A 288,358-nucleotide genomic window follows, 5' to 3' on the forward strand; every position below is an offset into this window, starting at 1 on the left:
CTATATTAAAGCTCTTGATGCTGCTATGTGCACATAAGACCGACATCAGAGCCATCCATCACCTCACTCACATACAAAACAAGGACACCATGTTGTCTTTATTCATGCCTCCCTCTATCCATTCACTCACCTAATCAGTCTGCGTAGGTGTCCAGTTAGAGTGGAGAAACTAACATAGAGCTCGGTCAGGTTGCTCAGTTGTGCCAGCAGGTTGCCGATGGTGGCCAGCAGGTTCACATCCTCAGAGCCCAACCTCCGAACATCCAACGCCCCCGCCGGCAGGGCCAAAGACTGCAGTTTGGGGAATTCCACCCTGGACAGTAGCACCTCCAAGTGTGTGGCCTCCAGGGGAACATTGTGGACGACCTCCAGCTTTGAAATGGACTCAGGTTCTGCTAGGCGAAGGACATAGAACAGCTGCTTGAGGGCGAGGGAATCAGCCCGAAAACTAACGAAGCGAAGCTTCAGTGGACAGTAGCGGAGGAGGAGGAGGGCCTGAGCCACCAGCTCATAGTTGCGGCCTGTGACGAAGCCGTTCAGACGGATATCAATGGATGTGTCAAAGGCATGATGGGAAATGTCACTGGCTTGCATGGCCACCATGGTCTCATAGCACATTTGGGTCAAGAGTTGGGTCCTTGCCCATCGACCCATAGTGGACTGGCAGGGGCAGGCTTGGTGCTCGATATCCCTCAGGGTAGTCAGGTCCACCAGATGCAGGGTCTTGGTGTAGGTACTTGGAGGAGACAGCACATAATCCTTTAGAAAACAAGGGAAAATGATGATGTGAAGAAGTGATTATCTAGTCAATATTATATATAGACATACATATACATTGCTGTTGTATATATTTTTTACTTTCATTTTTCACTTAAATATTGTTAATGTGTATATTTTTATCCCCCCGGGGATCAATAAAGTATTTCTGATTCTGATTCTGATTCTGAAGCTAATTTGTGATCATTGTAAGCCAATAACAAGCCAAAGCCGGTGTGTTTGAGCCAGTAAGGCCACAAGTATAAGAACTGAAAAACATACCACTGGAAAATGCAACTAAAACATAAGTCTAGCATGAATATGATGAGGCATACTTGTATTACACTCAAAACCATTTAAGGACCTTTAAGCCAGTTAGGATCGCCTCCAGACAGAGCCGGCAGGTGCGGGAGGTGAGGTCCATCTGACAGTCGACTGTCTTTCCCAGGATCCGGTGCAGGTTAAGCTCGGGAAGAGGCCATGTCTGGACCAAAGCATGCAACACATCAGCCTGCTCGTGGAGGTAGCAAGCCTTGAAAAGAAGTGGGTAGAGGTTAAAAGACACACAGTTGAGGTTCTCCAGAGCACTCGGACCACTCTGAACGAAGCCCTCAGCTGCAAGGAATCGCAGTGTCTTCATGTTTCCAGGTTTTGTCCCTGGTGTTTTCTTGTGCCAACAGGTCTGTGAGTTCCCTGGTTGTTGGTGAGAGCTGCAGTCAAACAGCTCTGTGTGTTTTGCTTCCTCTGTGGTTGCTGCTTTGTTGATTTCCTCTGTTGCTGTCTGTCTGGGTGTTGTGCATTTGTCTAGGACCTGGCTTGCTGTTGTGAGGCAGGAGGAAGGCACGGGGGTCTCGTGGTAGGTAAGAGGGTAGAGGTTATTAATAGAAACAGCTGTCTCACGTCCTTCGTCGGCCACAGTGTCTATTTGCAACTTTCGTTAGAGAGATAAGTAGGAACAACATTTGAATGACACTGGGAACTTGTCACTATTCACAATGCGTTGAGTTGCAAGGACCGAAGAAAACAATGTTGTGAGAGCAGAAATAGAGCAGCAATAAAGGAACAATCAAATCTGCACTACAGAAACATCGTCAATGTTTAACGCATTCGAGCAGGTAGTTTGTGATAAAGTGCCATTTACTTTTTGGTACATCCACTTTTGCCCAAACCTGCCTCAGTAAATGGTTTTTGCCACTCTGAATTTACATGTCACATGGTTGCAATGCATTATGGGCTACTGAGGTTTCTGTCAGTGTCAGGGAATCTGGTCTAGAAAACAAAGAGTGGACTTGTGTGACTGTTATTGTAATGACATGAACTATCAACTGAGAAATGATTCATTGTCATTTCAAGCACATAGGACTAGATTTTTCCATCCCTATCCAATTAAATATTTGTTCAATGGTACATATTTGGTTAGGAAGCAAATATGTGACCATGTCAGAATAAACACAACACATTTCTATTAAAGACATACTGTATGTTTATTTCAACATTATTTTAATATATTCAAACAGAAGAGAACATGCAATGGTGGTGTTCATGTTTTAGGTTAAAATGCAGGCATGTATCTCTACAAAGTGTGCATTTAAATAATTTTAAAGCCTAAATGGCGATCTTGTAAACCTGAGAAGAACCAGCGATCTAAATGGCTGTAAAAGTAGCAACATCGAACTGGCCTTCCTGGATCTACAGTAGGTAATCTTTTAAGTTTGTTTGCATTAGATAACAGTGCCTTATAATGTAATGAGGTGATTCAAGGACCTGCTGAGTTGCATTTGACCTCCAACACTCTTCTCACCTGGCTCACATGTGTTTAAAATACATTTATGAAGGGTGGTAGTGATGGTGATGATGATGATGGTGCTCATGGTGGTGATGGTGCTCATGTCTCTGGGCTGGAGAGGCCAGGGCCCCACAGGAGGGCAAAAGTTCCCTATCTCCTCCTGGTGTGGATCTAAGGTGCGAGGCAGCATCTTGTGCTCTGGAGCGAAGCCTCTTGCTGTGAGTACGTTGTGCAGCAGGTTGAGACTGGGAGGGATGGCAGCATGAAGCAGGGTGCTGCAACCTGCAAGACTTTCCTTCTCCTCCGTTCCTGTCTTTCCCCATCGACAAGGCCTTGCTTTTCAGAGAATGAGGGATAGAGAGGCCTCTGGGAGGGTCAGGGGGGATGCAGTTCTCACTGATCACCACAGGGTGGTGCTGAAGAGCAGAGTGAGCATCCTGTCTGGGCTGAGAGGGAGATTCTGGAAAAAAAGGAAGAAAATTATGTATGATTTAATGATTTAAATGTATGTATTTCCAGAGGAAGTTCATGAAATGACACACTGGCAGAGTTTCTATACCTGTATCGTCAAACATGGAGGTATAGTTTTCAATGCCAGCAAGATCCAAGTAGTGGTTTCTGCGCTCTATGTTTTCATCCACGCAATAAAGTCTTACTGGGGTTCCCGCCTCCTGAGACGCACTCTGCTCCTTCTCTGCTGCTGTTCTCAATGAGAGAGGGACGTTATCATCAAATGTTTGTCCCACAAATTATGTGTATGTTTCCTAGAGCCACAATTTTTACCTGTTTGTGAGGTCTTTTCTGGGTTCGCTGACGGAGTTACAACTAGCTTTATCTTCAGGGGTGTGGTGCCACAGTAAGGCTGCTTGACTGATGCCTCTAGAACCTCATACATGGAGTGTATCAGACTGGACATGTCCTGCAGAATACACACACACACACACACACACACACACACATAAAATACACACTGTGTACAAAGCAAGCCACTTCAAACAGTACTTTACACTTTTAAACAATGTGCATGAAAGAAACCTACCTCTTTGGTGACCTTGCCACTGTTGTCGAAGTTGTACAGTGTGAAGACCCACTCCTGCTGAGTGTCCTCATCAAGCACCATGTTGCACTCTGTGACCTGCATGTGCACATATTGTCAGGAAAACAAGCGTATTACTGCTGTAATAAACATTTAACTGCAGTTCTGTAGTTTATTAGCTAGAATTAAAGTTTACAGTAGTTCATGTGGTGTATGGGTTGACCCAAACTGGTAAAACCGCAATGTGTCGTTTTAAAATACATTGTTGATTAGTCTCAGATGTGTGATTTTGCAAAGCAGAACTTAAAAAACACAAACACAACTCTCAATAATCAGTATTATAATTATCCAGACACACTAGAATCCCACTCATCTGGTACTTCAAGTTGTTTGGAAATTACAAACGTGATTTGCAAACGTTCGACCCACAGTTGATTAGTCAGAGATATGGAGGGATACACTCACACCAGCATGGCTGTTCCTCTTCTTTGTCTGCTTATTGACCTGGAAGTGGATGCTGTTGCCTCTACCAGGTGTCTTCTTTGGTGGCAGAACCACTAAACAACACACAGAGTGGGACGGTGAATATCGTTATTCAGTAGTTTGACTGTAACTTTAATTACTCTGTTAAATAAATATTGATTAATTTTTGTTTTCAATAAATGGTTGACAGCAGAGAGGAACCTGAAAGCTAACTGGAAGCTGTACGTCCAAAGGTCAAAGCTTTCCCACACAAATATAAAACAGATGTGTTTCATTTCACTATTTCCTTTTCCCCTGGGAAAGCAAGGGAGGCGGCCTATTATAGTTTTAATGCACAAAATCTACACAATAATAATTAAGCCCTTTATAATACATAGAAAGTGCATGTAAGTCTCTACTCACCTTTGAGGTTGCAGTTACGGTCAGACTTGTTTTCCCTCAATTCTACATACAAGTTCTGTGGAAAAAGTGACAGAGTTGTAAATGAAGAGAGGGAGAGAGGAAGCAATTAAGTGCTTTTCATGTCCCATGAGTGTGGGGATTGATCTCCAGGTGTGAGCAACGCTGAACAACCCTTCCACATCTGTGGTATTTGTGTCTTTCTACAAAACTGTCACTGACTCTTGAAAGTGAGGCAGCAAAGTGGCGAGCGAAAGAGGAAAGATATAAAAGGTCAAACATATTGAAATCAAGCCCCACTTTATGTCTAACAGCATGTAACTGTTGAGAAGTCATTTTTTAAAGTGGTCATAAAAAGACACATAATTTATGAAACAGCCTTGCAGGAAAATCAAAAGCTCAGAATAATTATTAATAGTCTTTTATCACAACAATGAACTTCTTCTGAAAAACATAAATTATTTCTAAATAAATGATGTCATTGAAAATATATATTTAATAGAAGCCGACTCCACTTTTGAAATAATTCACACATAAACACAACTTCACTTGCTATTGGACTACATTTCCCAGATTCCATCTCTTCAGCGAGTCTTCAGTGAGTCTGGTGACAGCTAGGACCGTAGGCTACTCCTGTGACAGATGCCTTGTAAGTAATTTTGTTCAAACAAAGATAAAGTCTCTGAATGTTTTGTTACTTCTACAAAAAGGGTTTAAAATACCTCTATGCCTCTTTTCAGAGAATGAATAATTTGATATACGCTGGTGATCACTTTATTGATGTTCCCCTCCAGAAAATACTCTTAAGAAAATCCCATGTCCCCCCCCCCCCCCCCCAAGTTGTGATGAGATCTGCACTCTTGAAGAAACCACTCCTAGTTGTTAGTTATGTCAGACAATATGAAGCTGACGCGTGAAGAGATTAAAAGCCTGCTCATGATGTTTGCTCTGGGATGTTACAATATTTACAGTGTTTATAAAAACTTACACTGTAAGTCAGCCTCCCTTGCGCGCAAACACACACACACACACACACACACACACACACGCTCAAAGTAAACAGGTTTGTGTTTCTTCAGAAAGAGATGTTATCGACACCTGAGCCTGACTCACTGGTATTTAACATGGAAGAATGTAAATATTCAGTTAATGAGTCTGTGTGTCTTCAGTTTTTACCTGCAGCTGCATCTGTGTGTTGTCAAAGTTTTAACATTGCTTTTACGTAAAAAAGGTCATATTTATGTCAGCAATAATAAAAAGTAAATGGCACATTTTTTTTTTTTTTACTTTGGAACTCTCTGCGGAAAACTCTTTAAATGTAAAGTTATGGACAAGAGAGGGTTCATGTAAGACCTAAAGCTGGCAGAAAACAGTATAAGATGTCTGACAGTAGTCGCGTCAAGGAGTATGAAAGCACATTAGGCTGGAAAATATAATCTGCTGTTAACAAGCACAAAAACTCCACCACGGCCCTTTAAACAACTTGGCAGAGTTGACGTCTTTTTCCAAACCTTTTCCAGAACTCCTGTACAGCGTGGTGCGAATATATCCTCAACTGCTAACACTTTATAAACCACAAAACAACAAAACATAACTCACATCGCATCTCAAGAGTGAAACTGGCATGTTGGTTGTTCATCAAATTTCACTTTTAAAAGATGGATGAGTGAATTTACTGTTACTTACAAGCAGCCCTGTGATCTCTGGAAGCACATAAAACAACTGTGATTTACCTTCACCACAAAATCTGGTTATGCAGATGAAATCAGAGTGTTTGGAGTTAATAGGAGAGTATGTGACTGTTTTACTTGAAACGTAACGAAGAGGGCAATTTCTCCTTCTTCAGTATACGAGCCCCAAACGTGACTGCTTCATTAATGCCAACAGTCTACATGTGATGCCATTTACGCAATCAAACACCCCTCCCCACATCTTTTTCCTCACAGCCTGTCTGGCTGGAGAAGGAAAGCAGTACCAGATGTGGAGGCTTTTTTTTTCAGTGCAGTCGGGTATAAAGACCTTGCTGTTCGGACGAGGTGGCTGTGTTGCACTTCACAGACTTGGACGTCTCTTTATAGAGAGATGGAGGAGGAAGGGCGGAAGAATAAATATACGACTGCCTCCAAACACCTTTTATGTCTCCTGGACGTGATGTGAGCAAATACTGTTTATCCCAAAACTGGCTTAACTGAGGTGAAGCTGCTGGCACGGCAATAAACCAGTATGGGGAGGCTGCTAATGCGTGTGTTCTTACTGCTTCTTTTCTTCAGTATGGGAACAGACTTAATGTACAGCTCTCATGCATTTAAGAGGATGTTCTGGAGGAAAAATATGTCCCAAAATACGTATGTGTTGTTATTATCAATTTAAAGTCAAGTCCAGTCATTTCATTAATATAGCAAGTACTACATGACATCTTCTGTCCTATATAATACCCTCTATGATGTTCAGTACATCTCTAGAGCTGCACAGTCTAAGTTAACTAAATTATTAACAATACCATCAATAAAGTCTCTAACCTTTGGCTGTGATTATCATGTAGTCAGTTTCCATACATCACTGTGCCACCTTCAAGTCTACCTGATATTCATTCAATACTAGACCATTACAGTGTTAAAGCAAACCAAAACAAGTATCAAGGGATCTTGTGTGGTACCTGGTGTGGGTGCCCAAATGATAAATTATTCATTATAAATATAGCCAATCACTAAATTATGTATGCAAAATAAATGATGAAAACAAATGTTCTACCTCTGTTAGTTTGGTTTTGTGGATGTGGATGCGCCCCAGCTCCCTTTGACAGCTCAGCACGTTGGAAGCCAGACTTCCACCTGCAGAACATAAGAAGAGTGTGAACACATGTAGGAAGTATTGTTTGTCCAGTTTCTGTGTTGACTGTCTTACCTTCAGGACTTTGTCTACGTTTCGAAGCTGTCCAAATAATGAGAGAAAAGAGAAGATAATACGAGTCAGAAGCGATTCCAGCTTTAAAGAAAAAAGAAAAAAAAATCTTTTCGATGTAATAAAATATCTCACCGAGTTTGGACTGGAATTTGCCCATACTAATGGCTGTTCATGTGGTCAAGACGTGTTCATAATGTCCATGAGGGAAAAAATACACTTGGCGACTAAGAGACGCTCATTTTCCAACAAGAGCTCCGGGAGAGTATCGCAGAAAGTCGCACTCAGGGGATTTCACCGACGAGGTGAAGCTTGAAAATTTGACCGCGATGTTCATCAAAGAGTGTAGAGGCAGAGCGAGAGGGTTCTCTGCTGCGCACTTCCTTCTTCGGTTAAATTCGGTTGGGCGTCTTGGTGTTACAACCGCACGACGTTAACAACTAGAGACAGCGTCTTGTTGTGAGACATGTGCCTTAACTATAAATATATCAAATAGCTTGTGCTGGCCATATGTAGAGTTATGGTTATGTTAAGGTATTATATTTTAAAAGTTTATTCATCATGTGGGGCATTTACACACGCTTGACCAGTATTGTGATGGAGACAAAGCATGTATCACTGCACAAGACTGATGGCTCATATGAATTATGAATATTATAAGTCAGTATTGTAGGGGTGTGCATGACTGAATGACATGAATGCTGTATTCAGGTGATGTCTTGACCACCTGTCTTGTGTGTTTCCCACATCACAGTCTAACACAGGGTCAGGGTCTTTAAAGAGTAGAGTAAAAACATCAGATCTGCTGTGTACTGCAGCATCTCATGTGTTGCAGCTTAATTCACAAAAGTTAGTCTATCACACACAGAGCAATTCAATTCATGAATACTATTTTTTAAACAACACAGACAAAAGGGATGGTAGAAATGAGCTTTTTCATTTATTACTAAATACAAAAGTAATATTCCAATGTCGCCGCTGTGTAAATACCTTGTTTGAAATGTAGTTACACCTGGTTTCCTTTGTAACAAATTACAACCCGTCTTCAATCTGAAGTAATGGCTGTGGTTAACAACCATTTTTGTTTTCAATATATTACATAAATGTACATATGTCTGTTTAAAAGCAACAGACTAAGTCCATGTCCCAGTTATATTAACTGCTGCCACTGACAGACTCTTTGACAGTGAGGGCTGATGCAGGTCCTATGTGGGTCCAGATGTAGCCTTTCTCTGGTCGGATGGGGATGGTGGGGAACGGAGAGCTCCGTGACTTGAAATATTCAGAGGGGGCGTGGCACACAAACTCCAGGTACTCCATCTTTCTGGGCAGATCCTCCTCTGGACCTAATACAAAAGAGACTGTTTTTAACTTGTCATGTAAATGACATAAAAATAGTAAAACTTTTCATTTCAAATTGCTCACCAACAATGTATGTCCCAGGATCAAACTGGTCTTTTGGGCTGGCCTTGGTGGGGATCAACCAGGTCAGTGCAGCACTCTTTTCACAGTACTGGTCCTGCACGAAGCCTCGAATCTGGGCATAGTACGGCTTCCCGTCTTCCTCATCTGTTACCTTGATCACATCTCCTGTCTGGTAGTATACACCCTGTGAATACAAATGAAAACACTGAGGATGACAACAGCTCCTTCTCTCACATGTATCACAGGATGAAGGTTTAATGCAACAGTGCTGTAATTAAAGCTGCAATCAGATTAGACAATTTTTATAACAGCATACCTTATAAAATACGGATTCTGACGTGATGATTGTTGCAACAGATTCTGGTGCTTTAATTGGCTGAAGGAAAGAGATCACACACAGGGGTCAAACGCATACATTCATAATGCAGCAAAAAACAAGAGAAATAACTACATTTGCTGAACCAATCCATCTCTAACTTACATTTTTGAGTTTGAATATGTGTCTCCTCCCCTTTCCTTTTGTTGACACCTTCTTCTCAGATGCAGGAGCTTTGTACTTGGTGCTTCTCAGCCGTGCAGACCTCCTGTGGATCTCCTGCTTGGACTGAAGACAAAAGCAACACATATCAGTTATTTAGCTGCAGTTCAGCATAAGCTTCCAAGCTGCCTACATTCATTGTTTACCTATAACAACATTTAATTGGGCTGCAACTAATGATTACAGGGCAAGTGATTAGATTGTCGCTAAAATATCAGAAAAATTAAGAAATGTTCATCATAATGTCCCAGAGCCTGGGGAGCCTTTCAAGATTTTGTTTTGTCTAAAAAACGGATTTGTGATAAAAAAAAAAAAAAAGGAGGCATATTTTCACATTCCCAAAGCTGGAACAAGCTAATGATTAAGTGATTATCAAAATACATATCTACAGACATAGACAATGGACTTCCTGAGATGCTAATCAAAGTATTAACATTGGAATCGAAGAAAACATCCTCGTATCCCAATAAAGTCACCAGGTGCAGCTCTGGCAGTTATTATAATCACTAACTTACATTACAGTCCGTTATGCTGCTGCTCAAATGTACAAAACTGGGCTGTAAATGTAGCTCATATATTGGTATGTGAACTCTTATTTTAGAGTGGGGATTCCCTTTAAAATATCCACATATTATGAGACAAACATTCAACGTAAAAGGCACATTTACACACAGTAACCAACCTGCTTCCCCCCGCCATTGCTGGGCTGAATGTTGGAGGACATGGAGGGTCCTGATGCTCCGCCGCTGCTGTTCTTCCCTGTGCAGTTGTTGCAGAGGATCTCTCCCTGGTTTCCTTTCTTCCACATAGACGAAGAGTTCGTCTTGCACACAGCACAGCATGGTTTCAAACCCAGCGGCATCGTTAAACGTAAAACGACGCCAGGGTACCAGGAAATTAACGTTAATCGGTGCTCAACAATGAGATGATAGCTGCTCGCTCAGCTCCTGCTAACTGTGTATCCCCAATAACACACTGATGTGACTCCTATAAACGACACACGCAGAGAGGAAGATGTTCCCTTTCTGCGACACACAGACGACTAGCTATGACATTAGACTAATTACAATAAGCACGACAGTAGCGAATTGCAACCTGAATTGTTTATTTTCGCAGCCACATCACCGCCATTGCTAACGCCTTCTCTTCTTCTTCTCTGCCTCTAATGACACCGGCTCTTCTTCTGTGGGTAAAATACTTAGTCAAGTGCCACCACTGGACTGGAGGAGTGCGCGCCGAACTCAGCCCAGGTATTGAGCTGTTTACAATGCAATATGCTGGGGAAAATAAAAAGAAGAATACAAACTTTGGTCTCAAAACAAAAACAAAAAAACAGCAGCACGAGCTTGCGGTTGGTATTGCTGGCTGTGGCGCAAAATTACGTTCCGTGTTAACCAGCTTACTAGCTAACTCAAGCAGCTTGGTTGCTGACTTATCAGTAGAATTATGCACATAATGAAGTTATGAACACTATTTGCATAATCACAAACGTCTTGTAAAAATGTGGGGAAGGAGCCTGCTTTTAAACAATTTAGTGCTAATTTCAGAAAGACAGACAAGTGCTGTCTCTCAGGAGGTGATTTATAGAATTTACATGTTGCATTATCTTTTTTGAAATATGACAATAATGATAATATTTGAATATTTTTGTAATTTAGGTAATGATTGAACACAAAAAGTCGTTTTTGCCTGATGTAACTCCACTCCAGCAGGTGGCGGTAATCCAGTACAAAAACCGCCAACTACTGTTAATGTGAACACGAAGAAGAAGTGCGTCACAGTTCAAAACAACTTGAAGTTCCGCCTCTGGTGTAGTCTGGCGCCGTGTCCTGATGAACATGTCTCAAAATAACCCAGACAATGACGACCAAACGTCAACTAACAAAAAAAACATCTCCCTCCCAGTTTCCAGAGTGAGGTTGATAATGAAGAGCTCCCCTGATGTCTCCAGCATCAACCAGGACGCCCTGTTTCTCACCACCAAGGCGACAGTAAGCTGCAGTTTAACGCTAAAGCATCGGTTCACTGCTAATTCATCAGACCATTCATCCGCTGCTGCTAACAGGGATTAGCTCGCTGTTAGCTTCTCGGATAACTTGTAAATGTAGCTGCTCCAGTTTCCATTTAAGCTCGTGTCCACTGGTTGTGAGTTTGTCCTTAGCTGACGTATCTTGTGTTGTTGAAGGAGCTGTTTGTCCAGCACCTGGCTCTGTCCTCATTCAACAACGGCTCCGGGAAAGAAAGCAACAGTCTGTCATACAGCGACCTGGCTCACACCGCAGAGGAGACGGAGACTTTCCACTTCCTTACAGGTGAGACCCAGACACGGCCTGAAAAACCTACAGGGCTACCTGCAGCATGTAGTATTTGTCATATATTCTTCACAAAGGTTATAGGTTTCAGAGAGGTGTTGGTTCAACTTTATGGTATTTTGGAAGCTGTAGTTTGTGTTATTATTTTGCATACCCTCATTGATATAAATGGGCCTGAGAAAATATTGGATATGCCTCTCAATATAATGCAATACAATTCAACAGCACCACAAACTACCAACAACCAAAATAACCATAAAGTTGAATCAACGCCTCTTTGAAACAGTTTCAGCTGGTATGACGGTAGGATTGATTGCATACATGACGGGAGGTACCTTCGTTTGTCAGATATTATAATTTGTTGTGTGGTTATTTTGTCCATTTCTTTTCAGGAAATGTATTATATAACATAAACGGATACTGTAATATAAAATGAAGAGAGCTTATCTTCCAACTGCAAAAGGTTATTTCTTAAGTCCATTTGATTGACCACTTATTATTTAAATCTTTGTCGCCACCTGAGACCTCAAATTTAGTATCACTCCCTACCAGCTACAAAATTAGGTTTTTATTTCCAATAAGTTGTGACAGTTAGGCACAACGTTGTACAGCCACATTAAGAGGATAAGTAGTGGCTGTAAGAACGAGTTTGACACGGTGTAATATTCTCTTTTTTACTGACAGATATCCTGCCAAAGAAGATCTTTGCTCGAGACTACCTCAAGTCATTGGAGCAAATGCAAGAAGAGGAGGCTGACTATTAAAGAGGACACCTGCTGAATTCCACGTCTGGACAGATATTATCAAATGTACACGCCATTCATTGAGAGCAAAATGACAGACAGAAGAGACATCCTGAACTTTCTCACTGCTTATAGTTAGTAGAGTAGAGTTCAGCTGTAGGGCTCATGGAATAAGTTAGCAGACATGGAGCTGAAAGTAAAGCCACACAGGGCAAAATGTGAAATGAAATGAATACTCAGAGATCACAACAACACACAGAGTCTTAGAGGAACATAGAAGTTGTAGCATACGTCTAAGATAAATACTTGATGCCAGAAATCTAGATTTGTAACAATGACTTAAACAAAGCAGCCTTAGATGAATCACAAGTTTTCTGCAGAGTTGATCACTTCTACAAAGACAATATTTTTGTATAGGCTAAAGTACTGTTAATAAATGCGCCTGAATAGTACTGAATAATACTTTGAAGGTTTTCTGGTAGCAGTGTCTTATAAATGTCATGCCTGTTATGCATTCTCAACAATCAGGAGGAGTGAATTGTTCTTTCTTAACAACTTGCAGGCCTGTCTGAGCTCACTCCATGTGACAGACCAAAACATAATGGGAGTCTACTCCACACAGCTGGAGCACAGATGTGACAGTTATTAATGCCTTTAAAATATGTTTGGGTGAACACTGTGTTTTAGAGATGCTGTCCAACATTGATTTCAAAGTGGTGTTACTGATTCTACGTTATACATTAAGATATTGTCATGTTTGAGTCGTTTTTCATAAATACTTGAAAGTTAACTAAACAAAAGTACAAATACCTCTTTTCCCCCCAGTTTAACTACAAAGTAACGGAACATGTTGTGTCTTTCCAAATGAAAACTCACTAATAGATGTGACTATTTAAAGTGTATATAACAGCTGACCGCCTACAAAGCCGCTTCCTCATGAGCTTACAAATTAATTGTTTAGATTTGATATTAAAATAAAGATTCATTTCTTCTGATATTTGTGTTGTACCACATGCATTGTACGCCACAACCTTGTAGAGATAGATGTATAAATGCAGTTTATGAATGTTGAAGCTTCACAAGTGTGTTGTGGTTTTTACTGGAGGTTGTTAGTGTGACCGTGAAATCTCCATGTGGAACACAATTGCAAACTGGAAATATAAAATGAGATTTAACAGCCACACGTTCACTAAGTGTCTCTGACAATGTGAGGTTTATTTATCTCTGCTGATTCCAGGTAACTTTGGTGGGTGTTTTGATGACATAAGGTGCATATCAAGTGTGTTTTGTCCTCATAATACAGACTAACATGATCCTTAGCACGCATGCATGCACTGGCTACATATTTGTACAATTCATGGATATATAAATACAATCCAAATAAGGGAAGAAAAAGGAAGCAACAGGAACTCGTCATCGTCACTGTTGGAAGAGTTTGTTGAGTCGAAGCTGTATGTTAAGCAGAGTCTTCTCTACAGTAGAGAAATGATTCTCCAGGACGTTTGCCATGTGCTCTCTTCCATCTATGGCCTCTCCTGTGTTGGCAAGATGCTCCTTCATGCTGAAAGGGATCACAAACCACAAGTAAATGTTAAAATTTCTGACACATTTACACACTACTTTGCATAAGATTTTTTTTTTGTTTTGCAAAATTCATAACTGTCCAAGAGTCATGACTTTGTTCTCTCACGTCTAACAGGGGAAAGCATTGAGTTGCATTAATCCTCTACAAGCGTTTTTAGTGCCAGAGCCTCGTCTGGGCCAGATGTCCTGACAGATGACTGCTGGAAAACGCTTGAAATTACTCAGCTGCTTGTCTGGATGGTGTTTCCACTCTGCTTTGGCATTCAAGCAGTCTTGTGTTTCAGCCAAACAAGCAACACTGATCCAGGATTCCTGACTCCCTCACTAACAATGATTTAGGAGAAATCCCAGCTGGCCCTGGATCAGTATTTACCAGAAATGTCTCTGTACAGTGGGGCTTGTAGCCGTATTTAGTGACTGATGGTTCTAATGCATGTATATAGAAATAAATATGCGACAGCAGAAAGTCAAACCACTGATGATGATGATGATGATGATGATGTACCTGCCCCTACATCATTCAATAAGAAATCAGGATACATATCCGCCTCATCCCCACGTCTTCAGTCACTATACCACCGTTTAAAATGACTGTTTGTGGACCTCGTTTGACTACAAGGCTTTTCAACTGAAAAGAAACATTCAAGACAAAATTGGGGACCCCACTGTTCTAAGTCAAGCAGAGGGTCCAAAGAAAATGTTAACTCTAGGGAGGATCTTGCTTTTTTATATGGTGAAATATAGGATTCCCACCTCAATACTTTTCATACAATCCTTATTTAATCTGTCAAATGGTCCATTTCTCAGTTCTGTTTCTCACCTTGTGAGAAGCCCCTGCTCCTTCCCCTCTTTCCTCTTCTCCTCCAGAGAGACAAACACCTTCTCCATGGTCTGCATAGTCTCCACCACACTCTGGTGGTCTGAGTGGATCCCCTGGACCTCCTCTCTGGCTTGGTGCTCGTAGGAGCTCCCTCCCTCCTCCATGCCGCTGGAGGTGGACACAGCCTGCAGGGCAGCCCTGTTCTGGAGAACAAGCAGACGGGATCTGGCGAACTCCTCGGGTCCGGCTATGTTTTCCCAGCAGATCGGAGAGGACGGTGGTAACCAGAAGCGCTGGGTGCAGTTGACTGGTTTTTCTGGGGTCTCTGTTACGAAGGGGCTGTCAGCAGGGAAGCTGTGGAGCAGGTGCAGAAGAGATGAGCCAGAGCCCCACTCCCAATCCTCAAGGTCTGGTTCCCCGGACTCTCGTTCAGGGGGAAAAGTAGGAAGAGGCCCTGCTGCCCCTGCACCCTCTGCTGGGAAGCAGACCCCCAACAGGAGGGAGCAGAACAGGCAGAGCACGGCCCGGCTGACGGCCCCCTGGATCATCTCCAAACTGTCTGAAACATGGAGTATCAGGCTGGTTAGATGTGTGGAGCAGTATTCATTGTGGAACACACACACACACACACACACACACACACACACACACACACACAGCTGTAATGGCTGGAAAGGCCATTCGTTGGCATCATGACAGAAGGACAGACCTTATCCACTAAACATTTTTTCCACTGTGGTCTTTTCCTGTAACAAAGCGATTGTTTTATTCACACAATAGGTCTCCTCTCTCCTCTCACAGAAACAGAACAGAGACTACTGCATTTTATTTTGGGAAGCAAACATGAGACCTTCTTTTAGTGAGCTATAATAATAAAACATCAGAATATATGCACAACCCCATGCAGTTTCAAGACAGACTATACTGTGCCTGTCAAGGAGAGTTTGATAAAGTTAAGAATGACAGTGAGACTTTTCATTGGCATGAAACTGTCATGTGATATTACCTTCAAAGTAAAAGTATAAATTATGTTACGTTTAATAAAAAGAACAACGTGGCTAATTACAGTGTATTCAGGGTATATACTGAAACATATTTCTCCACCTAGAATATATATATATATATATTTTTAATCTTCGCACAAATGTGTGTATTACTTGTTATAGTATTGCCGGAAGTTTTACTCTTAGTTTGGTGGCTTCATGGTTTTCCAGCAGCAGAAAGTTTAAAAAGTAACGGAGCATCACAGCTAATCCGCAACTCCTGATCACTGCGACAACTTTAACTCGTGCAAACATCTTTTTCCTCATCGCAATACAACAGTTTCACTCATGTCTCGTGTATGAAATGTGTCTTTACCTTGCAAAGAGCGACGAAGCGGTCTGTGAGTTGCTGCGACGCGCCTCTGGTGCCTGAAGTCGTCGGAAAAAATGAGTCGCTGACTGCAACCTCTTACATGCGATCTGAATCACTATTTACTGGCCCGGTAACAGCAGCAGAGTCAGGAGCGAGGGTTTTCTGCCAGAGTGTGTGGAGTAATCAAGAGAAAGTTCCCCCAAATAACGTAAAATACACTTGGATGTCTGGCTGGGAATGTCTCCTGAAGTGCAGACACCAAGCAGGCGTGCTGGAAACAGAAAGTGTCTGTTGCAGGGCTTTTCTGTGTTTTATTCCTACTTAACAATGTGGATTGTTTTTGGTGTTAATTTGCAGCTTTTTGTTCCTCTAAACACTACAAGTCGGCGAGTCTGTGAATGGAGCAGGAGGTGTGATGCTCCTGGAATTTATGAGCCATTTTACAATGTCCTAAACAGGACCAGCCAGGCTTGAATTTTAAACTCAACGTGTGCTAAACATCATGCAGTCATACCTGTGCACTGAGACAGTTTGCTGCCAGTTCAGATATACCCATACACACCTTGTTATCCTAAAGGTTTTTAAAATGTAGGCTATACCCAAACTGTGGAGGAACGTGTGATGAATTCACACCAGCTGTGTTTGTTTAGCGAGTCTTTTGAATGGCCAGGGAATGAATTTATACAGCCGGAGGCTTACACCCTGACATAAGCAACAAGGAATGGGAGACATGTTTTGGCACAAACAATTGAGGATGTTGTAATTTTGGGGGAGGGATGAGGCACACACCAACAATATGAATACATGAATCTTAGGACAAACTGTAAAACATGAGGTTTGAAGGGTGGGACTGTAAAATATCAGATCCCTCTGAGGTCCAGTCCACACAGATACTTTGGCTCCGGTCGACAGCTGGTGCTGCCAGCCAGATGTTGCTCTCAGGTCCTGCTAATGATTTTCAAACCATTTGGGGAACATAGGGTAGAAGTTATGGTTAACAATTTCATTCAGATGATGTAAATCCATGGTTTTGACTCAACAGTGAAATAAATGAGGCGAAGGGCCAGAAAAACAGTGCAGTCTGATTTCAACAGTGACTCGATGAGGTTAAAGTGTCGACTTCCAGATTCCTTCACAATTACACTGCTCAACCAATCAGGATACACCAACTGCAACCCATCAGACACACCACCACAACAGAAAGAAAACAGCAGCGTGACAACAGACCCAATCTAACATCGTCATAATAAACACCCACAACACACATAAAAAGCCATAAACGTACACTGGTCTCATAATTATCAATGTAATATGTGAATTATATGTAATTGCTTCTGCAATGTGGTTTCTGAACTGTTGATGACACGACATGTACGCCAATAAAGCTATCAGAATGATCTAGTAAAGTCAGTTTGATTTACAGTCATGATTAAACATTTGCCACAGAGGGCTTTACAATCTATACAACATATTACTCTCTTTTTAGACCCTTGAGTTGGAGAAAAACAAAACAACTCTTGGGGAGAAGGATGGATCTCTCTGGGCGGAAAGACGTGCAAAAGATGTACAGAGTTGACAGAAGTAGTAGCAGTAAAATTACAATATGGAGACACAGAGTGACAGAACATAAACCTTTTTTATTCCCCCAATTTTAGGGGACAGAAGACAAATGAAAATAGAGGCATTATTTGGTTAGTCACTGCTTATCAGTGACTAACCAAAGTCTACGACCCACAGATATCTTTCATTCATTGGGATCTCTGCCAGGACTGACTGCAGACATCATCAACTTCTTCCTTCTTTAACCTTCAGTCTGGAACTTGTACATGAAGCGTATTTCATGAACTGATCGCAAAATGTTTCTGTGCGACACCTTCAAGCTTTAGCCAGATTGTCATTGCTTTCAAATCCAGTACACAGCTAAAGTAATATAAATGTCACTGTATAAATAAATCTGAGGGGCCATGAGGAGATAAAAGGGATAGGAAAGAAGAAAAAACACATTTCTGCTACACAAAATCATATTTTTTAGACTTTAATCTTTGCTTTTTTCCTTGTTTATCATATGTTTACATCTTCATCCCTCTATAATGTTTCAGTAAACCAATCAGAGTAGGAAGAATTGCAACCTGTAGACATCTGCAGTGGGTTGTTAGTGTAGCTTGGTTTTAAGGGCTCACAAGACATAAAGGTTAAAAAATAAAATATCAAGATACATTATTACAGTGACATCTAGTGGTGAACACTGGACATCGCTGTTGTGTTGATTTACCTCTGTGTGCCTCCATCATTAACAACACTGACATTTTATCTGCGTGTTTGGCGTCCAAGCAAGACATTTTATATTGTTATTTATGAAAATATGGGCTAAAATTCAACAGTGCTGTTCACTGCAATACACTTACATTTAATGACATTTCTCGACATGCTTTTCTCACTAAATTCCTTCACAGTATCCTGTGTGTGCAGTATTTACGGCGTCAGAGAGCTGCCCATGCCCCGGGTCATGTCAGCGAGGGGCGGGGATCACCGCGGAGCTCCTCCTCCTCCAGGCTGCCGTCACCGGGGCTTCTGGACCGGAGCAACTCGGCACCAACAACCAGCCGCCGGCTGCTCCTCCGTGCTGAGTGAAGACTCGGTGCAGCCAGGAGCCTCCCCGCCGTCTCTGCCCGTCATTTCTCGCCGATCACGGTTAACGACATGGCCTCCGACGGCATGGACGAGCGATCTCCGCTGCTGTCTGGCCCCAACTCGGAGAATGTGACCCCCACTGCTCCCCCGTACCTGCAGGATTCAAGTCCCCGAGGTAAACGCGCAGCCCCGCATGCTGAATCATTTTTGGGCGTATCGAGTTTGTGCAAGTGCGTAAATAAAACTGCAGCAAGGCAAAGCAATGCGAGGCGCGGGCAGCCAGTCGGCAGCTGAGAGAAAGGTGGAGCTTGCACTGTGAGAACTGGAGCAGTGGGTTAGAGAAGAGGGGCCTACAATAACAGCAAGCTCTGTTTTTACTGCAGAAATGCTTACATCACGACTCACTGGGGCCTGCAATGTTTTGGGTCTTCACCAAAAAAAAAAGAAATGATACGAGTCGTGATGAGGCACTGTGAGGCCTCACTGGATGTCAATGTTGTTGATTGACGAGAAAATGACCCATTGCAGAAGAAGGCAGCCTCGCAGCCTTTTGTCCCAGCTGCAAATCCACAAAATGCCCAGATGTGTCCTTTGTGGATGAGGCCACGCCAATAGCACGACATGAATTTAAATGCCATACAGTTAGATCTAACTGACCATTTGCATGAAAATGAGATTGTAAACAACAAATATGTGACCTCAGTGTTGCAAAGGCATTTTGAATCTGTTCTTTTAGGCATTGCATCTTTAATACAGTACAAAACGTGCATTTACAGTCAGAAAACTGACTCAGTGTCCACATTTTGCTTAGTAAACAGCTGAATGTAGGTTACAGTGCCATAAAACAGGCAGGGCTGAATGACCCAGGCCATTACAGCTCATAAGTCCTCTGTCTGCTCAGCCGAGCAGCCGCTGTCAGGACCGGCCTTTGCAGTGCATGAGTTTAGATCAAATTCTGTTTAATGTATGTACATATGTAGCAGACCATCAGATCCCATTTTGAAGCTGGAGACATGCATGATCACACATCCAAAGGATTATGCTTTGTTTTCTGTCTTCTCTCAGCAGCATGATAGATTAGTCTTCAAATTCAAATCTAATGTAACAGTAACGTCTGAAGTGAGTTTAGCTTCAGTTTCCTCTGATTGTACCTTCTTGTTAATGGGCTCATAAGGGACAACATTTCTTTGCCTCAGCACATGAATGAATGGATTCATTGAGAGTGTAATACTCAGAGCATTTCAGGACAAATGTTTAATATGAAGCACAGTGCAGTCTAATCTTGCAGAATTCATATTTCACCACCGGATTATTCATAAAGACTTTAACGCTGGACTGTAATAAGCTGTGAACTGACAGCCTGTTTGGATGTTACAGCACTGACTGAGTAAAAGCCTAAATGAATGTCAGTATATTTCATGGCCTAGTTTCTACCCCGTCCCTCTCTGCAGTCTGGATTATGGCTAATTCGTGTTTCTTTTGGGTTTGTTGGGGTACAGTCCTCAATCGGCCAATTTGTAAAACTGAGATTCGTACTTTGACTAATTATCAGCTGCATTTAGGAAACTGAGTGAATGTGAGCTGTGATTAGAATTGAGTAAAATACGTTATTTGTGAAAGTGGCTGCTATCCTGCTATCCTTTTCACAAAGAATTATTCCTTTACCTGATGAGTCAGTTTTGATTCAGCAGTAACAGGTAGAGATTCATTGTTTGCTGTATTTCACAGTGTGGTGGTGGAGAGGGGCGGAGACCAGTGACCTTGGCTGCATATGAATGGTTAGACAGCTTGATTTTGTTGCCTCTTGCTTGCGCTTGAATGGCAGAGCAAATTGACTGCAACAAAAGCCTGTGACAGAGTTTTAATCCTGAATTCTTCAGTTTTACTTCCATTCAGAGACTGTGCTTTACTGAAAAGACAAAAGCTGTTGAAATACACATTTTATCATTTTTTAAACCCGGAGATGGTGGCAAAGTATTAAAGCAAAGTCATGCTAGGGTGGAGTCAAGAATCTGCAACATTTATCCTGTATACTGTGCAGTTGTGCTTGTCAAGGGCCAGGGCTAGGGAAGGGCTAGTTATCCAGGGTAACCACGCAAGATACATGATATTCTATGTTTTTCTTATTGTCAACAAAACCAACAATTTATTGATTGAACAAACAAGTATTATCAGTGTAGCTAAAGCCTGATATATCTTATAGAGCTTCATTGTCGTCTAAAAACTATTTAACACACACCAATGAGTCACACAGGCTGACATGTTCCTTCATTATAGACACAACTGTACTTTACTTTAAGTCAGTCGCACATTCACCATCCTGCTGCCGTTATACGGCTGTATAAATGTTGAAAATGATATTTTATGAGATTGATCCACGTCATGGTTACATATAGGAGCAGCAGACATGGCTGAATGTGGTGTAGTAATGTAGAAGTGGTTTGAAAACCTTCAGAGAAAAACAGCAGAGGCGCTACATCACACAAAGGCCAGTCATCTAGTAACTGAACTGACCACAAGACCGGTTACACGATTGGTTGATCGTCACCACATTGTGTGTCCGCCTCAATTAATTAATCAGAGCAACATCGTGTCAGGAAAAGAGAAAAACGTCTGAGTTTTTACAAGTAGAGGCAAACACAGTCAGCATGGGATGTCACGAAAACATTTTACAATAGCATGATATTATTTTAAGGCCGTATCGTTCACCCCTACACTGGAGCACCAAATGTGTATTAATTAATCCGCGGCTGAAAACAAGTCCCCAGCAAATACAATATTTGCCCCTGTTTGAGTAACGTTTGCTGGGAACTGTAGTGCCCAGCTGTTTTAGTCTTTTTAAAAAGTGAAACTTTAAATCTGTGTCCTGTAATGATTTACGTCTTTAGTTGGAACTAATGGGCTGAACGCCACAGAGAGAAAGTACTAAGGCGGACTAATTCATTGTTGGTTTTGATCTTTTCATGGGATTTGTTGACAGTAGGAAAAATATAGACTAACACCAGCCTTATCCATTAACCTTCAAGATATTTTTATTTCATGCCGCATGGGCAACAGTAAACAGAATTAAAACAGAAAATTCTTCCCCACAAACCTCGAGTCCCACAATCATCCAGCCAGCGGTGGTACCAGCCAGACAGGACGTGGTGGCAGCGGCTGTATGTTGTGGTGCTGCTGCTGGTTGTAGTAGAGCGTCTTCTCGTCTTACCTCTGGCTCCGAGGACAGTGACAGTGGAAACCTATATGTGCCATATTCAGTTTCAGACATGCATTAGGACGACTTCGGTGCACACAGCAGAGAGGAGCGAGTAGAAACCTGAGATTGAGGTGGTGGATAACACAGAGAAGTGCTGACTGTGGTTGAATTTAAGGATTTTATTTTACACTGTTATATAAGACTTTATGGTTTAAGAAGAGAGACTACTCAGTTTTACATTTTGGATTAACTCAGTGTAATAGAAAATGTTTCTTTGTGTGTGTAATAAGCACCACCATGTGCTGCCTGCACACAGTAGGAGTGTCCAGTCTTTGGCATGCTTTGGTTGTATTTCTAACCGTGTTAAATCAGTTGTAGATGGGGTTTCCCATCTGTGGTGTCGGCTGGTTGAGCGTCTCTGAATCTCAGAGCCAAGCTCGTTTACCTGTTGACTCGTCCCATTATCTAATTCAGAGGCAGAGGAGAAGGAAGTTGGTCGTTTGTCAGATTAGATACCTCCTTTGTGTCTGGTCAGTCTCAACAAAGACTTCATAATGCATCACAAGAGACTGTCCTTCTAATTTACATTATCAATTAACCTGTCGTTTATTCTGTCAATTAATCTTTTAATTGTGTGACTATAAGATGTCCGAAAATACTGAAAAATGCCCGCCCTGAAGCCTGGGTAGACATTCTTTTTGAATTGCTTGTTGTGTCTAAAAAAAGAGATATTCAGTTTCCTGTCATGAAAGACAAAGAAAAGCAGCAGCCCTTCACACCTGAGAAGCTGGAACTAGTGAATTTATGTGTGAAAAAGACTTTTGGCGATTGAATGATTTTCAAAGTTGTCGCAGAATAATATTTTCTGTCGACAAATCCTTGCAGCTCTACATTTGTCCCATCGCTGCCTGAGCTGTGCACTAAATATGTACTTTATCTTATGAATATATGAAAAATGTAGGTAGTTAGTATAACTGCAAACACACACATTTTATATGACTTTACTTCTAAATTAAATTAAATTAAAAGCTTTTTGCTCAGTTGTTGCTGTTTTTTACATGATCAGATCAGATTTCAGGAGCAAATTACAAAACAAATGTTGAAGGTTAAATGAAATGGTTAAATGGAGAGTCAAGATCATCGCCATAGTATCACACAGATTGTATGCTTGAATACTACAGTAGTAAAGGCGGTGATTGGTGCAAATCTATGGATTAAGTGTATTAAAACCCTGAAAAACACATGGAATGTAGACTAATTACACAAGGTTAATGTGGGATTAAACAGCACAGAGTTCATTTGAGTGGCTTCTGTAGTTGGTTCACAGTAGTTCTTTCAGACATTAAGAGAAAATCTTTAAGTCCGTGAAGGCCGGCCATTTGATCATGTTGATTACGCTTGTTTATGGACCATAAAACGCTAATCAGTGGCCTGGCTTGTCTTTGTTTCTCAATCAAAATAGTTAGGCGCTTATTAGCCTCATTAGGAGAGGCGTTTTAATTTAGCTGCCCGTCAAACTGGTGCACCAACTGAACAAGTCTAAAAACCCCCTGTGTTCATTTTATGGGTAGCTGGTAAATCTTTACACTTGGATACTATACATTACATTATAACATGTTGATTTGTCTTCAAAATGCCGGAGCCTCACAGTCAGAAGGCTGTAACTCATATGTTACATGTTAACTTTGTCCATCACTTTGGTGTCTAAAAGGGCCCATCACTTCTTTGTTAAACACACAGAGTGATGCTTGGCCCCTGACAAAGAGAGAACAGTCACATGTGGAGTCGTACACAGGCTGTCATGGGTTTGCATACAGTATGTGGAGGAGTGTCTCCAGGCTGCCCGGACCTACCGCACACTACGTCATAGTAATGTTACTAAGGGAGGCATTGAATAACATTTGTTTCTATAACTTTAAGTTATTTTGGGATGTATCAGATATTTGTTTTTGTGTTGTATATTGTAGTGGGTAGCTTATTATGAAATTAGGGCTGCAACTAACGATTATTTTCATTATCCGTTAATGTACTGATTATTTTCTCGATTAATGAATGAAATTTTGAATATATTCAGTTTACAATGATGTAAAACAAAAATAAAAAAGCAGCGAATTCTCACCCTTTTAGAACCAGCAAATGGTTATTGAATTATCAAAACAGTTCATTTTCTGTCGATCAACTAATTGACTAATGTAACATTTTTACACAAATTCAAAGACAAACACTTTTGAACAGTCTTTTTTGTTTGAGAGTCTTACACAGAGACGCCAACAACTTACACTTTGATTGTGACTCAGAAATGAGATTTTGTTGCGTGTTATACATGATGAATGTAAAGTTAATTTAAAACTTTAATGATGCATATTACACTGTTTGATGTCTAATGTCTAAAATCTCTGCTCTGCTCTGTCTGCTAAACCAATTCACTGCACAAACTTTATATTCAAAAATCTGGCCTATGGTGGCCTATGGTGATATGATGTTTTTGTAGTTCTGTTGTTCTTATAAACAATTTCCTTTGTTATTATAATTTTCCACACTGATTTATTGTTTTGTGGCTGTGTGAACACTTGGACACAATTCTGTTTCCATTTTTTATAACAACCAAATGATGCAAAAAGTCCAGGTTTGTTCATGAAGTTTAATAGATGCATGCGATTAACAGCCGGCCGTGTGTTGTGTGCTTTGCCCTCCTCTTCTCAAAGCCGAACTACCTCCTCCTTACACAGCCATCGCCAGCCCCGACGCCGGCGGTGTGCCCGTCATCAACTGCCGCGTATGCCAGTCGCTCATCAACCTGGATGGAAAGCTGCATCAGCACGTCGTCAAGTGCACCGTCTGCAATGAAGCTACAGTAAGTGGAGGCCGTCGTTGAGGCCGGTGACGGATTTATATATGATTGTTGGTGTTGACGCCACAGAGTCACTGCGTATCACTGCTCTCCTCTCCTCTTTTTTTACAATCAATTTACCGTTCATCTCTTTGGCTACCTAATCACATATGCACACTCTTCTTCCAGTGTGACATCCAGCTGTATCTCAGGGCCCAGTTCTGTGTTACAGTGTCACAAACATTTGTCAGTGATCAAGACAGAAACCATTTGCTTTGGATGTCAATTTCTTGACTATTTTTCATCTTGATATAGACGTCTGTCACATCGATCAGGCGGTCCGGTGATAAGTGCTCCGAATGACTTGAATGTGTCTTGGCCTGAGTAGCGTCCACTGGCTGATATTTGTGGTGTTTGTGCATCATATGATGCTGTTACACTGTGCATCGTATGATATTCAGTTACACCGGACACAAAACAGTGCACAGCTGACAGTGTTTGGACTTCAGTTGTTGCTTCTTATCTCAGCTCAAGTTCACCAGACATAAATCTAAAGCTGGAGCGTCTGGAGCATCATTCATCCTGAGATCAGCTACTCTACATAAATTTAAATAAAACACTTATCATACAGTCTACAGCCTTTTTATAACCCTATTGTGTATTTATGCAGGTTTGTTTATGTACGTATGAAATATTATGTAACATGTATGTTTTTCTTGTTTCCTTTTTCCCCTGGAAAGCACTTTGTAATCTCTGGTTCTGAGAAATGTTGTATGAATAAACTGTATTATTATTATTATTATTATTATTATTATTATTATAACAGTTTCTGCTATTGGCTAGCCCAGTGTATGTAGACACAAACCGCACAGTGTGTTGCATACAGACGCTTTATTAATGCAAAATTGACTGAGAAACACAGCATGTCAGAGGACATAATATGGACATTTGAAGCTGATGGCTTAACTAATATGTATTTCATAGCACAGATGTAGATTTTTCCACCCTGTTAGTTCTGACAGGCTCTGCTGTGTTACCTCAACAGTGTTTTAAAACCAACTGCTCTCCTCTTTTATGGATTTGTTTTTGTGTTTCTGTATTAAACTGAGTTCCCAGTGAGCTGATTCTTACATGTTGTCTTCCAGCCCATCAAGAACCCCCCAACCGGGAAGAAATATGTGAGGTGTCCCTGTAACTGCCTGCTCATCTGTAAAGACTCTTCCAGGAGGATAGGATGTCCTCGACCAAACTGGTAGGTAGCAGGCAGTCAAGTTCAGTCTGTTTTGCCTTCTTATTTGCCATTTCTTATATGTTGGCTTATTTTCCAAAGCCAAATTTGAGGCTCTGACACCGGGAAAGTTGATTTTTACAAGACAAATCAAGCCCTTTCTATAGTTTTACATCATCAAAAACTTTTATAATCCTGTCTTGGATCAGTCGGAATCTTAAGCTTGTCCTCCTCTTTGTTCCTCCGACAGCAGACGCATCATCAACCTGAGCCCGGTGATGGTGATCCCCGAGGAGCAACCCGCCCAGCCGGCACTGCCCATCCAACCTGAGGGCATGAGGGTGGTCTGCGGTCACTGTGGCAACACCTTCCTAGTACGTAAACCCACCAAGACAACCAATCCAACCAATCACAGACTCGTTCTCACAGAATCATGTTGCTGTGCTGTTGTTGGTACGTGCATATTAATAATCTTGAGAGCCAGATCGCATCATATTCTTTGCTATGTGGTGATGGAAATAGCACACTTGCATAGTTGTTCTGTACTGTATAGCAGCGTAGCCTTTATTGAAGTTAGTCCAAAGCACACATGAGAGATAACGAGATGTTCTCCTGCTGACAGAATATGATGTTTACAGGTGGCTGGCATCCATTTTCTGCTTGTTTCCTTTCTGTGCCTGGCTCGCTACAAATCCCACTTGATTGCAGCCTTTTACACATGATCCCCATTTTAAAATAAATTGTCTTCCTGCAGCCTGTGTTGAGGATACTGTCAGTATTTTTTGACACGCAACATGTTCACTTTCATGGAGGTTTAAATACTTTATACTTCTATTTATCACGTTACATATTAACAACAGGAGGTATTGAGTCGGTGTGACACAGACTCGCATGTCAAAATCAGCGGTATTATCCTCTTAACGTGTGCACATTGTTGCTTGCGGCATCTGTAGGGCAGTGAGGACGCCAGGTCATCCCAGCCAATGTCTGGCCTCCCCAGCGATGGCTCTCCCCCAGCACAACAACAGGTTGAGAGAGCTGGTCATACTGGTGGACATATTAACAACAGCCTAACCTGCTCCAGTTCAATCTGCAGCCTCATTCACACTGTTGATAATATGACTTGTACACGTCTGGCTTTTACGAGAGCTTCAGGTGAATTTGATTTGTAAATGTATAAAATCTCCTCAAATCAAGATGGTTTGGCCTGAGTTTACTTCTGAAATTCAGAATTTCCCTCCTCTGAAGCCAGATGTCAAAAGTCACATATTAAACTTGTGTCAGTAGGACCTTTTGAATTATGCTGATCTGTGATGGGATTTTCGTAACACTGCTTTTAACATCACAACTAATATGTTCTCAGAATCATGTTAGATGCTGATTTAGTCGACCTTTTGATATTTTCTCCAATATGGAAATAATAAATAGATTTACAACTTGCAAACCGTCATAACTGATCCTGTAAAATCAGTAGGTCTTGTGTTGATTGTTACAGTAGTATAAGATTATAGTGTGTTGTTACATTTCTGTGTTCACATGTAACTTAGCTTCTTCTCCTCCTGTTTCCTCACAGTGGATGGAGCTTCGGTTCAACACGCTAGCCAAGTGTCCCCACTGCAAAAAAATGTGAGTCTGTCAAACCTCCATTTAACTCAGTGGTCACAGTGAAACACACATTTTACACTTGCTGTTCGGTCACAGTTCACATTTTGCTGTGAAACGTCAATTTGATCTGCAGTTTATTTTCTGTTGCCTCAGGATTTATTTTCAGTCTTTAGATGGACAACTGAGTCAAAATATGTTTCATGAGTCAAAAAAACTTTCTAATTTAATCTTGTAAAATTTGAATCACCATACCAGTGTGTTTTCAAGTTTTATACATGTATACGTTTCATTTTAGCTGTTTTCATGTCTTGGATGATCTTTTCTTACTGTTGCAGGCAGCCGTTTGTTTTCATTTCATTTCTGTATGGTATGAAAATCATTTAGCAGACTCTTGAAACTTTCTTCAGTGTCGCTTCGAACATCAAGTCTGCATGCAAAATCACTGGTGTTGGTCTTTAAAGTTCTGAAACTAAGTGAGTGGGTTTAAGCCACAAGCCAGAAATATACTCATGTCATGTCACTGCAGCTTTCTGAAAGGACTTGTTGTGGCTTTGGGTTTTCACTCACTGCCATCTTGTCAGTAGTTGAAGCCAGAAAAATCTAAATTTGGGCTGTAGGGTGGAGCTGAGGATGGGCGAGCACCACAGAGCGTTGAATCTTAGAAGACCTGTCAAAAACATGTCCCAGTATATTAAAGCCATTATCTTAATCTTACTGGAACATTAAAATACCACCAATACATGCTGTATGTTAGAGGAAGCAGAATGTTTTAAAACACTGACTGACTGTAGAAAACGATCATTGACTTTCCACTTCTGCATTGTCTTCAACATGTGGTTGGGTATAACACAGCTCATCACAGACGTGAATTCTTTGCAACTTTCAGTTCTCTGGTTCTCGTTTCTGGAGAAATTCTCGAACGCTTACTTTCTGGATAAATTCATTGTAGTTAGGCGCCGAGCTTTAGAGGTCTGGACTTCTTGGAAGCAGAAAGGAGGGGAGGTAATGGAAGCTAATCTGGACGTGTGACAGGAATTAGAGCCTGGCCTCAATACATGTAATGGTAAAGGGGTAGGAGGGTCACAGGGTTGAGAGGTGGTGGACAGTATCTACAGCAGGCAGACCATCTGTCTTTTTCTGTACCTCCATCTCTGTCTCACTCTTCTGCCATCTTTCTCTGTGTTTCTGCCTCTGTTTGTTTCAATTCTTTTATGGTATATTTTGACAATATCTCTATTTGTATCTACCAGCCATAGTAGTAGTTATTTGTGTCATGCGCATACAAGTTCCCGGCCCACATGAACGTCACCAAATAAACCGCTGTGATGTTGACACATTTGTCAGTAAAGAACAAAGCTCCCAACATAAAACATTACATTGAAAACAGCTTTGTCTCCTCTCTCAAAGCTTTACAAATAAAATGTGCAACATGTCTTTTATGATCAGATAATCCTACCATAAGAAGTCAGCAGGCATGAAGGGCAATTAACCTAAATGTGTAGTTCATAAATCATCATATAATGAGCCATAAAACAAAGCCTATACTCTTTTGGGAGACCATTAAACCATTAAATTGGTTTCCTAGCTAATGGTAATAATCTTTGACTCTGCATTTTCTTCCTCTCAGTGTCTGTATCTGTTTCCATCTTTATTGCTCTCCATCTCTTTCTTTCTGACCTTATTATCTCAAAAGAAGTGACAGAGGTCTTGTAAAAGAAGTCAAAACAGTGACCGTTGAGGTAACATGGAGTCATGTGATGATTTTATCTTAATGCTTATAAGGAACTGATACCTTTTCAGACGAAAATCCCCGAATTGCACATGCAAAAATGTTGTAGTAAGTCTGTTTTCCCAGTCAGATTGATGTACCGCAGATCCAGTCTGATTAATCCTAGCCTTTGAATCTTTAAAAACATAATTTGAAATGGAGGTCTGCTCAGGTCACAGGTCAAATGAATGAGATGGTCAGGTGGTACAAATGTAGAAAGCGAGTCGAACAAAGAGGAAACGTGAAAGCATGAGGAGATTGTTTGAGAAGGGGTAGGAGAAGGTAAGAAATCAGGTGATCAGGCTCCCCTAAGCCATCTGAATACCAGCGATTCCTGAAGAATGCTTGAGTCCCGTCACATGAGAGGCATGTGAGAGCGGAGAGAGGGGGGAGGAAAGTGAAGTAAGCGGTTGACTTGTGCATGTGTTTGTCGGAGTCTGAAGTTGCTGGGAGTTGCACATGTGACCGGCCTCTGGTGCTTTCATGTTGAACTTTGAAGAAAGAGGAAGAGAGAGATGTTTGGCTCACAGGAGTGCCCAGATAACTGGGACAAAAAGAGGTTACAAAGAAAGTCATCAGGTGCATCATCATGCAAAATATTTCAACCATATCACAAAACAGTCTCAAAAGGATGGTATTTGTTGCTGAACTGCTGTGTCAGTCAGTTATACAGGGTTATTTCAAATATTCAAGGTTAAGTGTTCTGTATGTTTTTGTGTCTTTCTGCCCTGAAACCCTCTAACAGTCTGTCCTCTCACACTGACTGTTTCTGTTGTTTTGCTTCTCTGCTCACTCTCTCTCTGCAGATCCTCTGTTGGCAGTGCGCTCCCTAGGAGGCGCTGTTGTGCTTATATAACTATAGGAATGATCTGCATTTTCATTGGAGTGGGTTTAACAGTAAGTACTGTCATTGTCTGGTTTGTGTTGTTTGTTTTTTGTACCAAAAACCACATATTGTTCAGTTTTTCACGATGCATCAGACTTAGTGTAATCATATTAGAATCATAATCACTTGACAATGATCTCATGTGGATTATAGTCCTTAATATTTTGATTACTGAGGTTAATGAGCTTGTTGCAGTTTGTTTTCATCAACAGTGCATTACTGGCTGACATCACTGATATTATGAATTATAGTAATGACATATTATGAAGTGCTCATCTGCCTTTGAATAGGTTGAATGAAATGCAGTGAAATATAATAGACTATGGTCTTAATTTTGCTAAAAGTGTATGAATGCATAAAAGAAAATCTATTTTCTTGGTGTCAGCTTCTCACCACCTTCTCTGTATTAACAGGTTGGCACTCGGGGCTTTGCCAGTCGTTACAACGCCACCTACGTATCCTGGGCATTCGCTTACCTGCTGGGCCTCATCTGTCTGATACGAGCCTGCTACTGGGGCGCCATCAAAGTCAGCTACCCGGAGAATAGCTTCGCCTAGAGTGGGTTCGGCATTAGCACAGCCCTGCAAGGCTGGAAGAACAAACCCCACTTTTACTTTTTGTTCATCTTGTTCAGACTTCAAACCGGTCATGTTCAGCGGAGCGGAACGTCTGCAGAGTGTCTGGACAGGAGCGTGTTGAAGAGGTGCACTGTATGTCTGAAGAGGTGTATACTGGCGATGTATCTCGTTGTGCTTGTGTCTGAGAGAGTTTTGACTCGCTGAACAAACCTTATGTATGTCGATCAGCACGCCTACTAGTCCACAAGGACTCAAATCCCTGCCCAGGTTTTGCCAAAATCCTCCAAAATACAGAATCAAGAACTTCAAACCTTCGAAAACTGTGATTTTTCTTGATGAATACCAAAATTAGCTTCCAATGAGCTAAAAAATGATCAGCAAACTGGTTGGATTTGGTCTTTCTGGACCTTTTTTGTTTGTTTTTCAGCAGCCTGACTGACATCATGGTACCCACTTGATTTATTTTGTGACTGACCAGACCAAAATGAGACAACCTCCGAAGAACCGTTTGCCCATTGCACTACGATTATATGCAATTGTATGTGTTGTTTTGCTGCTAGTTTAACTCCAGCTACAGAAAGCTGCATATCCATACTGTATTGTAACCATTTACCTTGCCTGTGTACACTGACATAGTACTGCTTTATGATTTTAACTCTCAGAATGATCAGTTTTTAAAAGAAATCCTCCTTAAATACCCATGTGTGCCAACGTTTGCCCAGTATTAGTCAAGAAGAGCATCAGATCAACAGGAGCTTGTTTTTTTCTTCTATCAAAGTGTTAATTCTTTGTGCCATGCAGCTTTTAGGTCACTACAGCAATAACCCTTTTATTTGAGTTACTTTGAAGCTTACCTGATGAACCTCCCTGCGTTCTTCACTGCGTTTTTGTCGCCTTATCACTGGTGGAAAATGAAAACATGGTGACTCATGTTTGCATGTTGTTTATGTTCTGTCACCGAGGTCGGTGTGTTGTCTGTTTCAGGGAGGGAGCTGAAGCGTATGATGCTCCTGTCTTTGCTCTTTCTGCCTGTGAGTTAGAATGTAAACCCTCCTCCTCCTCCTCCTCCTCCTCCTCCCCTTCGCTTATATCAGCCGCTCTCTGACCTCCAGTGAACTCTGTGCTAGCTAGCATCGCTATACGCTAACTCAGCATCCTGTCTCTTGACCTTGACCAGTGGGCACAGTTCAAAATTCTAACCTTGTTTTGAATGTGATGATGATGATGATGATGATGATGATGATGATGATGATGAAGATGAAGCAGAAAATAACATAAAAAAAACTTTGTACATAGTTCAAATTCAGTACTTGGAAACTGTAGTGAGAGTTGGAAGGAGACGATGGCTTGTGGGTCTTTTTAAAAATGATAATTTATCAATAAAATGCAAAAACTGCCTTAAGTGTTCTGTTCACTTGTTGGCTGTGATGTTTCGTTCAAACAAACGTTCATTGTACAAAAGGATGTTTGGAGCTGTACACAACCTTTCTTTCATATTTAAGTGTTTGTCTGCTTCTGGTACTGTCATTTTGAGATACTGTATTTCCATTTAAGGCTACTTTATACTTCTACTTCACTACATTTTAGAAAAACACGATGATCTTATGAAAATGTGATACATTGCTATAGATCAAACTACCCAACAGTATTACAAGTGGACCAGCTATAACATTAAAATGCGAATGTGTCATTAATAATATTAATAATTCAATAATACAAATTATATGATGTTATAACACTTTGAAAGGGGCCAGTTTTCCTCATGAGTACTTCTACTTTTGACGTTTCAATACATTTAGCTGATCGTACTTAACTTTATGTTCAATGTTGAAAGGAGGGGGAGAGTATTTTTATATTGTTTTACTAAAGTAAGGGATTTAAATACTTCCTGAGGTCCAAATACTTCAGAAGCTTTACAAACACAACATATTACAGAAACTGATTGTCATTTTCAGTTCAGTTTCTCACGTGTACAACAGACTAGTGTGCTCTGATACATCATTATGAACAAACATTTGCCCTGATGACAGTCTAGTGGCTAAAAGCGTGGCTTTATTATTAAATACATGCATCAGACCTCTCTTTTCACTGGATGGTGTATCCTGGTAGTAGTGTATTTTCTTGGGTTTGTATCTTTGTAACATCGCATTGGAATAACTGGTGCAGACAAAAGATACTCCATTTTAATTTCAAGAGTTTGAATATATCACAATTGAAGGTTTGATTACAAAAGGAAATTTGAATAAAATTCTTTGGGTGAATCTCCACTGTTAGAAAAGTGATAGTGATAGATTTTAACTGAATTAGGTTTGAATAATAGTTTCACATTCATTCTCACTTCAGATTGAGCTTTTAGAAACACATCCAGGAAGAACACATAAGAAAAGTGTTAGAGTAAAATGTTTCATACTTCCACTACAGTAGATGAAGGACACCAAACATAATTCAAAGCCAGCAATGCCGCTGAGCTATTACTCCCTCTGTGATGGTGAAGCCACGTATGTGTTGTGACCTCGACGTGTGCAGCCCATAAAGGGTGAAGGACAGTCTGCTGCCTCTGTGTTCACACCACTCTGTTTATCATATCAGCAGTATTTCACTGCTGTGAAACACTGTGTGGATTTCTCCTAAACAGTGCTGTCGCTGTCCAAAGCTTAGATAATGTTCTCTTAATAATAAAGAACCTACACTGAGGATAGACCTGGGCTTAAAACACTTAACAACTGGTTCAGCTTCTTAAGATTTTCATCATTATTACCCTAAAATGATTGTAAGGTTACAATCCAAAACACTTTTTAATCATTTACAGGTCGTAAAATGAAGGTATCATTTCCTATTGTGATTAAATACTGTCATAAATACATATCAATAAACCCAGATCTTCATATACTGCAGGCTCCTAAATGTAGACTGTGATTCTGAAGTATCTGTAATCTGACGTCTTCATTCCTGCTTCCTTGTGTTCACAGAGTAGATCACATTTCTTAATTAAATTACTGTTTCCCATTATCTGTAATGCCTACTATTGCTTTCATCTTGTTGTTGTCGTGCAGATTCACTTATCTGATACAATAATGATATTATCTGTTAATGGTATCCGTCATAGAAAATAATTAGCTGACACTTAATTGGTGGTCATATGTCCTGTCCAATTAATAGACCAGTATAACACTCAGCAGCCTGTTCTTTTTACAGCTGCAGTACTGCTACTTGTCCACAGGGTGGTGCTGTTGGCAAACATTTGACAAAGGTCTCTGTGGAAGTCACAAAGTCACACTTTAGTCAGCTGTGTTTAAGGCTTGAGGAGTGTGTGCTTTGGTCTCATACAATAGATATCAGATATGAATACACACATAGAAGAGCAGACCAACAATGAGCCATTTGTCAACTGATTGTGCCATTATTCCTGCCACTATAATTTAAATTTAAATCATAATCCCGACTCTGCAAACGCTCTGGAAGGATTAGGAATGAAGTAGGCAATCCATTCCCGATGCTTGCAAGGGCACACATTTGATATTTGGATCACCGTGAAACTGAAAACAATTGTTCCTTGTCTGTCAAACAACTGACAAAGAGACGTGTTACTTTTGAGATGTCCTCTTTGCAGACAAATAGACAAACCAATAACCAGAGGTAAAACTGTGGAGGTACCTTCCACATAAAGCGTGAGAGAGAGATACACATGGCATACACAACAATATATCGTCTTTATTTATGACCAACAGATTTTTATCTCAATTTGACACATTAAATACAGCAACAACAGAATAATGGTTTAATGAGCTCCCCAGAGCTGCTACAATTGAAACAATTATATCTGTCTCTCTCTCTCTCTCTCTCTCTCTCTCGCACTCTCATACACACACACACACACACACACACACACACACACACGCTCACACACAAACAGCTCGCCGCGTCATGCACATTCACTGCACGCTCCACCTCACATGATCTACCCTGGGCAGCACATGATGTCACGTCAAACACAGTGATGATGTCAGATCATCAGATGGGTCTCCGTCTGACGAGGTCATTGCTTTTAGGACGTCAGAGCGTCGTCTAGGAGTGTAAACAAAACACACACGCGGGCTATTTCAGCTACCACCTAACTATCAAGGAACATGGAGGTCATAAAATCGATACTAATCACCATGACTTCACGAGTTGTGTTGAGTTAGTGTGTGTGTGACTGTGTGAGAGTGTGTGTGTGTGTGTGACTGTGTGAGAGAGTGTGTGTGTGTGTGTGTGTGTGGGCTGCTGTGGACTTCCTGCTGCGTTGACAGGTGACTGTTTGCTCTCTGCACCCATCAGTGATGACCTGTGAAGGGTGCTCGTCCACTTTCAGTTGTTGTTGAGGACCCACCATGAGGCTGAGGAGGAGATGCAGAAAAATGACCCCAATCAATGAGACACTGAGCATGTTCTCGTCTATTTTGTGTATTTGACAAATGTATTCAGCACCGCGCTCTGCTCTGCTTGTGGCAGGTTGTGTGAAGCCGGTAATGATGCTTGTGAGATAGAATGAAGATCAATTTCTTGTAATAATGCAGGATAAATAACACAAAAAGTCGATTGTTTAGGATAAAAATGGACAAAAGCAGATTTTTTTATGATGAAAAGGAGTGAAAGTTTAACATTTTATTTGGCAAAGGTGGAAGAGTGAGAAGAATATCTGACATAATTAGCTTTAAAAAAAAAACTAAAGAAAATAAACAAACAAAAAACAAAACACCAAGAAACAAACAAATAAAGAAGAATCCTCAACACTATGAAATAAAAAAAGTTGCTAAGATTTTGTTTATTAAATGTTATTAAGACTATAATTGTACTATTCAATTTGATATCATAAATATTAGATATAAGTTAAACAAATAATTTTCCATGCTAACTAATCAACTCCATCCCGAGGAAGACCATGAGATGTGGCTGAAAGCTTCGGTGAGTTAAGTAAATTGGACTTTGTGTTGAGATTTTTCTTTTCTGTTGTTATTTATTATTATTATTTTAGTCAAAGCTGTTTCCAAGGTTGGGAATAAACCTTCAAGCTCAATATTTAATTTTTTATCTGCTGATTTCAGCGTTTCATTGAAGCTTAAACATGTTTACAGGCTGAAATACTCAAATCAAAGATCTCCCAGCGAGACATTTTGATATCTTTGACAACTTTGGCATCCTGACTAGAATTTAAAATTACGTTCTGAGGGTTTGAGGAGCGTTTCGTTGCACATCAGGCCTTTGTGATTGATGACAGACCAACCAGAGGCTGAAGAGTTTACCCTTTAGAGGTGTGAGATCAATCACTTGAAAATTATGTTATTCGATGTGATACGCTTGAGTGTGATGTGTGTGGAGAATCAGTCAGGAGCTATAATGAATGTTCTTACCAGGAACCAGCATGGTGGTTATGATCTCAGGGGTTTCCAGGAAGTCCACGTTCCCCCTCTGGAAGGTCTTACTGTAGTTGGTCTGCAGGTGACTGTGCAGAGGAAACAAGAAGACAAACTCAATGATCGTAGATAAGCTGAACAAATTATTTCCTTGTGTATGTTTCCTTTTATATTGTAATTCCTATGCTACGTTATTTTACATTTGAAATGTATTATTCTGTGCACTATTCTGTATTTCCCTGTATGTTGGGATCCTTTTTTATATATAACTTGATAATAACTTATAAATATTGACATTCCATCAATACAGTATATGCATTTTTATATCGTTGAAACATTTAAAGGTATAATATGTAACTTTTTCACATTAATATGTCCGCAATATTTAATATAACAACATTCAACACGCTCATTAAGCTATTTTTAATATTTTCGTTTTGACCCACAGATAACAGCACTTACAGCGACTGTCCATACAGCCACTTTAGCGTTACGCAGCGAATTCAATGGTGGGGTAACGTTAGCCCAGCGCTGTTATCTGTAGTCAAAACAATCATACTAAAAATGACTTTATGAGCATGTTGAACGCCACACAACGTTAACTACAGTAGCTGTAGTAATAGTCAAATCATCTGGTAAGTTACGTTAGCTAACGCTACTTGCGGCTATTTTATTAGAATTAAATGACATCATGTGACTAAACGTTATGTGAATAAAACTTTAATACTTTTCCTCCTCTGTGAACATGATTTTCATCGGCAACAACAAATCCGATTATCCCACGCTTCATCACAACTTCATCAAACTACTTCTTTTGTTATTGTTTTGATTGAGAGACTCCTAGCGGCAGAAGTTACATACCGTGCAATCAAGTTAATTTTGAATGTTTACTATGGAAAATAACGAACTATACACGACAGTCTAGACTATCTAGACCTTGGATACAAATATACATGTTAAGTCATCAAGACTAATAATACACCTGATTAGTTTTTACCACAGTATCTCAGTCACTAACTAAGTTCCTGTTTATTCCTCTCTGTGTCTCTGTTCCCATTGAGGTTCCTGTTGTAGTGACACTCTTGTTTTTCTCATTAGTTTCATTAAAGCTTCACAGAGTACATTGTCACTGAACACAGCGTGAACCAGACCTTCTCTCAGTGAGGTCAAGCTGAGCAAAGAAAATAATTTGGGTTTATTTGAACAGGCCACGGTGCATTAGTCACGTTGCATATGTTGCAGACGACTACTTACTTCTTCCACACGTTGTTGTGCTCCCAGAATTCATAGAGAATGAAGCGTGATTCATTTGCCAGCCGCTGAACTGCGATGCTGCCAAATGCAAAACAAGAGAGAGCACAAGTCATGCAATCACTAATTATTAGTGTGCTACTTCACGTCCCCCAGCACAGCCTCTCTGTCTGAACACTGCCCCACACTCTGACTGGGAGCAGCCATTGTGAACCTGTCAAATAATATTTTCTGTGGCTTCACCCTCAAATTGTGGTTATACAGTGTTGGAGGTTTTGGTCTCATTTGGACTTGAAAATAAGCAAACATGACTGAGTATTTAGAGAAAGGGTCACGATAAAGCACGCAAATGTCCTGCTTTTACAGATGGCTGTTTCATGATTAATTCAATTTTGCTCATAATCTCGTGAAGATTTGTGAGATTATGATATAAATGACATATTTTGAGACCCTGCACTCCAGATCATTGATATAATTCATATTAAAAAAAGAAGGGCAGTGCTCAATACTCTAAACTGCAGAGGGGATGTTGTATACGTCATGATACAGATGTTTACAGTGTTTAATGTGTTTCTGTAAGTGAAATGTCGCACATGTCTACAGTTCCTTAAAGGTTACAGACATTTTGGATATATCTCAAAAATAAAATAAAGGAAAATAATACTGAAGAAGACTATGATGTTACCCACACACATTTGACAACTGATATTTTAATGTCATTCTCACCAACAAAAACCCTTTTAGCAGAGGCAAAAGGGAAGAAACATCAGAAAGAGCAACAGCATGCAGTAGATGTCGTATGTATGTCGTATGAAAAAAAAGATCACATATAATATAAACTGACTGTAGACATCCAGTCTGGGCGCAGGCACACTCCATGTACTGTCTGAGAGCCAAGCGAAACTCCTCCAGCTCCTCTTCCAGCACCGAGAGCTGCCTCTGCACTATCAGGATGTGCTGTGAAGACAAAACACACACACACAAGCACAAACATGTGAAGTCGGAAGGTCAGGATTTGCTTCTGGTGGGGACGGAGTCTGACGGAGCTGGGGGACGTTCAGAAATCTTCTGGCAGGGTTTCACATCGGCTCGTAGTGTCGTCAGTGACTAATGCAGAAGTGTAAGGTGAACACTGGGATCTTCTATAATATGATTTTACAAAACTTACAATTAAGTGCCCTGGCTTCACTTTCTTGATCAAAACACAAGCAAGAAGATGAACATCAGAAAACATTTTGCTGTCTTTTCTTACACTGTGGTACCTGTGGGAGAACACAACTGTGTGTTGTTGTATAAAGGTGTGAACAGCAGGGAACAAGAAACAGGAAGACCTGGTGTAATCAAGACAATAGAAAGCCTGCTAATTATTTCCTGCAGCTGATGAGGAATTGTTGACAGAGGCAGAGGGGCTGATGGGAACAGGAAGTGAACGGTCTGCCCGTTTGGCCTAAGGTACGCTGTGTGTTTGTGTGTGTGTGTTAATGATGTGTCACTGATAAAACGCCTCAGGACTCACTCACACACGCACTTGCAGACACATGCACTCATGCATGTAAACACACACACAAACACAGTCACATCATGGCACATCAGTGTTGTGTTGTGGGTCATTACTGTTTCTTTTTCTCCGCTGCACATTTATTCCCTGCGACACACAACGATTACATATTGATTAATTCACACACAAGCCGACACGTCTGCATCGGGCTGGTGATGAGACACGACAGGGCCATGTAATATTCATATGCACGGTTACATTTGTGCTGCAGTGCTATGATATGTCTGGTACACACATTGTGATACTGACCAGTCCTTTAAAAAAAATAGTGCACGTGAAATTAATGATTTCATATGAAACATTCTCTGGTTGCAGCTTCTCCAATGAGAGGAGTGGCTATATGTTAATGTTGTATCATTGCGAACTGAATTGAAGTCGTCATCTCGGGCTCAGGAGAAATTGTGGACATTTTTCTTTATTTTCTTACATTTTATAGACAAAACAATTAAAAGATGAATCAATAATGAACATAATTGTTAGTTGCCGCTCTAGAAATGTCACAATTCACATGTGAAATCAGCAATTTTCCTACTTTTGTACAAGAAGATGCAGCTGCTGAAATTATATTTAGTCATCAAATATCACATGCCAGGGGTCAGCAATTATGTTTAACCATGGAACTGTTTTTTTTACACTATTAATTGGTGGGGCCAACGTTTTAATCAATTCATTTATTTGTTTGTTTTTGGATTTTTCCTATTATATATGCTCTATGAGACAGGAGACTTAGTTGATGGGTCTTCCACACATGATAAACAGTGGCCTGCTCCATTTATGGTTACATTTTTGATCTCTCTGTGTTTGTGTTTGTGAGACACAAATCTGTTTTGGTCAAACAAGCGAAACCTGTGGAATTCAGACTGTGTTTGTATTTTAATTCAAATGAGGTTTATCGGACTGCTTTGTTTAAATAGGCTGGAGCAGAATAAGGCATGGTGGCCATGTTTTGCCCTTCACGAGAGGTGAGATGTTCTGACCATATCTCTTATATGAGCATTGTATTTACTTTGATATTTACATGTGATTCTTTGAGTGTCATGTTTTACATTTCACATGTGAAACATCTGAAAAACTCAAAAGTTTCAACATGTGTTAAACATGTCAAACAGCTTCCCTACACTTCCTTTTTAATTACAGTACCCTAAAATTCTCTTCAGTTGTTCGACTATCTTTGAAAAAAGTAACCTCCCCTCTACTATAAATGTTCTTCCTCCTCTTCATGTGTCTGTGATGGAAGACGCTCGTACTGAAGAGAAATCCTCCTGCGAGTGCTTATGTTTGTGTTTGTGTTTGTCACTGAGTCACTCGTCAGCTATAGAGAGTTTCTCAGCCATGAAGTGAGTGATATGAAGCTCGGGTGGAAATAACACTCCCTTTGCTTTGGCATGTGGACGCTGAGGTTAAACAGGCTATGATAACATGCACACAAACACCTGCGCACTGTGTAAGCATAAATAAAAAGACACTCACACTGTAAACAAACACAAGCCTGGAGGACGAGTAGGTTTACACACATGAGCAGCTAAAGCAATATCCTGTTATTATAGTATTTATACTGTAAATATATATCTTATGCTAAAGATTATTTGGGTTTGGCTGCATTTATTGGCAATAAAGCACTGGAGGGTGATAAAAGAACATACTCACTCTAACACACCTCCAAGTCTGCTCCCTTATTGACTATGAGCCCTGTCTTAAGAACTGAATATTGAGCCTCAAACAGAAAGATTAAAGATGAAACAGACAGCGCAGAGGAAGAGGGGAATACTCCTCAGTCAAGTTTCAGCCCTGCTGTTGCTATGACAACCGCTGAGTGGTTATTATCAGCGTGGCCTCCCTCTCGATAATACTGCACCAGGTGAGAGCAGAGGGACACATTCTGGTCACCGCGGCAAAACAGAAGAAAAGTCAATGAGAGTCAGATGACTAACCGATTTGCTCTCCAAGACCTCCTCTTCAACAGGCTCCAGACGAATCTCCTGCAGAGAAGCAAGCAAACATACGTATGATATATGTGATATATAATAGTGACACATTCAGCAGCACATACTTCTACATACTACATCTTCTTCGTTTCTTAAACCTGCAATAACCTGTTAGCCCTTAAACTAAAGCATGACTACTTGGTCACATATGTCCGCTGGTTATGACCTGTTCTAGTAAAGAGTGAATTCTTTTCTTTTTCTTGTTTTATATGAGCATTTCATGAAAAGTACAATTAGCCAGTACACAAGTTCACAAAAAAAAGAAGATTAAAAGGAAAGATTAGAAGACAGTCTAAAAAAGTTTCTTTGTGTAGAAGAAATATGTTTTTTCTACTTTTCTCTCATTCATCATCTCACGACCCGTCACATTTATCTTATATACATTTATCTAGATCCTGACCCCTTCCGAGCTGGGAACCACTGATTTACCATTTATGAGTGAACTAATAAGAGTGATAGAAATACCGGGAAATAGAAATAATTGGATAAGAATATAAAAATACAAAGAAAGAAAGAAAGTAAAATAAAGCAAAAACAAAAACCTAAAAATAAATCAAATGAATATTATTATAATAAATATTATGTTGAACATGGAACATGAATCTGGATGCACCAGCACTGGTGTGATGTCTGTTGGCTGTTGTCGTTTTATCATTTTTATATTTTGTTTATCAGTTTTTGCCAATTAGGCCTTGTTGTCCGGTTCCCATTAGACAAAACCAATACATATAAAAACTCTTTCATATTATCCGCCATCAACTTTTTCATTTTACTTTTTCCATTTCTTTACTTTGTTTATATATATTTTGAACTTTGTACTTATATGTTGTGTTTACTGTTTGTTTGTTTGTTTTGTTCTTGTTTCACTGCTGCACAACCAACTGCCCCTTTGGGACAAATAAAGTGATAAAATAAAAACAAATAGATAAATCAATTCAGCAAAGGCAAAGCTTTTCTGGGTTCATATTATAACATCTTATAATGTGCCACTTTTCAACAGATTTCATGCTACGTTTGACACGTGCAGACAGCGGCTGTGAGAGTTTGTGCGCAGCTGATATTTCCTGTATACTGCACATATGTGTATGTGTTTGTACGTGGGAGGGTGTTGTTGGGTTGAGTTAATTTGTTGAATGTTGTTTTGAGTCCACTTGCCATGATTTGTGGTTAATTTGAGAGAGCGATGTAAAGACCAGATGGCCGGGATGGTGAGAAGAGACAGAGGAGGATAAAAATAGCAGAAGCTGAAGAGAAGAAGAAGAAGAAGAAGAAGAAGAAGAAGGAGGAGGAGGAGGAGGAGGAGGAGGAGGAGGAGGAGGCAGGAAGGAGAAGAGAGCATGGAAAGGTTGAAAGAAAGGAAGTCACCTTTTGCTCTAGACGGTCGATAAGCTTCTGCAGTCTGTTGACCTGGATCGTCCACTGGCTGTCTTCATCATAAACACCTAGTGGAGAGGCAGAGGGGATGGATTTCAGACAGAAGGAGTAAACCTTTCATGTCATGCGACGCACGGCCATGCCGATCAATAGAAAAAGCTTTGAGGCCTGTAATCAAAGTTTATAGAGGCTCTGCAGTTGTGTCACAAATCTCCAAGCAACCACAGCTGGTGTTATAATGGAGGTCGAATGGAAAACTGTGTGCAAACAGTAGTTAAATACAAACAACAACCAGGCTGGAAACATAGAAATAACTGAACAAAAAAGTTATCGATAAAGTTCATTTGTTTCCACATTAAAATTATTTTTATGCGGTAAACAATATACAGCACCAAAAAAGACTGTTATCATACAATGAAAAGGCTCCACTGATGATAACAATCTGTGAACACTGCAGCTCCATAAATCTTTGCTGATTTTGTCTCTTTGTCAGTTTGATTGATAAGCATAGATGCAAGTCTTCCTTCATTCATTTCCTCTAGATTTCTGTACACTAACTGCACAAACAGTACGCTATGAAAATGAGTACATACTGTATAATATGTGGTTTGGAATAGGGACACAACAAGACAACCACACATTTTCACATATCACAGTAGGAAAAGCACAGGTGTAAATAATGAAATTAGTGATGGCTGAATTCCATTTAGCTGCTCCAGTTTCAGGGTCCTGGTGTTGTGCCTGCTGGCTCACTGTCATGAGTTACTGGGTCACCTGAGTAGAAACAGAGCCATCGTTAATGTTGTAACACCTGAGCTTTTCCTGCTGTGACAAGTCAAAATGTATGCTGTGTCGGTTAGGATAGGTCCACATCAGTGACAGCTTTGTAGGATTTATTTTTAAAATGACAGCTAAGAACAGAAATGCTGTTTTTAAAAAAAAAAACGTTTTTTACATGGTCCTAAATCCCAAATTTGTCTTTACAAAAATACACTTGTCTTTGGAAACTCTACAATAAAAAAAAACATTAATAACATCATGTAACATGGCACCAAATCAACACTGCCAAAAAAAATATTACTGACATACCTCTCTAGAAAAAAAAGTAATTGTGTCAGTAGTAATAGAATTGAGAAAAAGAAAATGGTTTTCATCTTTCAATTTCCATTTGCATCGGGAGTAAAGGACTCTGTGGTCATATTCAATCAGTTTTAATGCTTGTTGCTGCTCATTACTGAAGAAAAAATATGTCCACTGTTTAGGCGTTGTGCAGCCCCCGTACCTTACATGAGAGAGAGTGTGCGCTTGCTAACGAGGCATCAACAGACTGCAGGCTGGTGCACATGGGAGTGCTTTGCTAATTATATTGCTGCTTGTATGTATGTCATGAAGTGAGTTTGTGTTCAGTGATGATCTTACTTACAATGAAAGTGTATTCACACTCACAGCACATGATGATTTGAGGTCTTACAGTCAGCTAAACATGCACATCCCCCTACCTCAAACCTCCACCTGAGCACCAGCAATGTGCCAGAGTATTCAATGGCTTTGGATCGACACATGAGCGCACATGAGAACACAACTCTGCTCTTCATTCTCTCACCCCGGTTTCTCTCTCACACCTACACGACCTTCCCTCCCCTCCTGTGCTCGGCTCTCTGGCCTGTGGAGACAACACTGACTCTGGCCGAGCGGCCTCTTTTTGCTGCTGGCATCTACAAGACAACAATACTCAAGAGTGGAGCGAAACAGGATGCACTCAAACATAATTAAACATAACACAACACAACATGGTACTGCTGAGCAACACAAAGACAGCAGGACATATAAACCCACCTGAACTGACGAGACTGAGGAGAGGGTTGTTGGGGGAGAGGCTGCTGTTCCTCTGAAGCCTCCGATTGGAGCGACGACCCGACCACTGGATGGACAAAACCTCTGGCTTCAACGGGCCCTGTCTGGAGTCAAAGCATGGAGAATATTATTCAGATTTTAGCATATTTTCTTTTTAAATTGCTGTGACTATTCTCCTGCAAGACACACGGCATTGCAATTAAAAGCCTTTGTAACACTGACATTACATGACCTTTTGTTCTGTGGTTTTTGTGGCACCAAATAGCACAAAAAAATATTCTTAGCTTGGATTTGGCCTCCTCTGACTCCCAAAAATAAAATAAGAAGAGGGATAGCTTGTAAGTTTCACATTTAAGGGATTGAGATGTGCAATTAAAATGTTTGAGGAATGGGCACTATGTCCTGGTGTTCCTACCAACAATTATTCTATTTTCTTCTGCAATTTAAGACGGCACCAGGTGACTGAAGCACACAGTCTCATGAATAGATGTCTCAGCTGACAACATATTCAGCAAGATGTCTGGGCTAACGTTATATTTGTATGTTGTGCTGGTCTGACAGTTATGCTAATGCCAGTGACAAGGTACATGCAGCCGCAGGGTGACACCTAAGATTTGTCTTCGTGCTGTCAAGTTGTTCACTCCCATATTTTGAGAAGACCTCAGGGTGTCTGCGGGGACGTGTGTGTGCAGGTGAGGTGAGTTTTGTGCTTCATGATCATTATTTTTGTAAAGCAAAGGTTCCTTTCCAGCCTCTGTAACACTTACATTTTTGTACAATTTCAGGTTTATTGCTTTCTCTTTACCATAAACAGTGTTTAATAGTTAATGTTTACACCTTTTTGATAAATGCAATTTATTGCAGGATATTCACAACATTCATAGGCAAAAAACATTTCCGTCTTGCTTGTTTTTAAAGTGGCTGAGGGCTCTGGCTCCATCTAGCAGGTCTGTTTTTTACAGCTATTTAAAGGGAAATACACTTATTTGCTTTTTTGTCAAGAGTTACCAGGCCAGGAGACGGTTAGCTTAGCTTAGCACTGGACAGGAAACAGCTAGTCAGAGTAAAGTAGCTACAATCTAAATGGGAAGATGCTTTTTCTAAAATACTGACATCCCAATCAGCTTCTTCAGAATGATCTCATTTTGTTAAGAGATGGTTGCTTCATATGATGCCACTTATACAAGATTTGAAATGCTCCTTTCCACGTGTGGGTGAAATGCAGTGTAATTAATCCACTAGCTGTCAAATGTGTGCGTATGCTTGATGTATGGAGGAGGAGGAACCGGTGGCGGGTCCTTCTTGTGCTGCCAGTGAGTCACTCTGTATTCTCGGCTATGTAGCAACTTTAATTGCCAAAACCGTCTGAGACCAGTAATAGAGCAAAGATCAGCAGCACTTTGCATCGTCATGTTCCTCCTACAACCTTTGTGTCAACTGAGAGGGAGGAAGAGGAGGTTCAAAGCTGAAGAGCAAACTGTGTGGCCAGAATTAGACATTAGAGGGGCAACGTGATCGAGGACCTTTTTGTCCATGTCTCACCTGTTCTGCTTTCTAGTTTTATAGCTGGAAAATGAATGAAAGTAATTAATTAAGTAATGAAAATGTTTTTATTGTCAGGTTGAGGTTATCTATTGGGCAAATAACAAGAAACTACCAAAAGGAAAGTGGCACAACACAGCACAGCTGATGAATACAGCTCTGAGTCATACCATGCATATATATGAGCTCATGCTTGTCCTCTTCACACATAGAAAACTGACCACAGAAACCTATTTACAGCCACCAGAGAAACAGCCAGGTCCTCCAGATGTTTGGAAGAACAGAGTGATTCCATTCAGATGCTTGGGGGAATTTTTCAAGTGCTGCAATTCAGAGAATGCTGGGGGAGAAGACGCTGCTCTGGGAGCGAGGGACAGTCACACTTTGAAATTACATGAGAGGGAAAAATAGAGGGAGAAACACTTAGAGGAGGTGAGGAGAGAGGAAAGGAAAGAAAGGAGTCTCAGATGTCAACAATCCAAGCCCATCATTTTCTGCCTCTGAGAATAAGTGTAAACATGGTTGTGGTGAGAAAATGGACATGATAAGAGAGAGTCAGAGACAGAGAAAAATCCTACAGGGATCCTTTTAAACTGAACTCTTTGCAAAAACATATCAAACCAAAACAGCTAAACGGCTAAGAAAGTTGTGAAATGCTGCAATAGAGCTGCATTTGATGAATGTTGAAATACTTTGTCATGATTTTGTCAGCTGTGGACATAATGTGGACAAACATACTAACAAACATCATTTGACAGAGGCAGAACCAGTGATACTAAAGGCCACGCAGGGTATGCTTGAAACTAGTCGCCTGACAATGTCTGAGGGCAAAACCGCTTATAATTGTTCTGAACAGCCGAACTTGAAGGCGTTCTGAAAAGCCTGCCATCATAGAAAGGGATGAGACGTGATAACGACAATAGACAATCTTCTTGAAGGCATTTATTTATCATGTTGCGTATGAAAAGTGACTGCTGTGTGAAGAACAAAAAAGCTTGAGAGAGAAACACTTTATAACACGGCCTGCAACGCACAGCGTAATTCTTCCCAATTTAGTTCGTGCTGATAGGTACAAGGGAACAAGATGAGAAGTTAGGGAACAAGGGGGGAACAATCTGGGAAAAATAATTTATACTGTAGGTATTTTCTAACTAACAGGTATATCTAATGCAATGGGCTACAGTATGATCTACTGAACGACAAACTGGCATTTGGAAGGACTGGTTGTGTTTGATTGTGGAGCTTGCACATGTTCTGTGCCTGCGTGGGTTTTCTCCAGGTGCTCTGGCTTCCTCCCACAGTCCAAAAACATGCAGGTTAGGTTAATTGGCGACTCTAAATGAATGTCAGCGTGAATGGTTTTCCGTCTCTATGTGTCAGTGATTGACTGCCTACCTGTCCAGGGTGTACCCCACCTCTCGCCCAGTGACAGCTGGGATCTGTTCCTGCCTATACTTTTGGTTTTCCAGAGAGCACAAAAACTATTTTTCTATGCCGTGTGTCTGTAGCTACAGCCCTGTACACTGTACATGTCTTCAACATGTGGAGAAATCCACAGCTTGACAGACTCACCGTGCCTATTTACAGTTACTTGGCTATAAGAAACACTGTTTGTTTCAAACCAATACCCCTGGGGATGATGTGTGTGTGGGGGGAAGGGGTTTCCGACGCTGTTTAACAGACAAGCATAATAATCAGTTAAGAGAAAGTTAGCAATGTAGCCTTTTCAGTAATATTTTTCCATTACAGAGACTGGGTGCAGAATAGAGCAACATATAAAAATGCTAGTCTGGATTTTAAAAGTTGCTAGAACCCAAAATGTATTTATTACTTTCTAACAGATCAACATGATGATGAAGGATCATAAGCACAGGTTGAAGCAGACAGGTGAAGGGACGTAGACCATCACCTGTCCTTTAAATACACTGTGAACACAGACATTACCTGCAGGGAAGACCCACTTAACACACACGCACACACACACACCCACACACACACACACACACACACACACACCGTATATAAAATCTTGTGCACTTCTTGTACACTGGTGAGTCATCATCACTAATGAACTGAGCACACCAGGGGCATGCCTGGATTCTGAATGCAGATGCAGACTGATCGACTACTGCATACACACACACACACACACACACACACATACACACACACACATACACACACTCATGCACACAATGTCCAGTCTTCTCACACAGAGAATGGCAGCGGGGTGAGTGTTTATTATCAGTCAGTACATTTACAAACATGCTAATTTGTAATCTGTCATGCAAACATCTGTTAAATCTTAGTTTGTCATCTCAGTTAAAGACAAAGGTAGAGAAAGCATAGTGTGATCAACAGACTTAAATCAGTTGCACATATTCATCTTAGTCTGGTTTCTTTCAGTGATTTGATACACAAACATTGGCATGGCTTGAATTATTAAAAAAACCCTCACATTTTGGGGGTGACAGCAAACTGTTTTCAATTAACAGCACAGCAAGTAACATAGCGTGTGTTAAACCTGCGTTCATTGATATGTCTGGCCACTTCGGGGGCAGCACAACAAGCTGTAAACATTTGACATATTATCACCTTACAAAGTCGATACGGCAAACACGTTAGCAAACAGCTCCTTATTTACACATCAAGCAGACACAGAGAAACATATGAGCATTCATTTGGAGTCCAGACCAGAAGACACTAAGTCTTATATTCACTTTCCTTGTAGTTTTGTTTTGGTGTCCGTCAACTCCTGTGGTAAATATCTGGCTATTTAGCTGCTAAATGCTCCATTATATTCACCAGCTAATTGCTAACTCTGCTATTTGGTGCTAAGCAGGTCGTGTACAGCAGCTTTATCAGAGCTTTTTTGCTGTGACTGGAAATGAGGCTGATGAGCGCAGTGAGAGTCAAGCAAAACAGTAAAGTTGTGACACATAAAACCAAAAAAGTGAAAGATGCTAAAACGCTCTCTAGAGCAGAGTTGTTGTTCATTCTCTGTGGGTTCATCACTCCGATCGTCTCATGTTTTATTTCTCTCAAGTCTTAACAACCCCTTTTTTAGTTTGCTCCCTCCACTTCACATATATTTCCCCATAGGATGGGGATTTACATTGTGATCAAATAAATAAAGGATAATAGATGGCTGCTTGATTACAGGGAAGAGCCGGTGGTCTTAACAAATACAGGGTGAGAACCTGTGTTGTTGCACAGCACCTTAAAATATAAAAGCGTTTTTTAAGTGTAAAATACAGACTAGTTGTGAGAACTGCAATTATGGGTGCCATTGTGCAATACAATTTGTCCTTGTTTTAAAGACTAATTGAGTGTGTGTGTGTGTGTGTGTGTGTGTGTGAGGGACCGGAGAGATTTGTTCTTACTTCTCCTGGCGAGTCTGCTCGGCTGTGGTTTCCATGGCGCACTCGAGCGAGCTTTGAAGTGAATGGAGCTGATTGGTTGTCTCCTTCAGCAGGAAGCGGGTCACAAACTGCTCCAGGTGGGTGGACTCCTGATAATCCTGTCAATCAAGAGGAGGAGGAGGAGGAGGAGGAGGAACGATAAAGAGAATGATGATGATAGAACAAGGAGAGCAGTGACAAGTCATGCCAGTCAAGAGTCACTCAATGTCCAGACTTCCCCTACTAATTAAAAGTTGCCTACAAGATCATTCATTTAGAAAAGATTACAGACAGCAGCAGGAGAAAAGAAGAGGATGACGATGAAGGACATCACACTCTATGTCTCTTATCTGCTAAAACCTGCCTCTTAAATTGATCTTAAATTGATGATAAGAAGACGATAGAACTATACAAGTTAAACAGGGAAGAAAATAAGAACTGTGAATGCTTGTTTTCAACAAAATATATGCACACATGCAGGGTGGGGAGCTTTAAACGTGTACATTATATTAACAGGGAGGGTGTTGTTGTTAATTTCTTCTTCATTCCCCAGATGTAGGCGATGATTCGATGATGGAAGGAAACTCTGCTGATACTGACTTTTTACATAATATTCTTTATTTGCATCAAAGATCAGGATCAACAGGCATGCGCATCTTGACCTGTACAGCACCCGTAGCCGAATCAGTACTGCTGCCTCGAACACTGTTCAAGCTCATCTTTTATACCTTTAGACATGCATGGGGTCCTACTACAACACACAAGTCTGTAAACTTCCGTTCCCTATCTAGGGGTCAGGAAAAGAGACCTCTCAGAATGATGTTTCACTTACCTTAACCTCTCAGAGATAACTTTTCACATACCAAGGAAGATCTCGTCTAAACAACAATGCATCTTATCTTTAAGGTGCCCCAACATCTGTTAATTGTTTACCTGGAACATTGCATACATGGCAACTTTGTACTACATATCATTGTCTGAAAAGACTACCTTTATGATTAGTATCAAATAATACACATCAGTGTTCTGTTGTATTCATCCATTTAACCATTATAACTCAAACATTCATTCAAGTCATCAATAAACTGTAGATGTGTCCATTTTCAAACTGGTCTGACTTGATAACATTTGCTAATAAAGAAGAAACGTCTACTTGTTTGAAGCATCTAAAGTGCACTGGATAGCATCATTTTATTTTTAGTTTGGTGTGGGGTATCATTCTAATAATATACAAATATTAGACATTATGTCAAGCATAAAACTGGACTTATCCTGACTTCTAGTCCCTAGCATGAGTCAATTTCCCATAATGCAACTCAGTAGCGTCCTTCATTAAACCTTCCCTGCCTTTTAAATGCCCTTATTTCCATAAACTCCATTCCCCAGTTTATAATAGGTATCCTGTCAAATACTTGAAGTCTCAAGCCTAACTCAAGATAACCCTGATGGCATCATCACTCATGCTGAATAAACTAACCTTTATGTGTAAAAAAATAGAATATTGAATCATATGAACAAATAATCAATACATTCACACTTTGCAGAAAGCAGACAGGATCAAAGCTATTTATAGACATCCAAACAAATCACATCACAAAACACGGCAGTTGTGTGACATTTTAAAGACTAATCTGAATGTAGTCATTGAAGGGCAAATATAATGACACAATGTTTTTCAATAAAATAAGTTTAATGACACTTTGGTTCTTAAAGAATGAATTCGGCTGTTGTGTTTTTCACGTGTACAACCATAACTATACTACAGTCTTGATGTTGCATCTTGTTTCTGATTGGCACAACAGGTATCTGCACAAGTTTTGGTAGACGACATGTTTACATGGTCGATTTCAATTTAATTTCAATAATGTGGAACAATCATTTGCACCTTCAATCACATCCAAGAAATAATTCCCTCCACACAAACATTTCAGTCATTTTGTGATTCAAAGGTACATTTATTTTCTGCAGGCCTTTGTCTTTGTGCAGAAAGCTGCTGGAAAATAAATCATACTGAATGACATTTTGGAGAGGCATCATTTGCTGTGCCTGGACCAGAGCAGGAGGACTGAGTGTTGTGTTGGATCTAATCAAAGGAGAGTGAATGATGCTCGACACAACAGGGTTTGCTGTTTGCACTCTGCACCTGCTCCCACAGTTTTGAGCACCACAACTGTTTGTACACTCGACTAACAATGAGATGGTTCAAAGGGAAACGCTAATGCAAGTTAGATTAGAGAAGGACAAACGCATGAATAGGAATGTGTGACAGCAGAAAGAGAGAGGAAATATATTTCAGTGTTTTTGTCTGTTTGGTAATTACTGGATTAATCAAAAGTGCAATGAAGATGGTTTGATTTTAAAAGCAGAATTTGTTTATGGAAGTGCGCACACACACACACACACACACATCCTAATTACAGTATGTCGAGCGGCAGTCTTCCCGTGAGAGAGATGAAACTCTCAACAGCTTCTCCAGAATACAGAGCAGATCATTAGACTCAGGTGTTTCCCATCGGTCCTATCCAACAGCACATCTGACCGAAGATTGAACAGCTTGTCTTAAAATGAGAGTTAACAACCTAAAGTCTGGTTTTCACAAGAACAAAATGCACAAAAATCTCGGTGATTTCTGCAGGTACCGTTTTAAAAAACCCTAATTGTTATCAGTCATAGGTATTGTTTGATCTATTGACAGCCTGACTCTCAGCAAACACACACACACACACACACACACACACACACACTTGCACATGAATGCACATTCACTAAGTGAGAGTGAGTCACGACAAAACTGGTAAAGGTCAGTCTGCAGTCTACCATCTGAGTATAGATTACCTCCTGTGTTCCTGTGTGTGTGTGTGTGAGAGAGAGAGAGAGTGTGTGTGTCCATCTCACCAATCTGTAGTCATTTTAAACAGCTTCAGGTCTGCCTGATTTTTCCTTCCCGCCTTTCCCTTGATCTTTCATTTTCAGTCGTACAAAAGGTCGAATGAGTTCTTTGTAGAAAGCAGTGCACTGCTGCTAAAATCATACTATTTAATATATGTATGATATTTACTGTATAGTGATTCATAATTTGAGGTACATTGTGTTTTTTTGAGAAACATTAAAAACTTACCATCTTATATCGTTATTAAACAGCATTAGCTTTTTCCACTTCGTTTTGAATGGCTCAGATTTGAGTTGTTTGAGTTAGCTAGCTACACTGCAGTTAAAATGAGAGTTTACCAAGGTAAACACTAAATTTAAATTTACCAACAGCTGTGCAACCGGCTCCTGGTGCAGATTGCATATGTAAATGTTTACCATCCAACCACAGTGCTTGGTGTTATTATTTTATTTTATTTTATTTTCATGAATAAGAATATTGCACTCCTAATACTACGATACTACAATAAGTGTGAGAACACATGAACTTCCTCTAGCTGCAGGTGAGAGACACCTGAGGTCTGCTCAGAAAGGTTAAGCTGAAGGAGGTTGTGCATGGGAAGCCTGTAAATAGCTTTGGCAGGAATATCTGTGCAAAATGAAACCCTGAGTGTCTCATCTCAGATACGTGTACGTGCTTGGCTCTGATTTCGATGCACAATCTTGTTCCAATTCCCCCACACATGTGCATGGATGTTTGATGCGCACACACCAAAATGCACACACATACTGTATGTAAGCTCACACAAATACACACCAACAATCTTTCAGTGCAAAAAAGAAAAAGAGAAACACCTCGCAAATGCACACACATGCAGCCGGCCCCCTCACACACATCCACAGCCAGAGACCACCCACTCAAATACTTATACAGTTCAACAGAGATGATCGTAGCATCTGTTCTCCTTCTTGCTCAGCCAGTACTAACAGACAGAGAAATGCAGTGCGTCGCACGTTCCTTCTCTCTCTTTCAAATCATTCAAATCATTTATGGTGTCACACTCGATTTGTAGAAGGGAAAACTATGAATTACGCTTCGAGAGTAAACACTTTAAAAAAAGTCCCTGGGGCAGTGTGAAATCCCTTCTGTTCACAGTCCAGTGTTGTAATTTGATTTCAAAGTTATTGCCTCGGTCAATAACTCCTCAATTCTGTCCAATTTGTGCAGAGTAATTTGAGCTCAAATATCCATTTTGTATGTGAGGGAACAACAGTGGAAAAAACCTGATTCGTGAGATTGACTGAGGTGGCGTTTTCCTGTGTGCTTCATGAGAGCTGATTGTAGGCTTTTAAAAGTCCACAGCAAGGTGAATTATCCCTTTTCAGGTGACAAAACCTTAAAATACAAATCCAATACTGCCTCTGCTGTTTCTCCTCTTCCCGCTCTCAACTATTCTCTCAGAGAACAGAAAAATGATTTGAGGTGCAATTTGATTTTCGCACCTCATAACAGCTTGGCACATGGTTGAATTACAGAAACATGGCAGCGCTACTGCGAAAGTATCTGTGTGTTTCATTTCCTTTGCACGATGAAAGGCTGAATTTCAGGCATATGTAATTCACTGCTGTGCTCCTGCGAGTCCAACCTTAAAAGTTATTTCAAGGATATAAATTGGAACTACTTCTTCATTTATTTATAATTCATGTTCACTTATATGTATCTGTTGAATGATGCATTTTTCTTAAAATCCAACCTCACAGCTGCTTTTTTCTGTTCAAGTGTCCAAACATTTACTAAACAAAATCTTTATCTGCCCTTGCCATTTATCTTTGTCACCACAGCTTTTAGGTGTTGAAGTTATATCTAGCGTTACCGCTTTCTGTGCTAATAAAAAACTGTCACCGACAAATGAACAGTTTGACTCCCACACTGTGTTTCTTGAGGAGCCACAATGAGACGTGTCGAGTGCTGATCTGAGGGGCGATTTGAGCTGCACAGCGTGTGTCATATGTAACAGATGAGATATTATAGAGAAAGAAAAGAAAACTGATGAGCCACCTCTCTTCCTCATCCTAACAGCCTTTTCCCCATTTCTCTGCATCATTTGTGTCTTCAGTCCTCCTCTTTACTTCTTTCTTTACCTTAACCTCTGTTTGCCTTTCTCTCCCTCGCCACCTTCACCGTCTTCTTCTCCTCTCTGATAATGTAAAAGGCACTCAGCTTAAGCCACAGCTCTACAATAAGATCAAGAGGACCTAAAGCTTTTTCCAAAGCATGATCAAAAGCAGAATTTGTTTGGTAATGCAGTTGCAACCCATTTAATTCCTTGCCTATATTGGCTACAAGTCCAAAAAGAATCATAACACGTTTTGTTCTGGAGGTTAATTAGTAGCATGAATGAGCCCTGCCTCGTCCTCTTTGGCTCTGTAATGGAAATCTGACTAATGCGAGATCTGAGGAAGCCAGCTGGGCAGCAGAGGAGCATGCTGGGAGAGATTTGCAGCGTGAAGTTTAGGCCACACTGTGAGTAAATCAAACATCTCTTTCTATTATCATTATGTGCGCTGCATGACATGTCCATGTGATGTTCACTGTGTGGAGGCGTGGGTATGTGTATGAGTGTGTCACTGGGCTGTAATATGAATACACTGTTCGGACATGAACAGATGACATACAAACAACATACATATTTTAGCAGATTTTTTCTCCCCATCACCCGATTTACACAATTTACCACACACACACACACACACACGCACGCACGCACACACACACACACACACACACACACACACACACACACACACTACTAACTCACTCTTTACAGTGGAGTCAAGATCTCTGATGTCCACCAAGGACAAATGTCCATAAATCCATTTAAAATAATATATACTGATTGTGACTCATCAGATTTTTCTTAAGTATTTAAAGTAACTCAGGTGGTTATTGTCTGTAAAGTGTGACATAGGAACAGCTAGTAGCCAAAGCAGCATGACTTTCCATGATGGAGACAAACATGGATGTGTAGATAGTTTCAAGTTAGATATTCAGACATACAACGAGGTTCATCTTCACTTTTCATCATAGAAGTAGGTTTATCTTTCATTTCTATCATCTTACCTTCTTTGTTTTGTCCATCGCCTTCAGTATGGACATATTCAGGTCTTCTAAGGCAGCGAGGACGTTCTCATATTCACTGAGGTGCTGGGAGAAATACTCTTCGCAACAGAAAGACAGAAAAAAGGGAAACATTTTGTGAGTTAAACAACTAGGACAGGGCTGTAGGTGTTTTGTTGAAGCAGCACTGGTGTGACACCTCGGTCACACAGCCTGTAGGGGTTTGATCACAGAGCATGTGACCACATCTAACTTGGTTCTTTCCTGGGAAAACATCAAATAGCATTTGAGTCTATGGTGGTCCTGACTGTGACGTAAAGCAGGATAAAGCTAGGACAGTACAGCTTATTACTGGAACCTTATTTAGGTGAAGGAGCAACTTACCACAGAGTTCATCAGTGTCCACATTGCTGCAAAAAAAAAAAACGAGAGAGATGTTTAAATAAAAAGAATTTCTCAAAAACAAAAGTTTCCAAGGTTAAAGGAGGTGACAGACTAATCTTTCATCTCTGCAAAACCTTTTCCTGGACACACTATGATTTGGTTGAATCACTGTGTGATGACAAATTGGTGCAAGTTAAATATGTCATGAATAACTGAATAATTTAGTTGCTTTCTTCCCCCAGAGGCATGCGTTAGAGACCAATGGGCCAGACAGTGAATCCCTCACAGGAAACCCTTAAGGAATTTTGGCAGTTTGTGATAAATGTCCACGCATGAGTGTGTTTTGGAGAAGGATTGAGTGTGCGTATGTGTGTCTGAACGAGAGAGAAACAGAAAGAAAAGAAAAGAAAAGAAGAGCAACAGAAAGAGGTGAAGAGAATGTTTCAAAGTGACAAAATTAGCCATTGTATCCTCTGTTCAGCAAGAGACCCAAAAGAGACCCTTTATTCCTTGTCACAGCGAAAGAGGCTGGGGAATTACTCCAGTTTTAACTCTATTCCACACAAGCTGTAGCTGTCGTTTACAAGGGGGGAAAGTGCCTTCGAAATCAATTGGTTCAAACAGGAGAAAACACTTAGAGCCACAGAGGACAGACAAGAACAGGGGAGGTAAACCAGAGGTTAGACACTAAACTGAGTAACAGACTAAAAAGCTCTTTCTTGTGTTGCTTGAAACTTGGCTGCACTGGCATTTTAAGGTACATTATCAATGGACTACACACAAGTGAAGCACTGAATACAGCTGCGAAGACGATGAGAAACATGATGAATTATAGTAAATTCTAATTGTATTGGATTTAAACAGAAATATGATTAATTCCATTAATCGTACAACATGCTGGAGTCTGCGTTTACAGACGAAAATGCATGTAAATATCATGCAGCATTTTAGAATTTGAAGCATCAAATGATCTTTCAGTGTTCGACATCAACCTGAGCAGGTTGGCCAGCCTGTCAGGCAGACCCTACGGCTCAGTGACTCATTCTTTAATCAATACAGGATTCAATTTGAGACCTTCAAATTACCTCCTAACAACTGTGCCATCTGCTTCTCTCTGTGTTTCTTTCACAGAGGGAGGCACATGTTCATTTTGGTTTGACATGGAGCTCATTGAAGCAGTCTGTGATAGCCCTGCGATGAAGGCTGCCATGATAGCGATGATAACGATGTATGTGTTTGTTTAAATCGGATGCAGATGTATGTCAGCCTCAGGTGCAAATAATATACATTTGTTTGTGCATTAAATTATTCTTTTGACATATATGAAATACTTGATATAGCACCATCTTTGCAGGTAAATTACAAATCCTGTGACACTCTCATGATGAGGATAAAATAATTAATCATGAATAAAAGTGATCATTATGTCCGCAGTCATCGGCATGTTTGATTGTCTAATCTTTCTCCCTTTGACTGCTGAGGCATTCAATCAGCGTTAATACTAAGCGAGGGAATCAAATACCATGACTCCTGATCACATCAGCAATGAGAAGCATATTAATGAACATAAAAGGCTTAAAAATTGACCCCTGAGGTACACCATAGTGTATTTCTGTGGCAGGACTGGAGCCATTTGAGGACCCTGCCAGAAAGACCAGTATATTTATGTAGTCTAACTTAGATCTAAATCTATCTGGACAAACACATAGTAGAAAAGAATCTGGAGGAATACAGGCCTTTTCATTAAGAATATATGGTTTTGTATATGAGATATGTTGCAAATGGTTAAGTTTAGGTATAAGGCAAAAAATGTTTAGTTTGTATTCAGTTAAACTCCTGCTGGTCCCACCTGTCTCCATTATTACCTTAAACTATTGTTGCGCACCATAAATATACATACGATAATAATAAACTTGCAGCACCTTTCATGCACAAAATGTAGCACAATGTTCTCCACAAAACAAAAGCAGACAATTCAAACAACAGTTAAAATATGAATTAGTCAAAATTCCACTTTCTCCCTAAGATACCACAAATGTCAGGTTGAATTACAGGGAAATATGTGTACACTGATGCAGCTCAGCACATTCAAATCATTCAGTCATTCACTATTACTCACAATAACACTCGGAATTAAGATTTTGGATGAGATTCATTATAATTTTACAACAACACTGACAGGTGTAAGGGCTTTGAATATTTTTTCTCATATTATCTCATATGTGATACTGACATTTCAGTGAAAACAGTTTAATAACTTTAAAGATTATATTCATTGGTTATGGCAGGCATTTACTGTATTAATGTTCCAACTTGTTAACCAACAGTAATATATTTATTTTTTTAAGACAAGCAGACATTTCTTCAGCATTAGCTTGGATGTGCATATATGAGAAATGACAGTAAAACATTTTCTTTTTGTCTTTTTTGAATGCAAGCAGTTTTCAGTTCACTTTCAATTCCACCAGTAAAGCTTATCAACTGAACTCACAATCTGCAGACTGAAATATTGACTTCTGGTCTGAGATTGTTGTTACATTGGGAATAAATGTTGTGTTTACTGAGTAAATTGAAAGTGGATCAAAATTCACAATAAACTCTTCAATGTTGATGTCATTGAGGCCTGACATCTCGGTGGAAGTGATGTCATCATCATGTGGAGGTTGTGATATGGCGGCCATTACACGTCCTTGGCGCAGATGTAAGATCTTTTTTCGTTACAGTTAATGTAATTTGCAAGTGCAGCTGTGGACACAGGTAAACAATTAGAACAATAACATAAAAAGGCCGTTCATCTGGACAAATAATTATTCTTTAAAACAGTACAATTTTAAATCTTCAATATTGTTGAAAATAGATTGGTGTGTGTCCATGTTCCTTCTCAATAGAAATCAACATGTGTCAACAAATAATAATTTTGTACTTCTCATGAGCATCTCCATGCAGTGCTCTCCTCGATAATTGTTTGGCTCCCCTGAGTTCCAGAAGACGTAGCTGAACCTGGAACCGTCACTCCACTTCCATTGCTTCTCCTGAAAGATGAAGCTTAATCTCAGAACATTTACCCTTTAAAACGTGCTTTGTACATACTGTGAAGGTACAGTGACAATATTTGATAGCTGCCTATAGTGCTGGCTCAAGCCGTTTTGGGTATTAAGGCAACCAGACAGCGGTCGATCCGTGTAAATACTTGATAACAGTAATGGCATTAAGAATGTCGTGAACTTAAAAGTAACCATAAACCAGAATACAAAAACATTTGAGCAAGGTAACCTCTTTCAGCAAGTCCCAATATGGGAAAATAGAGGTGGAGGAGTGCATTATGGCTCTTATACCATGTCCAAAGGAGAAATGAGGGGCTGTAAGTATGTTTGTAGCCAGCTTAACCCATGGTGGTTTAACCAGTGAATTAACTGGGCAGAGGTATCATCATATACAATTTTAGTCAGAATTTCGTTTTTTCTGTGGCATAGTATATTAGTAGTAAAAAATGCATTAAAGAAATAATCTTTAGGGAATATGCCTGTTGTCTTTCTTGCAGAAAATTAGACAAGAAAATCAATACCACATATCTGTGCGTTAAGTATGCGAAAAAAAGGAGGTCCCCTTGTGGCAGTGGGGAGCATAGACAAAGGTCAGCTCTGACTTTGAATCAATTTTCCACACTCAGAGGATCTGTACAGCACCAACATCTATCGGTCTATCTGTAAAGTCACTCACCTCAACTGCATCATAGCCCCCGGTCCAGACAGATGTGATGAATCCTCGAGCAAGAGATTTCAAGAAAGTGCGCTCTGCTTTATTTCTAAGCAAGACCAGATTTGCGCCATGTGAAATACAGGCAGTCTAAAGAGGGAGAAATAAACAGAAGCTGAGATAGAAAGAAAAAAAACGATGGAGGGAGGATGTTATTTATTGCTATGAATGATAATATTAACAGTACATTGTTAATACTACCTCTGCACTGGTCCAAGACAGTGGAGCATGCCAGAACCTGAAACAGCGATGGTCAAACTGAGTCCAACCAGGGCAGCAGTCACCTTTACCACCTTTATCACCATCAAGTGTTGGAAAGAAGACAACGTAAAAACTATTCAGTTTTGGATTATAAATATAACGTGTTACACCTAAAAATAACCCTGACTTAACCCGTTTACAGCTGTTAGTGGTGGTGGTTCTCTGTATTTGCAGCTCATTAATATTGACTGAATGAGCATTCAAAACAAATGCAACTCCATGTAAAATGTCCCTTAAGTCAGTGCTGCTTATGGATGAATCAACATAGTGTATGAAGAAGCTGTCCAGCTGGAAGCAATATTACTGTAAAAATCGTAAGTTCTGCAAAAAAATGTATGACTATTTTGTCAGCAATGGCAGTTTAATTGTGAGCTTTGACATCTGTAATTTTCACATATGGAGTTTATTGGAATCTTCAGGAAGGAAAATGTACTTAAAATACAGTAATTTATGTTTGTTTCTATGATTTCAGAAACACAAATGTGCACACATATAATACAATTTCCTGCAGGCATTTGTTATTGTTAGCCTTGACTTGTTGTATAACTATAAAACTATATATATACACATATATATATAAAAAGAGCACATGTTTGTAGGACTAACCGGCAGCTGGAGATGTCAGCTGTAAACAGAAAGAGCATCAGCAGTTAACTTTAAACTGGTTAGTTTATGTTTTAAAATGTTTTAAATCTAATATAATTATTCAACCATGTTGCTGCACTAAAACATGGACATATTTTAAACTGAAAATATTTTTGAATGCTTTGGTGACATTAAAAACATGACACAAGGTCAGGGGGACTCTCATGGGACAAAATGTTAGAATTAAGTGTTAAAAAAAAGAAATATTAATAATTAAAAAAATATTTCTATGAGTTATACTTACAAGCAGCAGTCCACTGCTTAGCAAGAGCACCACAAAACAAACAGATGCCATTTGTGTAAAGATAAAATAGTAAAGTGAATACAACATACTGCATAGTTGTACCCAGAAAAAACACATTTTCACATTTGCATACAGAGAAAAGCATCAGAGCACAGGCAGCCTTACCACTGGGCACCTGATTAAATATAATCACAAATGTACACTCAAGACTCACATAGTAGCAAGTTAGGCTATAATGATGGACAAATAAACAGGGAAAAAATACAATGTTTGATAGCTTTTATCATCAGGGCATCAATCAGTACTTGTATTTATATCTTTCTACTACAGTGAGATGCAATAAAAAAAAGTGAGTGAGATACTCAGTAGAACTCTAGAAAGTAAATGATGCTAAATAATGATAAGAGCATTGCCTGGAACTGTTGAAATATATTGTTTTAAGAGAGAAAATGTCAGGCAATGCAATTTGGTGGCATTAGAGCATCTTTAAAGATATCTCTTTTTGAAGGAAATGCAGAATATCGACTAATGATCAAAAATATAGATCAATATTTGATGCAATGCTAAGAATTAAGAGTGAATCATGCAGTCTTACCTTTGTTGTTGCGATGATCTGAGGAGTTGCAGGTAACAAGTGGTTTAGGGAAAGAAAACGTAGTCTTTATAACCCGTCCTCAGCTGGTGTGGCTCAGAACGTTTCAGACGCTGGTCTTTGTAAATATACTAATCACTGCCTTGAATAAATTTAATGAGCCTGACCAGGATGTTCATCAAACATCCTTAATAAAATCAAACAAAACCATTTGCCTCAGGTGACACACATGATGATCATCCTGCTACTACTATTCATCAGCAGCCACCTTGTTTGAAGATCCTGACTCTACAGAACCAAATAACAAAGCCTCCACTTCTCTCTTAAGCTTGTTAAAATCCTCTTATTCCACAGTGTCTGACCATATCATTAGTATATGTTATGACTCCATGTATCATATAGCTTTCTACATATACATGTTTCCCCTGAATTTCAGTCTGACATATTCGGTATCTTTGGAAATAAAATGTAATAGAATATAAAAGTTCTGTGGGTTTGAACAATGTGTCTTTATTTTCAATGTCTGAAACTCAAATTTGTCCCCTGACAGAGGAAATTCAAGAGCACACACACACACACACACACACATACACACACACACACAAAGTGGTGGACTCAGGCTGTCTGAGGGGCAGGGGCAAAGAGAATAAAAAGGGCACCAGCAGCATGCAGTGGGAAACCAGCGTGTAGAAAGTCATGATGCAGTTATGGTGAAACAGTTCCAAACCCTGGTTAAGATTAAAATTGTTTCATTATGTGACTCAGATTTCAAGTATAACTACTACACTTCTGTAACAAAAGCACACAGGGAACTATTAACTATTTAACCATTTAGAGGCACATAGAGGCCAACTAATTTTCTAACATGTTGGGCCCTCAACTGGAAAGGCACCCTAATGGGCACCGCATTGCGTTTTCTCCATTTTAAGGGCACCCATTAGTGGCACCCATTAGTGCACTGCATCACATTACCTCCACTGGAAGGGCACCCATTAGTGCACTGCATCACATTACCTCCACTGCAAGAGCACCCATTAGTGCACTGCATCAGATTACCTCCACTGGAAGGGCACCCATTAGTGCACTGCATCAGATTACCTCCACTGGAAGGGCACCCATTAGTGCACTGCATCAGATTACCTCCACTGCAAGAGCACCCATTAGTGCACTGCATCACATTACCTCCACTGGAAGGGCACCCTAGAGGGCACCACATCATGTTTTCTCCATTTTAAGGGCACCCATTAGTGCACTCCTCCAGTTTTCTTCACTGGAAGAGCAGACCTAAGAGGGAACTTTATCATGTTTTCTCTACCATGTGGGCATCTCAGGGGTCACTTTTACATCCACCAGTGCATGCGTACACACACTCACACACTCACACACACACACACACACACACACACACACACACACACACACACACACACAGGCACACCATTGGCTTTCTTACTAGTAATCTTCAAAGACAGATATCCAAGCTGTCTGACTCTGCACTACAAAGCACACTAGGCTAAGTTGCAGCATCACTCGTCTCTCAGACAAGCTGCCACATTCCTTTAAACATGGCCACTCATCATATTATTGTGAGTTAGCCAAATGTGTTTTTTTATTTATTATTTTTAGTATTATTATTTTACTTGTCTACAAGGAAGCATATACGTTATTATATTACTGTCAAATACATATCATAAAAAAAAGTCTGTTGTTCACCTCAAACATTACCCCTATCCCGATGTTGTGCAATGCTGCACATTCACACAATATTTCCATGTGGTGTTTTAGCTCAACCAGGATATTAAACAACATAATAATACCTGAGAGTCCCGAGAGGTTTGTTCAAAGCATGAATACAAACTATCAAACTGTTAAAGGGGGAGTGATCTTGACTCTTTTCATATTGTTCGTGTTGTGGGAAACAGCCTCAGTGCTGAACAGTCAGATCAGCCATTTTATTACAGCGATAAAAAGTAACAAGTCAATTTTATTTATACAGCCCAATATCAAAAATCACAATTTACCTCAGGGGGCTTTACAATCTGTACAGCATATAACACCCTCTGTCCTTAGACCCTCGATGAATGAGGCACAAAGCTGTCATCGCCTGAATGGCTAAATAAAATAAAAAATGACTATTATGGGTGACACTGACCCATGTGATGACTTCAATATATGATAATGTAAAATATAAATGTACAAATAAGACAAACATTTTGCATCGCTTACACTGATCAATTAGTCAGTCTGTCTGTCTAAGGCGTCGGCCCAGAGTGAAATATCTCCCCAACTATTGGATGGATTCCCATAGATGCTAATTACTTTGCTGATCTCCTGACTTTTCTTCCAGCTCCAGCAGCAGATCAATTCTTCCACTTGTCCAACTGTTACGTAAAAAGTTAACTTACAATAACAACAAACTGAAAAGCATAGTTTCATTGACCTCTTCGGGTTGAAAGTGTGTTGTTGCAGACTTTGTGTGTGCTCTGCTGCACCTGTGACTACACCTGACAGAGATGCTGAAGTGCACTGAACACACCGTGAGTGCACTTCGCTACAGCAGGGTGAAAACAGCAAAAACAGCAGTTTGAGCTGCTGTTAAATAATTCTTCTTTTAAATTCATGACAAAGATGCACCCCCCCCCCCCCCCCCCCCAAGAATGATGACAGATTTCCCATCTGTCTCAGGTGTACTTTGAGCTAAATGCTAACATAGCATGGAAACATGTTCATGTTGGCAAGTCAGCATGCTAACTTTAGTCAGCCTGTAAACTTTTAGTGATCCTCTTTTCTTAACCTAAGAATCAAGACGATCCTTGTTCATATCCATTCATTATTTAGTTACTTCAGTTTCTGAAAGCTGGCTGTGCTTTTAATGGCAAGGGTGACAATAGCATTTACCTTCAAACTATTCAGCCAACACTGAATAAATGTTTTCCTGGGACATTATTCAAGTTTCAGTAATTATATCGCTGCTGGCCTGTGTTTCCCTTCCTGACATGACGGTGATCCCCTACCTCCTCCGTGTGGCTGTTGGGAGGATTCAGCTGCTGTAGAAGGAACCACAAGTATCAAAGAGAGTCTTACAACCTACTGAACTAGGCTGAACACGAGGGAGCAGTCAGTTCAATAAGCACACTTGCTGAACTTAAAACTAGAGGAGTGCAGCTGATCCCAGTTGAGCAATGGATTTAAGACCTTGGGACAAAACATCAACAGCAAAGCACTGATGATGTGGATGTGGATCTCCTCTTTGAGACTTTGGGTCAGGAGAATATAACTGAGTAGGGACATGGACAATGGTAATTAATTAAATGTTAGAGTTGCTAGCTAATAAAAACATGCATGAAAAAAAGCAGTGCAATGTAGGAATAGCCTGTTGTTGATGTAAATATACTACTGAAAAAATATAACAAAGCTGTTGTCCACCCAAAGTACATTTTGTAATATAAAATTATTCATTTATTTCCTCTGTATCCTTGTATCCTAAGACTTGCACATTGGCAGTGACAAAATTTTCCTTATCTCTATGTGTGCAGTGTTGCTACAGTGGTAACAGGTAGTTGTCTGGTGGTTGCCATGGTACTCTGAGTGGTTGCTAGAGTGTTGCCATGTGGTTGCTATGATGTTTAGGATAGTTGTTCAGGTAATTCTGGGTAGTTGCTAGTTAGTGGTAGTAGCTATGTAAGGGCAACACGTGTTGAGAAAATGTGCAATATATATATATATGTGTGTGTGTGTGTATGTGTGTGTGTGTGTAAGCCTGTCTTTAATCCTTACATATAAGAAATAAGAATATGAGACAGGCTGACAGGCGAACAGAGAGATTGGTTTGACATGAGTCTCCTGTATCCCGCAGAGAGAGAACACACAAGCCGGCTGCCTGGAGTGTTTCTCCTCACATCTTGGTCTGTTTGTCATCACTTGAACAATACTGAGCTTATGAATGAATAGAAATTTCTTATCGGATTGCGGCCCGATTCCTATAAATATTTTATGAGACAAGAGTAACTTTCTTGTGGATGTTTCATATTATATTCTGTACACTGCACAAACAGAGATAAATCCACCTTATCCAACACGATTCCCTGTAAAACATCATGGCTGGCTGAGTGTGTCCAGCTTGGTTTGCAAACATGTCGAGGTCATTTCCACCGCACACTGAGCTGGGTTCACAATTTAAGCAAATTGTCCCTTGAAGGACGGATAAAGTATTTTGAATTGAAATGTTAATATCTGCCTGGGTTGGTAACAAATACGGTGGTCACAGTGTTTATCAATCGACCAGTGTCAGTGAGACATATATTTTCATTTGAAGATGTTTATGTTAATATTATCAAAATTTAACATTTTGATATTATTGAAGTTCATACAACAACAATGTATATTTTGAATAGTGTATTATAGATGGACTATGTTTCAATTTTCTATCATTCCTTCTTTAAGTACTAGAATACAGTCACATATATTTTTGTTACTTATGACAGGGGAGGTTTAGTGCACATGGATAAATTGGTTTAGGAACAACATGGTGCTTGTAAGATGTAGAAATGTCTGCAAAACTTTGGATCAAAACAAGCTTTTAACCGTGTCGAGTTTTTTAGTGTAACATTGTTTAAACAGAACTAGAACAAGAAGTCAGTAATGGACCGGTTTAAGGTGTATCCTTAAGAATCACCTACCAATGATGCCATCATTCAAAGTTTTCTCTGCTTCCTGAATGTATGAGTTTGTTGGGTTTTCACAAGAAGGTTGGATGTAATTCAATGGAACACAAGTTAAAACCAAGATACTTTGCAGATTAAGCGGCATGAAGCGGCCACCGCAGCTCCAATTTGTCCAAAGCAGCAAAGAGTTTGTATGCATCTCATTGAATTCTACCATGGAATAAAATAATAAAAAGATAAAACAATTCATCGACTTACTCTGTGTTATGAGTGTCAATTGTGTGGAAGAGCTCCTTCAATTCCTCAGCTGTCAAGACTCCATCAGAGAAGTATGCTTTGAATTCATCAAAGGACAGCTTTCCATCGTCTGGGGAGAGAGTACAAAGACAACTTGTCAACACAGTGTCAGGACGGCTCAGCCTGCAACAGCCTGTGAGGTGAGGCGGTCATTTTCATTTTCATTAAAGTCAAAGACTTGTTTTGGTCAAATTAGCATTCTGGTTTGTGCATCTGACAGTGGAGGAGGAAGTATTCAGATCCTTTACTTGTCCTGCATTGAACATTTACAAGTAAAAGTATGTAAGTATACTCAAGAAAATGTACTTAAAGTATTAAAAGCAAAAGTACTCAATGTATAAAAATGTACCATGTGACTGTTTTTATACTGTTATTATGTATTAAATAATTTATTATTACTCATGGATTAATATAAAAGCAGGATTTTACTGTTATAGATTTTTAACTATGTTGTAAAAAGGACTGCAGCTAATAATTATTTTCATTATGGATTAATCTGCTGAGTATTTTCTCCATTAATCGATTGATTGTTTGGTTTGTAAAAATGCAGAGAATAGTGAGAAATGCCGTCACAATTACCAAGAGCCCAAATTGACTCCTTCACAGTGCTTGTTTTGTCCAACAAATATTAGAAATAAAACTGTTAAAATAATAATAAGGAAAAACACATTTCACATTTGAGAAGCTGGAACCATGAAACGCTTTTGCATTTTTCCTTTAAAATGTTATCAAAGAAGACCAAGATGCTCCAGTATAATAACTTTTAATGAAGAATTTCAGTCCACCTCCTGAGATGATGAAACTGAGGGCGACTTGAGAAAACCCAGATACGATGCAGCATGTTGTAAACTGCAGGGGCTGAATCAGAAGGCATCACGTGTATATATCAAAGTAGCAAAAGCAGTAATAAAACTTAACAGAATAACTCCACAGGGAAACATTCTTCCTTGTCTTCATTATTATAGTAAACAACACTGTGACGGGGTCATCACCATTTGTTCCATTAGACCGACTTCATGGTAATCTCAAACAATCAGCCATTTTATGCTCTGAGGCTCTGCAGTTATGATTAGAATAAAAAAGGCCCAACCTGTGTGAAATATTCACGAGGTGAAAATAAACAGAATTTCAAAATGAGGATCCCCAAACTGAATATCACTGATGAAGATAATCAACTACAGACAACATACAGCTCTAGCTCCAAAGGTTTCTCTGATCTTTAAATCTTCTCTGCTGACCTGCTGGTCTGGAGGTGATGTTCAGACTGTCACGTCACTACAGATGCTGCGAGCATCCTTCCTATTGGAAGATGCACAAGGGCAAATACATGTGTGCATGAATCAGGCACGCTGTGACTCACCGTCGATGAAATAATCTTGGAACAGACTTGACATATAAATGCTGCTGTTTGCACACTGCTAAAAACAAACATGTGGGATGACTTCTTATCTTGTTGTATGAGAAGACCTAAAATCATTCACAGTGTGGGACGGATATTTAATGAATAACAGAGCATGTCATGTCATGTCATGTCAAGTGAATAACAAATTCTGATTAGCTATTTTTGCGTCTAAAGGAAATAATTTTCGCTGTCAAAATGTCAGAAGAAACCTAATTTCAGTGTGTTCTTTAATTAAGAAACACTCAATTTGATGTGGTGTGATATCAGCTATGAACATAGCCTGTGGGATTATTTAGCATGATGTGTGAGAGTGTGTGTCAACAGGGTTATATTTTGCGGCACGTGTTAGCTTGACACAAAACGATACTGTCAGTGTACATTCATACAAGCAAATGGTGGTCTCATCTCCAATGTGTACGATACACCTCATGCATTTTGACAGAGGTTCAAAATCAAAGCAGCACACTGGACAGGGCACATTATTCATTATTAATATTATTGAATTATATAAAAACCTTCATCGGAGCGTACTTAATGACCCAAGAACAAACTTGCTTGGGCAGAGTGTGCGTCGAGATTAAGTGACAAGGCAAATCTAATCTGAAGCACACTAATGTAAGAGCTTCAGATTAGATGTATTATAGTGTATCTACCCTTTTATTTGCATTTCAGGGCCATTAATGAAAAATATATATTTACATATATTTAAATATGGTAAAAGAAAACTGCAAATCATAATTTTTACACTTTTTTTTCATTTAAAGTGTCAGTGAGTTTTAAAGGTTTTCAGTCTTTATGCTAAGCTAAGCTAACCAGCTGCTGGCGATAGCTCATATTTACTATACAGACATGAGAGTGGTATTGATCTTCTCATCTAACTCTCAGCAACAAAGCGAATAAGGGTATTTCCCAAAATGTCGAACTAATCCTTTCAGTGATCCACATCCATATCTACATATGCATCTCAGGGCCTCTAAGCTATATTCGTTTATATATTAGTTATTTTGTGATTTATTGCAAGTATAAAAATGTATTTTATTAAAAATGTCTGAAAAGGACTTTTATATCATTTTTTTGAACATACACAAATGCAAGAAAAGCAGAAAAGGTTTGTCAGACTGACTTCACTGAATAAACCAGACATTAAAATGCGAGGCCTGTGTGCCATATAGATTCATTGGTTTATTTCACTTCTTCTGTTTGGATTTCCTGCCTTTGTGGTTTGTTAGAGAGCAGGATGGATGGGTACATAAACTGGATTCAGACTCCTGCTGATTAACAACAAAATAAACTATGTTTTCTGTATGTTTATACTGCATAATATAATAAAACTGCACAATATAATGGAAAATTTGCCCTGAACCTCCAGCTACACACCACTAAGTCATTAAGCATGGACTGAAACGATAAAAATGTCTAACTGGTGCAAATTTTTGATGTTTTTCTTCGTTAATGTTCTGATACTGAACCTCAGTGGGCATGGTCAGTTTCCTGTTTCCATGGAAACTGAAAAGAGTATCAGCAGAGAGTCATGATCAGAATTTCATTGAGAAAGTAGGCCTACATCTGTTTTCACACATGAGAAAGAAAGACTGGAGTAATGCCAAAGACAGAGGAGTGTGTGTGTGTGTGTGTGTGTGTGTGTGTGTGTGTGTGTTTGAGTCTGGAAGGAGCTTTTTGGTGCAATATTTACCGTTTTTATCAGCTCTCCGCAAAATCTGTAATGAGAAAAGGAAAAAAGAGGGGTGTCAAAAAAGGTTTCACATCATCAAAGTTAGAGTAAGTGTGTGTGTGGGGATCATCGATCACACTCTCGAAAGCAGTGTGTCATTAAATTATTGATAGTGCTGCCCCAAAGTCCAGAGGAGATGAAAGGCAGAGCGGCAATGACCACATCAGCTTTAAAAGGGTCGAACCAGCCCTAAATAGCATTGCCCACTTTCTCGTCTTGTTCACGTTTGAACTTGTGAGGAAGAATTTGAACAGGCTTTGAGTGTATTTACACATTATCACCCCACAGGCTAAATCTGACAGCATAACGTTTTATGTGCAAGATCTAAATTTTAAAATGCCATCCTTCCATTTTTGGATGTTCCTTGCTTGAGGGGACTCCAGCTTTGTGCTACAAAGGGGTAAAAATACAAATAAAAGAACATCCACCCACCTTCTTCTAGCTCTTGGCAGTCTGTTGTGTGTTCAGACTTACATAATTCATTCAAATGTCCCTGCTAATCAGTCTTTGTTGTCTCTTTTTCTGTCCCCGATCCATAAACTCCTATGTGTCTCTATCTCAGTTCTACCATCTCTTGTATGTATTTGTATTTGTACTTGTATTTCTTTAATCAATCAATTAAATTCAATTGAATTCAATGCAATTGTATTGATCCCAGCATCGCCTCCCAGGTCAACCAATACACACACAAATAAGTACGGAAAAAAATATTATCAATCTCAAAGTTAAAACAATCAATCGTCACTTCTCCATGACTTCAACCCATATTGGCCAATACTCTTTTATCAATAGCTGCAACAATTAACTGATTAATTGATTGACAGAAGATTAATCAGCAGCTATTTTGATAACTGATTGATGAAGTCAGTTTTTAAGCAAAAATGCCAAACATTTGATGGCTTCTCACATGTGACAATTCCCTACTTTTTCTTGTCTCAAACGATAGTAAAATGCCTTTTTTTGTCTTTTGGACTGCTGGTCAGACAAAACAAGATCATTTGTGACATCACTTTGAGCTTTAAGACAATGTAATAGGTGTTTTATAGACCAAACAATGAATAGATAAATTGTTAGATAGTTATCTTTAGCTGCAGCCCAACTTTTATCTGCTCTCTTCTACAGGACTTTCTGTTCTCGTTAACTCTTGTGTATGATCCATCTCATCTCATCCTGATTAATCTTTTACATCGAATGAGTAAGATTCATTAATTTAGCCAAAAATAGAAGTCTGATGGTCCCTTTGTTTTCTCTATTGTGTGGAAATAAAGTGGAAATCTGGCACCACAGCAGCATCAAAATAAGAAAGAAAAACACACATGGAGACACAGCACATCTGCTGTAACCTGTTCCATGACTGCTTGGAGTCTGTGTGTTTTAATGAGATGTCAAGAAACAACAGAAGCAACACTCTGTCGAAAAACTTGCATCTGAAAACAAGCAGCGGTTTCATTCCCTGACACTCAGTTCCAACATCAGTGAGACATTTGATGTGGTGGATTCGGCTTTCCACCTTTAATAACTCCTGGTTCCCATGAGTGTATCCTCCCCTGTCTTTCTCAAAAACTGAAGGCAGGCAACAGGTTTATGATTAAGACATCACAAGCGAATGGAAGAGTGGAGGAATGAGGGGAATATAATTAGGTGGTGGGCACCGAGGCAGAATCAAACATGGGAGGGTAAGCTCTTGAGAGATGCGCACTTGAGGAAGATCATTAGTTGTACTGATAAGCATGCAAGATGTGATTCAAATATTTAAATCCTCAACATCTGAGGGAGATCTACTAGTATAGGGAATCCTCATAGTATTTCAATAAATAAATGATCTTTTAAGATTCAAAAAGTTTCAAATATCAATATTGTGTTTTTGCCTAATTGAGCTAGATTTGGTTTAAGGTAAGGTTAGCGTGAATAACACCCAGACTTTTATCAAATCAAATAGACTCGTAACATGTCATTAACTTGACATACTGACATAACATTTTTATGCTGACATAAAAATGAATGGCCAGCCTTTGAAATCCTTACGCCATGAAGCTAAATTAAAGGTCAGCCTTGTCAAATTTATTCATTCTACAAAACAAGGAACCCTCTGTACCCTGCATACATTAGGGGGGTCCGTATGAACTCAGGGGATCCAAAACCTCCAACATATGACTATTAAAATCGCAGAAACTTAGATGTGAAAAGTAAAATACATATCTTTCTTCAAATACAATAAAATATGTTTTCACCTGGGAAGGCATGATAGTTTTTGCCTTGATTTCATCTGCCACTATAGGATATAGATTGTCATATAGAACATTATGCTCAAGTTTTTGCACGTCAGTGTAAGTATTAATATTGAAGATGAAATATATTTTGCACTATAAGTAAGGATTTTAAAATTTGTTTTACTTACATCAATAAAAATCGACATTCCCTTTTTTAGCTCCATTTGAGCGCTGGGCTCCTCAGACACAGACTGAACCTCCTCTGAATAATCCATCATTCAAAACGTAGCTTCACTTGTGAACTGCAGAGGAATGTGTCCGCTTGAACCTCTTATCTGATCAAAGCCACTGGTCAAAAAGAGCGACTCCGCACCACTGTCAAATCTGCCGGATTAAAACCTACGACTTCCGGATTAACGTTTCATAATTCAACCATTCATTATTGCTTCGTAGAACACCACGATAAACAAGCAGATATATATCTGCTCTGTCCTACTTTCACACCATATGTTTTTCGATCAAATATGTTCTAAATTGTTCTGCAGATCTATTCTTTGCACATTTCTTTCTGACACTTTATGCCTTTATTTTGAAAGCAAAATCACTGTACTTCCTGTTATTTACTGGCCTCACCCTGTCAGCCTTGACACCGCGGTCCTCACCTCAGCCGTTGCAGCGCATCTTGGAGCAAGCACTCAAATGCAAATGTGTTTAATTTTGTTTTGCACTTTAATGTCGTGGTGCAGAACTGATAACATCGGTGTAATCAATCATCATGTTTACAGTGCAACACACAGCCAGATGAGCAAATTCATGTGCTCCTTTAAATTGACCATAGTGGTTGGATTTTAGTTGACATGACCTTTCTGGTTGGCCATTATTTGTATTGATTTACTCCATCAAGTTGTAACATCTTCAGCATAACAACAACATCAATCAAACAACACCTTCATCAATTTGGATGAATAATATGGTAAAATACACTTTTTCCTGTTTATCGTAAATTAACTAACGAAGAATGCTTAAAACCCTAGAGACACAAATATATTCAAATGTTTTTTGAAGAAAAAAAAGAAACATGTGCAGCCAAAAAAAACCTGGTTAATTAATTGGATTAGATTAGATTATTTTTAAATGTTTCCACATAAATTCAGAGTCAATCCAACTCATAAATTCTACAAAACAACAAACCCTGCAATGTGCTTGGATCGGTTGTAAAACAGTGTAACAGTTCCATCTAGTGGAGCGTTACAACAGTGCTGCAGTCAATCCCACCGTAAACAAACTATCCCGGAGCATATTTAAGTGTGAATCCTTTAATGCAATCTATGTCTGTATCTGTGTCTATATGATGTGTGACTTCAATGAGAAAGCCTTTGAGAAAGTGGAGGGGACACAAAGGTTTTTGAGGACGACCACCTGAAGGCTTTCTTTTCCCACAGCTGGGAGAGCCAGGCAGTGAGCAGTGGATGCATGAATGCACACATTGTCTGCTTCACTCCCCTCATTATGAATTTATGGTAAGCATGCCAGGCAGGGAGATTCCCCTCAGGCTACTATATTATACTGTATGCTCTCAGAAATACAGAATCCAGAATATAGGATAATATCAATACAAACTCTGTTTGTCTGCATGCTAGAGATGTGCATTGTGTAAGCTGTATGTTTTAAATAAAAATGTATGAATTAAATCTTGACTCCCATAAATGATTGATGTCCAACTTATTTCCGTTATTGGAACGTAACTAATTTACTCAAGTACTGTTCTTAAGTAGCCTAAAATGTTTAGATACTTGTACTTTACTCTGTATTTCTATTTATGTTACTTTATACTTCTACTTTCCAGCATTTTAGAGGATGATGATGTTCTTTTTACTCGTTTATTTGACAGCTGTGGTTTAGTAGATAAAGATTTGACATTAACATATGAGCAACCTATAAATTATAATGCTCTAAGCAACCCAACAGTTGCCAACATAAAGTAAAAATGAGCTCCTCATCAACCACCTACAAGACTATAATGCTGCTTACATGTTAATTTGTCAGTAGTAATAATCCAATAATATTAATTATATAATAATATAGCTCTCTGGAAGAGGCCATTCTGCATAATGTGTACTTTTGGTAGCCTAGTTTAAGTACATTTTACAAACAACCCAACAGTAGAAAAAGCTTCTGCAAGCTACATTAAAATGTGAATGGGTCTGTGTATGAAGTGTAGTTGTATATTGTGGTATTGATAGCTTTACAGATAAGTAAAAGATCTAAGTAGCCTACATCTCCCACCACTGCTTCCTAATTGATAAAGTGCTTCTCATTCTTGAGCTCTGTGAAGCCGGACATGTGGTTGGATTTGAAAGCCCTATTACTTTAAGTAGGCTAATTGAATCTAAATAATTGAAGTGAATTAATTTACACATCATGGTAGCACTAGTAGTTCACTCTGTTTATGTGGCAGCACAGTGGCTGACGGCAAAGCCAAAGATAATTGATCCAAAACAAACATAATTTGTCGCGAAACTCTGCGTAAATCTCGCGATGACAATTGGAGCGCTCTGATTGGATGGGAATGTCAAACGGTCGGTCACGTGGACTGGGGTTACTTGGCATTCTGGGACACAAACAGTGGTCGGTATGAATAGCTTCAACAGCGACAGCAGCAGCAGCTTCCACTGTGGAAGGAAGGCGACGAGGGAAACAGCTACACCCAGCTAGCAGAGAAAGGGCAAACTGGCTTTTCATTTCCGTCTTCTGAGTCCTGTTTGTCGCTGTGTTGTCCGGGAGTAGCGGACGAGGAGGCCAGCTACGGCGGTTGAGTCTCTGAAACGCAACGGTGGACTTTATCCACGCAGAGTTATTTAGCTAACGACAGGAGTAAGTTAGCCTGGTAGTGATTTATGCTAGTGTGTTAACGTTAGCTGGATGGCAACGCTGGTGGAGTCATAAAAGTTGATGTTTTTGCACCACTTCGATTCTAGTCATTTCAGTCCAAAGAAGTGTTGTGTTGTCGCTGTTCTCTCAGCTCGTTTCTTTCCTGCCCTGACAGCTCCCTCCATCCACTGACTCGTAACATTGTCCTGAGCTGAGGGGTGTCAACTCTGAATATGGCGAGTGTTTCGGACAGAGACAACAAAACTGGCACTTTAAAGTCATTGGACTGGCACTTTGCCCAGCTAGTGTACCCAAGATAAACATTGTTAAATTGGACAATTCATGTAATGGCAAAGGAGAGCGACGGATTTTATCTTTGTGTCTCACTACACAGTTGCTCTTGGAATTGCATAGCAATGGGTGACCACTGCTGAAGCCATCTTCAAGTCAAGTTCATAAATACTTCTCTGTTGAAGTTCAACAAATTGATATTGACATGGACTTGCGCTGGATGTAAAGACTGTCTGGAAATCTCAAACGTCACAATTGTCTCCAGGTCAGACAGTTCATCTGAGCCCTGCTGCTGGTCCCCAGAGCTTATTTGAGGGTCAACATGTCAATATTGGGGTCCACGACCGTGCATCTTTTCACCAAGCTTGTCAAGCATGCGGTTGGCAAGGCGCAGATTCAGCTGAACCGCTGGCTGCAGAGGACTGCCACAGATGACTGTGACAAAATTGACATCCTGATATGCAGCGCCTTTGACGAGACAGGGGCCGGCATAGGGAAGTCAGATGGAGACCCCGAGGTTATCAGCGCCACAGGGGGGACGACCTTCAGCAACAGTGGAGAGTTCAGACACCCATGCTGCATCACCACCTTTTGCTTCAAGAGTGCCCTGCTGGCATGCGTTCTGACAGCTGTGTGCTTTTCATCGGTTGCCCTCGTGCGCCAATACCTCAAGGACCTCCTGCTCTGGGTGGAGAGCTTGGACAGCCTGGTCGGAGCCTTGCTGTTCATAGTTGGTTTGATTATCGTGTCGTTCCCATGTGGATGGGGATATATTGTTCTTAATGTGGCAGCTGGCTACCTCTACGGCTTTGTGCTGGGCATGGGACTAGTTATGGTGGGAGTTTTAATTGGGACCTTTGTGGCACACCTGGTGTGCAAACGACTGTTGACTGACTGGGTGCTGAACAAGGTTGGGAACAGTGAACAGCTCAGTGCTGTCATACGAGTGGTGGAGGGAGGAAGTGGACTCAAAGTTGTGGCCTTAGCGAGACTCACCCCCATACCCTTTGGGCTCCAAAATGCAGTTTTCTCGGTGAGTATGAAAACACTCTTACGAGCTTTTTCTTTTCACTTCAGAAGGACATTAGACAGTCATGAAATGTCCATTGTAAACTCATATGGGTTTAAGCAGAAAGGTCACAGCAATGGACCAGCCAGGAGCAGAGCTCATTAACCTACTGGAGCACAGTTTCAACAAATCACTCGCAGTCATGTGAATCAAACCTGTGACCTTTTTGATTTTTTTAGAAGGATATTATTTTCTTATTGCTAGCCCAACCTACCACACAGGGGAAATCATAACTAGCCAGAATCCACTCTCAAGGAACAGACAGAGTGTATCGCTTGGGGATGTTTATCATTAGTTGTGATGAATTTCAGATGTTGAACATAGTAGTTGACCCGTTACTTCACTATTCAAAGCAGACCACAGTTTAAAAGCAGACATGAAAATACAAGTCCACAGGAAATTCATTCCCCTTGTGGATAGAGGAAATGGATTCTATTGTAGCCTAAGGACATCAATTATTTTATCAATTAGAACCATCAGTATCACATTTTTAAGTCCTTTTTCTGAACTTAATAGTAATCTGGTGATGTTTACATAAAGTAGACTAAATCAGGGGCATTGTTTTTTTCAAGGTAAATCCGAAGTCATTGGTCAAGGCAACACCATGTGACCTACATTATAAATCTAAGCAGTATCAGGATATTGCTTTCAGCAGCACTCCCACTCTTAACCTGAGGCTCTTGACCTTCATAAATGCCATAAATAATGTATACTCCCTGATTACCTTTCTCAGTCAACTCATTGATACCTACAAATAGTAAAAGCCTTGAGGGATGCGTTACTGTATTGTAGAAAATCAGTTGGGAGGTCACGCAACGTGAAAAATGTTATGCCTGGTAATTGAATGATAAATGAAGTCCGTCGACCTGAGGGTGAACTTGATGTTATGTAGCCATCCAGGCTTAGATCTCCAGAGTAGTACAAGCCATACTGCTGCAAAAAAGCTTTCATCACCGTCTGCAATTGCACCAATATTGTATAATACAATATTTCTCACGCAGACCTGGAATTGCCTTACCAGTACCACATTTTCAGATGGGTTCCCTTCACATAATATTCTTACATTAAGCAAGTAACTGCAGAGTTACAGTTTGTTAGTGTGCATGGCATACATAAACATTTTGACCTGACAAAGATCTGACGGGGATGATACATTGTCCCCATCTATATAAATTTGTTTTAAAAAACAGTGTTCAGTTTATTATTCTTAAATTGGAATTCAGCCTATGTAAACAATAGTTTCAGAAGCAGGATGCACATTTTCAAACTATTAACACACCAGAAAGTCTGTTTATTAATGACATTTCCATTCCCCTTAACTTAAGCTGTTTTGAATATTGCACTGTGTTTATGGAAGAATATTTACAGAGAAGAGAATCAAAATAGTGTTGAAAGCAGAAACAAACAGTGGCACAAACATCCAGAAGTGGATGCAAAGTGGGGAGCTTGAAAGGCATTTATAGCTTAAAGCATGAAGGAGTTGATGCACGGGCCTGAGGCAGGAAAAGGAAAAAGAAGATGACGTAAGTGAGTTTCACAAGCACAGTAATTGCATGCTCCAAAACCAGTGTGTTTTCTGGGTGGATGGATATATTTAGACATTTCTCGGCTGTATGGAGATTTGGTATTTTTTGGCTTTGGCTTTTGACAATTATATATACACACACTCATAACCGCCTTACAATAAACACTCACTGCGTGAAACTCAATTGTGCCAGAGCTGCGTTGACCCAACTCTGAATTTTGAGGCCATAGTTGGTTGAAGTTTTAAATTTGACTTCATCATATTGAAAGCTGTTTTTAATGATTTGTCTACCCCAATCAACACGCATAGGGGTGCAAAATATTAGAAACCATGTTCAAAAATACCCCTACAGCCTCCAAAATTACTATAGAGTTGAGTGAACAGAAATTAGAAATAAAATATTTTTAGCATTGTATTGTAGTATTTATTAAAGGGAAACTGGATTGGCTTGCCTTGTAGGAGTTTAGATTGGATTCCTGTGCAGAGTTTTGATGCCTTACTCTATTTGTAGTATGTTAGCATGTTTTCAAAATCTCTTTATCTCTTGTTATTGTAAAGAGAACAATGTGTTGAACATAAATTATAATTAACTTAATATATATATATATATAATTTACATGTATTCCATACAGTTCAGCATCAAATATAATTATTGTCAGTGCGATACGTGTTTGTATTAAGTGACAGAAAGGTCATTCTGGAATTGGATAACAATATTTGCATAAATACATCTGTATAATTAATGTTCAAGACTAAAGGGCCCTGCTACATTTAGCATAGTAACATTTATTATTATTTTGGAATAAATGTACATTTTTCATTAATGAATTAACTATTGAAGGGCTGCATTATTTTTATTATTGATTAATCTGCCCATTATTTTGTCAATTAATCGTTTTGTCTATAAAATGACAGAAAATCCTGTTATGATTTTCCACAGCCCATGGAAATATATTCAGATTGCTTTTTTTATTTCATCAACAGTCCAAAATCCAAAGATATTCAGTTTACAATCACATGTGACAAACAAAAGCATCTTTTATCTGGAGTATGTTGCTCATTGTTTAAGACACTTTCAGACAAGTAAAAAGTCATTTGGCAACAGTGAGGTGAGATCATCCCAGGAATCAGCTGACTGTAGGTACAAGAAGTACTGCTGGCAGTGAATGTTTGTGCTGCACTCGTACATTGACTGATAGGTTGGTTATTTGAGAAGCATCTCAAATTCACATGCTTGGGCTGTGACAGAGTTGAACAGCGAGGCATTGTTTTTAGCATGAACCAACAAAAATAGGTGGTGATAGTCAGGAGCTGACCTGTTGAGGTGCCCTTGAAAATCTGTAATAATTTATTTGAAAGCTCATTTGAATGGAGATGAGCCTGAAGGTGTAGTAGAGTAGAGTGTATTCCTCCATTGTTGAGTCACAAACTATAACTGAGGGTTTAAGAAACCTGATTTTTCAGGCTGTTGTGATGGGTACTCTGGAAATAGTGCTGTAGACAGTTTGTGTTGCTAAAAATGAATTCCTTTGTATTAGCCCCACACTATGGTCAGCTGTTCACCTGTAAAGAGGCCTCTTTTTCGAACAGGACTTACCAACCTAGCAGATGGTCTTTTCTTGCCTGACTGACTTAAATGGCTTCTGTTTGTTGATGTATGTTACTTTCGGGTTCATGGTTAGGACATAGCTCTGTGTCCAAAGGTTGAAATGCCTCTCTTGTGCCAGGATCGTGGCTCAAGCTTTAACAGTAGTTACAACACTGAACTTACTGTTCCAATCTGCAGAGGCGAAAATTAGGTGTCAAAGTCAAAGGGACGTTTTACACTGTGTTGCCCAGCTGCTGCCACTGTCACTGGCATTGTTGTTGCTCTACAATTAGTTTGCCAGGGTCAAATTAAAAGGCGGGCTAATTGACAGCCCTGTAAAGTACTGTTTTTGAGCGTGCTCTGGGTCATTTTCTACAAGCAAACAAACACAAAAGATGTCAGCTTTTAAGCAGCTCAACTGCATCTGCTACAAAAGTGGGTCATATTTGGTTGTATGACAGTTCACATTTGTCATATTTCCGTTGGTTAGTTTCAACTTATGACAGCTGTTTGTCTTTGAAAATGCAGCTTGCCTGTGTTTGAGTCATTGTCATGACTTTAGAGATTGTTCCCTTTGATATATGTTTGGTTTGCAGATTTAAGGACATATCATAGAGCCTTTTTTTTAACTAATGCACCCGCATTTTGGATAGCTTGGTCTTTTTGGTTGTCTAAGATTGCTTTGAAATCTCCTTATTTCCACACTTGTTTTATTGAGACATAATTTTGTCTACCGACTGTATCTCAATTCAAGTTCAACTAACTAGCACTTTTTAAAGCTTCTAATATCCGTATTTTTATAATAACAATATATCATGACAATGTGATGAATCACTCTATCATCTTTACAGAGCTTTGAGTTTCAGCTCATTGTTTAGCTGTCCAGCCCACAACTTTACTGTTTTGGTTCACTCTCACAGCTCTTATAATGTGTTTTCAGCCGCAGCAGGAATCAGAATCAGAATCAGAATCAGAAATAATTTATTGATCCCCGGGTGGAAATTAGACACGTTACAGGTACAGGACGTATGTAAAAATAGATATAAAGATATAAAAATATTATAAAAATATAATTTATATATAAACTATTTAAGTGAAAAAATAAAAATATATACAATAACAATGTGTCTGTTTTCTGTGAAAAATGACCTCCTCAGCACTGAACACCACAGATATAATTAGCGACTAGCTGGTGAATATAGGGGAGTATGAGTAGTAACACCAGCTAAAGAGCCCGATATTGCCATGTCCAATTGGTGTGCCACTCCATGCCAGGAGTTGGTAGGGACCAAAAATAGTGGACTTACATTTGCCAGGAAGACATAACTCCGAATAAATAATATTGTAGCTTCGTAACTGCTGGATGTGTAAATAAGCAACTGTTTGCTAGCCTTTTAGCTGACACCTTAAAAGCTCATATGTTAATGTTGTGTTCACAACTTGTTTCTGCTGCCCTGAAGTGGCCAAAAAAATCAATAACTGCAAATTTAATAACTAAGGTCAGTGAAACTGGAGAAAATCAGACTGCCGACTCCTCGCACACAAACCTCAGTGTGAAAGTCCAGCTGGTGAAGTGAATGTCAGTGTGCAGCCTTCACTGGGGAGTTTAGCTGGCCCTGCCAGAAGCAGGCTAATAAGCTGAATCCCCCAGTTCGCCTGCCTCCACTGCTACATTTTCACTTCCTGGCCCGGAGGGGTTTCAAACCCAGCTCAGCCTCTCCCTGTACACCTTGTAATTCATCTTAGCTGGAGGCTCATTATTAAGCCTGGCTGATATTGAATCTTCATGATCTTTTTCTCAACAGTAAAAGGTGAAACTAACCGTGGATGGGTATTTCTAGGCCCGTCCTGGCTCACAGTGAAAATATGTGTTTGTCTGCTCTGCCCTTGGTAAGCACTTTCTGTGGATGAGGCTACATTTCACCGTGCCCCCCGCTTCCTTCTGCTGAAGTGGATGGTGCTACATTATAGCGGGTAACCTAAAACGACACAAAGACTGCAGCAGTTAGCAAAACAATGGGACAGCTCAGGAAAAATGTTTGTGAATCCCTCGCGGACGAAGTGGACATATTCAGGTCTCCATGTGTATTTATTACAGCATTATAACCTCGCTGGCCTGGCTCCATCCCTCTGCTGTCATAATGAGCTGATGAATTGGGGAATTTATTGTGTGATTTATAGGACCCTAACTACAGGCAAACATGTTTGTGCAGCCTTTAATTATGCCCCTTGCTTCACCCTTTGTTCCAAAGGGTAAGCCCTGCACGTGTCCAGATAAAAAGAGATGCAGCATCACTGAAACAATCCTGAAATTTACTATGCCGTCAAGATACCCTACTTCCTGTTTTGTTTATGAGCACAAACTCAGACCTGCATTGCTGCTGCTCTGAGTAAATCAGGTCAAGCCTAGGATGGGGTGTTTTTTCACTTGACTTTTGCAGATTATCTTGATACACAGGCTTGCAGAAGCGAGTAGGAGGTTCAGTGGGAATTCTCTGTGGGGTTATAAAAATACCAACGAGTAGTCCTTCCTTGGTCATATATAAGACAGCTGCTAGATGCCTGGGTGGAAAGAGACTTCAGAGGACATGTGCTTCACAACTCGGGGATGATGGCTGAGAGAAAGAGAGTGCATTCCTTTTCTTCTTCTGCAGCTCTCACAGGCTCACATGTCATGTCTCAGAGATCAGCTGAAGGGATTTTGACTGTGTTGACACATCGTGTGGACACATCAGTGGTAATCTTTCAAGGAGAAAGGCCTGTTACATGATTGTACTGATGGCAAAATGCTCAACTAAACACAACGAGGAAAAACAACTTGATAACAACATTAGCTTGATTAACCAGGTTTTGATAACATCAGTGTCCTACGAAGTGTAACCCAGGTTTTTATCGGTGTGTAGTGTGATAACAGGAAAGGGTTTACTGTCTGTCTCTGCGAGGAGACACTTGGGCTGGATCTAGCATAAATGTTTTCCAGTCCTGATAACATTTTGGGCCCCCGACACACCACTATCAGCGTCAGTGTATAGTCACAGGGTACACAGTGCCAAGGTCACATCCTCACACACATCGGCTTAAGTCATCACTTAATCAAGGGATCAAGGGTGACAGCGATGCAGACACTCTTTTATATATAGGTTGTTGTAATGAGATATGAACTGGACGTGTGATGGCATATCATAGTTGAAGGTAATTACACAAAATGGTATTTAGGATCTATTTACCAGCCCAACCTGGTTATTATGGCTCAAAAGGAATAAATGTGCAGCAGTTTTTATCAAAATGACATTGTAGCTTGTGATGTTTTTGTGTATTTCTTTCAAAAAATGGTGAAAAAAACTTTTATCTAAAAAAACAATAAGACAAGAGAGTAATTTGGCTATTAAACTTATTTGAGGGGGCAATTGCTTTCAGTGGTGGAAGAAGTATTCAGATCCTTTGCTTAAGTAAAAGTACCAGTACAACAATTATACAACAAAAATATTATATTACTACTAAATACATTTTTATTTATTTCAGTGTAGAATTATAGTATATATATTTTTTGTAAGATGTTTCTCCATTTTAAGATCACAGACGTGTCCTTGCCAAACTACCTGGTGGCCTCCTCTGTGGGTCTGTTGCCCACTCAGCTTCTCAACTCCTACCTGGGCACCACGCTTCGCACCATGGAGGATGTCATCGCTGAGCAGAGCGTCAGCGGCTACTTCGTGTTCAGCCTGCAGGTGAGCTGATGGCAGTAATACATTAAGTGTGAAGTTACTAGTTGTTATTCGTGCTGTACGAGCTAGACTACGTAGCAAATGTTTGGCACGTTAATAGTCAGACCAGGTACATTTAGTGTACCAGGCAACAGGAAAAACTTGCTTTTTATTGACGCAGCCCAGACTGGCACACAGACACAAGAGATGACAGACTGTTTGACTCTGAGAAATGCAGCTTGAACATGAAATGGTTTCAGTAATCTCTGCAGATGCGTCACCAGCAGTCTACGATCAACCGTGTTGCAGTGCTTGTTAGTAAAGTGACATACAGCGCAGGACCACACCCTCAAACTTAACTGGAATGTTTTGTTGGTAGATCAGTACTTTTTTCTCTCGCTTATATATGAAATATATCTTGTCTACCAAGCCTGTCCAACCTTATCTAAGTGCAAAAGCATTGACATCTGCCCCTCCTTAAGTCTTCAGTTGCATAAACGTCTAGAGTAGGAATGCTGAGCCTGGTGTAGATATGCCAAATATGCCGACAGTTCGGTTCAGCACACCCAAAGGACATTTGAAGCCGTCACCACATCTCCAACACCTGTTCAGCTTCATTTAAACCTCACAGGTGCTCAGGGATCAGGGGTTGTTTCTGAGCACAACCTCACAGAGGTCAAAGGTCAGTTTAAGATCAAGTGTGTATCCGTGTTTCATGCAGAACTGAAAGCTGTTGCTCCAAATTGACGACTGGCCTTAATTACATGCAAGGCTATTTTCATCACTTGTGTACCCACCAGGATACACATCATACACACAAACATACATTTTCTTCAATGACAAATATACAGAAATAAATATCAAGAATCTTGAGAAAGATGGATTATTTTATTTTATTTGTGGCCCATTACGTTAAGGGATGGATTGATCCTAATTGCCAGATGGGAGTTAGGGCCATTACTGATCAGACACTACCTATGCACATCAAATACACTTCTTTATCAGTGTCACTCAGTGTTTACACTATCAGTTACATTAATTAATTTATGGCTGGCTGCCGACTCAGTTTTTAGTGCTATAGCAATCCTGACTTCATGTTACCTTTTAAGGAATATTTGACATTTTGGGAAATATGCTTATGTATGATGTATGTGGTATGTAAAACTTCAATCTCAATATGTGGTATGAGACATAGTGGTTTCTGTCACTTAGTTTGAAGTAATTTGATTGGCTGGAGCTTGTTTAAAGTTTTGATTCACTGAAGGCCTCTTGATTGTCTTTTTTTCTCACACTGATGGTGGAACATGATTATCTCATCGCCATCACATTTACCAGGGTGTGACCTCTTTCACATACTAGTGCCTGTGTCCTACTATGATTGTTGACTTTGAAGAAGGCAACACTTTTTTTCTATTCTCAAATATGCTCACGGAAACAGTAACTTCATTCTTCAGTGGTTACCTGACAACTGCCCAGGCAATAAATAATCTGGCACATAACCTCCATAAAAGGTGTACACACAAACGAGATAATGTTAATTATTAAGCTGGAAGGAGCTGGAAGACAAACAAAGCCAGGCTAGTGGTTTGAGAGTGGTATCGATCTTCTCATCTAACTCTTGGCAAGAAAATATTAGACACACCTCAGAATGAAATTGTGTTCAATTCACCACAAAAATGAAAGCCTCAAATATGACAAGTGAATGAACGACACAGCTGTGTTGAACACAACATCCTCTTTTGTCCTCTGCAGATTGTCATCAGCATCGGCCTGATGTTCTACGTCGTGCACCGGGCTCAGGTAGAGCTCAACGCAGCCATCGCCGCCTGCCAGATGGAGCTGAAGTCGTCACACATGAACGGCTCCTCCACCAATCACAGCGGCTTCACCTACTGCAGCAAGAGGGCGACGGCTGGCGGTGGAAACTGCGTTAATGTGGTGTGACCGTAGATCGACACACGAGGCAGTAGCTCGTATGACTTGGTCACCGGATTGTTAGACTGCGGAGCTTTGGGGAACCCGCTGAGTTTAGAGAGTGTCGGAAACATGTTGGCAGCGAGGTTTATAATTTTCAACATCATATTCTGACCAGCTTTGTGAGAAGACCCTACGTCTTCAGTCAGTACGGTGTTTTAGAAGTACGCACCTTTGAAGAAATGGTTTTGCGGTACATCGTCTTGGGAGGTGTTTTTTTTTTTCTTTTTTTTATTCTTTTCATTAAGGTACCTCTTAACATTTACTCTGTTACAGGAGATGTCAATGAAATGATGTTTAGAAATATTGGAGGTAGCTGAGCGAGTCATTAAAAATATAACTAGGCATTAACTGCCTGCTAACACTATGAATGTGCAATCTGGAGCTTTCTAGAGAACCAAGGAATTGTTTTTCCATTTCAGTGTCAAAAGAATGCCAACCTATGCACCTTTCTTTCATACTACATCTACTGTTTTTGTTTCATTTCGAGAGATTTTATGATTTGTCTACATCCAGTTCTGAGTCACAGTACAAATAATAAGGGCATTATTCATATTTTTTGAAAGATTCGGCTGTTTAGTCCAGTTCATTTGTGTTCAAGTGTCTTATTTTTGGACTATGGAGAGAGGGGGAAAGCTCTCACTGAGCATTACCAGCCTCTCCGACTGTGTGATTTCTGCTGGCTTACGGCCACATCAGCTGAATTGGCCTTGTCTGCCCGGAGATCATTTCAGCGCTTCTGCAGTTTTGATAAGAGCAGCTGGAGATGAGTGCAGATTTCACAGCAGGAAACTCAGGAATGTTTCTGCCAGGAAAGTTGAAGTGCAGCATGATCGGGAGCTGATCACGCTGCCACATGTTCTGCTACAGAAAGATTCCCACACTGAACTGAAACTGCGATGTCAAGCTTTCCTGTAAATGTTTATAATTCATTTTGGTTTAATTTTATATTTTTATTTGGCTGTGAGATTATCCATTAGGATTATTACATGGTTTTTGCTTAAGATGGTAGTTTTGACCATTCTGTGCAATACAAAGAACGGTGATAAAATGGCATGAATGTCATATTTCAGTGCTGAAACCAAACTAATCAGAAATGCTCTCACGCATACAAAATAACACAAACCTGCGTCTGTGTTTATTTAAGGTTTTACTTACATTATAGACGAGTAAGCTAGATGAGATAATGAGGCTGTTATTTTTTATGTGCCATAATTTGATAAAGCTTTTCAGACGCCATGACACTGGCCCCACCTGAGCTGAGGCTTCATGTGACTTACTTTGTTTTATTACTTAATGTTGCTGGTAATTATAAAAATTATCTGTGAATATTTTTTGTGTTTAAGCTCTAATAATACAACGACAAAGTTTTCATACTGTAGGTTCCTTTGCACAGTCCACAGTACAACAGACAAAACATTATTTTCATACAGATAAGATAAAGTAGGAAGGGGTTTGGTTGGTCAAAAGTTAAAAGTGATGTGTCTCAGAAGCCGACAATCAAACACAACATGGACACAAAGTGATGAATGTGATGATACTTTTTATTTTTACATGAATTATTGTGATGCTGCTCCTCAGACAAAGTCTGATTGAGGAATAATAAGGGCTCCTATATGAAATATCCATCTCTATGTCCCTGTATTTGTTCACAAAAGCCTGTTTTGTAATGCTGGCACAATTTTTTTTCATTTTAAGTTTTGTACTGCTGTTTTTTTTTTCTCCTGTCGAAGCCAGATTTAATGTTCGCCCAAACACATTCCATGCTGTCAGTCCTCTGAAAAGTTATTTTCATGTTGGTTGAAAGGGCCCCTTCCTGTCTGAATTTAGCAATAATGTTTGAAAGCAAAAATATGATAGAAGTCCTACCAATAAGATCTTTAGCCAAGTGTTGGGAATAGCTGTTTACTTCCAGTGTTAAAAATCTGATCTTTATTTTCCTTTCAAAAGTGAACAAAAACTGCTTTCGAGTTGTTAGTCGGTCATGTTCCACTGTACGTATTAATATTCCCAGGTTTGTGTTTCAGTGTTCAACCTGCCTGTTACCTCCCGCTGCCTCTGACGGACATTTCCACGCTGCCAATAGTGTGGAAGAGACACACAAACATCTGCGATCAGAACAGCTTGTTCAGCACCTTCTTTGGAGAGTCCCTGAACGTACTGATCGTTTATTGGTGTTCAGCGATCAGCCTCTCACTCCTGTCATATAAAAATCTTCTGAATCCAACCCAGACATTTTTCCAGTCTCTTACTCGAATTGAACGTTTACGCAGAGAGAGATGAGCACATTTTATGGCTGCGAAATTTATAAGATTTACTCACTACTCTGTATTTCTCACTTTTTAAAGGTGTGGAATTTAGTTTTTCTCACTTCCTGATGAGAAAATGTAAATACAACAAGTCTTTCCACCTGACGTCAGTGACATTTTTAAGGATGTGTCCCTACCCTCCAAAGAAGGTGTGATTCGATGAAGCTGTTCTGCTCAGAAGTGGAAAAGAAGTTATACCATGTTTAATGCAAAAATCAAATACATGAAACTTGATCGGCCTTTGTTGACACACTTCATGATATTTTAGTCTCTCAACTGGGATTTTGATAAACTGAGATTATGGAAAAATTAGCAGTTTTACAGTAAAGGCTTTGGTTCTTCCTAGGTGGGCTCTACTTAACTTAGATATAGTTATGCAACAACTGATTCCTAAGGGAAGTATATTTCATAGACACCCACACAAGACCTGTCTGGGATGTAACTGCACACCTGAACTGTTGTAGAGGAGTACAGCGTGATATCATTGACTTAAAGGGTCAAGTTAAGGGTCTCGTTTGGTGCTATGAAATGCAATACTTCCCATCTGTATCAAGTGCATTACACATATGCTGTATTTTGTAATACAGAGAATTTTACAGTGTATAAATATTGATATTTATCGCTGTACAATGCTTGTTCAGTGTTATTTATGAGAGAAAATAAAACCTGTCTGACTTTGTTACAACATTTTTGTTCACTTTTTTTTAACTTACTTACATACTTACTTTTTTTAATACATGTATTTTAAAAACTTAGCTTAACACAAAGATTGGAAACAGCCAGCATCGCTCTGTCAACTGATAACAATATCCACCTACCAATACCTCTAAAGCTCACTGATAACATGTTTTATACAAAAAACAGTGTAAAAACAACAATTTATTTTATGAATGATTATGTACCACCTGACTATTAATTTGCAACAAACCTGGAGAGTTGCCTGGCAACTGCCCGTAGCCATGAAATAGTCCGGCACATAACCCTGTAATACAGTGAGTTATCGTTTTTACACAAGTTTCTGTCCAGGTTAAACAAACGAGATACAACATGTTAATAGTGAGCTTTAGAGGTGCTGCTAGGCAGATGTTACCATTTGACAGAGCCATGCTAGCTGTTTCCCACTGTTTCCAGTCTTTGTGCTAAGCTAAACTAACCGGCTGCTGGCGGAGAGCAATATTTATATGTCTTGCATCTAACTCTCTGTCAGAAAGTGCACAGTATATGCGTATTTCCCAAAATGGCAAACTTTTACTTTAATGTAGACACTTGTGATCCAGTCCATTCTTTGTGTTTAATAATTTACAGCTCTGGATACCTTATGTAATACTGAGTGTACCCCTGTCCTTGTTTGCCTTTACTAAACTTTCCGACAACCTTGTTATTGAAGATGGAAAAAGCAGCCTAAAGTAACTGGTAACAGTGGGAGACTCACACAGATGTGTTGAGTCCCTAGATATTACCTGGCTTCATCCCCGACCCTTTGAGAGTGATGGAAGACAAAATGTTCTCGCTCAGAAGGTTTCCCCTTATCTTGCAAACCTCTAAATAACTGTCAGTCCTCAAATATGCAGCAGCAGCAGCAGCACTGTACGGCCAGAAATAATGCTGGCTTCTGGGGCAGTTTGTCACAGCGATTTTGAAGTGAAGTAGTGATGGATGTGGCGGTGGCGATATAGAGTGGAGCACCACTTACGCTTGCCCTTGCCTCGCCTGTGACGGGGGAGGTGGGTGTTTGTGTGGACAGGGTCTGACAGACATGGTCCAGATAGATTCTGATGGGGAACCACACACAAAGTACAGTGGAAAAGTAGCCCACAGCCATCTGCTCACACCCCAAAATACAGCACAAATACAAAAACCCTGCCACAGTCTCTCAATCAAACTGCAACAGACCAGACTCCTCTTGCACTTTATTGTTCCATCTGTTACCAGGAGCTGCGGCACAGACTCGTCTGCTGCTCTTCACACAACCCGGCGATCTCTTCCGGGCTCGGGTCAGATCTGTGTCCGATCCATCATCGTCCAACCCTGCCTCAAAGGACAAACCTCATCCCACAGCCTCCCCGCCAGCACATGGATACGTCCACACAAAACCAAGAACATTCATTTTGACGGGCCTCAAATGAAAGCCCCAGTTCTCACTGAGGGCTACGCTTTTGGAGGAAAACTCCAAAAATACATCTGTGAGGCTGTTGGTGCTTCAACAAACACATCTCAGAGTGAAATTATAAAAGGAAAAAAAACAGGGTGAGTGAAATGATCTTGGAAAACGTCCACGCAGCCTTCCAGAGGGAAACTTATGATACGGATGTTTATGGATTTGTGGAGGAGGGAAACATTGATAGGCCGCTGGCAGAGGGATCCTGCTCAAGGCAGACGGATAGATCACATGACCACTTTCTTGGCCCAGACAGCTGTTGCCTCCATCTGTACCATCTCTGACCTGCTGCTGTTCTCCTCCTCTATGTTGTAAAAAACTGTGAAACTGCTCAGTACACAAATGGGGCAACATAGTGTACCTCTGGAGGACCACGGGAAACAATTTCACTCAGATTTCTGACAATGCTTTGCTGCTCATTAGCAGGAATAATCCCTGTGATGTTATGTTCATCAATACGAATCTAGACCTTTTTATTTTTCCCTCCTTGACAGTTGTTATTTTTCCATGCAAGACCCATCCTGTACTGGCTTGAAGCTGACATCAGTTTATTTCTATTTAAATTTTGATAAACTATTAAATGTCCTTTTTGATAAAGAAAAATGTCAAACATTTGCAAGTTCCAGCCAATCAAATGTGTGGATTTATTGCTTCTCTCTGTTTTATGCATTTTAAATTCAGTATCTTTGACTTTTTAACTGTTGGAGCAATTTGAAGAGGTTTAATGGGTATTTCTATGGACTTCTTGATAACTCTAAGTCTGTTTTTATGATGTTTTTATGTAGTTAATTGCATGATAATATTCTGAATAATATTTTTAAAAAATTACTACTTCTACTTCAACTGACCTTAAGAACTTGAAACGATTATTTGATTGACAGAAAAAATAATTGGCAACTATTTTGATAATTGTTATTTATCGTTTAAGTCATTTTCAATCAAAAATGTTCCTGGTTCCAGCTTCTCAAATGTTAGTATTTGCTGCCTCTTTTTGTCAAATATGAATGTAAACTGGATATCTTTATATTTTGGACTTTGAACAAGACATAACAAGACTTCACCTCAAGCTTTAGGAAATTGTAATGGCATTTTCACTATTTCTGGACATTTTTTAGATGTAATGATTATTCAAAAATGTAAATAATCGTTGGTTGCAGCCCTACTTTAAACTGAAAACTACCAAATCTGGATTTTTGCAGGTGCATACAAAAGGTTCAGTTCTTATTCTTTCTTATCCAATCAACAAAGCAAGCAGAAAGAAAATCTGAAAATTGTCAGATTTGTGGCACAGTGTGTTACATTTTGATTACCTGAGCTTGTCTAACAAGAATCAGGCTCAGAAGATAAAAAAATAAAATGTATATGTATATAATGTTTTAGGCTTCAGGTGAACTCATTAGAGCTGGACAGACTTGGTTCATCTGTCCTTGCTAATCAAGAACCAGTGAGCAGGGGACAAACGCAGGAGGGAGGCCTGTTCTGATGACGCCTGCTCCCAGGGAAGAGTCACATCTGTGTCCTCTCCTAAGGTCAGCTGTGCTTCTCTCCGTGTGACTCTGCTGTGAAAACTGTGCCGTCTGTGCGCCGAGCAAACACGGAAACACACTCTCAGATTTGAAGGCTGCGTCACAGACAGAGAGGTGAGGGAGACGTCTTGACAGTGTGTTGGCAGAGACTGTGAGGAGGAGGTTACATCTGGTTTGGGGTAGAACTGAGACAGTGAGACAGTCATAATGTAGAATATAGGTGCTATTAAATCATTACATACAGTGTCATTCTAATAGGCCTTTCTCACAACAGACATTTTACATGGAAAACCACAGGTGTAATATGAATAAGGGCTGCACTACATTTAGCATTACTGGTTTTTGGACCCTATGGCAGCTCACTGACAAGCTTACTGATACACTTCAATGGTACCAAGCCATCATTAATCATTAACTGTGCTCAGGTAATCAAAACGATTACAAGTCAAAATGTCTGCTGTGGAAAAGTCCCACGTCCCCATGCTCACACATACATGTATAGTACACCATCACACATGCACACAAATATATTCACTACAAACACAACAACATACATAATCCGACTGTCTACCTGTTTTGTTCTGTCCAACATATTTTTGTATTGTATACAGTGTTGGGTGGGTAAATATAGTTTTGGGCCTCCACTCTGATTAGTTTGACAGAGCTCAGCTTGACAATTACAACTAAATTGAAACCTTTTCCCTTTAAAATCATTTTTCGGCTCTGTGATAGAAAGACATGTCAAGGCTAACATCTGTTCATGTACATAAAGACCTTACTGTTTAATGTAACGTTATCCACATCATCCAAAAGACTATGTAGGATTTTTTAAAATTATTGTGGATATTTATGGTCATATTCAACTATATACTATAACCCCTCTCCTAAATCAAATTTTAATTCGTTTTATTTAGTTTATGACAATTGGGCAGGTTCTCTGCTCTAATTAGATTACTTTACTGGTCTGCTCCGTCTTGTCATGTTTTGTTGTGTCTGTTTGTGTAATCTATTTTGTTGTCTAAATCTAAATTGCTAATTAATTAATTAAAAAAAAAACATCTAAGCACTGATAGTAACTTTGCTGAAAATTAAGGGTAGCCATCCTAGACCATCAGTGACCATTCATGTACTGCAATGAAGAGGGAGAAAATTTGTTGCAGTGGCCTAAATCTGCAAGTGCATTAACAAGTCACCCTGATACATGTTTGACTTCTTATTTGTGCACAATTGTGAGGAATCTGCTGTTGGGTCATGTTTTATGGACTTTATGGATAGCTTAGATTACAGTGATGTAGTGGTTAACATCATTTTGAAATTGGAGTCACCATTCAGACTCAGACTGATCTTATTTTATGTCTTTTTATTGTAAATACCAAACCCTGGACTGTCATCAGAAATTGTCACTTCTTTTAAACAATTGCAATTCAACTCTGTAGTGCCCACTAGTGGTCAGATGCCAATACTGCATACACACAGTGCTGGCCATGTGAGGTCTCTCATACATATTCTAGACCACAGTATAAGTCTTACCATAAATCACATTCATTCATATAATGTGACAGAAGCTACAGCTGACTTTATTTTGAAATACAGATACATAAAGATCACGAATGATGACTGGACAAACTCCACCATACACCTTGTGGTCAGATTGTTCTGTCAACGGTTGTTTCAAAGGTCAAGAATTAATTTTGAGCCTCAACTATAACATTAATTTCAAAACACAGCAAACTTTGATATTTCAACTTTTATTGGCGCTTTCTACATTGATTTAGCTATTTTTAACACAGGAAAAAAAGCTTGAGCAGAGACTCATTAGAAGATAAAACTCATCAAATCAAGACATAAAATTTACAGGTAATCACCCTCAGACGAGGTCAGAACATCTTCCTTCAAGGAGAAAGTGTTACTGTGGTCTGAACCCAGCACTGACAAGACCTGAACTGTAAAACACAACAAGAAAGAACAAAAAAGCTTTAAATGCCATGCTTCAGGTTGTTTTGTCCATTTCTAACCAGCGGAGAAGCTACAGTAGATTCCCCAGTGATCACTGGTGTAACGTCCACAGTCCAGCTTCTCCAGTCCCACCAAGGCCATGTGGTCAGGGGCCAGGCGTGGGACGCCGTCTTTGGTAGCCGGGCGGAAGTAGACCCGGTCGAAGCGGCAGCGACTGACGTAAGGAACAGTCTTGTTGCTGTTGGCTTTGGTGTCCCACGTGTAGCGGCAGTGCTCCTGCTTTCCCAGCCGCTCCCACACATCACAGACACTGAGGGGCAGACCCACCTTGGCCACCTGAGATGGAGCACAGGGCAATTATTACTAAAGAGGTAAACTGTGTGATTACATGTGTGGGGAAAATTGATAACCAAAAATGTAAGCGTAAACATATTGTGATGACATGATGTTAAATGACTGACCTCTGTGTCCCGCAGGTTTGTGTCCCCTCCAAACAGGACGGTGACATCGTCGGGTGCCTCTCTCATCCTCTGCATCGCCACTCGCAGCTGTTTCATCCGTTCCTCTGCGTGGCCTTTACAGCTCTCAAGGTGGGACGTCATCAGACACAGCTTCTGGCCTTTGAAACTCACCTGATTTCAAAGAGAAAAATCCAACTTTGTATCAGCTACTGTGAGCTGCATTGACACTGAGCATTTGGACAACTATCTGTGCACAAACCTGAGCTACAAGCAGATTCCTCATCATTTGAGTGGTGGGGTAAGTTACTATCTGGCTTTCCACGAATTTGACTCGGGCCTTCTTCAGCATCATCCCAGTGAAGTAACCTTCTTCACCACCTGGTGAGCACAAGTTAAGAGGAGTGACAGTTATATATCATAATAAAATAAAAATAAAGTGCATTTTGACTGATAGCAGGAAAATGACAGGTGTTAGTAATAATATTGATGATGACTCTGTTCTATTCAAGTGTCCCAGTAAGCCATGACATGCTGTGACATGTCAAAAAGTATTCGGTGAAATTGAACATACCGTACCTTCAATGATTAGGTAGCTGACAGCCCGTTTCTTCAAGTACTGGACATAAGGTGGAATGAGCTCCTGCAGGAACACTACATCAGGAGTGTATCTACATGGAGAGAGGATTCACTTTAATACAAATACTACCTGCCTTCCTTCTGCTTAATAACCTGGGGAGGCTGTCCAGTGTGTGATACACACACTAATAAAATATCAAGTGAAGCCAACAAAGAGTGACAGCGTATAAACACAAGCTTACAGGACTAAGTAGGAGCACAGGCCTCTGGCACGCTCTGCAAGGTTGTCTGTATCAAGTCCATCCACGTTCCAGGAGATCAGCGACAGTTTATTGTCATCTTCTTCTGAAGGTTTGCATGTGGAGGCTGGACTGTCTTCAGTCAAATCTATACTGGAAAATGTTCAGAGACTGTTAATTAATTTGGATTTAAATGTTGGCTGGCTATGACAGAAAGAGTCATGGGTAAATCTTATCACACACAGTAACGTTATCTTGGACTTTGGCAAAGGAGGGCAGACAGTAGACGTACCAGTCTCCTGGAGGTTTTTCCTCAACCTTCTGCCTCTTTGTTTTGGGGCTGGTCTCTGAGTTTGGAAAATCTCCTTCAAAGACTTTCTCCATGTCAGCCTCAAAGAATGAGTTCAAAGCTCTCTGAAAGACAAGCGATGGGTAAGGTAAATCAGGGCCAACTGCCCGAAGATTTTCATGCCATCCACAGATTTTTAAACATTTTTAGCATTAGAGGCTGCTCAGTAAAATAAGCTGCAGCAATGTAGAATTTGTTAGCTGCAAAACTAACCTAGCTAGGTAATGTCACATCTCAGATGGTGTAACAGTTAGCTACTGTACCTCCATCTCCCATTCATTTTCAGCCAGGTAGCATTGAGCCACTGCGTTGTCGGTTCCTGTTATTGCAGCAAACTCATCGCAGAGGCGAGTTCTGTTTTCTTCCACATTAGAAACTGACGGTTTGTCCGAGTCGGATGTAGACGCCATATTTTCTAGCAACTCGTTTGATTTATAGAATTACACAAGAAAAGTAGTTACAGTTAAATGTTAACATATTTCCATGTTTTCTCTGCAAGTTAGCGCTGCAAGTTATTTTAGGTGTATCAGAGAAAGACTTCCGGATGAACTTCCTAAATGCAACAAATCCCAACGTAGCACTTTGTATTTTACTTTGTATGATTAAAAGTAAACAACTCTAGGCTTCGTGTACAGCTAATAATGATTATCACCATATATTGTTATTATTGTGGTGCTGTTTACTTTCTGAACTACAAATCTGGTCGAAGCGCAATTTAGCTAGCAAATTAGCTCTAAGTTTCGCCCGGACGATTTATCGAACGCAACAGCTTCCGGTACGAAGTAAACATAAATTTGACATTGGCTGAATTTATCAGCGTTAAATATGGTTTCCCTGTCTTTAAATTCGCTAAAACAAATAATGAGAGCAATGGTAGATAATCAAGGCTTCGACAGAGTCCTGAGAAAGGTAAAGATGCACATTCTGTGACTTTTCTTGACCGTCTTAAGATGTATTTCTCTATTCACACTATGTATCTCAGCTTGCGCTTTTAAACGCAAGTTTCCCGAGCTGCACACCGTCCGCCTTGTTGCACCGTCAGAGCTCTGTGTTTTCCTCAGGTGGACGTTTTGTCTGCCAGCCCAGGTAAGGTGGTGTGTGAGATGCGGGTAGAAGAGGAGCACACCAACCGTGGAGGGACGCTACACGGCGGGTTGACAGCCACCCTGGTCGATGTCATCTCCACCATGGCTATCATGTACAGTGAGAGGGGAGCGCCAGGAGTCAGTGTGGATATGAACATAACGTGAGTCTATGAACAGTGAAAACCTGAAAAAGCTCAGATCTATACTCCACTGATCCCCCACATCCTTGGCATCACCTGTAGATTAAACTTTGAATTTTGAATAGCCACTTGAGCATTGGTAGAAGGGTTAATAACTTCTATCTAATGCCCTTATCTTTTTATTAATATTTTACAGCTTTCTAATACATTTCAGGTATGGCTGTAGCTAGAAATACTGATTAAGAAAATATTTAAAATCCTTTCATTTATTTATAATTTTAATCTTTCAGTTAAACGGGCAGTCATTTTCTGTAACTATTTTCTTAATTTTTATTTGATTATTTTTGTTGAAGTGGTCACGTGAACATGTCTTGAGTCTAAAAATACTTCAATCAGCATATAAAATACAATAATGTGTAAGTTTTTAGTTGTAGGACGTAAACCCCATGTTCATAAAAACCCTAAATGCCCCTGAAAACATGCAGAGGACATGATCTAAGTGTCCTCAACAATACCCACAGCCCTGACTTCAGGCCTTGACCTTCAGTGTGTTAACCAGGTCAGGTTTAAGATTAACTTCATAAACTACAAATGACTGGAAACAAACGTCAATGTCTTACAGATACATGAATGCTGCCAAGATGGGAGAGGACGTACTCATCACTGCTCAGGTTCTCAAGCAAGGACGGACGCTGGCATTTGCCACTGTAGACCTCACCAACAAGGCTACAGGGAAGCTCATAGCACAAGGAAGACACACCAAACACCTTGGCAGCAGCTAAAATGTCTCAACTCTGTGCCTGTCTGTAAATCACATATCATGTAACTGTCCAGTCAAAACAAAGGACTTTGAGTGAAGATGCAAACTAACCTGACTGTAAATTGTCAATTCTGACCTGAACTACTGTATCAATTGTACTATTTCATGCACATGCAATAAAACAAATAGACAAGAGTTATGCTTTCAGAATTTGCATTGTATTGGGATATGCTCAGCAGTATTGATTTGAGAATCAACAGGAAAAAAACCCAAAAGTTACACGCCTTCTACCCTTTCAACTGAACACACTGAATCAACAAGGAGCAAAATTATATGTACTATGTACTTCATATTCTTGGACAAGCAAGCCTGCAAAACCCAATTTTAATTTGATGAGCATGGCAGCAAATTATCTTAATTTTAGTAGGTCAAATTAAACAAAAATCAGTTAGCTTTCAGCAACTTTTGTTAGGTATGTTAAACATTAAGTATGTCACCATTTCAGTTTCTCACCAACCCACATCCCAAATAAAACAAAACATAAAACATCAGTTTTCAGTAGCTTAAATGAATGGTGCATGAACGGCTTGAACGGTGACAATGACCTTCAACATCTAACCAACATGTCTCAACTTTGTGTACAATGCCTTTCAAGTCACTCAAGATTTTAGCAAAGGCCTGCCTAGCATGTTTCAGAGGAAAGCAAATGACACCAAAACATTTTTTAAAAGTCCAGCAAAAAAACTAAGGCGGTTTATAAGAAGCAATACCTACACCATATGATTTGACAAATATTGTTCATCTTGTTTTCTTTTCTTATACAGGTGTTTTAACGCCTATTCACACCTGTCCTTGGTCAAAAGATTGTGTAAAGTTGTTCTAGAAACCCCATTGACATTACAAACAAGCTTTAACAATCCTTTCTTATGACAACAAGGATATAAAACACGTCCATCTGAGAACCACCGTGAAGACCTGTGTATTGTTTGTTCCTGTTTTGATGCAACATAAAGAGTTCCTTCAATGACCGGTGCTGTTGACAGTGCGGCTCCAAGAGAACAACCAACCACTCAAAATCAATGTTCGTGCAGGTTCAAATAAACAAAAATGGATGAGTGAGTAGGAGGGAATGAAGAGGGAGTAAAATAAAAAAACGGGGGAACCAATCCAAAAATGGCAGAGAGGAGAGGAGGAACATTGGGAGTGTGAGGGGAAAAACCAAGGATGGGAACTGAATCAGCTTCAGGTCAGGGAGGGGAGAACGAGTAGGTAACAAAAAAGGAGAGATCCAAGCACAAGTTCAAATCTTTTAAAAGGAAACGGGTGGAGATGAGTACATCAATTTGCTTCTGAAGGCTTAGGCAGGAGGGAAGGGAAGGGCTTCTCCCTATGTGGCTGAGTGGAGCAGGAAGCCTTAATCAGGCATGTATGGGCGGAGGTGATCCTCGATGTCTCCAACACCCCAGCAGGTCAGCTGGTCCTGGGGCAAGTATAGGCAGAGGCTGCACAACTTGAAAACTGTGGCCTTGGTTTTAGGAGTCTACAAGAGAGGTGGACAGAGAACATGTGTGATAAACTATGTTAGGAGACTGTCTTGAGGTTCCAGTTGATCAAATCAGTGACATTAGAATTTCAGTGGACTGTCTCACCTGTAAGTGCTGTCTATCCATGAAGAGAAATACAGACTGAGTTGGGTTGTTCATGACCATTCCAGCCTTGTCTTTACGACCCAAAGCATGCAAGCACTGCTTCTCGTAGTCTCCATGATGAAATTCAAACTTGGCCTGTAAATATAATGATAGACTTGTGTTACATCCAGGATAGGACTGGGTGATACACGTATCAAAATGATTTGATTATTCAAACAGTATTACAATGTGCACAAAAAGGTTGTTATCAGTTAGAAAATAACTTTTATATTTGAGTTTTGTTAGGCTTTGAGACTGTTGGTCAAATAATATATTTGAAGACAAAACCTCAGATTCTGGGAAAACATGAACTATTTTCACTGTTCTGACATTTCATAAACTGAACAATCAATCGATTGATTTAGCAAGTAATCTGTATATGTATCAAAGTAATCCTTAGCTGAAACCCTAATTATGATCAAAATAATAACAGGCTTCAAACATTTACAGCCTGAGTAATCTGACGAGGGGCCAAGTTCTGACCTGAACAGGCCTGAAGGGTTCATCATCGGCCCCCTTCCATCTGGAGAACAGCAGACAGACAATCTTCTCAATATCGTTGCGTGGCCAAAGGATGAAGTCCATCTCCTGTGTGCAGCCTATCACATCCTACAGCAATATGAGAAGAAAGAGCAATGTGAGACACAACTGGTCTTATTCAAGCTATTCCTCCTAAGATGGTACACTGACTTACCCTTCGCATTGACTGGTATCGGGGGGCGTGTAGTTGCACAACATCTTTGTGCAGGAGTTCTATCGAACTCTCGAGAGAGTAGCTGGAATCCCGCACACCTCGTAGGATGTTTTCTTCATAATTGTTGGTCATCACTGGCACAACTTCAGCTACCTCAAAAAGTGCAGACTTCTTCTTCTGTAATGACAAAAAAAGCACATATTTTAAGTCGTCGTTTCACATTGGTCATATAATAAGGAACACATCTGAATATGACATTTAAATTTGTTACATTAAGGTACGAGAGACGAATGTGGTTTGAGATTGTGTCAAAAATTACTGTGTTCTTCCACTTCACTGACAAACCTTTTCTTTGAAAACGAAGGCTATATAAATCTTGAAGTCAAACTGATCCGCCAAAGATTCCCTTTTCTTCCGAAGTTGAGCTCGAAGTCGATTTCTTGTCTGATTTCTTCGTGAAGTTGGGTCCCCCATGGTTAGATTTTGATGGTAGTGTCTTCCTCTCTTGTGCAGAATATTTTGGCTACACTCTCGACTTTTGTATTTATAGTTGGATAAAGGATGGAGCTAACTACCCTTTGCAGAAACAACGCATCAAACGACTCTAGAATAGATCTGTGAATTACCCACTAACTACCAACTGAAAAGGTCAACAAATCAGAAACACAACTAAGTCATTTTAATTTTTGTAAAAGGGCAGTGTTGAGGAGGGGAATGATCAACAGGCTAAGACTACATCTCCTTATTACTGGTTCAGAAATCCATGTTTTAAGACATGACTTAAGCCAAATTAGCTTTTTTTTTTCAACCTGCCATCGATAACGGATTACAAGAGATTTAAATGAACTAGCAACTCAAATTTGACTAACTTTTCTTTCTGTGAATGTTACTGAAATCAACAGAAACGGCTGCTACTGTAAAAGCCCATACCGGCAATACATTTTTGCCAGTGAAATTGTAGTACACAGACTAGCAAGCAGACAAATATTCTATTGTTTGGGTCATTTCAAAGTCCCTCATCCATGGCTGTCGTTGTGTGTTTGTTTCTCTGTAGAGACTGCGTTATGTGCGTGTTACAGGCGGATTGGGGGTACAGACGAACATGGCAGGAAAATACAGATGCCAGGAGATATTGGCACCGGGTAACATCGAAGACTACTGTGAAAGTACCTTGACATTTCCTTGACTGTTACTGCCACTCATTTGGCCCACGGCCTGCGGTGCTGCCACTGCCGATAGTCATGATGTGGGCGTATTTTTAGCACACTAGCTAAGGTGAGCTAGCAAGCTAATCTAGGCATTCACTTCCAACACTAACTAGTAGTGAACCAACAATATAGCTACATCTTATCTTTTGACTGATTGGCTTAATTGAGGCCTATGTGTGGTTGGCTAGCTAGCGTACAGTCATCTTTCCACGCGTTTACATTTTCTCGCCCGCTTCAATGTGACTGCCAGTGCTGTGAGAGTCGAGAGACCTGCGGGGTTAACCGACTAACTGGTTTTGCTTATGCTCAGCATTTTAGCTCGGTATAATTTGCTCCAGTCGTGTCTTGTCAACAACTACATCCACAAAAATCAGCCAGGGAATCAATAGCCAACCAACGGCAAACGCTGAATGGCGAAATCAACGTTAGCTGAACAAAATCTCCCCTTTCCACGTCTGAAGTTTCGAGGTGTTTGCTGCGCTTGTTTTCTTTCTCTTCTTTTCTTCAGTCGTCACAACCTCCGACTCGCCCTGCTGCATGCCATGTCAAGATAAATCGACAATCCAGCTGAAATCCTCCGTTCTTTCAGTCGACATGTGGCGTGTTCTGTCTCCCGGTGGGCCCATATTTAACGGCGTGTCGTCCAACGTTTTTCCGTTTGGTTTCTTTGTGCGTTTACGGGCAGCTAATAATGGCACACACAAGCTCGTCGATCCACAGCCACCCCAAAATGGCTGCACAGTCAACTACGAACTACAAAGATGTGACGTGTGTTGACATGTGACCGCACGAGGAAAAAAACAACAGCACGTAAAAAAAACCTTCCTCACCAGTGGCGCCTTTACCACGTGACGGTGTGGGCGTATTTAAGCCCCTGGCGCGAGATTATCAGAAAAGAGAAGAGTCAGTCTCAAGAACGAGGTGCAGTCCCTTAACGGTAAGTCTGTTTAACGTTTATATACTTTTAATTGCCTTAATTTAATTACCTCCACAGATGCTGCTCAGTAAGTATTGTTGACGGTGACTACCTTTATGCTAACCTTCGCCGTGGTCGCCTAAATCAGCGTATTTGTAGCGTTGGCTAACTCAGTCGGCCTTTTGTGCCGCATTTTTCCTACAGACATTTAAGCGTTTAACTTTACTCATGAGATCACATTTTAAGAAGCACACGTAACGATAATTGTTGTCTTGTTTAAAATCTGACGTTACCAAGCTATTATCTGTTAAATTTTAAACTAGCTTATTTTGGCTGTTGTCAAATGTGTCACACTCGGTTCACTTCAATGTGTAGTGACGTTATGCTAATTTCCCCGTCAGGAAAGAAAATGAGTTTCAGTGGAAAGCTAAAACACAACCACCAGAGGTCTAATGAGAATATAAAGGTGAGTAGTTTATCCCCCAGTTTAAAATGTGCTCCCTCCGATTAATGCCCATCAAATGTATTGTAACTCCATAGTTGATAGACTCAGTTGAAGTAAGATTACCAGGATATCTTGCCACTGTTGGTGTGGATATCATCACACAGGCCTTAATGACATGATTAACTATTGGTATCTCACTATCTGTAGCTGAGAAACCGGGAAGAGATAAGGGCAAATGTAACATGGTTAGGATGAGTCACTCCTAACTTTTCTTTTTGGCTTTTTCAGTCTCTGTAAATGGTGCTCATGACTTAGTCTTAAGACTAAACAAAAACAGATTTCTTTAGATGACAAATACTGTAAACTATCTTGACTGAGCGTTCCTTGAAGTAGTGAAGGTTATATCTGCTGTGCTTTAGAACTGTATCAATGTTATATTGCACAGTAACAATGGCAGGTCTTAGCTCCTGCAATTTAGACATACAAGTCAAGTGTCTTGATTTTATATGGCTGTACTTTCAGACATGGTCTCCCCCACAGCTCAATTGTAAAAAATATCACATTTTTATATGCCTGAAACATGCCAACAGTGCTCTGAAGCTGTGGCCAAACATTTACAAACTGAGCTTGCTGACTACTCTGTAATGAGCCCTGCGGAGAAACTTTCCCACGGCTGAAAGAATTTGGGCCCTGCCCCTGTTCCCACACCTGTGGGCCTGTTGCACACAGTGTTTAGACACTTCTCTTATGCCCTCTCCCATGGTGACAGTGTAACTAAAGTAAAGCATACAAAGTGGTGCTAAGCCCTGATGAATAGAGGTGTTGAAAATGAGAACGCAGGTCATGTTAGTTTCCCATGTGACTCAATATTAAGACCCCTCTGTGAAGGGGTCAGAATCTTTCTGCTTACTCATATCTGCGATTTGTGATCTACCAGACTATATAAGTTAACACTTTGACTTTTTGTCTTCCAGAGCTTTTTCACACAGTCTCCAAAGGCAATGGGACCCCCCAGGCAAACCCTGCAGGTCCTCCAACCCTCAGCTGTCAACAAAGATTTGGGAAGGTCTGCTCAGGTATGCAGTGGCTTGTTGCTGGAAGTCATTTGAGTTGGTGACACTTTTGTCCATGTCCATGCATTAGATCAAAACTTTGTATATTGATATTGTTCCACTAAGAGAACAGCGTCTTTGTATTTTCAAAACATTTAAAAAGAAATGGGTTCTAAATGAGTTGTCTTCTTAGGCAGGAAAGGTCATTCCCAAAAGAAAACAGTGGAGCGCAGAACAAACTAGAGGTCCAAAGAGGGTGAAGGCTGAAGTCAAATCCACACAAACGGAAGAAACCCAGTGTTTGACAGATGGCATGTCCAATGAAGCATATGAACTTATGGTCAAAGGTAGGTAGGGATTCATAATCAATGACCTACAGACTAACAAATTGTGCAATCTACCCCAACAATAATTTTACATTTGTCTTGAGGTTAAATCAATGTTGCTGTTGTAGAAACGCCACCTTCCACCTACTGGAAAGAGGTAGCCGAGGAGCGTCGGAAGGCCTTGTACAATGTTCTACAGGAGAATGAGAAGGTGAGTTAATCTCTAAGAGTCGGCTAATGTTTAGCTGCTAATTGAGCTGTTCCCACGCTCCCACTGACTGAGTTGACCTTGGTTGGCTCCTGTCCAGAGCCAGCTGGCACTCAATTTTGAAGTAACGTTGCACCTAAATACTCATTGAAAATAAGTTTACTTTTTTTTACATTTTTGCTTAATGTATGTGTGTGTGTTTTTTTTTTTTTTTTTTTTTTAAACCAGTTGCACAAAGACATCGAGGCCAAAGATGAACAGATAACAAAGCTCAAGTGTGAAAATGAAGAGCTGCAGGAGCTGGCACAACATGTACAGTACATGGCTGATATGATTGAGGTATGGCTATCTGACTTTTTTTGCACAAGAATCACATACGCGGCCTATATTGGAACATGACCTGGTTTGGCTTCAAACCTTGCTGCACACACTTCCTGAATATTAAGCTAAATTGTTTACTCAGTGTATAAATGTCACGTTTGTCACAAGGACCAGTGTGATTAAGTAAACTTGAAACAAACTGGACTACACTGAGGGACCACGTCCCTTGGTACTTAAACTTAATATACTGTATCATGTCTTTAGAGGCTGACTGGGAAGAGCCCGGACAATCTGGAGGAACTGAGGGATATTGCCCTTGACGTAGATGAGGACCAGGAGGATGAAGATGACTATGACGACGACAGTGAAGTGACGAGTCAGAGTGAGGAGGAAGAAGACTCTGATCACAATTTGAGTGAGGAGGAGGAGGAGGAAGAGACCTCAGGAGAGTGAGATTAAACAACTCTTGTATGTCATGGGACTTTGTGCAGATTTGAGCTAAAATGAGTTTTGGCAGCAATGAATGACCGTCCATTTGCCTAACCTGGCTTTTCAAAGTAATTTATGTACTTCAAACTGCTTTTTTTTTTTTTTTTTTAAAACTGCAATTTTATATTTTTAAGCCTTGAACAGACAGGCTGGTTTTCTTTTTAAAGTTATATTATACTTGTCTGTCCTTGTTCAAGTGAAGAGGTGTTCAAAACTAAGCCAATATAAGCCTTTGTTTCACAGCAGACATTTTGACATGTCACAGTAGGAAAAGGTGTAAAACAATTGCTGAATTTAGTTTTGTGAGTGCTGGCTTACTGGGGCACTTTATGAGAACAGTCAGTTTGTTAGTAATGTCATAGCACAAGGAGTACTGGGGACATTTGTTGCAGCTATAGCCACTGACTGGCTGCAACATACAGACCGCCATCAGTTGCTGATTCTGAAGAGGTTGCAGGTTCCAACCTGAACCCCCCCCGTGAGCCAGACTAGTCTCCTGCAGTGCTGTTTCACGCGATGGGGGCTAGGAGCAGGGCCACCAACCAATCACTGACTCTGGTGTTTTTGGATTATTTGAAAAAGGCAATCTGTATTTTTCCTACCATGAGAAGTCAAGATGTGTGCTGTGAAAGGCCCATTGAGATGATTTTGCTCCATATTGTTGCATCCACTGCCAGACGTGGCTTACAGCCTTGCTTCAAGTATTTTGGTTTACAATGTTAAAGTGTGCAATGTTGTGTACATAAAGTGTAATGTAAAAAATAAACACCTTTTTTATAAAACTTATTTTGTTTAAGTAGTTTTTAGGTTATGAATCTGGTCAGTCAGTGAAATGTTAACTGGCTGTGCCCAACATGCAGAGTAGTACTTGTACTGAGGACTATCACCTGAATCTGCAGCTTTGAAGCACGATTCAGCTCATTGTTTAGCTGCCCAGCCTGCAATATTGTTCGTTCTCGCAACTAGTTTTTGGACACAGCAGTCTTCAACGAAAGAGCTCAAACCTACTACCTGCTAAACGGCAGACAGACAAAGCTGACTAGCTGGTGAGCATAGTGGAGTATTTAGCAGCTAAAGATCCAGATATTTCCCTCCAGGAGTTGGTAGAAGTGGGGAGGAAAAAAAAAAATCCACACTTAAGTTTAAATTATGCAAAAATAAACTTTATTGCAACTTTTGATGAGCAGAGGAAATACTGCTAACCACAATGGAGAATAGTAGTATGCAACTAAATGGATCAGTACGGAAGCTATCGACCACAGAGATGGATAAAGATCAATTTCAGCAAAGTGTACCAAGGTATTCTTAAAACCACTCTCTAAATAATTAAAGATGTGCACATTTTGACAACTTGTAGTTTGTGGTGATTAGAAATCAAACAGCCAACGAATCAACTTGACTTAACACTGGTAAACTGCAAGTTTGTAAGAAGAAAGTAGCTCACTCGAAAAAAAATGAACAAACACTGCATGAGTGGGTGAATTCGATATTTTGCCAAAATACTGTAATGCTATTCACATCATGGAAGAAATAAAAGTAACTTAATTAAAATATGGACCATGTTTTGCAAAAGGATGTATAGAAAAAAAAAACATAACACCATCTTCAGCTTTTAGTAACAACTTCACACATTTACAGATTATAATACAAAAGAAAAAAATACATTTCATAAAAATATTACCACTTGTTTTTAATCAATATGGCTTTTGGACTGTGCAGTTAGAACCAAATAACGAGATTCATATATTATGGATTTGTCTTATTTCTAAGTTGTGCTTCTATTCTGGCCAAAATGCAAATGTGTTGAAAATACATTCTCCTTAATGAATTATGAGCTCTTATTAAAAAGACCATTTTAAACTGAATTCTTCCTTTGGTTACAGTAAATCTTATAAGTAATAAAGTAACATTTCTAATATAATGTCCCGTTAAGTTTGGGACCTTTTTTAGGGTAAAGAAATCTATAATACTATTAGACTATTTGCAAATCTTAATCTTCTCCAAAAGAATAATTTATCTAATATAATTCATTCAAAATAAACTCCAATTAAAAGTTAAGCATGAGATCATTTGCATGGTGATAACAACATGGAGGCCTGTTTTTAAATGATAAACAATATTTCAAATACTAGACCTGATCCAAAATAGAACATAAATATACAATTCATTTACATAACAATGCCATCTGCGCTATTACAGTATAACTCCAAAGAATATTAGAATTACAAGGAGTAAATAATAAATAAGATGTGTGAACAAATGTGAGTTTTGTTGCCGTGCACGAGCACAAGACTCAGTAGTACAGTTACAATGAGAAAAACTGGAATTAGGCGCTTACCTCGGGTCAGTTTTCCCCACATTACAGTTAGGATGCAGGGGAATAAAAACAGGCCCAAGACATGCCAAACAAAACACTTCATAAGAAAAGCTTAATTTCTAATCCTGTCATTAGCTCACGTGCTGTATGAATGTGCGGTTTTACACCTTCACTCAGCCCAAAGGATCCTCCTCTCTGTACAGTTACTGAGAAAGTGCACGATCCTGAACCCAGTTTATTGCCCTCGTCTGGCTCCGTACCTGGTAGGAAAAAATACATTTACAAAAGAGTGTATTTGTGGAACCTGCCTGCTCAAACATATCAAGGCTCAGATGGTCAAAGCTGACTTGTCAACTAGGTGCAAAAGACTCACATATGTACAGAAAAATTGCACTTGTTCAACTGCGAGTATGAGAAACCTCAGATATAAACTGCTGAGTGAGTGAACCTTGGGCACTGTGCTGACCTGTGTCACCTCTACCCTTTTTTCCTTTTCCTCCACTGAGAGAAAGCTGAGGTCAAAATCTGTTCGAGACTGTAAACTGCTGTTAAACTTGGGCTTCTGAACCACACAACATCACCTTCCTGCCATTCTCAACTTATTAACGTCCTCCCTGTCACAAAAACACACATCTTTCAACCATACGAGAATCCCTGAAACTCAAAATGGAACGTACTAGAAAACAGAACTTAAAAATACACTTTAAATACAAGCACATATATTACACCGGCTGTGTAAAATATGCTATATTTACATGCCTTACAACAGTGCAAATCTTCCAGAAAGCGCCTGAAAACATTTCTAATGCAAAACCACCAACTAAAACATGTGGTAAACAGTGATTATGCAAAGATCATTAAGTTAGCATATTACGTGACACAACTGACTCTGTAACAATCAAGATGATAGTTAATCAGTGAGTAAGTGATACAAGTGTTGTCTGTGCAGTGGTGGATAGCTTGTTGACAGAGGTTATGTGAAGGTGCATTGCTCGAGTTCCAGTTCCCACAGTCTTTGGAGCAGACTTTAGCGGCTTTGTGTCCAGTCAAATTCTCCAGTTAAACTCAAATGTGACCGGTCTGCCTGGCTCAGAAAGCAGGGAGAGGAAGGGGGTGGGGGGGTGATGAAGGAATGAGGGGTGTAAGTGTGTGTGTGTGTGCAGGAGGGCTATAGGTTGTGTCTTTTGTGGTTAAGATAGTTTGTTTGGTGTTAGTTCGTTTTAGGAGGCAGTATCAGTAAGAACAGTGATCTAATGTGGCGGCATGGAGATCCTTAAGTCTGTGCCAAAAAAAAAGGCAAATCAATAAAGTGATCAGTCATCAACAGCCCTGTGAGGTGTGCAGTGTGGGGTTAAGCTGAGGGGCAGTGCCGTCCTCCTCGGAGGCTGAGATGTCATTTGTGATGTTTTCGGTGGCACGGTGGCTCAGAAGGCAGTGGTGACGGCGTTTCCTCGACGTGTGCCCAGACGGATCATTTCCCCCGGCACCGTGTCCAGCTGCTCGTACGCCAGCCGCCCCTCCTCGCCTGCAGCGAACACAAGGGTTATCTATAAACGCTGCACCCCCCAAGCAGGTTTCAGTGATGACAAATAATCTGCTGCTTCTCAGATCGCAATGCAGCCAAAACATTCCAGGTGTAGGTCTCAATAAAGGTCAGTGAGGAATGGTACAAAGAGCATCCGCACACTGGAGTAAAGCTTCAAAAACGTTATTGGACTGAGAAAAGGCAACATTTCACCCTACTGGGTCTTCATAACGCAAATATATATATACACACATATATACATACATACATACATACATACATACATATACACACACATATAAATAAAGTAGGAGAAAAGGTTGCCATATTTCAGATTAGATTTAGATAGTCAGCTCTTAAGAAATCAGAAGGCTGAGGAAAACATATGTGTCTTGGTATTACACTGTACACAGTACATTTATATACATCTTGTTAATATTTTTTATGCTTCATGGCGTGACGTAAATTGTGGCAGTTGTGTATAAAATACAATTCAGAAATAACAGTCATTTGTAGACATGTAGCAAAAGAGAAAGCTGAGCAGCATTTGATTCCCATAAATTTGTTACTCACCAAATGTGAGCAGGGTTTCTATGGCGACATGGCGAAGCTCTTCATCAGCTGAATCACACAGTGCTACCACCGCCCTGAGACTCTCGACCGCCTACAGACAGACAGACAGCTCTGTGAGGAGGGGACTTACCAAAGTATATAGAAGACAGAAAAATGGGCTAATTTAGAATGATTTCCTCTTTTTAATGATATATACATAATGATACTGTTACATTACAACTTCTTAGCCATCATAGCACTTAAGATAATACCTATATACCACATGTAGTAATGGTTTGCTGTAATCATTCCTCCTATCCACACTGTCCTTGTTCTGTTGTCAGCTGTAGCTAATGTGAAGCAGTCTCATTTGCCAAATCAAGTGGTTATTTTGGTCCTGGCAGTTGGGTGTAGATTTATTGCTGGTGTCGTGTCCCGCCTACAAACCTTACATGCAACCATGAAATATCCCTCCACTGTGGCTCAGCAAGCAAAGACACAGGGAATTTAGTGCCAAAAAAAGACCATAATTTTGGAAGATACCACTTGATTTGACTAACAACATTTTTGAGGACTGTGTGTTTTGTCCTCCATCTCTTACATCTCTGAATTAGTATTGCTTAGAAAGACATTTTGCCTCACTGAACACAAATGGAGACCTAAACTAGTTAGAAAACTTCACAGTATCACAACTGTAGATGATGTCAGAGGCCACTGACCTGCAGACAGCTGAGAGCTGAACAGGCCGCCCTCTGGCTCTGACCTCCAGCCTCTGACAGCGCCTGGGTGTAGCACTCCACTGCCTGTAGACACACACACAGAAACATTCCAACATGGCTTGTGGCATCTGTCAAAACTATTTAAAATGTTGTTTACACACTCACACATCTTTCAAACATACTCTCGCTCTTCAGCACTACTCACTCTGGTCCTGAAGTGGCTGTGTGATGCCCCAGAAGAGAGGTAGTCAGCTGCGGCCTTGTTGACCTGAGGGTCCTCTGCAGTGAGCAGGGAGGCCAGGGCCCTCAGGGTGCTGTTTCTAGGCCACAGGGTTGACGCAGGCACCTCCTCCATCTCTGCTAGACAGCGAGAATAATCCCCACTGTACAGAGCCTCTGCAAACACCTCTGAGTACGACACAAACACAGACACATGTCAAAGGCTTAAACAGAAAATAGCTTGCAGAGCATCGAGCTTAAGCGCTTTTTTTATACCGACATGAGCTTGAAGTTTGCTTCTGATCGATATCTCTTCAGTTTGTATTTAAAAAATCCAGGACTTTATCAGTGGTTTAACTTTGTTATAAACAACTTTGTAACAAGAATGAAAATCCTATGACAGTCCATTTTTCAACATTTATTTGTTTTTTTTCTTCCTCCACAATGACTTATAATCAGCAGTGCTTTTGTGTATTCTCTCTATCAGTTTCCTTTTACGCGAAGCATTTTCCGAGCTACCCATGTTGCAAGAGGACCTTATTTACTGTAAACTGGTCATTACAGTCCTCTTAGACTAAAGTTTTGGGTGCTTGTAGACAAAAAAAAATCCAACTGAAAATCCTGTTTTTTGTAGTGTAGTTTTGTGGCAGAAAAGGTGTCGATCTCACTGCTGGATAAGATCATTATCAAAGTGACCGGAGTCAGTATTAAGAATTGAGCAGAGAAGCGTCACTTTTGCTCACCTTCTCTGGCCAGATGCAGCAGGTGTGTCTCCATGTCCTGCACTTCATGTTGGAAGATGTAGCTGTGGAACTGAAACACGGTCAGGACGTCCTGGGAGAGCGCAGCGGCAGGAGGACTGTGTACCGCCACCAGATCGCTCCTGTCAACCATCTCGCCCACTACGACACCAGTCACTGGAGAGAAGAGAGGGAAATCTGAAGTCAGACAATTGTTTCTAGCCAACTGGAACTGCATTTGCATTGTGAAGATCTATTTAATGTATAACTCTGGATTCATAGTCTGTTCCATTTAGTCTCTTTAATAACAACTTTAATAAGTATTCTGTTTTCAAGGTTTTTCAATCATTCATATTCTTAGCAACTACAGTGATCTAGTTTTCCCTCAGGGACACATTTAAAACCGATTTAAAAACTAAATTAGTCACTCATTTGAAACCAAACTGTAATTAAAAGCACAGAAACAAGACTGTGTTGCAAACAAAACAGATGTCACTTTAAGCATAACCTTTGGCTTGTTTGCAGAAAAGAAAATAGGGATGATCAGACCTGTGACGGCGCTGTGTGGGTGTCTCTCCTGCAGCACTGCCATGTAGCGCTGGTTCATGTGTTTGAACACTCTGTCCAGTGTGGTGTGGAAAAGTCCTGCAGACCCGCTGCACTCTGACCATAGAGTCATCAGTTGTGGGCGCTCTGCGAGGCCCGGGAGGACTGAGAGAACAGGACAAAACAGAAGGTCAGATGCTACAAACCCTCAAACCGGACCAGACTCTTGAGACAAAGCGTAAACACACATAACACACCAATAAAGCAAACTGGTTTTCACTTGTTGGCACCTACCGTCAGCAGCAGATGTAATTGCTCCCAGTCTATCCGCACTGATCTCTGCTAGCTCCTCTAACAGCTGAGTCTGTCCGGACAGTTTGAGGAGAAGACTGCGACGCTGCCACACACTCACCCCGCTGGTCAACAGCTGCCATTAGAGGAAGAAACAAAAGGCATGTTAAGGCAATGTTTTTTACAGACTGAATTAATGTCAACAATAACTATTTATGCTCCAAAACATGATGCCAGATGTGATGAGGAGCTCAACCTGTATGAGGTGATTACAGTACTGCAGGTGGATGACGATGGCCACATCCAGGTTCTCGTTTCCCGTGGTGAGCGGCAGGGGGCTTCCCGCCACGCTGTTGCCCACCCCAGTGTCCTCCGTCAGGGCTTCACTCAGGTGTCCTCTGGCTTCTGGATGCTGGCCTCTAAGACAGGCAAATACCCAGAGTCACCACCAAGTGGCAGCAGCATCACGCAGAACACAATCTACTGTACAATGGAGTGCCGCCATGACACAAGATAATGTAGATTTTCTGTCCAATCATTTTCTGTCTGTTTTGTCAGAATTTAGCCCTTTACCTTTCGAGTGTTAGGATCGCACACAACTGAAAACGTAGCTTTCATGAGTAGCTGAGCATTAATTTACTTAAAACCAAGCACCAAGATCCTGCGCCACGTACCCTATTTCAGCTCTTACTGTGATGTTTGGTATATGATACCTCAACAACAGCACTTCATTTTCATTTTCAGTGCAGACACTTGTCAGTACTTGTCAATGTCAGCCAACACAACGTCTCCTACTCACCCGATCCTTTCTCCGTCAGTATCAAAAAGCGGAGACCTCTGTGGGATACTGAGGATGGCGTTATCGTCTCCAGTGTCCTCGTCATCAAAGTCAGAGGTGTTGAGAAAGTCGAAGCTTTCCAGGGCACTCTCCACTGTTAGACTGAGGCTGGATGACCGGCTCCTGTGACCTGGGAGGCGACACTGTGAAGAGGGAGGAGATGTTGAGTTAATAAACTTTTACTCCTGATGTCTTTTACAAGATGATGCATTTAGTTTTGTAAAAATGACCAAACCAAATTTTAGACTTTCATATATGCTGATATTTAATCCTCACATTTCTTTCATGTAATTTCATTCTTGTTTGAACTTGAAATAGTGTGATGAAAAGGATTTAAGGATTATGTCATGTATTTAGTTACAGAGAAGGGTTCAGTCACCTTGAGCAGGTCCTCCAGACGCATCACTTCCTGCTCCAGGTCCTGCAGCTCTCGGCAGCGGTGCGTCAGGGACTCCAGCCTCATCAGCAGGCTGTGGATGGCCTCCTCCAGGCTGCTCTCCAGGAACGCCCTGCTCCCCTCTCCTGCCCAGCTCAGGCTTCCTCCTCCCTCCGTTGAGACCCCACTTGGGGGCACAATTTCTGAAGACGTCAGCCTCTTTACAAGTTGCCGGGTCAGGCTACCCGCGTCCTCTGTGTCCAATTCCACAGGTTTCAGTTCATCAGTGTGGTCTAAGAAAACGTCCTCTGGAGCTACTGTAGACAGGTGGCCGTCAGAACAGAGGGACGGGGCAGCTGAACCACAATTGGAGCCTGAATTTCGCTGGGACTCTGTACGCTCCCACTCGGAGTCCTCTGCCACATCAGCTTCATCACTGGCGAGGCTGGATCTGGTGCCCCTACTTCCTCGACTACCCGTCTCCCCATCCTCTTCGTACTCCTCCTCCTCTTCCTCCACTAAATGCTCCTCTGCGATGGAGTCCTCCCTTGTTGGGAGAATTTGTGTAGGTGATGGGTCTGTTTCTGGAGGAGTGACTGTGATCTCAGGGTTGGACTGGCCTGGGGAGTGGGAGCTCGGGGCGGGGCTGGGGCTGGGCGTTGAACCAGAGGTGTCTGAGAAGGTGAAGGAGAGACGCTTGCACTCGGCCACGCCGCAGCCACCGTTCTCAAAGACATCATCCGGTAAAGTGGACTGAAAGGAGAGACAAGGGAGTAAATATGTGTTACAAAAAGGATGGCAGATTAAGATTGAGATATAGCTTCAAATCAATGCATGTAAGATTAAAAAGTACAAGAGGAAGCTCTCTCAAGCGGAAAAAGAGATGTCAGACATACTTAAAACATCCACTCTAACTCCACTTTTCTCTCTAGGCTCATGACCAGATCTGTTAAACCATGATAGATTCACAGTGAGCTAAATTTGAATAGAGAAGTGTAAAGAGAACACAAACAGCTTAAAGCAAGTCATGCAAACATCCACACATGGCATTCTGCAGCCCACAGAAAGGGACTGGACAAGCCCAAGTGTGTCCACACCGGAAGAGGAGTACATCCCCATTGTGTCAAACAGGTAGGGGGCACACAAAAGCCAGGTTAGGAGGGGCGAGGGGCCACAACACACTCACATAGACCTCCAGACTGGATTTGGGCCTTGGCCGGAGTGAGGCCAGGTCACCAAACGAGCGACTGCGCCTTAGCTTCTCTAGCAGGGTGTCTCGGAGCATGTGCAGGAAGGAGAGGCGCTGGCGCTCCACAGGATATGGCCGCCACTTCTTTACACAATGCACGCAGGCAAATAGGACAAGGTGTTGGGTATTCGAGTGAGGGCAGGTGAGTGAGATACAGGAGGGATGGATAAACGTGTGAAGTGGGACAGAGTGTGGGTAAGGGGGTTTGATGTGGAAATGCAAAGGAAAGGAGGATAGCAGGGAAACGGGTGAGGGTTAGTTTGGGGGTAGCACTAGCGTAGCTAACATTAGCATGATGCATCAACAGAAAAAATGTGTGCCATGACAAAATATCCATATAATAGGGAGCAGACTCAGGTTAGTGTGAAGGAACAAAGCAGGTGTAAAAGACAAAATGTCTTTCACCAGCAGCAGCTGCTGTTCTCAGTTCTACAAACTACAAAACCCCACAAAGACTACTGTCTCCCAACAAACCAGTGAAGCTAAAGGAGGTTTGTTTGTTGGACTCACAAAGAAGGAAGTGTCCTGGAAGGTGGGGGTCTCCGGCGTGCCCTGGCTGTAGACTGACACTCGTCTCTGGAGCGCAGTGGCTTTGCTCACGTTGCCAGACGACAGAGTCAAGTCTTCGACATCGAAGGGGCTGGATGGGCGAATGAAAACACGGCACTTATTGTTATTGCTCTGTGTGATGTATTTATGTCTACCTCAGTTAACTTTCATAACTTGTAATGACCATGTTTCTCCACCAGATAGCAGAAAACCATAAGTGATGTAGACTGAATTTAAAGCTACCACACTTGCTGTACCTATAAGAGTCTACTTACTACCACGTGACCTCCAGGTTGAGTTTGATGGTCCCCAGGTCGTTAACGTCCACAGCCACCACCTGAGGCATGGCGGTAAACAGCTCCTTGGTCTCACAGATCACGCTGCCCACCAGCATGTGAGTGGCCAGGCCCTTCAGCTCTGTCACCTGATCGGGGCCAAAGGTAACAGCTATTTACTACTCAGGTCAAGAGAACCATTTACTGAAGTACAACATTATAGGCACAAAGTTAGTTTATCTGGATTCCTACAGTACCTTGATGTTGATAAGGTCAGTGATGAGAGGCATGAAGACCATCTCGTCTCCATCCCAACTCTGTCTGGAGTTCACTTCAATCCTTCCTTTCAACTTCCACCGCTGGCGACCGTACCGCATGAAGATCTAAAGGGAGGAATGGGAAGGCAGTGTAAAAAAAGAAGTGAGCCTGAAGCCAGAGAAAGGACAAAACTTGAATAGCTTCATAGTAGCATAGCAACATTTTTCAGATGGATACGCCTTATTCTACCATTTAATTCTGCTGGAAGTATAAATTGCTGCTTTAACTCTTTTGTTTGTAAAATTTCACACTTGGATTTCAATATTAAGAAAAAGTTGTTTTCAACAGCCCTGTGTTACGTAATAATAAAAAGGAACTTACCTCATACTGGTCTCCAGGACAGAGCCTAGCAAAGCCTGCCAAACCTGTCAAAGAGAGGAAATTGATTTTTAAGAAACATTTGAACAGGATACAGGGGAAAAAACAAAGCAAAGCCAAGCAACCTGTTTTGTTTTTAGGTGACTTTAGTGTTTAAGACTTTTCACACTTTGTCAATGATGATCTTGAGGTTATGTAATGAATACGTATGATGATTAGTTGTCAACACTATTGTAAACATTAGTGAATTCATGCCTCTAATTTCATTTGAATATATCGGCATGTGAATGGGTATAGTTGTCATTTGGAAGACTTTTTCTTATCTCACCTTTCATTTTGATATGAAACTCCCCGAGCAGGTTCTCCAGTTCGCTCTCAAACGTGCTCATGTTCTGGAGGAGAGAGAAGGATAAGACTGATCACATAAACAGCCCTTTCTCACATGGCGAGAACAACAATAGCAATCAAGTTATCTCGAGGGACTTTGACAAAGTCAGTCAACACTAAACTGCAGAGGAGGCAGGACGGCTGGTCTAAGCCCGCAGGACATGTGAGGACAGGTGTGTGTGTGTGTGTGTTATTGGGATTTAAAGGTCACTCTGTAAGTATGTGAGTATACATGTCAGTGTTTACAAATGACAGTGTAAGCAGTAATCTGTACCTGTGTGACCCAATGTTTAATGCATATTTTTAGGTGTCATATTAAATCATGAAATGATGAATATGTCACACCATGCCTGGTTTATTCCCCTCTCTTCAAAAGTCAACTTGTCTGAAGAATTTGCAAATTCTTGGTAGTATTCCTCATACACCGAAGACGACGCTCTCGGCCAGTACCTCAGTATATTCCTTGTAGCGGCGGTTGACCTCTGCGATGCTCTCCTTGGTGCCTTTAGTGGAGGGAGAGGAGGAGAAGGCCTGCTTCATCCGACTGGCACCTTCCCTCAGACGGCTCTGGATGCAGAAGGCCTCGTAAAGCTCGTCCACCTGAAAGAGACCTCCATCTTTAATAAAGGAAAGCATACATTCACACACACACAAACGTTCACGTTCATTACTGCACACTCACGCAGGAGAGAGAAACTTGTGCACTTATAAAACACTGAGAGTCTTTGAAGTTTGAAACCCTCCATATGTTACATCAAAACATCCCTGGGCAGGAAGCAAACTCCTCAAAAACTTCCAACTGCCATCTAAATTATTCTGGATGTGTCCACATCGCACTGGGATTCATTCAAGGATGCCCAACACAGCTTTAGGCTTGTGCAGTAGTCAGTAACTTTTATCAACAGGTCTTCAACAAGAGCAATAATAGACATTATTAAGAATGAAACACTGATGAAATGTGTAAAAATATTCTAGATATGTTAAAATGTGACTGAGAAGATTTTTTCACAAATCTTTACACAGATTCTAGTAAAGAGAAGAAACTAATAGGCTGCAAAAGTGGAAACGGCACAAATGATCGATATAGACAGAAACACAGTCATCAGGAGAAACTGAACTGACAAACTGAGCAGATACAGCTGGTATGTATCAATGTAACCATAGCCTCCAGTGGCAGACGCCTATGCTGTCCCAGTAAGCGACCCCAGTGGGACACTCCCAAAGCGGGGGAACAACAGACGGCGTTTAGAGCTCATTTGGAGACGTCTGCCCGACTTCAGTTTGCAGCACCAGCCTGACGTAACTCAAACCCACAGGGAGAGGGAACGATTCCATCGACATCATGCTGCCTCACTGCGAAGCTGAAATGTTGAGAGTTATAAACTGGAATGAAATCGTCAAGATAAGATGATGTTGTAACGTTGTAATTCACTTGTCTGCAGCCACCCAACAACGAAATGGAGTTCAAATTATAATCTCCAAAAGTAAAAGTCCATCAATTCTCCTTAAACGACTGAAACAAAAACACACTTTTGCTGACTCACTCAAAGTTATTTCTCCCAGAAACCGCAATCTACCAGCGTCCTGTCTGTCCAATTTTCTGGCTTCCTGAATTCACATATGATCGGAGTGGCAGCCGGGCAAAACAAAACACCTCTGGTGAGCCTCATCAAAGGGAAATATTGCAGCCTGCCTGACGAGAGCGCTGAAATATTGATGCCTCGCGCTCTTTATGGCTCTCATTAGGGAGAAGCGGGAGAAAATGGGCCATTCTGGCTCCTGCCGTCCTTACAGCTTCTCTGAGTGTTTGTTTGTGTTTCTTCTTGTCTGAAGCGTTCACTGCCAGCATGTTTGTGAAAGCAGACTCTGTGACATGTTTACATGTGTATGGAGAGCATGTTGCTGCTGTGGTGGGCGGCCACATGAGGGTTTATGGTGAAAAAGTGAAAGTGGTTTGCAGTGGGATGCCCCCGTTCTAGAGGATGGGTAACGTGGCCTAAATAACTTACCTTGGCACAAATGCATACAAAAATTACCCATCCCAATACCACCAACTCCACCCCCCCACCCCCGACTGGGAGCCAGCCCCGTCTGTCTGTCTGTGGTATGTGGTGTATGTGTCGGGGCTGCAGCAGCTGAGCTGAGCCAGCTATAAAACGTCCTCCAATCACAACCGTTATCCTCAGCTGTCTGATTGGAGTGGAGCTGCTTCTGATCCACCAATCGACAGCTTTAAAACACGTTTGTTTCCAACAAAACAAGGGAAAGAAACACACATCCATCCAAGTGAACGTTTGCACTGATTAAGTCAAGTCAGCTACATTACTACAATGAGTTACTCATTTGGAGAAAATTATGTGCTTTTGTAATGAAATTGGGCCTTCACAAACTGGGGATGATGAATAGCCATCATTCTTCTCAGGCAATCAGTAACCATATCATTATCACCTAATTAAGCTATTTTTTGTCCCCAATTACAATAGCCTCTTGCTGCCTTCAAGGAAATGTCCTTTTTGAAGGTCAGCCAAGCTCCACTCCAGAGGGCAGCCATCAGCATATTGCTGCGCCTCGGGGCACATTTCATCCCACGAAAAGAAGAAACATAAAAGGCAAAACACGAACGAAGACAGGACAGAGACCTCGACACGGGCAGATAGAAAACAGGCAACAGAAACAACACATACAGTATTGTGGGCTAATGGTCTAACTAGCTAATATGCTCCTTTGGATACACACAGCAACACACACAGGCATAAACCTTCAATAAGTATTTAATCATTTCTTTCTTTTGTCTTCCTGAGTTTTTGTATTAGTGAAGAAATTGTTTCAGTCATGTTAAAGGGAAAAATGCTGAAAAAACAAATCACTGGTTCCAGCTTTTTAAAGGTCAATATTTTCTGTTTTCTTAGCTTTCCTTGATAAACTGAATATTTTGTCTCACCATCACTAAGACAAAACATGAAAACTTTACATCCATAACCTTCCTAATATAACGTGTGCTCATTTAAAAAGCTATTTCAACGACCGTTTTAAAATTCATCCCATAAAAAAAAAACACCTGAACCTTCTTAATTAACTCTTACCAGATGTTAAGAGATATTAAATGTAAATGTATTCGAAATGGAGTCGTCTATTGGACACAGAGTCCCCGTATTAATTACAGCTCAGCGGGTTGACAAAACCTGCATGGCTCAGAGACCCAGTGAGGGATTATGGGAAAATCTTTATTGGGGAATCAATTATGCCCAGGGTGAGGATAATAATGTGTTCACATTTATTAAGGGTGAAATATCCATGTTAGCTGTTATTTTTTTGTATTCTCAAATCCCTCCCAAGCTAATCCTTGTAAAAATACAACATAATAATACTTGTTTGGTGGTTTGACAGAGCAGTCAGAGGTAAATGTGGTGTTTTTATTTAAGTATCACTGGGAGTTTTAAAGGATCGTCTCTGTATCTACTGCACATCAGACTTTAAACTGTGGGATTTTAAACATGAGCAGAGAATCTTAAGGATATGGCAGGAATCCTCTTAAGATATGGCCATTATCCTGGATTGTAGGATAATGGTGCACACTCACACACACACACACGCACACACACATATAAATACACAAACACACATACACGTACCAATTCTGCCAGGGGGCGAGTGATTATAAGCAGATTAAAACAGGCGGGCCACATCAAACAGCATCAAACACACAAGACCCTCTCTGGGGAACTGTGTGTGTGTGTTGGTGGCAAGATTAGCATTCAAGGGAAGAGGGGAAAGCAAAAAGGCCCAATATTAAAAAATTAATCACATGCAAGGTGTTCACACTCATTCTGGATTGAATTTGGCACATCATGGTTAACACACAAAACACACTATTTCTCTCTCTCAGGGGAAGAGGAGGAGCCTGGCAGCCTCTCTCCTCACCTTCAATCCTTGTCACTCATCTCTTTAATGATGCCCTGCTGATATAAGCAGCCAACACGCACACACACACACACAAACACACAACACACAACACACAACACACACACACACACACACACACACACACACACACACACACAAAATAGACCCTATCCCATGCAGGACATCATAGGGGTTGTATTGTGCCACCTGCTTCTTCCATGTGTGCCAATTACTGCTCGGACATCTGCAGGCAGCCAGCAGCACGAACAGAAACAAAAGACTGGGCTGATGTGAGTCAAACACATACACACACACACTAACAACTTGCTGATGGACGGTTGTTAAGTCATCCCTCACGGCAGCTGTCCTACACAAAGAGACACGCCTGTGCCTGAGCACCAACACTGACAAACATGCACACACTTACTGTATTTATTGTCCTGTTCTGAGATGAGGTAAAGTACTTGTGCAGCTTTTTGCTCTTGTTTATATGTGTAAGACACTGAAACTCGTTTAATGACAAAACACTTCTACTTGCTTCATTGTTGCCTATTTCTTGTATATTGCTGTACTGAGGCAGCAGTTTTCATCTCTGAAGTACTCATCACTCTGTCTGATGGTACAAAAACTATAAAAGTGACGGTGGTTCCTCCTCCCCTTTTTAAAAAAACATGTACTTCCTGTTTCCCATCCTACATCTTGCAGACATACTGTAACGACCACAGCACCAATTCACAACTAGAGCCACTCTTTCTATACGGACGAGGCCAGCTCTTTGTGTCTGGGTGTGTGTATGTGTGTGTGTCATTTAATTTCCTGACCTCGATGCTTTTGTGGTTGGCTGATTCTCTTAGCTGGACACTCAACAATTGATCTCACTCAATAGCTATCTGCTGATGCTGAGGTTTGGAAAATGGACCTGTCCTGTATGTGTCTGTATGTGTGTGTGTGTGTGTGTGTGTGTGTGTGTGTGTGTGTGTGTGTAAAGCCAATAGCTGTTACAGGGCAGGCAGGGGGCATCAAGGGCTGCTAGTTGACTTGGCATTAGTTTTATTCATGAATTGAGCATGCATTTCCTCTTCCCTATTTAACTTTATACACAAATTACAATTCACTTCAAATGAATATTATAAGAATAAAAATGTATTAACAATTTCCTATAAAACTGATGTTGCACAAGGACATTTCAGGTTGATATTAAAAACATGAAGTTGCATCCAGAGAGTCAGGACATGTAGTACACAGCAGGACTATTTCTTGCACTCAAATTATAGTACATAAGACTGTTTGTTGCACAGACACCAGTGGAAAAACTCAACTGTTAATGCAAAGTCTTGAGAATGTATTTAAACTACCGGTATTTATCTCCTGCCAATAACCGGCACAGAGTCCGACAGTTGACAAGAAGACAAGGTTTAGCGAAGGCGCACTGGTACATATTTAGAATGAAAGAGCACAAGGAGTGCTACATTTAACTTGTTTTTAGTTACGCTTTGGCTTTTGAGGCTTTTTAACTGCCTGACAAGATAAATCAGTCGCTCCTTCAGTATTTCAAATATTTACAAGTGCATTCAAATCTATTTTTGCACGGAGCCTGAAAGAACAGAAGAGCTTAGTAAGTAGAAAGTCTGCGAGTGTTTTTTTAACTGCATCCTGTGACAACCTCACAAGACAGAAGAAGCATTGAATCTCTCTGTTTTTTCCTTTGTAACCAAAGTCAAAGTGGAGTATGCAGGAAGATTCATTTCCTCAGCTATTTCAACTGACTCATCAGACCTTTTTTCAATGTTGCCTCCATCACCACCCTGTCAATCGCTCCTCACTGTATTCTACAAACTGCCCTGACCCAGATTCACTGTTGCCTTCAACCCTTCAGAAACTGTCCAATGACTGTCTCTGCGTCTTCTTCTGTACATGTGTTTGTTTACGGACATCTATAGGTGAGTATTTGTTGTCTGTCAGGATGTGTGTGAACATAAAGGGTTAAGGTCAGCCAATAGCTGGCTCCTCTGTGCTCCTCAGGACTTCAAAAGGCTCAGTCTATTTGGGTAGCCATGGTTACCTTTGGAGCGCGCTGTTGTTTGGGTGTGTGTATTCTGATTGCCTGCTGTCACGTCCTATTTGACGCACAGTGAGGGTGACCATTACAGGACTGCAGAAGGGGGAACGAGGAAGAAAAGTCACAGGGCTGTGCGACCTTGCAGGGAATTAATGTCCCCAACCAGGCAACCAGGGAGGAGACCACAAAGGAGGATGTAGGAAAAAAAGTTTCCCTACCTGGCAACCTTTTTGGCTCAACCATTAAAACAGCTGGAAACGTCCCTAATACATCAACACATGAACCAGAGAAGAGCAGGAATACCACCCTAATCTGGCAGCAAAAAACCTTCCTGAAGCCAACTTGACAATCACTGCAACTTTACTCAAAAACTCAACATGAAACCAGCAGGAAGTGAGAAAGTACTAGAAACTTGAGTGGGCAAAGTATTGCCCCTTGTTCATTAGAATGATAAGTTGAAAAAACAGTTGGGAAATGTGCTTATTTTGGTTTCTTTCCAACAGCTGGTTAGCTTTGCTTAGCATAAAGACTGGAAACAGGGGGAAACAGCTAGTCTGGCCCTGTCCAAAGGTAACATAATCCATGATCTTCTCATCGAACTCAGCAGGAAAGCAAATAAGCGCATTTACCAAAAAAATGTCAAACTACTGCTGTAAAAGAGGTGGAAATAAGCACCAGTATTGTGATTTCTCAGTGACTGTGTGAATGTTACAGATGTGGAGAGGCGAGGGGTTTTGAGAGGTGAAATCTTCAACAGCACTTAATGGATGCTTTCCAAGTGTAGTACAGAAATGCAGAAAACAAATCAGACTCAGACAACTTGTCTTGTACGGATATTGACAAAAGAAAAAGCACTGGCTGACATCAATCCATCAGTTCTTACCTTGCTCATGTGAAACTCCAGACGTCTCATGTACCTCTCAATGGTTTTGATTTGCTGCAGACAGAGAGCACCAGAATTTACTAGTGCCCACGAGAACATGGCTACATAAAGCTGCAAACATAGTGATTTGTATGTCCACACTACAGGATATAATGAGGCACAGTTTGCCTCATGAGCTTACATGTAAAAAAAAAAAAAAAGCGACATTTGTGATAATTAATGATCATTAAATGTATGTCACACGTTGGCAAAAATGTTTAACTAAATGGTATTTGTTGTTTTTATATGCAAATATCTCACAGCTAATCCCTCTCAAGCTGTCTCTCTCCTGTCCCACCACACATTTTCTGTCTCTTTCATCCTTTTTCCTGCATTATTCCTCAATCCCTTCAGCCCCTCACTCTGTCCTCCCTCCTCTCTTTTCTTCTGCCTTTAGCCGTTTTTTTCTCCCCCACTTCAATTATTATTTTTTTTACATCAAAGATTCCCCCAACACACGCTGAACGAGGAGCAGTTGTTACAGTAGACCGTCGCCTCCATCAACTCACCTTGTCAAGATCGTACAGCACTCCCTGGAGAGAAAAACACACACACGCAGAGACACACAAACACACAATCACAGTTAGTACAGAAGGACAGCTCAGCTGAGGCTGCTTAAGTAATGCAAAGCAGACTGCAGTTGTCTGGCATAAAAAAAAGATCCTATTAAACACCATTTCCAGTGGCAGCCATGACTCCGTATGTGTACTATGTGTGTGTGTGTGTGTGTGTGTGTGTGTGTGTGTGTGTGTGTGTGAGAGAGAGAGAGACTGTGTTTGTAACAAATGTGTTTGCCATTTGTGAACTCACTAAAGTTGGTGTATTATTATTGTACTATCATTAAAAAATAAAAAAATAAAAACAGAGCTGAGATCTGAAAACCTTTGTTCTTGCTGCTTTCATACACAGATGTTTGTGAAATATAAGCAACAGTAGGTAAACATATATATGATGATGCCAACAGTGATTTTGATTTTAAGATTCCAGGAACAGTTTTAACGTTACATTTCTTAGAAAGGGGGCCTTTTAAGGAATAATTTGACATTTTGGGAAATCTCCTTATTTGCTTTCTTGAAGACTCAAAAATGAGAAGATCTATACTATGATTAGCTCAGCAATTAGCATAGCATCTATGCAAACATGGAGAAACAGTTTGGTGAAAAGTAAAATAAATCTGCCTACCACCTCTAAAGCGTCATTTTTACACTTCTTTTGTATGACTTGAACAAACAAGATAATATGCATTAGCTGGTGAGCTTTAGAGGTTCTGGTAGGCAGTTACCTTCAGACAGAGCCAGGCTAGCTGTTGCCTCATTTGCAGTCTTTATGCTAAGCTAGCTGTAGCTTATTATTTACCGTACAGACATGACAGCGGTATCGATCTTCTCATCTAACTCTCGGCAAAAAAGCAAATAAGCGTATTTCACAAAAAGTCAAACTATTCTTTTAAGATGTGGGTGAGGCGGGAATAAACTGTTGCTTGTATGTAACTTGATGTACAGTCGCTTCTCACCAGGCGAGAGTTCCTCTTCATGTCCTTCATCAGAGACATGAGTTTGTCCAGCTCTGTCTGGTGAACTTCAAGATACTCACTATGGGACAAAAAAAAAAGGAAAACACTTTATACAAATTCAGAAAAACTTTATTTAATTAAAACATCACTATGGCAAAAGTCATAGCATTCAGCAAAGCGCACTGCAAGAATATTATGAAAATAATAAATATTTAATGGCAGTAAAATAAACACATTGGTATATAAACATTTGTGCAGTTATGTTTATATATGCAGCAGAAAATATCAACAACAGGCTGTAAATGTACAAATAAAAGAAACTGATTATCAACATTTAAGGAACGAAACAGTAAACCTATCAATGTCTCACTATTTTCATTGTTGGACTGTGACTGAAGTGTGTGTGCACAGTATAAATGTACAGCAGTGTATGGGTTACTCACTCCAGGCCTTGTTTGAGTGCAGTGTAAACCTCCTCCAGTCTTTTGGGCTGCGGTTCTCTGGAGCTGCTGCCTCCCTTGTGTCCTGACAGGTGAGGCTTCTTTGGCTTGGACTGAGGCTTCTTCTGCACTGCCGAGTTCCCCATGAAAGAGTTACACCTTCACACACACACACACACACACACACACACACACACACACACTATTACATTAGTGAGTGCAATAGAGGGTCCCCTCTTCTGTGTCTTCAGTCTTCTGTGCAATTATGTTGGAAAAACCACAGAGGTTTTCAAACTGAGTTGAAGAAAATGTGTACTACTTCTTGAAGACATAACTCAAATCTGAACACACAAACATGACACACATATTTTTAGGTTCAGTGTGACTTACACTTTCTGATATCTGATGTCCATTGTGAATAACCATCCATGAATCCACTTAGAAATCACGGGAAAAAAACACTCCTTATAGCTCCGCTTTTCTTCAGTAACGAAGTAATGCAGTGGTAATTGTCTGTATATCCATGGGTACGTTGCAAACAGGAACTGCTGATAGCTAACTCAGCATTTTAATGGTGTCAATTTGCCAAAATGTAAACAAATACATACCAAAAACAAAAAGGGGGCACATGTTGGAGAACACAACTAACTAACTAACTGACTCCATGGCAACACTATACTTCCTGTTTATGTTCCCCAAAGCCCCCAAAATTATGGAAACTGTAGTTCCCAAACTTAGAGCATTATTATGCCCCAAATCAAAGTAAGACAAAGAACAATAACAGGAGTATTTGGTGGTGTCAGACTCACACAGACACAAGATTACATCTCATATTACATATTTAACTTGGGATTTCCACAGTATTTCCGATAACCAGGCCTGCGGCTGCCTATAATACTGTAGATGTTGGATGAGATTTCTGTATTATTTTACAACATCCTGAACATGCCCCTGGGCCGGTCTTTGCATGAATTCACCTCATTTGTCAGACGGAGAGGGCTTGTCGAGTCACAAGAAGATAACTCAGTCACACAGGACTGACACTTTTAGCCTACATATTATTCAAATACCGTCAGCAAAAACCTGTCAAACACGCACACACAAACTCAAAGCATAACCTCAGCGGTGAACCTCTTCATCAATCACAGGGTTGTGCTAAATCACAAGTATGCACACATATCTGTGAACACATGCAAACATGTGCTTCCCACCCCCCACTTTCTGTGTTTGACCTGTGTAAGGCTGCCATTTCTCTTCTGCTGGAGTGAACTTACAAACACACACACACTGTGGCACAATCACAACTCCCGGCAATCAATGACATTCAAGTGTTCTTCACTCTCCTCCCCACAGTCCTCCAGCAGTTGACCAGCAGCAGTATGACGGACTCAAAGGGGGAAGCCAACAAATGTGGACACAGAGTTCATTAGTTGATATATTTGTAAAGGTGAAGTCTTCATATGTCTTGTTTTGTCTGACCAACAGTCAAATACACCAAATTATTCTGTTTACTATCTACTATAAAGACAAGAACAAGCAGCAAATTCTCACATTTGGGAGCCTGGAGCCATCAAATTGTATTTTTGATTGAAAAAGGGACCTTAACAATTAATCTATCATCAAAAAGTTTATTTTTAGATTTAGATTCAATTTTCTGTCGATCGAGTAATTGATTTACCGACTAGTAGTTGCAGCTCTACAAAACCTGATGCACCCGCACGCTGATCACTTCTGAATATCCTGATGTTTGATGTCCAAGCAGAGCTGCAACTAATTACTGTTTTCATTATCAATTCATCTGTCAGATTATATTAAGTGATAAGTCTAAAAATCAGAAAAAAGTGAAAAATGCTCATCACAATTTCTCAAAACCAAAAAGGTAAAATCTTTTAATTGCTTGTTTTGTCTGACCAACAGTGCAAAACCCCAAAACTATTTAATTTATTATCATGTCAAACAGAGAAAAGCAGCCCATCTTCACATTTAAAAAGCTAAAATCAGTAAATGTTTTTTTGTTAGACAATTCATAGATTATCAAAATTGTTGATTGAGAACTCCATTGATGGTTTCAGCATCGTGTCTAAACCTAGTTTATGTGTTCAAATAAAGAAAAAAAGCCTGTTTCTCTCCTCAGGATAACCACTTCACAAGTCTGCCTCTCCTCACATCAGCCCATTTTAGGTCACGCTCATCTCACCCGCTCAAAGCACATTTCAGCTTTTAAAACCATTACAGATTTAGCTGACAAATGACATTTCCCGAGACTTAATGAAATGATCCCGGAGTTATCTCAGGGACGCGGCGACAACTGATTCCAGCGCTCGACAAGTTGGAACGTGCCACGTCTTGCCATGTGCCAGGGAACGCAGCACAAGTTAAGCTAAGCTGCCACAAATATAGGGCACCACTGAATGAGAGCGCTGCGTTGCCTTGGGGTCACGCAAGCTGTGGTGGCGAAGGGTCTCTTGGCAGGGACACACAGAAACGCATATATGCAGAGACGCTAACACAATTCCATACTGACTTATAATTGTCAAGTTGCACTCTTGCAAAGTCTGCATTATGCATGCATGCGTAAATGCATACAAAACATGCACATGGGTACACACATGGAGAGTCCTTACTAAATAACACTAACACACAGCCACACACACACACACACACTCCAGTGGGCTCTGAAGCCACATCTCTGTAGCTTTCCACCTCGCTCATTATCAGAATGGTAACTTGTCAGTCGCTGTCAGTCGCCCACACACCCGAGTCATTCCAACCAATTACCCCATCCTCTGTCTGAGCAAAGAGAAAAGAGGGGGAACTGCCTTCAAATAGGTCCTCTTAGAAGGACCAGGGCTGCTGAAGAGGACCAGGCGCCAACAGCCGAAAGTCTAAGATATTTCTGGGATGTGAATGTGAGAGGGTTTTGTCTTGTGATGATGAGTGAGAGCCATCACGGATGACTCAAAGAGGGAGGAACACCAGATAAAAGTCTTATCTCTAAAGAACTTTGTCGATCTCTTCCGGCTATGAATGAAACAATTATCAGGAAGCTGAGTTTAGCTGGGTGGTTATGCAATAGAGTGAAGATCAGCCCTTAAGAATTCAGTTCCTTTACGGGATCTTGAGACTTGCTGTGGCTTGCTGAACGTCATGAAGGTCGGCGCCAGATTATTCAGTCAGTAAATTCCTTCTTTCTGTGTGAGTGAATCTAGGTCTGGTTATAGTAATGGATTTCTGAATGGGTCATTTTATAAAAACCCACCCAAGCAAATAAAGGTTTTGTAAGACTTTGTTGTGTTGATGCCAACATTGTCTGAGGCAGGTAGGGAGCAGAAAAGGTTATGGGGAACGTGGGATCCAGTATTTTTTGGGGATATCTCTTCTGCTTTGGTTTTAAATTGTCTCTCGCAACTTCCCCAACTTTATTGAAGCGCAATACCCCTTTAAGAATACCATAATTATAAAACAACTCTTATCTACTGTTAAATATTTATTTGATGACCCTCAATAAATGACTGACATGGTAGTAAAATAGTGATCATTAACGAATTATAAAAAAGCTTCACCTCGCAATCAGTACTGTTTCTGAGGATACGATACTTTGTTCAATCACAGCCTGACCTCAATTGTCATTTCAGAAATGAGTAACACCAGCTGACCACAGATTGACAGATTTCTGCTCACCGAGAGCGTCGCTCCTGCAGGGTGCTGAAACCGGCAAAGGACTGACTCCGGATTATGCCATTGGGTCCTCCGGGGGAGTGGGTGCCAGCCGCCATGATCTCTGGGACGCGGGACGAAACACCTGGAGAAAAGACAGACATACAAATCCATTACATACAAATCCAGTAACACAAGACATACATCATCATGTACATACAACAAAACCATCTACTGAACTCAATTAACAGCCAAACCATCTCAACAGAAAGGTTAACTTAAGTGCATGGAGCACTGTGCAATGCAGAACAAAGCAGGCAGTGTTGGTGAAGCTTGCCATGTGGACGAGTAGCATTCAGAGCCTGCACTAACATGTATCGACTCCTCTGGCCTACCCGTCACCACTCAACTCTAAACATACCTCAACTGTTACCGTTTCAGGTTTTCCCTCCTCAGGCGGGTGTCTCAAAACACAACTCTTGTCACTTTCCATTAAATGCGGTGTGTACTTTGCTACCTGAACTAAGAGATAGACTCTTTACAAATGCAATTCATCAAACTGACAGCTGTTTAAAAGTCAAACATGTGGCACAAGCAGAAGTCACAACATACACATCTGCTGTGTGCTTTGAAGGCTACGTTTACCTTCTAGAAATGTAATTTATGTGTAATAAATCCCATGAAAACCAATTCAGACCGTCCCATGGCCGAGTTATCTAACCAGCTTCTCCTATAGTTAAGACATCTTTTATCACTGTGTCTTTAATAGCAGCAGCATCCTGTCAGATTTCAGACCTTTTACACGCTGGAGACGTGGAAAGACTCTCGTGGGCACTTGGGGAACAAGCTGAAAATAGACAGATAGACGTCCATGTATAGCTGTCAGATAATGATGTAGCAGAGACAAAGTGCCCTGAGGGAAGTATCCACAGAGATAACCACAGTTTCAACTAGCATGTTGAGATTTAGTGCAGATCATGGTGCAAATGGCAGCAGGTTGGCATTTAAACTTAAAGGGCAGCTCAGTGAATATATAAATATAAGATCAGGTATCTGCCAGACATGACCCATCAACATGAAATACTGAATTTTTTAATGACATGACAAAAAAAATCATCTGTGTTTCCACTATCGGTTACATTCACTGAGTCACAGCAAGCTGCCAACTCTGTCTTTAGTGCCACAGAAACCTCTGGCCTCATGTTACCTTTCTTTCTCTTGTCACTTTTTTCTGTTACCAAAAAAAAGGGTCCAATTAGTTTCATGCAGTGAGGTACACAGAATCCATGCGGCTAAAAGTCGGATCGGTAGACAAGACAAAATACGCTGAAATATTTCTCTCTAATTTTTGCTAAGTTGTGTTCTTCAACCACAAAGTAAGAGAGACAGAAATGAAAATAATGTTGTGTATAGATGAAAGTGAAATCCTCATTTGGTAACAACCCGACTCCACATGGAGGTCAGAGGTCAGTGTCAGCTACAGAACAGCTGGAGAAGATTTAGCGTGTTCCTCAAGGACACTTCAGCAAGGCCAATATGAGGGGCTTGAATCCTTGAAACTAATTCTTAGGAGGTCCTGAGTATGTAGTGTGTTCACACTGCAAAAGTTACTAAAAGTATACTTTAAGACTGTAATTTTCATCATCAGTTTTTCAATTTATCAATTAATATTATTATTATTATTATACTGAATATTAGTATATGGTTAGTATACACTGTTAGTATAAAGATATAAAGTTTGTATGTAGAATGGAATTGAGACACATCTTTAGTCTGCAGCCACACAAGCATTTGTTATGCTAAACCATGCACACCAAATCCACCCAAGCTACCAAATCCAAATATGCATTAGTCAAATTCAGAGATGGAAATCCTGAACGAAGAGAAACTTGAGCTCAACTGACCAACACGCTGACCTCAATGTTAATAGTGTGATGACTGTAAACACTGCAGCGAGGAAGCAGAAGTGTCATTTCTGTCTAGTTAATCTGTATCACTTTCACCACTGAGCGAAAGGAAAAGTACGGTGAACATAGAAATGCCTGGAGGAGAGAGACAGATTTGTCAAATCAAATTAAACTCCACCAACAAGCGGAGGAATCGGCCTGTGAAGCCTCAGCATTCAGCCCTCGTCTGCGTCTGCTTCCCTTCACTCACACAGACGAGATAAACCGTCCCACATCGTTACAGTTTGCCCAACAAAGTGACAAAAAAACACTGCATTTCTTTTGTCTGTGTGTGTTACTCTCTTTGAGGGGCCCTGTGTTTGTGCGTGCCCCTTTTTTCCACTGATCCATCTTTCTGTCTCCAGAGGACAGACTACCTCTGTATGGGGGGCTGGGCTCATTTCGTCATGCAAAAGCAAGCATGTACACACACAAACACACACACACCTCCACAGCAATTGAGCCAGCAACCTGATATCCCCCTCCTTTGGTCTGTGTGACAGAGAGCCACACAAAGACCCGGCACGGGGCCCGAGGAAAGACTAGAGCCTTGTTTTGTGGTGGGGGGGGACAATAGTGCCAGTGAGACTGATACTGTTCAGGCTATTAATAGCAGCTAGCTCACTTTAACACAAAGGACTCTGATGGCTGTGAATCATCAGGACCAATGACTGGATGGATGGATGTTTTGGCTTGGAACAGCGTGGTCTGGTTTGATTGGTTAGATGTAGCCAAAAATATATCTTGACGGTTTATCTATAAAAAAATATAAAAGATTATTTGGATTTAGCTTTGAATTGTAGGCTAACCACAGCTAGCACCAGCCAATATGGTTGAAGTCAATATCATAATAGTATTAAAGCTGCACAAATCAATTTTTCTTATATTAACAATGGTGTTGATGGTCAGTAACTGTAGTTAAAACGCCATGTGTTGTTTTCTATTTCTACATATGTTAAATACAGAAGATGAGATGAGCGAGTGTGGAGGCTTTGGAGTTGTTGGCAGCTTCGACAGACCTTGGATGATTGAGTAACACATTTTTTTTGTTTTAGTTCAAACTTGTTCAGAATCATTCATTTAGAGAACAGAAATTTGCCAGATGACATTTATGGGATCATATCATCATGATACAACTCTACAGAAAGACAATAATCAGTAATGCATTATCGCCTCGCCCTAACCACCGTTGGCAGCAGGAGAAAGGCAGTAATTTGCCATAACGCTCTGAAGCATTTTGGTCCATTTTGGTCTCTGGATGCTCAGCAGCAGTTTTTTTTTGCCTTGCCATGTTTGCCTCTCTGACTTTCTGACTCACTCTCCTAAAAGAAGAGCAGTGGGTGGCAAATGATGGTACATTTTGTTACCTAATGCTCTCTGGGTAATCACAGAACAGGCTAGACACTGTTCCCTGCACTTAGGCCGTTTCCTGAAGATTTCCAGTAGATTTAGACGAAGCAAAATGATGCAGGATGGACACTTGAAAACTAGAAAATGAACGCAATGATACCAGATAGTATAAACTGTTCAGTTTCAAGTCCCTTCAACACCCCCAAAATGGTACAAGCAGGTTCTACCTGTGATGAGGACCCGAGGGAATAACACAGAGTACGACTTACTTTCATCAGAGAACACATGTAGATGTGAAATAACAGCACAATTCAAACAGGGATATTATTTACCTCAAGAGTTATACATATTGCTGACTGTATGAAATTAACTCAAGCGTTTGTCTTACATTCATTTACCAGGGACTCGCCCACCCACTGCTGGATAAATGTGGCATTTTATAAAAAGATTATCATCTTGTCTCTTCTCTCCCTCAGTAACGAAGCCAGTGCCTGTGTTTTAACATCAGCTGTTTGTTTCTTGCAAACAAGTCTGATGATTCATTTTGTCGAACATTTCCCGTTTCCAGCTTCTCTAATATGAGGATTTGCTGTTTTTCTTCATCATATGATAATAAACTGAAAACATTTGGGTTTTAGACAAAACAAGACATTTGAAGACGTCATACAAGGCTCCATGAAATTGTGATGGAAAATTTAAACTATTTTATGACATTTTATGGACAAAAAGATCAATCAAAAATATAATCTGCAGATAAATCAACAATGAAAACAATTTATTATATAAAACTATTATTGGTTTAAGAGTAAATTATGTGCCATTTATTCAAAGTTATAGAAAATCTAGCCTGTTTTTACTCTCTTGATGTGTTTTTGCAGTAGACATTTTGGCATGAGTGGTATGCTAAAAGGTCACACTCAGGTCCAGTCTTCTGGATTTTCCCAAAACCTTTCCCAGCCTCAGCAAGGCCCTGCAAAACAAACTCATTTGAATCAATGTTCCCCACATATAAAGACACACACACACACACACTCCCTCACAAAGAGTCGAGCTCAACCACTGAATCATAAAAACCTTTCCTCCGCACCTCTTAGTGTCACCGCTCATCTCGTCTAAAGAGGCTTTCAGGACGAGAACAACAATGCCAACTCACAGCGAGTTCTGGTTGGGTGCCAGCCGTTACCCATGGTGAATACAGCTGCCAGTCAGTCCATTCACTGGCCTTTCTTTCCCGGCGCTCTCACGCTAACAGCCTTAAATGCCCTCGACGAGGTGTGTGAGTGTGTTTCTTTGTGGAAAATGTGAGCATTAGATTGATCAGTATGCTGAGCCGCTTCTTGACAAGAGTGGACAAATGACACACACACACAAACACACACAGGTTAGTGAAGGGAGGTTGGCATGAGAGAGCAGCACACCTGATGTAATCTCAATTTGTTGTTAGCTCTGCAAGGTCCACGTGCATTAATGCATTAGTCCCACCGCCCAGTGTGTGTGTGCTCTGAGCGCTGGGGGGTGAGGACCAGACTGGATAAGTGCATGAGGGATGAGAGAGCGTCGGAAGGGAGGACAGGAGGAAGGAAAGGAGGCATCTAGCCATCGTTCTGGGCTAAAGGAGACTAACTGGATGAGCCAGCTAGGAAGACGCGGGAACCTCTTGACGGACCGCTACGACCTGCGAGGCGAGGGTCTCGTGACTGATGGGGTAGCCGAGCTAACACTCCTGCTAACAAACGAATCTACTAGCAAGTTTACTGCTGGCTGACCACCATTTGCTGTGTGTGTGTGACAATGTTGTTTTATGAGGGAAGTTGGCTCGCTACGAGGCTTTAGTAATCATCCATGTTTGAATCACAATTTCAAAAAACTAAAGAGAAGTGAAAGAAAAATTAAACTCTGCAGGTTGATTAACAAAAACCTTTTGCTGTACTGCGTTTTCAAATTTTTCAAAAGACAGCTGTGTCATGCGCTTCTTCGCGGTTTACTTTCTGTGACAGAACACGCAGACAAGCTAGGAAGGCTCCCGAAAATTAGCCTCCTGACGCCCTTGGCCGTCTCCATCAGCCACATGACCTGCTCCTTGCAGATCGTAGCGTTCCATCGAGATTCTCCTGGGAAGACACCGAACACACCATCACACAACTTTACTCTTTCTGTCAACAGCCATAGATTCAAACATCTGCCAAAGAAACACACAGTACAACTGTTTTTCTCATCCTTGAATCCTCTATTCATGTTCACCTCCCGTCTTCTCTTCAGTGACCGCATGACTGTTTCTGTTTGTTCCGTTCTCCCCATTCGCTCTCCTTCCCACTCTCAATCTTTCTTTCTCTTGTCACTTTTTCATAGAAATGTATATTGAGATGAATCCAGGTAAAGGGCAGAAGTTCCTATTGATTTATTTTATCAGTAAGAACGTTTCTTCTTTTATGAAGTTTGCAGTTTGCATGAGGAGAAACAGACGAATTAGAGCAGATTTTGGTGTTTAGGTGTTAAGGCAATGAAAATTGAGCTCAAGGCCGCAACTCATTATCCGGAATATGTCTAATATTGGCTGCATCTCTAAATTCTTCACACCAATAATCACATCAATCATTGTGAGCTTCTTGTCTGCACAAAACAAACACTCACACTTTGCTCATAAAAGAGGAGAGTGAAGCGGGCACTTCTCTCTCCTCTTTTATACAGGAGTCTCACCCAAACTCACAAACAGCTGCACGCATACAAACACACACACACACACACACACACACACACACATTTAACTCTTGAATAACCCTCTGAGTGTGTGTGTGCCCATTTCCAAATGTGCATGAGTGTGTATACATGTGTAAAAAACCAGCATCAGCCAGCAGTGCATGCTAACAACAGGAGCCTAATTCTTAATGCCTGTATAAATTAGCCTCACCATGGCAACAGCAGACAAAATGGGATGAAGTGTATTACGTAAAACAACAGTTATGAGCCAAGTGCCAAGAAGTAGGACACACGCCCTCGTGTTACAGGGCCGAGCACCATTCTTTCATCTGGAAAAAGCGTTTTTTTATATTCAGATCTTTTACAGATGCTGCTTTAAAATGTGTCCACAACTTCATCAAAAGCGTCCTTAAGCTGCTTTTCATTGTCCCGTCCTTTCTAATTTTATTTCATTGTGTTTGATGTGACAGGAAGTGCAGATAAAAATAGGAGAACATTAAAAAATAAAGCAGCCAGAAGATGATGAGAGATTTGACAAGAGAAAGTGTATAAAAAGATGCAGCAGTCTGGTTACAAGACGTACACAGGGAATACGTTCTGCACTCCAAGACGGCCGCTGAAGCGTTGACACTGTTTGACATATGTGACGTGAATATTTATTTGATTTCAGGCAAGGAATTAATGAACATTTTGCATGACATTGGTAATGTGTTTAAATAGACCTACTACCTCACAGTCAAAGGTGGATGTGGATGGTTTCTACAATCAGAGATATTTAAAGGATTGATTTCAACATTCTCGACAACAATAGCTGGATGAGCCCTGCAAACAAACAACAAAAGAGCTTGAGGATGGGGAGGAGGGTCGCAATAAAAAATGCAAACAAGGCAACTCTGAAGGACGATCCTGAGTATGTGTCAATGGACACTCTTAGGGAATTACAGGACCAGCAGAAGAGCTTTTATGAGGATCTGTTGAAGAGGCAGAAAATTACTTCCGTGGCTGATCAACGTGTCCCAAAATGTATAGTAAGATCTAATACAGCATCAAGGATTGATGAAGTACTTCAGGAGCGTATGCGTAAAAGAGACGAGCAGCAATAGATTTAGGAACTGAAAAGTGGTAAATGTACTATGTTAAGAAATAAAGTTACAAAGTTAAACAGAGAGAAGAAAAAAAGGCATACAATCAAAATAAAATTGACTGGAAATGGGCAAACATGTTCCAACACATCCTGCAGGTTGCAAGCGCGTGCCTGAAAGCTGCTCAGTTATCCCTCGTGCTACATCAAGTCCATGTTTGTGTGAACTGGTTCAGTAAAGAGGGAAACCGCCGGTGCACTAACCCCAACCCGAAAACAAGAGTGCAAGGAACCTGACAGGGGTTGGTTTTGTTTTACTTAAGCTTGTTATGAACCTCTCAAATGTCTCGACCACATTCAAAAAGAAACTAAAGGTAGCTTCAATTTGGGCTACTTAGCATGCTCATATTAAACTACAAAATGAGTGCACACAAATGAAAGGTTCCCTCAAAGATTTAAGACTTGCAAGACATCCTGAAGTTTCAACTCTTACAGCCTTTCTACTTAATTCCATGCATGCAAAGTGCAAAGTGAGATTAATTTTGAGATGAAAAGCAGCATGTTTTAATCCCACTTCCATCACGTGTCCCATTAACCTGCTGACCATTTTGGAAAGAACATGTTTTAAATCCAAAATTCCCTGCAGGTAAAGTGTGTGACACATGACATTACAAATCTGCCTGCAGAACACACAGGCGCATAATCACAAGCACAGTTATGTTTATGAAAGGTGACACCAGAGCGGTGCTCATGCAAATGTGAGTTACAGTACTATACAGCAGGAAGATCACAATGTTGCTTCTTAACTGAATTTGGCCATTTATAGCTACTAAAATGACTCCAGGAAAAGAGAGCCTCATTATCCTCAGTGCTGAGGGAAAGTTTCTCTCGGGGAAGAAGTGCTTATTCATCTTCACTTAAAAGGCTTCTCAAAAGGTGCTAAAAGAAAAGAAAAGGAAAGGAAAAGGGAGGAAACTGTTTTAGGATGACAGTGCTAAGGAGAAACATGCCAACATCACATTGTGAGCTGGTGATGAAACACCTTTAATATAAAGGATGGTTCACAGGACAGTCAGCTCAGTTCTCTGTGACGGCTCACAGCCGGCAAAACACTGAAAAAAGGATCAAAGTTTGACGTCATTGAAGAGTTTTATGTTCATTTTTTTAACTTTAAACACAAGCACTATGACATCATGTACTTCTATACCTTCACATTGCGTGAGATGCGGGAAATTAAACCTTCTATTATCAATATTCATAAATATTAACAATGGATTAAGTGAATATGTATATATGATAGGTGTTGCTTGTGTGATGAACCCGCAGACAATAATTACCCAACTCTGCAGCTCCCCATAGCACTTCTGAGATTTTAACATGTTTCAGCTCATTGTTTTGGTTTTCTGACCTACAAATTCATTCTCGTCAGTGCTGTTTTCAGTTGCAGCAGGCTCCTGTTTTCAATGATAAAGCTGTAAAAATCCACTGTAAAAGGTAGTATGTGAGAAGCTGTGTTTACAGCTTGTTTTTGCTGCCCCCAAGTGGCCAAAAAAAAAATCAGTTAGTGCAGGGTTTATGCTCATTTTCACTTCAAACACAAAGACCAAAAAAAAGTATATATCATGGGACGTTCATACATGTGAACAAGTGAAATTAAACCAGAAAACAAGCACCTCAAGTAGCATGACTTCACAGGTGTTAACTAGTCTCCCCCCCCGGTTACCGGCATTCATACCCCCATGTCCACACACACACATACGTTATAAATAACCTGACCTGGTGACAGTTAGGAATTCACAAAAAGCTTTGAACTTGAGAAAAGAGGCCATGTTATGACTGTAGTCACCTCTACTCCATCACCTGTAGGATGATAAATAACATTCTTACGCTCTGACTGAAGACAGAGTCACCAGCTTGTGTCTCCAGCAGTCCCATCACACAGACAAAACACCAAGGAAACAATGGGCAGAACAGAAATTTCAACACGTCCTGTGTGATTGCAGGTATGCAGCGATGACACCACAGGTACAAAAAGAATCAATAGCTTGGTCAATAGTCATCTCTACAAATGTGAACAATGCCTTTTTATAAAAATCATTTTCAAAGGCCACGGTGGTGGAAAATGCCTGAAGGAACGCAAACGTTTGACAAAAACAACAAACTGACACACAGAAAAATAAGTAAGACAAAGTAACTGATGACCCATTTCACAAATCAGCTTGTGTGACCCCAAACAAATAAAAAGCAACTAAATTTGCCATTGCTCATCAAGAGACTGGAACTATTTACTACTCAAGACAACCACGGCTACATCCGAAGATGTGAAGAAAAGTTTGTTAAGCCAAAAATAGATCACTGAATAGTTTGTAGTTTGTAGATTTGCTTTCTTGCCAAAACTATCGTCAGGAGCCAGTTAGCTTAGTTTAGCACAAATACTGGAAACAACTCGTCTGCCTCTATCAAAAGGTAACAAAAATAGCCTACCATAACCTCTAAAGCTCACTAATTAACACAGTATATCTCATATGTTTAAGCCCCCCCTGTTTCCAGCACTTGTGCTAAGCTACGCTAACCATATGCTAGCAGCGGCTTCATAATTATAGACACGAGAGTGGTACTCTTGGCCAGAAAGCAAATAAGCGTATTTCCCCAAATTACAGTTTGAAAGAAATATTATTTTGTTCATGTATGCTTCGCCCTGTGCATCAGGACCTTCTCCGACCAAAAAGAATCAAGCCGCCTGAAATCCTGACCCAAATAATCAGACTCTGATCTCAGACATCCTCCCATGGAGAATGATTTACTAAAAAACAACCAGAGCTTTATCAGGTCAACATTTAAACTGGTTTAGACTCTATAAATAATATTAACCAGAATCAGCTGATGGTCTATTCAGTCATCTGATGTGGTTCAACAGTTTCTCACCAGACAGATTGGGACCTGGATCTGTTACAGAGGGGACATGACTGTTGTGTGAGAGCCAAAGTGTGGGAATCGAACAGACTCTGTGTTTGTGCTTGTGAAAGGAGGCCAACGGCAGCTCCGTCACATGAAAGTCGAGACAGGTCAGAAATGTTGCCAACAAGCTGCAGAAACACACAAACATGAAATCTAACATCTAATTTTCAGATACGGGTTTTAGAGAGCAGATAGGTGTTTTAGGCCCGAGCTGACCTGATCTAATCCTGTTTCATTGACGCGTCACCTCAATCAGTACAGGTAATTAGTATTCTTTTAAGCCACCACATTTAACAAGAACCACTCAGTATCAACACCACTTTGCAGGGATTATAAACAAACAATAAAGCTATTAAAACATATCAAACAGCAGTATCAAACACAGCCTGTCAATCAAGAGCACTGATGTCCAGGTTTCAGTTTACATCTGAAGGCCTGTAGACAAGTTAGTTCCCATGTAGACCTGTTTCCAGACAGTGACACCATAACACAGCATGCAGCTTTTGAACACAGCATTTTTGGCTGCAGTGATTTCCAGGAAACGTAGGTCACTCCTCAAAGGCCTTTGCTGCTGAGTTTGTAGGACCATCACGGGCTGGAGGTGGAGCCCATCTAAACTTACTGAAAGTCTCACAGACTCACTGTCATATTTGTGATGGTTAGTTCATCAAGCGGTCTTTCTACCTCTACTTGAAGAGCAACGTAAAAGGAGAACTCCATTGATTATACACATCACAGTCTGTTTACGGGTGTTGGGGAGTACTACTGCATTTGTGGGAAAAAAAGCCTCAAGTGATGTACCTTGGGTTGGCGTCGGTTTGGTCTGAAGACTACAAGTATGAAAATGAAATAAACGTGGGGGAGTGGAGTTAGAAAGAAGTGAGCTTGCCAGACCTCTGCAGCCCGCTCCTCATCTCTGCTTGAGGCTAGAGGCTCGAGGCTCGAAGGCTACATTAGCTGCAACTAGCATAACTCGAACTGAGTTGTCAGCGGTTGAGATGCACTGTGGGCAATGTAGGCGTCGGGTTTTGACAAGGAAGAAGAATAGGTAGAATTAATAAAAGACTGGTTGGCTCTGGTTCTGCTGCATCAATCTGTCGAAAAGAGTTCACACGTTCAAAACACTCTGAAAACCCTGATTTCAGCCTCATGTTAACTGACTCTCAAGTTTGCAATTTCCTGCATTTCCCAGAATACATTTTTGTCCCCAAGAGAACAACTACAAACTTGTTCTATTCAGCTGTTTGTTATACATGCGGGCGAGCGACATTATCAGTAGGAGCAAGAGCAAGAAAATGAACAATCAAACGTCTTGTGGCTGCACTGGGAATATTTATGCGATGCCACATTGTCCATGTAGAAAATGACACCAACAAACAAGAAGTACTTCAGGGTGGACTTTCTTTCAAAGACTGAAAGAATGTCCTCTTATCCCCACCCCCCACTCTCTCTTTTTCTACCTCCTCTCTTCACAATGTGTCGTGCATATTGCTCTGACACATGTCTGACTGACATATTAGTATCCTGAATTTGGGCCAGCATGAGAACCAGTTTCCCCACTCTATTTCTTTGATTTGGCCATTACGTGTGACTCTGATTGAAAGTGACCACCTATGCTGCAGCGCTGGAATGCAGTTACCGTACAAACAGGATTTTGCCGGTTATTTCAGCTCCATTTGTTATTTTTAGCAGGAAAAGACAACACGCTTTTCACCGATAGCTGCTACTGTGATAATACGAGCTCAGAGTGTTGTACAGCTATGTGTGAATTAGCCAGCCAGTGGAAAACAGCCAGCTATCGTCACAATTCATAACTGCGCTGTATCAGCTGGGAAGGTAGCAGGACAGCGAGGTGTGCTCCTGGGCTTCAGGACACAGCTGTACAATGACATAACTAAATTACTAAACCAAATAAAGACACAGCTGTTTATTTTTGAGAGATTCAAAAGGTTTAAAGGGCATGATATGTATGAAAAACTGCACTAATGACCATCTTTGAATTCAGAAAATAGCAATTAATGCGACAATTGTATACGTTTTTTCTATGACAGCAGCCAAACAAACGTACTATGGCTTACATCCACGGTCGACGTGCTTCATGTCTTTTGTTCCTAATGCTTTCTGGTTGTATTGCTGGCGAGGGAGAGTGTTCATTTACGGCAGCCAGCAATACATTAAACACTGTGGGTGTCATTTACAAACAGAAGTCACGGTGGATTTCAGTCCCACTCATTCCTCCTGCAGCCTTGACTAAACCATTACCATAATGTTAACAGAATAACAATTTGCCGAGCGCCTGGACAAAAAGAAAAACACACAGCAGGAGAAAAAGGCTGACGCAAGGACAGAAAATGACAGAAAAAAAGACACTTCCCCATCTTCCTGAAATAAGCTCTCCCTGCCAGAGAAATACAATGTTCTCCCTGTGGTTCAGGTTACAGTTAAATATTTCAACTAACTGTGGAGATTATCATGCTGTTTGGGGTAAAGACTCAGCAGGGAGTCGGGCACTGAGGAGATATGAAGTGCATTTTGAAGCTCTGGTACAATGGCCACTTGTGAGGCAGACTGGAAATTACACTCTGTTTATCAAAGTTAGTGTTAATTATTTAGATTTTAGAAGTAGGCATAGTTCAGTAGAGAGCCGTGATGTGAAAAGAGAAAATGAAACAGCAAAAACCAATAAAAACAGACAAAAACAGCAACAGTAGAGATACAGAGTGGGAGGAAAAACAACAGAAACAAGGATGATTCAGACATTGACGGAGAAAACAAGCACCTGTGGACGATGAGCAGTTATACAGACACTGATACACCGTCATCCATTGTGCCATTTAAAAAGACAATCGTCATGTGAACTCATTCACCTGCCTGCTCACCAACACAGCGTCTCCACACACACACACACACACACACACACACACACACACACACACACACACACACAGCTGTTCACACACATCTGGCTATGGATCACTGCCATTTTTATGTCAGCTTTTATCTGCAGTATAAGATCGAGACATGCAGGGAAGATGAGAGGGACAGAGGGGAGGACATGCAAAAAAGGTCAAGAGGCACTCAAAAACACACACACTGTGCTGTAGCCTTGTGTTTCACTCTGAGCGCACAGCCATGTATTTATTATTATTTCTTTTTATGTGAATGAAGGTAACTGCCATGAAGTGTAAGTGCTTACTGGGGACGTGCAGCTGAATCACTTAAAGCCTGGTTTATCCTTTCAGATCATAATAATCACATAAAAAGACAAACTTTTCATCTACAGTATAAAAGGGGCGCAGATGAATCATGTGCACCATAGTCTTTGGTAGCCAAACAAATAATGTACCTTGTATCTGTAGTCTATGTATTTTTTGTAAAGGTCTCGGGAGAAGATGGAGATGGATCTACAAGGCCGTCTTCTGTTTAATGGCCTTAGAAATTTTAAATGCCATTTTACAGCTGAGTCTTAATTTGGGTCGACCTTTTCCTTTACAACACGGGTGAAGAAAGACATAAAAACATTCAATCTTCCAGTCTGATGTGACATTTAGTCATCCTGCAGTACCACATCTAGGGCTGCAACTAATGATTATTTTCATTATCAATTACAAAAGTTGATCGTATTTTTCAATGCAAAATGCCCATCTCATGTTTTTTTTCTTCAGAAAACCCTTGCTGCCTGGTAAATGCCCACATTATTCAAAGAGTTTGACATCCAGGTTTTCTATTAAAAAAATGCCGTTATCCAACCCACGTGTAGTTCAGTGGCCCTTTAAAACGATGAATCGATTATTAACACTTAGAGAGACTGATTCTCTGTCTAACTAATCAATTCATTGCTGACCACCTACCGCTGCATTTCCAGCTACAACAGTGACATTTTTGGGTTATGATGGTTCCTAAAACATAATTGTCACTCCAGGCAGCACCAACCTTTACGGACATATTTTGTTGCAGGAGGAGAAGCACAGTACAAAGAGTGATCGGTCATCCTGGCAATGACTTGCCACAGGACGAAGGAGCGGTGTCACCCCCCCCGCCTTCAATTCATCTGTCATCACAGCTGTGTGTCACGGCCACCCCGAGGCAGCTGGGTAATGGGAACAGCCACTTCCCGGTGCCTCCAAAAAAACTCGACTTTGTGACAGAAGATAACAAATCACAAAAGGTGCAAATAGTCTCCTCTCAAAAAGTTGCAAAGGTGTCTGGGACTAAATGTGATCACAGCGCTGAAATGCAGCGCTCTGTATTCTGGGTAAGATGAAGAATCAAAAACAAAATCTGCACAAACAGCGAGGAAGAACAGCGCGAGGCAACAGAGATAACAACCAAAGAAGCAGAGACAGAGGAGACGGGAGGCTGGAAAGGAAAGTGCAGCAGAGTGTTGCTGAGAGATCCATCACAATCTTCACAGCACATGTACAACTTATTACTGGTAACTATGAAGAAAACTGTCAGGACTGCTGGCACTGGATGTGTCACACGCCAAAATTGTATCTGCGTGTTGTTCTCATGCTGGCAAACACACAAACAGACATAAAACCGTCATGACACACTGACATGAACCAATAGTCTCTTCCAGCTGCTGGATGCTGTAGAGGGGCCGCACCAAATACCAAAACAGACAGATTATCAGCTTAGGACCCTAAAACGCTTATGGCAATCATAACGCTGCTACAGCTCCCAGCTGCTCCAGCCAGAGGTGTGTGTGTGTGTGTGCGTGTGTGTGTGTGTGTGTCAGTATGTCAAATATCATGTGTCACACATGACGTCTAGTGTAGAGCATGTGCCATGTGGTGCAAGTGTATCCCCTCATAGCATGGTCACACAGTTGGAGGAGAGGATTAATGGGGAACACCTCAACCACACACACCCATACCAAGAATGCTGATCTGCTCAGAGACAACAGGGGAGGGGTGAGGATGGGTTCAAACCCCCTTCCATAAATTCTCTGTCTGTATACAGCGGGAGAGTAGAGGAAGGGGGGGAATGGACAGATGGGAAGGGACTGGAGGAAGAAACAGAGGAGGATGGAGGGAGGGAGGGAAAGTGTTGGAAAAAATAAAATAAAAAGATGGAAAACCCAAGGGGTAGACCAGCAACCATTCATGTCGACAGACGCCCCCCTCCACACACACACACACACACACACACACACAGAGTTGGGCACTCATTACTCCATTAGCAGCACATAATTGTTCCGGTTATCATTTTTCACACATCACTGCCTCTTACTCATGCAGTCATCGGAGAGAAGACACACACAAACACGTGAACACACTTATACGCACATTTTGCACAAGCATTTTGTGTGTGTGTGTTGTCTGTTAATGCTGACTTTTGCCAGTGACCTCTTTCCTCACAATCATTCACAGCAATTGTCTGAGCCACGGATTGTGGTTAAGCAGCGCCGCTTTAGCCGCCGACCCGAAAAGCTCTGATGTCTCTCAGGACGGCTCAGCCCTCACTAACTGCTCTATAGGCTAATGCTACCCTAGCTACGCTCACTGATACACAGCTGAGAGTTCTGTCCTGAGAGAGAGAGACACACACACACACACACACACACACACACAGAAAATAAGCAGCAGAGGGCCTGTGAGGACAGCCGAGCATACGCAAGAATGACTTGTCTATTTTTTTCATTTCATCGCTCAACTTGTGGCCTCATCTCACACCTAGAAAAACAAGACACGAGTCTGCAGCCACTCTGTGAGGCTGTAGGCACAGTGATGTTTTAAGCTGAATGCTAAGGTCGGCATGGCAACACACTAACATGCTGATGTATAGCAGGTATAATGTATGCAATGTTTGGTGTTTAGTTACTAGCATAACACACAAAATACAGCGTAGGCTGATGGGAATTATTGATGAGTTTTGTTGATTTTAGCGCTAGATGAACAGTCAGACAATTTAACTCTGTTTTTGGTCTCTACCAACTCCTGAGGGAAATAACTGGCTCTTCAGCTGCTAACTGCTCCACTATGCTCACCAGCTAGTTGCTAACTGTGTCTGTCTGTCGTTTGGTGCTGAGCAGGCAGTGTACAGTGGGTTTTTTGGAGCTTTTTGCCAAAAACAAGCCTGCTGTGGCTGAAAAGGACGCTAAGAGAGTGGTGAGAGTGAACCAAAATGGTAAAGTTGTGGGCCGGAAAGCTTAACAAAGAGCTGAAACTCTCAATAAAGCTCCATAAAGTCGAGGGGAGCTCCTTCCAGCTGGTCGTCTCCACTGTCCCAGTCAGCCCTCCACTCCCTGACCCTGCCCCTCCCTCCACATACCACTTAACCCCTGTGTAACAACCACAACCCACCGTCTTGACACCAGAAATTCCCAACACCCATAAAATACCTCCCACCCCCTCTGAGGAAGCGGGTGTAGGACATGTTGGGACAGGCGAGCAAAGCCAGACCATCATCTTGACACCAGATAACCTCTGACTCAGAACAGACATCAGACTGTGGTGTCACTGAACCACAATCTAAATGGAGGTTTGTCACTGTTCACTCTGCACGTGATGAATCACTTGCCACGAGAGGTGTGAAAAGTTGAGAAATAACTCAAGTTTCTAAAATAATACCAGTTTGTATGCACTGTGACAGACATATCAAAACAACTGTCTTCGATATCTGTGAACAGAATGACCCAATTCCCCCAAAGGGAACATTAAAGTTTCATCAAAGAACCAGAACAAAATCGACCTCTTGCCAGTTATGGGTTTTTAATCAAAGCAGCTTCCCAGACGCAGACCGAGGGTCGAGTTAAATTTGGAAGTCTGGATCATGGAAACTCAGCAGGAGACTTGAATTAAACCGTCTTAATCATTCAACTCTCGCAGTGTGAATCCAGAGCAGCGAAAACCTGCAAGTGAAATCATTTTTCTCTCCCGGTCCCAATGGAGCACTTTAACTTTCTGTCTGCTGCCTACACGCCTTATGAAATAACTATCAGCTGTGAAAACTTTAAGGAGGCACTCCTCCTGTAAGAATGCGAGGCCTAGGTTTCCCCCCACCCCCCAAAAAACCACACATATGCTCACAGATGGAAAGACATATGTATGTGCACGCAACACGTACACAGAGGCACCCACCCACCCACACACACACACACACACACACACACAGGCAACATTCCCAATAAGTGCAAGTGGGAGTTCTTGAGGAAAGGAAAAGGTCAAGTGCTCGGTGAGTGAGACGTCGATGGACTTTAAAGCACAATGAACTTCCAGGTCATATTTCTCCTCCTTTCTTTTTGTTTGTCTTCATTATCTGCTTCTATTGAATTAGCCGTTAGGTTACTCTAGAGCTGGAACAATAAGTCCATTAAAGCAGTTTGGATAATCGTTTAATGGTTTAAATCATAATTTCGGTGTTGGTTATCAGTTGACTTCAGTTGATCATGTGCTGCTTTATAGAAAATCCTTCTCACTGAAGCTGAATTGATTAATCGAGTGGGTTAACTGATTGAAATTAAACTAATTGGCAACAATTGTGATATTTGTTTAATCTTTTTCAATCATTTTTCAAGCAAAGATGCCAAACTTTCTGAGGTTCCAGCATCTAAAATGTGAAGATTTATTGCTTTTCTTTGTCTTATATGATAGTAAACATAATATCTTTGAGTTTTCGACATTTTTCATTATTTCTCTGACATTTCATGGACAATTAATCGGGCAAATAATTGGCAGATTTATCTATAATGAAAATAATCTTTAGTTGCAGCCCTAGGTTACTTGTTCAGGTGATGCTGACATTCCTTAAAATCAACATTCAGTTCACGTCAACTGTGTTGTGTTTTAGTAGTTTGGGGGGAGAATAAAAACAACAAAACGACAGAGCGTCTGAATTTCCTCCAAACCACACAGTCATAATTCCTTTAATGAGGCTTCGGAGAGAAAGAGAAGGAAATGAGTGTGTGTGTGTGTGTGTGTGTGTGTGTGTGTGTGTGTGTGTGTGTGTGTGTGCGCTTGTCAGAGAGAGAGAGAGAGAGAGAGAGAGAGAGAGAGAGAGAGAGAGAGAGAGAGAGAGAGGAAAAGAAAGAGGGAGAAGAAAGCAGGCTGAGACTGAGGGAGCAGATGCAGGGAATGAAAAGCCGGCTGGGGTAAAGTAGAGAGAAGGTGAGGGAGAGCTTGTGTGCGAGAGTCTGGGAACAGACGCTGGTCTTGCATCCCTGCAGCCCGTCTCGGCTTGGCACAAACACGCTACCCCCTCGTCTCCAGCCCCCTTCAAACAGCTTAACCATGGCCCAAACAGGCTGGCAGGGAAGCAAAGCACTTCCACTTAACCATATCAAAGTCAGCCTGGCGCTGCACTGAAAGAGCATTTAGCTCTGAAAAAAAAATGCCTTTTTTCTCAAAAACAGCATGAGCAGCCGGGGGGGAAAGCCTCGCTGCAAGCTGCACGATTATTTGGGCGAAAGATTTTCCTGTTGTTTTGTTTTTATTTCCAAGTGTATTGAGGACTTGGGGTATCTGGACAAATTGTTGCTTTTGATCAACTTGGAGGACATGCAGCTGAGAAGATAGCGTCAGCTCAGTTGGCAGGCTTTTAAAAAAGAGCGGATTTTAAAATATCAAGGAATTGACATGTTTCTCTGAGGAAGTGGAGTGTTTTTAAAACCCAGAAAGCAGAAAGTGATTTGCAGACCATCTGGCAGGTAGAAAGCAGCTAACAACTGGAGATATCTCCTGATTGAACAGTCAAGGCTGCTCGCTCTACAAACAGGCAGTTTTTCCTTCAGTGCTGCTGCCATGTTTATCTGCTCTGGTTCAGCTGGAAGATCCACTGTGGGTGGTAACAATGTGTAAGAGACGACAAAAGACTGATACCCTTTGACCTCCACCCTCAACAAACCTGGGGGGGCATTTTTAAAATCGCTGTCCTGATTCGCTCACGTTTCTGTGTGTGTGTGTGTGTGTGTGTGTGTGTGTGTGTGTGTGTGTGTGTGTCCTTTTGCACTCTGTCTCATCAGGAGAGCACAAATGCACGGATGCACACATAAACATAAATACAGTGACACAAGCCTCACAATAACATTTCTCCCCAAATCTAAACATATCTCACGTGTCTCCAGGAAACACAAAGCGCCTTCAAGGCCAGACAGTACTCACAACACATCACCTGTCGACAGGACTGACTGACAAATCACGTGAAAAACACATATTTAGCGGGTTGAAAATACTCACTATTGCTATTTTGGAATAGAGTTTCTTATATATACGACAAACATAGGCCATCAAAACAATTATATAACCTATATTTTCAGAGAAGCATCCCCAAAACAAAACCGTACTTCATGTAACTTACAGGTTAATATTACCGAGTGATCCTGTGCTGAGATTTCTGTCAAGAAAACTCGACTTTAAAATGAAAATATGGGTGGTTTGTGGTGGTTTGTGGTGGTTTATCCTTCAATGAGTCGCATCCCTGGTGAGATGAGTTCAAGCATCGCTGTGATACACTAACCTACTGCCCCGGAGAACAAGCCCCCCCACACACACACACACAGTCGGGAGAAAGGAGTTTCCCTCTGAACGAGCGCACCTCTCGAGCCCATGTTATTGACCGTTTTGCGCCTTTACTGAAGTTGCACTTACCCTTTGCAAAACTTCACAAGCGTGGCTCCTCAGTGGCGTCTCTGCCCGTCTACCTGCTCCTCTCCATCCATGCGTAATAAAAGAAGAACAAAGTGCGTTTTCGCTTCTAACGCAGGAGGTTTTCCTGCTGGTCGAGACGTGAATTAAAAGAAAGAATCTCCAAGTCCCCGACTGAACACTGAACCAGCCGCCCCGGATGAGCGATGGATGTTCGCCGTTTGTTCCCCGGTGAGACTCGATGCAGCGGCCGTCCAGAGCAAACACGGAGCCCCCTCACTCACATTCCAGTTTGTGTTTGCGGCGCTCCTCCTGAACAACGGCGAGCCAATGAGAAGCGGAGGATGTCACCGGGAGGGCGGGGTCAGTCTGTTTCGTGCCCCAACTCTCCCTTGTGTGTGTGATGGGGTTGCACGTGCGTGTGGGTATTGGTGCGCGCGCCTTGGAAGCATGAATCAAGCCCTGTCTCTTTGTCTTTGTCCATCTGTCTGTCACGTAAAATCACATGAAATGATCTTTATTGGTTGAGATAGGCCTACTGCCAAAGATAAATTACATATTACAGATTAATGTAATTAATGTACTTTCCATGAGGAAATAAAGAAGAAAATAAAAAGTAAATAAAATCAGAGGAAAATGAATATTAGGCTCACAGTACCTACCTATGGACACACTCTCCCTCTCTGTCTGTGACAATCAGAAACAAACACACAAGGTACATACCTTTTCTTTTCCCATCATATATAATTTACTTTTTGTTTTATCTTTCATATATTAATAGGTTGTATAAATATATGTTTGTGACATCATTGTGAAAAGCTAATACAAAACTTTGAGGACCTTTAAAACCACGTAATGTGTATCATAGAATATAAACTGCACTTCAGGGAACTCAAACCCCCAAATGTCCATATTTTGAGCCAAAATTATTATATGTGTGTTCTCTTGCACGCACACACATTTATTGCTACAGGCTCCTTCTCTGCTCTTTGTGCACACTAGTCCGGCCTGCAGGGCGAATCCACGTCTGAGCACCAGATTTAACCAGCTGTCACCTCATGAACTGTCTCTAATATTTCTCTCTGCCCTTGTACTAGGGCCATTTTTAGGAGAGCAAGCTCATACCTTTTCAGCCTCGTGGGTTTAAATTTAGACCATTCATGTTCACTTGGACGTTAAACCCGACATTTCTTGCGGGGTTACAGTACGACCTGCCTCATTCTGCAGCGTTTTACCAGTGCACGAAAGAAGTTTTATTTGTCCTCGTAAATGTATTGACAGGTTGTGAAAATGATGGTGTGATTATCTGTGATTACACAGCTTAACAACAGGGGCTTTTTTCAAAATTGCCTTTCCAATCCGTTCGCCTCAAGTGGGTTTACAGCGATTGCTTTCCCCTGGACAGCAAGCAACACACAAATTGAATTACATGGAAGGGAACCATGAAAAAGAGAAACACCTCCATCTTTAGGAGCCACAAACAGCGTGAAACACAGAGGTGCTGCCTTATGAGGGCCAAGGGAAACTACATTTCTGTGAGACAACTCTGTATTATGTAGAGAAACTTGTCTTGAGGAGCTCCTGCCAGCATAATTGCCCTCCATAAGTGGATATGCTGTTCCCTTGAGTCCATACAAATCCAATTCAGCTCGCCCTTTCAAGAAGCAAAGGGAGCAGAAAATGGCTTGTCCCTTTTAATCCATCAGTTTGGTATTAGTAGAGGAAGGGATTTCATTGATATGATTAATCTTAAAGGGAGGGTTCCAGGATTTATTTCTTAGTTTGAGTAAAGATGTGGCAAGAAAACAAACTCTGTGGTTTAAATTTGGAGAGAAATCATCTTCGTTGACAAACTACCAAAAGGAGGATACTGCTAACTTTCCCAAAAAAACAAAAACAGCAAAGGGAAAGCTTTCCTCAGAGGGTTGTTGGTCAGGAACCAATGAGAAGAACATAAATGAGAAGATTGAGACTGACAGGCAGAATCACTTCCTTTAGTCTCCACTGGTTGCCAGGCAACCTCACAGGGATGACAAGACTCTAGGAAGTCAGGACAAGAAATAGTCCAGCATATAACCCCCACATTAAACCACAAAATGTCGTATTTACACTTGCACAATCTTGTACAAATTAAACAAATGAGATATATTGTGTTAATTAGTGAGCTTTAGAGGTGCTGGTAAACAGACAGGATGTCTGATTCCCTCTCTTTTACCGTCTTTATGCTAAGCTAGGCTAACCGGCTTCTGCCTGAAGCCTTATATTTCTTAGAAAGATGTGAAAGTGGTATTGATCTTCTCATCTAAAGTATTTCTGATTCTGATAACTCTCAGTAAGAAAGTGGATGAGCATAGTTCCCAAAATGTCGAACTATTCCTTTAAACCAAATGCAACAATTACTACTACTACTGCTACTTTTGGGCCTTTTCCTCTCTCATAGTCGCTTAAAGCTCAAAAAATTAGCAGCAGCAGCGGCTCCACATGTTCTGCTGTCAGAGAGCTTTCCCACCTGAGGCTGCCACATAAATTCAGCCATACACCTCAACCAAAATGACCCCATACCAGTCCTTTTCAGTCCCAGGTCCTTTCTCTAACCGTGACTCTGATTGGTTCACTCTTAAATGTTCTTTGGGGAGTCATACTTTTTGTAACTGTAACGTCACACATCCCAAAAAAGACGTATTTTTGTCTCACTTTGCGTCCCACTTTCCTCTAATGCTGGCCAGAACACATTCTGGGAACTCTGTAGGGTTTCCATAAGCCCCTCAGCTAGTGCTAACACACACACACACACACACACACACACACACATTTACGTGCACACCCAGACACACCCCTCTCTCGGACTCCTAGGCTCTCAGCTGCTGAACAGCTCAGCCTGTAATTATGGCTGTCATCAACAGCCCCTGACTAGCAGCTATATTTACCGAAGAACCAGCGTGCACCAACACTCTCCCCGCACACATACACATACACACACACACACACACACACACACACACACACACACACACACCAGCAAAGAGAAGACCATATACACTTACACCTATAACCACAGCCACACACACACACACACACACACACACACACACGCACACAGATACAGTACATAACCTGCTATTTATAGCAGTTGCCAATCAAAATCACAGCAACAGGTAATTTAGCATTGGGTTAATCTGCATCAACGGCTCTAATCCTCTCAAGATTTTTCTCAAGGAAGCAGAAATTTCTCTCTGGCTCACATACAACGTCATGAACAAAGTAAAACTGAGCATTTTTATTAACTCAAGAATATAACTTTAATGTCATTTCCGTACTGTCCATCTTTCCTGTTGTATTCCTCTGTTTTCAGTCGAAAGAATTTTCACAGAGATACACCCAAAATCATGATGAAACGAAATTACTTTACTCACCTTGTTGAGTAAATATTTCTATCTTTTATCTTCTTATTGTCACAGGAAATATACAGTACTTGCCTACCATGTGTGACCTCTAACCAAGAACACAGTGGCAGATTGTTTAACAGTCCCCTGTCCCATCATATAAAACCTGCAACTTCACTCATTCTAAAATGTGTGATGCTATTTCCAAAATATCAAGATCACCCCAGATCGCCTCACTTTTCAACACTCCCTCCCTGACTTATGTCTCAATGACCTTCTATAAAACCCACTCAGATCCATTTACCGCTCTCTGTTCAACAAACAGCATGTACACAGGTATGTGTGCCCATGAGCATATTCATGCACAGACGGTATGAATGAAACCAACCCCCCACTGACCTCCCAGCAGAGCAGCTCCTCTCCTTCTGTGCCCGCCACAACTGCTGTTGGTCACCGCCAAAGATCTCCTGCTCCACATGTAGCGCGGCATTGAAACACCTTCTGTCGCTCGCTCTACCTCCAATTATTCTCTGCTTCATTCAGTTTAGCATTTTATGTCCTTCACCCTGAGTCTTCATTTTACTCCTCTTTATTATTTTCTCTGTAGTTTTTCTTCGTCTCTGCCTGACAGAGTCTGACCACTAAACCAGGATGAGTCAGAGAGGCCACATGACTAGAGAGCAGGAAGGTGAAGGCAAAGGGATGTACAGGCACAGCTGACAGTGTGTGTGTGTGTGTGTGTGTGTGGGTGTGTGTGAGTGTCAGAGTGAGAGTGTGTGGCACTGAAATGTCAGAGGAAAATGCTGCCTCTTCTCCGGTTACTAGTCCCATTGAGCTTGACTCATTGTCAGACTTCCCTAGTTGTAAATGCCGAACTTGAATGTACAGTAAAATTCTGACATTGTCAGCTCAACTTTAGTTCCCAGCAGGGACATAAAGAAACACACAGTATACTGTATGTGTGCATGTAGCTCTGAATTCACAGGTGTGTTTACTGTATTGCTTCCTAATGTGTCATTAAACGCTTGTGTGAAAAGTTGCATATTATTCTGTGTGTCTCCACAGAGGTGAACCAATTACAGACTGTATACTGCCCGGTGGCACGGCTCCACGCTGGGGCTCCTTTGGTCTGTAATGAGAGGTTGCTTGTTGCAGGTAGAGTCTCTCCCCCGAGGGGCTTGGAGGCACATCATAGACCGGCAGACTGCAATATCATCTCACCAGCCGCTACGTGAGGTGACCTCACAAAGCAAAGACATAAGAGATGCAATCTTTTTCAATTCCTTCCCTTTTAAGTGTTTTTTTAAATTAGTTTCTGACAAGTTGTATATTTTAAAGCTGCAACATATCAGCAATGGATCAAATCACTATAGGTAATGGGGCTCGCTCACAGAGAATTAAAAAACTGTGCAGTCCCCCTCAGCTCTATGGAGCTTTTTAGCCTCTTGCCCAACAGTAGACAGACAAAGTTAGGATCTAGCTGGTGAAGAAAGTTGAACATGTAGAAGCTAAAGAGCCAGATGTTTTTCTGAGGAGTTGGTGTGGGCCAAAACAGAGCCAAAAGGAGAGTGAATATTGAACTTACATTCATGCAGAAACACTACTGCAAATTAATGCTAATGTTGCATCATATCTGCTGCATGTGTAAATAAGCAACAGTTTGCTAATAGGTCAGCCATAACAAGTTTCAACATGATAATATGTTGTGTTTTCAGCTATTTCCCCTGCTCCCGAGTAACCAAAAAATCTAATAATGCAGCTTTGAATTCTAGGTTAAATTTACAAATAAGTGGATGTACTTCTGTTATTTATGATTTTGTATTATTGTATCTCAACTATGAAATAAAGAGCTGGACCTTTTAGCATCTAACTGTTTGGTGTATGTCAAATGAACAAAAGTGAGGCTGGCAGAGTGCATACGTCTTAAACTTGCTTCTTAGAAATTTCATAATTCATAAAAACATAAAAACAGCAACACACTTGTGACCAGCTGTCCAAACAGGAGCAAGACTTGACCTCCAGACTTCCAGCAGGTTACCCCTCTACGCAGAGTCATGGGTGGTCTGTTACGTTTCGCGTTTTAAACAGGATTACCTCATTGTGAGAGAGGTTCCAAACCACTAAGTATAAACCTTGCACGCCCAGTGTTGCCCACAGCACAGATTGTCATGGTAACCACATGGGAATTGTAAAGGAAAGGATAGCAGTACGGTGAAACTGCCATCTTAGATAAAAGCCACATGTAAACATCTGTGACCAAACAACTGGGAAGAGTTTACACTTACGGCTGAGACATGTCCGCAAAGAAAGAAAGATTTCTACTCTTGCATCATCTGGCTTACTGAATGTTGCACCATTACAAATTCACCTTAAGTCCCTACATGCAAAGGATGTTTTTCTCTCTTTTAGCCTTCCCTTTTGTTCTGTCCCTCCTCTTTCAGTGAAAACAGCAGAAAATAATAATAGTTTGAGTCTTTTGGCAAAAGTAGGTCAGTGGAGCCAACTGTCAGAAGCAGGAAGAGGGAGATGCGGAGCGGTAATATTCCAGCTACAGTAGGTCCCCTCAGGTCAGAGCTATTCCCAACACAGAGCGGCCACTGACGCACAAACTACAATACTGTCGTGCTCTCCAGTGTGCTGTATCGCTGTGGACAGAGACGACATCTGTGGCCAGACAGTGGAGGTGTATGTGTGGGTGGACTGTCAGTGTGTGAATGTTGAGGATGGAAGACAATGCTTGTGTGTGTGTGTGTGTGTGTGTGTATGAGGTTGCAGAGGAGTGGGTCAGCGTGTGTGTGTGTGTGTTTTATTGTAGGGCAAGTAGATCAAGTCAGTTTTAGATCATTCTCAAACCTCTAACAGCGATCTCTTTGGCTCTAACCAAGCCCCTCCTGTCCTATATGTCCACTGCAGATCAGATACGCACTTCCATTGAATCACATTATCGCCCATAAAATGATCACAACACTACTGAGAAACGGGGAGGAGGGAGTTACTGTATTTGTGTTGCAAATATGCTGAGCTCAAGTGGACAGACCAACCACTGCTCTACTGCAGGGAGAGTTCTCTATTTCCGAGGAAATTAGTTCCTGTTTTAGTGGGTTTTAAAGTTGACACGCCTTGACAAGACAAGCCTTACAGTGTATTAAAATGGCCCAGTGGATATTAAGATGCTTGTAAATATTGGTTCTATTGGTTATTGTTCTCAGTAGTAGAAGTTCCCAGCAAACTACCAGCTAGTTTCAAACTTGACTAACTAGGGCTACATAAGTAAAGACAGAGGTAAGAAAGGTCGCTGGACAACAATATATCAATTTGTGTAAAATGTAGCACCAAGAGCTGTAAAATAACTGTAAAAATAACAGTTTAAGGGGACCAAACAATAACTTTAACCTTTGTAGGATGCAACCCTAAACAGTGAGAAATGCCGGTTGAATGGCTTTTCAGTGTCTCTAATACCTCCTAATTATTTGTCAAACAGATTTTCCAATTGTACCTTGTATCTCTCTATATAAATACTAAGCTGATAGATGGTGCGGATAAATCACCTCCCTACCAGCTTCCCAGTCAGTGGAGCAGGACTCTGCTCACTGTGATCCTGAGCCTTGGTGGGCACCATGTTGGCTCAGAGGAGGATACGGTTTTCTGGGGTTTGCCACACAAGACAAGTACAGACAAGAGACTGAGGGAGAAATGGATTTGTGAAACCTGACCTGGTTTCTAGTCTTGCAGCCTTCTCCATGAGCTCTGCATATCATGCTAATGCCCTGTGTGTGTGTGTGTGTGTGTGTGTGTGTGGTGGGGGTGCGTCCCCTGTTTCACCCTCTGGGCAAGAGTTGAAAGCTTGTCCTGTAGAAGTGAGATAGATCTCATGTCATCAGCATGATAACTTAATGGGATATCCTCAAAGCTCATATGATTTGAACATACTCATCATGACTCCATTAAATACAGATGTGGCTGTAATGTAAACATCTGACTTTAATATACACCCAATTTAATAGTATGTTTCTTTAGCATTAGCATTTCATCATAAGATACTGAATTGTGCTCCAATGTGTCAGTTAGATGTCTGTTTAATGTTGGTTAAGGCTAGCTGTTAACGTTAGCTAGTGAATTAGTTAAACTAACGTCAACTGTCAACTGAAAATTTCCGGTTTCCTGTAATGTTAAAGTAATTTGAATAAATCAGGTTGGTCACCAAGCAGCATATGGCAAGTATAGTAATTCATGAAGAGCTCCAAGAGAATCTCTCAAGACAGTAGCTTGGATAACATTAATGCTAGCTGACGTAAACCATTCTGGTAAGCTAGCAAAAGTGGATGCCTATCCCTTATTTTTTACTAACTTTTACATGTGTAACTTTTACTGAAGGTTACTAAAACTAGGTGTATTTGGCTAATGCAGCTTTAAAACATAAAACTTACTAAATGAAAGCCTATTAATGTTGTGTAAACAAACACATAGCTATTAGCCAGAGGTTGACAAAAGTAACTTATAGGCTCAATTTTAGCCTAGAAACCTTTTTCTCATATTAGTGTCTCTGAGTGCTTGTTTCTTAGATTAGATGAGGAATGCTGCCCGTCTACTACGACTACTTAGCAAGACAAGCTCCTCTACTTTGGAAATGAGACGTAAATGTGGTGTTTGTGGCATGCTTCCTTCAAAGTACGCCTGCATGTTGTGTCATGCCTCTACATACTCTGGGTTATTTGTTCACTCCTTAAAGCTCAGGTGTTGTTTAGCTGACAACATAAAAGAAAACCCCAGTGGCAAAGTCTGGAGAAAAAGCTGAGAGCACAGGTGAAGACATTACATTAGAGCTTTAACTCCATTCAGGTGTAGTGTCACATCCCACTATTACATACACTCGCCCCCTCAGGATTTATTTACTTTCTCTACATCAGTCGAGGGACATCGGCTGAATGGAAAACTCCCATCTGAGTGACTGACATGTCATTGTGCCAGAAGAAGTTTTCAAAAACCAAACCAAAAGAAAACAAATAAACAATAGCTGTTGAGCCCAGCAATTAGTGGTTTTGTCATGTAATTGGTAGTCTGGGTAGGAGTGGAAACGCATCCTATTGCACAAGGAACAGGAACAACACAAAACATTCCTGCATCAGAGCGGACCAACTTTTCCAAAACCAGTACTACAGCCTAAATCACAACTTGATTAAATGAGGGATTTAATACAGTTTAAGGGATTTAGTCCAGTTTAACACAGTTTTTGAAACTGGAGGGTGTGCGAGGACAAAGATATCCTTAACAGGCTTATGTGAGTTTGAGAGTGTTAATTAGCCTGATAATTAGAGTAAAGTTGTAGTAGAGTAATAGAGTTGTTTTGATTTAGCGAACACTTGCCATCACAATTTGGATGTAACGTTAGGTGTTAACGTTAATTCCATGGAGTCTAACGTTAGCTAGCGTACTTATTATTCCAAATTCCACTTGTTAAACGTTACTACAGCATAAGTTGAGCTCCTCAGCCAAAGTGCCAACTTAACGTTAACGTTTGCCCCTGATGGTTCCATTTTCTTTATGCTATGATAATGACAAGGCTAATTCTGTCATGTAACCATGATGTTACTAAATCATTTGCTTTTGGATTTGTTTTGCAACAGACTAATTTATGAGACAATGGTGTAGAAATTTTGCTAAAATGGCCCTACGTTACTTATGATGTAGTTAAAACGAACGCTTGTTACAGTAGCCTAATTATGTCAAAGAGGGTAAACGCAAAGCTCACTGAAAACGCTGAATTGAAATTACCTTTACAAACGTCATATGTAAGCCTAGTCTTTGAGAACCAAAACTGGTGCTCTGTTACATTGCAAGTAGCAGTAGGATTGCATTAATAGTTTTCCCCTATATCCTCATGCAAAAACCCACAATTTAAAGCTGATATTTAAAAAATATCTTCCCAGGGATTTGTCACCTTTTTCCCCCCTGAAGAGTTTGCATTCCTGCAACATATTTCAAAGACTCTCAAGACTGACATGTCAAAGGAGTAATTATTTCCTATGTGGTTCTTGAGTGTAAATATAATTTAGGGTGCTGCAAGGCCTCCATTTCTAGGAACTCCTCACTTGTGACTGAGAGCAGCTCTGTCATGCTTTCTGACCTGACCCAGTTAGTCAAACACAGGTTTATTTAGATACCAAACACTTACGCTTCATTCCAACCACGGCACCGTCGATCTCATACTCAACTATATTTTTACTGTCATTAAAGCCCTACTACTGCGGCCCTCCTTCAGGACACACTACTCACTTGTACTTTCCTTTGGCACACTGTTTGCGACTCCGCTGCCAACCACGAGTAGATAAGCCGAGCAAAATCAGGCCCTTTGAATCACTCATAAAAAGGAAGGAGTTAAAGAAGCCATTGTGCTTTTTTTTGGTCTCAGTGAAGCTGCTGTGCATTTATAGTGATATGTTTGTTTCAGCCATTTTTTTTTACTGAGAAATGTTTCAAGAAAGGGGGATGTGCATGTGTGTATATGTGTGGTTAAGTGTGCTAACAAGGGAATAAAGCAGAGTTCTGTTTGCGTTAACTTGTGTATGAAACCTCTAAAGTGCTTTGGTTGTAGTTTTGAATGGAATTGTTCAGATCAGGTGGATGTTGGTGCAGAGGTGATTTTGCAGGGGCTCATGGGTAATCATCAGGTGTGAGGTCTGAGACTTTGTTTGTGGTACTGTCCCATCCCAAACCTCCTGAGTTGCATGTTATTTATAGATACTTTTTCCAATGAAAAACCTGAGTTTATGTTGGCAACAAATCTGCCTGGTGACCCCAGTGACCTGAGAAGCCAACATATCCATCCACATTCTCAAAGGGTCAGTTCAAAAGGGTCACAATTACAAAGACAAACAAAAAAATATATTTTCTCACTTACTTCTGGCAGCCACAAACATAGATTTTGGTTTTATGTGCCCCGGTTTTGAGATGGGCCATAACAAAAACGGGCAACGGACATGTAAATAATTTATTGTAGTAAATAAAATAAACTGAGAGGTAAATTTAGATGTGAGGTGAGTTAGTCATTATCGCCATATGTAAATGTGGATGCGTGTGTATAATGAAGTGTAAGATAAATAAAAATAAAGCAAAAGCCAAGAAGGTAGCTTGGCAGCTAGCTTGCTATGAAGGAAGATGACATCCCTAATCATAATCCTACTCTTTAAACTCGGTTTGGCTGGTCTGGGCACAACACCAGACCTACAAGAATGCTGAATAAATATTAGAGGTCTGGAACCAGGCTACCTCCACCCCACAATGGAGTTAAATGTTGTTTGTGGTGCTCACAGCACTGAAAAATGACATTTAAAAAATGAAACAGCAACCTGTCTTTCCATAAACAAATTATCTCTCTCTGGATAATCCACAGACCTCATTTTGACCATATCTCAAAACCTGTACAATTTAAAACCCTTGAATGTCTGCATACCTAGATACCGCTAACCCACTATTTACTGACTACCTAAGTATACTAAGACATCTCTGGTGAAATGTGTATAAGTATGCAGGAACCACATTTCTAAACACAATAGGTACAATCTGGTCAAATTTCATGGTTTGAAAAAGGCAATCTATCCACCATGAGTCCCTTTTTAGGTTTCTGCAAAGTAACTGCTTTTTGCTTTGAGGGAACTAAAACACATTGTTCCCACTGAGTACAGCTAACATAGGCTTTTTGCTAATTCATACGACCTGAAGTGGACTCACTCAGAGTGAGTGAGGAGCAGAGGCAGGAAAAAGGGGAGGGAGAAAGTGAACCTGCCGCTGTTTATTTGCTCTCTTCAGGCACTCTGACATTTCAGGCTAAAAGTAGGGCTCCTTCAGTCATAATTCAGTTTGCCAGCTGCATGGCAGCAAAAGAATGACAAACTAGAGTAAACATGCTATATACAACCTATTGTCTCTGGGAGTGAAGAGATGACAGCAAATAGACATCTGATACACTCCCTTTTCATTACAGTAACTGAAGTCAGTGCCACATGTAGGTTATGCTTATGCTGTTGTAGTAATACAAAATGTGATGCCTGTTTCCTGCTTTTTGGCATTTCGCCTTTATCTTTCACTTCACGTTATTTTTCCTGCATTTTACAGCTATTTCTACTCTGCCAACACCATCATAACAGTATGACAAGATATAAGATCAGTGGTTCTCAAACCTTTTAGCCATGCTAGCAGTGTGGCTCTATAGGAATAACAATGTTGGACAGTTCTCCACTTTTGTTCAAACTGAAATATCTCAGCAACTGTTGTACATACTATTCATAGTGTCATTAGTGATCCCCTGACTTCTTATCCAGTGAAATATCTCAATATCTACAATATTGATTGGCACAGACATTAATGGTTCCAGACGATGTATCTTATGACTTCTCCCTCAGGATGAACTGTAACGACTTTATTGATCCCAGAACTTTTTATCTTCTTTTTATCTTTACCATCATCAGGTCAAAATCTCAATTTGTCCAATACTTTGATTGCAAAAGTAATGGCATTCCCACCAGCCTCAGATGTACTATGTTTAGTGCTAATTAGCTAAAATAAGACAGTGAATATTACACCTACTGAACCCCAATTGTTATTGTGAGCATGTTAGCAAGCAACATACTGAAGGGGGAGAGAGCTGTGTCTAAGTTGCATGCTATAGACTCTTAAGGGCAACACTCATCTGTGTGTCAATTGATGTTTCCCTCCTTGAAACGGCCAATGCGTGTTGCCCTTAAGAGTCTACAGCATGCAACTTAGACTCAGCTCTCTCCCTTTAGTGTGTTGTTTTGATGTTTTTTTTGCTTGAGACGCCTTAATACAAAGCCATGTCTGCTTGTGACTGCCCGTCACATGTTGCATGTCCACAAGTTGTGATGGGTTCAGTTCAAGAGTGATTTTCCCTGTTTGCATTGCATTGAATAGTGTGTAGAGGCCTGAAGAGGTATGACTATTCACTCAGAAAAAAGACAAATTATAATCTTAGTTTTTTATATTTCCAGCCAATAATCATCTGGCAACCCCTTGGATTTATCTTGTGACCCCTTGTGAGGTTCAGACCCCCAGACTGGGAACCACCGCGTAAGACTGTTGCAAAATCACACATCCTTCATTCAAGTTCATTCAACACTGAATTCTAATGTTGTGGGTAGAAAAGCGCAAAGATTTGCAAATCCACTACTAATGATGAAACTAATGATTTAGAAAGAAAATAGGCCAGTGGTGGTAAATTTGCATTCAGCACCAAAAAGAATGAAACACTTGAATATTCAACACAAAACACACAGTATAATTTCCATCACTAATCCAAAGAGCTAATTAGAACATAAAATATAAGTGATCCATATTCTGCAACCTTCAGCTGTGTCTGTGAATAAACACAGTGATGCCTGCTGGCCAACCTCTGCATGAAGAAGTGCTGTGCGATTGGCTGGTTTGTTGCAGAGAGTCATCTGGCTGCGTACCTCCTGGCTGTGATGTTCAAAGGGAACGTCACATTGCCATCGGTGTATCTCAGTCAGAAGTGGGTCAGCGGAAGCATTAACATACATTACACACCAAATGATGCAATATATGGGAATATCCTCACTGTCCACTCATCATCAGTGGAGCTGCTGCAGAGCACTCAGAGCCTGTGTGGAGCTTAAATATATCTTAAAATGTATAAATACACTAGTGTTAATGTGTGCAATGCAAGCAGTTGGTGTGCAATTAAACACTTAATTCTTAGCAGTTTAAAAGATAACAGCACACTCTGAGCATGTGTGCGCGCATATGGTTGACCATTTTGCCACTGGTGTGTGTGTGTTTCAAAAAGGGGGAGGGGGATTCATCAGAGTTAAAGGAATAGTTCAACATTTTGGAAAATACCTGTACTTGGCAGGGAGTTAGATGAGATCGATACCACTCGAATGTCTGTCAGTTCAATATATGGCCACAGATAGCTGTCGGTTAGCTTAGCTTAGCATAAAGACTGAAAACAGCTAGACTGGCTCTGTAAAAAGGTAACAAAATCAGCACCTCTGAAGCTCAGTAATTAAATATTATCTCTGTTGTTTAATCCGTACAAAAATCAAAGTGTAAAAATGACATTTGGACGATTGGGGGGGTTATGTGCCGCACTACTTCTTGCCAAAAGAACCAGCGGTGACTTGGGAAGTTACTGAAAGAAACCTGGTGGAGTGAAGTTAGAAAGAACCAGACCTCCTTAGCCCGCTCCTCATCTCTGCTTGAGGCTAGCAGCTAACGGCTACATTAGCTGCTACTAGCATAGGCTACACACCAAAGTCTCCATCCAAGCTGTCGGTGGTCAAGTTGCATTGTGTGATAATAAAACAGGCTAGTTCTGCGGCATGTTTTTTTTTTTAACTGTTCATCGTGAATGCAACAATGTTATAGAAGTGCAATGATAAGTTGGTGTAGTAGAAGAGTGGAGTACTCACTCAAGCATTATACTGAATGATACACAGAGTGACAGTGAATGATAAGTGCTGAGCCAATTTAGCAATCAAAATGGCTGCAAAGAGAATCCACAATATTCATTTATTATACAACCTGACTGCACCTATAATCAGTCAGGTCCTGCTGTAATCCTAACGCTTATCACGTAAGTTATGATTACAACTGGTTTTAAAATAAAAACACTCATACAAAGTACATGTTGAAAAGATTTTCTTGTGGTGCATAATGCTTGGTTAAAAACATCTGCCTGTTATACAAGAACGCCCACACTGCAGAGGGCATGGCTCCTCTCGGCTTTCTAAAAAGGGTAAAAGTTGAAAAATCAATAAACAAACTCTGCACAGAGCTCCTGCAAAGGGGAACTGGAAACCAAAAGCATGACGTTCTCATTAGTCACGGATTCATTACACTGACTAATTATTACAATCATTGCATGCATGTAATAACCACTGACTATGACTTTAACTCTTCACTAAGATAAATTAATTTTTGGTGGTGATAGTTTAGCATCAGTGTGTATCAGAGTCTACTCATCCATGCAGCAAACAACCCCACCCACACAGCAGAAAAAGTCCCCCCGGGCCACCCTTCAACTGTCACTTTTACCCTCTTCTTAACCCCAATCACAACCACAAGTCACAAACCAACCAGTCTGACCTCGCTGTGATCCAGAAGCAGCCGGTTCAGCCCTGCAGCCCACCTGTAAACCCACGCCTGCTTCCACACTTTACAACTGACCCTTGGCAAGCTTACCGTCCTCGTAGAAGACATCCTCCGCTTCCTCGCGCATCATCTCATCCAGGTCATCCTCTGCAATGTCGGTCATAGCCATCACTACTCCTCTTCTTCTCCTTCTTCTTCTTCTCTACCCCTCGACTGACTAATCGGAGCTTCAGAGAGAGTGACTGGGCTATAATTGAATCAACGCCGGCTCGGCCTCTTCGCTTCAGGCGACAGTCCGATCACCGGCAGGCTCCTTGCTCGAGTAGCAGAGGACTGGGACTGAGCTGAGCCTCAGCTCTCTGCACGAGGATGTGTGTGTGAGTGTGTAAGTGTCAGGTGAAGTGTGAGTGTGTGTGTGTGTGTGGGTGAGAGAGAGGACTCCCAGCGACCTTCACTAAGTTTCAGCAACAGCGCTGATTTCATAATATCCTGTGCAAAGCTGAAGTGAGAGTGTGCTGTTTGGAGAGCACTTGTGTGAGTAAGTGTGCGCATGTGTGTGTGTGTACTGTATAGGGAGGGTCAGTAGTGTGTGCATGCATGCATGTGTGTGTCCATATGCACAGTATGGCTCTCTACCACGAGTCAGCTGGAGTGGCTGGTGATTAACAGGAATAATTAGATTCTGTATTTTGAGCCGGCAAGGACATGCAAAAAGGGTGTGAAAATGTGTGTGTTTGTGTGTACGTGACATGTTGTGTGAGATGTGAGGCTGGCTATACTTGTCATTCCTTCACAGCTCACTAGGAATCATGGGACCACGCTGATTGCTCCTTCTATTTTTTCACTTGGCCCACATTGAGGGGGCCTCAGCAGAGCTGATAACGTCTGGTGTCGTCGTCTGCTGCTGAAAGTCTCCACGGTGCTCGGGATAAACACACTCACCTGCTCTGAAGAAGACAGATTTAGACACAGTGGGAGGCTCTGTCTCTTCCTCTCTTATAATCATAGTTTTTACGTTTAGGACTTTTGCATTCATGATTATATTTGAGTCACAGAGCTGCAGAAGGAGCTTTTGCATTTGTGTTTTTGAAACATAAATATGAACTAGATATTGAACTCTGGTGGTTGTTTGACACCACTTATTGCTGTTTTGAAGATATTTCCAGAATCCTCAAAGACTCTTCTATCCAGCTGGAATGAAAAATATTTCACCTGCAGCACAATAGAATCAATTTTTAACAGCTTTCCCAACCAGGTTTTCCCGTCTTCTGTTCAGACAAACAAAGATGGTAGCCAGAGATGACATAAACTTGCCTGTCTTGTATGATGTATTACCAAAAGTTGTTTTTATTAGATTGATGTAGCTAAGGTTATTAATTGTATCTTCTATAGTTATGATTGGAAGTTCATTCTTGACCTGGAAAACAGCAGCTGACAAAAACAATCTCACCACAAGGTCCACTCAGTAGCTGCTGTGGAGCTTCTGAGGAAGATCGTATGATATGATCGAAAGCTCCAGAACAGCCAGTGCTTAACTTTGTTGCCTAAATGTACCGTAATTACCAATGGAAAAGTCTCAAAATATAAAAACTATGAATACTTGAGAGGCAAACGGTTACTTTGTTGCCCTATGAAATTAAAAACTAAGGGTCTACAATTATGCTAGCAGCTCTCTGAGGCTGCATGTGCTTCGAGCTAAATGCTAACATGCTCACAATGACATGCTTACACACAGATGATTAGCAAAAATAATGTTTACCATGTTCAACATCTTAGTTTAGCGTGTTAGCATGCTAACATTTACTAATTAGCACTAAACACAAAATGTGTCAGTAATGTAATGTCATCAGTTTGCAGGTACCTGTTTACAAACCAAAGTATTTTGACAAAATGAATGAGTGAGTGTACAAACAATCCATCCAGCACATATGTCCGTCTGGACCAAAGTGAACAACGCTCAACATATGATGGACACAGAATGACCTCAGCTTCAGCCATTGTAGCTTTGTTACTGAGGCATTTTCGGTACATTTGGGCCCCCAAAGCAAACTGGGTGCAACTCGTGAACCAAACTCAAACTCTTGTCACGTATAAAGACAAACTTTCCAGCCAGACAAGGGCAGGGTGACTCTACTTTATGACTTTGAGATACTTTGAGCTTTTTAAGAGTTTTGCACCATCCCCAGGAGGCCCCTTACCAGTGCCTCTCAAGCATTTCATGTCCAGTCCCGAATTGCTGATAGCATGCCGCCTTGTCTCTTTTTGACCTTTAATTTATTCGAAGATGAAAAAGTCAAAAAAGCAGCCAGACACTGAATTTCTTCCTCTTCCTCACACCGTGCCTCCATCTGTCTTCACTGTGCAGTTTCTCTGACTCACACACCAATTCCCAACCAAAATAGAAACTAGGCCTCAAGTCAATTCATTATCACTTTTCCTTCAGACTTCCTCTCCCCTGCCACCACCTCCCTTTAAGGCCAAAGCTCAAGGGAACAAACCTGGAGACAAACTCATTTTCATTGAGGCTAGTCCAGACAACTCAGATGCACCACATCTATCAGGACGTGGGGTGTGGGGTCTGAAGCACATGTACTGTGGACTGAAAGCAGTGTTGTGTAATAGTGATGTTTACAAATTTATAGGATGAGAGCATTTCTTATTTGTCACTGAGGTCATAGAGGAGGATGTGAGAATTAGACTACAGTTAGGTGTTTGGTTATGTGTGATAGAGAGTCAGTCTGAACCAGGAACCAAAACTGTGACAGTGGATAAAAATGGAAACAAAACTAGGGACCACCACAACCCAAAACACTCAGGCAAATCACTCTTTAAAAAAGTGAACTAAAGGATTTTTAACTATTACATCTTTTACTTTAAGTTATATTATTTCTAAAAGATACTAGCACATAACTCACATGTGTGTGCTTATATGCATATGTAACTATGTTGTTTTAGCGAAGGATGTAAGTAACAAATCCCTTTCCTGGAAACTTTCCCTAACCCTAACCATAACCACTACTTGCCTAACCTTAATCCTATCCCTAACCTTTACTACTGAGTTCATAAATCCTCTTTTTCCTAATTTGGGAGACGAATTTGTCCCCAATTGGACAAGCTGTCCCCAATTAACTGGACTTTAGTCTGAAATGTATCCCCGAAGGTAGCCTAAGTCAGAAACACACACACACACACACACACACACACACATACAAGGTGAGTCTTTTGGACTGTGTTTCGCACAGTGAGCAGGGTGGGATACAGCAGTTTGAAAACACCCTGCTGACATTATGGAAAGAAACAGTGTTCACAGATTTGACTAATCTAAAATGAGAAGTGGCAGAGAACAGTATATGAATCTCAAAATCAGTGAAGGAACAACTTTAATGTTTTAGAAGTGCAGAAACTATTAAAGCAAACTTCCTGGTCCAAGTGAAAGAGCAACTTTCCCAACAGCAACAGGAAATTACAGAAAGTGGTGAAATAAACTGCATAACAGAACAATGTAGAACATGCAGTTCAAAGTGCAGTGAAATAATCCCCACATACTACATTGATGACATATAATATTGCCCCCGAAGTTGCTTCATAATCATGCAACTCTGCGTGGCTCCATAACCAATTTTGATTAATGCTTATTTTTGACAAGAACCACATGAACTTACTGCCAGAGCTGTGTCAGATTAAATGATGGGGATGGCGGCTATTTGAACGATATTAATTAATGTTCTCTAACCAATATGTTGGTGCACGGCAGACAGCAGGGACATTTTGACTTAGTGCTCTGATCCTATAGACATGATGCTTGGGGAATGGAGAATCACTGGTCATGCAGGCAAGTAAACAAAAAACACACTCACATACAGAACTCTGACACATGCAAAGCAAAGCCCACTATCTTATGCAGATACGTCCCACTCCCATCTGTTCGCCGCTATAATCATCACATGTTCTGGTGACTGTTTCATGGTTTATGTGCAAAACATCTCTGAGATTAAACCCAAAGTTACATTATTCACAGCAAAAATGCTGCAAAGTTCCAAATCCATTCCCAGACATTTCAACAACTTTTTTTTCTTCTCTCTCAGCAGCGGCTTCTGAACATGAGCTACTTTACAGGCAGCAGCGCCAGAAAAACGGGGTCACGTTTGGGCTGCATTTGCCCTGCTGCATTTCAATGACATTGTTGTCAACAGCAGAGAAAACCCCCTGCTTCGGGAAATGCAAACGCACGCTGCTGCAATGCAAACACAATGCCACGCACACCCACAAACAGACACACATACACACACGTCCATATAGTAACACTCACACACAATGCCACAGAAACACTGCACAGACAAACCTAAAAGAACATACACACACCACACACACACACACACAGTTGTTACGCGGCCTAGCAGAGAGTAGCACAATCAGACCCGCTTGGTACAATGGTGTTGTTTGAATGGGGTCAAACAATGGAGCTCTTTGGCATCTGAATCGAGCCAGATGATGAGTGTCCCAGGAGGCTGAATAGGCGGCTTCAGCCTCCTACACACTCGCTCTTCTGGCCTTGACAATATGCATCAGCACGCCGCCTGCTACTGTGGACTAAAATATCCGTTATTAGCATGGAAGCAGCAACTCATTAGCATCCAGGCTAATTCTATGGTGCTGGCTAATTTGCATGTATGCAGCCTCGTGCACAGATGCTACAATGGCCATAAAATACTACAAAACTAGAAAAGGAATTAGTATCAGACAATAGTATTCCTACAATAAGAACCTAAACATTTAGGTGTACAAACATTTTCTGTTCTGGGTTGGCTGGAAGACTTGTAAAACCACAACATCTCAACATACTGTAAAGTACACAGAACATTCAATCAAGTCGCTTGCTACTTGCTTTGGTCTAAACGGACACATGCATGATACTGATCAATACTCACAGCAGGTTGTTTATGCTATTTTTTGCACTCCAGGGCTGCAGCTACCATTGAGGTCACTGAGTTCATGCCCTGTTTTTTTTCTGGAAATGGTGATTTTTAGCAACAATTATACAATCAAAAAATAAATAAATAAAAAAACACTCGTTAGATATCTAATAGGCTGATTCCATTATTTCTTCATCTCGAGATATTTAAAATTGGCTAGTTTTAGACCAACAAAAACTAGATAATGAAATGATTCAGCATTATTATATATTACGTCCAGCAGTTTAGATGAAACTTATTCAGAATTATTTAGAGTTGTCATGTTGGGAAAAAACAACTGCACTCCAGACCAGAAGACAGATTTTCAAAATGTGATTTCAAGCCAATGCGTAATACTTGCAATTTAACAGGAAATGAACCTATGAAAATGAAGCATGAATGAAGAGTGAAGAGTACACCCGGTCGTCACACAACAGGATATTGTTGCCACACAAAAAGCCAATTCATGACTCCTGTGGAAACTGGATTTCCGAGTACATGGAACTTGAGTAAATTTGTGCTGCAACAGCATGTCACCCCAGGCCCAGACTGCTCGGAGATATCAAAGACGTGGGGAGGCAAGTGGGTGGGGAAGTTTAAGGAGGAGACAGGTGGACTGATGTGAGTGAGAGTCAGAGAGGATGATGTGTGGAAGACATAAAAAAAGAGACAGACGGGTCTTTGGACATCTTTTCTCCTCTCCTATCGTTCCGGCTCTGTTCCCTCCACCCAGGCCTCTGCCTCTTTTTCTCTCCCTCTAAGTAGGATGATAAAATGGGATGATTGCGAAGGGGCGCCTGGTTACCCTGGTAACAATAATGAGGGCATTGGATGGTAAATCCAATTTGCCATGGCACTCTCTGACTCATTTGAGGTGCACGTGTGTGAGTTAGTGTGTGCGTACGACACGCTTCATGTGTCTGACAGAGGACAACCATAATGTACCGTACTGTAGCCCACCTTACTCATGCATGTAAACACGCACACACACTTAGAGACACACACAGGCTCACACATCTTTTCTAGGTTTCTGCAATTTCCTAACAACCAAGAGCTGTTCCTACTTGAAGAAACAACAACAAACTGGAGATCACAGAGTGGATGCTTGATGCTGCTTTTGTACAAGAAGTCACAGTGCAGGAAAGTCATAATCACACCAAAGATACAAGCCTAAATTATCCAAATCTCAGACACGAGAATGGGTAGAATGAATAAAACTAAGAGCCACTGCATAAAACATAGTGCAATCAGTGTGAATGGCTGATTGAAATACCTCATGAATACCTGGAGTCAGAGGTATTTAACCAGAATATTAGTCTGTACAAACAAGAGAGCATCAGAATGTATGAACTTGCAAATGAGTCCTGAATTTCAAATTATTGTTGTTCAAACTTGCCAGTTTCTTCGCAGCATCCACACATTATTCAGGCAAACACCACCTGGACAAACATGCAGCCTGTAATTGTTAGAATCTACTGTCTGGTTTAGTGTGCATTTGGAGGCATGGTGAGATAAAAGAAAACAGCCAAAGTTATGTTAATAAAAAGCCAAAAGTTAAGCAGTTGCAGGAGAACAACTGGTAGATATACCTACTGTAAGCATATCGATATCTTTTCATCTTTATATGGTTGTACGTCCTGACTCTGCGGTGCATTTTGTTAAAGAATAATCCCAGCGGACGCCTCCTTGTCAGTGTGAAGCCTCCAACTCCTTTTCTGCTGTCACCAATTTCTATTTTCGAGCTCTCTCCCTGTCTCTCCCTGTCGCTATTGTATTTTGTCTTTCTCTGTTCCACAATTGGATCCTTTTCTCTCGCTCATTTACTCTTTGCCTTTCTGTCTCTGCCCCAGAGTGCACAGAGGGCATCAGACAATGGCAGCAATACAGCCGCTGCACGCCAGCTGTGCAGACTGGCACCACAGAGATGGCAGTGCCCATGTTGTGCCCTGCTGCTGCTGGGTACACCTGGAGCGAAGAGATAACGGGCAGCTGAAGCACTCGACCAAATGAATCAGCAGACCACGGCTGTGTCTGTTCTTGTCTCAGTTCTTGCCTCAGTTTCGAATTTACACGGATGTACATAAGACAGTATGGAGGATGATCCCATGAAAACAACTGTTGGAGCTGCAAAATGCTTTTTAATGTTTAGATCAGGTATTCATAGGATAGATTTGTTTCAGGAGGTGAAACTGACTGTTTTGCTAAACCCCATCCATCAATCCAGTGCTGAAGCTGTGTGCATGGACCTGTAGTAAAAGTGATATTCCGCATTTGAAGAGTTTGGAGGGGGTGTCTTTTTAACTAGCCTTTCAGAATCAGAATTAGAAATACTTTATTGATCCCCGGGGGAAATTATACAGTACTGGTGCTCCCATTCAAGAGTAGAAAGTAGCAAAAATTTTGAAATAAGAGTATGTACAAAAATAAGATACAAAAAAATAAGAAATAAAAAATATACACATTTACAATATTTAAGTGAAAAAAAGTGAAAAATAAAACAGTGTGGAAGCCGGTCCTGTTATTAGAGTTGAGGCTAACGTTAGTGACTCTGTCCTACTTTTTATTATATTTACGGAGGTTTATGAACTCTAGCCACAGTATCCAAGATTAACTACCTGAGATAGTGTGACATTTACCAAACACATCGGTTAGTCATCATCCTAAAAACCTTTTCTCATCATGTTAAAAGGGAAAACAAACAAACAAATATGAATAAGCTAAAAAGCCAACCTGGGTTATGTAGATTCAATTTTTCCTTATTATACTTATAACATCAGGTTTAACTAGAGTTAATACTACACTGTAATACAAAACCTGTTTCTTCATTTAAATATCTTATAAACTGATGATCAACGCAGCCATCTTGTTTATATTAAAGATCTTTTAACAAAAGTGATTATTTTAAAAGAAACTGGAAACATTAAAAAGTCAGCCGGAGACAGAGTTTTCAACCAACTCATGAAACATTCGCTTAAGGAGCTAGCCAGCGACAGTTGTCATTTCACCCAGGAAAAAAACGACGGCTGCTTTTGTCTGCCTCTGCTTGAAATTGAGGACCTATTGTGCTGAGCAAGAACGAAACAGGCGTAGCAACAGAAACTAAGGTGGGTGGGGAACGGTCCATTATAACACATGAGATCAAATGGAAACAGCCATCAAATCACCTTGTCATGACTGAGCAGATTTCTGACACTTAATATCTCCCCACAGCCACAAGCAGTTCATTACTTATTGCATAATCTAGTACTATTTTTGACAGGGAGACATTTTCCTGTTGCAGAGATCCAGATGCCAGATGAGGAGGGCTGCAGCAGGGTGGGGCAACACGGTGGCAAGAGCTCTGTAGACCACAGTTTCCTCTCCCACGCCACCCAGCACATCACCATGTCCTCCAGCATTACATTACAGCCAACACCTGCCAGCTACAGAAAGGGGAAGTCGACTTTCAAAACTAGAAAACACAGGCAAATGATGCAATATACTGTAGATGGGCAGTATTACCCATTACCCACCCGTATGACCTTCACTCTTATTGAGCTGTGATGGCATAGGCATGTTGCACTATTCCTGTGGTCAACAGGCATGTACAAGCTTACAATCAAACACATTTGGATTCAAAGGATAGAGTGAGCAGGCAGAGGTGGGATGCCTTTATAGATTTAAAGGGAACAGGAAGGGAGGATATCACAACACAGCTTCTGAGAAGTAGGGTGTGGACATGGAGGGAAGGTTGGGCAATAGTGTGTAAAATCTGAGGGGTGGATGTAACAAAAAATAATTGAAAGAAATGGAGGTGGAAGATCATTTATTACTCCATTTTTTGTTTCACATCCATTTTTCTATTCACATGCATTTTAATCTTCATTTTCATCAATTACATTTTGTGATTTCCGCCCCTAGTAAAATAACATTAAGTCACTATTGCAGCTGTGAGAGTACAACAGAGTGCACATGTGCCACTGTAGTCATAAAGGGTGTCGCAGTCATGAAGTGGGTGGAGGATGTATTCAGAGTCGGAGGATGACAGAACTGGTCACTGAAAGTGTTACACATGGAGCCTTTCTGCCCCGATGGTCAGAGGGACCAGGGCAGAGGGAGCTGGGCTGGGAGCTGTAGTGACAGCTCATCATCGCGCATGAGGGCATAAAAAAAAAACACAACTAAAGAATCTGTGTATGCGTGTATGTAAGTGTGTTTTCAGCGTGTCTGGCTTTGCATCAAGTCAGTCCAGAATGATGACATCAGCCGTGACTACACATCTGCCCTTCTCCCTGGAGTTACACCAACCACATATGACCTACATACATCTACATTTTTGTTAATTAGCATTTTGTTCCTGAGACCTTTTTTGTATTTAAACACCATCTAAAGTTATTTCAGATAGCAGCTATTTCAGATATTCCATGCAATTTATTTATTGATGAATATAGCATGGTTTTCTGCAACCCCCCCCAAAAACAACAACAAAAAATTCAATTTAAAGGGGCACTTCAGCAATTCGGTATTACACTTCCTTAAATAAACTACCTTATAAAAAAGGAAAGGTCAAAATCAAAGCAGCAGAGGCCGAGATACCCTGACTTTTAGTCCAAAGTCAAGCTCCAAAAACACTGGATCCTACATTTCCCATAATGCAACCAATAGCTTCTGGTAAGTACCCACATCTTTCAAACTCCACGCCCCAGGCTCTCTTTTAAAAATGTGTGGTCTCCAAGCTCAAGCTGAGATAACCCTTATGACATCACTATGACATCATCAGGGTTATTTTGTCCAATTTTAGAAAACTCCTTGAGAGCCACAGACGACATTGTTAGTTATAGGTCGACCTAGTTATAGGTCACATACAGTCTTGAATGACTATAAATAAGACTCAAGGTAAACAAGACCAATCTGGCCAAACATACAAGCATTCAGTATTCAGTTTTCGAGACTCAATGCCAATGACACAGTTCAGTCTCTACTCAGAAAGTAGTACAGTTTGACAACCAGCCCTGTTGGTCACAGCAAATATATTTCAATTTTGTTAAAACAAATATATTTTAGAAGAGAGAGACAGAGACTCTCCCACAGTATTGGAGGGTCGACTCTATCTTTCCGGTTCATCAGCATTTGAATGTTTCTTCTCATCTGTGAAGCCAGCATGGCTTTAACTAAGACCAGCATCTCGCTCTCTTGCAAGCAAGAATACACACACACACACACACACACACACACACACACACACACAATGATGTTAGTCTGGCATCCTTCTGAGGGGAATGGACACTCAATAAAGCCACATCCTGGCCACCATGAAAACCCAGGAGTTCTACTGAGAAGCACAAAGAAGAGACTGTCAACCCGGTGACATGGGAACCATGAGCTCATGAGCTAGTGTTGCCATATACTCAGAGGATGCCAAATCTTCCAGCCTTGGCCTTGAGACGCTGAAACTAGCATAAAGTTTGATCAGTCAACCTTATGCTATTCTGCAAGAACTTCTCATTTGTGTCCCTATGAATTGAATGAAACGATGAGGTGGTGAGAGGCGTTTTTCTGTTGTCCACGCAGTGTGTTCGGTGTCTGATATATCAACAAGTCCTGACAGAAACTGAATGATGATTTGGCAAGTACACAATAAATCCTGAGACAAGAAACTGGACACACATTGAAAAGAGGACAGGAGACAGAGCTAACAGATATGGAGAAAAGAAAGAGACAGCGGATCAAGTTCTTTTATGTGATGAAAGATGTTGTAACATAGACTTTTCCTCAAACTAATTCGTCCTGCTTCAGATCAACTTCATGTATTTGTTTTTTGTTTTATATAGCAGTCCATGTATATTGTCCTGCTGCAGTGGGATTTAAAAATAAATGCCTCCAATAAAAATGAAAAAACAGCCTGATCTGGTTATTGTTGCTGCATTCATCACAGCATGCTTTTCAGCATTTTCCAGGTATTGACTGTGTTGTGTTTTTCTATCATGAAGTTGCTTTCAAAGTGTGTTTTCGTTCATTGTACCTTGTGAGTCATCATGAAAGCTTATGGAACAAAACAGCCAGAAGACAAGGTCAACCTGAACTTTTCTTTAATTACCTCTGGATTGTATCAACAACAACAACAACAACAACAACAACAACGACATGCTACTTCATCGATTCTGTTTGCTCTGTCCATTATACAGAGAGGTGAGAGGTCAGGCTTGGCTGCAGCCGCCCCGGAGGCTGGCTGGTATTCAGTGTGTGTGGGTGTTGGCTGTTCGGAGGCTTGTTTCTGAGCTCTCCCAACATTGAGTGCTTTTCCAACCACCTGTTGTTATGCCCTTTTTGTGTGGAAACTCCAGAAATATTATATATATCAGAAAAAGGTTTTTATGCTTGGCTGAGGTGGAAAATTTGATGGATTGATTAAAGCAAGAGATGACAAAATTAAGCAAACAAATGGTATAGAGAGACGAAAACATAACTCCATATTTCCATCACGTTTTCGACATGGATGTATTAAGGATAACTGGATACAGTGTTGAAAGATGGCGCCACCAAAACACTGCACAAAGCTGTGTAATACACACAGACAGGATTTTACAAAAGTTATTACAGCTGATATATATATTTTATCTTTTGCCGTGACCATCGCGAACAGTACAAATATGGCGTTCATGTTACCAAGTATCTACCAGGAATGCGCACCTGCATGAATGTAATTCAACGCAGCATTTTGACAGATGACATCATGTTTACTTGCAACAAAAGTTGAACCACACATTTTTGCTGTTTTGCCGAAGCCCTCTGTGCTAGCACCCCGCTTCGAATGAATGAGAGGGCTCAAGTCAGTCTGAATGCAGCATTATCGCCAACAACTGTTAAGCTTGATGCGCTCAACTCCTAATATTCGCAACAGTAACAGTAGTAGATGGAACTGCGCATCAAGTATTTGCAAACATGCTAGCCCACTTAAAAGGTGATGATATGTCAGTGTTTTGTTTACAGCTTGTTTCCGCTGCCAACAAGAGGCAAATTATTGCAGCTTTAAAGATTTCACAAACATTACCAAAACAAACAAACAAAAACCTATTTTCTCAAAGCTTAGCAGAAATCTCATAGTAGAAATCTCAGAGACAGTTATTTAAACTAACACTGCTGGATAGACCAGAGGTATGTCAGAGTTGTTTGTTATTTGGATCAACAGACAATTGAACAGTTGTTTTTTAACAGTACAATATAATGACAATAGGAGTACGTTCTACATGTCTGAGTTTATAAGCATCATGATCAAGGACTGAAAATGCATATTTTCAGGCATATACAGAAGACCTGCTGTCAAACACAAATGGAAATTAGAGCTACAGCAGAGATAAACAAGTAGAACACGTGCCCTTCTTCTTTGAGAAGGCTGCGTTTTATTTTGTTCTCTCCTCCCTCTGTCTCTCACTCTCCCCTTGTCTTTCTCTCTTTTCCATTAGTCTTTCTCTCTGTGTTCATAAACAGCCCACGCAGCAGCCCTGCTTGTTGACTTTATTGTGTGAAATTACAGAGAAAGGGCCAACACGATTCCTCACTCACATGCGTCCCTAAAAGCTTGTGAAGTGAAATTCTTCGGAGGGATGAAGAAACATGCAGGAGAGAGAGAAAAAAAGAAGTGTGTGAGAGAAATAAAGGAAAGGATAAAAAAGAGAGAGGAAGAGTGAGCAGTGAGAGAGACGGAGAGAATCATTTCCAGCTACAGCTGACAACTGGAAAATGAGCCGAGGCAATGTGTAATCTCCTCTGATGTAGTTTTACATCTCAGTGCCGCCTCCTGCATCAGTGGCAGCAGAGGCTACAGGAGTGAGGAGGCGCGTTGCTATGGAGTGGGAAGATTTTCAGAGAGTGAGCACCATTACAAATCTAGTTGGAAAGAGGAGAGGAGAGGAGAGGAGAGGCAGGGGGATAATGAAGATCTGGAAGGAGGGAGGGGAGAAGTGGGAGACGGTGAGAGAGAGGGAGGTCGCAGGGCACGAGGACGATAAATGAGAGGGGAGGCTGAAGGAGAGATGAGAAAGAAAGAAAGCAATAAAGCAAATGCAACAAGGGCAGAGGTGAGGGACAGGGAGGTGCAGAAAAGAGGGGGGGTGACAACAAAAGGAATAAAGGAAAAGAAAAATGTGCACAAGTCAGGCATGTCCTAGAAACAGAAAAAGGCAATCTGGTAAAGTGTCTTATTTTAAACACTTCCATTATGGCCTCAGCTTCATTTAAAGTAAAAAAACAGCCTGACTGATAATGAGCGAGAGATAGTTGTGACTTGTCAGTAATAGAAAGCTTCTGTATTATTCATAAAATCAGTCCGGTGATGCTGTGAGTAGCTCTTTGCCCGCAGCGTGGTGCCAGAAACAGGAGGAATAAATTGCAATCTTCAGAGGAGGAAGAGAGACATTTTTCATCACATTACACACTCACTAAGAGATTATTAAAAGCAGAAGAAGTGCAATCTTGGTGTTGCTTCACTTCCCTCTGAGCTAAGTAGAGGAACATACAGTCTTGTGTGTCCTGTATGTTTGTGGTGAACTGAAATGAAGACAGTGATTGTATTATTAAACTGTGGAGGCCCTCTACTGGTGACTACTGGGAACACAAAGGTTTGGGGTGGAAACAGACACAATAAAAGTGACATTGTCTTCATTTAACAACTTAAATGTGGGCATGGTGGCCAAGTGGTAAGGCGTTGGTTTCGTAAACCAAAGATCATGGGTTCAATCCCCATCCATGCCTGCAATTGATGTCACTCAAGCTACAGACGAAGGAAAAAAATGTCCATACACATAGCAATTTGGAGTTCAGCGTCACTATGTTAAACCCCAAGACTTTATTTCTCAGGGTTCATGTTATTGTCCAGCTGTGTCATAGCACCACAGTTTCCAGTCAGCACAGTGACAACAACATGGTGTAAGATTTTGTGTTACTAACTCTCCCGACTGTCCACAAGATGTCGATGTATGACCTGATACATACACATAGTGTATGTAGTGGATAACAACCACCACAGTACACAAAGTCCTGCAGGCAATTACAAAGGACAAGTGGGCTGTCAAAGTGACTCACCACTGAAAAAATACTTGTAGATATGAATAACTCTCTGATTTTTAAATGGTTGCCAAGGCTACTGCAACTTACTAAACATGTGAGATTAAATGTATTTAATAATACATACACAAGTAAACAGAGTAATTAATAATTTGAAACTTCAGAGTGAGTGAGGAAATATTGATCAGGTTTATTCAACATCTAAGATAAGAGGCAATCAACTTAATTGATCCTGCAAGACAGAAAGTGGGATGATCACCATGAAAACAAAATATGGGACAATAAAAACAGTGTTGTAGAGGAGCTACTATTTTAGAAAGCTGATGAAAGCCTACAGTGTTGTTATTTTTAGTTTGGTGGTAAAACAACTTTGATACAGTCAACTATCTGATGTGCTTGACAGAGCAGTTCATATCAAGGCTTAAGTGTTTCTATCTTTGTTCAGAAGTGCTATAAAAATATAAAATGCAATTAATATACATTCAAGGCTCTACTCTCTGGTGACTGCTTGTAAAACCCTACAAGCTTTACTCTCTTATTAATAAATACTGAGATCATCAGCAGTGGACAAAGCCACTCAGACTTCTCCTGAGGAAATAATCAATAACCTTCAACCTCAGTGCTTCCTCTTTGAAGCATCGGCTTCCAAGTGCTGCTGCTGCTGACAGTCAGATTAAAAAGGGCTGGATGGGAACATGTCTTCTACCGCAGAAAAGAAACATGGGCAAGAGAATCAGTGAGATTATCACAGCTTGTGCCATTGTAGAAGTCCTCCTAGATTTGTAATAGTCTCTCAGGACATTGTTGTGGGGTGTTTTAGACTTAGGTAGCTTCATGTTTAATGATTAGTTTGGTGTCTCATGTCTATGTAACTCCTACACAGATGTAACAGCAAGAAACTGTCTTAAGTTATTGGATACTATAAAACATCTGTATCTGAATGCTAACTGCGGCTGAACATTTCCGTTTCTGCCCTCAGTGCTCACAGCTTTACCAGCCACTGAAAGTGTTTCAACAAAATAAAACTAGGGCACTGGTTTTATCCAAGAGTCAAAGCCTTTTCTGCATCAGTTGGTGCCTCAGTTTGAATTACATTCACAAACAGAAATGGCATAAATATGAAACATACAGGTACTTCAGTACACTGCAGAGTGTAAAAGTGAGTGGTAATGCATATATATGAATTTAAAATGATAGTCAATGTTACTAAAACATTTTCAAATTTCAGTGTCACAGATGACAGACAGCTATTAGGACAGTCACTTGACATGATAGTCACTGGCTGAGGTATCATGTAAATGCTGGCACATATTTGCTTTAATCAGGAAATTCAGCAAAAATTGGGGAAAAAGCCAGAATTTGTGTTTCTGTTACCACTAGTGAGCGTACAGAGGGGAAAGCCTGAGATCATTTTGAGGAATTTGACAGGAAATGGGGAGAAAATGTTTAATAAGGCATCATCCAGAGCAGCAGAACATCATTCATCTCATGTTTACATAATTTCTAGAAAAATTACAAAGTGTTCTCCCATTAGTTAATGATTGCTTCCTGTGTGGCCGTAGTAGACCCACCTGTAAAAGTGTATTGAATTTCAGTGCCTCCATTAAACAACATTAATCAAATGGCATCCAGACTAATTGAATAGACAGGACGTGCTCTCTTAAAAGCATCAGCATTGCAAGTCTTTTCCCCGTCATAACCACTGAAGTCGACCTCCACACCTCCACCCCCCCCCCCCCCCCCCCCCCGGGCTGAAACAACAACCTAATGTTTAGCATGTAATTAGCAAGTCCATCACACACACACACACACACACACACACACACACTGTAGACATACAACCAAACATAAAGCTTTTATGCTTTGTGAGGAAAGAAAACAGTCCATTGATCCCCAGGGAGAAAACTGAATACTTTAGTGTGCAGAGAAACATATTTTTCTCTCTCTCTCGCCTCGTCTCAGCTTCAAACACACCCTCATAAAAGACAGAAGTTGTAGCTATTAAATCCTTTCAGCTCAGCAACATTCAGACAGCAGCAGCCAGTGAACACTCAATCGATCCACACTCCTAATGTACCATGGTGGCATGCACTTAACACTACACACACATTCTCCCTGTGCGCATGTATCCATATTCAGTCAGTTTTTTTTGTTTTCTTTCAGGACATTACAGTTTGTAAGCATCACCAGATCCCAACAATACACCACTAGACCCACTTGACACGGCCACGAGAGCTGTAATCCATTCTCCCCACAATCTGATCCTACACAGCCAACACAGATGCTATTTCAATTAAACATTCACCGATTAAGTCTAATCAATGTGTGTGAGCCAAACCTTGTTGAGTTTATGTTAAACTACACACAGCCTGGTGTATACTGGTGCATAATTTTACAATAAAACAGAGACATTTCCCACACAATATCATGCTCAACATCAATCTTATCTGACACACGGTCCACTGTGGGGGATGTCAGTGGTGCCTGTTTGGTGGAAAAAGAGAGAGAACCACTCACTGAGTCACATCAATCATTTAAAACACAGAACCTGGAGGGCTGTGCAGTATATTTACATACATTTGAAACCATCAAGTACCATTAGAATCAATAGATATCAGTGCACATGAGGGTTTTTCTCAGAGCAGCAGCAGCAGCAGCAGCAGCAGCAGCAGCAGCACACAGTCTGTAGGAGTCACTAACAACACTTCACTTGACGAGACAGAGATGACTTCACTGGGAGCTTCTCAGGTTCACAGCAGCACTTAGACAATTAAAAGTGGAACCAGACGACAGACATTTTGAATGAAACACAACGTGAGGACAGAGAAAAGTCAAACTAATACAAATCAAGACTACGATACTGTAGCAGACACTTACGGTTGAACTCCCTGCGGCAGACATGAGGCCTCCACGGTCGGTTTCGTATCCAGTTCAGGCGTCGAGGCAGCTCCATGATGCCAAGCTGGTGCCAGTGTGTAATGGCCACTCACCCATCACAGGGCAGCACCTGGGTGTTTCTGCCCATCCCCAGGACGGGTACTCCCTCCAGAGCATTAGTGGTCTCAGGTGCCACCTTAGCAGCCTGGACCTTTTAAAGCCAGTAGTTCACTTGGTCCACAGCTTGTCCTCCACTCTCTGGGAGAGAGCTGGTACAGTAGCTGCTGTGGTGCTCGGCTACATTTCCCCCCTCCGCTGCTTTATCTTTAATGCATGAGTCAGTGGAACCCAACTCCCTCTGTCCTGGGGAGGGACGGAGGCAGGCCTCTCCCCAGGAACGAGCACCTATCGACAGGCAGCATCTGAAGCGAGGAGTGCTCACCCTGCTGAAATGTGACGCCTCTGCACCAAGCCCCAGGGGGAGGCAAGGTGGATGGATGGGCAGGAGGTGGAGCATGGCCAGCCACCTGAGGAGGCTGGAAGAGGGTCAGTCAAAGGCACCAAGACATGGACTGTGTGTGTGTGCACACCAGTGTTCATTAAGCATTATTTTGCTCACAATGTAAAAAAAGATTTGAGTGACATTCGTGACTGGATTTCTCCTCTCTAGGGGAGTTAGTAATGCACCCTGCAACCCCAATGTTTAACACTTTTTCCTGCATGTTGAGAATATTGAGAAATACACACAAGATCCACGTCAGGAATCATAACCATTGCTCCTACTGTAATACTCCAAGAATCTGCTCTTCTTTCATTGGAGAACTGCTATCAGAACAATGTTTTGTTGATAAAGAGATAAATGGTGATTCAAACCACAGAGAGGCACTTTCTAACAAACACATGAATCTTAAGGAGATTTAGTATTGCATTAATCTGCTGTTCCATACCTGTACACACTGGTTTTCAGTGTAATCAGGTAATGTAATTATAAGAATCACAAAATCCCCCAAATCAATTTTTTTTAAAGAGAGCTTTAGCTTTATAAACAGGATGTTTTCTAAAAATATCCTTTCTGAGAGCCAAAAGTTAAATATTCAAATTGCTTGTTTTGTCAGACCAACAGTCCAACACCTAAAGATATTCAGTTTGCTGTGATTTATGACAAAAGAAAAAAAATCAGCGAATCCTCACATCTACAAAGCTAAAAACAAGTGAATGTTAGATTTCCAACCAAAAATGCCTGATTATCAAAATAGACTAATCGATTAATCAACAAACAAATGGGAAATACAAAAAATAACTTCCAGAGACAGCTGACTGAAGTTTGTCCATCAGCTCCAACGCAGTTTATAGAAACCTAATTTACAAAAACTAAAGGTGTGTGGAGCTACATCAACAGTAACAGATCTCTAAGCTGCAGTTTAGAGAGGATTTTAATGAAGTGTTACGAGACCATGACCTAGTGGCCTGGTGCTGCCCACTACAACCAGAGGTTGAACATATCCATGTTTCCAGTTCACGTAGAGGACAGTGGATCACTGAAGTCACTGAAACGCAGTCTGTACTTTCCTTTATTCAAATAAAACACAGCACTTTTCTGCCTCAGTCTGGCAAACAAGACGTCCTCCACTGAAAAGCGTATCCTGACATTTGGTTTGTCCAAAATATGATAAATAAAAACAGTCAACAAAGGAAACAACTTAAGACATATTTCTACAAATACGCATAAGACAACCCAACCAGAACACACACATTTGGTACCCAATGAAACACATCAAATATACGTTACACTGCAACATTCAAGTTTTCTGAGTATATAATAAGTTCATAACATGACAACATATTTGTGTTTACTGCAGATATGGTACACACACAAAACAGACTGGTCTAAATGATGACTTTGACCCCAGAGAAAGCAACATTGAACAAACATCTGTGTGCTGGTCGGCTGGTGTTGTGGAAGTGCTTGTGTCAAGTGTTCATTCCAAGGCCTGAATATTTCCTATACTGCCCTTAACTACAACATCTGAAGTTGCTTCATTTTTTGACCACCTGAAAAACATTTGGCAAACCCTACAGCGACGTGTCAACATGATTGTGCTCAAGACGCTGTACACAAAAGCTACGTTACAATATCAAAAATAGACAGGGCCTTTGGCAGACCACACTCACAGAAGGCACATACAGGATTACAGTACAATGCAAACACCAAAGTTTAACTGGTTTCTACCTGTGGTTCAACACTATAGCTATAGTTTCTCGCAAGCACACTTTGCTACGGGCTCACTGCACTCTGTCAGCAAAGAGATGGTCCGACTATCAGCCTGTTTAAGACCTTTGGTTATGCACTGTGAATAAATGGTCCAAGTTGGTGTTATATTCAAAAGGCAACATTACATTAAATATCCCACCTGTGATACAAATGCTTAAGACAACAGTGGATAAAAAAAGAAAAGAAAAGAAAGGTAAATATCAGCAACGTGTGCACATCAGCATGGTTGATCCTGAGGTTTGGATCTACAAACACCCGGTTCTGAAGAAAAACATCATCCAAAGGAGTCTTGCAGGTACAGCTGCTAAATCTAGAAACAATCACATAGTTTAAACTTTTAAAACCTTTTCGATACCCACAACACTTAAGTTACATTCCTCCCACCCGTTTGTGTTTGTAAATGGCTGAAAAGAGAGAACGAGGTAACAAGATAACAGCATGAACAAAAACACACAAGTTGCAGATGGACTCTTGTATGACACAATCTCATAGCTCGTCCTTGGAAGTTAATATGAGCTACCACAAGGAGGCACCAGAAATCAAATATAGTCCTGAAGATGCATTCAAAGGATTTAGCTCAGAGGAGAAAACAATTCACATGCATTACTGAGGTGGAACGGAAACAGGATGCACATGGTGACAGATTATAAAATAAAAACCTTTCAAAGTCAAATGACACATCAGCAAGCGTTCAAACTGCAAGACATAATCTCTTCTTCCTTCTAAACTAGCCAATTATTACAAGCCCTCTACACCTGTCTATTTCTTCAGTAACGGATCAGAATGAAGCTTTTCTATAACAAAACAGAAAATACAAGATGTGCAAATTTGTCGCAGTTTACAGAGGTCTGTCAACAGTCAAACTTAGAAAACTCATAACTGTAATACACTAATGAGTACCACACACTGGCAAATTACCTGTCTGATGTTGATGCAGGCCATTAAAATGTTTAAGGCGTGCAACAAACATTTTTCTACTCCAGTAGTGTGTTTTCTGTAATAATCTTCTGTTTGTGAATAGATCACTGCAGCCATCTCTGCTGAGTAAATTCCTTCTGGATCAGGTTGTTCATGTCCATTTGTTGCAGTTTCAGTCAGCTTATGTGCGTGTGCGAGTCGCAGTGTATGGGGCAGCCAACACTGCATTGTGAATGTGCACGAGTTAATCTGTGTAGTGCTGTTTGTTGGGGGGTTATCGATGTACAAAATTTTAATCCTGCTCCTTTATTCATAAGGCTCATGTGTGAGAGAGGAGGTGTGTTGAGCTCATCTCTCCATCCTTCTTCCTTTAAATCAATCAATACTCATCTAAATCCTGATTGTCTGCCGCTCACAGCTTCCCCCGTGTTCATTCTCCTTCTTCCATCCTTCCATACAGTATTTCACTAGAGTCCTTTGTTGCTCCATCATTCGATCTTTTCTGGGTCTATATTGTCCAGGTCAATATCAGGCGAGGTCACACAGCACATGCACAGTTTCTGGGTGTACAGAGAGATCTTATCTGCAATGACAGAAAAAAAAGGAATCAAGGGTTGCACTCAAAGAGATGGTCTTTGAAAATACAGTAAACTAATGCTTTTAACAGATACTGTTAGCTTTAGAACAAACAGCCTAAAGCATTACTATTTAGCATAAGGTTCATATCATTAGGAGGGGGCTTTATACTTGCACTAGAGAACCCTTTACAGTATGTGGGCTCTATAGTACACTGAACTTTGAAACACTAATCTTAATCACTCTTCAGCGCTTAACAACACTAAGAAGAGAAGTTTTTACATGTGCCTCTGGTAGCTGGTCTATATGCAACTCAAGACTAGTAAGCTACTTTCAGAAATGATCCATAAGAACATCACATGACCACATTCATTCACGGACACATTTTACAGCTTACGTCCCAGGACTTTGAATGTTATCGTGTCCTACGAAATGCTGGTCTCCATTGCTTTGTAACTCTGTGGCTTTGTACTCACAATTACATTTCAGATAAAAATATATATCAGCTGATACTGTCCTATTGCAGACGTATCTGTGTATCTGACTAGTAACAAGAAATTGCAGTACAGTCAAAGTAAGTTTATGGTAATTTGGAAACAGTGTCACTGTGTTCACTGTTTATCCACCAGAGAGCACTGATGATTTTTCAACTGTAAAATGTCCCATTCAGTGTATATCTTGGTCACTTTTCTGTCGAGCTTTGATTTCATGTTACAAATGTATACCATTTAATGCAGGTAGAGGATTTACACCTTTCAAACACAAACTCAACCTCCTGTAACAACTAAGTGCAATCCACCTCAGACCCTCTGGTCAGCTGCTCAGGGGATTGCCTGCCATGTTTTCTCACAGCTGTCACCTTTAATGACAATCACTGAAGCTACAATCATTTTGCCTGGTTCTGCAATGCTGTTTGTGCATGAAATTAGTTATAAAATGTAAACCGTTAGAAAGTCAGACATGTTGGTGCCCATGGGTCAATGTATGGTCATGACTTCTATAATGTGCATCTTAATTTAAAAGTGGGTCCCCAAAATTTAAACATGGCCAGCCAAAACCACTGCTGTGACATGCATGACAGCATGAGTCGAAGCTTCTTACCAAGTATTATTCTAAGGAAGGCTGGCCTGGAGCTGGGTGGCAGGTAGATGCAAATGTAGTAGACTGGTGCACCAGACAACGCCACAGCAATTCCCACCAGAGAGTTGATGGTGTCACTGTAGAGCGGAACCACCACCAGGAATACGCTGCACAAGCAGTAGACGATAGGAAAGAACAAAGAGAGCTGCAGGGAAAGGAGAAAGTAAGGAAAAAAGTAGAAAAGAAGAATGGGGGCAGCAAAAGGTTGGGGGGAAAGAAAGTAGAAAGATTAAAACAATTACATTAACAAATACAAACATTATTAGTTTAAACCATATCCCTGGTGATTTCACTGAAACTCTAATCGACCTTAAATTGCTCAGCCAGTACGCAGTGCAGTCACTTTTACGCTGAGCAAATCAAATAAAGTGAGTTATCAGATTCAAAACATCACAGGCTTTTAACATTATCATAACTCATAACTAAAGCCATTGCTGAGGGTGGTAAGGCCTATAGTGGAGGCACTGTTGATGGGTAAACAAACATAAATAAAGGTCCAAAAGCACCATATCTATTGGACTCTATCTGTTTAGAGGACAGAAAGCAGTTTTTTGTATCATTTTACTTTCTATGTTTACCGTTTCTATAATTTTCTTTTCAGCATCTAATGAGCTTTGTGGACTGTCAAAGATATGATGAGAAATCACCTGGTGACTGAACAGGGTATATAAAGTAACATGGGGTCAGGGCCAAAGATGCTGTTTACCCAGCATACATCTCTGACAGGGTGAAGGCAAGGGCAAACACACCCATATTTTTCCAGCTGTCTAGAGCCTCTTCAGCCAGAAGGCTACATACATAGTTTCTGAACATATTTCATGCAAAAATAATACATTAATAAATCTTTATTTCCTTGGTCAGAATTGCAAGCAGAGAATGTTTTGAGAACTACTGTGTTCATTAGTAGTGTAGAGTGCAACCCAGGTACACAAATTAACACAGTGTGAATTTATAAATAATAATTCTGAGTATTTCATATGGTTCTCTGAGTGTGATTTTATTCAACTAGCCAATCGGGCTGCCGCTGTAAATGCTGTATTATATACTGACTGACAGGGAGAACAGTAAATACCTCAGAAAAAAAGGTGAGCGTTTGTATATGTAACTACATGTTAAAAATGATAATACTTAAAATAAGTTTCTAACAAAACAGCAACAATGGCGACTTGTTGCTGAATTGTTAGAATGGCAGTCAAAACTGCATTACCACAGTCAGTTTTTTCCTTTGTCACTATGGTTACCTGTCTGGTAAGTTTCATGTCTCTGCATGTTTCACACTGATGTATAGAAACTCATTTGTGGCTTTAAGGCAGAGTCACTACGGTCACTTAAACATGCAACTCAGCCCTCATCCTGCATAAATATTTTACCTTAACAGGTCTGTGCAGATCAGGAGCTTTGAAGCGAAGGTAGATCTGACTGCCTATTGACAGGCCGATGAACAACCAGTAGTTAAAACTGAAGTAGTTGATCAACTGGAAAACGTCAGGCACCGACAGGTAGAACAGAGACATGGCCCCCTGAAGACACACACAAAGAAACACTGAGTTTGGTAACAAGCAGGCATCAGGGACACAGGCATCCAGAGATAATGAAAGCTACCAAATACACAGTTTAAATTCAAAAATTCACAAAAAAATATGTGATACTAACATTGAAAAGCAGGGCAGGAATTGGGGTGAAACGCTTAATGTGGATCATGCACAGGACACTAGGTAGCTGTCCTTCTCTGGAACCAACAAAAAACAACCTGCAGGAGAAAAAAAAGGGTAAATTTTTATAGAATAGCGAGGTAAATCTGCATTATGGGAAAGCTAATCAGAGTAGCTTCAGGTGTGCTAGTAATCTGCTGACCTGGAGGCAGCAATGATGGAGGAGTTGAGGCCTCCGTAGCAAGAAATGGCCACAGACAGAGGGATCAGCCATCGAGCCCAGCCCAGCACCTCATCTGCAAAAGTCTGAGGAGACAGTCAACAAAAATAAATGCTTACTGCTCAAATTAAATTGGTAAAATCCGTGACCCACAACGTTGAAACACAGGATGTGAGTGTTAATAAATAAAATAAAAACAACAGATTACCATAAATCCTGATGATACATATTTCCACAAGTAAAGCAAAATTTAAATTTTAGGTTTAGTAAAAATGTGACTTATCTGACTAACTTGCTAATCTCAATATGTTAACACCCACACCCGTTTCCTGCCATTTGCCTTGTGAGGTAATATGATAATAAAGATCAGTGTAGTTCCTAAAAACCTACAAACACTTCTGGCCACCTGTAACTTACAGTTACTCCTACAGTTATAAATGAAGGCAATAAATAAAAGGCAACTAACCAAAAGATTCTTACGCAGCAGCCCAGTGTGGTACTATAAATGATAGCAGCTGTAAGATAGAGGGCAGGTCAGCATGTGAAGTGGACTCTGTTACTTACTAAGAATTACTTAATTTTTGACAAGTGCTATTAGACAGTCTACGCATAACAGAAGTCACAGCTCAACTTGCCAAGTGACCAGAGAGTGTCAAAAGCTTAACTCAACACTGATGTATCATTATAAAACATAATTAACTAAAACTGATAAACAACTCAATGCGTAACTTAGATTAACATCTCTGAAAACTCAAAAGAAGCTTTCTTAATGTATACGCTTCTTAGTCCAGATTCTTAACAAGGATGTGCTTTAAAATTTCTGTACCACACAGGGTTTTGAGATCAAATATAATCAACTTTCAGCCTGAGCAGTGCACAATGACACCATCACTCTCTCCAAAATCTGAGAAATCCAATCATGGAAACACAGGAAAACAATTTGCTGCGTGTCTAAATTCAAGAGGGCACACAGCTCATGGCTATGATGTCAGCTGGGACATTTGTAAACCATTAGAATGGATGCTCTAATAAAAATCAACTATCAAATACTATTGTCAACAAGCCTGAGTGCAACTCTTCCTCCTCCAATGCACTAATCACATCGTCAACTTCCCCACGTTCCTGTGTGCGGCGCTAACCTCTTTAGCTAAATGAGGTTCCTGCCATCATCTGGACTCCTACAATCACAGATAACCAATGGGGAGCACTGAACCAGACACTAGTGCCAGTGGCTGCCAGCCAGACTGAGAGAGAAGACAGCAGAAGACAGGAAGGAAAGATCTAAACCTGCCGCCCCTATGAGGCTGAGCAGATGCTGTTAATTTGGATTAAGTCCTGTGATGTACAAATAGAGTTAATGGGTAGACATGTACACGGTCAGACTGCTCATATACAGCTCCTTTAGTGCACAAGGAGGATGCACTACATTTGTACTGAGGCCCCCAAAGATCTTCAGATACTCACAACAGCAACGGCCTCACTGCTGAGCACTTTGTCCGCGTCCATGACGACGTAGTAAGCTACGTTGGTCAAGATGTAGATTACTGTGACAATGGGCATGGAAATAGCGATGGACAGGGGGAGATTCCTACAAAGAAAAATGAGAAAAGTGTTTTTCATTAACTTGAAGCTCTCAGTTGTATCTTAAATATTTACAGAAGAATGCTGCGCGCACACACACACACACACACACACACACACACACACACACACACATACAAATAGTACTAAAAGCTTAAGGTAGAGAATCTACATTGCACAAAGCAGCTGTGATGCATACCGTTCCTACAGGGTGAGATGATGCTTGATGACTTAAGAAAGTGTACTTAGTTTTAAGTCAGATTTACAGATTTACAGTGTGTGAAGTTATGTAGCTAATTAAAGCAATGCCACCAGGAATGAAAATCGCTTTCTGAAATACCAGACCTCGTACCTCTCTGGGTTTTTGATCTCCTCTGTGATGAAGTTGAGCGTGTCCCAGCCAGAGTAGGAATACAGTGCTGAATAGAGGGCCAGGGCCATGTCACCTGGGTCCAGCTTGGAGCCTTTGAATGAGTCCTCAAAGTTCTGGTCAAAACCTACATCAACACAGGGTTGTTGCATGAAGCCAGTAAATAGATAAGTGTTGAAACGTTTTGCTTTCATCATCCAAGGCAAAATATCTTCTGAATATTTAATCCAGTGGATGTCGTCATCATTTTGTAAATACAATATTTAGATAAGTAGCATGCCCTGCACTCACATAAACATGCCTGAACCAGTTTAGTAATTGAAAAGACAAAAACATACAAGTCAATCAATAACAAGTTCTAAACACAATCCATAATAGAAAAATAATAATAAAATCAGAATTTCAATACAGATTAAGATTAATCAATACACTAATAATACATCTAATATAGGTAGTGTTTTGAGCAAGCTGGTTACCTTGCACCATTTTAAAGAAACTGATATTGGCTGATTTGGCCGCTTTGACAAACTGCCAAGATCCATCACCCCCCCATGTTTATCAAAATTGTTTCAACTAAAACTTGAACCATTTACAGCATTCTGTTAAATGATTAAATTAAATGGATTTAATTCTGAATAGTGCAATAGTGCTTCATCCCTTCAATGTTCAGCAAAGTCAGAGCACTGGTATTGGAATAATATGTTTGACAGCCGGACAGTTTCTAGGACATCCTACCTTGTGCCAACTTAACCAGGCCAGTAATGATGATAACAATAAGAGCTAGGACCTTGGCGACGGTGGAGATGACCTGAAGAATAGCACCCCATTTCACTTTCATACAGTTCACACAAGTCAGCAGACCTGAGAGAGAAAGAGTGAGAAAACAATTAACCAATATCAACATTTACATTGAACGATGGACACAAGCAGAGAGGAGCAGACAGGCAGGGATTCAAATTTAGTCAAGAACTAAGAGCACGAACTCTTGTTTTCATATCTGGGCTGAACTGGCAGAAGGATTTCCACCTTCAAGCTAGAGAGCAGACTGTCCGGTTGATCTGTTGGCACCATTGCTGAGTTTGAGGCTCTGCTCGGTCACACAATTCTTTTGCACAACCGACTTGGCACATAACTATATCTACTTCTTAAATACCCTTTATCTCGTAGCATCACAAAGAAAAAGAAAGTTTCCATTTCCTAAAAACAGCAGACTTAAGGTGGAGTTAAGAGTAAATCAACAAGTATAAAGTGTACTTACACGCATATCCTTTTAAGTGCAAGACAAACAAAGACAACATTAAGCAGCTAAGTTTGGAAAACTCCAAACAGCTAACCACATAAAAGTGTCTCATCTAATTAAATAGAGCATGCATGGTATGCATGTAGCAGTAGTGCTGCTGACAATAACTACATAGACCATTTTAACACGTGACCTGAAAATACACGTGGCTCGTCACTGATGGCTTATGAGAACTTCTCTTAAACTTAAACAACAGCTGGGAGATAAACCTCAAATTAATGTCCTTTCACCTCTAATGTAAAGACATATACAAAAGGTTAAGTAGAGTATGGAAGTGTGTTTAGTACAGGGAGAGCCTTACATATGATGACAGCAGCAATGAGGCGGACGGCAGCATAGGGGGCTGGACAGGTGGGGTAGAAAGGTTGGACCAGGTAGTTGGAGAAGGTCAGAGCTATCACTGCCTGACAAGCTGGCTCAACTATCAACAACGATGTCCACAGTCTACGGCAGAAATTGATGAAATTATTATAAAGGCATTAATAGAACATAAAATAACAAAATAACAAATAAATAATATCAGTCTTTATATACCTCAACCATTGGGAAAGTGGCTTTCCCAATTTGAATGTGTGAGGCTGCTCTTTAAATCATGGCTTAGTTAAAAGCTTGAGATGCTGTTAGTATATGGCAGACTCAGATACTGCGGGAAACTGCATCTACTATACTGTACTGTATATGTGAGCTTTTGAATTATAAGTAAAATAGGACATACTGTACAATGTATATGCAAAATATTGTGGCAACACACACATTCCTTAAGTAATAATCTCACCATGACAGTGACAAATGGGCACATAATTAATTCACATGAGCGATAACCATCAAAAGATAATATGCCACATATGAAGTTGCTAACAATAAAAACAGTTCAAAAGTGACCAGACACACAGTAGAAAGGATAAGTGTACTGAATGTGAAGCCCCTCTGTTTAATCCCAAGTGAACCTGGTACTTTCTATGCCATATATACACAAGTCTCTAGCCAAGTCTCTAGTCTTTAGCCACACTATACTTCATGTTCAGTAGAAGTGACAACAAAAAAACATGTGGTATAAGTATTGAGTTTTATTGTGTGTTGTTTCCGGGATAATGAGTTAAAAGAATGTGTTTACAGACAGACCAAGTAAAAACCTCATACCGAATAAAAGCCAAGAAGCCTCCAAAGGCCTCCAGGATGTAGGCGTAGGAGGCTCCAGATTTACGGATGGTGGTACCCAGCTCAGCATAGCATAACGCTCCAAACACAGAAAATATCCCTCCAATGGCCCACACGACCAGCGATAGACCAAATGAGCCTGTGTACTTAAGAACTCCCTGCAGGATAATGAATGAGAGTAGAGAATCAGATTTGGTGTGGTTCAAAATAACTCATAATAAGTGAATTTGTGTGGTTGTTTCAGTGGTGTGAAAGCTGTCATGTGAACTCAGATGCAGATCAAACAATGGCACCAAGATAATCTAACACAGTCTGAAATTATAGATGATTGCCCAACCCCTGAACACAACAACTGTAAAACAAACCCTAAACATTACTCAATAAATGCTTATTTCAGATTTAATGTTTGAATAATACTATGCATTTAACTATAAAAACAAAAAGAAAGCAAGAAACTATTTTAATTTTGTCGATCTGAAAAGAAATTTAAATCAGGGCAAACAAAGCTAACACAGCAGAGACTCTTACCTTAGGTGAGACGAAGATGCCAGAGCCTATCATGTTTCCCACGATGAGACAGACCCCATGGAGGAGGGAAATCTCCTGCTTCAGCCGCACACCGCTGCCCTGAGATGCTGAGTCTGCCTCAGCAACCATCCTGAGGGTTTTACAGTGCTCAGCCTCAACTCAGAGACGGTAACAGGGAAGTGACGGGGAGCGATAAAGACGGCCGACTGATTCCTTAGCAGCACCAGAAACTGAGCCGAGGTGAATGAAGATAAAAATACTGGACAAAATGAAAAGAGGGGTGTGGACCAAGGCAAGAGTAAGGGAGGTGGGAGTGTCACTGGAGGGCAAAGACTATGCTTGTCTCAAACAGCCATTGTTGTTTTCTCCGCTTGGATAATCTGAAAAAAGAAAAAGAAAAACAAGGAAACACAGTGTCACAGAAGTGCTTCACACATCTCAGTAGTTTTGCAGAGAGGAGGCAAGTTTGATTCAGTGTGTCACTGGTAAATATCCGTGTTGCCTAATGGACACTACCATAGGGTAACTGCAAATGAGTAAATGGATTAAATTAATGCCTCTCTAGATTTATGTGTTGCTCTGCATCTAAGAAGCAGTAAGTAAGAGACAAGCCTGCTACAGAAACCACAAACCAAAGAGAGACCAAATGGAAACAATGTAAAAATGAAATTAGACTATTACTGATGCACAATGAATCGTATAACAATCACAATTTTGTCTTCTATTTAATTCATCTGATCAGTTGTGATAATGACAATGTTCAAAATGCTTAATGCAGCACATTAAATCAAGTGCTTCCAATTCACCGCTTCACTGTCTGAGCAGTAACAGGAGTTCATTTGTTGTCACAGTTGTGACTGCAGGCAACAGCATTTTCAAGACACAGCCAACCGGCTCTATAACTACATTTTCTATGTGCCGATAATTCTGTTTGCATGCTGTGTCGTGATTACAATATTTAATGCCATTATTTCATAATCATGATCACTGATTAATCATCAGGGATTTCATCTTCAGCTATCTTTGAGTTGTAAACCTTCACAAAGCCCAACATTAGCAATCTTGAATAACCTGCCTGAAGAAAGTTGGTTATCAAGAAGTACTGTTACTCAAGATCCCATACTCCTTGCAATGAATACGCTCACATGAAATATGCCCCACCTCCTCTACCCTGATGGTTCAGTTCATGAGGAGCAGCGTAAACAAAGTAGCACTGTCCTGAAAAACTGAGCTCATCCCAACATAACTAAGTAAACTTATCTTTCTTGGAAGCAGCTGCAAAAATAAGATGAAACAGGCTGAACAAACCCAAAATTAAAAAAAAATTAAAAAAAGAGCAATACTGACAATTGCATGAAGTGGTGCTCCAAAAAGAAACACAACAGATCCACCTGCCCAACACGACCCATTACATTTTGACAATGGCTTTTTTTGAGATTTATTGTGAAATTCTAACTGCATATAAGATGTAACTGGAGACTCCAACTCAAAATGTTACTGTACAGAGACACACACCTTTGCTTGTAACACCTTCTGTAAAGTATCTGTAAAGGTAATGGGGGTCAATCTACTCTCAACAATCTATAGCTTATAACACTCACCTGGGGATACAAGCCTGGTCTGACTTGTTCCCCCGGACGGTGATGGGCTTTATAGCTGCATTGTTACCTTGGACACTTACAGATTTTGCTCTTAAACATACACATTTAAAACTCAATATGTGTATTTAATGTCAAGAGAGGCACATGTTACATAAACAACTGAAACATCCTGGAGGTTTGTTGACATGTCTGGTTGGTTACTGTCAGAGTGGAAGGTATATACTTGCATGGCAGGTTTCCAATATCAATACACTAAAGTGACATTTAAAACATTTTCCATGGCCAAGTTGGTCATGTGCCTGTCTTTAACATCAAAGAGACTGGGGCTACTTCACAAACAAATCTGTCTGACTGAACTGCTGCTCTTTCACAAATCAGATGGACCAAATGGCCTGGAAAGAACATTTCTTAACCTTTTACTGATTACACAGTTCTGTCGTGTTGTGTACAATTAATACATTTGAATAGATACTGACACTGTTTTGAGTGCGTACTTCGGTGCATTCAATTCACTAGTAAACTGAACAGTCAGTTATATGTTTGTGCACACTGTAACCCTTTCCGATTTCAAAACAAATACATTCTTTCTGATTGCAAAGTTCACTTTGTGCTCCATTTCTTGCAGAGTAGTATGATTGTGAAATGATCATACACCATCCAACAGTTTCCTAAGTGTTAGATGAGGATTTTTAAAAACTACAGTTGCAAATTTAGGTTCTAGGGTGGCCCCAAGGCAGCATGACGCTAGGAATGCAAGCAAACTTGCTTACTGCACCTAATGTGGAGCAATGTAAAGCGATGTCATTCTGTCATGACTTTGTGCCAGCAGTCTCGAGCGCACACAGTATCACATCTGATAGAGGAGAGGTGGAAGCCAGCAAAGATGGAGGTGTTCAGTTGTGAAGTAGTGAGGTGATAGACATAAATGAGGACAGCCCTGCGCAGGGCATACCTGCAAAGCTGGGAGAATGTCACCAGCTAGCCAGGTTTGTCTTTTCAACGAAACCACAATCACAAAATATGAACTTCTTTGCACATCATCACTATAAAAGAAACACAAGGGTCTCAGAAGGGCAAGTGCCATGTGTCCCATTACTGGACCAATGAAATTATGAGAGCATCTGGTCTGCCTGGTTAGGCCGATATAGCTGCTGCTGTTAACCTCTGTTCACAAGCTCAAAGTACATCTCTGTGGAGGAAATTACTATACTACATCTATATTTGCTGTATATACCCTGTGTTCACAAGGAAACCAGATGGATACGTTCAGTATATTATCTAGTAACTATCACGAAGTTATATAGTGTTAACGCTACAGATAATTACACATAAAGAAACAGCTTCTGCCATACGTCAGACCCAAGTTTAAACACTCAACATGCGACCAGAGCGCAGACAGGATGGGGACCTGAAACGTGGACTACTTTGCAGCTACGTTGTATCTCAACGTTAACTGCACGCGTGTCACTGAAAATGTTAATGTATCGCAAATAAATCTAGCTATGCCACTATGATTCACAGTAACCAAAACACACGCTCCTGTTAGTCCGCTCCAACACACCGAAATCATCGCTCGCGGTTAATGATTAGCGCCAAACGGATCGATAGCCTTGTTAGCACTGGCCTGATGCGAAACGGGATGGTGAGGGATCAATTAAACCGTGTTTCACTAACGTACATTACTGTTAACTCACTAGCGAACACGGTGATATCTATCTAAACAGTAACGTTATGTTAAACTCGCTGTGGCGGCTCCGCCATGTGGCATATAACATGGTTAACAGAGCTAACGCTACATAAGTCACAGAACTGACACAAACATACATGATGCTATTGATGCAAATGCTAACGTTTGTATGTGATATATGTGGTGGTGGCAACAGTTAGCGTCAGTTCGAGTGGAAACGTGTCATTTAACAGCTTTAAAAGCGGGAGATAATGTGTGTCTCCAAAAACAAGACACAGAGAAACTAGTTACCTTTTGTTGTGCCGTCTTTTTTTCCAGTGGTGCAAGCAGTAACACATGTGCTGTGTTTCAGATTTGTGAGGCCAACTTTGGCTAGTCCACAAGCAGTCAACATCTTCAGCTAGCTCCTCCTCATCACCATCAACCGCCAAGGGACAGTGGCACCACCCACTGACACACCGAAGGGGGGGGGCGGCATTCACAGATAATAATCAGTTTTATAATAATTATCATAATCAGTAAAAATGTATCAAATATTTTATCTTTAATCGATGACAGCGACTGTAACGTCGCTTCAATCACTCAACATTTACCTAGCGACACATGGCGCATTGATCTACATCTGACCAGTGATGCGGTCACACAGGTGTGCCACTGTGAGTTGGCACTTCAAATGTCATGCCAATAAAGCCTATTGAATTGAAATTGAGTTAGCAACGGCCATATTATTGATATATCCATATTTTATTTATACATTATCTGCCAGCTCGTTACACGTTCAACAACGTTATTTTAGAATTACATTTTCTTAACCCTGTACTGCATATCGCCGCCCTCAGGCAACAGACAAGTCCCTCACCCCTCCTCTCACATGTCTTTTTCATTCTTACACAGGACAATGTGTTATGACTGTAAGTGTGTGTGTGTGTGTGTGTGTGTGTGTGTGGGGGGGGGTCTTTCAGGGAAGTGGAAGGGAAGATAAATTTCACTCATTTGCATGTTTGAATAGAGATCAGCTCAATGACTAAGGTTTTGGTCAATGTTTTTTGTATGAACATATCCTCTGAAACTCACAGGCAATGGACAGAGGGATATTTTATGGGCTAAAATTGTACTTTCTACACAATCCCTTACAATACAATTACCAAAACTGTGCTTGCTGCACAATACAAATGTTCTGAACAAATACTAAATAAAAATAAATGAAATTAGTGCTTACTTCTTATGTATTTCATTTTAGGAATGTTCTGAAACTATCAGATTTCCCTTGATGTTTTACTACCCTACGATAGCACAGCATTGCCCTGACACAACACAAACATCCACTGGATAAATACAGAGAGCCTCAATCTTCCAGGGTTATTTCGTTTTTATTCAATGCTTATACTGCATTTGTTCTTTTATTGTCAACTGCACTTTATTTGAATCTTGTTTATTCATATTTTACACTCTGGTCTGGTTCCTGGCTGTCTTTTGTTTTTCTTGTACCCAAACTTGAATTGTTTTTGTTCTTTAGATGGTCATCGCATATCTACAGCAGTATTACAACCCGCAAATAAAAACCTTGCTCTGGTTAATCAGTGACCATTCATAAGGTCATACTCCTGAAATGTTGTGTATTGTTTTAAATAAACAGTAGCAACCTAACTGCTTTGTTATCTATGCAAACATATGCTTTCTGATAAGGAACATGTCGTTGGTATGGACTTTTGGTACTTAGTGTTGCCTATAGTCTAAGACTTAGTCCCCATGCATAGATTCAGTTGTTAATAAAAGTAATGCAAACCAGTAACTCCAAACATCTGTGAATTAAACTGGACACATCTGAATGGAGTTTGGTCTGTAGAGTATATAATGAATGATTCTATATGGACGATTATGTTGTAAAATAGTTTCTCTCAAGCAATACAATCCTCAAGCTCATATAACTCGAGATTTGCTGCCACCTAGTGATTGTTGTTTCAGTGATTCCACCCATTTATTTTGCAGGCTATGATTTGACCATCAGTATTTTCTGCAGTTACAAAGAGGTGATGATTTGGTTGTCTGTGTGCATGGATTGTATAGGATGCTTTAGGCTTTGGGTGTCATCAAACAGGCTGTACGAAGACTGGGCAACTGCTTGTAATTCTGCGTCAACCTGATTCTCTCTGAATGGCATCACCTTGCATGGTTAGGATTGTGAGGAACCTCAAACCAAAAACCTTATGAAAATGTTTAAAATAAAGTAAATCTAAATGTTATCCTTTCAAGAGTGATTCCTCCTCTTTCAGCACCATGAGCAGAGAGTGTGGACGTGCTGCACCTGCTCATCACCAATGAAACAAAGAGGGAAACACCCACACTGTTGAGGGCCTGAACTCTCCAATACAAGGGGACATTGGATTTGTCAGGCCTTTGGTTGGGAGAGGCGCGTCAAGGGAGTATGGTAGCTAATATGCTCTCGGGGCACATAAACGCTCATTACTGACCCAGTGTCAAGCCAATCAGATTATATGTTGAGACTTCCCGTCATTTTCTTTCAAAATAAAGCCTTTTAAAAGATGGTGCATCGTAATGTATAATGTTTGGGTGTGTTGTGGGGAATGACACAATGTGTTGGACAGCTTTATCAAATACCACAAAACGACAACAACTCTGCCAGGAGGTCGAGCTGCACAAGTACAAGGAAGCCCAGCTGGATATATCTTACTGTATTAAAACTACATTTAAATAGCACCTTTTTAAAAAAAAAATTTAAAAAATTAGATGATAAACAAAGGACACAGATTACAATCGGTTAGGAGAAAGCCATCAGTTTTCCTCAAGATCAAGATGGGGTTTAATAAAGAGTGCACTGACTTTGCCTATTTATCCCCTGCTAAATCTCCCTCTGGGTACCTTGGAGAAAACCTCCTTAACTCAACATGAGCCAACCTCACCAAAAAAAAATGTCTCCCTCTGGTGGAATGTGAAAACAAATACTTGTGTGTGAAAACAAATAATACAATGACTCGGTCTTCATGATATTAGAGTAGGTAATGCTCTTATTATCATACATCTTACATAAAACTGTCAATCCATGTATTCACAGTGGGACATGTTTACGTCTTTTATTCTGAAGGCTAGGTCTGCATACTTCCGGTTTAGTTGTAGTTATTTGCCTCTGATTTGACGCAGTTCATAACAGACCACCAGGCGCACCGGCAGCCCCCGTCTCTGCTGACTCAGTGCCTTACCAGCAGTCCCTTCACCACGAGATACAGCATCCAGCTACCGACGCACACTCCTCCGGTCAACCCGCCCCGGCACCATCGTACATAAATGGCCAAGACCGCAGTCGGTGAGTTTTTGCACTTAATATATTTTTTTCTGAGATAACAGCGGCTTCGCAGGTTTTTTGAGGATGCTGAGAGGCTGTGGCGACACCCATGGCACAAAAGGATGCTGAGGGTTGATGAGAGGGAGCGGCCAAACTCCTCTGCAAGTCACTAATATAGAATTAATACAAGTTTAATCTATAATTGAAGCTACATTTTCTTGTTCTTCTATCTTTAATTAAGCAAATAAGAGTCTTCTTTTGGATTTTGTGTGATCCTAAATCCAGATTAGTGCCGATCAATATGAGCAAGTGTGCGATTTAGTTATCAGTGACGCAGTATTTGTTTTATTCAGTTTTAAAGTGAGCGAATTAAAGAGAATGAATCCATGTCGACACAAGAAAGGCGATGTTTTTCTTCCTCGTACAGCAGCATTTTGTCGCTGCCTGCCTGCCGCACCTGCCCCTTACTGCCTGACTCAGAGCCGTGCGGCATAATGCAGCGCCAGCGACCCCACCCAACATCTCCGGTCCCTTCAAAGCGAGCCTGCCGCTCTCCAGGATGTGAAATATTCCACCGTGACAAATCTCCTTATAAAAACTGGGCCATCCTATGTAGCTGTAGTGTAAAGCCAGCTTGAACCAATTTTGTGGGTGACCGCTAAAGGCATGAATGACACAGAGAGAGAGAGAGGGAGACAGAGGGAGAGAGAGGATGAAAAAAAGAGCATCCTTTTCCAGAATTGCTTTGCAGTCGAGGGAAGAATTTATGACTGGCGATGAAAATGAACGTCGTCTCAGAAATATCAGACTCCAATCCTATTAGGAGGGTTATAGACTGTAGATGTGGCCTATTATGTTCCATAACTGTATTATTATCAGGCCACAATAGTATAATGTGGCAATATATGGAGAAATAAAATGAGATTGCATGTTACGGCATGGTGGCAGGCCTTGTATTTGTGTCAGCTTATGAATTTACACATCAAGGCTTGAATATTGATTATTTGAACATATCGTTCAGCTGTCTATGAGCACTGGATGTGACCTGCAGGCTTTATGCTTTAAAGTGTGTTTGCTTTAAGGGGCGTGTGTGTGTGCAGGCTGGAAAGTGCAATGTGTGTGTGGCCAGTCCAGGGGATAGTCTGTTTTCTGGTTGACCAGGCACTTGACGGATGGAGGGGCATGCAGACAGACAGTGGTAAGGATCCTAGTGTCTGCGTTGAGGGACACCGGCCACTAAACCCTGACTGTTATATTTACCCACCCCCCCACCCCCTCCTCCTCCTACTCCTCCGCCTCCTCTTCTTTCCTCCATGATTTGAGCTGTGGACAGGCAGAATGGGATGGGCAGGGAGCAGACACTCTGGGAGAAAGCAGTCATCATGCCAGTCAGCACCCGGCAGGTCGTTGAGTTCATGTTGGCTCTTAGTATTTTAAAAACACACGTGGAATTTAATTCTACTGTTTCATACTTCTGAGATGAAGGAGAAAAAATAACCACGGTTTTATGGGTCAATAAACATTTACTCCTGCAGGACTGTAAGGCAAGATAAATACCCCTGTATATATATATATATGTTAATTTGTGGATTTTTGTCATCCCTTGGAGGAGAACTGAGGACAGAGGCATCCTAAAGCCTCTAAATTAAAGACATATCAACTATCCAACAAACAAACTCGTGCTCAGAACCACTCCCGTGTGCATTAAGGCCTCTAAGCACTTTTACTGATCCTTATCGCGCACACTTGTCATATCCAATTAGGTGTGGTCATTCAGCTTGCTCCCTAAAATCAATTCCTTTGTGTACAGAAACAGAAGCCTCGCAGACAATCATACCATCAATTTTCAAGCAACTAGTCATGTCCAAATTCAGCTATGTCCCTCATCTTATCATCTGCATCACTACTGTCGTAATGGCCCGTGTGCATGAAGCTCCAACGTCTCCTGGACTCATAATTCATCTGGATTTATCACGGAGTCCCATCGATCAATGCAGCACACTCACCATTACTGGTTCAGATGACTGTTGCGCTTAAAGGAAGAGGTGACATCAATCCAGCGGTGATGGTATGCCATACGCTCATGATCTGTTCATCACCTGTGACAATCAACATCCGGGGTACGGCGGTTCAGACATTTTAGCGCCCTAGCTCAGCTGATGATGATATTTTGATGATGATATTATATGATCTGCAGCTGAAGCAACTGGCTGATTAATCAATTAGCCGATGGACAGAAATTTAAGAGGCAACAATTTGGATAATTGTAATTTTTCAAGCAAAAAGGCAACAAAAATGATCTTGTTTTTATGTGACAATAAACAGAATATCTTTGGGTTTTTGGATTGACTGTCAGACAGAACAAGATATTTGAAGACATTACTCTGGGCTTTAGGAAACTGAGATTTTATAAACCAAAAGATTTATCAATTAATTCAAAACAATCTTTAGTTGCAGATCCCCTTATATGGACATAGGGTGCGGTTTAGGAAAAACCTGCCACCAGCCCATCCCTCCTACGTCAAATGACTGCCCTTGATCATCTGGGTGTCATAATGTTTTCCTTGAATAGCCAATTTTGTGAAGCCATGATGTCGTGATTATATTGTTGCCGGTGGGCCCGGCTGTAAAGGGCCAGTATGTGCCGAACACAGATGCCAAGCCCATTCTGCTGCGAGGTTATCGGAGCCAGGAGGGCAGGAAACACTGTGACACACAGGGTCACATTTTGACAGCCTTTGCTCATAGCCTGGTCAACAGCATCTTTCATATGTTTTTCACTTTGTGCCTTTATGCTCACAGTGACTCCATTGCCAATTGTTTAAATTCTTGTTGTTGTAAAAGTTTGTACCTTTAAAAGAAGAAGAAGGCAGGGAGGAAGAGAGAAATAAAGGAAGAAAAGTACCAAACAGAGGTGTGGCGGTTTGCGCAGAATTGAATCTCCCAGGAGATGCAGGGAGTGAGGGAGGAAAATAGAGACATAGAGAAAATGGGATCGAGATTGAGAGGGAGACTACATCGGTAGCAGATGAAACGGAGGCTTGGGGATGCAGAAGGTGCCGGTGGAGAGGGATGCTTGCGGGGGAGGAGGTAGATATTGATGATCTGTGCTCTCTGGCTGATGGATTGGAAGAGGAAGTGCAGTTTGCTGGCTGTGTGTGTCTGTGGTCGGGACAGGAGGAGCAGCTCTCTGAGAGGATGCAGAGCTGACTGGTTGAAACCAGCCTGCTGGAGTGGAGTGGGAGCATTAAAGTGGTGTCTCTCTCTGTCTGACATTATTCTGTCTCATTCCAGATTGACACGAGAAGCTGACCCAGCATGTCTGAAAGTCAATATCTTTGAACAGATGCTGGCGTTTGGACACTTCCTGCTGTGGAAAGTCACTCTTGCTCATTTGTCATTTTTATGTGCCTGGTTCCACTGGGAACGAGCTTATTACTACAGTGGTTACAGAAAGAGAAGATATTTTCTCTCAGGAGAAATACGGTTGCAATTTCATATTTTTGCACATTAGAGAATCTCATATATTTTAGATTAGGGATATAAAAGAAACATCTCCATGGCTCTGAGTTAGAGAGCTGTTTCAATTCACAGGGAGCGCTTATCTTCCAAGATAACAAAGAAATTAGATTAACTCTGTTGCAGCCATAGTAAAAACCAAGTTTCTCACCTCAAATAAAACTAAACAAAGTAGAAGAGAGCTGCAAAGATCAACAGAAAATGCAACTATTTGATAATCGATTGATCTGTAAAGTAAAAATGGAATACATTTGATGGTTCCAGCTCCCCAATTGTGAGAATTTGCTGCTTTTCTGTGTTTTATATAATTGTAAATGGAATATCTTTGGGTTTTGGGCGAAAACAAGACATTTTATGACATTACCTTTCTGCCTTTCTAGGAAAATCACAGTTTTTTTTTATGTTTTACAGACCCAACAATTAATCGAGAAAATAATCTGCAGATTAGTCTAAACTAGAAATCTCGACGTAAATGCTCAGTTTGAAAACATTATTGAACACAGGAAAGGCCCCACCCAGAACTTGGCAACCACTAAACAAAAATCTCTGCTGATCTGCTCAATAAGCACTTAACCCAAATTACCTGCTCCACTGAATTGTTAACTGTCTGAGTCTTCAGCTGGCGAGTGGGATTGTGTGTGGGAGAAAATGGCTGCTGGGGGTCTTGACATATACACAGCATTTAATGAGCCTGTGACAACTCTCCAGAAGCCCCGTTCCCCCTCTCTTGTCAGCAGAAATGGTGCAGTCCGCTGGTTACAAATTAAAGTGCTATCCACCTGAGGTGACAGCTTCCATTAGGCTGTCCTGGGGGCAGTTGATGGCAGCTGCAAGTCCCACTGGGGGCTGCCCCCTTTGTTGGTTTTTAATCCTCCTGTCTGTGATTTCTGTTTAAATCAGAAAGATGTTACCATGATTGTAAAGCCCCACCCCAACAGCCAAACATTTTCTCCATCTTCATTTTCTCCAGAAATCTCATTATTTTCTGTTTCTCCACCAAACTCCACCTTCATTTCCATTCCTACTAAACCCCTCTCTCTTTCTTCCAGAATTTCTCTGTTTTTTTCACCCCCTGCCATGTGCTCACCGTCTCTCTCTTGCTCCTCAGGGAAGGGGTTAACAAGGCCATCTGAGAGTAGTGAGAGATACATCTGAGAGTTGATCACATTACTGTGGCGTCTGCCAGTCTGCAGGGCAGAAAGTGAGACAGTGAGAAGAAAAAGAGAGAGTGAGGAATATGAGTAAGGAAGAGGATTTGGATTAATCATACTGTACACCATACCGCACCATGGAGAAGCTCTTTCACAGTAAATCTCATTTCTGGCTTTGCTACTGTAGCCTGCTGCAAATCATGAATCAATGTGGCACACTTCAGCCCTGCAGGCCCTGTGCTCTGGGTGATGGATTATGCCTTAATATGACAGTCGGCATGCAAATCTCCACTCTGAGGCAGTGTACCTTGACAGACCACAGCAGCCATGTGCAAAAGCAGAATATTTCCCAACCTGCAGTGTGTTGCAGATATTTTTGCCGTTCTCCCTGCAGGGACTGCTGCTGAACTCTGGGCTCATATTACGAAGTAGCAGGTGCCAAAAACACAGGAATAAAAAACAAAAATCAAGGTTACACAATGTTGGCTGTTCTTTGGAGCACTTTGTCCCTCCCTATAGAGCAGGACGCAGGTTGCCAGATACAGCCGGTATGATTTGATGCCAGCTTTGCTTCAGTGTTATTAACTTTTTCGACCATAAATGGACCAGGGGTGGACAGTCATATTGCTGTGTTATGCTGATAAGCTAAAGCCTTGGCTATTAGCCTCTATCCATAAACCACAGACAAAGAAGATAAGAAACATCCAAAGATTATCCCAACATCTATCACAAATCCTTGATTCTTTGCTTTCCAAATTACCTGAAAAGCATAAACTAATCTCTGATGTTTTTTGGCGTTAGCCACAGAACGGCTGGGAGGCAATAGGGCGTTGGTCTGGCTGCATTAATAAATAATAGACCAAAATGAAATGCATAGCTAATGATGTGAGGAGAATCCTGTGGGGACAGCAGCATCGTGGCTGTTGGGGAAATTAGGCCAAGTAAGGACACATCCATCCTGCCCCCCTCCCGGCTTGGTGAAAACAAAAGCCACAAAATGCATACAAAACCCAGGGCAGTTCAGCTCCAAAAGACATCCTTTGATGAGGTTTTCTTTTTTGGAGGATTTGATGAATAATTATTCCTCTACAAATCTGGATATTTACATCAAGGACCTCCTGTGGAGATAGAAGTGGGTTAATGATGTTTCTTCTTCTTGTATGTTAGGAGGTTAATGATATTTTGTCTATGTGTGTGTGTGTGTTTTAGCAGTGCACTCAGTTTACATGCTGCTGTAAGTCTAACACACAGTGCTGTTTACCTCCACAGCTTACAAGGAGAAGATGAAGGAGATTTCAGTTCTCTCACTCATCTGCTCCTGCCTGTACCCAGAGGCCCGCAAAAACTTCATGGGTGACTTTGAAGGTATGAAGCAATCAAACTGAAGATTTTTTATCTTCTTTATCAAACACACTTGAATAAAAAGTCATACGGAGACAACAAAGGCCTTTTCTGTCTGTCTTCCTTTCTCATTAATGCACACGCACACAGACATGGACATCAAGCCCATTAACAAGCGAGCCTCAGGCCAGGCCTTTGAGGTCATCCTGAAGCCGTCCTCCCCTGTGTCTGATGTTGCCCACTGCGTCACCAGCCCCCCAAAGAGGGACCTTTCCCTGGAGGACATCCAGAAGAAACTGGAGGCAGCTGAAGACAGAAGGAGAGTAAGGATGTTTCCAATCATTTTCATTGCACCCAGCTGCCACGCATTACTTTGCTTCAATAAGTGCCAAGAGCCACAAAAGGCTGCAATAAATCTTTTTGTGATTCCAAAGCGAGACATTCAACCCTGAGATTTCACACATTACTGGTATGCTGTTATATCTATTTGACTCCCCCTGACATCTAATTTGATTTCTGGTTGTTTGGTCAATTGTGCGTCACATTGACTACTGCAGCCGCAAAACCGCCGTGAAAAATCTAATCTGACAATAGCAAATTCCTGCATCACATTGATTTTGAATGTCAATGCAGTCAATCCAGCAGCTGACAATTCCAGCAACCCACCAATGAATCAATCACCCACTTTTTTTAACACCAGATGTCCAATATTGCTGGTCAAACGTACAGTATAATATATGAATTATAGTACACGAAAGGAGAGGATGAAGGTGGCAAGGAGAGAAATTCCCTTACGTCCAGACATTTTTATGCTTAACATTAATGTGTGAGTCTGATTAGTTGCACCAGCTAATGTTTAAATTTCAAGAAAAATCAATGAATGGTATTCAGTAAATCAGTGTCTCGCTATCGACCCTTGCCCTCTGAGTGATTCTCTCTGCCGCCCGTTCCTCTCCCTCCTTCAGTCCCAGGAGGCGCAGGTACTTCGGGCCCTGGCCGAGAAGCGAGACCACGAGCGCGACGTGCTGCTGAAGGCCATGGAGGAGAACAGCAGTTTCAGCCGCATGGCCGAGGAGAAGCTCCTGATGAAGATGGAGCAAAATGAGGAGAACCGGCAGGCTTACCTGGCTGCCATGATGGAGCGCCTTCAGGAGAGGGTGAGGAGCAGGGTGTAGCCATGATTTTAGATATAATGAGGTCATAAGTCCCATGTCCCCCTGAACATTTTGACCAGACACCAAAAAACACAGTCCTAGATTGGGTTGTAACAGCTATTTGTAAATTCATCACTAAGTTTCTACTTGCTAGTTTCAAATTAGTAGTTTGCTGCTGTAAATTGGGTTGAACTATTAAAACTTAAAACATGTCTAAACCAAGTCTAAGTATATAGTATTGTGTAAACCAGTAGCTAGAAATAATCTTTAGTGACATCCAATCAGATGCAATCAATTATGTAAACAGGAAGTCACTGCAGCATCACAGCTGAAACATGCTACGCTACTAACTATGACGTAACTTGTGCTATATAGCTAGTCATTTAGTCTGATGTTTTGTAATTTGAGGTATATAATGTTATTTGTGAAATGTAATTTAAAATCTTCCCAGTTTACATCATTATTAAACAGCATTTTGATCAAGTGTCAGGTCAGATATGTCAGCCCTTTTCCATTAGCTACATTAGGAAGCTAACATTAGCTTTGTCAGGCGGTTCAGTTAGCTACGTAACAGTTACTCCAGGCAGTCACTGGGTGTATTCAGTAACAGCTACGCAAGAGGCAGCTAGTTTGTGTGGTGCAACCGGTTTTAAATTGAGGTGCGTAAATCTCCTTTTTGTTAAGTTACAGACTAAGTCTGAACGGTGGTGGCAGTGCTGGTGCAACTAGCTCCTGGTGAAAAGGGGGGCCAGTGGGAGAGGAAGGGAACATTCATAAAAAGTGACAGGAGAATGATAAACAAAGGAAGAAAAGGGTAAAGAGGGCTGGTGCACCTGCTTGACCTCTGTAAAATGGAGCACTTTTAGGAGAAGATATGGAAAAATAGGAAGCCTAGAGGGGTTTGACTTAGACAAAGATGCAATCTTGTGTGTGGAGGGTGGGAGATAAAGAATTATATGAGTGGGAGAGAGGAGGACAGGAGGCAGAAAAAGGGGAAATGAAGTAAGTCGTCTCTGCAAAGGTCAAAGAAGAGAAATAGTGAAGTGAGCAAGAACCAAATGTTAGGAAGGGGCTGAAAATGACCTCTTCAATCTGTGTTTGTGTTTTCTGTAGGAGAGGCGTGCTCAGGAGGTGCGCAGGAACAAGGAGTTGAGAGAAGAAGTGACAGCGTGAGAAGCCCCAACAGGTTCTACATCCCACCCCCAAAATCCCCCTTCACCACATCCCGACCCTGAGGAACAACCCTCTCCCCACCTTATCCCACATGTCCCCACCTCTCCACCCCCCCCGCCATACTCCCCCATACTACTATGAAACTACCACAGCCTGAGACGCCACCCCGAGACAGTGGGAGGTTCAAATGGGGTTGGGGGTGGACAAAAAAAAGGAAAAATGATTAAAAAAATAAAAATTAATGTCTCTCACCCACTCTTCCCAAAAAAAGAATGTTTTTGCTCCGTTTCAAATGAGAAGAAAAGAAAAAAATCAAATTGACAAGCGACAGTGGGTATTGGTTTTTGTAAATACTTCTTTTTTTGTTATATACAGTACGATACAAGCAGCAAAAGTATTGATTGCAGTGTGCCATTTTTTCTATATAAGTTTCCTCTCCTTGCATATATATGGATGTAATAATTTGTTCATTTTCATGTTTGTTCATTTCAGCCTGAGAATGGTTTCAGGCGTAGGTGTTTGTTGTGAGTTTGCCAGCTAGCTGATGTTTGCTGTGACTGGCTGCGTCCTCACTAGGCCTGCATCCTGGCTCCGTTCCCTCGTCCCTTCAAGTGAGCGCTTGCTCATTTGACCGCGCAGATCTGGAAAACAAAAATTGGATCTGTGTTTGGTCGGTGTGATTTTCCATCCGGTTTATGCCAATGTTCCAATTAGCTAGGGGACATGTGCAGGAAAGCTGGCAGAAGGAAAGGGGACAGTTTGCTTCCTGTGGGGACTGCAAGCCATCGCTGCACATCCACTCCTGTGAGGTAGATGGTGACTGTACCACAGGAGAATAGCATTTAATGAGCCCATCCTACTACTCCCTCCCTCCGTCTGCAACCCCTTCATCTCTCCACATACATATACATACTGTAGAAGCACTCACTCACACGCTATCCACATGGGCAGGCATTTAGCCAATCATAGCACAGAGCTCGGTAGGAGCTTGCTAAATTCTGTCCATCTGGCACCGGAAAGCTCACGTAACATCCCTGACCAATGGCGGGCCTCTTATATTCCTCAGAAACAAGCTTCCAAATCACATTTCAATCACGTGTTACTGTAATATACAACACCACTAAGGTTAAAGTGCATCTGAAGAACGCTGGAGCGCGAAAAAAAAATCTGTGAATCTTTGAAACATTTGGAGAAAATACAAATAAATTCCACCTTTCTCCATTTCATAGAGGCTAGAGTAGTGCTCAGTATCGTCAGCGCCTACTTAGAATCATTGCACTTCACTCCAAGACACTGTAAAATGCCGCTGAAAGGACGGCACAGGAAAGATATTGAAGCCATAACCGGTATCGCTGCATCAATGACCCATGAACACAGTATTGCCATCCGTAAAGGTGTATATGAGTGTATTAAAGTATCCGAATTGTTTGTAAGCAGGGGTGTTGAAGCCTGAGGTTGAACCCTGTTGGTCACACACGCACTATAGGCCCATAGATGTGTGTGAGTGTGTGTGTGTGTATTTCAGAAAGGGCGGGTAGATGTAACCGAACGTTTGTGCCATGTGATATTGACCCGGTGAAGTATAAAACCAACGCATTACAGTGTGTAACAGCTGTCACAAGTACACCACAGACTACAGTGACTATCCTACCTGCCTCTCTCTCTCTCTCTCTCTCTCTCTCTCTCTCTCTCTCTTTCTCTCCTCTGTCCATTTGTGTGTTTCCCCCTCTCCACATATATCTTTGTGAGCAAGCAGTGGTTAATAAAGATTTGGGGTTCAGTGAATGAAACTGGCGTTAAGAGTGACTTCTTTCAGGTCCTGTCATCAATCATGTGTCCAGTGCAGCATTCAATATATCAGATTAGTACCATATATTATTATGGATGCAACTATCGATGATTGTTTCCAGTTAAATCTGTCTATTATTATTACGATTAATAATTTATTCATTTTGGTCTGTAAACGTCTATAAGATCAGAAAATAATGAAAAATGCCCATCATAACTTCCCAGAGACCAAGTTCACATCTTTAAATTGGTTGTTTTTCCAAAATCCAAAGATTCAATTGACCATTTTTAAGGCAGATGTTCTTTTTACATAATATGGCACAAAAACAACAGGAAATTAATATTATTAGTAAGGGCTGCAATCCATTTTGCTTTACCAGTTGCCATTGTGGATGTTGGCTCACTGATACGGTTTACTGACCCACTTAAATGGAAGAGAGCCACTGGTAACAGTGTTCATTACACCTGTGCTTTTCATACTATGTCAAATCAAACTGTCTGCTTTACAAAGACTACAATCAAGTAATCTATTATTCAGCTCGTCAAATATTATAATATAATTACAGAGAGAGCGTGTGACACAACTTGTTCGTTAGAGGATGTTTCTTTTTAAATCAACAAAGGTATAAGAAAACTGATTTTAAATTTACCAAGTTCTTGGCCAGTGGTGAAATGTTACTACGTACACTTAATCAAGAACTGTACTTACGTATAATATGAGGTAGTTGTACTTTATTTGAGTATTTCCATATTGTGTTTTGTATACTTCTCCACAATATTTTATAGGAAAATTCACTGATTTCAATACTGACCTTCAACCTGGTTCACATTGTTTTCACTGTTATGAAATTAAACAACCATGACTTATCTTCGCATGTATTAAAGACACACAACAAGTTCCCATTATTGTTGTTTTTTATCAAATAACAAAATAGACTCTGGGCTTGAAGCATTTAACTCTCAAGCAATGCATGCTGGGAAGTCTTTTAAAATGCTGATCATGTTTCTTTAGAAAGATAACACTGGGGAACACAATTTTTGTTGAGTTAGGTCTGACAGCTGTTTTTAACTAATTTTTGGGTGAGGAATCCAAAACTGATCTCAGTTTTTCTCTATCACGTCAAGTTTTTGAACTATAGGATCCCCGTTTTCTTAAAAAATATGAAAAATACTGTACTTAACAGATATGTGTGTGATAGTACTGACCTATTGGGAGCTGCACACACCTCTCACCGCACTGTCTCAATTGTGACTGCACAAACAAGTTGCCACGTAGCTGTAGATGAGTCCAATCGTAATCAGCTGGCAAGTCTTACTACAGCTAATCAGTGGAATTTTGCTTATCTGGAGGGTAAGCTGTGGAGAAAAAACTTGACGTGCTAGAAAAAAACTGACTGCAATTTTGGAATCAGCATGCCAATTTTAGTTTTAATCAGCATAAAAATCTTACTCAACAGAATTTCTTTTTCAAATTGTTCCCCAGTGTAATTTGATGTGTTGAGTGAACTCTCAGTGGTCATTCAATTCATCACTCACCAAGTCAGGTAAACTGCTAAACTGTTTATAAGTTCTGACATGGTCTGCAAATGAAAACTAGACTTATGAGCTGAATTAACTTGAAATGAATACAACTTATACAGCGTATTTACAATAAGTTAATGACACAAAGCTGATTACACTAAATTTCTGTGTGATGTTTTACAGTGTAGTTACTGGTTATTTTTCAGATTGAAAAACAAATGATCCGTTTATAAAATATGATGCATTGATAAGCTTCAACATTAAAATACTGCCTGCAAGTTAATGCATCAATAACAACAATCCAATGATATAATATAATAATATAACACTTTCAAAGGTTTAAAGGTGTCGTTCTGCATCATTAGTACATTTGATACTTTAGGTGCATTTTTCCGAGTGAAGTTTTGAATGAAGGACTTTTACTTAACATAACAGAATAATACTTCATTGTGGTCTCAGTTGATGAAGTATCATTTATGGCCAGCAGGGGGAGACAACAGACAAGTTGTCTCAACTAAAGATCTCATTGGCCTTGTGGTTTTGGCTGAAGTGAAGCTTACATCACTACCTGGCCCTGCATCATCCTCAGTAATAAAGGGAAAAGGTTAAAGAGAACGACGAGAGAGAGTGGACATTTTAGAGAAATAAATGAAAAAGTGAGGTATATTTTTGGCCAGTAAGTAGACTTTTGGATAAGCAGAAGAGAGGACAGCATTTAGGAGGCGAGAACAGAAGGTGCAGCTGGTGCGAGCTGAAACGATGGCAAAGGGACAAAACTGTTCTCTGCACACTTCCTTTCTCACAGTTTTTCAGTCCCTCTCTCCTGCTCTCTCCTTTGATCCCCCTGTTTCTTTCTTCCCTCTTTCCCTCCACATCCCAATCTGTGCTCCATCCCTCCTTCCTTTCCTTCTTCATCCTCTTCCAACCTTCCCTCCCTCCTTCTTTCCTCCTCCTCTTGTTCCCACGCAGCACATGGGGCCAGCCGGGCTGCTATTGTCCAGGATATCCCCTCCTTGTTAATGGTTTCCTGTGCACACACAGAGGGCTGCTGAGAGAAACAACCAGCCTCATCTGATACCAGGCGTCGCCACGTACCGCGAGTGCACACACACACACACACACACGCACACACACAAACATACATACATAAAAACAACTGCAGGCATCAATAAGCAAACACACATATACATGCACACAAAAACACATTCATACCCTCACACACACACTCTCAAACACGCTTGAACAAACAGACATGCAAATGCATACTCACACACGTAACAAATACGCTGATAAAGCCACAGGTGATTTATCTGAACTCTTTTTATTACAGGGAAGTAACTTTGAACTTTGAAAAGCTGAGAAATCTGATTTGTCCGTTTGCTTGTGCTTTGAACAATCATAAAATATACAAACTCTCAGTGACCAGGAGACACCAAAATATTAGGTGGAAAGCAGGAGTTAGTCTTACTAAATGAAAAAGAACTGAATTGTGTTGCCTCATTTTACTGCAACTGCTGTGACGGATACAAATGAACTCCCTCTTGATAATTACAGACTGATAATGCTGCTACTTTAAACAGGTACAAGAAAATAACTTGTAGACAAGGTGATAAAAATCTGCCAAGCATCGGTAACATAAGAAATGTGGAGGAGCTGGTAGAAACTAGTTAAAAACCTCAATTGTTAACATTTACTGTAGAGAGGAAACATAACTTGAGGAAGCAAGCTTAAACAATGGAGCGCCACATGAGCATCAGAGGTTGAGGGTAAATCATGGTTAAGTTTATTTCTACCAAGCTGGTAGCTAACTTCTGTTCCCAGTATTTAGTCAAACAAACACCTGGTTTCGGTTATTCCGCCCCATAAAATGCTGTAAAAAGGGGGTGACTCTCAACCACCTCAAGCCCCCCTTTCACACCCCCCTGCCCTCTCTCAGCACAGAGGGAAAACAAAGGGGGGGCCGTTTCGCCCAGGAACTTGACGGGCGGCGACTGCTTGACCATCTGGAAAAGCCATTCCTGATAGGCTGACAACAGTGGGTGAAACTTCTAAAGAGGTGGGCAGGAACAGAGATCAATCACAATAAATCGCTCGTGTTGCTTTTAAGTCGTTTTCTCCCTCCTCACTGTTTTTTTTGTCTTCTATATAAAACACAATACATTAGCAAGAAAATAAAAATCCTACAGCTAGGTGTATCCTCTGTGGGATGTCAACATCATAGAAAAAATAGTACTTTCTTAGCTGGGAAAATAAAAAGTCTTGTCCTTGAAGGTCCAGCTCAGCTGGGTAGTGAGTTGAGTCTATATGTAGATCATGTTGAGGTTTTCACTTCAGTCAGAAAGCCCCTATCTCCATACCCCAGGGTCTGTAGGGTTTGCCCACACTGGATGTTGGGGCTGGGGGGCTGATGGTGGTGGTGTGGGAGATGAGGGGGAAGGCGCTGAAGGGGAAGGGGAATGCCGAGAGGGAGGAGAGGAGAGGAGGGGAGAGCTTGGACGCCGATGAGGAGACCAAGGCGGGGTGCGGGACGGTGGTCGGAGCAGCAGTGGTGGGGGGGACCCGGATTGGGACTTGATCTGAGTGAGGGGTGGCGCTGCCGCTGCGCCTGCCTGGGACGTGAGTCTCTGCAGCCGTCGAGGATGATGAAGAAGAGGAGGAGGAAGAGGTGGATGAAGTGGATGTGGATGACAGAGGAGTTTGTGGGCTGCTGGTGGTGCTGCGGGGTAAAGTTGCCAACGATGCCCCCTGTTGGTGCTGCAGGAGGAGGGGGTGGGTCAGGTGGGCAGGAGGGGATCCAAACGCAGAGCCCCACGCCAGGTGACTCAGGCCAGAGTGAGCCTCCCTTTGACTGGCGTAGTTGTTAAGGTGGGAGACCAGACGGAGCCGCAGAGGGTCTGTGCTGTCCAAGCCTTCGATTATGCTCAGATAGCGGGCTGTCTCAGCCAGGCACTCCCTGAAACCCAGACCACGGTAGTCCATTGCCAGGGCATGGGCGTCAAAATAACCTGAGGGGAGGCCATGAAGTCAGCAGATGAGTTAAAACAGTCACCTGAACTGCAAACCGCAAAACAAGTTAGTCCAGAACTGAAGGAGCTCTGTCTGACATGAATCAATATGCCCCTGGCTTTGTGACAGTGAGAGAGTAAATAATCAGTCAAAACAAGACAGATATAAATGGCAAACCTGCCAGACCACTTTAAGTTTATCTAGACGTTTATGTTTTTTTTTCTTCAAGCGTAAGAACCAAGGTGTTTTTCTGTAACAATGAATGGATCCCAGACATACCTTTGCCTCCAGCAGCATGAAGCATCTTCAGATGGTCAACAGTCATCTGCAAAATCTCTGCTTTCTCCAGTTTGGCTGAGCCCTTCAGTGTTGAGCAGACAGAGCCGATTAGACATAAATAATCCAAAAAGAGCCCAACTGAACAAAGTGGTTTCATGTGTTTGGACTTGACTCTGTATAAGTGGTATTAAAGTGGTGTCGCCTGTTGCTCACCTGCTTCTCAAAGGCGCTGGGGACCAGCCTGCGGAGCTCGCTGAGGCTGTTGTTGATTCTGTCACGGCGCCGTTTCTCAATTATCTGAGGAAACACAGAAAACATATGATCTGGTTATTTTCAGAATATGTGCTCATGAGAAAAACATTGCGGACATCGTGCAGAATCGGATTTTTCTGTTAATATAACTTTACTTACTCCTCGACGCCTCTTCCTCGCCTGCACCTGAGTTGATGTTGTGGGAGACATGGAGCCGAGAGGAGAGCTCATGTTCCTTAAAAGAGACGAAACAGGGAGGCTCAATCAATATCCCGCTGTCATAAATACTAAAGCTGGAGTTACAGGTGTTTTGTCCATGTTGGCTATCCGTTAAATGAATAAGAGAAAATAACCAACACTTCAGGGCCAAATAACTTACCCATTCTCATCCGCGCTCTCCTTCTCCACCTCAATAGTCTCATCCAGCTCGCTGTCCGAGGAGCTAAAGTCGTGATTCCTTTTCATTTTGATTCGTCCACAATAGTCCTTCAGTGAGCCGGTCGTGTCTGCGTCTGACGTGCGTCTGCCCAGGTTTGCCCGGAGCGCCTCCGTTTGAAGCGCTCAGCTTTCCCACGGTGTCATTTCAACTGTGGAGCCGGCCAACAGGGGCGGGGGCTTGGGGCAAACCAGCCAATCACAAAGCGGCTGTGGGGTTGAGTGACAGCACAGTTGGCCCAAGCACATCCCAGTGCGCTTTGACAAAGTCAGAGACGAGAAAAAAGCAAAGACATCTCACTCTGTGGGTGTTACTGTGAGATATTCATTTTATTAACAGCAAACACGCCGACACTATTCTTGCCATCCAGAACTAAATCTTTTTAAAAGTTTTTATCTAAGATGGCTATAAAAACTGCAATTGCTGACCAGATATATTGGTTCATCCTCAATTTCTGCAGAAATGTTTTGTGACAGTTTATACAAAATATCTTACTTTTTTGGTAAAAAGCTTTTCAAATCATATCGCATGATGTTCCTCAGCAGAAAGAGTTATGAATTTGTCATGGAAATCTCCATTTTTATGTCTGAGCGCTTCTCGTGGTTTCAGATTTGAGATTGAAAGTTATTTTTTGACCTTGGAAACAGCAGCTGGGAAACTCTGTCTGATGAGGAAGACTGTGTAATATGATCAAAAGGTCCAGAACAGTTTCTGAATGGAGCTTGTGATGAGATCGTCTAGCCAACCACTGCTTCCAGGGTCAAGAATGATCTTTCAGTCTTTAGTTTTTAGTGGTTCAATATCTGTTTAAAGTTCAAGAAAGATTTGGTGCATCTGTGGGTTGAGCCACCTCTCCCTAATTGAAACTGACCTATTAAAGTCAAGCTAATGGCTTTCTGTGCAGCTGTTTCACACTGATCATGTTTGTCTTGGTAGAATACTTTCGTTTGTCTACATTTTTCTAACAACTCAAATGGAGCATAACCTGCCAACTCCACATATAGAGGACTGATGCATGGTGACATGTTGTTGTTGTTAATTATTTCCCCTTAGGTGTAGGCATATTGAGCAGGTAGACATCCAGAAGGCAGCAGTGTCTTTATTGGTTGATTTATAAAATAATTACACATCACAACTTTCCTTCTCTGAAATATTGTTAAAGTTATCTGTAGTTCTTTTATAATTCATTAGCATGTGTTTGTCAGCTTGGCTCTTTTGCTGAAAATGAATCTCAGTGTTTTTTTTCTGACACTAGACATCGGAGTGATTAATCTTCCACAACATAGAGGATCTTTGGAGAAATGTTGACAGCGGTCCAATGGACTTTCGGTCCGTGACTCTCCCCCGCACGCCCGCCCCCTCCTCCCCCGTGTGTGTCCCGGTGGTGATGAGGAGTGGCTGGCCGGCTGTCAGCACGCGCTGGCCGTGGGAAAGTTCCCTAACCGGCGCTGATAACCAATCAGAGGCCGACGGCCGTCTCCGGCGCTGGAATGAATGGAGCAATTGGTCGGGGCGACGGGCGGTCTGCGAGCGAGCGTGTGAACCTGTAATCCAATACTAACTCAGCCCGGGAGGAGAGACAGGGAGCACTGCCGCAACCAGAGGAAGCCACTAAGTCTAATCTTACCCCGCAGAGAGACCTCATGCACGGTAAAGACGCTGTGGGGACTTCAAGGACTTTGTGAGCGCGCTCAACAAAAGACCATAACGCTGTCAAAGCCGTCCTCGTCCCTTTCCCCTGGAGTTTCCACATCAGCACCACCACAAGACTGGTGGCTCCTATAATGGTCACACTCCCCAAATAATTTGACAGGGCTGCTGGTGTGTGTTTGTATACATGGAGGGCTCATGTTACTGCATGTGGAGGGTCTGCTGCTGGGACTGGACGGTGGCATATTTAGATAACACTGTCATTCAATAGAAAAGGATAATATGATATAAGACAGGCTATTACATAACTGAAATCATTCCATATCAACAGGTAACATGTAAACGTTGTTACTTTAAAGCACCTTATCATTTTGTTTTGAACTTTGTTTATTATTAGCCCATTATGGGATTGTTTTATTACAGTAATCATCAAGTAGATTGTAGTTATAGAGTCATTTTATAGGGCGGCTTTAAATCAGATGTTGTTTTTAAAGGAATAGTTTGACATTTTGGCAAATGCGCCTTTTCACTTTCTTGCACAGACTTAGAAGGTCAATACCACTCTTATGTCTGCTCACTAAGTATCAAGCTACAGCCAGCAGCTGGTTAGCTTAGCTTAGCATAAATAATGGAAATAGGGGGAAACAGCTAGCCTGGCTCTGTTCAACGGTTACAAAATATGTCCACCAACACCTGTAAAGTTCTCTAATCAACATGATACAGAAGTGTAAAAACAACAATTCACAGATTTTACAGGATGTGCCAGACTATTTATTGCATCTGAACAGTTGCAAGGCAACCAGCGGATACTCAAGGAAGTTACTGGTCCAAGCCAAGAAATAGTCACATAACCCCACATGAAACGGCAATTGTTGCTTTCACACTTTGTCTTTTGTACAGATTAAACAAACAAGATATAAGGTGTTGATTGGGGAGCTTTATAGGTCCTAGTAGGTGGATTCTATTACCGTTGATAAGACAGAGCCAGGCTAGCTGTTTCCCCCTGTTTCCAGTCTTTATGCTAAGCTACTTACAGTACAGACATGAGAGTGGTATCTTCTCATCTAACTCTCCACCAGAGAGTTTATAAGCCAAAATCTCAAAACCTTTTTCTCAAGTTGTTGCAGTTTTATTATCCATGGTACAATGCTGCCCAGTCCTGTCTATAATGTTGGCTTTTTAACATGGTTTGCAATCCACACTGAAACCAGTTGGTACCAGCAGCACACTGACATTTCGTCCAACCTGCCCAATCATCTGAAAAAGAAAAACTGTGTTTCAAAATGTCAGTGAAGGTCACTTTTTTTCTTTTTTTTTTTTTTTTTATAAATAATGGCTCCTGTGAAATATCCCCTCCAGGCAACACAACCGAAAGGCTGCACGTGAAACACAGAATCATGATTCATCAGACATGAAAACAATATTGCAATATAAATTAGATCAACCAACATTTATTCTCTGAGGGAATGTACTGTTTCTGTTCATCACTAACCTCCTCGCATACACACACACACACACACACACACACACACACACACACACACACATGCAGTAATATGGTGATCCTTATCAGTGGGAAGCAACTAAAGGCGTAATAGTCATCACAGAGAGAGGAGGCTGCCTTGTTTGGTTTATATGAATGAGAGGAAGCACTTAGGGCTGTTTTCATCTTATTGTTGTAGTACACAGCTACACTTATAGCAGGACAGACACACAGATGCACTCCCACATTCATCGAACTGATTATTGGTGCGTCTGTGTGTGTGTGTGTGTGTGTGTTGGGGATTGGGAGAGTGGGAGTTGCGTTCACATGCATCCAAATTCATGCAACCTGAAGCCTTTGTCACAATAAACACAGGTGTGCGTTCGCATTAGTTGCTGACTGTGTGTGTGTGTGTGTGTGTGTGTGTGTGTGTGTGTAACTAGGAGGAGAGAGGAGGTGGGGGAGGAGGTTAGTCCTCTTGTTGTATTTCAAGTTCACCCAGAGTTCCCACGCTGTTATTTTCTGCACGGCTGTCTTTGTTCTACCGGTCTCATCACATGTTGTGATTAGTAGGGCCTTTCAGGGGCCGCCCTTTGAAGGTGAGGGCCCGCAACACGACATCATCAAATCCCCCTCCTCCTCCCCTCTTCTCTAAATCAGGCCACCAAACCAGCTCAAACTCAGGGCCAAAATAATCAGGGTTGCCGTGACGGTTCACCTCCACTGCTCTCTCTGCTCTTGTATTCATTTCTCTCATGTCTAATTTCCTGATGTCACATATTTTCCTCTGTCTTGTTTTCTTGAATCGTTTCCTCGTTCTGTCTTTGTCTCTCTCTCTCAATCAGTACATTGCTGTGAGATTGAACTCAAAAAGGTAATTTTGTCTCCCCAAAAGCCTCTCTTTGGCTGCCAAATCCTCTCAAACGCTGACTATTGATACGCCGTGGTTTAGGGTCAGTTCAAAGGGGAGACATTAAGACATTTATTTAGCTATTAAATGTAGGATTATCCTGAAATTTTGGCCAGAAATGATACGTTTCCATGTCGTCTGCCCACTCGCACTTTTCAATCAAAAAAGGTTTTGAATTTCAGTTTATTAGTTTTTTGAGCAATAACATGTCATCAGTGCAGACACAACTTGAGTCTAGACTGTCTTACCAGAAGGAAATGGTTTCAGTTATGTGTGCACGCTCAGGCTTTGAAGTAATTTAGAGGCAGATTTCACCAGTAAAATCACATCATTCAGTGCTGTAAACAGTCCATATTTTCTGCGTTAAGTGTAATCTGTACATATTTACACAACGGTCCACATGTCATCAGGTGTTTCGTTGTATCAGTTTGTTTAGATGTGACTTCCTGCAAAGAGCTTGTGTGGATCTACATGACTTCAGAGAGTGTAAATGAAGCCCGGCTGCAGTGCCGACAGAGTGATTTTGATGGATGATGTTGATATCATGTTCAGGAACTCTCAGTTACTCCCTAACCAAACAAAGTCATGCTAAACTGTTAACAGCTTGAATAATATTGATGGTATCCGACCTCCAACAAGACAACAATCATCAATACAAGTGAACATTTTTATTTGTTGCTCAGTCACAATTCATGTCAGCTGTGTTTATTTCACAGAGATAATATTGTACAGTATGATATAATAATTGTGCTACTTGTCTGGATCAAAATGAGGGTAAACTGTAATTTCAGTACAAAGAAAATAAATGTCTTGAAAGATAAACAGAACCATGTAATATATGAACCAGCTCTGAATATTAATACTGAGAGAAATCAGCACTTAAAGTATCAGTTAAACCTGCTGCCCACTTCCTCCTCTTTGGTCAAATGAATCAGATCCTGACTGACTCAGCTGATGACTGATATTAAAGGATAAAGCTGGTGGTTTGTAATAAGCTTCTCTCTAGTCTAATACATTGTCAATTTTATTTCTAAAGCCCAACACTTTTCTAAAAATCCCTTTCCCTGATGAAGGTCTAGCACTGAAACGTCACAAATAAATGTGCTTTTAGTAAGTTAGACAGTGTGTGGGAGATTGTTTGCAACCAAAGATCCCCTCCAGACATGAATTAATACTCAAGAAACTTGTGAAAATATCTTCATTATATTATATCTAGATAATATATATTAATAATCCCTCATTGACTTGACCTTGACCATGATTGGCTTCCAGGTGAGCACAGAGAAACTTTCCTTCTTCAGCAGATGAAGGTGAAAATAGCCTTCTAGTGTCAAACTCTGCACACACATGATTCTGTATAGTGAAGCTCAAACGTCCAAGAGAAGTAACCATAAGCTAAACACATCTTTGAGTGGAGGGGAACTTTAAACATTTCTCTGCTACATACTTTTCTTTGGCTTTGCTAAAACCAAATGCTACAGTTTTTGAAGGTGAGTCACGGAGAGACACTGAGAGCCGCGGCGTCTGCAGGTTAGCCACAGACAGATGTTCGTCCCCTCGAAACAATGCCGCGAGCCGTTGTCTGGTGAAACCCTGCGGAGGGCGAGCCTTGTTATTGTTTATAAATAGAGCTGTGTGGAGCACTGAGGAAGGCCGACTTTGTTTCCCCTGACAGGGAGAGGAAGCGACGGCTAATTCTGCTCCAGACGTGTGTGACACCCGACCATTGTGCCTTAGAGAGGAGAGGGGGTGAGGGAGAGAGAGAGATATTGTTTATGAATGTGTGTCTTTAGGAGGGAGGGCTGTTTGTGAGGTAGGGGTGAGGGTGGTGTGTGAGAGACCCTTGTATTGTCCTTCAGGAGGGTGGGGGTTTGAACGTGGTTTCATTGTTTGCCCTTGTCTATCTCTGACAGTTCCCCTGTGAGTTTTGTTAAAGGGGTCCTCTCCTTCACATTACATACATCTCTCAGTGTGTGTGCGTGTGTGTTGAGGAAGTGAAGGATGTGTCAAAGTTGACCCACTGACACTCATCTCTGTCTTGTCTCCCCATGGGAAGTGTTCGAGGGCCTCCCCCTGTCTCTCTCTGTCACGCAGAAACACATGGAGAGAGAAACCAACTCATGACACAAGACAAATGTTTCCTTTTGAAGATGATGCCTTTGTGCTCTGAATGATTATTTGAAAAACATCTTGTTTCACTCAAGTGCATTTTTTTGCAGTTCTTAAAATCCATTTCAAAGTCCAGATTATAATTCTTGAAAACAATGTAAAGAATCAGTTTTTGGCTTTTTTCAAAATTAATATTAGCATATATCTCAATTATTTCTCTAATGACTTAAACTTGACTCAAAGTTTGGTTTCTGTTACACTTTAAATGTTTAGCTGAAAGTCTTATTCATGAACTTGTAGTGCAACTCTGTCTCCATGAATTATTATTTTGCAACAGCAAATACATTTTTGAGAGAAATGTAATCTCAACTGAAATGTTTTTTGTTAACATAATGAGGAAACGTTCTGCCAAGTTGCAAAATGTTCATACAGAGCGCATACGCAAAACATTTACTTATAGAGTATTTCTTTCGTTTTTCTTCCAACAATATCCACCTGCAATATTACTCATAGACACACTGACAATTCCATTCAATTCAATTCAACTTTATTGTCATTATACTTACATACAGGAACATCTCGTCTTGATCCTTGTAGATTTGTGAATACTGTAATGCATCTGCTAAATGTTAAAAAGAAAAACTAGACTGTAAAAAAGGTTATAATAAATAGTGGTGGGAAATGTTGGGTCTCTGTAATAACATTATAAAGAGTCGGTCTAGACCTGCTCTATTTGTAAAGTGTCATGAGATGACTTTTGTTGTGATATGGCGCTATATAAATAAAATTGAAATTGAAATTGAAATAATTTAAATTTAAAGGCTGCTATTGAAGCCCATTGGTTCCTACCGAAGATGTAAATCTTTAAAATACAACTCACACAAATATATATAATTTTTATATTTAATTTTTTAAAAAGGTTCAGTAATTTCCTAAAACAGCTGGGTACTATACTGGGTACATTTGTGGGGGGACTATTTTCAGCTGCGGATTAATACACATTTGGTGCTCTGGGGAGTATCAGCAGCAGGACGGTGTTTGTGGCGTTGTGTCAAAATAAACTACAGTGCCCATATTCATTGTAATGAAGGAACGTGTCACCCAGTGCAACAGTTTGTCTCACTGATGTGTTTCTAACAGTTTTTGGACAACAATGGAGCTCTCTGGCACAGAAGAGTAAGCTACTCAAGCTAGTCAGGCTTTAGCTGTTGTTGGTCTTTTCGTGGGATTTGTTGACAAGAAGAATATATATTTTTTAAAACTGTACATATGAATTAGGCTGTTAGCATTAGCATAACTGAATTTAGCTGAACAGCTTCAGGAGGCTGGTCTTGAGGGCTCTGAGGCACCTGTAGCACTTCCCAGACAGCAGAGTTGATGGACATATGTTGCAGGGATCATGTCTGTGATTTTTTTTTTTGGCTACAGGAAATTCAGACGACCTAAACACATCCCCTTCATCTGCAATTCTCTGATCTTCTAAATGGTCCGCTAATCCTCCGTCTGGTACATTTGATATCTAAATTCAACAGGTGGATGGGAGGCAGAGCTCGGTATTTGACTCCCATTTGTTGCTTCCACTCAAGTCAAATCAAAAAGACTGAAGTACCTGCCTGTGAATATCCAGAGGATGTCATAATCAGAACTGTCTGACTTTAATCTGGAGGTAAAGTGGGAAGCGGAGTGACTGGTTTTGTGGGGATTTGGGTGTGACTCATGTCTGGAGTCGGTGAAACTCCTGGTGGGTGGTCACTGTGAGGAGAGAGTGCGAGAAAGTCATCGAGAACAAAGGCATTCATTTAACTTTCATCTCAGCTTGAGGTAATTATTCCCTTTTGAGTTTGACCCGGTCACACTTTTAAACTGGCCTTGTGCCCCTGGCAAACTGCGAATTTTGTCCTGTTTTGACATTTCATATAATGAAGAGTATATAGGACAGCTAAGATTTGAAACAGGATAACCTGCTGGCATGCGACAGAAGTCACGAGTAGCGTAAGAAGTTCATGGTTTGTGTCTGAAGCCTGAATTTGATCCTTTGATATGGCTGCAGTGTGATCTCTTAGCCTGACATGAAGGTATGTCGAAATGTTAGGCGAAAAACAACATTGGTTTCATGCATTTGTCAATTGTGCACACACTCTCTCTCTCTCTCACACACACACGCACACACACGCACACACACACACACACACTCCTAATACACACAAACTTCTAATCACTCATCTTTACTCACTAATTCGATAACGAGCCTGAGCAGTCGAAACATGTTTTAACGTTTGACATTTGGCCTCAAGAAAAAAAGAAATGGAGAACAAAACGAGCCTCCCTTCAGTATCTTCGCAGTCTTGGGAAGGAGTAGCCCCCCCCCCTCCTGCTGCAGCGAGGGGTTGCTGGTCCTCTGACCCCGGTAATGATGGAGGGTCAGGAGTCAGGTTGTGTGAAGGAACCGTCTACGTCTGCAGAGCGCGTGAGGAGCGCCTGGGAACCAGAGCTCGCCGTGTGATCCCGTGAAATTGATCTCTCCGGAGGGGACCAGTGGTGTGTATTTATTTTTATGTGTGGTGGTTGTGTGTGTGTGCAGGAGGGGAGCGACCGCGACAGGAGACACAGCAGCGGAAATAGTAGATCCCAGTGGTTGGCCTGTCGTGCCGTGACCAGGGTGCCCTGTCTGCCTGCCTGTCTACAGCAGGAATGACCGGAGACAGTGCAGGGAAAGGCTTCGGCTGGGTCGACTTTACTAATTTCTCATAGTTAAAATAGCGAAAAGCAGCAGTCTATCAATCTCAAGCAACCAACTGAGCAGAAAGAAATAGTTTGACATTTTGGAAAATACACTTATTTACTTTCTTGCCGAGAGTTAGATGAGAAGATTGATACCAACCTCATGTTTGTAAGGTAAATATGTAGGTGATGCCAGCAGCCACTTAGCTTAGCTTAGCATACAGACTGGAAGCAGGGGGAAACAGCTAGCTTGGCTCTGTCCAAAGGTAACAACATGCAAGCACCTCTAAAGCTCACAAATTAACATGTGTATCTCATTTGTTTAATCCAAACAAAAAACAAAGTGTAAATAAACATATGACCTGAAATGTCAAACTATTCCTTGAAGTATATTTTGCTGTTACAAAGCACTTATAATGTAATACATTCACTTAAGTAGACCTTTTGTTTTTACAGTATGTTATTTCTATTCAAGCTGTTTTCAAGATCAAGAATGACCAGAACAGCTACTAAACCTTGTGAGATTGTTTTGTCGAGTGTTATTTCTACTTGTTTTCTACTGAATCAAAGGATCTGAGTACTTCTGTCCTGATGTGTGTATAAATAATGTATATTGTATATTGTCTTCCTTGTGCTTCAGCCATATAAATTCATGGTTGAATTCTATTAAAGCACATTTAAATGAGTTTAGATCGGGAAGAGTGTTTGTTAAAGAGAGAATGAGAGGAGGTTGGTTTCATGTGTGTTTGCATGTGTGTGTGGTGTGTGTGTGTGTGTCAGTATCTGTGAGACAGACCCCTCCAGTGAAGGCCTGGCTGCTCTTTCATCTTCAGCATCTGCTATTCTTCTCAGAGCTCTCGGGCGAAAACCTCCACTGTCTGTCTGCTCTGCCTATTTAGATGCGACCACTTCAGTCATATCTGCAGGCTCGTTATGGCAGCTACAAAACCAATCCCTCCGTGTGCTTATTCAATCACAGAGGGATCTTGTGAGCTTTTTTTTGGTCTGTCTGCTGCCTCTCAGAGGCTTTGCGCAGACATTTCGAAACAGTCAGATCTATTAGTTGGGACTTGTGATGTCTGATCCCTCCGCTGTACGTGGGGGCCGGCGTGGACATGCGGCACACCCCCATTCAGAAATTCCTTGAGGTTTTGTGAAAAAAGAAAGAGAAAATTTGTCAAGAATTTACCATACCTTTGAAGCAATGCCAGTGATGTCCACTGAATTGTGACGTGAAGGATGGTGATGGTAACGGAAGGTGTCACATCAAACAGACCAACTGGGAAAGATTTGCAGATTGCCTGAAGAAAGAATGGAGGACAAATGTTCCTCATGCACAATATGATACAATACACTGTAAACCTCCTACACACCGTACAATATGGTAGTATAGAAAACGGCTGTGATTGATAACAGAAAATATCTTTATTAACATTGTGATATTTATTTCAACTGTATTATCTGACCATATTATACAATGTATGATTTAGTATAGCTGTTCTTAAACTTTTTGTCTCATTAGAACATTTTACGTAATAAAGCTCTGCCTGGTCTTATCACATGATACATTCAGTATGAAGACACATACTGTGAACTGTTGAACCAAATAATAATTTTCACTTTTCAGGTTGTTTAATTGATTGATTGCAAGAGAATTGTTTAGTCTGTGACAAAATAAAAGGCAAAATTTGTCAGAATAAAATATTTTTTAATCTGTTTTTTGCACTTTACAGTTTGATGGTTCTTTTACTAGTTTTTAATCACTTGTGGAATAAAATTATGTGTTTTTTTATATATGTTTATATTTTATGTGCATTTTTCTCTCAAGTTTAGTAATCAGAATTGGTTGATTACGATGGGGGCAATGTAATTTCCATGATTTTATGGATAAATAAAGTTAATTTTGACATCAATTTAATGTTTCTGTCATGAAAAATCGTCTCTCGACCTCAAATTAATGAAAAGGATTTCCTCATGAAATTAAATGACAAAACACGACATAATGTGAAACAGTAGATGATATAACAAAATGCGATGTAATAGTATCAGTGTTTAGTTTGCAGATGACATGCTGTTGCTTTGTTGCCCACACAAGTCAAATCCAGGTTTTTGGGAAGTCACATGCTCGGCAGGCTGAGAGAGTGTGACTTACGTGTTGTCATTACATCACTCAGAGGCCCGATTCAAAACATTAATTAGACAGACTTCCCCGGCTTGTTTGCTTTTGGACTTGTGAGTGACGTGTGTATGGATTTGTGTGCATGTGTGTATTTGTGCGCGCGCTCACATGTAAGCTCTTCTGTGCATTGTGAGTGGTTGCTATGATTTGAGTTTGGGTTCACTCACCAAGCTTTGCTGTGTGTGTGTGTGTTTTGTCACAGAGTGGTTAGCGCAGCGCTGATTGCTGTTTATTTGGTCTGTGGTTTGACACAGAGCCTAGCAGTCAGGAGCGCCACTGACAGCTCTGTTTTTATTGGGTCCCTGTGGCCGTACCAACACTAACACTGGGGTCGCGCTCTTCCCTCTGTCCCCCGCACCCTGAGACTTCCTGTCTGTGCTTCAAAATAACATACAGTAAATCATCATGATTACAACATGGTATTTTCAAAAGCTATAGAGGAAAATACTGAGAAAAATTCTGTTTCAAAAAGGATAGTAAATGAATCATAGTGGGGGATTATTAAGAAAATCTTTAAAAGAAGTAGGTAGAAACGTTACTGACGTGAAGTTTGTAGAAGAATAGAAGAGCTTACAATCCTCAAAAAGGAATAGTTAAAGTTAAAAGAAAACTCTTATCCGCTTTCTTGTCGACAGTTAGAAGATCGATACCACTCTCATGTCTGCAAGTATCAAGCTACATTCAGCAGACTTGAAACAGGAGGAAACAGCTAGCCTGGTTTTGTACAAAGGTAACAAAATCCTTCTACAATAATTAACACGTTTCTTTAATCTGCATAAACACCAGTCTCCAGTCTTTATGCTAAGCTAAGCTAACGACTGGCTGTAGCTTCATATTTATTGTTCAGACGTGTGGTATTAATCTTCTCATCTAACTCTCAGCAATAAAGCAATTGAGCATATTTCCCAAAATGCTGAACTATTCCTGTCAGAGCAACAACAAGTATGATGTTTTTCCCTTAAAACATAATGTTGAGGGGAAAAACCTTTGCAATCTGACTGTTGTTTTCATTCCATTTGGTTATAAATACATTTCCTCATTAACTTTATTCCTGAGGTCTTATATTATTTGGAACATTTGAAGAGCAGAAACAAAGGAGAAAGTTTAAAGGATTCAGTTCAGACAATCTCTTTTAAACATCTGTTAGATTTGGCATAAGAGCTCTTGATTCAGCTTTGACCTTCTTTTTGTACCATGTAATGGCCAGTGATTTATTGACTGAAACATTTTTTATACAGGAGAAAGTGACTGGGAGCCAGCTCTCTGTTGCATGAGTGCATGACATACAAATGATAAGTGTAACAAGTTGTAGTTACACGATACAACACAATATGGCAGCTAAACATCTCATTTAAAAAAGCCACCAAAACACGACAGCTACAACATAAAAATATATTTGATAACATACAGAAACATATTGATTAAAACATTCACATAAAAAACTTGGTGCCCAACATGGACTGTTATCACAACCAATAGGAATGATGGCAAAAAACTATGAAAACATGAACCAGGTTGTAAAAAACATGAATTTTCCTTTAACATTTTGTTTTTTTCAAAGTCTGCAAGTTTTGAATTGAGCAAATCACTTCATTGATTTTCTGGCTGAAGCTTCTGTTCACTGTGAGCCATCATCATCATCACCATCATCATCACAGCTCATGACTGGTGAATGTTTCAGCCCTGGCACACAGGGTAAGACAAACACACACACACACACACACACTTACACATGCTGACATGCTCAAGATGGTATATGGTACATGAACACTTAGTCAACCATGTAATGTGACCCTGTCTTCGCCAACACGCACACACACACACACACACACACACACACACACACACACACTAGTAAAGAGGTCAGCGCTTTACCATCTGGTGGTCAGACCCCCACCAAACACACACACACACACACACAGTCAGACGTAACGATATAATAACCTGTAGTGTCCAACGCACTGCACCAACCTAGCCACTGACCCTGTTACACACACACACACACACACAGCTGACATCTCCCTTTACTGAGAAGAGTATTGGGGGAGGAGAGGGGGTGGGGTGGGATGCCGAGATGGGACGGCTGTGGGTGTGTGTGTGTGTGTCCCTGCTGTAACGGCTGCTCCTGGCCGTCCACACAGCTGTCTGCTAAACACACTCACACACACACTGAGCGGCTGTGAGAGATCCCCCCCACGACTGCTTCCCAGGCCTGTGACGGAGAGAGAAAGGAAAGGAGGGGAAGCGGCTGGAAAGGATTATACACACAAACACACTCACACACCAACAACCACACATGAAACATCATGCATACAAACACACACGCATACACAAACACGACATCTTCGAGAGCCGAAGAACGGATTAACGTTGTTCTCCACCTGCTTCTGTACGAGCCTGTGAAGTAAAGTCAGACTTTATAAAGTTTTTTAATCCCAAATGTTGTCGTGTGCATTTGACTGGTCCTGGTTATTTAAGAGCAGTGAGGCAGCCACAGCACGGCTCCTTGTAGCTAACTGGCTTATTATATTTTGGGTCTTATTTTGCAGTTTTGGCTTATCAGTTATGATAACATTGCACTCATCAAAGTAATCGCTGAGGTCTGGGAAATCTGGGAACACCGCGACAGAACAAGAAAAACAAGTGATCAGACAGTCAGGTTGTGAACGAGCCGACAGTTCAGCTAAATCACTTTATTTGAAGGTAAAACCAAAAGCGAGTGCATCCCGAAATGTTGGCTGTAATTTTACATGCAGTCGGTGTTTTAACTGTGATAGACGTTTACAACGAAAACTTTGGGTAATAATTTTACAGTTTGCCTGAACTCTTTTCAAACTTTAAACAAACCTGTGTGCTCATGTGACTGCTCCTCTTCCTGTGTCCCATCTGACTGACTTTTAGAAAAATTGCTACATTTGCAGATCTCAGCAATTAGCTTGATGAGTACAGTGTTATTATTCACAATAGTCAAAACAAAGCAAATATAATATCTGAGTTGTAAAAAAACGAAACAAAATTGTACTTTTAAAAGGACCTCTTGCAGCGGTACAAAAATATTAAAAAACATCAGTCATCAAAACGGCATTTCTTGTAGTTCAGTAGCAACAGCAGATGTAGTGTGATGTTTTTGCTGCAAAAACTCTCAGGAAAGAGGTCGTAGTGGACTACTTAGACTTTGAGATCACACTTCTTCTGTTAACCATGAAGGCAGTCCATGACCATAATCATTCTTTAAATGTTCTGAAGTTGGTAAAGTTGCCTAAACTGCCTAGAAGTATGAGTCTTTTCTGTTTGGACTCGCCTGTTTAGAACGACCATTATAAAGGAATAGTTTCCCCAGTAATACCATAACACTCCAGTAACACTTCAGTAACACTCCAGTAACACATGTCAGCGCAGAGTGAGCGGGTCCTCTACCACTCTGTCACCAGGAAATTGTTCATAGTAAAAAGGAAATGGGACCACAGCCTCAACAGGAAGCAATAGGCACTTTTGGTGAAACCAAACCTCATGGGTAGTAGGTGAACTTCTAAGATGGATGTGTCCATTTAACACGTCTTCTTTTCAACAGATGTAAAGAAGTGTCAACATCACAAGACAAACAGACTTGTTACATAAATGGTCACATCTCTTTAAAGAGTTTCGCTTCTGGAAATGTTTTGATTGCAGAAACTGTGCTATTTTAGTTATTTGTTGAGGGCCTCACAGTATTTTGGACGTGCCATGTGAAAACATGCAACGGACTCAGGAATATTCCCCATGTTTATGTTTGTATCGGGCGCTTTATGCTGTGTTTGTTATCCCTGCAGATGGAAATAGACAGAGGCTGGAGTTTCACAGGCACAGGAAAGGCTTTGTTGGCAACCAGGCCACTCAGAGCTGTCACTGCAGGCGTTAGTATCTGGAAATCTGCATTGATCTACTGAAGCCTTGATGGTGATCAGGCTCAGTCTAGAGGTATTGTATGCATTCACTGGGTTTTTAATGAGAGACTACTGTAAAGAGAAACAAAGAGAAGGAATCAAAGTCACTTGACAGGATGAGGCTCCATGAAGATCCAAGTTGTGACATCCCTGCAATGATTCCAGACCCCAGATTTAATACTTGGTGTTCACCACACATATTTGCTTTGTAGCTTTTTCGCGATTCTCATGAATATTTGGGAGCATGTTGTTTAGGCGACAGTGGGTTCCTCTCTGTGTATGTTTGCGTGAGTGTGGTGTGCGAGCGAGTGCTGTTGTGGTCATCGATGCATACTTCTTCTGAGGCACGGCATTACGAGCTGGGCAGAAGTTAAGAGGGTGGTGGTGTGTTTGTTGTGTGTGTTGAGAGTGTGGGAGCGAGACAGAGAGGAGAGACGAAGACACTGAGACAGAGGGGGAAAACAAGGAAGCGAGAAACACACAGAGCAAAGTTAAAGGCTAGAACAGAGAAAGACAAAGAGAAGGAGACACTCACACTAAAGCATAACAATTGCATGTGTGTGATTAAGAGGGCAAATAAGAGAGTTTGTGTGGAGCGAGCAAAGCAAGACAAGGGAGAAGGGGCATCTGCGTGTGTGTGTGTGTGTGTAGGCGTGTATTACTCAAGTTGTGGGGACATAAATCCCTCTGTTCACACTGTTGCATTGTGGAGATTCGCCTTCCTTTTGGGGACAAAATGCAAGTCCCCATAACGTAAATCATTACATTTTAGGGTGAGGACTTGGTTTAAGGTTAGGGTTAAGTAAGTAGTGCATAACGTTAGGGTCAATTTGAAGTGACGGAAACAGGTCTGTGTGTGTGTGTGTGTGTGTGTGTGTGTGTGTGTGTGCGCGTGTGTGTGTGTGCGTGCGTTTGTGTGATGCGCAGGCAACCTGATCCAGTGAGAACGTGGGACGCTCGGGGCGATAAACATAACGACAGGAAACCATGAGCACAATCATGGTAACCCAAAAAGGCTGTGCCTCAGAGGCTCACATACCCATTCACAAATGTAACTAATATGCATATATACATACACAGATATATGATCATCACCTATATACTTCTAATTTGCAACAGCAAATACATTTTGGAATGTAATGCTGTTTTTTTATTAACATAATGAAAATGTTGTTAATCAACGTGTCTTGATACAAATTGTTTTTCTATTTTTGACCCATTCTAAATATTTAGGAGCAGTGGGTGGCCACAGAACTGCCCCTGGACTGCAGTTCTTAGTCGACAGCAATAGCAGCAGTGTTCATCATCAATTCAATATCAGTCAATCAGTGAACGTTATTGTGGTCCATACAGTAGTAAAATAAAAGAGATAAAAGATTAGAGAAAAGGACAGACATTCACAGATACACAGACAAAACAAATCAACCATCACCAAATCGAATCAATTTCAACCTGATACTTAACACGGACGTATTTCTGGGTTTCAGTGAACCAGAAAACTTAGAGGACAACTACATTAACACGCAGAGAACATGTTAAGAACAGACTCCAAAGCCCCCAGTCCGGACTTTATTTTTGACATTTTAAAAACAATCTGATCGATTGATGAAATGAAAATGAAAATAATAATCAGTTGCAAAAACATAATGATGAAACACTTTCCCACATTGCAGATGATATAAAACACTCTTGTACTCACAATGGCATTTGGCCAGACACAACCATTTAAACCATTTAAAGAAATTATGTTTGATTTATAAAATGTTATTTTAACAAAGTGGACTGAAGTGTGTGTGTGTGTGTGTGTGTGTGTGTGTGTGCTCATGGGTGTAGGCTCTAGCAGCAGCTGGTGGATTATAGAGAGCTGATGTGTCCTTCATGTCCTTCAGAAGCTGTCGTCATGCTTCCTGTATTTTGGCCAGTGGTGCATGATGTCACTTCCTGTGCTGGATAGCGTGTGTGAGGGTGTGGACCATACTGGGACCCAGCTGCAATGGGCTCCCAACTGTCTGTCCCAAATGAATGTAACTCACACACTCACACAGAACAAAGGACAAGCATCATTACAGGAATCTGACATCAGGACTGTTACACACTGAGTCACTGTTTCTCCAGCATTAGGAGATAATTGTTATCCGTCATATGCAGCGTTGAAAGAAATGGCTTCCTGTCTTAGATATTCTTAGCTAATGACAGCAGAAGGTGGAGGATGGATGTCAATTAGGCTCCATTAGTAAGCAAGCTTTTTTTCCTTTAACACCGGCTTCCTCACGTCCTAAATGTCAGATGCAACCCGGATGCAATGGCAGATTGATATATTTGACTTGATTTGATGTGATCTTTTTTGGTATATTTCAATCCATTCTGACATTTTCTGACACTGCACAAATATCTTTCCCTACATTTCACCTTTTTATACTACAATCATGAGGACCATTAGAGGATTTGGTGAAGGCCACAAGTGAAATACTCTGGCTTGAAACGGTACAGTTGGATCAGTCAACAGCCAATATTTACCAAACACAGTTTGGCAGTAAAGACCTTATACAAAAGAACTAATAAAGGATGCCACATTTAGCAGGGTTATGACTGAGCATATGTTCGATATAGCTCTGTTTCAAAGAAAAGGTATACATAGATTGTAGATAGTAAATTGTGAAGTGAAAAAAGACGGAGAGCATTCTCAGATGATGACTTGGTTTTGTGAGTGTCTATATGTGAGTGCTTATAGGTTTATGTCATCTACATGATATATTACATTCAGGAAGATATTAAGAAAAAGAGGTGCATCTTAAAGGAAATATATCAGAGCATTCAAGCAGTCAAAAATAGATACAATATACAGTATAATGTGCGGATGGAGGATGAATGTGTAGATTAAGAGGAAGAAGCTGAGTAAATCACATGACGGACATGACTGAGAACTGAGAATAATGAAAGGACGTTGGAAAAATAAAGCTGAGTCATACTGAGGTGACTTCTCATCATGGCTAAAGAACAGTAAGTATACTGTATAATGTTATTATTAGACAAGTGTGAGGTGTCTGTCTGGTTTGGCTGTGAGATAATTATGAAACAGGCTGCTTGATTGAATGTGAAGTTCGTTTACATGAACAATAAAGAGCGATATTCAAATTCTTAACAAGAACAATAAATGCATAAAAGCCAAAACCACTTCCACAAGCTAAACTGCTTGAATCAAAAGTCTTTGTTTTTGTAGAAACTGACATTTTGATCTTCAACATTTCTACAATACCAGAATTAAAATCTGTCAGCTGTCAAACAAAGATTCAAACATTATTAAACATAACATTAACTGACGATCAATGAGGAAATAATGACACAATTTGGATTTGACTTTCTCATCCAAGTCAAACACAAACACTGACTCTAAATATTCTCAATCATATTGTCAGTTCAACATTACAACAAAATGACGTCCCCTCACTCTCTGCTGAATGTGGATTGTTTTATTGAATCTTTACTACAGTTATGAGCCGGGCACCAGCTATGATTGGTGTAACTTATTCAGGTTCATGGTTGGAAGAAATCTGATCTAACTTAACGTTTGTATTGTACGTAAAGGAAGAAATGCAGTTTGCATGAAATGAATGATACAAAAGTTGATAAGTTGGGTTAAAGTGAGCCGTTTTTTGACACAGAATTAAGCTAAACCTTGAATAAAACAGTGTGTTTATCATAAGAAACTGGACCAAAATGTTGTGAAACAACCTTTTGTATAAAATGGTATGAAAACACAAGACTTCTGTAAGACTATGGTGCTCACAGGCACGAAATGTGATGCCTTCCCAGGGCCAATGTGGTCAGTCACATATTCATCCATGGACCCTGGGAAGCCCAGACATTTCAGATTAAAATATAATTTCTACATGTATCCATCCATCCATCTGTCCATTCCTCCAACTCCCTGTCCATTCCTCTCATTTCTCTTCCCTCCACTTCTCGCCTCATCTATTGGTTCTTGTTAGTGTGACCCTGTTTCAGAGTCTATGGTTGGCAGTCGGGCTGCTGGGACACGTGGTTCATTGACTGGGAAGGTCTGGCAACACACTCTGCCTTTCCTCTCACACCATTTATTATCTGGACTGGGAGACTCCCAGGACCCAGGAGCTTGTGCTCACATGAACACTGACACACACACAGAGGAATATAAGCAACGTTCAGTGTGAGAACTTCAGCGAGGTCTCTTCACCCGAGTCACACAGATGTTCCTCTTGGCACCTCAGCAGGTTGTGGTGGGGCGGCTCAGGGGGCCTTTCTGGGGTCTGGGGGGGCCGCCGAGGGCCAAACAGGGCCCCAGAGCCTGGATGAGAGCTTCCTTTGTGGGACACAAAGCATTGTCTGTGCTGGGAAAGGCCATGGGGATGGGAACAACGCCCAGAGCTGGACACTGAGCAGATTCTAGCTCTGTGTGTATGTGTGAGTGTGTGTGTGTGTGTGTGTGTGTGTGTGTGTGTGTGTGGGGGTTTATATGAGACAGAGAGACAAGGAGATTGAGTCTGAGTGTGGGAGAGAGAACGAGAATGAACGTGTCCTCACATATGACACACAGAGAGAGACGTGTGCTGTGTGTGTGAGATACTCCAGACTGCTCCATGTACGTCCATGTAAGAGCCGAACAGCAAAGTTGTGTGAAACTCACTCCACACTTGTCTGAGAGTGTGAGAGAGCAGCTGGAAGGACAACGTCAGAGCGCTCCACTACTTTTCGTTAAGGCCCAGTGGCACAGCAAAATTCATCCATGTGTCTGCTGGTAGCTGGTGAATCGCCAGCGTGCTAACAGCCAAGATGCCAGACAGGAACACGCTAGCACTCAGTCGCAACAGTTCCCTGACCCTCTGTCTTTTTTCCTCTGTACTGAGCCATTCACTCCCCCATTCTGGCATTTTGTTCTTGGGATTGTACATCATTTCATTTAATAAAAACACTTTTATGTGTATTTTAAATACATGGGAATTTGGTGCAGAATGACTTCGCTAACGCGAGCAAATCTAGTGATCGTGGCAAAATGTTGTGACCAGGTCTTCAGTGAAACATTCATCTATCTCTGGACAGATTTTTTTTAATTCCAAATATATATATATATATATATATATATATATATATATATATAACATAGGAACTTGTTTTGCAGTTGGGAAATTAAGAAGAGCAAAGCACAGCAGCAGATCAGGAAAGTTAATTATTAAAACTCAATTTTCTTGATGGTCCTAAATGTTGCTTTGTATTATCCCCACACTTCCATCTAAAAACTCTAAAAAAAGAACAATGAGAATCTGTTTACTGTTCACTGTTTATACTTTTACTGCCCTACGAGCTTTACAGCACTGAGTACTAAAAAATGGTTACTTGAGAAATATGGAAGCAATAAAAAGGTTTCAACAGAAACAGACTTCACCATCAAATTAATCCTGGGATAAAGCTGTTACCATAGCAACAGACAGTCTAACAAGCAGCCCCTCCCAGCTTTTTCTTTCAAATATGATAAGATATGGTGCTGATGAAGGACCAGGAAGCATGGTGGCTATTTTAAGCCAAAAGAGCGAGCTTGCGTGTGTGTGTGCGCACGAGCGTGAGTAACAGGGCAGAGTGGGGGTTTCAGGGACGGTGGGAATGGATGAGGAATGTCAGAAAGCCAAAGAAGGGGAAAGAATGAAAACAAAAAAGCAAAGAAGTGGTTTATGCCCACAGAACAAAGATGGAGAGAGGGTTTTTTTTTATAATTGGCCTTTTCCTTCGGGTCCCAGACTCACTGGCTGAGAGGAGGAGACAGGGGGACAGAGGAGTACATGTAGTCGCTCTCCAACACACACACACACACACACACACACACACACACACACACACACACACACACACACAGACAGACCACAAAGACAGTCCAAACTGCAGAGGACTCCAGGAACATATTAGGAGAGTTTGGGACTGAGGTGATGTGGGAACCTCAATAAACCATCACCGTCTAATTACTGTCGCCACGGCTCTTTTACTGGCCAAGCACATTACACCAAAACAAAACACACACACACACACACACACACAATTACTCACAAAGTACCACACACTCCCGAGCTCTTAGAAAAACGTCTGAAAACACACACACACACAACGCTCTACTTCAGCACATGTGAACATCAAGGCAGGTTGGCCCCGGGCCCTGCAGTGCTCTGTGGTAGCTGTGTTTTACATAAGACAAGCGTGACCCTCATGCACCATAGAGAATATGTGTGTATGTGTGTGTGTGTGTCCACTTTGCAAACCACCCTGGAAAGCCCCGCTCCTTAAAAGCCATGTGGGTCCGCAAACCCTGCAGAGCTGCTGTCTCATAGTTTATTCAGCTATTTCTGGAAGTACAGTTATTTCAGCGTTTAAGAAAGCAGGAAACCTGAGAGTTGGTGCAGAAGTTTACTCTCTCACAGGGAGGTTCAGGAGAATTGAATGTTTTGGTTGTGTTATTGTTATTGTTTTTTGCAGTGTTGATGCCAGTGACGAGGCTCGTGCATGCCAGAGTTTAAGAGAGGAAAGGCAACAATTATGTCTTTTACTCTATTCTAAGTATAGACTAAGTCAGACATCTCAGTGCTTTTATCCACTACTGGTACTGATCATCCAACATTCATATTCCACAAGGATGACCATTTTGCAAAATGAAGATACCCTTCACGTCTGATGTGCAGGCACAAAAGAATAATACAAATTAATGTAAAAAAAATTGAAATTATGTGTCAAAGTTTAAATTAATAAGATTACAATGATGAAAACACACACGTTTAACACATGAAATGATTGTTTTTTGACTACAGTGCTCTACAATGAAGACTTTAAATTTAAACAAAATGTAATGGTTAGTGTAGAGGGTTTAAATTATAGGGCTGCCATTATGCTATACATTTTCTTCTTAATAACAATTCCCCTGAAAAGCACTCAGCCCATTTATTCCTACTGAAGATATAAATCTTTAAAAACAAGTCCCTGTGCCTAAAGAGTCTGCAGTGAAATCACTACCCCCCAGTGGCTCTCTGCTTTGAGAAACTGGTTCTCCAGTACATCAAAGACAACATCCCAGTCAGCCTGGACCCTCACCAGTTTGCATTCTGATGTTGGGTATTTGTATGTGTGTTCTACGTGTGTAGCGAGAAGGAGGATACAACTTTCATTTCATTGTGCAGCCTTGAGTTGTAGATTGACTAATAAACGGTGCATTTGTTAGGGACTATTTTCAGCTGCGCATTAATACAGCCTGCTTGCTCTAGTGAGTATTTATGGCAGCTTGATGGAGTATGTGGGACTGATACAAAATAAACTGCAGTGCCCATGTTCATTGTAATGAGGAGACCTGTCAACAATGTAGCCCGCTAATGTGTTTTTAATAGTTTTTGGACAACGAAAGAGGTCTACGGCACAGAGGAGTAAGATAAATCAGGCTTTGACTGCACAGACATTAGTTGTTAGTAAGATCAATTTACCGATGGTTTGGTTGGTTTTGATGACAATAACAAAAATATGGAAAACTTGACTTATATTTAAAAAGTAAAATTTAAAATAAGCACAGTGTTTTTATGTGTTAACACTGCTAATCAGTGCAAATAGTGCAATCAATGTGTCGCTATTGTTGTTTACTGCCAAATACAGCTTTTTTTTGCCTTGATTGATTTGGTTTACATACACAGATGACTGGGAGTATGCCTACACACACACACACACACACACACACACACAGAGCCAGTCAGACAGTAGTACAGTATCCTGCTCAGTGGATGTTGTCACTGAGCAGGCTGCAGTAGCTCCGGCTGCGGTGTCTAGTTTCCACATGATGAGAGTGTAATCCTTGCAGGTTCCTGCCTGCTGCTTTGTTTTCCTCGCCGTCTGACTCATCCCTCCAACCTGTGGGAAGAAGGGAGAGACGGACTATGTCACTGTCATAACATGGGATTACTGTCTACAATACACTTTCTCTAAGGGATGGGAAAGATGCCCTGGAGTTTCTATCCTCTCCTCTGTCTTTGTCCTCTCACTTGCACTTTTTGTTTATCGGGCCATTATCGCTTTCCCTTTTCTTCCTTCTCTGTCCTCTCCTGTCTTCCAGAGTTTCCTGGTTTCAATTCATATTCTTAATTACACACAATAAACAAAGGCATGATCGTCTTAGCATATGCATGTGTGTTATCACCCAAAGTTTTTAATCTGATATACTTTGAACTTTTTCAGTTCTTCCAGTTTCACCCATGAAGGTTTTTTTCATTCTTAATCACAACAAAGACTTGCCCTCTTTGTTTTTAATCCAGTTATCTCCCTTTGTTACTTTGCATCAAAGACTTTCAACAAGTAAAGATTATCACTTCCTCGAATTTAACACTTAAGGCCAAGATCATATAATTTCCAAATTCTTTGCAAGAATTTAGTGTCACAGTTATGTCAGAGACTCAAAGCCTGCTTGATTTTTATGGGTTATTTTTATGTAAAACATTTGCACGCATAAATGTTTTTTTCAAAACTCTCTTAAAAGCTTTGAGTTTCTGCCTCCTGGGGGTTTCTGTCAGGGTGCTTTTCTTTAGAAAAAAATGGTTGATGGAGCTCATGGAAATAAAAGTGATTGATTATGTTTTGAGCAGGAATAGCCATTCAGATCAGATCAGGATTTACCCTTCATCTGCCATATTGTTCATTATTTTCCTAAGAAAGCCTCACGTTTTATGCAGTGATATGTAATTCTGCAAAAACATGTGATTTTTATTTTTAAGTTGGTTTAAAATATTTGTTGTTTGCACCCTGGAAAAATGCAAAAAACAAACAACGAAAATGGTGTAACATGCTATAAAATATTCAAATCCAGTGCAAAATAATAGGCTACAACTACGCTACTTTGAATTATACATATTATACATGTTATTATTATGTCCATTCTTTCACTCCCCCCCCCCCTTTCTCCACTTTCTCGTTATCTGTGTGAATCCCAGGTCTTATCAGCCGGCACCTGCGCCACTGCTCAGCTTTAGCAGACTAAATCCAGCTGGATCACAGCTAAACACTGTGGGATTACAACACGCTTTAACACTGAAGCATTGAGACGAAGGCCCGAAAGCCTTCCTGAAGCTCGCCTCCCAGCACGTTAACAATCGCCCGTTTTATACCCCTTCGATTTGACGTGCGGTGTGGCTTCGTGGCCAAAAGCCACCTGTCTCTCAAAGTCAATGGATGATAACGTGATAAAGCCATTTAACCATTCACACCCGTATGATTCTATTTAATGTTTTATCAAAGGGCGTTCTATTGTAGGGTAATAAAAATATTTTGTTAAATGATCCAAACGCAGCCCCCAGCGATGTATCCGTTTTTTAACAGAGTCCTCAGTCAAGTTTCCACATATTGGCAGCTCCAAAGAAAACAATTTCAACCTGATTCAAGATCCTACATGCAGCCACAGGGGAGGTGAGGTGAGACAGCTTTCGGGTCTTGATAGTTTGCCCTTTGGGTGGAGTGGCAACATCAAAAGCTCCATACACACTGCTTTCCTGGGTGCCAAAAGAGTTTAACAAAGTACACAGAAGAGCTTAAAACTCATCTCATACAGCACCGACATACTGCCGTCCACCTGGCAGGAAACACGGTGCCAATAACGAAAACCTCACCTGCACCTGCGCTGATCATCTGCCCCTTTGTTTCAAAATCTTCCCCCAACGGAAAGGTGAGGAGAAGTGAAAAGAGTTCAAGTGTGCCGTGTCAAGTCTGAGTTTGAAGTGTGTTTTTGAACTTTGGGGTTTGAAATTGTTTCCTTTTTTTCGCCCCAGGAGTGGAGATGTGGCCACCTAAACAAGGCTGGTAAGAAAAACAAATGAAGGTCGGCGTATTTTCATCTGGAAGAAAAGCAGGAAGCTTTGAATACTGAATGCCAACAGTTCAAAGAGCTGCAGGGTAGGTGGGGAGGGTACACACACACACACACACACACACACACACACACACATGCATACTTCTACACACAGTATGTCATTCAATTTAAACAAACAGGAGGCCTCACGGCTCCCCACAAGGCCATGTTGATGGTTACTGAGGCTAAAAGTTGCCTTGCACACACATACATGTTTGAACGGCCTAGTTTGAGCAAATCATTGTTGAGTTACATTCTCTCACACACACACACACACACACACACACACACACGCACACACTCAGTCAAACGCACACAAGGCCCCTCGTTGCCTCTCCTGTTTCAGCCGCATGCAGCCAGTAATGCGCACCGCCACACAGCAGAGGCCTTGTGTGCGAGGGGTCGTAACAACTGCGGCAGTAGCTGCACAGTGACCTTTAACCCCTGACAGCATGGGAAAGTGGGCGCAGTCAGCTGTCAGGACCCCAGTGGGGCAGTTACCCCCCTCAGTAATGGTTAAATGATGCTTAGACATCAATGGGAAGACACCCACAACGCTCAGCGAGGAATGTCGTAAATGCAAGTACGTGGACAAAGTGTACACAAACACACATAAAAGAAACATCGGATGCACACACACATACACACACATAGACACACACACACACTTCATTAGATTGTTGTCCTGACCCCTGCTGTAATGATGATGAGTTAGTGTTGAACATGAGGGGGAACGACTCCACTCGTTAGTCAAATCGACCTTTCTCTAAACCCCTCCCCCAAAGAGCAATTGTCCAATCATAGCCTAGCAATCGTAACTAGGCAGGGATTTATCTACATGCTGAAATCGAAAGAATGGGACTGTAATAAGAGAGATACTCATTTAAAGAGTAAGGAATCGATTTAATAAGTTGTTTATCTGTTTTTATACTGCGATAGTTAGCATGACCGGCCAACTAGCTTACTACCTACAGTAATACTACCTAGCATTGCTTCCAAAGTCTAGGAGCGCATCATTAACGTACAACAACTACATCCATCGTGTACTGTAGTATTTCCATACTGTGTCGCAGCCAGTCATGGATGCTATCAGAGTTTTGGCTAACGTTAGCGGCTCTTAGGATTTGGAGAAGTTTAAACTCCAGCGACCCCAGCCAACGTTACTCGAGATAGAGTTACGTTTGCTAAACACATCTGTCCTCATCCGAAAAGCCTTTTCTCTTGTAACGTTAATAGTGACAGTGAAAATATGTTTCTGGTAAATCTGCCACCGTTATCACTGCAAACTGCAATATGTGCCATTTGAGAATGGAAAGTTTGAGAGGAGTAGCAGCTACGGGGGTGGGGCATAGCAACTGGTCAAGGACACATGAACACATGCACAGTAGTCAACTAAACACTTACTAAACCATAGCCACATTACCACACAAATATACACTCACTCATGTAAATGTACAGGCAAACACGTAAGAATATTACATTTGTATGCATCTATACACACACACACACACACACACACTGACTGCAACAGTTTTTTTCAGCCTTTTAAGACCTAAGAATATTTCTGCCCGTGTCTTTTGGTTCTCACAGTCCTCTGTCGCTGCAGGAATGCAAAGTATCCAGGAACCCCCCTGGCTGAGCAGCCAGTGGTTAGGCCCGTGATTTAAAACAGCCCTGGTTGTTCCCATGTCACACGCTGTGAGAGGGGGCATGTGGAGGTACAATACATGTCACAGCCCTCTGCAGCTCTCCATGTGGCTTCACATACTCTGAGCAGTGGAGCAAAGCCAGTCACCTAGGGTAGCTCCACACACCACTTCAAGGGACCATTACTGTATGTTTTATGTTTTAGCTCATTTACTACAAATTACTGCGAACCATTTTCCAAAGCATACTGTAGGTTTTCTGAGTGACAAATGTGTTTTTCCTACCTTCCAGTCAGCCGCAGGTTTCAGTTCATGTCAGCACTATTTTAAAGCTACTTGCAGAAGTTTCAAACTTATTGTAATGCAGATGAAACGTGCAACTTTTCTAATGCAAGAAGCTATTGAATTCATATTATCTATGTTGCAATGTCCATGTTTGCTTGCTGTTCGGCTTCTTAGTTTGATTTTTTTGCAGGTTGAGACAGTAAACAAGAGTAGGAGATGCTACACACCCATCCACCACCATGACCTCCACACCCTTACTTTACACTTTGCGGACGTTTGTCTTCTGCTTCTGACATTGGCACAGAACATGTAAATCATAAGGTGTGTAAGTGACCAATATTAACGTTATTCCTGGCAAATACTGGGCTAACTTTCCCACAAGCACCTGTTGTTGATTTAACTACACTTGATTTAACTGCATTATGCAATGATAAAGTATCTTTAACAAAAGATTCAAAAAATAAAATAAAACAATAATTAAAGCAGACTAAATGCTCAAAGTGATGGATTACTCATCTCGAGCATCTTTCAAGTCTCTGCAAGTTGATTCTCACACTGGCAGTGGCCCGAAGCAAGACAGGAACAAAGCCTTCGTGACTTTGAAAGCCTATTGTATGCTTTTGTAAAATGGTCAGCAGTAATGTAAAGACTACGTAATTTGCGGTTAATAAGAATTAAACATGCAAAACGTCTGTTATGGTTAAAAATAATCAGTTTTGACTACTTATATCTATGTAAGCAGGAATTCTGTGGTTCATCGGAGAGAGTGAAAACATCAAGTTGATTTCCGATTTGACAAGGCATAGTGGTGTTAAGCTACAGTGAAGAAATAAATATATGTCTTTACTCTCATCAGGCTAGTTATAACGGGTCAGTGAACACTCTGCCTCAAGGATCATCCTTCGATTGTTATAATCCCTCAGACAGCTGGGACCCACACACTCACAGATGCCCAGGCGAGAGGAGTTGAGACTGATAAGGAATGAATGTGTGTGTGTGTGGTGAAGAACCTGTTACTGATATGCATGTGAATGTGTACACGTCTGTGCGATGCAGGTCTGCGTGTGTGTGGCGTAGAAGGTTTCATGCTCTGCATCCTGTCCTTGTCAGGTTGGCAGCTGACTGTGATTAATATTTCACAGCTAACAAATGGAGAGCACAGGCAGGCCCATGTGTGTGTATATGTGTGTGTGTGTGTGTGTGTGTGTGTGTGTGTGTGTGTGCGTAACCTTGCCATGACAGCAGTATAATTGACATAATTACCCACCCTCCCTAAACATCACACACGCCCTGTCAGACACACACACACACACACACACACACACACACACACACAGACACACACACACACACACACACACACAGACAGCGCTCTACACCTTTCAGTGTGTGTTCACATGTCTAAACTGATATATGTACAACGGTCACATGCAGAGGAGTGACCACATTATCCCACCCCAGTGCCCAGACCAAACACACACACACACACACACACACACACACCACTGTTTCACCGTGTCACTGTGCATCCACTGATAAAATAATGTAAACTGTGCTTCTAAATGGGATAAATATGTAAGTTAAACTTTCACAGTAAGTTCAACTGTGTAATAAATTACCAGAAAATGTAACATTAGTAGGATTTTTTTTTTACTGATAATGTAAAATTAACTAGAAAAAGAAGAATTCAGCAAGATATTAATTAATTACAGGTAAATATAATAATGTGATGTAACATTGATATTTGTTACCTCAGCTGGTGTTTGTGCATTCTCAATCTTTCTTGGACATTTTATAATATTTTGTTGAGTTATTTTGTTTTCCATGAGCTTTGAATTAGCAGTTGCTACAGGCTTTGATACAACATCATCAATGTCAGTCTGTAACATGATAAACATTTTACCTGCTTCACATCAGCATGTTAACATTGTCATTGCGAGTATTTTAGCATGCTGACGTTAGCATGTAGCTCAAAGCGCCACTGTTTCCTTAAGTACAGCCCCACCGAGCTGCTTGCATGGCTACACACGTTGTGTGGTACAAAAAGTCCTTTTTCAATTTATCAAAAAGCAAATGTTCTCAAATGTAAAATGTCTAAGCAGAGCAAGCTTTGCTTAAATAAAAACATTATGATTTGAATCGAGAGCTATCTGATCAAATAGTAAATAAACAAGACAACTCATCTGACCAGGCATCTGATGCCATCTTTTGGTACATAAAAGTTTTTGATATTTAGTTCTACGGATATATTTTGGTACCAGTAAAATGTACAGCGATTACTGTAAACTAAACATAATTACTTCTTAAATGAAAACTCATTCAAGAGTTTTCCCCCGAAATAATAACATTAAATATCAGATGCAGTATTTCATATTTCATATATTTGATATATGTTTTTGAGAAAGTAATAATAATCCTTTAAGATACCTCTGTCAGTTGTGTACCACATTACAGTAAGTTTAACTTTAAAGTCTCGTTCTTCTCCAGTAAGTAGTCTCCTTACAAGTCAAGGGCGTCACATGTTTCAAACAGCAGATAACTCATTTAGGAATGAAAATTAATGCCAAACTTAAAACAGCTATCTTTGTTGTTTGCTGTTTTTGTACGTGAAAACATCAAAATAAAATCTTTATCCCATGTGAAAGTTCTCCCTGATGAGATGGCTTTGATGAGGCCTTTGAAGTGGAGGAGTCGCGGTAATAATGGCGATGACGGTAATTGATAACGGTGAGCTGAATGGTTAAATGGCTGTTCATCGGGGATAGGAAGTGCTGAATGGAGGCCAGACTGGATGCTGCTGAGCCTCGGGCTGCGTGATAATAAAAGGGAGGGGTTGAAATGGCGGCGATAAGAAAAAGTGGCAATTGTGTGTAGTTGTTTCTGTGTCTGTGTGAGAGTGTGTGTGTCTGTTTGTGTGAGGGTGTACACTTCCAGTACATGCCGTTTGCCCGAGTGTGTTTTCGTCAGTATTTCGTGCACGTGGTGTGTGTGCTGGTGGGTGTGTAGGGCTTGTAGGGGGAGTGAAGGTCAAAGTGCATGTGTGTGTAGCAGGTGGTAGAATGGTAGAAAACCAACACACACTGTCACTCTGATTAAGGGGGGAAGTGGGAAGAGTGGAGATTAATTAGGGGGAGAAAAAGAGAGTGAGTGAGAGGAATAAAGAGGGACTACTTAAAAGAAAAGTTACAGAAAAGAGAATCAGATCCATCCTGCCTGGAGACTCGTTGCTACTAAGATCAAAATAACTCTGACTGCCAGATGGTGCTACAGTATGAGACAGATGAATGAAAGTCATCGCTCCTCCAAATTAAAAGACTAAATAGTAGTCTAGTACTTCCCTGTTGAGCATCAGCAGCACAACATCATTGTTTGTGCCTTCCAAAACCGTCTGTTTTATGATGTGAGAACGCTCTGGTTAAGGTTTGCTTAGGTTTAGGCACAAAAACAACCTGGTTAACATTGTGGTTTGGGTCAAAATGACTATAAGGTTAGTGGAGCTTCATCATCTTGAGGCGTTTTCATATGTTATACAGAATGTAAAGCCCTCTGAGACAAATTTGAACTGAAACTGACTTAACTTGACTTTTTTGTTCCTGAGAGAGAGGTAGCATTGGCAGCTTGGATATATAAATATATATAAAACATACTTTAAACATTTTTTCACATCATTACAATAGTACTAATTAACATTTTGAACAACCATAGTGTTGAAAAAAAGGAGGCAAGACAAATGGATGGCAAGAGAAAAGGAGACAAACAGGCAAAGAAAAAAAATGTCAGAAAAGAAACTAAAAAGTAAAAAAAAAAGGGGAGAAGTGGCATGACGAATAGGAGGAGAGCATGTCTGTGCAGCCTTTATCTCACCCTGTGTGTGTGTATCTGTGTGTGTGTGTGTGTGTGTGTGTGTGTGTGTGTGTGTATGTGTGTGTGACTGTGCTGCAAACTAATGGAGCTGGCAGGGCGGAATCAATTACTGACCAGCAAGGATTTTCCCACAAGCTCGAGTTGGTGGGAAAACATTAGCTCCTCAACATGCATCTGTACGAGTGTGTGTGCATGTGTGCATGTGTGTGTGTATCTGTGTCTGAGCGTGTGGAGGTGTGTGTATGTGTGTGTGCGCATGTCTGCATGGCTGCTATCAGCGCATGTCTGCATATGCAAATGTATAGGTGTGATAATGTTTTCTTTTGTGTGTGTGTGTGTGTGTGTGTGAGGACAGCTGGCATGGAGCAGACACTGGGAAAGGAGCCGGAGGGCCTTCAGAAGAGAAAAAAGTTGACTTATAAACGAGTGACTCAGTGTTCAGTACAAACCTTGTTATGTTTTCTGTCTCCTCTGTCGCTCCCAGGGAAAATAAAAAGCCTCATAATTTCATTACATGTGGCTTTTGATTTCATCCAACGCTTCACAACATAAATCCTCCTCCTGTCAGTGTAATTGTCTGGCAGACTGAAACACGTGAACTTACAGAGTGTAAATGGGGTTTAAGAGTGTTTTCTAAAACAATACGTACCATTAAAAATGGTGAATTTGTGTGAGGAAACAGAGAATGTGTTTATGAAGACAATTTTTTCCCTGCAATCATGTGTAAACTGTATTTGAGTGTCTGTGGGTTTGAGAGTGTGTTTGTGCTATTTTGAAGGACAGCGCCAGTATAACAAGACTGTAGCAACCATTTTTCTGCATTAAACAACTACTCCTCCCATGAGTCTTTGCCATGAGCACACTTTCAAAACCTCATGGGAGATGTAGTTGTTGAGTGCTGGGAAATAAGACCGTGTTAAAATGAATAATGTTTCCGTTTTATTGACAAGTACAACTTCACACCTGCGTCTATAAATATGTATTTGCCTTAGTCCCCTTTTTACACCTGCAACACAGCTGCCTATCACCATGGCAACTCATGCTACTAACCAGACCATCAGCTATGACTTCTCTATTGGACTAATGAGGGCATAGCAGAAGTTCAATCAGGAAGGAATATAATATAATATAATACTTTAACATGCTTTCTTTCTTATGCTTTGTCAACCGTAGAGATTGTTCACTGCCACCAATCTGATTTTGCCACTACTTCTATTATCCAATCATCTTGCTGCCGTCAGAATGTGGGCTGCTGTCAGCTGTCATTTCAGTTTCTAAATGAATGTGACCATCCTCCACCATGAGCTACTCAGGTATCCTTTTCTTGGTCACATTCATCTGGATCTTCACCACCAGACTAATGGTATATTCTTGTGCAGAAAAAAATGAAAAACTACCCAGTTCTTCTTTTATTTATTCTCTCTAAGTCCTTCTTTTTAGTCTTTCTAGTTTCTCCTGTTTAAATTCAAAACTACTTTGTCAAATCAATTGGCTGAATATCTATATGAACCTCTGTCTATCTGTATGATCAGATGCAGATGTATTGAGTTCATACATTTCTGTGTTCTTACTCAGAGGAAAAGAGCAGGAGCACATTATTGTTTACTCATGCTTCAGTGTGTGTGTGTGTGTGTGTGTGTGTGTGTGTGTGTGTGTCTCAGCCCCATGCGTGCATGTTGTCGGCCTTTCATGTCTCTGATTGTTCTGTTCAATAATCGACTCTGTATTGAGTGGCTGCTGCTCTATAGTGAACAACTGCAGCAGGAAGCAGTGCCATGCAGGATAACATTGGCCTGAATGTAGGGCTTGGTGACCCAGGGGATACACAGCCTGGCAACTCAAACACACACACACACACACACACACACACACACACACACACACACACACACACACACATACACACACACACACACACACACACACACACACACACAGTTGGGAGCCAATAGGGCTGGACAACAGTCTCTTGGGTGGGTCTTTTAAAAACCAATCAAGCAGACATCTTGGCTCTTGTCATTGTTGGGTGCTACAGTAATGCCGCCTCTGTGACCAGATACAACTACTGTGAGTAAAGTCTTTACACACGCGCACACACACACACACACACACACACACACACACACACACACACACACACACACATACTTTCAGCCCTAGTTTGAAGCTGGCCAGTGGCCTGTGTGTATCTCAGGATGTAGGGTGTTGTTCCAAACACACACTTCTATCAGAGGAAATACCCCTCTACAACATGAATATATGATTTAAAAAGGTTAAATTGATTGAATGATGGTTTAGAGTAGAGGGTTGACTTCTACTGCACCTGCTTGCAAGGTGCACGAAGAAGGAAGCAGTCTTTAAAGCGAGACCATGCAACTTTTACTGAATAACAGTGGCCACAAGTGGTCATTACAGGATCACGTTGAATTAGCTTTTATTTGCCAAGAGTCAGTTGCTTTGGGGACATAATCATGTTCATCTGTGACACATGAGAGATGAGTTTACACGCATCTAGCCGCCATAAACCACTAGTCATGTCAGAACAAAACAGCATGTAGCAGCAAAACCTATATATACCTGTATATTCATAAGCAGAAGAGCATGATTTGTTCTTACAAAGGTAACATAGTTACCTCTCTTGAAGTATCCTGGAAAGAACTAATGAATTTGTTCTAATTATGCGGGGAAAAGATTGGTACACTTCCAATTAATTAATTGTATTATTATTATTATTTAATTGCAAGTACAACTAGAGTCTTTTTGTGAATTCAGGGCAGGTCAGCTGAACATGAAAAAATGTCAAATTTGTCTACAGGCGAGGATACAATTCAACAATATCAATGAATAATGATTGAATATCTGCTTGAGTTAAAATGGAGCTTTTCTTTCAAGGACATTCAGATTTTCCCTATAATTAGTACCAATTGACGTAGTCCTTCCCAGAAAACTTCCTAGGAAATGATTAGGAATTATTAAGACTATAGGCTTGTAGTGTTGAGAACAACTTTGAGGATTTTTTTGGATTGAATAATGAACATTTGAAGCCAACAAGCTTCATCCAGGAATGAAAGTGAAGTGAAACAAGGCCAGCGGAGCAGTCTGAATGCTTGCTGTCACAGTTCACTGGTCTATGTGTGTGTGTGCGTGTGTGTGTGTGTAAATGTGTCAGCAGGCATTTTTTTTGTGTTCGGACTGAAAGCCATCATCTTATGTAACAAATGAAACTGTGTGTGTGTGTGCGTGTGAGTAGGGACGTGGAGGGAACGGATGAGTTGTTAACAAGACCTACAACAACAACACCTTCAGCCACAGTAGCATCCCAACTTCCATGGCTGAGAGCACACACACACACACACACACACACACGGTTAACAAGCATTCCTCTGGCCTGCTCTACCGCATGCTATTGAGTCAGTACACAATACACACACACACACACACACACACACACACACTTGCATGAATACAACAATAACAAAGTGCTGAATGCACACCAGTGACTGTATAAACACTTGAACGTTAAAACTCACGAGGCACCAGCATTTGCATGCAACAGAAGCACGCACGGACAAACTCACACACACACACACACACATATTTATTTTCACACAAACACTCCCACATGCTCTCGGCTGCTCTCTCTCTCTCTCTCTCACACACACACACACACACACACACACACACACACACACACACACACACACACACCGTCCCGGCCTGCCTGATCCTTCAAGATGTTTTTTTTTGTTTGTTATTTTGTCCTCCAAACACACACAGACACACACACACTCGCTCTCGCTCTCTCTCTCTCTCTCTCTCTCTCTCTCACACACACACACACACACACAGCGCTCCCACACTCACTCACATCTGTTAGGATTTGTTTTCTGTCTGAAGCAGCCCCCTCCATCCTTCACTCCTTCCCTCCCTCGCTCCTTGCCTCCTTACTTTCTTTCCTCAGTAGCCACAGGTGGCCTGAGGAAACACAGTTCACTCTCTCCCTGTTGTTGTGTACCTACACACTAAACGTGCTCTCAACATTTTGTCATCTGCTCAAGTCCTTTAATGTCGGCTCACTTGCCATTACCATGGAATAAATACCACATTTATTTAAATCACAAAAATGACAATATACTTCATGTCATCATGTAATGATAATAATCGATCCTGCATTACCTGTCAATATATTACAGTGAAAGAAAAACTAAAAATACACACATGAACCATCCACATCCACATGAACCTACATTGGTTACATTTTTAAATCAGCTTCATTTGACAGTAAGAAATAAATGTAGAAGTAGAAGCAGAGACAACAATATCTCTGAGATATATCGAGAGGAAAAGGCAAGAATGAAATGCAGCAATAAGAAATATTACGTTTTCAAAAAGATTATTATTGTTAACTGAAGCATAAATTATAGATTCAACTTTTTATATATACATTTTTGTGGGTCATTAATTAACCATCTCATTAATATCTGCATGTACGGTGGGAATAGAAGTGCTGAACAGAACAGAACGCAAATACATTAATGCCGTAAACCTGAGGCTTTCACTGCTTTATTTCTCGGCTTATGACATAGTGACTTCATGTCTAAGTCAGCCATGACGAGACTTAGACACTCAGAAACACCATTATCTAACACGTGTGTATTAGTTGAGACCTGCGTGAAACATGCAGGCTGTATTTCTACTGTTAACTCATCATCGTTGTGACCGAAGATAAAATCAAAAGTCGCTGCCATGAAAACCTTTCAGAATTGTAAAATCCTGTCTGTGAGTATTACAAACCGTTTAATATGTTACTCCAACTGGACTGTATTTAATGCCTCACTGGTACTTTAAACAACGCTGTATTAATACCAAATAATGCACAAATAATAACAATAAGAAGAACACACAAAGAGAGGCACATTAATGGATAACTGGGCTTATTCATGAGGCATCTTTGCTAATATGACATTTCTGAAAGTGACATGTCAGTTTAACACCTCTTTAGCCCTCCTTCACTCTCAGTTTATTGCACAGACGTGCATCATGTCATGTCTCACACCCCGGAAAACCACACACACACACATTTATATAAATACACAAACAAACATGCGCTCACACATCACCAGTATCTCATAACCTCCCAGATGTCTGAATGGTAGGTATAGGGTGTCCCACTTGTATATATGTGTGTGTGTGTGTGTGTGTGTGTGTGTGTGTGTGTGTGTGTGTGTGTGTGTGTGTGTGTTTGTGTGTGTGTGTGTGTGTGTGTGTGTGTGTGTGTGAACGTGGCTGCTGCTGCCGTCAAGCTCCTGGCGTTGACACAGTAAACTGATACTAAGGGGTCTGAGAGGGGAAATGTCTCCCCGCCACACACACACACACACACACACACACACACACACACGTATATACACTCATACACACACTCCAGAGGGAGAGGAGAGCACTGGAGGAGCGGCACTCACACGGAGATTGAGTTACAGCTGAATTAGATCTGAGCTGTGGGAACCAGCACCTTCCCTTAGACACACACACACACACACACACACACACACGCGTTGTCACTTCTTGACACCATAGACGCGCTGGGACACACGCTGAGATGATACGGTATGTGTACACATTCTCACACACACATGCTCTCCCACACACGCACCGCTTATAAACAAACACACGGTCATGAACAGATGCAGGCGGACCCTCAGGAACACACACACAAATATGACATCAAAGAAAAACTATGTGATCCCACAAATAAAAAGCAAGCATGGACACTACATGACAGTGAGTGTGTGTGTGTGTGTGTGGCTGGATTAACAGACATAATCACAAACACAGATTCTCATCTGTAAACAGAAAAGATTAAAAACACAAACACACACATTTCTATCACCCGTTGACAGAGAGAGAGAGAGAGGGAGCTGAGGCTGCAGGTTTATATGTGGCACAAACAGCGCCATACACAAAGTGGTTGTGTGTATGTGTGTGTGTATTGATCGTGTTGGCCTTGACTTGGAGATGGTGGCCCCAAATAAAGCGAGGCTGAAAAGAAAAGAACAGAAGAGAGGCCACCACACCACAAGCCAGTAAACTCTCCTCATCTTAATTGCCCTTTCGTTTTCACATGGTAATGCCTTTCCTCGTGTGTGTGTGTGTGTGTACGTGTGTTTATTTGTGTGCCCCTGCCAGGTTCACACAGCAAGGCCCGCCAGTCCAACAGTGTGTGTGTGTGTGTGTGTGTGTGTGTCCGCCTGCCATAAATACACACACTCTGCTGCTCTGAGCTCCATTGTACACACAGCCGGATGGAAGGATGGATGGAGCATTTCCACCCCCACATACACCCGTTTTATTTCATCAACCGATGTTTCCCATCACCCCCCTCTGCTCAGCCACTCCTTCATAAAGTGTTGTGACATTTTAGTGAGTGAAGGACCTCTCTGAGTTGCTGCTTTTCTAGCAGTTCTTACAGAGGATATATGTAACAGTCAACAACTATTTGAGTCCGTTATATTTCAACAAACTGAGAGCAAAGAGACCAAAGGTCGGGCTGTACGTGTACTTTCGCTGGGTCGGTCAAAGTCAAAATCAAAATCAAGCAGCAGAACCTGACGTTTAGTCCCTAGTATCGGTCAAGCTCCAAAGACACTGGATCATATATTTCCCATAATGCAACACGAATGCAGATACCAGCTTTCATTAGAGCTTGCCTGCCTGTTGAATGCTCTCCTTTTTCAGTTTATAAAGCAGGTTTTCTGTCAAATATTTGAAGTCTCAAGTGACTTTGGAAAAGCTCCCTCCAGAGCCACAGAAGACATTATACAACTGTTTTCACAGGATCTCCATGACAAATAAACTAACCTTTATGTGTAAAATGAGTGGAGTGCCCTTTCAAAGGTAGGACAATGAGAAAGATTAGTCAGAAAGACAGAAGCAGAAAGTTTAGCCGTCTATGTGTCTCGAATCGCAACAGTTCATTAGTACAAACTGTTGCTCTGTCACTTCAAAGTCAGTTTTAAAGCTGCTGTGTAAATGCAGGCCACGTGCACTGTGGTATTAAGCCGTCCTGCTGGGAACACTTTGTGCATGAGAACCAGATTTGTCTCAACACCAGTGTTGGGTCACAGCAGGTCACAGAGCAGATAATAGCGATCAGAGAATAATCTTCTCCATTAATGTTTGCTCTCCCTTTGACCTCTGAGTGCCTCACTGTGAAGCGTCAAGCCATTACAGAGGACGGCTAAGGGCCGATATGATGTGAAGGTCAACACACACACACACACACACACACACACACACACACACACACACACACTTCATACCCACACAATAGGTGGCACTGGGGTTCCCCTGTTAACAGCTGCAGCTGTGACCACATGATTACCTGTCTTTCTACCTCAGTTTTTTAATGTCCAACCCACACACACACACACACACACAGTCACACACACACACACTGCAGACAAGAGCTCCAGGAGCACCAGGGGAGAGAAAGGGGAGTGCAAACAAACTCTCCCCGGGTCCGGGGCTCCGGTTTCAGCCTTCCGTCCGCTGTGGCTGGGGGGCCATGGGAACACGAAGCGCCAGGGGCCCTGTGTCAATAAGGAGCAGCGGTTCAACACAATGGGGGCCTGCCTGCAGACAACACCGCTGACAGACACCCACACAAAAGGGCCTGTGAATGGAAAGGAGGCTCATGCACAAACACACACATGCACGTGAACACACACACACACATACACAGAAAAGAATAGAGCAGTGTGTGGTTGCCCACAAGGCCAATGTTTGATGACTGCTTTTGTGTGTGTGTACACACACACACACACTCAGACACACAGCAGCGCTCATGCCCACGGGGAAATAAACACACAATAATAAACGGAGTCCTGAACACAGTTTAAACTTACGGTTCAGTGTGTACCACAGAGAATCAGTGTGACAAACAGCAGGAGATCGTACTTTTGATGCATTCTTTGCATTTGTTTCAGTCTCAGAGCCGAATTGGTGGAATTTACTGTATTCAGCTGCTCAGATAACATTAGATAAACTGTATCATCAGATACTTCCATCTGACTGTGTAAACTCCTGTCTGACAAACTTACATGTTGAAATGCCCAAGTGTTCTTCTGCTTTTCATGCATGCTTGGGAATAAGAAGATCTAATCTATTAGATTTTATGCCATACATGTGTTAACACGACTACCTGAGAAGTACAGATGTCTGAATACAAGGATGCAAGACAAATGGTTTGGCCACTAAACCAAGCCTTATACGGCCATTTGTGTTATATCTGGTCATCTAGTTTATATAACTCATTCACCAACCAATAACATAGAACCTAAATCTAAGCCAGGATCAAATCACTGCTTCTATTTAAGGATTCATACATTCAAAACAAATCACAAATCACCTCACACTGACTACCCCATATTTCATCAATGCATCAATCAGTTCTTCCATCAGTGGTCTCACTAAATAACTGGGACAGTACAGGTGCTGTTTGACTGTGTGGGAAGAAATGTAAAGAGAAGTGCTGCCACCTGGTGTCGGCTGAGATAAAAAGAAAAACAAGTGATGTTTTAGTCCCAAGTCTTAACAGCAGATGGCGCAACATTGGTTTTTTTAGGGTGAGGGGGACTTCATGGTCTTCGAAAACCACTCACCCATCCCTGATAACAGAATCCAGAAATCAACCGAAACCACACTATCTACAGGACTATGTAGAGAGCAAATCAGGTTTAACACGATTAAGTGATGAAACTTAGAAACTCACCACCAGGCTCTCTTTTTCTTCATCCAAATGTTTATTTGCAGATGTGTGTAAATCTGACAAACCACTGACTACACTGTAAATTGTCCTGATTTGAAGCCGTGTAGCTGTCAGTGAATCGCTGACAATATCATCTCATCACCAGGAATGAGCTGCTCTGACTGGCTGCTGTATGTCACCCTGTTGTTATCCTTTAACCACGGGTGTGTCAGTGTGAACTGTGCCACTGTGCAAACTGCTGGTTTACAGAAAAGGCAGTCAGTGGATACTCTTACGGTTTCAGCTGCTTAAGAACATTTTCTGAAGCACTGTTGCAGTTCTCAAAACACTGGAGCGATCCCCTCGTCATTAATACTGTGCAGCACAACACTCAAAACATTTAGAAAACACCAGTCCCCTAAAATGACATTTCCTTTTATCATTGCTAAGGAACTGTATCAAAATAAAAGTGAAATTGTGTTTCTGTATTTTATTTCTCAGTAACTCTTTCTCACTGAGACATTGAGACATGCAGTAACCCACACAGCCAACTTGGACATTTTCCTACTGCATGAGCAGCCTGTTGTCCATCTGCTCCATATTCACACCTACTTATGCAAAACTTGTTTTTAAGTTTCACCCTCGAGTGTTTGGAAAAATAAAGAGTACCTGAGTTGCATCTGTAAACTTACGTGTGGTTAAGTCATTTTCACTCAAATCTGAGGATATTACTAATTGTTATTTCTTATGACAATGGACGACCATATCCCTGAAATGTATGAAACATTGTTTGAAAGGTTATGAGTTTGCTGAAATATGTTGCATGTGAGGATTTACACAATAACATGATTTGAGTGCACACAGAGAATCATGATTTTTACTTGATGGTTGTGCCCGAGCAACTGAGAAGAACTGCAACAGTACGATAATAAATGCACATATCTTGAGCATGGGCAGGCAGGTAGCCAGATAATTCACAGGGCTATGATAGTAACAATAAAATGATTGGAGGATGTGGAATAGAGGAAAAGGGTCAGGCTGCTCTTAAGAGAAGATGGTTCCATGTACTAGTTTGGCATCACCCGTAGTCTGAGCTTTGTTCGTTTTTTTTTCCAAACAGAAACAAGGTTGTTCTGACCATCATAAGAAGAGCAAAGGTCTCCCTACAGGAAGACAAGTGGACAAAAAGGTTAAAGCAATATCAAAGTTTTATTCTTAAAATGTAGTATAGAGAGGAACAGTAGTACAATTCAGACAGAAAAAAGGAGAATGTAGTTCCATCTTTGAAAACCTTTGATAAAAACGTAAAAAGAGTAACCTGAATCTGCTTTGTGTTCGGAGGGCACTGAGGTGCGGCCCGAGTTTTGCATCACTGTTAAAGTTCGAGAGAAATTGAAAAATACAACCTTTTGCAACAGCGTAAAAAAATACAGCTGGGGAAAAAAAACCTCTGCTTTACATCTGTAGTGTTTTTGCTTTGTTTTTCATGGGTTCTTTTTTTTTGTCCATATAACAAATACAGCATAAAATCTAAAATGATACATCATAGTTTTGAGTCTCATTCATTACAGTAAAATCAGTAGGATGGTAAATAGTATCAAAAGAACAAACAAGACAACAGGATGGTGTGATGAACAAGCACACAGCGTGAACAGAGAGCGAAAGCGGAAGGTTAAAGTTCACGGAAATAAACCACGCCAGGAGGTCTGTAGCTGACTGTGTTCCATTACTTAAATCCACTGGTTAAATAATATCTTCTTAATATATATATATATATTTATCTTATATATTCTCAACATATATATATATATATCCGTAATATAACCCCTCCCACAGTGATTTGAAGGTAAAAGTGACACGAAGAGGCTGAAATATCTCTATGATTTAAAATATATCTCCTTCCACTGAGAGTAAAGGGAAGTTACACACCTTCTGTATCATTAGCACTTCAGTACATACTGTATAATCCACTGCATATGAACAGATACTGCTGCTCCAAGGTTTCAACCCGCAAACAATCCGTGATTCTTTAGAAAATATGTGCTTAATGAAATAACAAAGAGGAGAAAGGAAACATCTGTGGAAAAGACAAAATTAAACAAAATATGTATCTAGGGTAAAGTGAATGATTCTGTAGCATAAAAACATTTAAAAATCTCAACAATTACAGACACGAGCAAGGATTTTCTACACTAAGCAAGTTTTCACCTGGCTTTTTCTCATACATTATATTTCAACAATAATTAAAAACAACAATTTTGGTTGGACAAATAGAAATTAACAGTCTTGATTGCATTTTGGAGTCAATATATAATATTAAATAACAAAAACAAAATGTCTAATAAAAAAAGTTGCTCATTGGAAGAAAGACACAACAGTTTTTTTTTATATAGTTCCATTCAGACCCGCTTTTTGGGGAAGCAAAGAAACATAAAAAGAAAATTATTTTCATGAACACAAACGTAAGTGCATGTCTATGAGGCGCCATAGAGCTTCACTTTTTGTGGAACAAAGTGTTTTTCTACCTGGCAGACCTAAAAAAAATAGAAATAAAATAAAAACAAACTTACATCAAATTAAACTGATGACATTGTGTTTACCTTTTACACATGAAAAATGGAGTTCTTTCAGACTTAAAACATCACACATCATGATTTTCTGCACACTTCTTCCCCCTCACAACCAAGGTTCAAGTGATTCAAAATATATATACTGTATTTACTATATAACTCAGTACCAAATATAAACAAACGTATACAGGTATTGATGTCCACTTAGGTCCTCAAAACGTCAATTAGAAGTACTGCCGGTAGGTCTACAAAATTGTGTATGTGTATGTGTGTGTGTGTGTGTGTGTGTGTGTGTGTGTGTGCATTAAATAAAATAGAAGCTTAAAAACAATGGCAAAGCATACCTGATAGTCGCCGTAGCACAACAGTGTTCTATAGTTTGAGCTGATTACATATTTATAACTGAGTCAGTTTAAGCTTTATGATTATAAACATCATATATAGCCTGTAGGTCCAGTATTCTGCGACAAGCATTACAGCACCAAACGTTTCATCATTTGGCAAAATTCAAGCTTTAAGTGAAAGTCAAATGCTTTTGTTTAATAATAATAAAGTGTTACTGTGACGCCGTGATTTGTATAAAGCTAGCAATAACATTTCCCCTTGTACTTTCGCTTTTTTTTTTTTAATTCATCTTTTTTTTCCCGCTTAACAAAAAAACCTCACATTGTCTTTTCTTTCTTTCTTTTTTTTTTTTTTTAAAGCGTATTCAGTAGTTTTTGTTTCCTGCTAAATCTTGGTGTGCGGTCTGTTTGGCACAATATCGCAGCCCTCTTAAATTAATCATAAATATGGCTGTGATACATTAGAGTCACAAAACAGATTTTTTGGTTCCAAGATTTGTGCAGGGAAAGAAAAAAAATTAGAAAAGAATAATATAATAATATTTAGCGCATCTAAACAAGATCTACGGAGCAAGTTAAAAATCTTCCTGTGGACAATAATGCTCTTCTTCCGTGTACTTCTAACAAGCACCAAGCAATATACTTTCAGATTGTGCAGAAAGCAACAGCCATTACTGTGCCTCTGCCTGCAGACAAGAACAACAGAAATAAAAATTATAGCATTTGATAAGACCATAATAACCTCTCTTCATAAATTAAATAATTAACATTTCGCTTTTTTAGATGATTGGCCTACCCCCAACTCAAAAACTACATCATCACCCTGCCCAACTCTCCCCCGAAAAACAGGAAATAAAAATACATCACCAAAAACCTGATTTATCATATTATTCGTCTTTAGAATCTTTCTCTTGCGGGCGCTGGGCCCAGAGTTGGACACATTTTAATAATAAAATCTGTACATCTTGGAGTTCCCACTCTACCAAAGCTTTTTTTAAATCCATCTCTTTGTCATATACTTGCACAATTAAGTAACCTCGAGGTTTGATAGCACTTTGGAGTTGATTGTTTACCAGCTAGTTTTTGTATACATATATATTAAACATCAACTTTTTTTTGTTTCTCAAGCTTGTTAAAATTCTTAGTCCTCTTCTGGGGCAGCACCGCCGTTGCCCTCGCCCCAATTTGATTGGTCGTTGTCGGTGGGTTCTTCCCCCTCCAGGTCCTCCCCTTCCTCACCTTCGAAGTCTTCATCGCGAGGAAACTCCATGCCCTCCATCGCCTCCAGGCCCTCCTGAGTGGCCTGGTGTGAGTCGGCGCAGTCTGCACACACACCGTAGCGCCGCGAGCCGTGACGGATACCAACGCTGGCTGCAAGCATGAAGATCTTCTTGCACACCATGCACTTGTACTTTTTGTCCTTCTTGTGCACCTGTAGGAGGGATGGGGACAGAGAGGGAGAGGGTTGAGGAGATGAGGTTAGTTACCATTTGAAGTTGTTTCAATGGTCACTGTTAAATTTGTCAATATGACATTTAAAAAGGAATAGTTTGACATTTTTGGGAAATACGCTTATTTGCTTTCTTGCTGAGAGTTAGAGGAGATTGATCTCACTCTCACATCTGTACGCTAAATATGAAGCTACAGCTAGCAGCCAAATAGCTTAGCTTAGCATAAAGACTGGAAGCAGGAGGTAACACTGAACTGTGTTATTTATTACACTTAAGAATTTAACAAATGCGATATAATATGTTTATCAGTGGACTGAAGAGGTACTGGTAGGCAGACTTTGTTACCTTTGGACAGAGCCAGGCTAGCTGTCCCCCCGTTTCCAGTCTTTGTGTTTAAATAAGCTAACTGACTGCTAGCGGTAACTTCATAGTAAGCATACAGTCATAAGAGTGTTATCGATCTTCGCCTCTAACTCTCAGCATGAAAATTAAAAACGCATTTCCAGAAAATGTGAAACTATTTCTAATGAAGATATTTTCCAAATATTAAATATGTAGCAGGAAATCAGAGGTAAGTCGTTGCAAGTTTGATCACAGGGAATTGGGGTACAAAAGAAAACTTTTTCAAACTCAGTCTAACAATCTGACAGATTACATTACAGACCTGTACAGTATTTGAAAAGGCCTGCCTGTTCTTTCTAGTTTTGCTGCCAGTACAATGATATAGCCTCCTGATTTCTAAACACAGTGATGTGAGACGGTCTGACAAATCCATTCGTTTTGAGAGACTCTACGTTCCTCCCTACATTAGAAAAAATAGATATCATAGCCAAACATTTCTGCTTTTAAAAATATCTTGCTGCACTCACTCCCTTGGGCAAAAAAGCTGCCAGACACAAAGCAGGAGGTGGAGAGCAAAGATGTCAGGGTGGCCAAAACGCTGCAGTGTTTGGCAGAAGATGGTGGACGCACATCACATGGTGGTGCGGATGGAGAGGATCCTGCACATATGTGGACTCACCAGGGAATGTCTCTTAACGTGCTCGCGGCGGGTGAACAGCTTGCCACAGATGTCGCAGCTGAAGGAGCGTACGCCCGAGTGGATGATCAGGTGCCTCTTGAGCGTGCGCCGGTGCTTGGCGATGTAGTTACAGTGGGGGCACTTGAGCTTATTCAGGGCTAGGTGTGAGGACTCACCTGGATAGAGACAGAAAAAAACATAATGTCAGCAACAGACAGATTTAGTAACATCATGCTTTAACGCAGACAAAAACGCAGCTATGGTTTGTTCTTCGAGTGCAGGTTGAATTTGACTGGACAGGAAGTTACTTCAACAAACTGGATATGGAACAAGACAATGATCATAAAAGCTACATTTGCATCTATAGATCCTCTAATGAGAGAGTGGTGTGTCAGGAACCAATATCCTGTTTATCAAATCACTGAGTTAGGATGCGGTAACCATTAGAGAGAATAAGAACCCACAAACTGGTGTATCACAAAAAGCTTCTTTAGTGAAAGATTGCTACAGAAGTTTGTTAAACTGCAGAGATACAACTGATTACTGTGGCAGCCATGTACACTTCACCACCCAGCTCTGTCACTGTTGCTGTTGCTAAGTAACTGGTGCTAAAGAAATCATCATTGCCCATGTAACTTTTGTGCAACTGGAATGTTTTCTATTGCCGCTTACAGCTTCTGTGCATAAACCCCAATGCTAATTATCAAAAACTGTAAGTTGAAAACAAATGGTTCTGATATGTTCCGTAATATATGACTTGCAACTCCTTAAAAACATCTAAAAATGAGACCACCACCATTTTGTATCATCCATCAAGCGTGGCTATTATACTACTTAACAACTAGTGCATACGGTATAACATGATTTCTTTCTTTTATGCACTGAAATAAAAGTCAAGATGTCCTCACGCCAGCACTGTCTTCATTAACGCTCTTGGGATGTTTATGCTAACAAGCTACCGAGGACAGCCGGGCTTACAAATAAATAAGCAAGATATTGATTTTGAAAAGGCTCCAAACAGAGTGCTAGTCGTCACTGCTGAGAGAGTGGGGTAACAGGGCCGGGCCCTTTTGTTTGAGCCAGGGAGCGCACAACAGAGGCGTTGTCAGGGCAGGTTGCTAGGGGGAGGGGGGGTTGATGAGAAGCAGGTCACCTGTGTACTCCCAATGTGTGTGTGTGTGCAGCAGAGAAGTACCTTGTGGAAGTGCAACAAGCTGTTAATTTACGCCTTAGAGGTTATGGTGAAATTTAAAAAAAATACCCATGAGAGGGTACGAATTAAACCTAAATCTTTATATAAATTAAAAAACAAAAGCTCCCTTTTTTTGAGTTTCTTTCAACTGGAGGTCATTTCAGTACAGTGCTATTTATCAGCTGATGTCTCAACCCACAACCCCACCCGTCCGTGGCAACGATGCATGTCAAACTGTAACTTTCACAAATAGACAGCAAAATGTTTTTCTACTATTAAAAAACTATTTTACCGTTATTTTTGTTGTCTGCGGTATTTGAAAAGCTCTTTTATCACCATCCACAATTAGTTATAAATTTTTTCAGCTGTGAGCATGTGACGTTCCCTTTGTGTAATGCATTGTGGGAAAGTAGTGTCCATCAACACACACTAAAAACAAATCATACATGCTTAGAATCAGTGTGTAGTATGGATTTGGGACAGGCAGCCTTGTGTACTGAAGACAATGGCCACCTATTTATGTGACGCACTGGCTTCTCCACCAACCATCTGAGGCAAATGTATGATTTTGGTCTATATAAACACAACTGACTTTACATATTCATTCCCCAACATGGGGATAACATAGATAATCATTTTGTGTAAATGGGTCATGCAGATCAACTACGCATTTAAACGCTGGCTGAACATGAGTCCTTAAATATCTGAAGAGACACACTGACGGGACTGCCCACACTCATTTGAGACGATGCATTTTAGTTCAAGATTGTACGTTTCATTAAAGCAGCCTGTCCTTTAGCTGTAGTCTAGAGAGTGCTGCGTCTTACCATTCTCCCAGGACTCCCCTTGCTGTAAGTCTTGGATGATGCTATACGGGATCTGATTGGCCAGCTCTGGGAAAGGGGGAGGGGTCAAGAGGAGCGAGAGGGAGAAAGAGAGATGAGAGGTGGTTGAGAGCCTGGAGGGTGCACACCTCACAACGCCTCGCGTACACAACTAACCACCCCCTGCTTGAAACAATGGAAGTTTCAGTTAACAACATAGGCAAACACACACACACACACACACAAACAAACAGGCCCCCTACTATATGTAAAGCAGTGTGCTCCCCAGGCCAGAGGAACAAACTAATGGTGTAACCAGGGCTCCAGGGAGGGGGTTAATTAGAGAATGAGAGTCGAGCCCTCACACCGGCTCAGCTTACACTCGGCTTTTGTAAGCACTTGTGTGTGAGCACCTGTGTGTGTCCAGTTCCTCCAGCATCAGCGGTTAGAGCCCATTAAAGACACGCCCCTGTGAGTGTGTGAGTGTGAGTGTGAGTGTGTGAGTGTGTGAGTGTGTGAGTGTGTGTGTGAGTGTGTGAGTGTGTGAGTGTGTGTGTGAGTGTGTGTGTGTCCATTCTCCCTGGGTCAATATTTGGAATAGTGTGGACAGCCCCAGTGCATTAGAGTGGATTAGGGAGGGAAGGGACTGCCCCTGGCGGCTTTGCACCTCACAGGGATTGGGGAAGTTATTGTGTGTGTGTGTGTGTGTGTGTGAGAAGGGGTGCATTTGCGTGCATGCTTCAACAGAGACTAGTGTGTATGCAAATGCATTTCACCTGCTCTGTGTGTGTGTGTGTGTGTCTATGTGCAGCACCCACCCTTTAAACAATCCAACAGTCTTGTTTGGAGAAGACCCAAGAATTTATTGGCCACGAGTGTTGGCTGTGGGCTCAGCGTGGTGAGAGCGGACAGCAATGGCAAAGTACTTATATCGCTGAAACCACCCTTCACTTTCAACTGTTATTTTCCACAACACCAGCTGCCTCTACTGTGCTATTTGTCACCTTTTTTCAAATTAGATATCCACCAGGCAAAATTAACCCTTTTTCCAGAAAAAAATCCCATATATTTGATGGTTCCAGCCTCTCAAATGTGATGATTTTCTGCTTGTCTCAGTTTTATAAAATTGTAAACTGAATATTTTTGGGGTTTCAAACCAAGGCATATAAAGATGTCACTTTAGGCGGTTTTCCGTTTTTTCGAGAAAATAAATCAGCAGATGAATCAAATAAAGACAATAATAGTAGTTGCAGCCCAAAACATTTTTAGTTGAAGAAAAAAAAGAGAAAAAATAAAAAGACTTAAAAACAAGCACATGTTTAGAAAGCGGTGACAAACGCCACAGAAAGAAAACCACCATTTGGGCTACTATGTTTCCATCCTTGGAGCATGACCGCACAGATCAAACTGGAGCAAAATGAAAGCCAAACGAGTGACATCACTGTGGGATACTGGGACAGCTAATATTGGTGGATGACTGCTCATGGGCTCAATCAGAAATATGCAAGCAAAGGACGACTAAACGTGCAAGAGGGCAGTCTAGTTTTAGAGGGAGTATCTCACAACCAGAACAAAAAGATTAGTTTTTCGAGCCTAGTCTCTTCTGCATGACTATGTGTACATCAACAACCTTATATAATAATCTGATAACCCACAGCAGACTTATAATTATACATATTCCACACATGTGACACACATATGCAGAGCGAGTCACAACAAATGAGCACTGTTTGCAAAACAAGACTTATCAAGCCTAGACAGCTGAGAGCGGCTGTGGGAAACACTGTCACAAACTGAAACCTTTGACAAATTACTTTCTGTCCATACGTACTGGACCATCTATCATTCCATGTGCGTTCCAGGAGAAAAATGGCCTAAATATGGTTTTGAGTGCTCTGATGTTGCACGTACAGTTGATTCATTTCACAACACAGCAGCTTTCTACCCAGAAGCACTTTTAAACAAATGCAGAATAGCACATACACACCACTAGATCCCACTTCGTCCTATAAAGTGAAGTTTATGAATTCATCGAAACCCTAGTCAACATCTGATTAATTCATTAGCTCATGCATAATAAACAAAAAGCAAAAAAGCTTTTACTGTGTGAAGAAAAATATGACCAATGTGACTACACATCCCACTACTGTAAACAAATAATAATACATTAATAATACATTTTAAGCAGCTTTCACACTAGAAAATGCAAAATACAATGAGGAAGCTTGGCTGGTGTAGATTTAACAACTGAACTGGACTCAGCGTTGCAGATTGAGCTCATATTTTGTCTTAACAGATAATGTAGACATGTGGCTCTCCTTTCGGTCTGTCTCACCTTGTCTTAATAGACGGAGAGAGTAAAAAGATCTCCTACACCTTTGATGTTGTCAACCAAATAACCCACAGTCAGTGCAAACTTTACTGCCACAACAATTCTGAACTACAACTCTCCTGAAAAAAAAAGCAACACTTAAACACTTCAGAAAGCATTTAAGGAACATTCCTCTTAAAAAAGGGAAACGAGAAACCATTTGGAAAACACTTCTTACACTGGGAACTGAAAAACACTATATACACACACACACACACACACACACACAGCGTGACGTCAGTGATAATCCGAAAATAATGCAACTTCACACTTTTAATATACAACTACACCAATTGTTCATTTCTAGTGGATAAAAAAAACAGAGCAAAGACCCTCCTCTCACCCCAACATCAAACAGCATCAGGATAATGTGTTGCACGTTTCTGTCTCAAATTCTTCAGACACCACCTCTCACATGTTGAACAATAGGGTGTGCATCAGTTACAGACTTCTGATGTTCTCACACACAGACAAATCTTTACAATTTTAAGGCCTTACAGAGACAAAATATTCACAGATCTATATTCAAACTGTAAACGTACTGTATGAATGAATTCTACCGTTTGAGGCAAATGGACTGTTGAACACAAAACTATAATTTAGGGCTAAACAGTTGCCTTGAAACCTTTTACTGTGACTAACAGCCTACTTGAAGTCTTAACCATATCTGTATTTGGAAACGTAGTACACATTAAATAGCGACATGGAGCTAAACAACAAGGATACATGAAGAGAAGAAGGTTGGAGAGTTGGCACACATGCAGACAAACTCAGTCTCTAAGTGAGCGTCTCTCTAGGCTATTACAACACCCCGGATCACTTCGTGCGCACATTAAAAAGAGCCCTACGAGGAGTTGGAGGCACTAAGAGCATTCAAGTGCATTTAGGGAGGCCTGGGGGGAGAAATGTTTCCCCCGCTTTCTTCATTTTCCTGCATTAGGGATGGCTTCTCACTCTCTCTCTCTCACACACACACAAAATGTAGTTCTCTCTCTCTCTTTCTACACACACTTGGTGCCTCACACATCCCCCTCCCCCTCGTCCATACCACTCCACTTAATATGTGATATCATTATGGTTACATGGAGTGCTGCGCTTAATGGGGCCAACAGAAGGAGAAGGCTGGAGCTGAGAGAAGAGATTACTAAGAGCGCTGCCCTGTATGTGGACAGGATGGAGGGAGCAATGATAGAAAGAAGAAGGTATCAAAGGGTAAAGAGAAAGAGAGAAGACGAGGAGTGCACAAGTTTTATCAAGCAAAATGGAAAAATGTATTGATTGTATGTATGTTAAGCTACTTAAAAAGGTCGAAGAGAGTCAACGTTTTTTGCCAGCCACAGAATGTAGTGTGGGTTTAAAAGTTAATGTAGGATAGGACATTTTTATTCCATCAATAAATGGTTGTTAAATATTGGCCTTTCATTACTTTCTACTATAAAACATTACAACATACCGATCTGACTCATTGAACTTCACCTTACAAAACTTCACAGCAGTGATGTGGCAACACATCTCTGTGCTGAGACAAAGCACTCCAGGTGGGCGTAACTTCCGTAAGCCCCCTGCTCTTGTGTGATTAGTAGAGATCACGGCGGGGGGGTGACTCACTTGTTGGTTATTCACAGAAGGTTAAAAGCTTGATAAGCAACTATCCCTGCTGTTAGGTGTAACAGCAGGACATTGATTGAAAGCTGAAAATCCATACTTTTTGTGATGTGATCAATACTTTGATCATGACAACTAGTGATCATGCCAGCGTTTCCCACTGCGAGTGTCCACAGCTTAGCTTAATGGCACTGAATTACATTACTGATCATGGGTGTGACGTGCTTAGATATGCCACTGTATGGTGACAGATCATTCATATAAATGAGGCAATGCTGCCCCCAAGTAACAACAGTGCGCTCTTCCAGTACTAGATAAAGATTATACAACATTTTATAGGCTGGAAGACTAACGTGATCAAATACTGGAGCCACGTGACCTATAAGGGTTATCCTCTTCAGCCCCACTGACCCCCCGGTGGGTAAATCATTACAAATGCACGGTGTGGGGACAAGCATTGTTTAAAACTACAGAATAAATAGTTTTTACAAAGATACCAAATATGACCTGAAAGTGGGCATATGTAGAAAGTGCTGTACAAATCATCTAGAACACTTGATGCAATGGTGCAGCCATAAAAAACACAGATACAAACAGTATCTGGGTTTGTGTGAGCATACTTTAGCTTTAAGTAAGTGTTAGAACCAGAAGAAACTGAATGTCATAGTAATCTAAGGATTTAGAGGTTAAATTGGTTGTGATGGGGGAGTGGGTGGAGCATCAAGGCAGAGAGGCATCATGCTAGCTGATGATGCTACCTGACATAACTGCTTTTTGTGTCTCCAACTAGCAGTAGCTTTAGGCTATGTTTGCAGACATAATCGTGATGCATCTCAAAAGTAGCAGTATGTGGATGCACAAAGTTACACAATTTGGCAGGATCATAAAAAGTTACTACAAGCACCTCTTTTAATGACATTCTTCGTTGACCCTGGTCATGCTGTTGAGATTCATGCATTAGAGGCTATTTAAACAAGCAAAGTAAATTGAATGCTCTACACTCGCGTATAAAATGCAATATAGAGGCCCCAACTATTGTGTCTAATCAGAGCTTTTCATGCACAAAGGTAGTAAAATATGTATTTCCATATCGTACATACAGATGTGACATCCAAGTGATCTCATGATCATATGCCACAAAAATTCTGCATGAGCCTCTTCCTTTTACTTATAATGAGTATACAGCGTGACTAATAGTAATAAGAAATTCATGAGTTAAATGTGAAAGCTATACATATATTACAGGGGGAATGGAGACTGTGTGAGGTGTGTTAAGAGGTACAAATGTGTGCCATACCAGCATTTTCGGAGAGGGAGGAGAAGTCCTCTCTGGAGTAGGAGGCCGAGGGCTGGATGAACATTCCCTCGTCAAATCCCTCTTCAGGCTCTGGTGGAAAGTTGTACACAAAACGCCGCGTGGTGGTCTGTTTTTTCCTCCGTCCGCTTCCAGCTGCAGCATCTGGTGCTTCTCGCTTTATTGCTGCGGGTGCTGCTGCAGCGCCACCTGTGGCTGGCTCGTTCCAGACGAATACCTGGCCACTCGCCTCCCGCGTTTCATTGGTCTCTGCTGAATCAGACGAGTTGTCGTTGTGGTGGGTCCAGTTACCAGAGGCTCCGGGGGTCACCAGGGCACAGCCCTCACTCCCAACCACGGTCACCTCTATATCGCTGGTCTCCTCCTTCAGCCTGCCGCCTTCGTCTTCTTCTTCCACTGCTTCCTTTCCTTGGTTGTTGCTGGCCTTGATTGACAGTTTTGACAGGATGCTTGTGGCCCAGAAGTTGCTCGGCTTCCGGTCCAGCCCTCTCTGTCCCTCTTTGGCCACCATCTGCCTCTTGTTGTAGTCCACCACCACTGAATCAGGAGCCTCCTGCTTGATGCTGATATTAAGGGCATCCTTTATAAAAGCCCTACACGAATGTACAACTTCTGTCATCTGGAGGTAACTAGCAACAGACATCACCTCAATGGCATTTTGGCTTGTGAGCAGCAGGTTCCCGGAGTAGAGAAAGTCGAGGATAACTGAGAAGCCCTGCACAGCAGCAACATCCAGGTGTGTGACCGTGGCCTGGTCCTGGGCCTCGCCCTTGGTCAGACAGTAGAGGGTTTTGAAGTAGCGGCTGCCCGCCACCAGGATGTTCTTGTGTGCGCGGAACACCTGGCCCGAGACAACTATGTTGACGTCACAGAGGATGCCACTTTTGCGTTGCTTGTCCAGCTCCTGGAGAAGCTGGTAACAGTAGGAGTTCTCATTGGGCTTGTTGCGGTAGTCTTCCTCAGATGAGTTAGTGGAGGGGCTGGCGTTGTCTGAGGGCCTCACCGTCTCCTTTTACGTGAAAGAGAGGAGGAAAGAGAAACATTATTGCTTAAGATGTGTGCCCACACAAGTGATTTGCAAAAGAAAGCACTAATGCACTAATACAAAAATATTTTCTCTACCTGTAACTCTGTCTTTACAAAACACAAACAAAGACAGACATACACCCTCTGGTTCGCAGTGTGACACTGACGCACCTGCTCTAAGGGTCAAACAGGTTTGACAGGCTTCTGTAATGGAGGAGGTGGGAAAGAGGCAATGAAAGGCGTGTTATTTTTAGGTTGGGTAGTATTACACAGCCCTATAATCAATTCCTTTTTACGCCATTAAACTGAATCTCCACAACTTCTAACAAAAAATATGACACTATGTCCAATCACAGATTAATAAACCCTGAAAGACTAATTTAACATATACAGGAAATGTATTTTTGCTTTGAAGTTGTACAGAAGGAGAAATCAACCCCTTATACTGTACAATTACATATTATTAGACTGCAATGTTCAGTCTTTTCCACAAGCCATTGTAATTTGTTGATTTGCTTAACACTTCCCCTCAAGGTGGGTCACCTATTTATATTTTGATAATTATATTTATATTTTAATGATTTCCTACATTTTCAAGAATGCATTTAGACAGCCCCAGACAACCTGTCCAAACATTTTGCATTCGGTGACTCTGGGCTGAGAGAGTGCAGCTATAGTGATATATAGTGATAGTGACCTCTTACTCAAAAGACTGTATATCTTGAGGCTTTGCGTCAAATTGGTGGAGACATTAGCATCACTGCTTGTTTGATTTATTATTACTTGTATGACTGCTGAAAAACAATACAAAACAGTTGAAGTTTTAGATAGATTGAATACTCTATCCTTTTAACTTTCATTTATGTTGTCCTGCAAAAACCAAAACATGATGCCACTTTGCACCTGCATTTGTTCAGATATCCAAGGCGATACAAAAAAACAAAAAACAGAAATGCAAGGGACATCATCTATGGCTATTTTTATAGATTTTTAAGTCCACTGTCCATCAGGATTACCATTTTTATGAGTTGAAAAACATCTTTTGAGTTTATTTCCTTTAAAGCAACACTGAGCCTGAATTTGTAGTAACACTATATAGAGGACCTTTAAAACATGCTTTTTTTTGTCATGATTAATGAATACACTTTGGTTATCACCTCCAAAGCTAGATTGGAAAGCAGATTTACAAGATTCAAGACTTTACACACATTTAGCTTCTGTACAGGAAAATTATCTCTCTCTTTAACTTGGAAGCTAGATGTAAAACGGGCCATAATTAGACCTGGAGGAGGGCCGACAAGTGTCCAAAGCAGGACACACAACGTGGCTGTGGGATGGGAGGGGAACTGGCAGAAGCATAGAACTACCCTGTAACAGCCCCACTCCCCCTCCCCTGCTCCCCCTTAACAGGGCAAAGGGCCAGCCTGGTACGGAGCAGAGGAGAGCGGAGTATATACACATTTGTATGCATACACTTACTTATGCAAAAGTACATGGCTTGACTTATATGCATTCGTACCCACTAAAAAAATGAATATACACCCTGAATGTGTAGAGGTCTACATTATAGTTTTTACACTCTACACATGCACACATGCAACAGCATACATCTCCAGCTCATTTTAGAATTGCACAGCAGATGTCCTAATCCAGAATAATTCACATTGCTCGAGCCCTGCATTTTTGCCCCCACCCACCACCATCTCTTCTGCACATACACACACACACACACACACACACAGCTGGGGTTTCAGCTCGAGTAATTCAGATTAAATCCATTTCTCTGAGGTCCCCACCCAGCCCCCACCCCTACCCCTACTCCCTCCACACTGCAGCTCTTGTCCAGGGCAGCCTGGGCACACAGGATAGTATATGGGGGCTTATCATCCTCTGCCACAGCTGGAGGGGGAGAGATGGAGAGAGATGGAGAGAGATGGGATGGAATGAAATGAGAGGCAGAATGAGGGAGAGATAAGAGACAAGGGAAAGTGGACATATTCTGCAGGACAGAAAATAATAGAAGACAAATGAGCAGAACTGTAGAGTTCTGATGGAGAAGAAAAAAGTAGAAACAGAGCTGATAAAAATAAGTGTAAAAAGAAGATGAGAACTGAGAGAACGCACAGAGAAAAGCCTGATAACACACGCACAAAGAAAACGAGTGAGCGCATGAGGCAGAGATTGAGTGAGCGAGACCTTGAGCCTCGAGAAAAAGGGCGGAGGAGAAAATGTGGAGCAGAGGGAGCCAGAAAGCCAGTGCGATAGAGAGAAGGACTTGGGTCACCCCATTTTAGCCTTCACAATAGCCCGTGTTCTCCCCGAGGCTCATTGTCCACTCACTGTGGGCCTTTGTGAAAGGGCTCGGCACTCACTCTCTTATTACACAGCATCTCCCACTCACAAGCATAGAAAAGAGCCAGGGTGCATGTGGGTGAGGCGAGGAGTATGAGGAGAGAGGAGAAAAATTATTCCATGATATACACATCAAAGCCTCTGGAGGGGCATGGTCATCATGTTGAATACTGTGGAGGAATATATTGGTGTGGTGAAGGGCAGGAGTGCTGTCACAACAAGCGGAGTTGGATGTGCTTCTGAGTTAGATTTTCGGAGGTCGTACACTGTTTCTGCTGCTTTGTTTGTATGTGTTGCTCTCCTCTTTTGATAAGTATAGACCCAACACGATTTCAACTCACAGGGTTTACTGGATGATCAATTATGTTCACCATCCTGCAACAAACATACAGAAGACGGTGAGGGTTAAAAAAAAGAGCCAATATGTTAGAAACGCCCTAAATACACAAGCGTTCTTAGACTCCCAGTACCTGGAAAGCCATCACACCCCCAAACCCCATGACTCCCCACAGCTTTTATCCATTACGCATAGCAAGGCAATGGGCCAGAGAGGTAAGACTTTGCATGGCAGCTCTGATATGAGTTGTGTGTGTGCACTTATTGGAGTCAGGCTAGGACAGCCTGGTACCGGATAAGTTGCTCCATACTGGCCTCATCAGCAGCATCATCCTTTCTCCAGATGTGCCACGTGTGAGCTGGGAGCTTAGAGAACCAGCAGACCGACCCTGCACAGCAGATGCTGGAGGCAAAACCAGCCTGAGCCAAGAGAGAATGTGGGGACAATATCAACCTCCCCCGGTCGTGACGTGGCTAGGTTTTTATTTGAGCCAGAGATGGTAGGGGTGGAAGAATGAAAGGCAGAAAGAGAGTGCAAGAGAATCCAAGAGGGCGCTGGGGAAGAAGAATCCTTTGATCTAGGTCTAACATGGATGCTTCAAAACCTACAGTGAATGGCCAATAAGAATTGATTTACAGATGGATTAAACAAACGAAGATGGTCATGAATTCAAGCTTAGTGAAGCAATGGCCACAGCCAGACACACCTCTAACAGATCATGTGATACAGCACTGTTCCCATGCAACATAATGACCCATTGGAGCCAGTTTTTGTTTACCTTTTATGCACACGTTTGCCTCCATCCCCTAACTCATCTATCCCCACCCACCATCAAGTGAGTCCCATGACTAGCCCAACCCTGAGGCCATCTCTACCGGTCCTTCACTAACCCCCTACATCTACTGTATCCTTCACTCAATCCCCCCTCCTCACCCAACCCGTCTGTCCCCAGATGCTAGAACAATACCGTAGTGTGCGTTTGGCCCAAGGTGTGGGAGGGCTGCACTGAGTGTCTCCCGGCCTCCTAACAATGCTCTGACAGAAGAGGCAGAGATGGGGGGGGGGGGGGGGGGGGGGGTAGAGTAGAGTCACTGACGGATTCAAGAAGAAGAATTCTCCCTCTGGCTCCACCCCACCCCATTCCCCTGACCTGTGGCCCCCAATAAACATCCCATCTATCTGGCAGACACCAGACAGCAATGGGTGGGTCCCCTTCCCCATTCGGGGAGACTCACTCATAACAATGAGTGCGGTGTTTGTCTCAACTAAAGTGAGGGGGGAAAAAAAGACTTGTATAGGTCCCCCATATCTGAATTCCCCCCCTGGGGATCAATAAAGTGGTGTGTTATCTTATCTTACATCCCATTTAGACCAACACAATGATGCAGGTAAAACATTTGTTTGGCTGTCAAACCGAATGGGGCAACGCGGATCGTCTGACGTGGCTTCACGAGCCTCACCCTGGCCTGGGTTGAATGCAGTTTGGATATTGCAGGGGTTTGGTGATCAGTTGTCTGTATTATTGATGGAAATTAAATGTTATTGACATTCAAACAAAGAAGAAAAAGAGAGACAAGAAAGCTCAGAAGTGGGTGAGAGAGAAAGAGGGAGTGTATGAAGAAGCTGGTTGTGGAGAGAACTGAAACTAAAACTAACTTCATACAATTAATACAATACAATAATTATGCAATATACCCCTGTGTGTTATGATGTATATGGAACTACAGTTGAAGAATATAGTCTATGTATATATAGAATAGAGTGTATGTAAGGGATTACTCTGTGACCACCAATGTGGGTTTGACACATAACCTTTTACCATTTGGTTAACAAAAAGAAAAAAATAGTTACTAGACAATAAAATGTACTTGTATATTAGGTCCAAGATATGTGATCTCATATTTGATCAAAGGGAACCAATGGCTTACTTTTGCCTCATCTTAGCCTTTTACCAGTGAGCATAGGGAACAATCTGAGCACAAGACAGCCTCTAGAGAATTAAGGACAACAGCCCCCTTCTCCAAGGAGACCCACATTCACCACAGCTGCCCTGGTGTGCTAGGGCTAATTGAGTTAGCTTTAACGAATGCAGCAGAGGCCTGACTAACGTCAGGAATGGGTGAATAGAACAAGACGTTGCCTCGTAACACCACAATTCCCCTTTAATGTACTGCTTCACAATGTTGACATGCTTAACATACAGTGATGCTCATTTCTCAACAGTGTTTTATATACGAATATTACATTTGTATGCAAAGTTTAAGAGAAAAACCTTATCTGAGGAACATCTAAAGAGCGAACGATTTTAATTTTAATTTCCAATAGTGTATCAATGGGACTTTATCTTCCCAGCTCTATTCTACATGAGGAAATGGCCTGGATAACCTCTCAGTACAGTGTCTGGGGTCCTTGTTGCTAGGGAAAAGCCACACCAAGCCCCTAATCCACTCCTACTGCACTCCTTACCAATTAGAGATGCGTACAAGTTAGTGGATCACTTTAAGTCACTCTGATTAGTGAATGCGTGTGCAAAGGAAGGAACTAAATGTAGTAGTGCAATCCTCTTCGCTCACAAATTAGAGTCAAATAGCACCCCGCTCTTAATTCCCCTGACAGCTCAGACCATTTCAGGATAGGAGGTCCGACGTGATAATAGACAAGGAACAGTAAGTTGTTTTTTTTCCAAATACAGAACTGATGGGAGAAATGCCCTTTGACTATGCACTCCCTGTTTTTATGAGGTCTCTGCTGGAGTACCGTAGAAATGTTGCCTGCACGCACTGCAATAAAAAAAGGAACCAATAAAAAGATCTCATGCACATCAATAAAGACATAGTACGCCAAATATAAAACTGGCTGGGTTGTTTTGAATTAAAAGCATTCAATATACTAATACTGTCAATAACCTCAAACCTACCTCAAGCTTAGGCTAACCACATAGTCTTTATATGCCAATTAAATAAAGAGGGGTAATTTTCCAGTTAGTATAGTTTCAGTCTTGTGCATACAAGATGGGGCCATAATCATAAAATATGCCCCAAAGGTATAACACTAGAGCCCATTAATCCAGAAATATGTGGATAACAGGGTCAGGTGATGCCATGTCATTCTATTTACTGACATTTATTTCACTCATTCATGCCTATTCAAACAGCCACATATGGGCCAGGCAAGCTGTCAGGCTCCTGGCAACATGATTTACTCTCCTCCTCTTGTCCAGCCCTGCAAGTGACACCATCTATGGATTTTGGGGGGTCATTCTAGCACAATGCCTCTAATTTAGCTCCCCAAACGGAGGAGGAGGTGGAGGAGGAAGAAATGCGCCAGAGGTCACCCGGGACTGCGAGCCAGCAGAACTGCATGAGAGGCCGAGAGGCGCGGGGGGGGTGCGGTTCCCCAAAGGCTGATAGGGTCGAGCCCTTGCCATTGTGTGACCTCTAGCAAGCTAGCAATCAAGACAGCTGCTGATGCAACAATAGGGTATGCTGTACAGTGTACATCTGGAAAAAAGTATTCTACAACACTACCACTGTCCATTACTTGTTAATGACATTTTAGGCAGTTCTAAATAAGTTGTTTGTGACACGGAATTAATCTTTCACTCAAAGAAACAGCCTCCGGTGTGATAGTAGCTAGCAGGTGTCACACAGGAGCAGGTTTGAGCTTGTCACTTGACTGATGAGTGGACAGACACTTAGATTTCGGACGTCAACTGAATCAGACAGACTCGTGTCACTCTCACTGGAAAGTGGTTCAGTGTGTTTTGCCATTCAGTAACTCAGTTAGTCGACATTAGCCTCGCTAGGGGCTTTCCACTCCGTCACTGGCCATCTACCTTCGGCCAGAAAGCAGAGCTACAGGCGGCTAGTTGGCTAAGCTAGTTGTTAGCTCAGGTTAGCAGGCTGATGTTAGCTAATCAGCCAGGAGAAGGGATTGTGAAGCTTAAGTAATGGCCTATTTTCGCCTTCGTTGTGTTTTAAAGTTGTACAAACTGTCAGTATTAGTGACAAACAAAACAGATAATGACATGTGTTATGACAAATGTATGACAGGTACGCAAATGCTACGTAAGTAACTAAGCGAAATCGTCATGGACTTGAGCTAACGTTACCTGTTTGGTGGGGTCATTTCTTCCGTGCTCAGAAGACAGGTGATGTCTCAGCAGCAAGGCCCGTTTGTAGTTGCGACTGCCTTTGACAAGCTCGTCGCTGTTTTTAGTGGCAATGTTGTGACACCAAGAACAGGACATGAGTCCCGTCTCCTGGCAAAATTTTAGCCATGGAAATTCTTGCAACCACGAAGCATGGAATAGTGAGTGTTTCTGAAGCAACGTCTGCGGTCTCATCTCTACACCAGATTTCCTGGATCCCGTCTCGGCTCCAGTCGCTCCGCTTCCCGGCTCCTGGCTGTCGGTGTTGTTGGGATCGTTCCCTGCTGTCAAGTTATTCCCCTCCTTGGACCCGTCCTCGTCTTCCACCGAGCCGACACGATCGTCGCCCTCCCCGGCTGCACAGCTGCCCCCTTCCGGGTCCTCTTCTTCCTCCGCCTCGGGTTCCGTGCTATCGCTGACAGACCCAGCGCCCTCCACTCTCTTCTGCGATGATCCTTTTGCCCCCAGATCCCTGTCCTCCTCTTGATCCGGCCTGTTCCCGTTAAATTGTCGGTCTTGACAGGCCGGGGCCTCCCAGCTGTTACAGTTCCCCCCACCGATACCGCTGGAACCCGTTAACCCAGCTAATCCACCTCCTCGGAAAGCCAGCGACCTGCGGTTTCTCTCACCGGACATTTTTCTTAATATATATTACAATCTTCACTTTCTCAACAGTATCCCCCCTCCGACAAAAAATAATGTGTTTGTAAAGGATGTCGTTTTCCGAAAGAGATGGACCGTCGTCGTTTCTCTTCTCCGCTTTGGCCCTCCCGGTGAGAGTATGTAGGTTATGCGGAAATAAATAAAGGTTTTAAACGCATAATGAATTTCAGGGTTCTCGCTGCGTCCGCGCAGGCCCCGCAGAGGTCGAATGGCAACGACTTTCCTCCCCACAATGCACCTCGTCCAGAGAAAGGGGGGGTTGGAGAGGGAGGGGGCGGCTTTTAAAGGAAGATGGGGGTGCTGTTGATCAGCAAGGGGTCTTTTGTGTTTGAAGGCTGCACCCATGTTCCGCATGCTTTTCATCTTTTGGCTTTGCTTGTCTTCTCAGCTGAATGCTAACTCGTGTGCCCCACTTTAGCCTTTTGCTAAGCGGGGTTACCATAATATTCCTGTAATATTTCTTTAGGAATTCTGTAAGAAATTGTTGTGGGTCTATACTCCGTCACATTTTTTATTTTATTCACAAAAGTTAAATATATAAGATACAATATTTATATTACAATATGGATATAAATACCTATAAAGTAGCTTATATACTATTTATAAATATACATGTGTGAATTAACTGCGATTTTTAATTAAAATAAAAAATGCTTATTAATATTCCATTACATTAGTATTAACACTTCATTGCAATTATACAGCATTTTTCTTTGTCCAAACCATACGAGCATAATACAGTGTATGTCACCATGCTATCATAGTTTATAGTATATTTCCTGTTTCTATTTCTTATCCTAGTGTGTTGAATAATAAATGAACATACACAATTATAAAATAATTTTAAAAAAACACGTGTGACTTTAATAAAGTCATGTGATGTGTGATCATTTGGATGTGAAATTGGCATCTTCCAGAGACCAGTGAGATGTTATAGTCTACAGTAAAGTATTCTAGTAATCAACATGTGTCTCAAGTCTATGTTGCTGTTCCCTGTCATCAAGACTATGTCCAGCAGGTGGCACTCTTTCGTGTGAACCTCTATCTCTCTTTCTCGTTTGTGTGTGTGTGTGTGTGTGTGCGTGTGTGTGTGTTTGATGCTTGACATAGCTGGGTGTATAGTTTCAGCTCTCTCCAATTAAGGGCTTTGCACACAGTGTGTGAACAAGAGTGGGATTTAACTCAGGTTTTGATTACAATAAGGTTGGGGTTGTTTATCCCACTGTAATGGTTAAATTCCCAGAGGGGTAATAAGGCATGCCATGTACGATTAGTGTATCTATTTATTGCTCCAGCTCATATAAGCATTGGCTATCAACTTGACATTACCACTGGAATTAATTTGACAAATGTAATTTCCCTGCAGTGACTAGGACAGTGTATGTCAAACTATTCTCTCAGGTATGAAATAAATGTGTAAGCCTTGCAGGTATCAGTGATGGAGTTTCTGCCACTGTTATGCCTTCAGCTAGGTAATAAGTCATTGACTATATTCCGACTAGTATTTTTAGTACTCGTGGTGATTTCACCATGAGTGCTGGAACAAAACCTGATAGTCCAGTTCAGTATGAACTCCCTAAGATATTGCCAAGTTCTAATATTTCCATTTAGAAAGAAATGTTTCAAAACATAGATATGTTGACTGACATAGCGACTGGTTTTACTTCAATCCAGATGTATGTTATTGGCAACTGCCAAAATGAAAGTAATAAATAGAAACAGATTTGGGTAGAAAGCATGGAAATGGGACATTAACAGAAATGTTTCCAATAATATACACTCAACAAATAAACTTAGACATTTTGTAGGCATATAAAAGCTGCATTCCAAACATTTTTTCAATTGATACGGTATCTTCTGTATACAGTATACAGTATACTATATATATACAAAGTTTTAGTTTTAATTCCGTTTTAGGTTGCATGCATGGATAAATGTAGCTTTTTCATACTTACACTTCACAAGTGCTGCTCTGTCCTTGGGTCCAGAAGCAGCAGGTGTGCATGTGATAGTTCTATCTATGATGTGTTTACTGAGACTGTATCTTAACTAGGATTTCGGTATTACTTTTAGCTCCCTCTTTATCACTTATGTTGTATTTGCATGTGTAGAACTCGGATGAAGTGTAAAGTACTTCACTACCATTCTGTATATAACTGAAGTATGATACATATGCATGTTTAAGTTTGTGTTGTGCAGTAAAAAAGAAAAAACCCAAATAACGACGTGTCGGTGAGCTGCAGCTGTGTTGTTGATGGTGTAAAACTCGATCCACGTGCTCGCCTCTGTTTACACTGCTGCGTGCTGACGTCACAGCGAACCCCACCCCGCACGGCGAGCTGCCTGGCAACATGAGAGAGAGAACAGGAAGATCTGCCGAGTGAACAACCTGCAGACTCTGGACATAAAACTACCAGAAACAACGCTCCGCCGTACAATGGAAGATACAGAGAAAGGTAATTATTTTGCTGAAATGTCCCTCAGTGACTTATGTTGTTACCGAAAATGTTTTCAAACGACTAAACTCTCACGTGAAAGTGAGCAAACTGGCTAACTTTGCGCGTTGACTTACTCCGTTGACAACATATGCTACTTTTCAAACTCAAATAAAGTGCATTTCTATGACAGAGATAACAACGTGCAGAATTTTGGAAGAAAATAAATCTTTCGGTTAGCATCAATAGAGTGTAAACACTAACCAAAAATATCACGGTAGTAGAATATTACACAGGATTTGTTCCAACATGTAAGCAGCCGTTGAGCCACTTCAGCAAAAACATGACGGAGGAAGTTGTCATTTCCATTTCCAAGTTTGAAAGGGAATGAAAGGTACAATTGGCACAGAACTGATCAAATTAAACACTTTGGTGAGTTGGTATTGGGATAGTGAAAACTCCCATGTTCTGTAACTGGGAACTTTTTGACAGCTCAACACATGTTCCGTAACGGCCCCACTATACCTGCTCTAGTGAAGTCACTCTTTTCTGTTTCTGGTCATTTTTGAACAGGACAACGAGTGCCTGCGTTTAAGTTGAAAGTAGCACAGTCCTACACAATATCAGTCTATGTTGGAAGGCTGTGGGGCTTGTTAGTGAGGTCAAACAGGCCTGAGCACACGTATGGGACTGCATTTTAATATAAAGAGAGGAGGTGAGTGTATGAACCACAGGTATGCTGTGAATGCATTCTACCTGCTTCATTTCCTCTCCTACACCTACATTTTCGTTCCTGCTCGGCAGCCATCTGCCCTCTCTACCTCTACACCACTTGCTTGTCCTTACCTATCCTTCAGGTGTGTGTACTTGCCTAATGCGACAGCTGCTTCTCAGGCAAGTGCATGTGTTTTTGCTGAAATGCAACAAATTATTTTTTAGTTGATCAAAAACACATCTTGTATTTTATTTACACATAACAAGTTGTTGTGGAAAGACGCAGGTGATATTTATTTGTTCACGTAAGGGAATGTCAGGAAAGAAGGCCCAGCCCTGACCTTATTTCCCTTCAGCAAAAACAGTCTTCAACCCCCCTGCAGAATAGTAATTTCCTGATGTCTGCATGTTGTAATTTGTGGTTTTTGCCTTTAAGGTGATAAGATGAAAAATATGTAATATTTTTATAATATGTACTGGTTGATAATTCATGAATGCTCATTAATGTCATACTGAATGAGGTCTTATGTTAGTTAGACAATTCTGTCAGTCTCTCTGTATGTGCTGGGAGTGGTCACAATAAGAAACACTTTGCAATACAGTTGCAGAGTAAGTGCTAATTTGGCAAAGTTATAATGTTTGGTTTTGTTTCATTTGGTTGAGAGGTGTTCCATACTGATGATATGTTTAAGCAAATTGTCTCTTAGTCACTGTTGGTTAGGGGCTGCTTGTCTTGTGACTATGGTTCCTCTTTGGTAGAGTAGGTTTCCTGTGCCTTGCATATGCTTTTAAGGGTTTCCCTTACCACATTACATTATTTTACACTGTGTGTGTGCAACTGATCCAGAAGCAGTTCAGGCAGAAAAAAAGGTCTTTTTGTAGCTCCATAAGTTGCCTTGTGTGGCCTAAAATATATAGTTAAAAAACAGCAAAAATCAGACTTGTGTTAAGGCCCTCAGTAGTACTGCCGTTTGGTATTCATCACAATGACAATATGACTTACTCGTGCTGGTTTACAGGAGCCACTGTGTCGGTTGTTGGTGCATCAAGTGAAACTGATGTACAAAATGATGTAATAATTTCAATATGAAAAACAAATAAAATTGTCAGACAAAAAGCAAAACTCTACGAGCTTCACCAAACTGTCCTGTACTGCAAGGCTAAGGTGTAGGTTTGTTTGGTTCTTTCTTTTTTGTTCAGTTTTCATCCTTCCTAGTTGTCATTGTGCCCTTTTTATATCATCATAGGAACTGATGAGTTCTCTTTTTTTATAGTCACACTGTCATGGCAACAGTGAGGTCCATTTTATTGTCACACATTTATGCAGGTATCTATGGCACCATCTGTACCTGCATCCTAATGTTAATGTTTTCCCTTGTAACTGTCACCTGTTTTTTGTTTCATCTGTTGATTTCACTTAGTGTTTAGGTGTTCTTCCACATTACAAAAGGAAGAAAAGGAGCTTGCAAGTTTTAGCAGGAGGGAGGTCAGTGTGCATGAGATTTCTGACTTCTCAAAGGAGCTGTCAGGGGAGTGGAGTCTGCTCTCCTCTGATTGTGTGTACATAGATGACCTTTTTGATAACAACCGTCTCTTTCTTCGTGCTTGTTTTTCCCTACAGTTGAATGGAGTTTCCAATAGTGACTATAGATCATATGGGTCCTTTTTTGATTGAGTGGGAATTTCTTTGCTTCATTAGTTCTTGCTTTTTAGTACAGTGTCTGGAATTTGAGGTTGTCTTTGGGGGCTAGCACACAACTTTTCACTGTTTTTGGATGTTGCCTGTTTCTGGTATTTTCTGCTTCCTTGACAGAAGGGTATGGTCTTGGCTCAAATCAGATGTTCAAAAATGAGAGTCAGGCTTACCAATCTATCTTGTTTTTCAACTCAGTTGCCTTATGAGATTGATCATGAGCAGTGGCCAACATTTTTGCCTTTTATTAGATTTCAATGAGGCACAACTGGACGCTTTCAGCTGTGTGAGCAGTCAGAGGAAGTCTGTCACCCCCCCCCAACCATGTACAGCTGACTTCTTCGAAATATTTTTAAAACATGTCCACATATATTTTCAAGTGTTTAAGAGGTTGTGACAAACTTCATGAAGGGTAGACTAATCTTTCACTGAGAGATGAGACATGTGATCCTTAATATCTTGACCAAATAAGAAATGGTAACCCTGTTTTAAGGTCTAATTTAACCGTCATAAAAAGTGCTTTTGCATTTTTACATGACTGTATATCTGTTGACCATCATAGCTGTGAGGTTTGCTGCACATTGTAAAGGCATATAGTGAAGCAAGCAAAAGCACATTTATGTAAAGTAATTTATTATTGCACTGTAAAGGAGGGCAACAATTATGCATTTAAAGATTTGTCATGATCAGTCATAATACTTTATGTTATATCATGTGAGCATTGTAGGTCAATTACAACTGTCTCTCTCTTGTGTAAATGTTCCATGTAGGTGGAATCGGATTTGTTTGCCAAATCCACCACAAGTTTACTTAAAAATCTCTGTCGTAAGTTGTTTTTTATAAAGAGCTCTTGAAGGGTTTGGTGTGAGCTATTATTGAACTAAATCATACAACCGGAAACCTGCAGGTTTGTGGGTGTCAGCAGATTTGCACATTTCATCTCAAAGATGAAAGGGGAATCCCCCTGTCTATTGGGAAACTTTGATCTTCGTGCTGATAGTTACGGGAATGAAAGGTAGCAAATGTGGTATATGATTAAAATGTTCCCTATGCTTTATATAATGGGCTGAATATTTTAGCCCTTTAAAGCTGAGCTCAGTGCAGCACTGAGAGAGAGAGTAATAGAAATCACAACATGTATGACAAGACAAGTTCAGGCAAAGATTTGATTGATTTGGTTACCCAAATGTAGGTATAGATAATACTACTACACGTCACGTTTGTGTAAATGATTTGCACTAAAATGCAGCCTTACACTAGTACTAGTTACAAAATTTTGGAATACAAAGATGAAACTGTAGAGTGAAGTTGTCAAGTCAAAATATGCAAAGGCCATTCTATTCCTTGTCATTCACTTCTTCTTTATGCAGAATTTTTCATTAACTTGTGAGATTTGGCCGAGCAGAGGTCTCACCTGTCTGGTAGTTCTGGCATCAGACTCAGTATCTTCCAACGTGACACTGTAGAGAGAAACTTTGGGCCTCTCTGTCAAATGGAGCATAGTGGGTGTATAAATGATCAATCTGAAATAACCTAACCTAAGATTTTATATGTGATTTACTCACTTTCTTCAGAGATGCACTACATATTGTTAAATGAGATATACAGTACAAATACTGTGCCAAAAACTGCTGTTGGCCTAACTACTGATTCCAGAGAGACAACCCTCTATTGTAGTCTGTTGCACAAGCTAGTTGCACAAGATAGTAGTAAAGCACAGTTTTAAGTTGGGTAAAAGCTACCTTAAATTTCCTTTTAATGTTATGAAATATTAACAATAGCGAGAGTGAGAGAGTGTCTTGAACATGAGCCTGACTGAGATGTGATTGAAACTGTATTATAGCTGCAAACAAACAAAACATTTTGTGTGGTTCCTCCTGTTTCCAGTTCTTTATGCTAAGCTAAGTTAACTTACTGCTGGTGGTAGCTTCATATTTACTGCACAGACCTGAAAATGGTATTAATCTTCTCATCTAACTCTCAGCAATAAAACCAACAAGCGTATTTCCCAAAATGTCAAACGATTGATTTAAACAGTTATTATCTAGATGCTTGTCTACTATACTGCTGCAGGGAGCTGAAGTTAGATGATTAGATAGAAACACATTTGTGAGATGACTGAGATTGTTAAGATGTAGTTGTGAGATTAATACAGTAAAGAGAATGGTTTGAAACTCATTCATTCAGTTGTCTATATACTGTACAGTAAATTAAGCCACTCTTTGCCCGTCTTACTGTTTTCCCATGATGCACATGTCATGGGAACTTTGTGGACACTCTCGCTGCATCCATGTCTCATGATTCTTGTTTTAGGCTAATCATGTGACAGGGTATGCCATGAATAGTAAAGTAATGGATCTCATGCTGTGCTTCATTAACCACTTGAAAATGGCTGTTTGTTCCTGGTTACAGTCTGGGTGGATGGCTGCCGTGGGTTGTTTTTTGTGCTCTTATCTGTTTCAGTTTATAAGTCAGAATTATTAAACAATGCAATGCAAGAACACGCTAAAATTGTTTTAGTTATTTTCTGACTTTGGTGGAATTTTGATAACATCCATTTCAAGCATACCAGTGATTTTCTTTTTAACAAATGTCACATGAATACAGAGTCCCTCATATATCAGTGGCTCCACTGGTCAGGAGGGCTGCAGATTGGAAGCTTTATTATTTTGTCTCAGAATAATGCAGTCTCAGATGTGTCTCACTTTTACAGTAAACAGCTTTTTACTGTTAGAAGGAGTCTGCAGATGGAGTAGGATGGAAAAGCTAGTATGCTTGTGCATGTGTGTGCTTGGTTGTTTTAATTAATTAATCAAAAGACCCAAAAATCTGAGAAGAAAGATACTGGCAAGCATTCATTGTCCTTGACATGGGCTGTTTTAGTGCATGTGTGCGTGCTGATACTTGATAGTTTGCGATGAGTGACTGATCAGGCCACAGCACAGTTACATGAGTTAGCCTTGCGTGACCCACATGATTTGGATTGTACAGAACATAATCACCTCTATCATTCTGTATATAAAAATCATTAACCTTTCATGTACTTTAATCTCCTAAAACCTGGCATCCACATGCGTGGACATCACATTTTGGGTTACACCATAATACTTAATTCTGCTTATATGGAAATTCAAAATTGTCCCCGTATGCAGAACCACATCATGTCAACAGATGATGCTTAATTTTTATACTTATCAGGTCCCAATAAGCCCAAATAGCAAAGAGAAATTAAGATAGAGCTTGGGTCTTAGGAGGTTAAAGGACACACAGCTTAAGTTGAAAACTCCATTCTCTTCACTTTGACATAGTAGACTGTGGAATTTGCCCCCCAGTGCTTCAATACTTCGAGGATAGCGCCCCGTCCTTCTCTCTTAATGCAAAGTATTTCCTTTAGAAGGTCACACAAACATGCTCATCTGGGAACAGAACAAGGTTAATCTGAGTTAGTTTTAAAGTTGACTGGTTGTGAACATTTCTGCACTGACCAGATGAATTGTTTGTGTCTAACATAGGTCAAAAAGCAGTTGTTTCAAATGGGAGATTTACTGTGAATTATTGACTTTGTGGTCATCAACTTTATGAATGCCTACTTTGCTGTCTTTATCATCCTTTCCAGTTAATTTTCAGTAGTCTGTGGTCAGCCAGAGCACATTTCTGTCTTGATTCTTGCACATAGGTACTGTAATATCTTAGCTTTACATTTTAATTTTAATTGTGTTTCCTACTAGGAGTAGTTCACTTATATTAATCCTGATACATCTCCGCTGTACTCCAACGTTACTACTAACTAACTACTTTTATGCTCAGGATGAGTTTCTACCTCCAAACTTCATGCTGTTTACAGAGCTACTTTAAATCCTTTTAGCATCTACATCCTCATAAATGTCATAAAATCAGTGCTGGAATGCCACCAGGCTGCTTTTCCTCTTCACTGCAGCCTTGAGAATATTAGCAGATGCTTTCACACACTGAGATGCTTGCTGTCTATAGACACTCCATGAATGTCTTTGAATGAAATGAGACATGACCTTTTCTTGCATATTTCCTCTCTTTGTGCAGCTTGAATTCCTACCTCGTCTCTCTCCTTTCAGCACTTTGGTGTGACATGACGTTCAGAATTTGCGGAAAAGAATATTTGAGTGATGATTTATTTGGTTTGTGCTTCATGCAAATCAAGCATGTACCATGTAAATAAATATCTTTGGGTTTTTGGACTGTTGGACAAGCAAACAATTTGAATATATCAGTGTGGGCATTTTTAATTCTTTTAAATGAAATTGTATGTACCAGTCGATTAATTGATAAAATAATCTGATTGATAATGAAAATAATCATTAGTTGCAGGCCTAGTATGAACACACAAACACACACAGTGGCACGTGTACATGTACATGCTTTCTCTACCACACATGAGGCACTTTCCCTCAAGTACAAGTACACACACAATACCAAGTGTAGCCTCTGGCGTCCTGTCCCCTTCATTCTAGCTGACTAGCATTACTGCTGCTCCAAGCTGGACTGGCCACCCTGGATTAGTGCTTCGCTGTAATCTGGGACACTGCAGATTATGCTTTTCATCTAATGCCCCCCCACACACATCACGTGACCAGCCCACACAAATGGGACCTCTTTTATTTCCTCCTTGGATGGACAGGCTTGGTGACGCAAAGTGAGGGAGGGAATTGACAGAGAAACCTGAGAGTATTGAAACTGGAGTGTCGCGCAACATCGCTGCACTGGCTGCTAGCTCTGCTAACAGTGGCCAGCTTCTGAAAACAGCACTGATTGAGCAAATGGATGTTTGAAGGATGGACTGAGAATTGACCTTTGGGATTACGGTGGAAAGGAATAGGGAGGGTGTGTGTGTGGAGGGTGTGTGTGCCTGCTGTAACAGCTGCTTGAAGGGACAGCTAACTTATTAACAAGAAAGGAGCAGAAGACTGTTAACGCCTTGGCCTGCTGCAGGAACAGAAAAGGGAAAACTGGCTTCACTGTTTTACTCAGACCTTCTGACTACCTGAAAGCCAATACTAAACCTCCTCCCACGTACACACACTTGGATATTGTGTCTCTCTCTCTGTCACACTCACCACAAGAGTCCAGGACGCTGTTCACAAGGAGTCCCAGAGCCAGCACGCGCCTGGATCACATGCAGACAATCAGCACACGGCTGCTTAGGTAGTGGCGGTGGTAGGGAGGTGGTAGTCACTCCGGCCAACAACACACACAGCTGTAAACATGGAGCCCCTGGAGGAATACCACTCTCCGTTTGACTTTGAACAAGGAGTCAATACCAGCTACCTCTACCTCTCCCCGGCCTACAACGATACGCCGCCCAGCTCGCCAGCTGTCAAAAGCAGAGGTAATCACAAGGAGGAAAGGGAGAGGCCGGGTGGAGGATGTGAGGGCAGCGTGTGTGTGTGTGTGTGTGTGTGTGTGTGTGTGTGTGTGTGTGTGTGTGTGTGTGTGTGTGTGTGTGTGTGTGTGTGTGTGTGTGTGTGCTGGACAGAGAGACAAAACGTGGGGTTGATGAATGATGATTGGGCAGGAAGAATTCAAGGGAACACAAAGCTCTGCTTTTCAGTTGACTTTCATTTAGTTTTCAGACTACTAGTCTACTTTTTTTATTTATTTAGAAAAGCATCATACTTCTAAATGAGATTCAGTTAATGTTGCTATGGTTATGATTACACAACTCTTCTCCAGTTTGCCAGGCTTTATTCACCAAATGTTTTCGTCTGTCTTGTCTTCATCACTCTTACTCTTACTTCAAAAGACAGAAATCTACAGTTGTGTGACGTCTTTATAGATTTGCATTGAAGCTCACACTGGTCTGCACCTTGCTGTGTGTGTGCTTTCTCAGAGAACATATAACACGTTTTGTTTTTGGGTCTTGTCATATTTTATTTTAACAGTAAGAACTTACAAAACTTAAATCCTCTATCAGACTAAAAAAGGTAATCTATCAATTCCACATTTCTTTGTGCTGCTTATAGATATCAAAAGTGGCCTGGTCACAATAACAAAGTAGTAACTATAATGTAGTTATCAAATGATTAGGCTACATTACTTTAGTGGACCTAAATAATTGCAGAGCTTTGTTTTTGACTCGTTATCACAACAGAAGAGATAATTACGTCCTGGCAGTCTGTTCAAATTATGTCTTTTCAGGCATGCTTCAGCTATATAGCCTTGCTTTTCTAATTAGCAGTGATGGATTTGACAGAGAGTTAGGTGGTCATGGGCAGAACATGTTTGTCTGAGAGGAAATGTGCTGAAGCAGCGAGGTAGGGCGGTAATGTTGGTGTTTACGCAGTTTGGTGTAGCGAGCCAAACTTCTGCCAACACCCACATACAAACTTCTCTCTTTCTCTCCATTTGTGTCCGTTTTTTTTTTTCTCTTTTGCTCGAGGCAGGTGCCTCGAGCTTCAGGGCATACATTGGCTGCATAGCTACCTCCACACTCGGACATACAGATCTCACATTGATTAACTACTGCAGGAATTTATTAAAACATTTTACACCGCAGATAACTCAGGCGAGGTGTCAGCCTACAGAACGTGTTCTTCTCACCTCCGAAGAGGTGCTGGACTTTCACTGTAACCTTACAAAACCCTGTGTTGTAAACTCAATTCCTGAGCAGTATAATGTAGGTTATCAAAATAGAAAACCTATTTAACAAGAAGTGGGATTTGTCGTATTAGTGACTGAAGCACAGCCGTTATAAGGGGAAGCGTCCATTACACAATTCTGTCACCGTAAGCGTGACTGTGTGAATGGTGCTGCTGTATCACCAGTAGTGGGAGGAGAGGGCAAATACAAGACGAGAGAGAGATATGAGGGGAAAAGGAGCTTGAGGGCGGATGACATGTAATGCTTCAGAGGAACAGTGGGGGTGGTTTCCTCCGTATTTCTTCCCACCTAATTACTGTAATGCCTCTATTTCCTCTGCAAAATGATTTGCTAATTCTTACTTGGATCTCATGCATGTCTTGACACATAAATATTTTCACTTGAGATGCATCCAATCAGCGCTTCTTATTCCCTTGGTATTAATTACTGTTAGAGCAAGTTATGGCACAGCCCAGTCCTGAGCTTACGTTAACACTGTGTGATTGGAGGGCTGAGAAATGTTATTTCATGAGCAGCTCTCCAGATAGCTGTGAGGACATTCCACTGTGGTCTTCTTCGTGGGAGTATATATTCCCAGCTTCTTGTGATTTTGGTATCTCATTCTGTCTCAGTTAAAATGTTTTTAAAGTATTGGGAGTGTTGGGGTGTGACATGAAAGAGAGGAAGGGTGCCAAGTCTTAGGAATGAGGTGGGAGGAGAGGATGTGGGGTTTGTTGAGAGAAAAGAAGATATTTAAGGGTCACTGATCATAGGATGGAAAGAGCACACTTCTGACCACGTTCATCAGTGACTATTACTTGGTAGGGCGCAGTGACTTTCTGAGTGTCCTCTGTTCTGAGTCCCGCCCCCCCTGTTTGTTTCTATATTTTTACCTTCATCCTGAATCCTTGAAATACCAGTAAAGACCAGATAAAAATAAAAATGTAAAAATAAACCTGGGAGACACATTTGTGTCTCGATATTCCAGCTCAGTTGTGGCCCAGCACATCCTCACCTGCTGTTGTCCTTTTGACTGACAGATCCTAACAACCCCTCTGCTCTTGTGTTCTCTCACTCTGTCTGAGCGCAGGATGTCTCCATCTAGAAAGTTCTTTGTATTATTGATGCGCTGCTGCTCCTACTGGGCACAGCTCTGTCAGAGACGGCAACATCAAAGACGAAGTGTGTACACTGTATGCTGTATGTGTGTGGAGGGAAAATACGTTGTGAGAAGGTGTTCTGTGCAACCGTACAGAAGCAATGAAAGCTTGTGTTTTGGATCAAGAAAAGCATCTCCCTCTAGGCTACGACCTATCATCAAACAGCATATTTAGCATCCTTAATTTTCCTAGTCCTACTGTGATATCTTTCACATATTCTTCTACTACAGCTTCCTCTCTTCTCCTCATCCTCCCAAGGAACAGCATGACAGCTTGAGTTTGACAACCAACAACTGCTTCCCCTTGCGTCCCACCTGTTCACTGTCACACAGCAAACATGGGCACCTACATGTGAACATGTCATTTAAAAAAAAAGATGAGACTGAAAGCGGACACATGACTTGCCAAGTGAGAGGTATATGGATGTATTTAACATTATTTTTGTTTTACCTCCCAGGTTCTCAGCAGCATCCGGACTCAGTCCCAGAGATGGGAGAAGATGCAGTGACCTCTGTCGGCCCCTCCTCCCCTCCCCCCACCATGACAGAGGAGGAGCGACAGGAGCTACAAGAAGAGTTGGTCAAGGTCAGGAGAGGGGATCAGAGATTAAAGAGGTCACGGTTCAGGGAGTCAAGATCAGGTGTTGGACCCGATCTTGGAAATAGTGGGTTAGACCTTTTTTTAAAAGCAGGCTACAACACATTTACACCACTTTGATTGCTGTTTTTGAGACTGCGTTACCTTGTGCGTGTGTAACGTATGCCTCGAGGCCAGGCTGTGTTCACACACAGTGCTCCCTCCATAACAACAAGATGCTCATTCAAGGTCCCCTGTTGCCCCAGTAGCTGATCCAACCACTTTCCTTGCTTCAGATGTTGGATTACTTGCCAATTTGTAATTCCCATGACAGCCGATATTTCCAGCAGCTCTTTCACCATGATTGTATTGGTGGGAAACACAAAATGGAGGATCGTCTCTGTTGTGATACATTAGCGGATGACATTAGTCGCCCATTTCTAAAAAGTTTCTCAAGTTATAGAATTGATGCACTCGGCCCAAAGAGCTGCGAGGTGCTGTGCCTTTTTAAAGAGGGCTTCATGGCAGCTTTACTTACATACTACCTACTTGACATGAAGAATATGCAGCAGAATAACAATTATTTTCATCAGTTAATTGATTAATCATTTGGTCTATAAAATGTCAGGGGAAAAAAGTCATAATTTCCCAGGGTCCAAGGTCAGCAGAAACTCCATTGGAGAAGCTGGAACTGGAGAATGTTTGGCATTTTTATTTAAAAAATGACTTAAACGATTAATTAATTGTCTAAATAGTTGCCGATTTTCTGTTGATTTTCTGTCAATTGACCAATGAATTAATCAACTAAATGTTGCAGCTCTATCTGTTATTAATAAACATGACATTATAATCCACCTTTACTCTCTGTATTTGGTTCACTTGAACTAAAATAGATTAAGACAAGGATAATCATATCACATTACATTTATAGCCTCAAAAAGTTTATTTCTAAGAGTGTGTGTGTGTCTGTCTGTCTGTGTCTGTGTGTGTGTGTAGGTTGAGGACGAGATCCTGACTCTGTCCCAGGTGCTGGCAGCCAAGGAGAAGCAGTTGGCGGACATTAAGAGGAAACTGGGCATCACACCTCTCAATGAGCTGAAACAGAACATCACCAAAACCTGGCAGGAGGTCACCACCTCCACCGCGTGAGTGTGCTCCCTCACTTACAATTACAATTTTATCAGACATTTTTCCAACATATGCATCATGGTTCTGTGCTAATTCTCTGCTTGTCTGATGTTTGTTTCTGTATTTGAATGCCCTGAAAACATGGTTAACTGTCAGCACTGTTGAAAGAAGGTTCTTTCTCCAATGAGGAAAAAGACGTCAGTGCTCTTGACAAGCTGCCTGTGGCCTGTGTGAAGCTGTTGGATGAGTTTTATAGTACAGGAAATGAGCAGCATTCTGATGCTTTCAGGCTTTTTAAAATGAAAAAGACATTGACTTGTTCTGACCTTGATGCCTCTCTTCAGTCTTTGATCTCTCAGTCTCTTTTCATCACATCTCATATCTTTTATGCTGCCCCTCTCTCTCTCTGTCTCTGTCTCTCTGTCTGTCTGTCTCTCTCTCTCTCTCTCTCTCTCTCTCTCTCTCTGTCTGTCTCTGTCTCCCCGCCTCTCTTTCAGCTATAGGAGGACATCTGAAACACTGTCTCAGGCCAGTCTGAAGGCCACAGCAGCGTTCACCAATGTGGGATCAGCCATCACCCGGAAGCTGGAGGATGTCAGGTGAGTCAGACAGGAGACGGCATGTCCGGTAAAGCGAATGATATTTTGTGAAACACCAAACCTTTGAGAAACCACAGAATCCTTTGTTCCACTGCACATTTTGTGATCCATCCGTCTAATATTCTGCTGCTTACTGGAGTAGAGTAACCTGATTTATTTCCTCGAAATTGTCCAGGGATCTCAAAGTGCTAGTTAAGGGGGCTGGTAGATTCAGTCCTTCTCTGTGATATCTTCCTGTCAGCCATGCCTTGTGTGGAGTGTGTAGAGAGTTCTGGCAGTATTAACCATGTTTTTACAAATGGGAGAAAGTGTCGGTGTTTCAGTTTTACGGGGGGAGCTATTTGTTGGTCAGGAGCAGGTTCTACACTTGGGTTTATGTACGGATTAAAATAAACCAGATATAAAGTGTTAATTAGAGAGCTTTACAGCTGTTGATAGGATCAGATCTTGTTCCCTTTAGACAGAGGCAGGCTAGCTGTTTCTCCCTGTTTTAAGTCTTTGTGCTAAGCTAAGCTAACTGTCTACTGGCTACTGCTTTATATTTAACAGGTAGATATGAGAGTTGTATCGATCATCCCATCCAACTTGCGGCAAGAAAGCTCCTTCAATGTACATTTACACGCACCACAAATGCCAGTAACTTGCATCAGTATTTGGCCTTGGTCGGTTGCAGTCTTTTCTTTCCTACTCTTTTTCCTACAGTCTATTTCATTTTGCATCCACACAGTTTTTACATTTTTATGCATGTTATTTATCAAATTCTACTGACTTAACTGCAACCAGAGTCATATCTATGTATAAATATAATAGCGTGTGTTTGTATACACAGTTGTGTGTCCTTGTTTTTATTTACTATCT

At 41.1% G+C, this 288,358-nt stretch overlaps 18 protein-coding genes and 1 non-coding gene across 26 annotated transcripts in view; 8 read left to right on the forward strand and 11 right to left on the reverse strand.

Annotated features, from left to right (window-relative positions):
- Positions 1 to 1,396, reverse strand: part of lrrc14b (leucine rich repeat containing 14B) — a 2,950-nt gene extending 1,554 nt beyond the window's left edge. The window contains exons 1-2 of the mRNA XM_070921655.1: positions 1,121 to 1,396; positions 131 to 759 (exon numbers count right to left, since the gene is read on the reverse strand). Of these exons, the coding sequence (XP_070777756.1) occupies positions 131 to 759; positions 1,121 to 1,396 (905 nt within the window). The remainder of the gene's footprint in view (positions 1 to 130; positions 760 to 1,120) is intronic.
- An 864-nt stretch (positions 1,397 to 2,260) lies between these two features.
- Positions 2,261 to 7,610, reverse strand: LOC139299354 (protein naked cuticle homolog 2-like). Its single transcript, XM_070922252.1, has 9 exons — positions 7,497 to 7,610; positions 7,365 to 7,391; positions 7,212 to 7,291; positions 4,464 to 4,518; positions 4,044 to 4,135; positions 3,582 to 3,677; positions 3,326 to 3,461; positions 3,102 to 3,242; positions 2,261 to 3,002 (listed from the first exon to the last, which is right to left on the reverse strand). The coding sequence occupies exons 1-9, from the start codon at positions 7,519 to 7,521 to the stop codon at positions 2,584 to 2,586; spliced, it is 1,071 nt and encodes a 356-aa protein (XP_070778353.1). The 5' UTR covers positions 7,522 to 7,610; the 3' UTR covers positions 2,261 to 2,583.
- A 687-nt stretch (positions 7,611 to 8,297) lies between these two features.
- gatad1 (GATA zinc finger domain containing 1) lies at positions 8,298 to 10,382 on the reverse strand. Its single transcript, XM_070922078.1, has 5 exons — positions 10,007 to 10,382; positions 9,268 to 9,390; positions 9,103 to 9,162; positions 8,787 to 8,970; positions 8,298 to 8,707 (listed from the first exon to the last, which is right to left on the reverse strand). Exons 1-5 carry the CDS (start codon positions 10,184 to 10,186, stop codon positions 8,517 to 8,519), a joined length of 738 nt encoding a protein of 245 aa, XP_070778179.1. The 5' UTR covers positions 10,187 to 10,382; the 3' UTR covers positions 8,298 to 8,516.
- A 746-nt stretch (positions 10,383 to 11,128) lies between these two features.
- chrac1 (chromatin accessibility complex subunit 1) lies at positions 11,129 to 13,512 on the forward strand. Its single transcript, XM_070922007.1, has 3 exons — positions 11,129 to 11,315; positions 11,510 to 11,636; positions 12,321 to 13,512. Exons 1-3 carry the CDS (start codon positions 11,157 to 11,159, stop codon positions 12,398 to 12,400), a joined length of 366 nt encoding a protein of 121 aa, XP_070778108.1. The 5' UTR covers positions 11,129 to 11,156; the 3' UTR covers positions 12,401 to 13,512.
- Positions 13,513 to 13,584: 72 nt separating this feature from the next.
- LOC139299245 (uncharacterized) lies at positions 13,585 to 15,331 on the reverse strand. The gene is made up of 2 exons (XM_070922147.1): positions 14,784 to 15,331; positions 13,585 to 13,940 (listed from the first exon to the last, which is right to left on the reverse strand). The coding sequence occupies exons 1-2, from the start codon at positions 15,329 to 15,331 to the stop codon at positions 13,799 to 13,801; spliced, it is 690 nt and encodes a 229-aa protein (XP_070778248.1). The 3' UTR covers positions 13,585 to 13,798.
- Positions 15,332 to 18,827: 3,496 nt separating this feature from the next.
- pip4p2 (phosphatidylinositol-4,5-bisphosphate 4-phosphatase 2) lies at positions 18,828 to 30,923 on the forward strand. Its single transcript, XM_070922121.1, has 7 exons — positions 18,828 to 18,945; positions 24,672 to 24,820; positions 25,942 to 26,048; positions 26,275 to 26,398; positions 27,598 to 27,650; positions 30,204 to 30,294; positions 30,697 to 30,923. Exons 1-7 carry the CDS (start codon positions 18,840 to 18,842, stop codon positions 30,838 to 30,840), a joined length of 774 nt encoding a protein of 257 aa, XP_070778222.1. The 5' UTR covers positions 18,828 to 18,839; the 3' UTR covers positions 30,841 to 30,923.
- A 4,285-nt stretch (positions 30,924 to 35,208) lies between these two features.
- On the reverse strand, positions 35,209 to 71,685 carry necab1 (N-terminal EF-hand calcium binding protein 1). Its single transcript, XM_070922072.1, has 13 exons — positions 71,581 to 71,685; positions 69,144 to 69,168; positions 66,010 to 66,118; positions 55,590 to 55,615; positions 55,209 to 55,306; positions 49,202 to 49,338; positions 44,259 to 44,380; positions 42,414 to 42,490; positions 40,995 to 41,042; positions 38,350 to 38,462; positions 37,509 to 37,586; positions 36,252 to 36,343; positions 35,209 to 35,237 (listed from the first exon to the last, which is right to left on the reverse strand). Exons 1-13 carry the CDS (start codon positions 71,668 to 71,670, stop codon positions 35,209 to 35,211), a joined length of 1,044 nt encoding a protein of 347 aa, XP_070778173.1. The 5' UTR covers positions 71,671 to 71,685.
- A 3,191-nt stretch (positions 71,686 to 74,876) lies between these two features.
- On the forward strand, positions 74,877 to 84,384 carry tmem64 (transmembrane protein 64). Its single transcript, XM_070922346.1, has 3 exons — positions 74,877 to 75,587; positions 82,309 to 82,464; positions 84,193 to 84,384. Exons 1-3 carry the CDS (start codon positions 74,877 to 74,879, stop codon positions 84,382 to 84,384), a joined length of 1,059 nt encoding a protein of 352 aa, XP_070778447.1.
- A 7,407-nt stretch (positions 84,385 to 91,791) lies between these two features.
- On the reverse strand, positions 91,792 to 94,479 carry tdp2b (tyrosyl-DNA phosphodiesterase 2b). Its single transcript, XM_070921929.1, has 7 exons — positions 94,252 to 94,479; positions 93,932 to 94,053; positions 93,643 to 93,792; positions 93,401 to 93,492; positions 93,084 to 93,202; positions 92,825 to 92,995; positions 91,792 to 92,699 (listed from the first exon to the last, which is right to left on the reverse strand). The coding sequence occupies exons 1-7, from the start codon at positions 94,396 to 94,398 to the stop codon at positions 92,418 to 92,420; spliced, it is 1,083 nt and encodes a 360-aa protein (XP_070778030.1). The 5' UTR covers positions 94,399 to 94,479; the 3' UTR covers positions 91,792 to 92,417.
- Positions 94,480 to 94,761: 282 nt separating this feature from the next.
- Positions 94,762 to 96,168, forward strand: acot13 (acyl-CoA thioesterase 13). Its single transcript, XM_070921761.1, has 3 exons — positions 94,762 to 94,897; positions 95,050 to 95,234; positions 95,836 to 96,168. Exons 1-3 carry the CDS (start codon positions 94,814 to 94,816, stop codon positions 95,993 to 95,995), a joined length of 429 nt encoding a protein of 142 aa, XP_070777862.1. The 5' UTR covers positions 94,762 to 94,813; the 3' UTR covers positions 95,996 to 96,168.
- A 1-nt stretch (position 96,169) lies between these two features.
- On the reverse strand, positions 96,170 to 100,284 carry c16h6orf62 (chromosome 16 C6orf62 homolog). The gene is made up of 5 exons (XM_070921759.1): positions 98,701 to 100,284; positions 98,356 to 98,532; positions 98,145 to 98,270; positions 97,623 to 97,757; positions 96,170 to 97,513 (listed from the first exon to the last, which is right to left on the reverse strand). The coding sequence occupies exons 1-5, from the start codon at positions 98,827 to 98,829 to the stop codon at positions 97,388 to 97,390; spliced, it is 693 nt and encodes a 230-aa protein (XP_070777860.1). The 5' UTR covers positions 98,830 to 100,284; the 3' UTR covers positions 96,170 to 97,387.
- Positions 100,285 to 100,888: 604 nt separating this feature from the next.
- Positions 100,889 to 103,324, forward strand: gmnn (geminin DNA replication inhibitor). The gene is made up of 6 exons (XM_070922328.1): positions 100,889 to 100,945; positions 101,899 to 102,000; positions 102,170 to 102,323; positions 102,431 to 102,513; positions 102,739 to 102,849; positions 103,096 to 103,324. Exons 1-6 carry the CDS (start codon positions 100,889 to 100,891, stop codon positions 103,282 to 103,284), a joined length of 696 nt encoding a protein of 231 aa, XP_070778429.1. The 3' UTR covers positions 103,285 to 103,324.
- Positions 103,325 to 106,608: 3,284 nt separating this feature from the next.
- ripor2 (RHO family interacting cell polarization regulator 2) lies at positions 106,609 to 161,331 on the reverse strand. Its single transcript, XM_070921840.1, has 23 exons — positions 161,253 to 161,331; positions 127,058 to 127,178; positions 123,380 to 123,535; positions 122,937 to 123,015; positions 121,933 to 121,956; positions 121,385 to 121,438; positions 114,990 to 115,139; positions 114,481 to 114,544; positions 114,156 to 114,199; positions 113,774 to 113,899; positions 113,517 to 113,665; positions 113,203 to 113,332; positions 112,630 to 112,776; positions 111,447 to 112,196; positions 111,029 to 111,210; positions 110,486 to 110,648; positions 110,233 to 110,365; positions 109,942 to 110,103; positions 109,396 to 109,569; positions 108,639 to 108,841; positions 108,434 to 108,517; positions 107,736 to 107,826; positions 106,609 to 107,162 (listed from the first exon to the last, which is right to left on the reverse strand). The coding sequence occupies exons 1-23, from the start codon at positions 161,329 to 161,331 to the stop codon at positions 107,062 to 107,064; spliced, it is 3,366 nt and encodes a 1,121-aa protein (XP_070777941.1). The 3' UTR covers positions 106,609 to 107,061.
- Positions 161,332 to 174,772: 13,441 nt separating this feature from the next.
- trnat-cgu (transfer RNA threonine (anticodon CGU)) lies at positions 174,773 to 174,844 on the forward strand. The gene has a single exon. It is a non-coding gene; the product is annotated as a tRNA-Thr (tRNA).
- Positions 174,845 to 181,711: 6,867 nt separating this feature from the next.
- LOC139299460 (Y+L amino acid transporter 2) lies at positions 181,712 to 189,921 on the reverse strand. The gene is made up of 11 exons (XM_070922368.1): positions 189,749 to 189,921; positions 189,203 to 189,378; positions 188,364 to 188,506; positions 187,498 to 187,623; positions 186,745 to 186,889; positions 186,276 to 186,399; positions 184,794 to 184,897; positions 184,593 to 184,689; positions 184,310 to 184,459; positions 182,901 to 183,084; positions 181,712 to 181,806 (listed from the first exon to the last, which is right to left on the reverse strand). Exons 1-11 carry the CDS (start codon positions 189,875 to 189,877, stop codon positions 181,712 to 181,714), a joined length of 1,473 nt encoding a protein of 490 aa, XP_070778469.1. The 5' UTR covers positions 189,878 to 189,921.
- Positions 189,922 to 196,339: 6,418 nt separating this feature from the next.
- On the forward strand, positions 196,340 to 204,675 carry stmn2b (stathmin 2b). Of its 2 annotated transcripts, none has more exons than XM_070921519.1 (5): positions 196,340 to 196,358; positions 202,277 to 202,382; positions 202,491 to 202,671; positions 203,314 to 203,505; positions 204,616 to 204,675. In XM_070921519.1, exons 1-5 carry the CDS (start codon positions 196,340 to 196,342, stop codon positions 204,673 to 204,675), a joined length of 558 nt encoding a protein of 185 aa, XP_070777620.1. The 2 variants fall into 2 exon arrangements, with proteins under 2 accessions (XP_070777620.1, XP_070777621.1); XM_070921520.1 differs by having other exon boundaries at positions 202,277 to 202,372; positions 202,499 to 202,671.
- Positions 204,676 to 209,286: 4,611 nt separating this feature from the next.
- On the reverse strand, positions 209,287 to 212,053 carry hey1 (hes-related family bHLH transcription factor with YRPW motif 1). Of its 3 annotated transcripts, none has more exons than XM_070921582.1 (6): positions 211,901 to 212,053; positions 211,681 to 211,756; positions 211,483 to 211,566; positions 211,270 to 211,351; positions 210,674 to 210,989; positions 209,287 to 210,583 (listed from the first exon to the last, which is right to left on the reverse strand). In XM_070921582.1, the coding sequence occupies exons 1-6, from the start codon at positions 211,984 to 211,986 to the stop codon at positions 210,319 to 210,321; spliced, it is 909 nt and encodes a 302-aa protein (XP_070777683.1). In that variant the 5' UTR covers positions 211,987 to 212,053; the 3' UTR covers positions 209,287 to 210,318. The 3 variants fall into 3 exon arrangements, with proteins under 3 accessions (XP_070777683.1, XP_070777684.1, XP_070777682.1); XM_070921583.1 differs by having other exon boundaries at positions 211,270 to 211,355; positions 211,475 to 211,566; XM_070921581.1 differs by having other exon boundaries at positions 209,287 to 210,989.
- Positions 212,054 to 253,773: 41,720 nt separating this feature from the next.
- On the reverse strand, positions 253,774 to 272,686 carry zbtb10 (zinc finger and BTB domain containing 10). Of its 2 annotated transcripts, XM_070921796.1 has the most exons (5): positions 271,882 to 272,686; positions 264,038 to 265,064; positions 258,768 to 258,833; positions 256,749 to 256,924; positions 253,774 to 255,708 (listed from the first exon to the last, which is right to left on the reverse strand). In XM_070921796.1, the coding sequence occupies exons 1-5, from the start codon at positions 272,554 to 272,556 to the stop codon at positions 255,418 to 255,420; spliced, it is 2,235 nt and encodes a 744-aa protein (XP_070777897.1). In that variant the 5' UTR covers positions 272,557 to 272,686; the 3' UTR covers positions 253,774 to 255,417. The 2 variants fall into 2 exon arrangements, with proteins under 2 accessions (XP_070777897.1, XP_070777898.1); XM_070921797.1 differs by lacking the exon at positions 258,768 to 258,833.
- A 2,248-nt stretch (positions 272,687 to 274,934) lies between these two features.
- The window catches only part of tpd52 (tumor protein D52), a 17,222-nt gene continuing 3,798 nt past the window's right edge, over positions 274,935 to 288,358 (forward strand). For 2 of the 4 annotated variants that reach the window (XM_070921370.1, XM_070921372.1), the window contains exons 1-4: positions 282,664 to 282,787; positions 285,655 to 285,782; positions 286,770 to 286,918; positions 287,399 to 287,500. In XM_070921370.1, the coding sequence (XP_070777471.1) occupies positions 282,664 to 282,787; positions 285,655 to 285,782; positions 286,770 to 286,918; positions 287,399 to 287,500 (503 nt within the window). Of the gene's footprint in view, positions 275,040 to 282,663; positions 282,788 to 285,654; positions 285,783 to 286,769; positions 286,919 to 287,398; positions 287,505 to 287,970; positions 287,995 to 288,358 lie in introns of those variants that run through there. The other 2 variants (XM_070921371.1, XM_070921373.1) reach the window with 2 other exon arrangements.

The sequence above is a fragment of the Enoplosus armatus genome, chromosome 16, assembly GCF_043641665.1.
Source record: "Enoplosus armatus isolate fEnoArm2 chromosome 16, fEnoArm2.hap1, whole genome shotgun sequence".
Lineage (NCBI taxonomy): Eukaryota > Metazoa > Chordata > Actinopteri > Centrarchiformes > Enoplosidae > Enoplosus > Enoplosus armatus.

Excerpts from the sequence above, each read along its gene's own strand:
- LOC139299354 (XM_070922252.1), bottom strand. The coding sequence starts at position 7,521 with ATGGGCAAATTCCAGTCCAAACTCG. Across the intron at positions 3,678-4,043 it reads AGAGGAACAGCCATGCTGGT|GTCACAGAGTGCAACATGGT; the intron begins GTGAGTGTATCC and ends GTGCACATGCAG. Across the intron at positions 3,243-3,325 it reads AGAAAAGACCTCACAAACAG|CAGCAGAGAAGGAGCAGAGT; the intron begins GTAAAAATTGTG and ends CATTGAGAACAG.
- gatad1 (XM_070922078.1), bottom strand. The coding sequence starts at position 10,186 with ATGCCGCTGGGTTTGAAACCATGCTGTGCTGTGTGCAAGACGAACTCT. Across the intron at positions 9,163-9,267 it reads ACATATTCAAACTCAAAAAT|CCAATTAAAGCACCAGAATC; the intron begins GTAAGTTAGAGA and ends TCTTTCCTTCAG. Across the intron at positions 8,708-8,786 it reads TCCTGGGACATACATTGTTG|GTCCAGAGGAGGATCTGCCC; the intron begins GTGAGCAATTTG and ends CTTTTGTATTAG.
- chrac1 (XM_070922007.1), top strand. The coding sequence starts at position 11,157 with ATGAACATGTCTCAAAATAACCCAGACAATGACGACCAAACGTCAACT. Across the intron at positions 11,316-11,509 it reads TTCTCACCACCAAGGCGACA|GAGCTGTTTGTCCAGCACCT; the intron begins GTAAGCTGCAGT and ends GTGTTGTTGAAG. Across the intron at positions 11,637-12,320 it reads GACTTTCCACTTCCTTACAG|ATATCCTGCCAAAGAAGATC; the intron begins GTGAGACCCAGA and ends TTTTACTGACAG.
- LOC139299245 (XM_070922147.1), bottom strand. The coding sequence starts at position 15,331 with ATGATCCAGGGGGCCGTCAGCCGGGCCGTGCTCTGCCTGTTCTGCTCC. Across the intron at positions 13,941-14,783 it reads GAGCAGGGGCTTCTCACAAG|CATGAAGGAGCATCTTGCCA; the intron begins GTGAGAAACAGA and ends GATCCCTTTCAG.
- pip4p2 (XM_070922121.1), top strand. The coding sequence starts at position 18,840 with ATGGCCTCCGACGGCATGGACGAGCGATCTCCGCTGCTGTCTGGCCCC. Across the intron at positions 24,821-25,941 it reads CCGTCTGCAATGAAGCTACA|CCCATCAAGAACCCCCCAAC; the intron begins GTAAGTGGAGGC and ends GTTGTCTTCCAG. Across the intron at positions 27,651-30,203 it reads TGTCCCCACTGCAAAAAAAT|ATCCTCTGTTGGCAGTGCGC; the intron begins GTGAGTCTGTCA and ends CTCTCTCTGCAG.
- necab1 (XM_070922072.1), bottom strand. The coding sequence starts at position 71,670 with ATGATGGATTATTCAGAGGAGGTTCAGTCTGTGTCTGAGGAGCCCAGC. Across the intron at positions 41,043-42,413 it reads TCGACCGTCTAGAGCAAAAG|GAGATTCGTCTGGAGCCTGT; the intron begins GTGACTTCCTTT and ends GCTTCTCTGCAG. Across the intron at positions 37,587-38,349 it reads GCCCAGACTGGATGTCTACA|CATCGCAGTTCAGCGGCTGG; the intron begins GTCAGTTTATAT and ends TGCATTTGGCAG.
- tmem64 (XM_070922346.1), top strand. The coding sequence starts at position 74,877 with ATGTCAATATTGGGGTCCACGACCGTGCATCTTTTCACCAAGCTTGTC. Across the intron at positions 75,588-82,308 it reads TCCAAAATGCAGTTTTCTCG|ATCACAGACGTGTCCTTGCC; the intron begins GTGAGTATGAAA and ends CTCCATTTTAAG. Across the intron at positions 82,465-84,192 it reads ACTTCGTGTTCAGCCTGCAG|ATTGTCATCAGCATCGGCCT; the intron begins GTGAGCTGATGG and ends TGTCCTCTGCAG.
- tdp2b (XM_070921929.1), bottom strand. The coding sequence starts at position 94,398 with ATGGCGTCTACATCCGACTCGGACAAACCGTCAGTTTCTAATGTGGAA. Across the intron at positions 94,054-94,251 it reads AAAATGAATGGGAGATGGAG|AGAGCTTTGAACTCATTCTT; the intron begins GTACAGTAGCTA and ends CTTGTCTTTCAG. Across the intron at positions 93,793-93,931 it reads GAAAAACCTCCAGGAGACTG|TATAGATTTGACTGAAGACA; the intron begins GTACGTCTACTG and ends AACATTTTCCAG.
- acot13 (XM_070921761.1), top strand. The coding sequence starts at position 94,814 with ATGGTTTCCCTGTCTTTAAATTCGCTAAAACAAATAATGAGAGCAATG. Across the intron at positions 94,898-95,049 it reads TCGACAGAGTCCTGAGAAAG|GTGGACGTTTTGTCTGCCAG; the intron begins GTAAAGATGCAC and ends TGTTTTCCTCAG. Across the intron at positions 95,235-95,835 it reads AGTGTGGATATGAACATAAC|ATACATGAATGCTGCCAAGA; the intron begins GTGAGTCTATGA and ends AATGTCTTACAG.
- c16h6orf62 (XM_070921759.1), bottom strand. The coding sequence starts at position 98,829 with ATGGGGGACCCAACTTCACGAAGAAATCAGACAAGAAATCGACTTCGA. Across the intron at positions 98,533-98,700 it reads CCTTCGTTTTCAAAGAAAAG|AAGAAGAAGTCTGCACTTTT; the intron begins GTTTGTCAGTGA and ends TTGTCATTACAG. Across the intron at positions 97,514-97,622 it reads TGGATAGACAGCACTTACAG|ACTCCTAAAACCAAGGCCAC; the intron begins GTGAGACAGTCC and ends CCTCTCTTGTAG.
- gmnn (XM_070922328.1), top strand. The coding sequence starts at position 100,889 with ATGAGTTTCAGTGGAAAGCTAAAACACAACCACCAGAGGTCTAATGAG. Across the intron at positions 102,001-102,169 it reads ATTTGGGAAGGTCTGCTCAG|GCAGGAAAGGTCATTCCCAA; the intron begins GTATGCAGTGGC and ends TTGTCTTCTTAG. Across the intron at positions 102,324-102,430 it reads ATATGAACTTATGGTCAAAG|AAACGCCACCTTCCACCTAC; the intron begins GTAGGTAGGGAT and ends TTGCTGTTGTAG.
- ripor2 (XM_070921840.1), bottom strand. The coding sequence starts at position 161,331 with ATGGCTATGACCGACATTGCAGAGGATGACCTGGATGAGATGATGCGC. Across the intron at positions 114,545-114,989 it reads GCTACAAGGAATATACTGAG|AACATGAGCACGTTTGAGAG; the intron begins GTACTGGCCGAG and ends TCTCTCCTCCAG. Across the intron at positions 112,197-112,629 it reads AATCCAGTCTGGAGGTCTAT|TCCACTTTACCGGATGATGT; the intron begins GTGAGTGTGTTG and ends CTCTCCTTTCAG.
- LOC139299460 (XM_070922368.1), bottom strand. The coding sequence starts at position 189,877 with ATGGTTGCTGAGGCAGACTCAGCATCTCAGGGCAGCGGTGTGCGGCTG. Across the intron at positions 189,379-189,748 it reads GCATCTTCGTCTCACCTAAG|GGAGTTCTTAAGTACACAGG; the intron begins GTAAGAGTCTCT and ends ATTATCCTGCAG. Across the intron at positions 188,507-189,202 it reads GGCTTCTTGGCTTTTATTCG|ACTGTGGACATCGTTGTTGA; the intron begins GTATGAGGTTTT and ends TTTCTGCCGTAG.
- stmn2b (XM_070921519.1), top strand. Across the intron at positions 202,383-202,490 it reads GACTTTGAAGGTATGAAGCA|GCACACAGACATGGACATCA; the intron begins ATCAAACTGAAG and ends ATTAATGCACAC. Across the intron at positions 203,506-204,615 it reads TGGAGCGCCTTCAGGAGAGG|GAGAGGCGTGCTCAGGAGGT; the intron begins GTGAGGAGCAGG and ends TGTTTTCTGTAG.
- hey1 (XM_070921581.1), bottom strand. The coding sequence starts at position 211,986 with ATGAAAAGGAATCACGACTTTAGCTCCTCGGACAGCGAGCTGGATGAG. Across the intron at positions 211,757-211,900 it reads GAGAGCGCGGATGAGAATGG|GAACATGAGCTCTCCTCTCG; the intron begins GTAAGTTATTTG and ends GTCTCTTTTAAG. Across the intron at positions 211,352-211,482 it reads CCAGCGCCTTTGAGAAGCAG|GGCTCAGCCAAACTGGAGAA; the intron begins GTGAGCAACAGG and ends TCAACACTGAAG.
- zbtb10 (XM_070921796.1), bottom strand. The coding sequence starts at position 272,556 with ATGTCCGGTGAGAGAAACCGCAGGTCGCTGGCTTTCCGAGGAGGTGGA. Across the intron at positions 265,065-271,881 it reads GAAATGACCCCACCAAACAG|GAGACGGTGAGGCCCTCAGA; the intron begins GTAACGTTAGCT and ends TTCACGTAAAAG. Across the intron at positions 258,834-264,037 it reads CTCCCTCTCCGAAAATGCTG|AGCTGGCCAATCAGATCCCG; the intron begins GTATGGCACACA and ends CCCCTTTCCCAG.